Raw genomic sequence first — 283,482 nt, forward strand, 5'->3', positions numbered from 1 at the left:
CAGCCCTGGCCTCTCACCCCAGCACGGGCCTCTTACCTGGCCCTGACCTCTCACCCCAGCCCTGACCTCTCACCCCAGCCCTGGCCTCTCACCCTAGCCCTGGCCTCTCACCCCAGCCCTGGCCTCTCACCCTAGCCCTGGCCTCTCACCCCAGCATGGGCCTCTCACCCTAGCCCTGGCCTCTCACCCCAGCACGGGCCTCTCACCCCAGCCCTGGCCTCTCACCCCAGCACGGGCCTCTCACCCCAGCCCTGGCCTCTCACCCCAGCACGGGCCTCTTACCTGGCCCTGACCTCTCACCCCAGCCCTGACCTCTCACCCCAGCCCTGGCCTCTCACCCTAGCCCTGGCCTCTCACCCCAGCCCTGGCCTCTCACCCTAGCCCTGGCCTCTCACCCCAGCACGGGCCTCTCACCCCAGCCCTGGCCTCTCACCCCAGCCCTGGCCTCTCACCCCAGCCCTGGCCTCTCACCCCAGCACGGGCCTCTCACCCCAGCCCTGGCCTCTCACCCCAGCACGGGCCTCTCACCCCAGCACGGGCCTCTCACCCCAGCCCTGGCCTCTCACCCCAGCCCTCCTGTGTGCTCCACTCCCGAGCGCAGCCCCAGTGACGGAGGGTGCTAGAAGGTCTCTGAGTCTCCTGCCCTTCCCCCAATGCACCTGGAGAGGTGCCGTGCGGTGCGGAGGCCTCCAGGGGGGCCCCACAGAGCCCCGGGCCACGGACGTGGCCATGACGGGCTGGCCTGGCTTTCCGCCATTGCTCGTTTCTCAGCCACATGATTTCTGGACTTGCGTCCCTTGTGTTTAAACGAGAGGAGTGACGCAGCCTCTGGGGTGTCGGTGATGAGCGAGATGACACGAGGAGCAGGACTGGCCCGGCGCCGGCGCACAGTAGGTCCGCAGGACTGGAGTCCCCCAGGCTGCCGCACGCAGGGCTCAGAGCGGGACCCGGGGCGCTCGGCTGCGCTGTCCCCTGGCCCGCCTGTGACGGCGTCACCTGGGCACAGAGGCCCCGTTCCAGCTGCAGGTGCGTCTCCTTGGTCCCGGAGTTCACCCGTCCAGTCCCCGTGGGCGCAAGCTGGCGGACGCTGGAGCCTCGCCCCCCTCGAGGGATGCGCAAGGCGCGGTCCCCACAGGCCTCCGGTCACTGCTGCCATGCCCACATACGTGTGCGTGACCCTGTCTCACGTCACCGTGGTTCAGAGACACCGGATTCACTGTGTGTTGTTGGCTCCTCAACACTGAGCTCGCAGCCGGCAGCACGCCACCTGCACACACACACACGGGGCTTCTCCAGCCCGTGCGTCGTGTCCTCCACGAGACTCAGCCCGGCCTCCCGTGTGTAGGAACAGCAGGTGACACTTAAGTGCTAGGCCCGGGGGTCAGTGAAGCAGCAAAACCGCCAACAAAAGCACAAAATGGAAACCGTGCCGCACTGAGGGTGCTGCAGACCGGTCCCTTGTCGTAGCGGGACGAGAGCTGGGACGGGCGGGCAGAGGGGCATGGCTCGAGGAATGTTTGCGTCGCCGTTGCCCAGCTGTCCTGTCCACTCAGAGCGGCCTCTGCGGACGCTAAAGCCCCAACCGGCCATCCCGGGGAGGAGGGGCTCGCGAACTCTGTGCAGCTCGCAGGGGCCGGGTCCCCAGGACTGCGCCACCCTTCCCTGCGTGTCCGGGACCTCGCCCATCGCCGCTCGCCAAGGCTGGGTCCCCCAAGGACGGAGCTACCCCTTCCCAGCCTGTCCAGGACCTCGCCCATCACCGCGCCAGGGCTGGGTCCCCCAAGGACGGAGCCACCCCTTCCCCGCCTGTCCAGGACCTCGCCCACCGCCGCACGCCAGGGCTAGGTCCCCCAAGGACGGAGCCACCCTTCCCCGCCTGTCCGGGACCTCGCCCATCGCTGCACGCCGGGGCTGGGTCCCCCAAGGATGGAGCCACCCTTCCCCGCCTGTCCGGGACCTCGCCCATTGCCGCACGCCAGGGCTGGGTCCCCCAAGGACCGCGCCACCCCTTCCCCACCTGTCCGGGACCTCGCCCACCGCCGCACGCCAGGGCTAGGTCCCCCAAGGACGGAGCCACCCTTCCCCGCCTGTCCGGGACCTCGCCCATCGCTGCACGCCGGGGCTGGGTCCCCCAAGGATGGAGCCACCCTTCCCCGCCTGTCCGGGACCTCGCCCATTGCCGCACGCCGGGGCTGGGTCCCCCAAGGACGGAGCCACCCCTTCCCCGCCTGTCCGGGACCTCGCCCACCTCTGCACGCCGGGGCCGGGACCGCTCTCTGCTCCCGGAGGAAACGCCGCCCATACCTGTGTGGATGCTCCTCACAGATGAGGCTTCTGATGTCTGAAATGTTTTCATGTTATTTATCGCCGTTTCCAGGAAGAAAATCTGCATTTTGAGCCAAGGCATCAACATCATCTAGTATTTACAGCCCCGCACGCTAATATGAGATTCTGAAGTCACCGTCCCATTTATCCGGCCTGTTCTGCATGTCGGGGAGCGCGGCCGGGTTTCGAGTCTCAGCTTCCCTGTGGCATCGGCCACGGCACGGACACCCACCCCGAGGCCCACACGAGGGCTGCCGGAGAGAAGCGCTCCCTGGACCGGCAGTGGGGCCGCGGGGCTGGGGGGCGGCGTGCTTGGTGCGAGGGCGAAGGGGCTTCCCCTCGCAGGGTGGTGGCCCCGGGCTCTTCTTTGCCGGGCGGCCCGAGGAGAAGAGCGGTCCACGACTCCCTGACCCGGGGGCCTTAGAGGAGGGGTGCGTCTGTCTGGAGCAGGGGAGGCACCTGTGGTCACAGAGCCCAGCCACCAGCCACCAGCCACCGTGCTCCGAGCCTTGGGGGCCCCTCCCACCTGGCCAAGGCCCCGTTAGTGACTGGCGTCGGACCAACGGCTGAAGGTGCATTTCCTGAACCCTCGGGCTCCCCCGAGTGTGGGCTGTGCTGTGCCCTGCCCCGTCCTGGGTGCAGAGGTCGGCGTCAGCCTGGGAGTCCCGTGGGAGGGGGCGGCGTCACTCTGCAGGTGGGCGAGCCCCACTGCGCCACGGCCCCACTCGGCTAGGGGTGCCACCCACCGGGTGTCAGCCCCAGCTGTGACCCCTGACTTAGCCGTGACCCCTGACCCATCAGCTCCTCCCACCCCTGCAGACTGGATTCTTCTCACACCTTCCAGGGAGGGATTTTGGGGTGAAGGGCGGGCACGACGGCCCCTGCCCGAGCGTGCCCCAGGGCCGAGCGGCTGCAGGAGCAAACAGAAACTGCTCAGGCCAGTCACGAGCTCCGAGTCACCGCGTCCGGCCCCGGAGGGTCTGAAATGGGAAGTCTCCCGGCTCCTGGCGTGGCCGTGGACGTGGCCGTGTGACGCCCGAGAGCCGGGCCCCAAACGGTCAAAGCAGGAGGCGTGTTCGGTCTTACACGAGCGCTTTTCCATGCTCGGACTCTTGAAGGTTGTCCTCTGGCAGTTCCCGCCAGATCCCAGGCCCGGGCTCCTTTCCCCTGCGGCCCGGACGCCGCAGCCCTTCCCACCTAAACTCCGAAGACCTCTGGAGGTCGACGTGCTGTGGACGCTCGATTAAGTGACTTCAAAGTCTCGGATGGGAGATGGCATGCAGGGCGCAGGGGCGTCTGCTTTGATTGGAAGACGTGGGAGACTCTCTGGAGGTGAGGTCACTGTCACCGGGCAGCACGGCCCCCACGGCGAGGCCGCAGAGCAGGGGGCGTCAGCCTGACTCGGGGTCTTCTGAGAGTCATCTTGGGCGGGAGAAGAGCGTGGTTCCAAACGCCGGGGACTTGGCTGCACGCGCCCCGTCCCCACGCATCCCTCTCATCCCGCGTGTCCCCCGGGGGGAGCAGACCGTGTTTGTGAGCTGCGTGGGGGTGGGGGCGTCACTGTGCTGCAGGAGGGGGCAGGGTCTGTCCTCGCCACTGCGGTCCCTGCTGCGGCAAACCCCACACCTGCGTCCCGGAGAAGGGCTGAGCCTCGCTGGCAGGGCCTTCGGCTCTCGCGTCCTGCCAGGACCCTGGGCTGGCACCACCCGGGGGAGCCGTGTGGGCCCCACTCGGGCGCTGCCGGGTGCTCCAGGCCTCGGGGCACTGGCCTGGCGTGGTGTCCTCGGTGTCCAGATTGGGGCATCTCTCTCCTGGTGTTGTGGTGCAGCGTTTTCACAGCGTGGAGCGATGGCAACACCACTGTGCAGGGATAGAGTCCCGCAACTCACCTTCTGGTCACCTGTGGCTCCCTCCACAGCCGTGAGCCACCTCTGGCAGCCACGGGAGAACGGGTGCTCAGCAGCCGCAGCCTCGCCTCCGGGCAAAGCCACCAAGACCCACTGTCTAAGGTAACTGAACGTCGTTCCATCACAAAACAACCCTCAACTTTAAGGCAGTGAATGCCGAACTTAAGGGGTTAGGGTTAGGGTTTAGTGGTTAGGGTGAAGGGTTACGGTGAGGGGTTAGGGTGAGGGGTTAGGGTGAGGGGTTAGGGGTTAGTGGTTAGGGTGAAGGGTTAGGGTGAGGGGTTAGGGGTGAGGGGTTAGGGTGAAGGGTTAGGAGTTAGGGTTAGGGGTTAGGGGTTAGGGTAAGGGTTAGGGGTTAGAGTGAGGGGTTAGGGGTTAGGGTTTAGGGTGATGGTTAGAGGTTAGGGTTAGGGGTTAGGGTGAGGGTTAGGGGTTAGAGTGAGGGGTTAGGGTTTAGGGTGATGGTTAGAGGTTAGGGTTAGGGGTTAGTGGTTACGGTGAAGGTTAGTGTTAGGGGGTAGGATTAATGGTTAGGGTTTAGGGTTAGAACTTAAGGTTAGTGGTTATGGGTTAAGGTTAGGGTTATGGGTTAAAGTGAGGTTTATTGGTTAAGCTTTTGGGTTATGGGTTAGGATGAGGGTATGGTGGCTGGGTTAAGGTTAGGTATTAAGGTTAAGGGTTAGTGTTTAGGGTTTGGGGTTAAGGTTATTTTTTATAGCCTAGGGTTATGTTTTGGGGTTTGATGAGGGTTGGGGTTAGGGTTAGTGGTTTGTTGATGGTTAGGATTAGGTGTGACAGCAACTCCTTTCACATCTCTCTCATTTCAGATCAAAACGATCCTCTTGACGCTTTCAGTGTTCAGACATAGGGGACAGCCCTTCCCTTCCCAGGTCTGCCCACCTCGTAGCAGAAGTGTTTGATGTGGATTTGGAGAGTCATTAACAGGCTGGGATCAATATTGAGAGTGACTCAACAGACAGGAATTATCTGTGCTGAGCCGTCCCCATCTGTAAGTGATGGGCAAACACCTGGCGCAGTCGGGAGCTTCGAGGAGTTTACACAGAGAGACAGGGGAGGGGAAGCGTCCGTGGGAATCGGTGCCCGAGTCACAGCACTTTAGGAGGGAATAAACGAATGCACCCACGGCAGGACACGCGGGAAATGACACAGTCCGACAGAACGCGGAGCAGGGCAGGGGGCAGTGGGGCTCGGGCATGGATACCCAGCTGTGTGGGCCTGAGGGGCACACTTCCGCCGTGCCAGGAGGTCACAGCTCACGGGTCCCCACGGACCATCCCCTCCTGCCATTCACGACCCCCAACCCACTGTCCTCCACCGTCCCGGCCCTGTCCAAGGGCCCGGGGCCCGTGGGTGCCTTTCCCTGCCTGTCCCGCTTCCAGACTTACCTGACATCGGGGAGACAGGGCCAGTTTTGCTGTAAGAATCGGCTTCTTTAGTTTTCTGAGTCATATCTGTAGATAAAATCTAACATTATGATCGATTCTAATCATACAAGTAAAGCATTTGGGTCACCCCAGGGCCGGCTTTCAGGTCAGGGCCATGTGAACGTGTCATCCACGAGGACAGGGAGATGTCCTTGAGGGGGTGGCCAGCGTGCTGGGTTCTCCAGATATACACGCATGCGTGTGTGTGTGTTTGTGTGTGTGTGTGTGTACACACTTGGCCCTCTGTACCCTCGAGTTCCCTATCCACGAATTCAACCAACCTCAAAGCAAAATTATTCTAACAAATTGTGTCTGCAGTGAACATGCACAGACTTTTCCTTGTTACTCCCCAACCAGCACAGTGTGACAGCTGATCACACGGCCTCTTCCTCGCATTAGGCACCTCGCAAATCCGGAGATGATTTGGGGTGGACGGGAGGGCGTGTGCAGGTTACCTGCAAATACTGCAGCCTTTCGTGTCAGGGACTTAGCCTAGCCTGTGGCTTTTGTTGCCTGCAGGAGGTCCTGGAACTGTCCCCAGGGACGCTGGGGGACGACGGTGTGTGTGTGTACATATGCGCACACATGTGTAGGATGCACGTTTACACACAGAGAGAGATCTATCACACGGAACCGCTGACAACACCGTGGAGGCTGTCGAGTCGAGACACCGGGCTGAGCCGGCGTGCTGGGGACCGGAGGGCGACGGGGTGAGTTCTGGTCCCCAGAGTGAGGAGGAGCTGGCGTGTGCGTCCGAGGGCAGGGAGGCGGCCGTGTCTCAGCTCCGAGTTGGGGTTCTCCGCTCTGGGCGTCCAGCCTCCTTGCTGGCCCCGGGCCTTCAGGCGAGCCATGCGGCCACCCACGCTGGGGGCCCCGGTCCATCCAGTCTATCAGCCCAAGAGTCCATCGCACCCGCTCCTCACAGAACTGGAGTGACGCTTGACCGGCGTCCCGGAATGCGCAGCCTTGCTGGGCTGACCCTGACCATGCCTCCAGGGCCCACGGAGTCTGCGCGTGGTCATGCGGCGTGGGGCTCCTCCCCCACGTGGCCTGACCCCGCCCCTTACCCAGCGGCCTGGCCTTCTTGACCTTTGCTCGACGGCGACTGGCTCCCTGCCCAGCCCTCCCGCACGGCACAGGTGGGCTCACCGTGGGCCTGGGTACCAGCTGCTTGCACACACCTAGGTCTTGTTCTCAGCTGGGTGCGGAAGTTCCAAGGGCAGAGGTCACGTCTTCTTCATCTTGGTACTCAGGACTGGAGAGAAACCCAGCCAATAACCCTGGGCCCAGCCAGTGTCCCTCCATCCAGTAATGACCCTGGGTCTAGCTAGTGTCCCTCCATCCAGCCAATGACCCTGGGCCCAGCCAGTGTCCCTCCATCCAGTAATGACCCTGGGTCTAGCTAGTGTCCCTCCATCCAGCCAATGACCCTGGGTCCAGCCAGTGTCCCTCCATCCAGTAATGACCCTGGGTCTAGCTAGTGTCCCTCCATCCAGCCAATGACCCTGGGTCCAGCCAGTGTCCCTCCATCCAGCTAATGACCCTCCATCCAGCTAGTGCCCCTCCATCCAGCCAGTGCCCCTCCATCCAGCCAGTGTCCTTCCATCCAGCCAGTGTTCCTCTATCCAGCCAGTGTCCCTCCATCCAGCCAGTGCCCCTCCATCCAGCCAGTGTCCCTCCATCCAGCCAGTGTCCCTCCATCCAGCCAGTGTCCTTCCATCCAGCCAGTGTCCCTCCATCCAGCCAATAACCCTCCATCCAGCCAGTGTCCCTCCATCCAGCCAGTGTCCTTCCATCCAGCCAATAACCCTCCATCCAGCCAGTGTCCCTCCATCCAGCCAGTGCCCCTCCATCCAGCCAGTGTTCCTCCATCCACCCAGTGTCCTTCCATCCAGCCAGTGTCCTTCCATCCAGCCAGTGTCCCTCCATCCAGCCAATAACCCTCCATCCAGCCAGTGTCCCTCCATCCAGCCAGTGTCCTTCCATCCAGCCAATAACCCTCCATCCAGCCAGTGTCCCTCCATCCAGCCAGTGCCCCTCCATCCAGCCAGTGTTCCACCATCCAGCCAGTGTCCCTCCATCCAGCCAGTGTCCCTCCATCCAGCCAATAACCCTCCATCCAGCCAGTGTCCCTCCATCCAGCCAATAACCCTCCATCCAGCCAGTGTCCCTCCATCCAGCCAATGCCCCTCCATCCAGCCAGTGTTCCTCCATCCAGCCAGTGTCCCTCCATCCAGCCAGTGTCCCTCCATCCAGCCAATAACCTTCCATCTAGCCAGTGCACCTCCATCTAGCCAGTGTCCTTCCATCCAGCCAATAACCCTCCATGCAGCCAGTGCCCCTCCATCCAGCCAGTGTCCCTCCATCCAGCCAGTGTCCTTCCATCCAGCCAATAACCCTCCATCCAGCCAGTGCCGCTCCATCCAGCCAGTGTCCCTCCAGCCAGCCAGTGCCCCTCCATCCAGCCAGTGTCCCTCCATCCAGCCAGTGACCTTCCATCCAGCCAATAACCCTCCATCCAGCCAGTGCCCCTCCATCCAGCCAGTGTCCCTCCATCCAGCCAGTGTCCTTCCATCCAGCCAATAACCCTCCATCCAGCCAGTGCCGCTCCATCCAGCCAGTGTCCCTCCATCCAGCCAGTGTCCCTCCATTCAGCCAGTGTCCCTCCATCCAGCCAGTGCCCCTCCATCCAGCCAGTGTTCCTCCATCCAGCCAGTGTCCCTCCATCCAGCCAGTGCCCCTCCATCCAGCCAATAACCCTCCATCCAGCCAGTGTCCCTCCATCCAGCCAGTGCCCCTCTATCCAGCCAGTGTTCCTCCATCCAGCCAGTGCCGCTCCATCCAGCCAGTGTCCCTCCATCCAGCCAGTGCCCCTCCATCCAGCCAGTGTCCCTCCATCCAGCCAGTGCCCCTCCATCCAGCCAGTGTCCCTCCATCCAGCCAGTGTCCCTCCATCCAGCCAGTGCCCCTCCATCCAGCCAGTGTCCCTCCATCCAGCCAGTGTCCCTCCATCCAGCCAGTGTCCCTCCATCCAGCCAGTGTCCTTCCATCCAGCCAATAACCCTCCATCCAGCCAGTGTCCCTCCATCCAGCCAGTGCCCCTCTATCCAGCCAGTGTTCCTCCATCCAGCCAGTGCCGCTCCATCTAGCCAGTGTCCCTCCATCCAGCCAGTGCCCCTCCATCCAGCCAGTGTCCCTCCATCCAGCCAGTGCCCCTCCATCCAGCCAGTGTCCCTCCATCCAGCCAGTGTCCCTCCATCCAGCCAGTGCCCCTCCATTCAGCCAGTGCCCCTCCATCCAGCCAGTGTTCCTCCATCCAGCCAGTGTCCCTCCATCCAGCCAGTGTCCCTCCATCCAGCCAATAACCCTCCATCCAGCCAATAACCCTCCATTCAGCCAGTGTCCCTCCATCCACCCAATGTCCCTCCATTCAGCCAGTGCCCCTCCATCCAGCCAGTGTTCCTCCATCCAGCCAGTGTCCCTCCATCCAGCCAGTGTCCCTCCATCCAGCCAATAACCCTCCATCCAGCCAATAACCCTCCATTCAGCCAGTGTCCCTCCATCCAGCCAGTGTTCCTCCATCCAGCCGGTGCCCCTCCAGCCAGCCAGTGTCCCTCCAGCCAGCCAGTGTCCTTCCATCCAGCCAGTGTCCTTCCATCCAGCCAGTGTCCCTCCATCCAGCCAATAACCCTCCATCCAGCCAGTGTCCCTCCATCCAGCCAGTGACCTTCCATCCAGCCAATAACCCTCCATCCAGCCAGTGTCCCTCCATACAGCCAGTGTCCCTCCATCCACCCAATGTCCCTCCATTCAGCCAGTGCCCCTCCATCCAGCCAGTGTTCCTCCATCCAGCCAGTGTCCCTCCATCCAGCCAGTGTCCTTCCATCCAGCCAATAACCCTCCATCCAGCCAGTGTCCCTCCATCCAGCCAGTGCCCCTCCATCCAGCCAGTGTCCCTCCATCCAGCCAGTGTCTTTCCATCCAGCCAATAACCCTCCATCCAGCCAGTGTCCCTCCATCCAGCCAGTGTCCCTCCATCCAGCCAGTGCCCCTCCATCCAGCCACTGTCCCTCCATCCAGCCACTGTCCCTCCATCCAGCCAATGTCCCTCCATCCAGCCAATAACCCTCCATTCAGCCAGTGTCCCTCCATCCAGCCAGTGTTCCTCCATCCAGCCGGTGCCCCTCCATCTAGCCAGTGTCCCTCCAGCCAGCCAGTGTCCCTCCATCCAGCCAGTGTCCCTCCATCCAGCCAATAACCCTCCATCCACCCAATGTCCTTCCATCCAGCCAATAACCCTCCATCCAGCCAGTGACCCTCCATCCAGCCAATGTCCCTCCATCCAGCCAATGTCCCTCCATCCAGCCAGTGCCCCTCCATCCAGCCAGTGCCCCTCCATCCAGCCAATGTCCCTCCATCCACCCAATGTCCCTCCATCCAGCCAGCGCCCCTCCATCCAGCCAGTGTCCCTCTATCTAGCCAAGAACCATCCATCCCACTCCCACGGGAACTCCCCCCACCTTCTGCACCAAACAGCTAATTGCTGAGGATTTCTCTCTGTTTCCAGGGGACAGAGTGTCCTCAGCTCTGGAACACCCGCCAGTGCCAGAGGAGCCCACGTACCAGAACTGGGGCTGGACCCGGGTGTGTGAGGGGTGTGCTGCTTCCGAGTGACATCCTGTTCCCCTCCCCGCCGGCTGTGCTCACGGCTGCTGCATCTCACCAGCTTTCAGGATCCCGGGTGCAGCCGGGTTGGCAAACTGCCCCACACCTCCCCCGGCAGACGGTCCCCTCCCAGGCGGCACCTGCGCTCGGGATCCCGGCTGCTCTTGTGGACTCTCTGCTCATAAAACCTGGTCTGCTAGAGAGAGTGTCCAGGTCGTGGTTTGCTCGGGACGGATTCTCAGCCCTTAGGCAGCACAGCCTTTCAGGAGAGGGTCTTTCCGTACGCCGTGAGAAAGGCTAGCAAACTGCGCTCTGCGCGAGTGCTGAAGTTCGCATTTGGAGGCCAGAGTTTGCATTTTCTTCCAGCTGGACGGATCAGTGTGCTCTCAGGTTACGGTGGGAGTTCTGGGGGAGTAGGGTTTGGGCTGGGCTGGCTCTGCACAGGGCGTGCTGCAGGAATATCAGTGCTGGCTTTGCGCTCTGCTTCTTGCACCTGTAGCCGCATTTCACCTGCATTGCCTGCTGTACTGCAATATTAATAATTAAGCAACTATTCTCTGCGTTCCCATTATCTCAAGCCGCTCAGCTCCTTGCAGCAGCCCAGGGAACCAGTGCCCGGAGACAGGCTGGGAGACCGTCACACGGGCAGTGACGGGCACCCAGGTTACTTCGGGACTCCAGGAGCGATTCTTCCAGGGGCGATTCTTCCCTGGGCTGGGGCCAGGGAGACGCTCAGCAGGAAGCAACAGTGAAGGTGAGATTTTGAAGATGGGGGTGGGGTGGGGTGGTGAGAGCAGAGGCCGCAGGACTGGGAGGTGGGATCAGGCACAGTCTGTCCGTCCCACAGAAGAAGGAGCCTCGGGAGGGTGGGGCCGTGGGGGAGGAGGGCCAGGCCCGAGGCTGCAGGGGTGGGTGGCAGGAACAGGCCATGCAGGGCCTGGGAGTTACTCAAGAGCTGTTTGTATTTCACAAAAGGATCACTGCGGCTTCAGAAACCCGGAGAATTGGATTAGGAAGGCCCCGAGGACCTGCATGGACAGGGAGAGGAGCTGCCACGCCACGGACACTCCACGTTCCTCGGTCGTCTGTAGCAGGAGGAAGACAGTGGCGGGGACCGTCTGAGGGTCTAGCGGGTTGTCACCCAGGAAAGCCACCTTCTGCCTGCAACGCTGTTATTCATTCTCAGTTTCGAAGCAGCGAATGGCTGTCCCCACGTTTCCATGCACCCAACCCCCGTTTTGGAAAGCTGCAGTGCAAAGTGGGGGCTTTCAGTTAAATGCACCGAGGCACCCCGCGTGGGGGCCACGTCGCCAGCCCGGAAACGGGTTCCGAGAGCAGCGGATTCTGTCGGTGAGGAAGAGAGAGCGAGAAGCTCACAGTCGGGACTCAGCGGTGGGCCCGTGAGGGCCGAGTCACCGGCGTGTTGTGATAGGAAGACCAGAAGAGCGTCTCCTCCCCGGCGTTGCTCTTGGAGGCGACAGAGCAGCTAAGACCCGATGCACAGGAAGACAGCGAGAAGGAGCTGCTGCTGGGGCTGGAGACCCGCGGCCACCGCACCGCCGGCTTCTTGCAGGGCTTTCACGCCGTCGCGACAGTGTCAGACGCAGACCTTGGTTTTACTTACTCTAGAGTGAAACAGGCCGACTAACGGGGGCTTGGCAGCCCGGGTGCAAGTGGCAGAGCAGAGCGGCGGGAATGTGCCCGGAGGTGCATAAGAAGACCCACCCAACACCTAATTCAGAACGTGGAAATGCAGGCGGCCACCTGACAGCCCGGCTCCTCGCACTGCGTTGACGCGTGCATGAGCTCGTGCTGCACTGGCCCCAATGCAGGTGGAACAGAGACACGTTCTGGTGCTGGGTTTGCTGGCGCACAGACCGCACTTCCAGGCACCTGGCCCCGGGCAGGCCTTCCTGGCAGGCGAGCCCTGCTCCCTCCCGGGCCACACGGGGCTCTGGGTGCCGCTGCCCGGAGCCCCTCCCACTGCAGAGCACTGCTGGGCTCAGCAAGCCCTCCCACGCACGGTGGCTGAGTTAGCAATTAGCACCGACTGCTTCTGCACTCTTCATTTTTTATCACTCAATGTGCTTATGAATAACACTGATGCGATCAGACTCACTGTCTATATGGTTTGCGGGAGTACTGCTTCACTGCAGGGAGGAATCCCACCGGGGCTCGGACGTCGGGTCCCTCCAGATCAACTCTGAGGAGGGACAGGCCATTTGCAGCGAGGGCTGGTATTGGTGAGGCTGCAACGCTCACCTGACGGTGAGTGGCCTGAGGGTTAAAGCGTCTTACAGATCCTCGGGTTGTCTCAAAGCGTGTGTGTGCGCCTACAAACGCCATCGTCTCTGGTCTCTGGATGGCCATACTTGTGGTGCTGCTCCCTGTGGCAAGTGATCTGTAAGGTCCGAGTCCCTGTTGTGGCCACAGGGGGGTTAGTGGTCTCGCTCCACCCCACGAAAGCAGCCCACGAGTGACAGAGACCGGCCGTGGACGCCGGGGTAGACCTGGGAGGCCGGGGCAGAGCTGACAGGGGTCCGATAGCATAAATATACATCTTGACATGCAAGTCAATGGATCCCGTCCTCCGCTTCCTGGGATTTATTGCGATGCAAGAAGACCAACAAAGCTGGTGGTTATTATTTACGAAGATCCTTCCCACATACAGCCAAGTCAGCAAACCAAAGGGGTCACAGTCCTGGAGCTCCTGTGCACAGCAAAACGTCCTGCTCCAGGGAACGAAGCCCGAATGCAAAGCGCTGCTTTGACAGAGCTGTCGAGCTCGGGGGGGGGGGTTTCTTTGCCTAGGAAGGCTCCCCTTAATATCAAAAATTTGGAAATTTGGCTTGGAAGGTGGCCTCCCAGTTCCTCTAGCTGGCACACCTCGCCAAGGCCTGAGCTTGCTGATCGCTGTCTTTTTGTGGCCGTACGAGGAAGTGAGTGCCCGGGTCCCCGAGTGAGGGGCCGCAGGCACCAGAGGAGGCTTGCAGCTCTACAACTGGGCGCTCTGTTATTGTGACGGTGGGAACGATTCCTTTTGTGGTCTACTGGTGCAACCGCCCTGAGGGTGCTTGCGGTGTTGGGCATTTAACGTAGAATGCAAAGTGCTGGTGCCCAGTCTGCTCAGAATCCTAGAGTCACGGTGGTTCCACCTGCTCCACCGGACTGGATTCTCACACCACGGACGCCAGCCACGGAGTCCCCAGGACACGGAGACTGGGGCGCTTACGGCAAGGCCAGGGAGCTCTCCACGCTGGGGCCGAGGTGGGAGCCCCCCCAGGAGAACGCAACGACACTGCCCAGACGGCCGGCACGGGGCACGAGTCCGGGGGCAGGGCCAGAGGAGCCCGGTGGGGAGGACGGGGTGAGAGCAGCCAGCGATGATGGTGCTGCGTCCCCAGGAGGACCCCACAAGGCTGGGCGGCAGGAGACGGGCAGGGCGTGAGTGCCCGGCTGGGGGGTGGGGTGATGGCCAAGTGCGCCATTCTGTGCATTTGAGCGGGTGCACGTACTGCTGGGCGGGGCTCTTCCCTGGACCAGGTGCAGCCCCGGGCCGGGCACCTGGACCCACGTCAACAGGCGTTTCCTGAGCACCCACAGTGCCAGTGTCTGTGCCAGGCACAGGGCCCCTCTGTCCTTCCCCCTGCTGATGCCGAGGCAGCCACCGCGGGGAACGCAGCCCAGAAGGGCGGGGGCTGGGGTGGAGACCACGGTAGTGGACAGGGGGCCAGAAGTGCTGATCTGGGGGGTGGTGGTGCTGCAGGGCTCCTCCTATATCCATTACATACACTGGGGGACCCGCCACGGAGACCCCCAGAGAGCACACGGGGTGCTCACTCCCAGGCATACTTGCTCTTCAGCGACAAGGGAGAAAGTCCGGGCTGAGCAATGATCAAAGCATGGGAACGTGTTGGAGGACACGCTAAGGAATAAGAAGCCACTGCCAGAATAAATGTCCTACTTTCCAGAGAGTTCCAAGAGTGTGCGAGAAATTAATCACGGGGGCGTTACCATCATCCCTCCCCACGACTGCTCCTCGAGCAGCCTGTAGTTCACGCGCACCACGCGGGCGCGGGCACCGGCGTGGCCGCTCGGGGTCTGGAGTACGCTTCCTCTCCATGCACATGCAACGGCGCGGCACCCTCCAGCAGCACAAACTCGGACCCAGATGGGAGGGAAAGCCCCGTTTCTACTGGCAACGCCAAGGACAGTGTGATCACGCTGACCGAGCCCCAACAGGCCCCCTGATTGGTCATCCCCTGGCTGCGGGACCAAGCCCCTCCCCAGCAGTGGTGGGCGGGACCTTCGTGCACACAGGTTGAGTGGGCACCGTGGGGGCTGGGGGCCACGCCGAGCAAGGGGCGTGACCCAGTCGAGAATCGGGCGCTGGCAGGGGCTACTTTCCTACCCGGTGCCTTTCGTTGAGGATCCTTCCAAATGCCCGGGTTTGTGGTGCAATTTTACTGTAATGAAAACCTGAATCACTCAAATTATGTAATTAATCACATTCAGCGTCAATCACAGCTCCTAATTGATCCCAGGCCGCCGGCTCTGCACCTGGGGGCCTGGGGGACACCAGGAGCGGGGAGCAGGTGGCTCTGCCCGCCGCCTGCTTGCCCCCGCGCGGCCGCCAGTTCTGGGCATGTTGCTTTGCGGCTGGACCCAGAGGCGGCAGGGCCCGGCGAGGGCACACGCACACGCACCTCTGCCCGCGACATGCAGCAGGGATGGCCATGCGGAGGGCTGGTGCGTGGGAGACGCAGCGTGGGGGGCAGGCGGGCAGACCGGGACGGCCCAGAGGCCCGGAGTCTGATGGGGCGTTGCGGTGTCAAGTGAGCCAAGGGACCCGCTGTCCCGGAGACCTGGTCACACTTAGTCCCGCAAGGTCTGGACGTCTACACCTGCTGGATCCACCTTCTCCTGAATGAGCCCTGCCTCTCATGAGAGAACCCGGTACGATGAGAGGATGGAAAGAGTGCCAGAGAAGGTAGTCGTGTATGTGTGCGGATTAGTGTGTGTTCATACGTATGTGTGTGTGTATCTGTGTGTGCATGTGTGTATGTGTATGTGTGTATGAGTGTGTATCTGTGTGTACATGTGTGTGTATGAGTATGTATCTGTGTGTGCATGTGTGTATGTGTGTGTGTGTCTGTGTGTGCATGTGTGTATGTGTATGTGTGTATGAGTGTGTATCTGTGTGTGCATGTGTGTGTATGTGTGTATGAGTGTGTATCTGTGTGTGCATGTGTGTATGTGTATGTGTGTATGAGTGTGTATCTGTGTGTGCATGTGTGTGTATGTGTGTATGAGTGTGTATCTGTGTGTGCATGTGTGTATGTGTATGTGTGTATGAGTGTGTATCTGTGTGTGCATGTGTGTGTATGTGTGTATGAGTGTATATCTGTGTGTGCATGTGTGTATGTGTATGTGTGTATGAGTGTGTATCTGTGTGTGCATGTGTGTGTATATGTGTATGAGTGTGTATCTGTGTGTGCATGTGTGTATGTGTATGTGTGTATGAGTGTGTATATCTGGGTGCATGTGTGTATATGTATATGTGCGTATATGAGTGTGTATATGTGGGTGCATGTGTGTATATGTATATGTGTGTATGAGTATGTATTTGTGGGTGCATGTGTGTATATGTATGTGTGTGTATGAGTATTTGTGGGTGTATGTGTGTATGAGTGTGCATATGTGTGTGCATTTGTGTACATGTATATGTGCAGATGAATGTGCATGTATATGTATGTATGTTTGTGTGTGGATGAGTGTGTTTATATGTATATATATGCATGTGTGTACATATGTATATGTGTATTTATGTATATGTGTATATGTATGTATATGTGTGCATATGTATATGTGTGTGGATGAGTGTGTACACGTGTGTATATATGTGTATGTATATGCATATATGTGTTCACGTGTGTATATGTATGTACATTTAAGTGTGTGTGTATGTGTGGGTGAGTGTGTGCATATGTATATGTGTGTGGATGTGTATATGTGTGCATGTTGTGCATATGTGCCTCGGCATGCATGTGTGTGTACATGTGTGCATGTGTCTGCGCCTGTGTTTACACACCTGGGCTTTTCAAACTGTCAGTGAAATGAAAGGGAAGCGGCCCTGGGCCCTGGGGCGGGCGGCTAGTGCCTCGGGTGCTGGCGTGGGGGCCGGGGAGAAGGTGGGGGTTTGGCCTGGCCCCCGGGGCAGTGGCCCCCGGTGGGGTGGCACAGTCCCCCGAGGAACACCTGGCCCAGAGGCGAGCGCTGAAGCCCAGTCGCTGCGCGGGCTCCTCGCTCCCACACACCCCCCACTTGCCTCCTCCAGCGAGAGTTTCAGCCCTTCGGGACAGCCCCGCAGCAGGGGCGGGAGATAGAGACCTCAGCGAAGTCCCTGCTGAAGGCACGTGGGTTGGAAGCCCTGCTCGCTCTCCGTGTGGCCTGTGAGGTGGTGCAGGAACCCTCCTTCTTCACACGCTTGCAGGGAAGAAGAGTTTACCAGAAAATAAAAATATGCGGCTGGACGGGAGCTGATAAGGGCTGGCTATGAATAACATTAGCCGGTAATTCGGGTGGAGGCCGCTGCCTTCTGCTCTCACCTCCGAGATTATTAAATAGATACAACGAATTTTCCAGAATCTTCTAATAGTCGTACATTATTCTAAGCTTTCAATTTAGGTGCCTTTCCCCCCTCTCTGTTTATGTATCTCTATTTCCCTCAAACCCAATACACATTCCGCCCGGATTGCTTATTTTCCAGCAGGACGCTGTTGGAGCCTCAGACAGCAGTGCTGGTAGCAAAGGCCTCGGACACTCCAGGGAGACCCAGATAAACGTGCACAAGTGCCGGCGGCTCAATGCCAAGTCTGCAGAGCTGTGTAAACGCAGCCTCCAGCTCCACGCCCGGAAATAAAAAATATGAGATGCAAACGATTTCGGGAAGGAAGCAGGGTGCACTTGTTTATGGTGGCAAAAGCTTCAGGCCAGAGAGCATTCATCATATAAAGACTTACATAAAATATCTGAATAAAGGAGAGTTGAAAAATTCCTGTGCAGTTATATACCTCCCCCAGTCCTCACACACACACACGCATGTGCACACATGTGCAGACACACACACATGCTGTGCTGAGTGGTTTCCTTCCGTGGCTGCCGCGGTGGAGGTCGGTGGGTGGAGAGAGGGGGTCGGTTTCGTTGCTGACGACTTTGGAAAAGAGCCTCTGAGTGTGTGTGTGTGTGTGTGTGTGTGTGTGTGTGTGTGTGTGTATGTGGTGTGTGTGGCTCTGGGGTCAGACAGGCCTGTGCTGAGCCCTCCGCCTCACCCTGCACCAGACGTGTGGCCCTGAGCCTCAGTTTCCCCGCTCATGAAGTGAGACGTGACGACCTCAGGGGTTGGTGCTAGGCTCCCAGGAGCTGGGACAGTGTGTGCAATGAGCCTTTGGTAAACGCACTCACATTTTGCAGGACAATCAAAGAATCCTCCTCGACTTCCTGTGTCCTCGTTTCTACCTCGGGTAGGGACTCTCTGCACTGGAGGGCGTGTCCCACTGTGCCTGGGACTCCCTGGTTTTAAAGCCGACAGTCTGGAGTCCCGGGAAGCCCAGTCCCAGGTAAACCTGGAGGTTGGTCATCCTGCCCCCCCCCCCGTACCCCCCACCACACACAGTTCCCTCGCTCCTGGAGTTTTGGGGCCGGCGTTCCGTTCCGTCGCAACAAAGCTGAGAAAACTATCGGGAATAAGGGCTTTGGAGGCACAGTCTCATCTAGTTTATAGATTGGCTCATGGTCAGGAATTACAACGGGTCATTCCTTGTTAAATGTTTGTGATTGTGTTTACAATTAAAGTTCTTTAGAATCTGTACAAAGAATTGATTTATTGACGCCCAAAGCCCTAGACAGATGACTTTACTTTGTTTTAGATGGAGGTTCTTTTTTGCTCAAAACTTTTGCACAGAAAACATTGAGCGTTCTCCCATTCCCATCAGGTGTGTGCTCTTCTGTTGCTGGTCTGTTTTGTTTTGTTTTGTTTTTTGTTTTTGAGACAGAGTCTTGCTCTGTCACCTGGGCTAGAGTGCCGTGGCATCAGCCTAGCTCACAGCAACCTCAAACTCCTGGGCTCCAGCGATCCTCCTGCCTCAGTCTCCCGAGTAGCTGGAACTGCAGGCATGCGCCACCACGCCGGCTAAGTGTTGCTGGTCTTTAATGGTCCACAGCTGGGGGGGGGGCAGGACCTGCCCACCCAGAGCCGCCCAGGGCTGAGTTCCCAGAGCCTGGGAGTGAGTGACAAGGAGCAGTCCAGGTAGCAGGTGGAATTAAGATTCTTAATTAGCCGACCTTAAAGCAGGGACATGACCCCAGACCATTCAGGGGGACCCAGGTAATCACAAGAGGAAGGAGGAGGCAGAAAAAGACAGAGAGTGAGCTGTGACACCCCGCAGGGTAGCAGCGAGGCCAGGAGTCCCACAATTCCAGCAGCCCGGAGAGGAAGGAAAAGGTGGGGAACAGCGTCTCCCCAGAGCCCGGGCTCTGCGCGGGGAGAGCCGTGCTGGCCTCTGACCCATGAAACCCTAAGGGAGTAACTCATGTTGCTGCAGCCACCAAGTCTGTTTCGGCCATGACGGGAAGCTGACGCCATGGCACCGGGGTTTCAGTTGGATGTTTTCACCGATGGGTCGCAGCATAGGAAAGAGCAAGGCAGAGCTTGCATCCGTGTTAGTATTTCTGCTTCCAGAAAGTCCACGAGCGACCAGACAGCTGTCCCTGGGGCTGTGGAGGGACATCCGCGGAGGGGACACCTTCTCAGAGCTCTCTGCAACGTGGTGGCCCCGCTGTGCAGAACCAGGGCAGACCGGGGGCCACTGGAGCCAGCTGCCCCTGTGGGTCGCTGGTGGCACTGACCTTCCCCGGGACCAGGCAGCAGAAAGTCCTCCGGGCTGGTTTCCGTCCCAGGGAGGGGGACGCACGGGTGAGGGGCCGGCCTGGAAGGGCCTGGAGGTGCAGGCCGGGCTCAGTGTGCAGACGGTCAGAGGTCAAGGCCACGGGCGGGCACTGCGGCCTCACGGTGGTGGAGGGGGGCAGGCTCAGGCAGCCGGAGGGGAGGCAGGCAGGAGACAGGGCTGTGAGGACAGGTGGGGAGCTAGAGACCCGGGCAGGGATGAGGGTGGGCCCCGCTGACCCATCCCCGGCCAGACACCCCATCGAGACGGCTGTGGCCCCAGAGCAGTGCCCAGGCATGTCGGGGATGGGAGCCGGGGGTGCTGGGTTGAGTCGGGGTCCTACGTGTCTCATTTGTGAGCCGTGTAACCTTCTGCAGGAAGGTTTTATGGCGTCCCCCATGCAGCGGGGACACAGGCGCGGGAGGCCACCTGGCCAGGCAGAGGCGGGGCCCAGGTTCCAGTCCACGTCCCTGGATCCCAGACCCCTGGCCCCCACCGCCCTGACAGGCACCCAGCTGGCCTGGCCTGAACAGGCATGGTCCTCTCAGGAGGTGGGCTCCCCCGCCTGACTTCCAAGTGCACCCCTCCCCCCATATGTCCCTGCAGCAGCCACGGGTAGCTGCCCGTCCTGCGACCCCCGTCCTCTCTGTGGCCTCCACTCCCACTGCCCTCAGGGTTCCCCCTGCCTGCTGGGCTCTGTCTGTGGACCCTGTGGGCGGAGTGTTCCTGTCCGCCCAGGGAACACCTGCTCAGGAGTCCACCTGTCCCCAAACAGCATGTGATGCTGCAGGTGCCTTCCCGCTGCCCGGAGCAGCTGCTGTCCCGGCCGGCTCCCCGCAGCTGTGCCGTGAAGCATAGGAGGCGCCTTTGCCTGCCGGGCTGCCGGGAGAGAGGGCAGGACCGGGGAGATTTCCTCCACGAAACCCCCCGCAGGTGCACCTGAGCATCTTCGGCGGGCGGGCGCTTCCTCTGAGCCCACGCCTTGGGACTCCAACCCACAGCGCTCTTTGAAATAACCCCGCAGAGCAGATTCAGGACTGCGTAGCTGGAGAAGCTGCCCACACGAATGTTCTCATGAGCCATGAGAAACATGGCAGCTCCCGGCCCCGGGGGGCAGCGGGGCTCTTGCCCACACCCACGAGTCTTTCCGGTGGGTGAAAGCAGGAAAAGTCCTTTCGCAGGAAAATTCTTCTCAAATTGAAATATCACAAAACTGTTTTCAGAGCCCGACCGACAAAGCTCCCCTCGATGCGGGTTGCTGCAGGGGAGCATCGGACGCTGCGGTTTAGATCTTCAAGGTCCCAAGGGCGCCTGCAGATAGGATGTCACCGTCCCAGAAGCGAGTTCGTGACAACAAACTCCCACTCGGCCTTTCTGAGTGGAATCGTGACGCAGGCGGGTGGCCGGCCGGCCACGCACGGCTCCTCCCACAGCCCGCCGCCTGGCTCCCGGGTCAGGAGCTCCCGCGGTGGCCGCCCACCCGTGTGTCCACGCTGACAGCCCGCTGGGCCAGGCGTCCCGGGGGGCCACATGGTGGCGATGGGGCCTCAGGGGTCACGGTCCGGTGGCAGAGGCAGACGCCACTGTAATGACTGCACACTCATGTAAGGCCCAGTGTTCCGAATGCCAGGAAGGGGCCACAGAGATGCCTCCAGAAAAGCATGTGCAAAGGGCCTGTGGTTGGCGGGCACAGGGTCTGGGGGAGGCAGGCAGGTGTGACATGCTGCAGGGGAGGGTCGGCCCAGACAGCTGTTGAAACGTGGCATTCGCGCTCCACTCCAGTTGTTAAGTAAATAAACTGTTTTTAAAGTCAGACCATTGATGGAAATTCTGAAGTCAACTATGGTTTTAAAAGTAATTTCATTTTATCCTTCAGACACAGCGATCTTGGTTAAGGATTTAATCACACCGAAGAGGAATTCAATTATTATTTTTTTAAAAAAAATTGCTCAAGGGGATAGAAAAACTCATTTAAACATCCAACTTTAATAATATAAAATAAGAATACTCCAGCAATTACAAAAATCATATTTAGCAACTGGCTTGGTATATTTTTAAATTTTATTGTGACGAAATATATTTTCTCCGTTTATCATGCTTTGGGAAGGTGCTCGTTGGAGCATGTGAAGAAGACATTTCTTTTCTCAGAGCTGCCCTGATTTTGCAGACCGAGGCCAACAATGCAAGGACAGTCTGCTAATCACAAGGTGCCTTTTTGGGCTCCGCGGGCTGTCGGCGACCCGGGGGAAGGGGGAGACAGGGAATTCCGAGACAGGGAATGAGCAGCGTGTGCCGTGCGGAGCATTCCGCACAGAGAAGAAAACATCTCAGAGTCCTTTGCAATGTGCAGCTGAGCATTGAAAAAGGCAGAGAAGAATAAAACTGCAAATTAACATTTCTTTCAACTTAAAAGGTTGAAGAGGCACAGGCTCCGAACGCAGCCCGCGGCCCAGACGGAGCCTCCCCGCCCAGCCGTCTGCCCGCACCCCGGCTAGATAGAGCCTGGCGCGGAGCTGAGTGGGGCAGGCGGGGGCTGGGCACAGACGGTAGGGTCCCCACCCCCTGGGGACAGAGACCGAGGGAAGGAAGATTTCCATGGACCGAGGTCCCCAACCCTGGCCACATCCTAGAGCCATCTGGAAAGCTCTGGAAACCAAAGCCGGGTCACACCGGGAACAATTCAGACGGCTTCTTGGGGAGGAGCCCCAGGCACCTGCATGCTCAGGGCGATTCCAGTGAGCCCAGGACCGGAAACCCGGCCGGGGAGGCGGCAGTGGGACCGAGCCCGGAAGGAAGGGGCTGCGGACGCGGAGAGTGTCCCGGGCAGAGGGCGTTCGGAACTCGGCTCTCCCGAGGCTCCTGCGTGCGGCAGGCGTCTCTGCCTCTCTCCGGGTGTGCGTCTTGAAGCAGGTCTGCGCCCACCTGGGCAGGAGGGATTGCGGGCTGCAGAAGGTCTGAGGGGACTGGGGCCTTCCTGAGCCCCTCCATCGTGGCTTTGAGCAGCGACCCCCGCCCTAGGGACAGCCCTGTCTCTCCCCGTGAGACCCTGCGTGTGTTCCATGTGAGCTGTGCCGCCCCAATCTCCAGGGTCCCGGGGCCCCTCGCTGGGCGCAGCGGCAGCTCCCTGGAGCCCTCCCCAGGCGTGGAGAAGCCCTCGCCCTCGGCAGCCCTGGGGCGCCCCACTGCAAATGGACTCGCGTGGCTCTGAGGTTCATGTGGCTCTGAGGGTGCGTTCATTGAAAAGAAAATGGGAATTTGAAATGGGGGTCCAGGGAGCCGGGTGAGGATGCAGGTCGTTGCCCGGTGATGCAGATGCAGATGGACTCCAGGAAGCTCCTGGCTCTTCCGCTGGCCCTGCCAGGCCAGAGTCGGCGTTGCAGGAAAGCGAGTCAGGGATCCAGGGGGCAAGGCCACGCAAGAGAGAGCAGGTCAGCCTGAGGACACGGGAGATGCCACCCCGTCCACTGGACCATCCATTTCTTGCAGGGAGCGTGGATGGACACAAGACACCCTGAAACTTCCCCTATGAGAGGAGAGGGAGGACCTGCTTGGTCACCTGCCGTCAATCGGAGGTGCAGGGGCGGAAAGAACGACTGAGCAGGTGCAGAGGAGCCTGGCTGGCCCGCTCCCCGCAGGGACTCGCACCCGCCACCCCCCGCTCTGCTCCCCCACCACTGCATTGTGGCTTCTCTGAAAGGTGCCCACCGATCACCGAGGAACGTTGCTTAACTACAGCTTGGAAACACTGGGTCACAATAAATAGCTTTCCTCGTGGCAAAAACTCTTCCAAACCTCCAGCAGCCAATGTGCGTTTCGAATTCCCAAGGAGCAGATCCTGCAAAACGCTCGCCACATCTGGGTGACCACAGAACATTCTTTTTTTCTTCAATGCATCTCTTGGGACTATTGTTGCAGAAAATAAGCTTTGGAAAATACGATTTCATGCTAATTTTAGCTGCAGTGCAAAAAAATAAACATAAAATAAGAGTTTGTATTATACACAAACAACAGCCAGGCGGCGGCTAAGTGTCTGTTTAGTGTGGGCTCCTGGGGAAGCCGGCTCGCCCGGGCTTGTGTGGAGGAGGGCACCGAAGCCTGGTCGTGTCATGGAGGGGCCTGGGGCTGGGACCCCCGAGCTGAGCCGCCTTTCACAGGCCAACATCCCACCCCTTCTGCAGCCTCCCCTTCCTTCTGCCAGTTCTGCGCCAGCTCTGCACCAGCAGCAGCATCCAGCCACACGCCGGGCTAGCAGGGGTGCTCGCCACCACCAGCGGTGAAGTCCTCGGCTGCCACCCGGCCATCCCGCCCCAAATCCCGCTCCAGAGGCAGCCTCCGCCCTGGGTAGGGTCCCCTGGGAAACACAGAGCAGGAGATGCTCTCGGGAGGTTACCGGGGCTCTCTGGGGAGCACCCCTGGGAACAGCGGCCGGCAGAGGGGAGGGCTGCGTGCGCCGGGGCCCTCAGGGCTGCCCCAGCCGTGGCCGGTGGCCGACCCTCTGCCCCCACACGTGGACCAGGGAGAGAGCCTGTCCTGGGTAGGGAAGCTCCCTTTGGCGAGGGTATTAATAATTCCTGGGAGGATGAGGCTGTGAGCCCGACCACACTCCTGGAGGTGAGAAGGAGCATTTTTGCTCTAACATGAGAGGATCTGGGTGCATCCCGGCACCTGCCGCCAGCCCAGTGAAACACCGGCGTGGTCCCAACAGTGAGAGTCAGACTACGAAAACATTAGGTGGTATGTGTGCGTATAAAAATGTTAAGTGCTTTATTTCTCCTAAACATCAGAGTTATTAAAAGGTTAAATTTCAATAATTATACTTAAAAATTTATGATATAGTCTCAGTTTATTACTCGGCAACTTGAAATACAGATTTTTATTCTTAACAAAGACTATTTAAAATTTAATATTGTAAAACAATCTTATTCCCCCAATAATTATCCTACAATGTAAGGCACTTTCTATGAAATGGTAGCAGTGCTTTTTGGGAAGCACACTGACAGATGCTGAGACTTGTCTGGAAAGAGGAGGGAGAGAACTCACTCTTGGAAACGTCAGAAAGCATCACAGCTACGGCAGTTTTAAAAGCATGTAACTAGGGCAGGATAAACAAGGCAATAAAACCATGCAACAGAACAGAGAGAAGGGAGACGCATGTGTGTTTCAGACTGCCGTAGTCTGTTTCGTGCTGCTAAAGCGGAATACTCAGGACTGGGTGATGTATAAGGAGCAGGGGTCTGTGTCTGACAGTTCTGGAGCTGGAAGCGCAAGGTCGAGGGTCGCATCTGGCCAGGGCACCGCGCACATCCCTGCCCTGCGTGCTGCGCTGGAGGGTAAGTTCCAGACACGGCGCAGGTGAGGGCAGGTTGCAAATCACAGAAGGAAGGACAGGCCATGGGGCACCCGGTCCTGCAGCACCTGCCTTTGCTGGGGAGGGAATGCTGTTCAAACTCCATGTCCTTTTATATTCAAACGCTTAGAGGAAAACAAGAAATAGTACCAGAAGATATAAGATATAGAACGTGTCTTTTTTTTTTTTTTTCTTCTAAGAGACAGGATCTTGCTCTATTGCCCTGGCTGGAGTGCCGTGGTGTCATCACAGCTCACAGCAACCTCAGACTCCTGGGCTCAAGCGATCCTCCCGCCTCAGCCTCCCGAGTAGCTGGGTAGCTGGGACTATAGGCACACGCCACTATGCCCGGCTAATTTTTAAAGTTTTTATGAACATATGGTCTTACTATGGTGCCCAGGCTGGTCTCAAACTCTCATAAAGATGAATCAAATAGAAATTCTCGAACTGAAAAAATAATAATTCAAATTAAGAATCATTATAACGGCAGATTTTAAACAGAAGAAGAAAGTATTGTTCCGTGAAGGGAATAGAGGTGGATCATGCACTTCCCTTTTCTCCTCCATAAGCACACCGCTTACTCAGGATTAGTGACGCTGAACACGTTTAGCAGAAGGAAACAAACCTGTGTCCACCCACGTGTGAGACAGTGATGAGTCCCCAAGCCTCAGGGTTGTGGTGAGCTTGTGCCTCCCGAGCCATTCCGCAAAGACGGGGCCGGGAAGGGAAGGGCCGTGTGCACGTTCGTCGTTTGGCTAGTTTAAACCGCAAGGCGCCGCAGAGAGGGGGAGCCAGGCAGGTGCGTCTAGCCGGTACCCGTCCGCCTCGCGCTTGCCATTTCTCGTCACGGAGACTAAACGCCCAAGGAGAAAAGGTAAGAGGACAACCTGCCCCAACGCGTTCCGGGTATTTCCCACCAGCACTCCAACCCAGGTAAAAACCCTATGGCGATTTTATGAGTGAAGAAACTGGGGCTCAGAGAGGGGAAGTCCCTTAATTCAGCTGAGCACCTGATTGGGACGCCACTGCGTCCTACTCCAAACTTCCAAACTCCTGCTCTGTTTCATGCTGTGTTTTAAAAGGTGTTTGGCTTTTGTTACCTGGCAAGACAGAAAAGCTGGCTCGTCCCGAGTCACTGGATGTTTTGCTTTCCTGGCGGTTGCTGCCTCTGCACGGCCGCCTGACCGCCCCGGGGCCCGCCCTTCCCGCTGGAGGAAGGGCCCGGAACACCCTCGTCCTGGGGCAAGTGGCGGCTGCTTCTCCCACTCAGCGTGTCCCCCACGCACCCGCCGCAGCGCAGGAGCACGCGGCCCTCGATGCCCCGTGGCGTGACAGCCGCCACGCTCCAGGAACTGCCGAGCCGGGAGAGGTGGCTGGTGAGCGAGGCTCACTCTGGAAACCGCACCCTTCCAATAGCCCCGGGGCACGACGTGGACGGTGCTTTGATGCTCGTGCAGAACCGAGTTTCCCGCAGCGCCCGCTTGTAGAGCCTCAAGGACAAACAGCTGCGGCGGCAGCGAGAGTTCCACGCACACGTCAGAGAAGCAGCCCGGGAACCGCCGGGCAGCTTGAGGGTGGGGCGCAGCCACGCAGCAGCCCGATCCGGAAATTCGGTTCGACGTTGCGAGGAAAATATTTCTCTTCCCTCGTTTTTCGGGGTGCCGACGGAAAAAGCCCCGGGAAGCTGGGTGGCACTGGTGGCAGCCACGGCCTGACGCCGGCTGTCGCCTGGGAAGGTGCAGGACAGGCTGGGGGCCGACTGGGGAGCACCAGGCCCACTGTCCGCAGAGGGAGGGCAGCCGGGACGTGTTAGAACCTTGTTCTGTGGCTGCGTGCTGTTCCCCGTCTTTAGCCTTGAAACCGCAGGAGGAAGACTTGGCGCCATCAGCCACCAGCGTGAAGGGGGACCAGGCCAGGGAGTGAACAAAACAGCCCTGATCACAGGCCCAGGGCCAGGGAGAAGTGAGACTTGGCCTCACGGTGGGAGCGTGTTCCCGAGGGGAGTTCTCAAGGGAGGGGTCACGCCTGACGCATTTCCATGGGTCCAAATGAGCCATGGCCCCTGGCACCTAACAGCGCTCAGTTAAGTGACTAAATGACTAAATGACCCTGCACACCATGCTGATAACAGCGAAACCAAAGGAATCTTCGACATTCACGGGTGCCCTTCTGATAATCCCGTGTCCTGGGCGGGCACTAGGGCGGGACACCAGGTCCTCAGGGCAGAGGGGAGTCTGGGCCCCTGAGGGGTTGAGATACCTGGCTCAGGTCACACTTCCAGCTGGAGGCAGGGCCACAGCGTGTAGAGTCTGGGCGGCCCTGGGCACGCTGGGCTGCAGGTGGCGGCTGTGCAGCTGGAGCCGGCGGAGGTAGAGCTGGGGCTGGGCAGGTCTGGGCGGCGCCGTTTGGGGGTGACACCGATTCAGGGGAGGCTGCTCAGGGAATATGACCGGGGGAGAGAGACGGCAGAGAGTGGATGAGTCTGAGAAACATCGAAGAGCAGCTCAGCTGGGGAGGCCACAGGTCATCACCAGGAGTGCCTCAAGGTCAGCTGGAAAAGAGAAGAATGCTTAAAAATCACAGGGGCGCCCGATAGGAGGGGAGGGGAGGGAGGCAGGGGCTGAGCCGGCTGGGAAACGGCTGTCACCTGGGTCCAGGTAGGCCCACCAGGCGAGGCTGAGGTGAGCGGTCCCAGTGCAGAATGATCTGCCGTGCCTTCCTCCCTGGAACTGGAGTTCCTGGTGCTCAGACAGTGTTTTGAGTCAGTGAACACACAAGTGAGCCTGCCTTCCCCGAAAGACCGAGGCGTGAGCCACAGATTCCGTCCAAGTGCTTGACATGGTGCCCAGGACAGATTTGCATCAATTAAGCCCTCAGTTCTAATGAGACTCGGTTCATTCGGGGAAAAATTAATTGAGAGCAAACGTGGCCGTGAACATTCTCCGTCCTGCTGCTCCGGGGCCGATCTGTCAGTTGTTCTCCGGTCCCCGCCCCCAGGGCCGCTGCCACCTTCCCCAGCGGGCTCCCCAGGGCTGGCTGGGGCCTTCGGGGCAGGACGGCCCCTCCCTGGGAGGTGGGGACGAGAGAACTAACAGCATCTGGCCTTGGCCCGAGTCCCGGCCCCCCAGGGACCCCCTGGCTGCAGGTGTCTGGGTTCAGAGCCAGGCGGGGCTCACAGCCAACGCACAGAGGTGTGATTGTGGGAAACCAGTGGCCTCCGAAATCTCTTCTCTTAATGCGCAGTTGCCACTTGGGATCGGCCTTTCTCTAAACGTTCCCTTTCTCAGCTACAGGGACTTTTGTGAAGTTGAACCAGGACTCCATTGGAACCCCTTCTTGTCCAAATAGTATTATGGAACAGGTAAAATCACATGCTGACGGTAGAAGCAAGAACATTTTCTGTATAGAATTAGCGTGCTTCCCCCTCAACTGCAGGTTGCTCACCTTAATTTTCGCAAGGTTCCTCCGGTCACCAGAGGCTGAGCACTGGCTGTGTCTCGCCAGGCACGGCGGGGTGTCCCGGTCATTCTGCGCCGACTCTGGGGAAGGCGGTCTTTGGCGTGGCAGGTGGGAGCCCCTGGAAAATTCTGGGTCCCCTTCAGCCTCATAGATACCCCTGTCCCCACCCCAGCCTCCCTGGGCAGCCTGCCCCGCCGGCACTCCCAGGGCTGTCCTGGGGGTCTGCACCTTGCGCCCTGGTGGCAGTGCCACCCCGCTGCGGCCAGCGTGCCTGCTGCTCGCCACACGCGGGCCTGCCTCCTCCCCGTGCAGGAGGGTCCCTCTGCCTCAAACGCCCGCAGTCAGGTGGAGCCACACGGCTCGTTAAGTCCAGCCGGCTGAGGGCAAAATTGAAATGTGTCCCCACCAGGCCATGCGTCTACCCCTCCAGCGGACTGAAGGGGCTGCCTGTCCTGCGCAGATTCCAACAGCCAGGCCTCTGTCCCTGGCTCCCGGCTCACCGCATGCCGCCAGAGAGCTCCCAGCCCAGGGCACATTTGTGGGAGTGGGAACTTGAGCTTTGTGTTTCCAAGCGCTGAGCTTTGGGGGATTTTTGTTACTGCAGCGTGACTGCACGGTGCTGACAGCCACGCCCGCTGTGCACACTATAGATCTGCCTCTTCCGAGTCAGAGCTTAGGCACCTGCCCAGCCACGCGGCGCTCTGCTCTCTCCGACCCGCCAGGCTGTGCTCCCACCCGTGTCCTCGGGCTCCCGCGGCTACATGGGCACAGCCTAGTCTCGGGCCATTACGACCCCTTGTCTGCGTGTCCCCTCCCCCCCAGCCCGGGCTCCGTACGGGCCGACACCCGGTCAGTCCTGACTGTAGTTAGAGCCTCAGCAAGAGCCCTGAAATGTCTGTGGAGCAAATGGAAGAATGACGGCTTTACAAAGACAAGAGAAATTGGGTAACGCACGTGGCCACTCACTCACGTGTCGTTTTGTGAATTGGAGTATTTCATTAGTAAGTCGGGTTTGTTTTTAAACGGGACACAGGTCATGTTGCTGATTCTGTTTTAATCTTTCAGCGTCTCTTACTGTGCACGGACAGTTCTGCGTGGTGCGTTCTCTCCAGCAGCCCGAGACACGGGCCGGAAGCGGGAATTTCACAGGCGAGTCATCGCAGACATGATGGACACTGACGTGGGCTCCTGAGGGTGACGTGAGCGGCCGTCCTCATCCCAGGTGCCGGGTTGCGGGGGCAGGAGGTGTGGGGGGCTCTCCCCTGCCTGCCGAGCTGACGTGAGGGGTCGGTCATTTGGTCTTCAGCGAGCGGAGACCTCGCTCTGGGTCTACCAGCCGCTCCCCCACCCGCGTGTCCACTCTCATGTTCCCCTGCAGCCGTTCACTGGGCGTCGCTCTGCGCCGGCACGCAAAACCACCTGGCAACAACCTAGCCCTTGTCATCGGGGGCGTGGGCTTCTCGCTCTGGACGGTAGAGTACCTGGGCTGTCTTCCCACACCCTTTCCCTTTGGAACATGTGGACACACACGTGCACACAGACGTGCACGCATGCACAGACACACACACACAGACACACATGCATGAATGCACACACGCCTTCAGACTCGGAGCTCGGTGGAGGGAGCCGCCGACACCCAGGGGCTGCGGCAGCGGAAGTGCCGCGAAGACCCTCGCGGTGGCTGAGCCAGAAATCGCTTCCACGGTAACCTGCAGAGGCGCCGGGCACAGCCGTGGACTGTAGCCACGCAGATGCCGCCGCGCTGCTCCTGCCGCGGAGCTGTGCCGCCGAGTCTCTGGGCGCTGACGCTGCAACCGCTACTCAGGGGAAGGGACACTAGCTGCTCTGGGCCATTCCGCCAAGTGCGCTTCCTTCTCAACTTCAAAGGAAAACCGAGCCGGCGTGCAGACCGTGTGACGAGATAATCAACTGCCTTCAAGAAGCGGAACCGCGGGCACGCGACAAACCGCCGGGAGAGCCGCAAGCCTCGCCGCTCCGGCTGGGAAGCCACGGCCTCCCGCCTGCCGCGGCCGGGCCACGCTCCCTGAGTCCGTTCAGCGAGGAGGTGGCCAACCCCCAGCAGGTGCCCGGGCTCGTGCTCCAGGGCAGCTGTCGTCTCGTTCTAGTCCTTTGACATTTTCTAACGGAAACCGAGGTGAACAGCCCTATCAGGTGGCACCAGGTGGTGCCTTCTGCGGGAGAGAACACAGGCAGGTGGAGGGATCCCCGCGTGGCCCCCGGAGATGCCTGCCACTCGCTCGCCGCCCTCACCGTGGGGGAGACGTGGACCTTTCACGTGGACAGGGCGCAGGGCGCAGGATGACAGGCCGCGCTGCCGGCAGTCTCTGTTCCGCAGGTAGCGTTCCTTGTTCTTCTCTTGCAGTCACAAATTGCTGATGACGAGGAGAGGAAGGAGCCCCGACGAGGGCATCGCGCCAGCGGATCGCATTCTCCAGGGCTCCTGCCCTGTCTTCTCCCTCTCGGTTGCGTCCTGAGCAGTTGGACGTCTTATGCTGTTGAAACAAAGTGATACACAGAGTTAGGAAGGCTGTGACTGCAATGTCAGCCTCCAGGTACAAGAGGGAGGAGACAGCCCACCTCGCCATCCCTTTCTGGGGACAAATGAGCTGTCTGCCCCTCCGAGCTGGGGGGCACGTGCAGCTGTGAGGTGCAGGGTCAGAGAATCGGCAGAATATTCCTTGCTCATGTGGGAAGAAAGCAGTTATGCTGAGTAGACGCATTTCCCCACTGCGAACCTGCAGTAATTGATTTGTAAGGCCACTGTAGGAAATGCCATCTTTCCTGTTCGTCTTCCTGTTGCTAAAATACAGTATCGTGTGAGCACATTTCTGCACCTGTCCCCTCCTATCTCTGCGCAGTAACTAACGGTTTTGTCAGGTCCTCTTGCCGGGATATGCCCTCGTATTTCTCCAGCGAACGTGGCACCTGCCAGCAGCCGGGGCTTACCTGAGCGAGCAGGGAGGGAGGCATCAGAGACTATCTGTGCAGACGACAGAGGAACGATGAGAGTGGTGACTGATTTTCAAATGACTGACGCATAGTTAATAAAGGGAATAGCTTCTGTTGACTCAAGAGCACTTTACAGAATGAAAGATATTGCGTGTCCTGAGCCCAAGATAGTTGTGTGGGGACCAGGACCTGGGACGATCCAGTTGGTCTCAGGAGGCGCCAGGATTCCACGGGGAACCTGGATCACGAGACGCTGTGTGTGTGATTTGGGGTAACTCCAGCATGGCCCCTGGTGGAGGCGTGAGCAGCTGTGGTCTCTCTGAGGCACGTGAGTGACGGCAGCATCCTCTGCCACCAGCGTGTGCTCTGGACCCGGCATGGGGCGGACGGCAAGGGCCGTGCTGGGAGAGCCGAGGCCCATGTGCGGGACTTGGTGACGGTGCCGCAGTCCTTGCGGGCAGCACCAGGAGGGTGTGTGCGGGACCAAGTCAGGCAGTGGAGACAGCTGCCTTCCGTGAGTGCGGAAATGAAAACCCAGAGGGGAGCATTTTTGCTGATGCGTTTCAGCTGAACGTGCATGTTTTTAGAACCCATCCCTACAGAAGAAACGTGAACCCCGTGTGGTGGTTTAACCCACTCTTGGTTTGAATTTGCAACAGTGCCGGCAGTTTTAGCACCGGCCAGTTGCGGGGTCATTCTGCAGTTTTGGGGATTTGGTTGACACGTCTTCCTGGGACCCGTTGTGCTCTGTCTCCCCTCCCTCGGCCGTTAGCAGGTCCCTGCTCACCAGAACCTTGGTGTTAGCAGGAGGCAGAGAGAGCAGCTCAGAGAGGACAGGGATTTCCAAACACTGAGGCCAAAGGGCATGGCACATTTTGAGATAATCGCTGGGCAAGGGGATAACACTGACACCTACAGAGAAGAAGGGGTGACTTGCCCACGGTCCCAGGGCTCACTTACTTGAGAGAGGGGGAAGGGAGCTCTAGCAATGTGCCTCCTGTGGCAGCCCGAGCCCAGGGTGGGCACGAAGCTTTTGAACCGCAGATGGAGCCCACCTCCCTGCCGCCATGTCCCCTCCTTGTTGCAGCAGAGGGGAACTGGAGGGGAAGGACGCGTGTTAGGTCAGTTGGTGTGCGTTGGTGACCATTTCTCCGCGGGCTGTCATTGTCAATTCTGTGCTGAAACACATCCAAGTGAAGGGTTTCTTTGCCTGACACTGAGCTATAAACTCCTGCGGACTGAGATAAACCAATTTGGAAGGAGGACTATTATCCTACTAGCCAGCAAAGGAGAGAAAAGTTGTTATTGGCTCACGCTAGGAGAAAAAGCTGCAATAAATGTGAAATTCACTGCGTTTGGCATTGCTTCAAAGCATTTTCAGCTTCTATTTTAATAAGGTGACATTGAAAGTAACCCCAAATTTCTTTTTAAACTCAGAAAATGAGAATTCTCTTCAGATATTCCCTGCCATAAAAATAAGTCCAAATGTTAGGTGAAAGGATTCTAAATTATAAACTAGGTGCTCCGTGGGTTGCCCTGTGATTTGAAGCCCCAAATTGATGTGGTGAACACGATCATTACCTTCTGCCAAGCACCGGAGAGGAAGAGCAGAGAATGATCTCCAGCGCTACGGATTCCTTTGATTTTCGTGTCATTAAATGGTAAAAAGGCAAACGGGGGATACTGCCCAGGATTTAAGGATGACACAAAACTGGGTTACCATGAAAGGAAACTTCATCCTGCAGTGAAGGGTCTGAATCTAGATTCCTTCACGAACCAGAATTCATCGCACACCTGGGACGCGCTGGGTGCTGTCCAAGGTGCTGAAGACGCACCAGGGCGGGAGAGACATGGATGGTCCTGCTGCCTTCCGAGGGATGGTGGATCCACCCAAAAACAGCCGAGCCTGGCCCAGTTGCAGAAACCAAACACTTGCTAGCTGTCAGCCTTGTTTCTGACCTCAAACACCAAACCAAAATAACAACATCATCTGCCGGAGGAGGCTCCGTCATTTGTTTTCCTTTATCTTCAGTAGTAGATAAATGCCGATGATGTCAATGGTGTGTTCAGACTCACAGTGATCAGACATAAAGATGAGCTGAGCTGCCTCCTCTGTTACTCCAGATAAGCAGAGATTGCTCAGGGGCTTGTTTGAGGCCCCGGCAGGCGAGGACAGGGCTGGCCGCGGGGAAGAGGCGGGGACTGGGGACTTGGGTGACCAGGCTCATTCCGGAGAGGAGGTGTGCAACCCACCCCAGCCCCACCCAGCCCTGCCCGTGCTCCTGGGTGTCCCTGGCTCTGGCCCCAGCAGGCGGCCCAAGGGGAACACTATGTGCAGGGCTTTGCCAGGACCCCAGCATTCCAGGACCCCAGCACTCCCCCAGAGCGGGGGTTCCTCTGCCCCAGGTCCCACCCAGGGCACCCTCTGACCCTCGTCCAGGTGTGTCCTGGCCCTGCACCGGCCTCCACACTGTCCCCAGCTCCTGATGGTGAGTGTCCCAGGTGGCAACTTCATCCCCAGGAGAGGCTCCACGGATGCGATGGGAAGTGGCTTGGGGTGACCATCCTTGTCTGACAGCGGACTCCCCCTCTCTTACGCAAGGTTTCCATTTACTGAGAAAGCCGGTCTCCACCGAAGCTGTACTGCACCTGCCTCCGTGTGCAAAGCCATGTGCAGGAGCGATTTCTGACGTGCTCGAGCGGCAGCTCCCAGAGCGCCGCGTGCGTTTGCAGCCCCGTCCGCTGCGCTGTCCCAAGATGCTCAGCGTTTGCTTCTCGCGCTTTGCACGGGGCGTTTGGGGCCATAGGGTGCAGGGTGAACAGACCCCAAGCCAGGCTTTAAACCCCACTCTCCCCCGACACGCTGCGTGCCTCTCTGCAAAGTACTCAACACCTCTGTGGCTCGGCTATAAAGTGGGGACCCCTGCCTCATGGTTCTGCCGCGACAGCGAGGAAGCTAAGCCGTCACGCCTTGCGAAACGGCGGGGTGCATTCCGAGAAATGCGTCCTCGGGAGATCCCGTCACTGTGCGAACGTCGCAGACTGTTCCTACGTAGACCCAGAGGGCACCGCTGCATGCCCAGGCCGTGTGGCCCAGCCTCTCACTGGCACAACAACAACAGGGTGCTGAGACCCCTGGGACGGCCATCGCACATGCAGCCTGTCGCTGACGGGGACACTGTCACGTGGCAGTGGCCGCACCTGTGAAGGTCTACACTGCGCTGGCACCACCGACACCCAGACTCCGCTGCCACTGTTTGGAGGCCGTCACAGCTCAGGTTCTCATCAGCCTTGTCCTTCACGGCACTTTTCCACGTCTGAAAATGAGGTGAGAACGTTCCTACACCCTCGGCTCAGGTCCCCGGAAAGGGTTGTAATTCCTGGTGGGACAGGGGCCACGCCTCTGGTCCTGACGCGGGTATCGAACCCCCATGGCCCCAAGTAACCTGAAAAAGCCACAGCGCCCCGTGGCCCACTTTCCACACTATGTCTCTGTCACAGAAGTTGGTCCCCGGTCGGTCAAAACAGAGACAGAAAGGAATTCCGACGTCTCAGAAGCCTTCCCGCGTAGAAGATGGGGCAGGATGGGGGACGGGACAGAGGAGGGCATTGAGACTGGGCGCGTGTTATTAATAACTGCGTCCTGGGCGATAGGGTGCTTGCAATGCACAGCGTCTGCCCTGGGCAGCTCAGTTTCCAGCTTCTCTGTTGCCAGGTTCTGGGAGGGGAAGCAGAGTCTGGACGGAAAGGGCTGGGAAGGCCAGCCCAGTCGGGATCAGCACAGGACCCCGGGATTCTGGGCTCCAGCGTGGGGAGAGCTGTGCATGTCGCAGGTCAGTGACTCCAGTCTGGAGCTACCACGGGGACTCACCGGAGGGCCCTGCCCGGCTGGAAACGCAGCTCTCCCTGGCAGGGCCCCAGCCGCTCCCCTGCCCGGAGGCTCTGCCCTCCCCGCCCTGCGAGCACCCCAGGGGGAGGGCCTCTCGCCGTCCCCTCGTCTGGTGTGTGCCTCCCCCCAGGCTCCCCTGACAACCGGGGCCTCTCCGTGACACCCTCGAGCTCAGGAGCATCCACCCCAAAGGCAGCCTTCCCCAGCCCCACGCCCCGCCCCGCCGCACCCCAGCAAGGCTCGATCCCCCCTTGGGGACAGGCAACGCTAGAGAGAGAAAGCGGTGCATTTGAACAGCGCTGAGTCTGACAACAGGATTGGCGGAATTAAATTTAATAAAAATCTGAAACGGAAGCGGGCACCGACTTCCCATTACTGAGTGACAGGAAAGTTCACTTCTGTGCCCGTTTTTCAAAGATAGTCCATCTCATCATTTCAGGATCTTGATTACTTTTGAAAATAAGACAACCTGGCAGTTTAAAGCAGGTTTCTTTTAACCGTTCTGTGCCGAAGGAAAACGCGGAAATGACTCCGTCTTAACGAGCAGACCTCGCGTCCGCTGCGGACCTCGCGTGGACCTCGCACCCCGTCACGTCCTCTCACGAGCCTCTTCTCGCACAGCCGACATTTAAGAATACTTGTCGGAATCAAGAAAAATGCCACATTCATCTTGCTTTTCCATCATCTAGAGAAAGGAGGGAAAAGAAAGAGCAAATGTGCGTTTCCCATTGAAAAATGGCATAAAGTCAGGACACCTCCGAGCCGAGATCATGGGTCGTGGGGGCTACTCCAGGATGCCCTCGGGGAGGGGAGAGAAGCCCCCCTGGACCTACCTAAGCTGGAGCTTTGGGGGCTCGGAGCCCCATGGAGGGCACGCACCCCTTCTTTTCAATGGCACGCTCAGCCCAGGGCTGCACCATCTTCCTCGAAGCCCCAGCGTGAGGCACCCTGGGGAGACACGGTTTGGGGGCACAAGGGAAGTCGCACCTGCGTGTCCGAGTCCCTCTTCTGACCGAGCCCACCTGCGGCCACCTGTGAGTGCTGATGGCACCCAACGCCCACGATGCCCGCTCTGTGAACTTGACCGGCGGCCAGCATCAGCTTTCTGCCCGAGCACTGCTCTCAGAGACGCTGTTTTTTCCCCCAGATTTCTGCCCCAGTCCTTGCCAAAGGCTCCAGTTTCCTTCACATTTGCTGCTAAAGAGCACTGGCGGCTCCCCCAGCTCCTCCTTGGGTGAAGAACCGAGTGTCCCCCCCTCCCCCGTGGGGCCCCTGAGGCAGGCCCAGGAGGAAGGAGGTGGGAGCCTCAGAGTCGTCCAAGCAGCACCATTCATTCCTTCACTCCTTCATTCATTCCTTCACCCAGGAAGCTCTCACAGAGGGCCTGAGATGCACAAACAGATAAGATTAGATTTCTTGCCCTCAACAAAGTCACATAAAATAACCGGCAGTGGCATAATAGAGACACAGCGGGCTGCGGGAGCGAGCGCGGAAAGGCGTGGGACTAGGAATGTCACAGAGGTAATAACAAGCTGTTCGCAGGGACCATATTTGAATGAGGCCTCAAAGGGCAGGGACGAGAAGAGAAGGGGTGCGGTGACCTTCTCTGCAGGGGTCGCAGGGGGAAGAGCGAGCAGGGGCGTCGCCCAACGATTCACCGGAGAAGCCACGCGCGTGGACGTCCAGCTAACAGACGTCTTTCAGAAAAATGATTCAACCCCAATGAGAATCCAGCACATGCACATTGGAATGATAAAAAGGCACTGCTGCTTGCCAAGCAGGGTGGAAGGGCTTCTAGGATGACGGCGCTCCGTGAGGTAAACTGAGTGCACTCAGACACTGCAGACTTCGCCACTTGGACCAGGGTGGCAGAGGTTTCTCCGCTTGGCCTCCGGCAACCTGCGGTGGAGACAAGGGCTCCCACGCGGAGGTCGCCGCCTGGTACCTGCACATCAGCCGCGTCGAGAAGCCCCAGAGAGTCGACGCTAGAATAGGAAGACTCGTACTCGGATCTCGTGTGGACGTGAAAAATCATGTTGATAAAAGATGCTCAATGGCATGGAAAAACCATGCTGATACACATAAATTTTGCACTACCTAAGTGCACAACGAACGCTGTCTTGGCCATGTCAAATTTGCATATTCGGTTGCATGCTTCAGATGCAAGTACCGGAATGTGGCTCACATAGCACACCCCTCTTGCACCGCAGGGGTTTATTGTCACCCAGAGCAAGACTTTTGGACGTAGGGGGCCTTGGCATACACACGTGGCACTTTTGAGGGCTCAAGCTGCCACGTGACCTCTCTGCCACTCTTACAGCCCAGCGCCACCCTCGGGTCTGGTTTCTCTTGCTCACAAAATGACGTCAGTGTCGTGGGCTCACTCAGCTACTCCGCGACGCTGCCCGGAACATGGCCATTCTCTTTTCTTCGTGTCTACACTTGCAGGGAAGCCCCTCTGCCCTACCCCCGGCAGACTGTCCCCACACCTCGCATCTCATCGGCCACCGTGCACCTGTCCCCACCAAGGCTAATCTCTGGCAGTGGGGACAGATGAGATAAGGCAACGCTCACTTTCTGGGGGTGAGGAGGAGCCCGTGTTCTCCGAACGCTTAGTCACCTAACACCGGACACGTTGCGTTTCCCTGCTGCTGTAATAAAAAGCCACAGGCCGGGCGCGGTGAGCAGCAGAGGCTGGACGTCCAGCCCAGACATGCCGGCAGGGTGCTTTCCCCTGAGTCCTCTCTCACACGACCTTCCCTCTGCGTCCCGATCTCCTTCCTTTAATGAGTACATGAGTCAGAAGGATTCGTGCCACACGCTTGTGGCCTCTTGCAGCCTTCATTACCTCTTTAAAAGTCAACCCATAATTATCCGAGTTACTGTTGAGTTTCACCTGCTTCTTGATTCGGTTGGAATTTGCAGTGTGGCGAGGAGGAAGCTTTGCAGAGAAAGATCTCCAGAGATTTTCACAGGACACCCCCTGGTAGATTTGCCTGGATAGGAAGCTGCATGCGTGTAACGCGGGACTCTGTAAAATCGGCGAAAGGATGACTGCTGTGTGGCTGTAAAATCAACAATTCCCAGAGCTCAAACGGGGCTGGAAGGCGTTTGGGTTCTGACCAGCCAAACAAAGGACAGTGGCCTCATTCAACACCAGGGCATTCACCAAAGACCTAAGGAAATGAAATCTGTAAGAAACATCCTGTGAAGTTTATAACATTTCTGGGAGTAAAATGGGTGCCAATAACATGAAGAGTGGAAAATGAAAATTGTGGTTTACAGTTACAAGTTTCTTATACTAAATATGAAGTTGTGTATTAGTTGAATGAGTTGTAATATTTTAAATATGCATGTTTCCCATAAAAGTATAATATTTTATTATCAAGTGATGATTATTTCCAGAATGTAAGAGTAGTTTACATGAAAAACCAACCAATTTAATTCACCATGTTAAAACAGTAAGAATAAAAAGTGACCTTGGCGCATGTGGAAAACAATTAGACAGAAACCTATATCCACCCCGATGGGAGCGACCAGCAAACCTGGAACAGAAGGGCTCCTCCCTCCTCCCCCCGCTGAAGAGAGTGATTGACCTTGGATCTTCGACCTTACAAAATTCGCTTGTAAATTCTCCAATGTTCTTCTTTATTTTTGAAACTGTTTTGGCTCTTCTAGGTGTTTTTAATTTCATATGATCAGACTATCTGATTTCGGGACTTAGGACAAAGCCGCCTTAATCAAGAAAATGTGTCATTTGCATATGGGTAGACAGGTAGCTCAGACGAGCAGAATGTAACGTCAAGGTGATTCACGGAGAATGAATAGCCTTCCGGAAGCCTCCATCCCAAATGGCTGGGGCCTCTGGAAATTCACTACTCCATAAAAGCAGCGAGAGAACGCTGTAGAGTTGCCAAAATCAATTTCTTCAGGACTCTGCAAATTAGCCGTAAGCTTGCAACAATCGTAGGAGCATTTATTCAAGAAAAATGGCTGAGTCTTGGAAGTGTATCCAAGACATATAAATAACTCACACAACTCGACAGGAAGATAAGCAGTTGCTCAGAAAGGGGCTGAACCAGGATTCTCGCCCCGGCAGCCAGACTCCCGAGCCCGTGTTGTCCGGGGAGCCTGCCGCCTCCTGAGCTCACCGGCTTGCAGAGGAAGGGGAGGGCGGGACGAGGAGCGCACGGGAGGGCGCGGGAGTGAACAGGGACAGCGACAGAAGAAACAATAGATCAACTGGACCAGATCAAAATTTAAAACTTCTGTGCACCAAACAAAGGGCACACTCAACAGAGGGAGGAGGTAACCCAGGGCACGGGAGAACGTATTTGCAAATCCTGTTTGTGATAAGAGGTTATCCCCCAGAATATATAAAGGACGCCTACAACTCAATGATGAAACAAATAAGCCTGTTAAAAAATGGGCAAAGGAAAGGACTTGGGTAGGCTTTTCTCCAAAGAAGACACGCAAACAGCTAATAAGCACATGAAAAGGTGCTCAGCATCACCATTCATTAGGTAAACGCAAATCAAAGCCATAAGGAGATTATCACCTCACACCCATTAGGATGGCTATTATATACATATAAAAAAAGCCAGAAAATAATAAGAGTTGGTGAGGATGTGTGAAAACTGGAATTCTTGCACACGGTTGGTGGAAATGTAAAATGGTACACGTGTAAATGGAAAAGAGCATGGAAGACTCTCAAAAAATTGAAACTAGAATTGCCATAAGATCCAGCAATTCCACTTCTGGGTCTCTATACCCCGAAGAATTGAGAGCAGGGGCTCAAGTATATTTGCACACCCAGGATCACAGCAGCACCATGCACAATAGCCAGCAGGTGGGAACACCCCCGGTGTCCGCTGAGGAACGAATGGCCAACAGAATGTGCCGCGTCAGGACAACGAAATATGACTCAGCCTTACAAGGAAGGAAATTCTGTCACATGCTGTAACATAGACGAACCTTGGGAACATTTGCATGCTAAGTGCAACAAGCCAGTCCCAAAAGGACAAATGCCGTATGATTTCGCTTACGTGACGTCCCAGAGGAGTCGAATTCACGGACACAGGCAGTAGAATGGTGTGGCCGGGAGCAGGAGGAGAGTTAAGTGTTCAGTGGGGACAGAGTTTGTCTTGCAAGAGGACAAGAGTTCTGCAGACCGGTGGTGATGGTTGCAAAACAATGTGCATGTGCTTACTGCCACTGAACCACACACTTAAACATATTAAGAGGGTACATCTTATGTTTTGTGTATTTTACCACAATTTTAGACACCTTTTAAAAGCTCCAAAAAAAAAAAAAGAATGGAGATAAAGGGAGGCATCAGACCTGGCATTTTCCCCGTGGAAAGTTGCAGAGAGACGAGAGACCAGAAGCAAAGATTCGCAGATTGGAGAAAAATGAGGGGGTGCAGCTTTGGAGGAGCTCGGATGCACAAGCATTTTGCAGAGGTGGACGCGGTCAGCGAGCGGACAGCAGTAGCTATGCAAACGAGATGGAAAACAGGTACACACAATTTTTTTTAAGCCTTTCGCATCCCACCACCCACCCCCGTGAAATATTCTAAATAACTCCCCGAGTTCCGACTGTCCTCGCAGTTGGAGGCTGTGCAGGCCACCCCTCGCAGAGACTGGCGAGCGGCGATGAATAGCGTGTGGGCTGATGGTAATTAATGCCTCCGGAGAAGTCTGTCCTTGGCAGGGAACAGGCTCCCTCCTCATCGGCGGGGGGAGTGTCGGTTTGTTCAGGGCTGGTGGGGCAGCTGGCTGGGTGGGCTTCGGGGGCTTGGCACCTGCCCACCTGACACCCGGAGCAGCCCGGGGAGGGGGGCAGTTTCGGTTGTGAAGTTGCCTCCGCCTGAGTATTCTGCATTCTGGGTGCAATGCTGGAAAGGACCTTGCGTGTAGACTGGGGGTTCAAAGAGGAGCAAGTGCCGTTTTACACTCTGTTTGCTGAAGGTGTTATTTTTAGGCATTTCGAACTTTCTTGTTTGCTTCATTATATATTAACATACCAACATAGTATATCTGAGCACTTGATACATAATAATGTATGACATGTGCAGATGAGCGCTTGTTTAACAAGCTAATGGCATCGCCAGCCGTGCATGACATGTGTTGCGTTGGCAGCACGGAAGTGTTTCATTCATTCATTCATTCATTCACACATGCATTTGTTCATCCATTCGCTCATTCACCGTCCACGCGTCTATCCCGAGTCGACAAAATGCCTGCTATGTTCGGGCCCCGAGCCGGGTCCCGGGGAGACTGAGCTCTCCCCGTCTGGGGGGGGAGCGGCCAGCACTGTGCTGTGTCACCATCATCTGCCAACGTCGTGGGGACACCAGGAAGACGGTGAGACCGGCCCCGCCTGGAGACCCCGGCCACGGAGAGTGACTTTCGAGGGCCTTGGAGGAAGAAGAGGGATCGGGTGCACAGGGACGACATGTGGGGTGAGCGGCACACTTCGGGGGAGAGGACAGCAAAGGCCAAAGCAAGCCCAGCAGTCTGCGTGTCTGGCCTGGTCGAGGAATCGCCCCCTGGGATGTCCCTGTGACCCCGCATCTCAGGCTCCGCCCCCTCCCCCACGGGACGCCCCCAGCCCTCGCGAGGTCTCAGCCGACGCGGCGGGGCCGCCCGCCCCCCTTGCAGATGCTTGTCGGTGACGGGAGCTCCGTTCTCCGCTCAGACGCCAGCGTTTGCTGGCAGGGGGTGGCGCTTGTCTCTTGGAAGAAGCCCCCACGCGGCACCGTGGGCTGCCACGCGAGCACCACGGGCCGTGCGGCGTGGACAGCTCTGGAGGCCGGATGCCCGGGCCGGAGGGGCCGGCAGGTGGGGCCTGGCCGGGGACCTCCTTGGACGGCAGGCAGCTGCCCTCTCCCTGTGTCCCCACCTGGGGCAGAGAAGGGCGCTCTGGTCTCTCCTCCTCGTCCGCTTGTGAGAGGACATTGACCCTACCATCCCGGGGTCCCCACCCTCGGGACACCGTCGAACCTCCCTCACCTCCCGGAGGCCCCGTCTCCACATACCTTCCCCTCGAGGGCTGGGGCTTCAACACGTGGATTTGGGGGAGACCGACAGTCAGTCCCTCACGAAGCCTTTGTCAGAGGCAAAGAGGAGGAGACTCCGGCTCTGGAAACTACGCACGGCGCGAGTGTCAGACCCGCCCTGCTTCTCGGGGACGTCCCAGGCAGGTGCGTGCACCTGCGGCGACCACACAGTGCTTGTGCACCAACCTCCTGCTGAGAACTGCATGACCACCGAGTGTGTCCCAGCGTCCTTCTGACCTGCCGCTCTCCGGAGCGGGGCTGGGTCTGCTGGGAGGCGTCTGGGATGTGGCACTGTCCACATCAGGTGACCGGGTCTCACGGAAGCCTTTCTTCTGCGCGAGGCTGCCCTGGCTGTCTCTGCAGCAGCGGGCAACCTGCGGGCTGGGTGGGGTCGCTGCTGGTGGGGTGAGGGGCTCAGGCGTCCCAGGGAGGCTGGTCCTCACCCCTCACTGGCCTCCGCAGAGCCTGGGGAGATGAGGTCGCCTTTGCCTCTTTCACTTGTGGGCTCGTCGTGAGCCGGGCTCCCGGGGGCCGAGGGACGCTGTTCGAAAGCATCTCGCCACGAGATAGAGCACAGGTGGACTTACTCTGTAGCGGGACTCCCCAGTCCCTGACCGCGGCTTTGCATGCTCTTTCCCCATGGCAGTGGGGGCTGCGGGAATGCCGAGTCCAGCCGCGTCACGTTGCCCGAGCGCACCTCCGCTCTCATTTCTAGAATACAGACTTGGGCTGGCTTCCGCCACTCAACATGCTTTTCATGTTAATGTGTTTATTTGCACCACTGGAGTAGTGTCCATTGTTTCGAACATGGGATTGTTTTTCCATTTTCCTGCTGATGGATATGTGGGGTGTGTCACGGGCTGAATTGTGTCTCCCCGAAAATGTGCTTGTTGAAGCTCCAACCCCCCAGTGCCTCAGAATGCAACCTCCATTGCAGATAAGTCCCTATGCAGGTGGCTTAGTTGAAGCGAGGTCGTTAAGGTGGGCTCTGATCCAGGACCACTGGCGTCCTCAGAAGGAGAAGAGGTCGGGGCACAGACGAGCACGAGCGGTGACCATGTGGGGGCACATGGGGAAGGGCCCCCGTGAAAGCCCTGGAGAGAGGACCCAGGGGGAACCATGCCTGCAGGCACCTTGATCTTAAACCTCTCTCCTCAGAAATCGGAAAGTAAATTTCTACTGTTTAAGCCACCCGGTCTGTGGTGCTCTGTCGCACGGCAGCCCTAGCAGACTAATGCAAGGTGCTGCCAGTTTGGGGCTCTATGATGACGAAATCTGCTGAGATACTTTGTACAAGGCTTGTTGCCGACGTACGCTTTCATGTGCATCAGCTAAGCACCTCGGAACTGGCATGGAAATCGCTGACCACATGCTAGGTGTAAGTTTAACATTAGAAGAGCCTGCCAAGCAGACTTCCACGATAGCTGGATGATGTAACCGTCTCTCCTGCAAGGTGCAACAGGCCTGGCAGCTCCACGGCCCCACCGGCGTTTGGTATTGTCAGTTCTCTGTTTTGTTTTCTAAATTTTGGCCATTCGGGTAGGTGTGAGATGGCATTTCAGGGTTTTTTTTTTTTTTTTTTTTGAGACAGAGTCTCGCTTTGTTGCCCAGGCTAGAGTGAGTGTTGTGGCGGCAGCCTCACTCACAGCAACCTCAAACTCCTGGGCTCAAGCCATCCTCCTGCCTCAGCCTCCCGAGTAGCTGGGACTACAGGCATGCGCCACCATGCCCGGCTAATTTTATGTATATATATTTTTAGTTGGTCAATTAATTTCTTTCTATTTTTAGTAGAGACAGGGTCTCACTCACACTGGTTTTGAACTCCTGACCTCGAGCAATCCTCCCGCCTCGGCCTCCCAGAGTGCTCGGATTACAGGCGTGAGCCACCGCGCCCGGCCATTCAGGATGTTTTAATTTGCAGTTTTCCTAATGACTTGTAACGTTTAGCACCTTTTCCTGTATTTATTTATTATTGATTTGTAGGAGTTCTTTATATATGTTGGTTCCTTTGTCAGATGTATATATTATGATATTTTTCCCTTGGAGTTTGTATTTGCTTTTTCATTTTCATAGTGGTGTTTTTTGAGGAGCAAAAGTTTACATTTTGATGAAAACCAATTTATCCATTGTTCTTTTTATATTTCATGCTTTTTGTGTCCTGTGAAATTTTTATCTACCCCAAAGTTGGGAGGATTTTCAAACATGCTTTCTTTTAGAGCTTTAATAGTTTTTAGTTTTACTTTTAGTTGTTAAGATATATCTTACATTACATTTGTGTGTGGTATAAGACACAAGTTCAGGCTTTGTTTGTTTTGTCGTTTTTCATTTTCATTCTTTTATTCGATAGTTCTAGTACCACTAGTTGAAGATGCTTCTCTTTCCCTCTTGAACCGATTGTGATGTCTTGGCTGTTTTTGTCCTCTGCACTTGCATATAATGTATTTTAGAATCAGTTTATCAAGTTCAAAAAAACCCTTTTTAATTATTTTGATTGCATTAAAATTATAAATTTGGGAAGAATTAGCAGCTTCAAATTATTGAGTTTTCCTATGCATAAATACAGTCTAGCTCTACACTTTTTAAAAAGATGTCTCAACAAAGTACAATTTTATCTTAAAAGAAATTATAAACTTTTTGTTAGATTACTCTTAGGAACTTTATCTTTTTTGTCATCATTGTAAATATTATGTATTTTTAAAATATATACTCCATTTATTGCATGTATTATGAGAAATGCAAATAGCTTTTACATATTGATTTTTTTAAAACTTGCCAAACTCTATTTTCATCCACTTAGTATTTACTCTAGAAACTCTAACATGCATATTTAGTTTGACAAAGTTAAAATTTAATAAGACTCTTTACCTCTTTCCAAATTTGCATGCCGTTTCTGTGCAGCACGTTAGTCCTAACTGAATTCTGAACCCCATGGAGCGTCCTTGGTGATGGTTCCATGGCAGATCAAGGCAGGAAGGGTCCTGCCCAGGTGTTCCGGTGTTCTACTCCCCCTGGGCTGATTTTCCTCCTTCCTCTAGAGCTTCACTGTGGTTTCCTTTAGTGAGAGTCTGTCGGGGTAGATGCTCTCAGTTTTCATTATTTTTCGCATCTTTATTTTGTCCTTATCTTCGTATTCCACAGATGCTGGGTACTGGTTTCATATTTATTACAAAAGATGAAACCCGTTATCAACTTGTTGATTTCTCCCATGTACTTGCTGATTTGTTAGTTAATCTGGCTATCGTGTCAAGAGAGACGGGTTAAAATCTCCCATTGTGATTATTAGCCTACTTTAAAAAAATTCTGCTAATATTGATGTAATATATCGGAAGGCCACGTTATCAGGTACATACACAATCAGAACTGTTATATCTTCTCATTACATCATCCTGCAACGCCGCGCTTTAATCTCTGATCTCGTTTCCTGCCTTCAAGCCCAGCTGGTCGGATGTCAGGGTCCAGAAACCAGCTTTCTTCCGGCGGGTGGTGTGTGCAGGGCTTACCCGGCGCGAGGGGCGTCCTGGGCACATCTTTTCTGTGGGGCCCAGTAACCAAGCAATAACTTGATTTAAAACTGTATTAGCTAATCCACGCATCCACTTGAGGCGTAGGAATTTACCCGTGAAGATCTGTAATGGAACAGCCCAGAGAGAAGAGGGACTCAGGTGCCGGGCGATTGTCCAAGCAGCGCCCATGAAGATTCTCTGTAGCTTCCGGACACTATTTCCTCCTGCCCGGCTCCAGAATCTTCTGTTCCTGTTCTTTATCACCAAATGCACCAATTCCGTATCTCCTAATGTGCAAAAAAGGCGGCAACCCTGTCGTGGCTCACGGTGGCAGGGCGCCGTGGAACCTGTTTGCACGAGAGCAGGTGGGCTCCGGGGCTCTGCAGTTTCGACGCCGTGCGTGCCGCTGGCTACACCCTGGTGCTGGAAGCTCGTCCCTGTTCTGGCCACCACGGACACCTGCTTCCGGCACCTGCCTCTCAAGGTGGTTTCCCTGCTTCCTTGCTGAGAACGGCACGTGGCGTCTCCTGCAGAGAGCGCAGGACCGGCTGGGGCTGTGCGGTTTGCCTCCGTTCTGGGAAATGCTTGGCCGTGATCTCGCTGCCTGGTGCGCCTCTCTTGTGTCTCTCTCCCGTCTCTTCTGGACTCCCACTGACCTTGGCCGGCCCTTTTTACTTCATCATGCACACTTCTCATCCTCCCCCCAGTCACAGCCTCCGAAAGCTTTACCTCCGCGTGGTGTTTTGGGGCAATTCCTTCATCTCCGTCGTCTAGCCCGTTTATTTTGTCATGCACACATCGCAGTTTAAACCTCCAACACTGGGCTCCTCGTTTCTAAACGGTTTACTAAGCTGATTTACAAATCCACCTTGTTATTTTTTAAACTCTCTCACTCTTCAACCGAGACTTCAGTGTGCCATTTTAACCCAAATGTTTGTACCTCCATAATATCCCGAAATAAATGAAAAGAATTATTTTTAGAATATTTAAAATATTTCAAAACATTTCGAAGAGAGAGAACTACAATTCTAAGATTTTATTTAAACACATCAAGCCCGCATGTGGATATTCCGCGTCCTGTAATTCCAACGCCGTTGCTCTATTGGGGTCTGAGCCTCCGGTTTTAACTTTTTTCCGGCAAAGCTCAGTCACGAGGCCTCTTCCCTCCGGCGCCTCTGCTTTGAGCAGAGCTCTGTCCCTTTGATCTCTTCCTGTGGTGTCTCTCCGGGGACTAGATCTCACCTGCGTCATCACAGAGGTTTTATCTGCCCTCCTGCCAAACGCCCGGGGCCACTTCCGTCAGGAGCCACTTTGAGCTGGTTTCTGTTCTGTCTTTTTTTCTGTCTTCACACAGGTGGCGTGATGCCAACCCCAGCCCGTGTGGGAGGGGGGGCTGCCGTTCTGCGTGTGTCCAGGTGACATCCTCCTGCCTCTGCCCAGACCCAGGTGCAGACCGGGTTTCCTGACCGCCCTCTTGCGCAAAACAGCGCCCCCCCCTCCAGCCCCCCCCCTCCGTCCACCCTGAGGATGTCGCCTTCCTGGACCTAGATCAAGGTGGGGTCTCTCAGGCAACCTCTGACCCTTGACCCCTGGTCCCTGGGGATAAGCACTTGGTTGCCAAGAGCAAGTATTGTCACCAGTCTGATGACGGCTTTGGCTTAATCATGTCTGCATTGGGAGTTTTCTTGTCATTTTTGGCCTTTCAGTGTTCCCCCTCCCTTTTGGCCAATCCAGACTTGTATGTTTTAAAATTTGTAACCACATCATTTTGTAAAGAAAAATGTGTTCCTGCTAGGAAGGTTTTCCAGCATGTATATTTGATGAGATCCTGCTGCAACACGCACATACCGTGTTTCCCCGAAAATAAGACGTACCCATAAAATAAGCCCTAGCAGGGTTTCTAAGCATTTGCACAATAGAAGCCCTCCCTCGAAAATCAGCCCTAGTGACGGGCGTGGCTGCGCAGCGCGTCTGCACAACCCGTGCGTGTCGTCACAGAGTGGTAAAGAAGACGAGCAGCCCTTCTTATCCGCCCTGTGAGAGCTCTATTGCTTGACAGGAGAGATCGGGGCCAATGGTTCTAAAGGAAATAGAGTCGCAAGAAATCCAGGATGGAATTTGGGGTTTGGAGAGTTAAGATGATTTTCCAGAAGAAGACAACTTCACTATATTTGAATAAATGTAGATTATTGTGCCGTACTTAAAAAAAATAACACCTTCCCTGAAAATAAGCCCTAGGGTGTCTTCTTGAGGAAAAATAAATATAAGACCCTGTCTTATTTTCGGGGAAACATGGTATATGAACGCTGAGTCTACCGTGTTCTGGGCCCTGAGCACAGGGCCCAGTCCTGCCGTGTGCTGTGTACGGCCCCGGGTTCTCAGTGCAGGGGAGGAAGGGGGTTTCCAGATGAGTCGGGCTCTGGCCTCGGACCTGAGGTCTCCCTTCCCCCGGCCTCGGACCTGTGGCCTCCCTTCTCCCTACTCCACCCACAGCAGGAGGAAGGACCTGGGTGACTGCCATGCAGAGCAGAGCTGGGGGCCGGGACTGGGACGTATCTTCGGAGTTGTGTGAGTGGCTGGAAACCCCCTCTCCTTGTTCTGAGAAAGTCAGGGCAGCGGTAGGCGCTTGGCCAGGTAGGGGAGAGGCGCGGGGCTGGGAGAAGGTGGACGCCCTTGAGTTCAGACCTGCTGATAAGGTCCAGGCCTTGGTCAACTGACTGGACCCGCCACACCCACCCTCATCACCTGTCGTGTGGGCAGTGAGGGCCAGAGGTGAACCGAGTGACACTCTGTGTTTGGTGGCCGGCCCCTCGGCGGGGCACAGTCGTAGCATTAGAAACCAGAAAGATGCTCTGTGCCGCTCTGCTGCCTCTGGGCCCCCGGGGGCTCTCAGGAGAGGCAGGTCCTTGGGGGCCTGGGGCGTGGGGCACCTGCCCTGGCAACCTGAGGCTGTTGCAGGTGCTTCCCTGCAGGCACGAGCCCACCCAGCTCGAGTCGTCCCCACCCTGCCTGGCACCACGGCAGCCCCAGAAGCCCAGGCAGGCTCCTCACAGCGAGCGGCCCCGCCGTCCCTCCCAGGGCCCCCGATGCACCCCACTCTCTCTCGGGCCCCACGGTCCCACGTCTGCATCTCTGTTTCACCACTGACTTCTCAGACGACCCAAACTCTCTCCCTGCCTGACTCTGAACATGGAAAAGGTCAGAAGTCAGATGCCCGGGGGTCGGCCCCAAGGCAAGCATGTTTCAGTATGTGTAGAAGAGCCACAGAAAACATTAAGCAACATCATTTGGTGAATACAGAGAATTTTTGAAGTTAATTGTCCAGGGAAGAAAAAACAGAACATCTTCTATGAAATTCTTCTTATTTTTTTTTTTTTTCCTTAACCTAAAACTACTTTATCAAGGTGAAAAATATCCAGGCACTCGGCGGCGCAGCGACCTCACTTACTCTCCCCGGGTCTTCCTGTTGCAATACAGTTTGCCATCCAGAGCAGGGAACTTGGATTTAAAAGCTGTCCCCTCTCAGGAGCGCATGCAGCTTCCAGATCAGAGATTGGCCGGGAACAGCTGTCCGGCCCCGGACTCTGCCAAAGAGGAAGGAGGAGTGTGAGCTCGCGGAGGACAAGACCACGTGTCTGATGGTCACCTGATGTCCCCCCCCCACCTGGGCAACATCCCGGACACTCTGGCCTCTCCCCTGGGAGGCCCCGGCTCTGGACTCGGGCCGCCCGGGTCTGAATTCCAGTCCTACCGACGAAATCGCCGAATCTCTCTTTGCCTCCGTTTCTCTGCTTTAAACAGCCACAGAGAGATGCCCTCTTCCCGGCACTTTGGGAACTTTAGCGGGCTGCTGCGTGTGTGTGACAGCTTAGGACCACGTGTGGGGCCGTGCATGCCTGGCCACCGTGAGCCGCGTTGGTGTCCCGCTGCATGGCCCACGAGCGAACTGTAAGCCAGGCTCTCGGAGACTCCCGCACAAGCATCGCCTGGCCTGGCGATGCCCCCGGTGGCTGGGTCTGCCGAAGGAGCGCCTCCTCCACCTGCCTCTGCCACCGCGGGGAGACCTGCACAACGCTCACGTCCCGCCTCGACCTGGGCACCGGTGACCCTGCCGCGCGCCAGCCGGCGTCCGTCCTTGCTCGCTCGGACGCTGCTGTGGGATGGGCATGTGCCACGTAGCTTCAGAATTCGGATCCGCTCAGGCACGTGCCGGCAGGTGCCGAGCCACCAGGAACGGCCCGGAACATTCTCTCCTCCGGAGCCTGTCCTTGGGGTCTCTAAAGAAACGTGCTCGGGGCTGAGGCATGGATTCAGACCCCGTGCTTGGAGCTGTGCCCATCTGAACTCTGCTGGAATCTGCCGCTTCGCTGCAGGGGAGGTGCAGGGTGGGAGGAGTGTACGGAGTGCCATGTGCTCCGTGCTCGCAGGAGGCCGACTGGCCCCGAGGAGGAGGAGCAGACGCTTTTCAGCGTGTCACTGCTCAAGGTTCTCACCTGCTGGGGGCAGGCGCAGCGGGACTGCTCCCTGGTCGCTGGTTGCCTTGTGCTGCTAGCTACGCCCCGAACAGGACAACTCTGTTAAAAACACGCCTGACAATCCATGTCTCCCCCCAATTCAGAGCCAGCCCCGTCTGCTCTGGAATCATTTCCTGCAGCCGGATTGCTGTAGCATTTCGGGTGGGGCCGTCTTGCTCTCCGAGTGCCCCGTGCGCCCCTCCCGCGGGTGCGACAAGCTGCGCCACAGCCCAGCGTGCGCCCCACGGGGACCCGGACGTGGGAGTCCTCGCCCCCCTTCCCAGCTCCGGGTAAGACGTCGGGGAACAGAACACCTTCATGTCGGGAGAGCTCAGAGCGGGGCTAGCACGGTCGCTTCATCTGGGGGAGAGCAACACGCTCCCTCCCTCCCTCCTGTGTAACAAAGCACAGCCTCACGGAAGTGCACACGTCTGCGTCAAGGGGGAACATCTGTGTTCTCTGACCGGCAAAAGGCCTCCTCGGCGGGACCGTTACGGCGTTCTCCTCGTTTGCCGGGGCTTTGTAGAGAAAATGCAAACCATTTCACGTCACCCGAACCCACAAATCACGCCGCCATATGTGCGCTCCGAACATCAGGCGCAGAAACCGCGCGGCGGCGTGTGAGGACGCACGCGGCCGCCCTGCTCTCCCTTCCTGCCGCCCCGCAAATCACCCTCCCGAAAGATTAAAGGCCCCGTCCCTGCCTGCAGCAGCTGGTGCTGCCAGACTGTCTCGGGACAGCAAAGGGCACAGGGCGCAGCCGCGGGCGGGCGTGGGCTGTCGGGGGCCCGGCGGTGCGCGAGCCTGTCCTGGGGGTGCAGCTGCCCGTCAGCTCCCTGTGAGCCCCGCCCCAGCTCGCCTTTGCTCTGTGCCCAGGTCTGTTCTCGTGTTCCCGCCCTCCCTGGCACCCCTGGGTGCAAAGAGCAGAATGGGCAGAGCTGGCTGGGCTGCGGGATCCCGGCACCATTCCCAGGAAGGTGCCCTCGGAGTGGACATGTGGCCTGGCAGAGGGCCGGCTGGACCCCTCTCCTCTCCCGGGCTGGGCACCTGCGTGGGTGCAGCACGCACCTGCGGGAGCCCTCGCTGGAAGCTTCCGTCAGGGGAGCGTCTGGGATGGAGCCACAGAGCTGGGGTTAACACAAAATCAGTGGCAGCTGTCCCTGGAGGTTGAGATCAAAGACGTGGCTGGGATCACCAATGCCAGCACTGCGGCGAGGCCTTGTGTCCCAGGGCCGTCTGTCGGGTGGACGTGGCCATGAGGCCGGAGCCTTCGTGTCACCCCTGGGCTCGGGCCTGGGTCTCCCGCGCAGCTCGGGGCTCTCCTGTCTCGCTCCGCCAGCATCCGCCGCTTTCTCCCCACCTGCGGGAGGAGCACGTGACAGCCAGGGCTCTCAACCCCGCCAGACAACAGGGTCACTGTGCGCAGGGTCCTGGCACAGCGGGGGCCTGGAGAAGCGGGGTACGAGTGGGGGGAGGGCGCTGCATGTGCGGAGGGGGGGGCCCTTCCTTCCTGCCGTGGCCTCAGTCGTGACCTGAGCGTCCCCGGAGCCCAGCCCCACGCAACTGCCCGCGGGGCCGGCCCCTCGTCACTCGCGTGTTATTTGTATGTTGTTTATGTATGTCCCCCAGGTGATGGACAGCAGGTAGATTTCTTTTACTTAAATATATAATACGTAGATATTTTCAGTTAATATTCTTCTGTAACACCCTTTTAATGGCAGAATAGTATTCCATCATATGAATATTTTATCATTTACACCACCAGGTTTTGATTGTGAACAGCTAAATTTGTACACAATAAAATATTCTAATACATTTCAAAATAAAGTCTTAACCTTGAGCTTATCCCTGGCTATGCTGGTGTCTGGGACGCTCTCAGTTCACTATCCCTGCCTTAGCTCTGTCCTTGAGGACCGGTTTTCCAAACAAGGTCACCTGCAGAGGTTCTGGGGGGACATATATTTTGTAGGGGGTGTGCATCCTTTGACCCACCCCAGTGAGTCTGTGGCCTCCTGTCTGTACCAAACGAGTCAGTGGGGAGTCCCGAAGGGGCCGGGGTCTCAGGAGGACCTTGATGGTGAGGCCCGGGGGCGGGGGTGGGAGACACTGGGGACTGGGGGACGGTGGCTGCGGGAGCCCGAGTGCCCTGCTGGGGGAGCGGCGGTGTGTTGAGAGCATCGAGTGGGATTGTTCCGTGACTGCATTTCTGAGCGCACAGGAGGGGAGGGAGGTTGAGGTGGCCCTTTCAGAAGAGGTGGAAGGAATGTGTCCCCGGACTTGGGACGTGGGCAGCAGGATGGGGGAGCGGGCAGGGACTCGGGGCCCCGGCCAAGGCGGGGTGTGTCTGGCAGCAGCCCTGTCCAGAGCTGGAGTGGTCAGACGGGCAGGCTCAGGCCAGCATCTGGGGTGGGGAGGCCACAGGCAAGCAGAGGGACGGGGACAAGGTCCCAGGTTCCAGGCAGGAGGCTGAAGGGCAGGCCCTGGGGGGCTTCGCTGCCCTTCATCCAGCACTCGGGAGCTGTCGCCATGTGGACTGATGGCTGGCGCCCTGGGCTGGGGAAGGCCAGAGAGCTGCTTCAGGGGGCAGTGTCTGGAGGGGAGGGAACTTGCACTTCTACACACGAAGGCCCCAGTGCAGACACGCAGCCGAAGTGCCCTGCATGCCGCGTGCAAGGCCCGGGGCCTCCGGGCTCCGGCCAGCAGCTGCCCAGGGCAGTGCGGGAGTGCCTGGCCGCTGGCAGGGACAGGTCGGGGCATGGTGGGCGAGGGAGGCGGAGGAGAGAGGGGCCAGGCTGGGGTCTCCTGCAGCTGCCATTTCCCTGCCTGACCCTGTGCGGGCGTTTGTGCCCCAATTCTGGATACAGGTGCACAGGGTCTAACCGAACGCCCAGCTGCCCACGTGAGCTAGTGTGTGCGTCCCTCCGAGCAGGCCCCGGGTGGGAAGCCGCGCCTGTTACACGTCTGCTCTGTGCCAGCGATCAGGGTGCTATCTGCATACCCGTGACCCCATTAAGTCCCAAAGGTGGCACGGTGGGTGTGCATTCACAGTCTCCTGTCAGACGCAGGGCGCACTCACCTAAGCTTCCTCCTGTGCTCTCCGAGGTACCTGCTCTGCCACTGATACGCGGTTTCTTCTAAGACTTTCAAATAACGTGGGAAAATGCTCATGCTGTGATATCGTGTGAGAATTAAGATTTAAAGTTATATATAGTACGAGCTAAATTGAAACTACTTACACTAAGATACGGCTTAGTATAAAACGCAGCACTGTCTTACAGGATGCGCTATCACGTGTGTACACTCTCCACGCATGGCACGAACACGCAGAGAGGTGGATGGAGAAATACCGCGGAGGTTAGGCCGCCTGCAGGTTAGCTCGGGGCGCTTGGCTTGCTGTGCTCACCTGCATTTCGTAGCGATGCTGTGGTGGCCGTTTACGACAGTGACAACTATATACGCTCCACAAAACAAGCACACTCCCGCCTGCCCAGGTGGCCTGTGGGCCCTGTGTGCCTCGGTTTCCCTCCCTGTTCCGTAGGGAGCCTCTTTTCCCATCACTTGACCCCTGGGATGGCCTCCCCGCCTCCCCCTGTGCTGGCCTTGGTGATCCCATCCACGTCTTTGATCTCGACCTCCAGGGACAGCTGCCACTCTGTTTTTGTGTCGACTCCAGCTCTCTGGCCCCACCCACGACCCTCTCCTGACCGAAGCTTCCAGCCGTGACCAAGACAGGCCTTCCCCGTGAGCCCGGGCGCTCAAGCCAGTGCGTCTTTGCAGCCCCTCTGCCCACTGGTCATCCCAGAAAGCCCCTCGTCTCTGGGGTTGGGGGGGGACGGTGCTCAGCCCCCCAGCCTGGCAGAGCCGTGGGCTGGGCACCCTCCTCCTCCTCACCCACGCTGAGTCAGGTGTCAGGCGCCCGCTCCCCTCCCGGATGCGCCGGGCTCCCGCGGTGGCGGCTGGCTTCTGTGGCTTCCGTGGCTTCCATCCAGGGCTCAGCGTCTCCAGGTTGGCAAGTTTTCAGCGGGGAAGGACCTGTCTGAGCGGAGTTTGTTTTGGGAAGATGTTCCGGCAGCGTGGGTGGGTGGGCGGACAGGGCAATGAGCTGGGGAGGTGACATCTGGGTCCTCGACCTCCCTCCCTTTCCCGGTGTTTATTTTTAAACCCCACAGGCCTGGAAGGAAGCGTTTGCATCCTTCCCCCAACGTTTTTTTGGTTTTTTAAAAATTCTATTCTATTTTACTTAGGAAAACAAAATAAAATAAATTTTAAAAAGCAAAAAAAAAAAAAAAAAAAGAAAGAAAAAACTGCCCTTGTACAGGCTGCAAAATCTTATTCCACTGCTCGTTCCCTATTGTTTCTTCTAGAAAGGTGATAAACAGCTCAGAGCTCATTAGCATATGCAGATAATTCACGTTTTCTCCTGCTGAGGCTCTTCTCTAGCTTAGGTGATAGTCTGTCTCACCTTGGCAGGATACTTCTGCTGGTTTTGCCTGAATACCTCGGACGGACTTAAGGTTGTTATCAGTCAGAAGAGCTGGAGACTAGAATGCATATAAAACCCTTTATGAAGTGAATTTCTCACTGGTTTTCGCAGGGAGAGTTCCCGGGTGCAGCCGCCTGCCCTGCCCTGGCTGACCTCTGGGGGCGCTGCCGGGCAGGCGGATGAGCCACCAGCAGCACCCGTCTCTCTCCCTGCTGAGGCTCAAAGATGGGCACCTGCCCCGTTTCTGATCCCCAGGGAGAAGGTGGCGTCCTGCTTCTCTGAGTTACAGCTGGCACCCTCCCCTGTCTTCTTCTCGCCCCCTCTACCTTTGCTTTTCAGCCCTTAACGTGACGTTCTATGACCTTCCGGGCACTGGCTGAGGGCATCCTCTCAAATGGCCCCTGGCAGAGGGTATGTCCCTGAGGGCTTCTCCCCTCCGTGGGGTGCAGGGCGGCTCCTGGCTGGGTGGGGGGAGGTGAGGGGCAAAGCTGAGAATCCCCGAAACAAGAGCCAGAAGTGTGTGTGTGTGGGGTAAGCCCGTCTCCTGGGTCCCGGTCATGGCCACGAATTAGTGGGGCTTGCTGACGGCCACTGAGTCACCCATGGCTGGCTGTGTCCCCAGACTCGAGCACACAGCACGGTGTGCACAGAAGGGGTCCAAAGCACTGCGATACGCAGACACAGTGGTGACGCTTGTTGCAGGACACGGCAGAGGAGTTTGGGCTACTTAGAGGCTCTCTGCGTAGAGCCACTTGTGCTTTTCTGGCCTTGGCTCAGAACGATGTAGTCACCGAAGGCCTCGTGAGCGTGGGACACCAGGAAGCCAGGGCGGGACGTTACTGGTTGGCAAAAGCTGGCTTTGGCAGAGCCGCTCCAGGGACGATGCTGTATGGGAAGGGGGTGGGACGCCCCCAAAGGAAACGTGAAGCACCCACAGAGCGTGGCTGGCTCCACCCTTCCCGGGGTACGGGGCCCGCATGGGGGAAGCTTTGCTCCGTGGAGGAGAGCAGCCTGCAAGCTGGGTGCCACCTCTAGTGACCTCTGCCCTCCCTCCAAACAACAACGAAGAAATGACAAATAAAACCCCAAAATGGGACCAGGAACTGGGCCCACGCTCACCTGCCTAGAGACGCCTGCCCGGGCATCTCAGTCCAGCTGTGACCACCAACATCAACACATACACAACACGTGTGCACATACACAACACATGTACACATACACAACACGTGTGCACGTACAACTACATGCACATGGATTAAGGGCTGAAGCGAATAGTAACAGCCTTCGGATCTGCAGAGCTTTCTGATTTTAGGTGAGAAAAAAAAATGTTGTCAGTACGTTTGCATCAAAGAGAGAGAGAAACTTGCTAATTGAAAAATGGTTTGCACAGAAGAAAATATGGAGATGCCAGCTATGTAAATTAGCATATGCCCGGATCTGAAAGAAATCATGCCAGGCCAGGAGGAAATTAAGCAAATCAGGAGAGTGAGGGACCAGCCCTAGAAGCAAATTGGAAGCACCCGGGGGCTTCGGTCCATCTCAGGAGGGGGGCGGGCAGTGAGTTGAGAGGCGAGGAGAGTCCCGGCTGCGCGCAGGTGGGTGGGGCGTGCCCTCCCACCCGGGCGGGGTGCGGGGGCGCTTTTCGTGCAAGCTCTTACACTGGGGGTCAGAACACTGCCCTCTGCTTCGGGCGGTCAGGAAGCCCCCCCAAACGCCCCCAAGCAGCACTGGGCTGGCGATGGCATGAGTCGTGCCTGGGTTTCTCGGTTTAGCGCCCTAAGGATTTAGCAGCTCGTGGAAGTCTCTGCCCCGCGCTGGGCCCGGTCTCAGGTGTTGCTGCAGCCGCGGTCGGGACAGCGCCGCGTCCTGGTGGCCAGGGACCGGGACCGCGCCGCGTGCAGGGGGCCGGTGATTGCGGGACAGCACCTGCGCCCAGGGGAGCCGAGACTACAGGACAGCGCCCGCGTCCAGGGCCCGGGACTGCGGCAGGGGGACCGGTGCCGCCTGGCGGCGACTGCGCGGCCTGCGCCGAGCCGGCTGGGTTATTTGGCGCTGGCTGCAGGAACTTGGGCTGGGAATCAAGGATCTGCCCGGCAGGCAGCTGGCGGGGGTGGGGGTGGGGTGGGGGTGGGGGGGCAGCGGCGGCGGCCTCAGGTCAGGGGGGGGGGACTGAGAAGCACGGGGCCCTGCTGGGGGATACAGGACGAGTTCACAGAGGGCAACCTGGCCTGGCAAAGGGGCATCTTGTGCAAAGGCCCTGAGGCCACCTGCCTGGTGCCTCGCACTGGAGCGCGGTGGGAGCCGGGGGGTGGGGGTGGGGTGGGGAGGCACCAGGCAAAGGCGGACGAAGAGGCCAGCAGGCCAGCAGGCATGGGGGTGCGGAACTTTAGACCAGGCCCCCACGGCTCAAGTTCCTGGCCCCGGGCCTGCTGCAGCCTCAGGAAAGTGGCAGATTTATTTGACAGCGTCAGATGCCACCTGGCTCGGGACCTGCCATCCAGTACCCCGTAGGGGCCGGTCTGGACCCAACTACACCCGGCAGAGCGCTGCCCGCGCGGCCCTTATCAGCGCCCTCAGTCCCCGTCGGGCAGCGGGCCGGGCCGGCTCGGGATTCTGCTCGCCTTCCAGTGCGGAGTCCGGAGCCCCGTCCCGGCCACCCCCGCCTCCCTGGTGGCCGCACCGTCCGCAAGGGCCAGAGGCTACCTGAGCCGGGGCAGGCAGATAGGCTGAATCTCTGGCCCAGCGCGTCCTAGCCGGTCCCCGCCCCCAGGTCCAGGACTCAGGCGAGAGAGGGGCGGGGCCGGGGCCCGGGACCGCAGGAGGGAGGGAGGGGTGGAGGACCCGCAGCGGGGTGGGGTGGGGGCCGGGGTTGGGGACCCGCCAGGGGAGGCAGGGGCGGGGGCCAAAGCTGGGGACCCGCTGTGGGAGAGGTGGGGAGGCCGGTGGCTGGGGCGGAATGGGGGAGAGGAGGGCCGGGGTTGGGGATGAGCCTCGGGGAGGGAGGGGGGGCTGGTGGCGGGGGTTGGAGGGAGAGGAGGGCGGGGTACGGGTTTGGGGACCCGCCAGGAGAGGGGGCGGGGGCTGGCGCTGGGGACCGGCTAGGGAGGCGGAGGCCAGTGGCCTGGGGCGGGGAGAGGGGGAAGGGTCCGGGTTTGGGGACCCGCCGGTGGAGGCAGGGGCGGGCGCCGGCGCTGGGGACCAGCCAGGGGTGGCGAGGCGGGGGCAGGTGCCGAGGGGTGCCGGCGCTGGCGGGCGGGTGGGGACTGGGCCGGGCCGGGCCGGGGGCGGCGGCGCGGGCGGCCGCGCGGAGGGGAGGGCGCGGGCGGGAGGAGGGGCTCCCCGCGCGGGGCAGGGGCGGAGCGAGCGGCCGCGCGGCAGAGCCCAGCGAGTTCGCTCCGGAGCCCGCGCCGCCGCCGGCCCGCACTCGGGCGCCCGCCGCCCGCGCCCGCGCGGGATGTAGGATGCCGGCGGGCGCCAGGTTCCAGCGGCGGCGGCGGCAGCTGCAGCCCCGGCCGCGGCAGCCTCTCCTCTGGCCGATGAACGCGGACCCGCCGCCGCCGCCCTGGCTGTGGCTGGTCCCGGGCTCGGCCGGGCTGCTGCGGCTCGGCGCGGGGGTCGCGCCCCCGCCGGTGCTGCTCGCCGCGGCCCAGCCCCCCGCCGCGCCGCTGGTCCCCGCGCTGCCCGCGCTGCCCGGCTGGCCGGCCCCGGGCGAGCCGCTGCTGCCGCTGCTGCCGCCGCCCTCCGCGCCGGACCACGCCGCCGCGCACCGCCTGCTGCACGGGCAGGTAACGAACGAGTCCCCGTCCCCAGCCCGGCCTGGCGTGGCCGCTGCCCCCGTCCAGGCGCGGCCCTCCCCGGCTGGTCCCTGCCCTGCGGCGCGCTCCCGCCCGTGCGCCCCCGCCGCCCCGGCCCTCCGGCCCTCCGGTGCAGCCCGCAGCCCGGCACCTGCGGGAAAGTTCGCGCCTCCGCGTCCGGCTCTGCCTCCCGCAGGCTTTGCGGTGTCCCCGTGCCCCGCGCGGCGGCTTGGGGACGCGGCCGCAGCCGGGACTGCCTGGCCGCAACTTTGGCCCCGCGCGGGTCGCTGTCCGGGGCGCGGTGCTGAAGCAGCTCCGGCGAGCGCGGCCGGGCTGTGCCGAACCGCAGGGAGTTGGGACTCCCAGCCCCTGCCTTGCAGGGAGCGCAGGCCGGGATCAATAGCTATTTCTGATTCTGATCTGGTTCGGGTTGGTCCCCCTCGCCTTTGAAATAGACTCAGGGCGATGTTCAGGGAATTCAAGCCAATGGCAGCCGCGGGAAGCCTGCCTCAGCACCGGGGAAGGCTGCGGGCGGCTTCCTCCCCCCAGGCCTGCCCGAGCCCACCGGGTTTGCTGATGCCATCCTGCACTTTCAGGAGTTTGGCGTTTGGAACCTGGAATTAAAAAGGAAAAGTGACGGTACCTTTGATGGATGGTGCAGCAGAGCGAGGCAGGCTGATGTGGGCCAGATCCCTTGTCTGCTGTCTCGCTGAGCAGACGCCTTTAGAGCGGGGAGAACATGCCTTGTGTTCGGGGACTGACCTCACTGGCATATTCAAATGAGCGTTGTGTTAAGAATACACCATTTAATTAATTTAATTCCCAGCATCATCGCATGAGCTTTTCTGTAAGGTGTTGCTAAACACCTCCAGAATTGGTCTTTAGACTGAATGGCACATCATCTATGTGGCGCTGGGTATTGTGTTTTGATGTGCGATGCAGTTCATATCGGGTTTTATTGAATAAAAGTTGGTAGTTTTTGCCATATTCTGGAAGGGTTGTCATATCACAGTGCTACCACTAGAGGTATATAATGTCAAGGAACTACATTTCCTTTTTCCGTTTAGAAGACTGCATTTTTTTTCCCCTCTCTTGGATACATTTAAAAAGAAAAATCCAAAACACTTAGTATTAATTTTTTTAAATAGTTCATGCTACCTACTTTCTATTAAGTAGCAATATTTAGGACCAGAGGATTATTTTCATGTGCTAGGAAAATTTGAAAAAAAAAATGCTTTTATGCTTTTAAAACAATAGATGCCGAAGTGTTTGCTGTCATTAAGCAAGGCATTTTACTGGCTGTCCCCATGAGGGTTCAGCTGTTTTAATCCGGGAGACGGCGTCCTGAATTGCCTGCCGCTTTCCCACCTTCCCTGTTTTATTCTGTGCGCTGGGCCCCTCCCCATTATGTGATACTTGGATTTTCTTTGCTGTGGAACCTATTTGTATTGGTGAGCCTTGGGAAACTTTGACTCTTAGCTCCTTAGGTATTTCCGTTTTGAAAATACTAGTTAAGTGTTTTTAAAATGACAGATGTAATTAATACAAAGTGTTACATTGAAAGGAATTTTATGAAGTATCGCTCTATGGTTGCTTTTCTAAACCATTCAGGAACTGTAGACGGAGTGCCCGGCATTTCCCCTTTCCATGGTGGTTTCTCATTATCTACGGGCAGAAACTCATGTCTTACCATGTCCTCCTCGTGGTTTTGTGCTCGGAAGCTCTTTTTCCAATATTGAAGCATGCAGCGTTGATAAAGCTCTGTGATGATTCAGCTGTTGAAAAAACTTTTATATAAATATTTCTTAGATTTGTATATATTTATGGTCTTTCTCAACTGGGGAAAGAGGATATTTTTCTCATAATCAAATGCACACATTTTGCAATTCCCTTTTCAAAGCAGCAATCTCATCGTCTGCGGGTGCAGAGCAGAGTGGATGAGCAAGGCTAACGAGCACTGCCTTCTCTCTCTTGGGTTGCAGTGGCTGCTGGGGGGCCCTTCCATGTCCCTGGGTCTGCCCCCCGCTTCTGCTGTGGAACTGGTGCCTCTTTTCCCACATGTCGGCCCTTCTGCTCTTCCACCTCCTGTTGGGAAAAGTTGGATAGACAAAAGGATACCTAATTGTAAGGTATGTGAGCAATTTAATTGGATAAGTGGGCTTTTAATTATTAAGCTGTTGGATATTGCTGTGACAACAAAAATACCATCTAATTGCTAATTGCAATAAATTATAGACAGATCATTTTGGAATTAGACTGGTCTGTTCAAAAACATCAGCCAATTGGGAGGGCTATTTTGTTTTAGCTTAAAATGCTTGGATTCCATAGAACAATGCACAATTTCCAATTTCAGAATCAGAATTTTTTTTTTGTTGTTAATTTTTGATTGTGTAAGTCTGTGACCATGTTTAAAATCTAGCCTTGAACATTATATAACATAAGTTAAAATTCTGAAACTAAGTTTTTCTTGCTGTTCATTGCTTTGCATTTCCATCTTTCTGGTGTTTTTGAATTCAAATTTGCTGGCTACATTTCGCTTTCATGAACACCGGAGAAAAAGTAAAACCTTGACTTACCGTCCAATGTACTAATGACCCCACGGCGGTTCCTTAATCTGTAAACTGATCGCTGGCCTAAAGTGACCAGGTCCCTAGACGAAGAAGACTGCAGGGGACTTTACCTAGGAGATGATCCCTACCTGAGCCCTGTAGATCTGTCTCTAAGTTTAGAATGGTGCTTTGATAGAGTCCTCGTTCATAGATTGTCCGGTGTTTGATCAATGCAAGACAACGTAAATGTTTACACAGTACTGTTTAGCTTTGTCACGTGCCTGACCTTACATGTTGTACTTGCATTGTGTTTGGACAGATCTTCCTCAATAACTCCTTTGCTCTGGACTCAACGTGGGTGCACCCAGAGGACTCAAGGTTGTTCCATGGGCACGAGAAGCCTCACCTGCTGGCCAATCAGGTGGCGGTGTCCCTGTCCAGGTCAGCTGCTGTCTCCAGGCCGCTCCCCATGGTGGTGTTAGCATCTCAGCCTATTCCAGGTTGGTGCCAAAATAATATGGATGGCATACAGTTTTTTTTTTTTTTTTTTGCTTTGGTCATACGTGGATTTTAGGTATGAAAGCCACATTTGTCATTTTAATGAACTGATTCTCATGGTAAAATAGAATTTATTTTCATGACCATGAATCCTTTTTTAATAAAAATGGAGTCCTGGGTAGCTTATTTACTATTTTTTTTTTTTAAATATAGGATCTATTTTTAAGCTGAACATATGGATGAGTCCAAAATTGTACTCGCGTGTCTACTTTTAGGATTGGAACGTGATTTCTACTGATAGCTCTTAATAGGCACTAATTGATCAGTCAGCTCATTAAAAAAATGTTACTCGTCTGGCTTGAGGTGCGTGCCACGAGGTTCACTGGTCTATAGGACACAGCTCCATGAGCGATTTCGGTGAATTTTGCCTTCACGTTGGGGGTGATGCCGGAGATGGGCTAGGAAGTGCCCTGTTTGGAAGATGGATTTTGTTCTATCTTTGGAGTCCAGTGACCTGAAAGAACATTTGTCCTGGAACAGACTCCCATGAAATAATGCCTGGATGAAAGATTGTGTAATAAACCTATACAGTAACGGGAGAATAAAACCATCTTGTGAATTTTTAAATTGATTTTTTTTTAAATCACCTTAACATACGATCATTTTATAAAAGCAAATGCTGCCCGTGCCAAACTCATCTTGCAACACCTTCCATTATGGAATATTTTATGACTTTAGAATCACATTATCTGCTTGTAATTTCCTACCTACCAAGCTTGTCTCAATATGGGTCTCTGAAATTCAGTCATAAGGAGATGTTCCTGTGGATACTGCAGTGCTGGTTTAGGAGATGTATTTATTTTCTTCCCTGTTTGCCTGCATGTTTGTTCCACTTTGCTGTGGATCCTGCTTCTTGATGGGTCAGGGAGGACAACTGGACTCTCCATGTTTCTCTCGGGCCTTAAGGTTCTGGAGTGAAACCTGCTGCCTTGCCTTGTGATGATTTGGTGACTTAGTGGTTGGCTGACATCTGAATGGGCAGGGTGCACGCATATCTCCATCAACATCGTGCATTAAGACGACGCTCCTGTTCCTATCTAATTTAATGCTGATGAAGATGACTAGATGGCTTGTAGTCTGTGGGGATGGCATGGCTCTTTTGATATAGGAAAAAATAATATTCTAATCTCCCAATGCATTGGCAACAACTACCACGAAAATAATCAGCAAATTTAGTTTTAAAACAGTAAAATCAGTTCGCTTGCCCCAACTTAATCTTGGAGTGAATGTTCCTTTTCTCAGCTTATCCCTGAATATCATATGGATGTTTTGCAGCATTGACTTAATTTTCTTCTTAGGGAACTTATGCTGTAAACATGCTAAATGCCTGTCTAGTTGGAGAAGCTTACGGCAGCCTCTCATAGATTTTCTATATTACAGACGTTGTTTAGTTACTATTTTGTGGTAGATATTTAATACATTTAATAATTAATATGTATAATACATGGTACATATTTAATATGTTTTTATTTAAAAATATTAAGGGGGTGAAAATGTTTTAGGTTACATGGATCACTTTTGTAATGCTTGAGTCCTGGCCATAGGTGTGCCCATCACCCAAATAGTGTCCATAGTACCCGCTAGGTAGGTTTTTGCCCCTCCCTTTCTACCCCCATACCCCTGGTTGGTTTCTGCTGAGTTTTACTTCCTTCCGTGCACAGGTGTGCTCATTGGTTAGTTCCAATTTAATAGTGAGTACTTGTGGTGTTTGTTTTTTCATTCTTGAGACACTTCACTTAGAAGGATGGTCTCTAGTTCCATCCAGGTTGTTGCAAAAGGTATTAATTAATCACTTTTTATGGCTGAGTAGTACTCTATGGTATACATATACCACATTTTATTGATCTGCTCATGAATCAATGGGCATGTGGGTTGATTCCACATCTTTGCAATTGTGAATTGTGCTGCTATAAATATTCGGGCTCAGGTGTCTTTTGGATGAAAAGTCTTCGTTTCCTTTGGGTAAATACCTAACAGTGGGATTGCTGGATCGAACGGTAGGTCTACTTTTAGTTCTGTAAAGAATCTCCGTAAGATTTTCCATAGAGATCATGCTAAATCGCAGTCCCTCCAACAGTATACAAGTGCTCCTTTCTCTCTGTACCCACGCCAGCCTCTATTGTTTTTGGACTCTTTGATGAATGCCATTCTAACTGGGGTAAGGTGACACCTCATTGTGGCTTTCATTTGCATTTCTCACTTTATTACAATCAAATTCATATTAATTTTTACCTTTTGACTTTTTGACTAACGTAATACATATTAGAATAACCTTTCATTCTAACCTGGCCCACTATTTGTCAAATCTTTGCTTTTTCTCTTCCCTGTTTTTTCCTTGACTTAGGATCATAACTGAATATAACATTAGAATTTTATTTATCTTCTGGGGGAGAAACGTCTCGATGCCAAAGGTAATTTACTAATAATCAAATGCATTTGTTCTGAGAAAGGAGTTTCTGAATTCCTTCATGAAAAATTTGATTTTTGGATATCTTTTAGAATTATGAGAAATTGCCCAGCTTTGGAAAGCACATGTTGAATGTCCTTGAGTTCAAAGAAACACATTGGAGAGGTGGTTTATGTGTTACTAACTGCTTAACAGCGGACGTCTGTGGGCGACCAGTGAAAATGGGAGGGAAGGCGAACTCCCAGCCAGCTAAAAGCTAGGAGACACGCTTTCCATTCTACTGCAGTCAACGAGAAAACACAGCTCTATTATAAAGATATTTAAGTGTAAATTCTCAGATATGTTGTTGTTGTTAAAAATTGCTATTAAATTTTTACATCCTACTATAAACTAATAAATGTGTATGTTATACTTAGTTTATATTATGAATACATTATAAAATTTATAAATATACGAATGTAGGTAAACGTGTAGTATGTGTAATACGTAATGCATAACTATATAACCTTTACATTATGTTGATCGATATTGTCATAAGTTCATGTATTCAGAAATAAGTGGCCTCAGGATCAGAAATATTTTTGCTGATCTCCTTTAAGTTAATCAAAGAAACAGAATTAGAACTCCCAGAGCGCTGGAAGAGTGAGTCAAACCTCTTCGTTTCAAGCAGGCTTCGTGAGCTAAGCTCATTTTCCTTGGATAGACAGTGATCTTTAAGCACTAATCATTCTTTAAGCGCCTTTTTATTTGCATTGCTGTTTCAGGAATAATAGCTATTTGCACCATGAACTCAGGTGATGTGGCACCAGCCAGCAGCTTTGCTCGAGTAGCCTGCTTTCTGTCGGGCTGAGTTGGGTCACTGTGGGTGGAGATTAGGTGGGCGACTTGTGAGAATAACATTGCCCACCTCTCACTTACCGCTGGTTAAGAATTAAGTGCATGGCACAGGTCTCCGATAATATGAGTGCAATTGGAGTGAAGTTGGGTAACCCATCTAAACTTTAATAAATATGATAAAGACCTTTAGTTTTTAAATATACTGGACTCATCTGTGATGAGAATAATGATAACCATCTGCTGTCATACTTAGATTCCCCCCCCAAAAAAGCTTGTTGGACATTTCTAAGTGTAGAAACTAATGCTTAATGTTCATATTCTTCTCTTCACCCATCAGGCAGACCAGCTTTATACCCTTTCTCTGCAGGCACCAGGAGCTGGGGCTGTACTTGGCTCTTGCCGTTGTCAGCTCAGGCTGCCATGATAGAAACAAATGCAGACTATGGGGCTTAAACAGCAAGCATTTCCTTCTCAGGGTTCTGGAAGTCAGAGATCAGGGTTCCAGCGTGGTTGGGGAGTGACGAGGGCTCTCTTCCTGGCTTGCAGATGACGCCTTCTTGCTGTGTCCTCATTTGGGGAGGAGGTCAAGGCAGCTCTGGGGGCCTCTTTGATAAAGACACAAGTACTGAGTATAAAGTACCTGCTTGCTACTCCCAGTGGGAGGAGAGGAGCATGAATCCTTTTTTGTGGTGCAGGGATGTAGGGATGGCTGGAAACTGGGGTGTGTGCATAAATATGAGACAGATGTTTGTATACCCCCAAACTTCTCCTAAGCAAAAGGCATTGTTAAAGGATTTGGAAGGTGTGGGGTCTTGAAGTCAACCATGGCAACAAAACCCAAATCCAGTTCAACTCCTGAATATGATGATGCAATCTGATTCGCTGACAACTTGCCACAAGAAAGGGTGTGTCTGTTCCCAGGAGTAAACCCTATTTATCTTATTCTTTATTGTTCTACTCATGATGACTAGCATTTGATTTTAAAAAGTTACAAGACTCACAAACCAAGCAAGAAATTATAAGCCATTGTCAAGATACAAAACAGTTAATAGACCCAGACCCTAATATGACACAGATGTTAGGATTATTAGTTCTATGATTAACTGTGATTAATATGTCTAATGATAGAATGGAAAGGAGGGCTACATGAATGAACAGATAGAGAATTTCATGAGAGATATGAAAAATATAAGAAAGTCAAATTGAAATATTAGAAAAAACCAAAACATGGTATCAGAAATGAAAAATTACTGTGATGGACTCATGAGTAGATGCGATACAGCCAAGGAAAGAATCAGTGAAGTTAAAGATAGAGCAATAGAACTTACTAAGACTGTAACACAAAGACAAAAACAAGTGAAGACATGGAACGTACTTTCCCAGAGCTGTGAGATAATTTCAAATAGTTTAACTTATATATAATCAAAGTCCCAGAGGACAAGGAGTGAATATGGCAGAAAGACTATTTGAAGAGATAATGATCAAAAGTGATAAAAAAATGAATGTCATCAAACCACAGATCCAAAAAGCTCGGCAAACCCCAATGCTAAAAAGCAGCAAAAACAAAAAATACTCTGAAACTGAAAACTAGAGAAATCGTAATCAAACTTCTGACTCAAGGATTAAAAGCAAATATTGAAGACAGAGAAAAAGACACATTACACAAATATGAACAAAGATAAAAATTTCAGGAGCTTTATTGTCAAAACCTATACAAGCCAGAAGAAAATGAAGTGACACGTATAAAAGACTGAAATAAAAATCTGTCAATTCAGAATGTATACCAAGCAAAAACAATTATTAAAAAGCAAGGTGAAATAATTTTTTTTTCAAACAAACTAAAGCTGAAAGGAATTCATTGCCTGTAGACCTGCAGTTCAAGAAGTTATAAAGAAGCTTATCAGGCAGAAATAATGTAATATCAGAGAGAAAGTCTCTTCTAAACAAAAAATAGAGTGCTAGAGATGGGATACATTAAGATAAAATATATACTTTTTCCTTATTTTTAATTACTCAAAAGGTAACTGACAGGATGAAGAACAAAGAATAAAATGGTACATTATATAACCTGTAAAATAAAATGTTACACAACATAACATGTGAAAATAAAAATGTGTGTAAACAATTTCACAAATGTCTGGAGGGCGGAATTAGAAGTATAGAATTGTCAGGCTATTGCGCCATGCATTATGTGGTGTGGTATTATTTGAAGGTGACAAAGATATGCTTTATGTCTGATTTTAGATATATATGAAGATATGCCATATATATGTAATGAATATTAGTAAAGCATAGAGCAGACACTTAAAATTGTCAAAAGAGTTACAACTAATAAAACAATTGTGGAGATAAAAAGGAAAGCATAAGTAATCCTCAACCTAATAGGCAGAAAAACACAGCAAGGGATCAACATGTAGTCGGAACAAGTATAAAACCAAACCTGTAAAATGGTAGATTAAATATAAATGTCTAAACTCCCTAATTAATAGGCAGAAGTTTTCAGATTTTCAGCCCTGAATATATGAGGATTTACAAGAAACTCACTTTTAAAAGGAAGACACAGAAAGAATAAAACTAAAAGCCTGGAAAAGAGACACCATGAAAATACAGATCAAAAGAAAGGTGGAATGGCCGCATTAATATCAGGTAAATTAGGGCCGGGTGTGGTGGCTCACGCCTGTAATCCTAGCACTCTGGGAGGCTGAGGCGGGTGGATTGCTCAAGGTCAGGAGTTCAAAACCAGCCTGAGCAAGAGCAAGACCCCGTCTCCACTAAAAATAGAAAGAAATTGGCCAACTAAAAATATATAGAAAAAATTAGCCAGGCATGGTGGCACATGCCTGTAGTCCCAGCTATTCGGGAGGCTGAGGCAGGAGGATCACCTGAGCCCAGGAGTCTGAGGTTGCCGTGAGCCAGGCTGACGCCACTGCACTCTAGCCGGGGCAACAGAGTGAGACTCTGTCTCAAAAAAATATATATATATATCAGGTAACTTAGAATCAAGAACAAAGTGTATTTCCAGGGATGAAAAGGGACATGACATAACTAAAAATACATAAGTAAAAACTTACAAAGAAGGTACAACAATTCTAATAAAAGAAGTTAAAAATACATGGAGAAAAACCTGATAGACAAAGACATAGTCATGCCTACAGTCGGAGTCTTCCCCCCATCTCAGCGACTGACGGGGAAAGAAGGCTCACTGGTGAGCGGCAGTGAGCACTTAGGGAACGCGCACAGCACCACCGTCCACTGGCGTGACCAGACGGCACTCACAGCCCGCTCTACCTACAGCAACAGAATATAGGTTTTATCTGCACATGGAGCATCCGTCAGCACCACCTTCTAGGATATATAAAACAAGCCACAATTTAAAATAATTAAAAATACGCATGACTTATTTTCTGACCACGATAGAGTTAAACTAGAAATCAGTAACAGAAAAATCTCTGAGAATATCTCCAAATATCTGAAAATGGAACTGTCAATTAGTACATGGGTCAGAGAACAAGTGACAGAGAAAATTGGAAAACATTTTGAATTCAATGAGGATGAAAATCAAAATATAAAAAAATCTGTGGGCCATCCAAGCAGTGCTTAGGACATAGGTAAATGGAACACAGTTGTGTACCATGCAGAAGTGGACAGACACACATGGCCAATTGATTTTTGACAAAGGTGCAAAGAATATTTAACAGGGAAAGACTTTTTTTCAACAAACGGTTTAGGAACAACTGAACACTTAAAAACATTAAATTCGTAGTTTACGTCTTCCAACAAGGAAAACTCAGGCCCAGACAGCCTCCCTGGTGAGTTCTGCCAAATAGTTAAAGAAAAAATAATAAACAAATTTAAATAAACTTGTTCAGAATATAAAAGAGGGAATGATAATGCCCAAATCATTTGTTTGAGGTCAGCATTACTCTGTTGCAAAAACCAAATAGATATTATAGGGAAGTAACAGACCAATGTACTTCTTGAACATAGACACAAAAATGCTCAAGATAACATTAACAAATCAAATCCAGCAACATATAAAATTGATAATATATCATGACCAATGGGGATTTTTTGAATCAATCATTAGGAAAGTAATCGATGCTATTTACTTTATCCAAAGAGCACAAAAAAAGCAATACAATCATTTCAGTAGATTCAGAAAATGCATTTGTCAAACTCAATGTCCATTCAGACTTAAAAAGCAAATAGAAAAATACCTGTAAGTCGACTAGGAATTAAAGGGGACTTCCTCAAAATGTTACAGGACATCCATGGAAGGGCTCCAGGTGACATTGTATTTGGCAGTGACAGGCTACTGCTTTCTCTCTAAGATGAATAACGAGGCAGGAATTTGTGCTGGCCAGCCCTAGCTAGTGCAACAAGGAGAAAAGGAAAAAAAAAAATTAAAAAAGAAAGAAAGAAAGAAAAATAAATAAACAAATTAGGAAGAAAGAAACAGAATTGTCTCTATATGCAAACAAGTGCCCGTATAGACCATGTCAAAGAGTCTACCAAAAGGTACTAATACTAAAAAGCGAATTTAGCAAGGCTGCAGGACGCAAGGCCAATGAACAAAATTCAGTTGCACGCATGTTATTACTGGTGATGAGCAAGCGGAAATTAAAATACCAGTATCATTAAAATAGCACCCAAACCACGCAATATTTCGGGATTAACCTAACAAAATGTGTGTATCCTGAAAACTACCAAACGTTGATGAAAGAAATCAAAGAAGACATTAATAAATGGAGGGATATTTTGTATTCGTGGACCGGAAAGAAGGCTCTAGAAGGTTATGACGTCAGTTCTCTCCAACTTGATCTATGTTAGGGGTCCTCAAACTTTTTAAACAGGGGGCCGGTTCATTGTCCCTCAGACCGTTGGAGGGCCGGACTACAGTTTAGAAAAAAACTGAACAAATTCCTATGCACACTGCACATATCTTATTTTGAAGTAAAAAAACAAACGGGCGAAAACACCCGCATGTGGCCCTCGGGCTGTAGTTTGAGGACGCCTGCTCTATGTGTTCCCTGCAACCTTAAACAAAATCCCAGTTTCACAGACGCTGACAAACCTATTCGGCAATCGACATGGAAAGGCAGAGGAAGAATAGCCCGACAGTTCTGAAGAGGAAACGACACGTGGGGAACGCACACAGGGCTGGTCTGAATGGTTAAGGTCAAGCAACTGTAATGGAGCCTTTAGGAACTGGCAAAAGTGTGGAGACAGGTAAATGGAACACAATAGTGTACCATCCAGAAGTACACAGACACATATGGCCAGCTGATTTTTGATAAAGGTTTAAAATTTAACAGAGACTTGTTTTCAACAAATGGTTTTGGAACAATTGAACATCCATCTTTAAACAAACACACCTTGACCAACACCTTGTTTCATATATAAAAATTAACTCAAAATAAACTATAGACCTAGTTATAAAATCAAAAGCGCTACAATTTCTGAAAGAATTCATTGAAGAAATATTTTGCGACCTTGGTTTGGGCAAGGATGTCTTATATATGACACCAAAAGCGTGAACTGTAAAAGAAAATGCATTGATAAATTGGACTCCATCAAAATTAAGAACTGTTGCTCTTTGAAAGCTCTTTTTTTTTAATAAAATAAAATAAGATAAAAATGTCACACACTGGGAGAAATATTTGCAAAACATGTATCTGTTGAAGAACTGATATCCAGAATATGCAAAAGACCCTCACAACTCAATAATAAGAAAACAAAACAATCCAACGAAAATAGACAAAATACGTGACAAGACACATCATCAGCAAAGAAATATGGACTGCAATAACCACATGAAATAGGGAGAGATTTCTTAAAGGAAACAAAGTTGCAGTGAGAAAGGAGGAATAAGTTCTAGTGTTCTAAACCCCGTAGGATGACTGTAGTTAACAATAATATATGCTGTCATTTCAAATACCTGGAAGGAGAGTATTGAATGTTCCCAGTACAAAGAAATGATAAACGTCTGAGATAACTGATATGCTAATTACACTGACATGATCACTATACATCATATGTATCTAAACATCACAATATATCCCATGAATATGTACAGTTATTTTATGTTGATTAACAAATTTAAAAATAGTAGACATCACATGCCATCAGGGAAATGGAAATTAAGTCCATTATGAGAGTCCCTGTGTACCTACTGGAACCTCTGTGATTAACACAACAGAAAGCCCCGACAGTGCCAAGTGGCGGTAAAAGTATGGAGCCACCAACATTTCCATGACGTGCTGCTGAGTGTGCAACACATCACGGTCACCGTGAAAATCGGGGGACAGTTTGTTACAAAGATGCCCTTGTCATACAACCTAGTAATCTCACTCTATGTGCCTGACGGAGAAAAAAAAAAAAAAAAGAGAGACATACCCACGAAAGCCCGTGCACAGATGTCTATAGTGGCCTCACTATCAGCAATGTCCGCTGGTGAGTGGCCAGATGTGGGTAGATCTAAGCGATTGGCCCCACACACAGAAGTGGCAAAGAATGAACTTCCCATGTGGGCAAGAGCACAACGGCTGGGTCTCGGAAGCGTTCTGCCGCGTGAGAGAGTCCAGAATCAAACATTCACATCCTGTGTTATTCTACTTTTGCGAAATTCTAGGAGGAGCAAAATTGTAAGAACAGAAAACACCTCAGTGGTTTCCAGGGTTGGGGGTGAAAGAGGATTTTGACGGGAGGAGGACAGAGGGAGGTTCGGGGTGGTGGCGTTTATCTGCCTCTGGTGGCGGTTACAGGGCCATCCTGCACATCTGTTAAAATTCAGAGGACCGTGCACATCAAAAGAGTGATTTCCACTGTATTTAAATAGTGCCTGAGCGTGTCCGGCATACACAAGAGAGAGACCAAAATGGGAGGATTTTGTTTGATCCTGGTTTGAACAAACCCAACAGCAAAAAAGTTGAGACGATTGGAGAAATCCAAACACCGACTATGCATTTAATCATTTTAAGGAATTATTATTAATTTGTAGAAGTTATAAGAGTTCTATGCTTATGTTTTTTTAAAAAGAACTCATATTTGTTGCACACCTTCCTGAAACACACAGGATGAGCTCAAATGCTGCCTGGGTTGACGTCAGAGCAGGTGTGGCTGCCCGCCTGGGTGGGCTGTCCCTGTGTGTCCGCCTGGGTGGGCTGTCCCTGTGTGTCCTCCTGGGTGTGGCTGTCCCTGTGTGTCCTCCTGGGTGGGCTGTCCCTGTGTGTCCTCCTGGGTGGGCTGTCCCTGTGTGTCCTCCTGGGTGGGCCTGTCCCTGTGTGCAGCCTGGGTGTGGCTGTCCCTGTGTGTCCTCCTGGGTGGGCTGTCCCTGTGTGCAGCCCGGGTGTGGCTGTCCCTGTGTGTCTTCCTGGGCGTGGCTGCCCTGCAGGGAAAGCTGTGGCAACAGGAACGAGAGGGGAAATGCTCTGGACACACCTCAGGTTGCCGTGGGGAACAAAGGAGAGGCTCAGGGTTTTAAAGAAAAAAAAAAGGAGTCAGGAGAGGGGGTGGATTACAGAAGTTGTTCATCAGGATTCTCACCGGTTTACAGAAATAATGCTGTGGGTGACCGGAGCACGTTGTAGAGCCACAGGTGTGCGGCATCCCCTGGCTACCTGGCCTCAGTCACATAGCAAGTGGCTTCAAGAGGGGATTACGGGCCCAGGGGGCCCAGGGGGCTCAGGCGTGGCTCCTGCGGTTCGCTGCAGCGCCCTCTGAGCCCCACAACACACAGGGCTCACAGTCCTCAGATGGCAAGTTTCTTCTTTCCTTTCTTTTATGCAAGTGTAGAGTTGGGGATACAGGCTAATTATACTGTTCTTGATTACATTACTGTCGAAAGGCGTCATGATAACAGTTACGAGCAAAGAATGCAACCCTCCACGATGCCATGAAGCAGACTTCAGGAAATCACAAAGAGCAATGGCATAAATCCTACCTACAGACCACAACGCAGCTAAACTGACAATCAGTGATGGACTATAAAGAATCGTCCATCCACCCTGAAGTTACATGGCTACAAAAAAGTAAACGAATTAGAAATGAGAATTACCAATATAAACCTTTTATAAATAACCAAACATGAAGTGCATATATTAGAATTAAGAAGTTGCAGTTAAATAGCATGAAACAAGTCCAAAGCCTGAGATGTAGTGCTGATAATTAAACATGAAAGCATCAACACCACATAAATTAGCTTTCAAATCAAGGCATTTGAAAATTAGAGGAGAAAAAGGAAACTATGAGGAGGTAAATGATAAAAATAAAGGCAGGCATTCATAGTTTTAAAACAGAAATAAATTGAAATGATTAAAAATGCTTCTCCCCATGGGCACAAAAAGCAAATTATATGGAAAAAAAGAAACACTAAGTGGAGTTACCGCTGCTCAGTATTTGTCATATTTTAGTAATTTCATTTCTGGGATGTGGTGAGTTATTCAGCTTGACCTAGACGGGGCAGCTGCATTGGTCCCCGCAGTTCTGTGGTCCTTGTCTGACAGGACACGTGCCCGTCCTCCCCCTGGTCCACGGCCCATGTGTGGCACAGGTTTCCCCAGTGGAACCTCCCCAGCCGCGAGCAGAACCGTCTCAAGACACAGAGTTTGTTTCAGAACACACAAAACGGCGACGCTCTAAGTGTAGTATGGAGTTGGCTACCGATGTTTTCTTAAAAATACAAAAAAGTAGAAACAGATAAATTAAATAGATAAATCTCGGTTGTAAAGATAACGGTAAGAATCCTAAACGTATCGTTGAAAATTTAGCAGTATAGTAACGGTAACATCTACCAGGTAACATCGAGTCGGGTGCGTCTCACGATTGGGGAAACCGTGACAATGAGAACGGCATTGGCAGCGATGTCACACTGTGTGTTTAATAAGAGAAACTGGATCCCCGGATGGCCGGTGTGAGGTGTTGTTTGGTTAAATGCAAATGCACCTGCCACGGAAAGACTCAGGACACCAAAGAGGAAGTAGAACCCGGTACAGAACAGTTACCTAGAAACCAAACGCTGTCAGTGTTCCTGGAGGTCGCCGTCCGTCATTTTACTGTTTAAGTATTTTCTGGAAGTTCAGGCCGACGCAATAAGAAATGAAACAGAAATATGGAATTCTCCTTGAGGGATATACACTTTTATATTTCGAGAACTCACAGCAGTCAGCTTAAAGACTCCCAGAATTAAAAAGACTTCGGCAAAATGGATGGACAACATAGAAACGTACAAAAGGGGATGTATTTCCTGCATTTTAATAGTTACTTGGATGTCGTAATTGGAGAAAGCGCTCTGTTCCCATGGCATAGAAAAGTGCACAAAATAGGTGGGGACAACTGTCCGTACAGGTGGACCATACCCGTCGCTTACGTCTGGAATCTAGACTAAGACAACTGTAGGAATTTGCTGAGGAACGAATGGTGTTTTGACATGGGTGGTCTTGGAAAGGAACGTGACGTACTGAGAAGGGCTGCTGATGGAACACACGGGAGATTAAACAGGAGATTAACAGAGATAAATCTTTGTGTGATATCCTATGTGTGCATGCAGGGGGTGTTATTAAACTTATTCCAAAGTTATACCAGTTTTTTAAAAATGTGATGCTGATATAGTAGACTATACATAGGTCAGTGTAATAAGTTTTGAAACAATTGTTATATATGACAGTTTATTCTAATATAATAATGACGAAAAATAAACAGATGACTCAGAATAATTGTAAATGATCATTACGAAACAAATATTAATATATGGCTTAGTCACAAGTAATTCAAGGAATGCAAATTTAAACCACCAAATATACTGTTCTTCCATTAAATTGGCACAGATTTTTTTAAAAATTTGGCTCTAATCAGTATTTGCAATATTGCAATAGGTCATGGATTCATTCTTATGCACTATCAGAAGTGCTTACATATGGAATAGGTTATACAACTTGATTTTTAGATTTTTTTAAAGAAGTTAGTATAATTTCATTTAATGATGCTAGTTCTATGGCAAGTTAAAGAAATAACAAATATGTATGAACAATGATACAGCACGTTGTTATTTACAATACCAGAAGGAAAATGAAATCGCAAGTGTCCATGACAAGATAATTGTTTAAGTGAATTATGACACGTCATAATACTAAAAAATGAATCCTTTCAACCACTACTAAAATCACATGTGGAAGATTATTTAACGACAAAGCAAAATGCTTTCGTTTTGTTTTAGGGTTAAGTTTCTAAATGTAGATTTTAAACTGAAATGGCAGGAGCCACATTTTGAGAGCGCTATACACACGTGCACACATGTGCACACACGCAAACACACAAATACTGACACACATGCAGATTGAACACATGGAAAGCCACGTACTAAAATGTTGGAAGTGGTTATGTCTGCATGCTGGGATGGGTGGGTGGGCACTTTCATTTCCAACTGTATAATATCTTTTCTTTTCCGTATTTAATGAGCACATATTACTTTTATAACCAGAAAGATGCGACACACACGTGAAAATGCTTCCTTTTCCTTTATGCTGTTGGAATTGAGACTGTCACCTGCTGCCAGACTCTTATCAGCCACGTCGCAGTCGCAAAGTGGAGATAACGAGTCTCGCCCATCTGTTCCACAACCACGCGGCCCTGCGAAGGCAGTGCTCGACTTAAAAAAAAAAAATCAAATATTTTACTATATCAAAGCATTCTGGCTTTAAATTTGGTCTATTCTTATCATGTTATTCCAGGAAGTAGGAAGAGATTTTTAAAAATTCTGTAACCCTGACGTCTGCAATTTCGTGACACTTTTGAGGACACGTTCTGCGTCGGTGTCCCAGGCTGCGGTGACACCACACCCCACCCCGCGTGGCCTAGTCCACAGGAATGTGGCTCCTCGCATCTCAGGGGGCCGGACGTTTTGACCTCGGGGGGATCTGGCAAGGCTGGCTCCTTCTGCAGGCGTGGTGAGAGAGCCCGTGGTTCTCCTGGTGGCCGCAGCCACCCTCGTTGCTCCCGTCTCTGTCTCTGTGGTCACCTGGCCACCTTCTCTGTGTGTGTGTCTCTGTGTGCTCTTTGGGTTTAGGGCCACCCTAATCCAGTGTGACATCATCTTAGCTAATTACATCCGCAAACAATCTGATCCCAAAGAAGGTCCCGTTCCGAGGCGAATTTCGTAGTTGCAGCGTTTGACATCTGGAAGACGTTGGGAAGTAGACTTTAGTGTCCTCTTTGGAAACATGCCCCTGGTGGTCCCTGGGCAGAGGGCTCGTCCGTGTGGTCCAGCCCAGGTGGCAGCACCCGCCTCCCCTTGCAGGGAGCGTCCCGCAGAGCACCTGTCCCGGGGGGGCTCGGTCTGGGCCACACCTGCCGTCCTGCTTTTCCACACGGCTCTGGGCTGGTGTGGGAGGTCAGATGTCAGAACTGATAACCCCACTCTCCAGTCCACGCGCACAGGCTAGGGAGCAAAGCCGCGACCGCACAGCTGCTCTGTACCCTAGGCTCTCCAACGGAGCTGGGCGCCGGGCTGAGCAGGTCCTGAAGTCGGAGGATAAACAGACGATCTGGGGACAGCTACCCCTTGGATGACTTCATTTCTGTGTTTTCTCCGCGTCTAGACTGAACTTCAAGGCATCACTTATATGAAAATTGGCTGTGCCCCAGACCCACTGGTAAATTATTTAGAGATCAACCGAAATTGAAGGATAGGCCAGATAATGAAAACTCAATGAGATTTGTATTTACCAACATAATTCGTATCATTTTGAAGAACTAGGAATCTGTATCCCTGTGATCATTATTTTCCTTGAATTTGTGGGTGACAACACACAAAATAATGAATCAGTTTGCCAAAAGATGAGAGTTCTAACTTACGGATATGATCCTGAATCATTATATTAGTGCTGAGACACCATTAAGAAAATAGCTGAGGAGAGGTCAGGATTCCATGATAACTGTGGACTTTGACGTCTAAATTAGAGATGATTATTGCCTCACTTTCTTCTTGCTGGAAGTTTCCAGAATCCAGTGCTTATTCTAAGGCAGTATCTCCCTTCTCCAGCAGAAATTGAATGTGAACCATGTATAGGATTTAAATTTTTCTGGCACTCATATCTGTACAACTATAACAAAACAGGTGAAATTCAATAATTTGTTTTATGTAGCTATGAATATCCAGAACATTATCGTCTCAACATGTAATCAATATAAATTTAATAATGAGATTTTTATCTTTTTTTTTTTTTTTGTATTGCCTTTGGAATCTAGTGTGTGTTTTACATTCACAACACAAGTCAGTTCAGAGAAGAAACACGTCAAGTGCTTGGCGGTCACATGTAGCTAAAGTCTCCCGTTATGGGACAAGGTGGAACTGCAAGATAATGAGCATGTGTATTTGTGAAGATCTGAAAGATCTATCTGTATATTTAGTATCTATTTATATTTCTATATATTTAGTATCTATATATATCGAGTATCTAAAATATATAGTATATTTTATTTAAAATTTTAAATAAAATATACTATATATTTTAGATAGTATATATACTATATATTTTAATATATAGTACATTTAAAATATAGTATATATATTTTAGATACTATTCAGTAAGGTTGGATAAATGAAATTCATTATTAAATTCACTTAATGCCAACCTTGTGAGCAAATTGAGCCCAATGGGGCCTCTCTGTGCTTTATGATCTTATAAGAATAGAGTATCCGTTTTCATCCACGTATATGGTATTTAATGGTATACACTTGTGTAGTGTTTATATGCACAAACGGTTTCCCTCTCATTTTGCCATATTTTACTTTTCCCAATATAAGAGTAATTCATGTTTGCTAGATACAAAGAAACCTGAAAGTCACTCAGATGTGGAAGGAAGGAGAAAGCATTGCCCACAGCTCCAGTAAGCATTTATGAATGATGCTGGCATACCGGTGCGTTACCGTACGCGAGGCAGTGCCGCAACCACAGACCTGTCTTCTACTCCGGTTTGATATTGTACTGTACGTCTCTCCGTGATATTATAAATTAGTATGTGTTATCTTTAATAAACCTTAAAAATCCAGCTGATGAACCAGAGTTTACTGGACACCAGTGCCCCGGGGAGGCAATTTCCAAGTGCTCACGGCACACACGCACTCTGCATGCGTTCAGCACCGCATGGCTCTGGCGACTTCCCAGACTTCTGAAAGGCCCCTGAACTCAACGTTGTCCAATTACTTCGGCCGTTTTCAGGGACGCAAGGTGACCGCTGTGCAGGTGCCGGGGAAGTGCCGATGTCCAGGGAGAAGCCTTCTTCCTTCCTTTCCATTCTTGTGCTTTTCTCATTTAAATTTTAGAAGTTGTATTTTGATCCTTACTGCCCGTGACGTTCGGCGGGAAGCCCCGTGTGGCAGTGGCAGCGGGCGCCTGTGCTGCCCCCTTTTCCCAAGGGGGTGCTGATGCTCTCCGTTCTCCATGTGCCCTAGTTGTTGGCCGCCCTCCGTCCAGGTTAGGGACGTTCCTTCCGTCCTCGCTTGCTGGTGGTCATTACTTACTGTCGCAATTTAATGTTGAATTTTTTTTCTATGTTTTTTTCTTTTTCTGTTATGATAATCGCATTTTGTTCTTTTCATCTGTTACTGTGGCGTGTCATGTTTAAAAAGGTTACAATGTTAAATCGCTTGCGTTCCTTGTTCTTCGTAAGGAATTGCCTTTTTCTTTTTCTTTTGATTTTTCTTTTTTTTTATTTCGGCATATTATGGGAGTACAGATTTTAAGGTTTCAATAAATGCCCTTTCCCCTCCTCCCCCCACAAGTCTGAGTCTCCAGCATGACCATCCCCCAGATGGTGCACATCTCACTCATTATGTATGTATATACCCGCCCCCCTCCCCCCTCCCCCCCGCCCAATCCCCTATTACTGTAGTACCTATGTGTCCACTTAGGTGCTGCTCAGTTAATACCAGTTTGCTGGAGAATATATCTGGTGCTTGTTTTTCCATTCTTGGGATACTTCACTTAGGAGTATGGGTTCCAGCTCTAACCAGGATAATATAGGATGTGCTATATCACCGTTGTTTCTTAGAGCTGAATAGTACTCCATGGTATACATATACCACATTTTATTAATCCATTCTTGGATTGATGGGCACTTGGGCTGTTTCCATAGCCTGCAATTATGAATTGTGCTGCTATAAACATTCGAGTGCAGGTGTCTTTTTTGTACAGTGTCACTGGATCTTTTGGGTAGATGCCCAGCAATGGGATTGCTGGATCAAATGGTAGATTCACTTGTATCGCTTTAAGGTATCTCCATATTGCTTTCCACAGAGGTTGAACTAGTTTGCAGTCCCACCAGCAGTGTAGGAGTGTTCCCCTCTCTCCACATCCACGCCAGCATTTGTTGTTTGGAGACTTTTTGATAAAGGCCATTCTCACTGGAGTTAAGTGAATGCGCAGTGCAGGTTCTGCTATGGCTGTGTTTGGGGTTTAACCTATGTGTGAATCTTCCCTGCCCTCTCATTTCCTTCTACTCCACCCGCCTGGTTTTAGTGTGAAAGGGTCACTAGATTTGTAGACTTCCATTGGGAAGTGGTCCCTCTCTTTTAATTCTTTGGAAGAATTTCACAATATTAAAATGGACTATTCCTTAACATATAATTTGTGGGTCTTTCCTGTTAAAACATGAGGACCTAGTCTTCTCTTTGTGGAAAGATTCTTGACTGCTAATTTAATGGGTTCAGTTGTTCTATGACTGTGTGGTTTTTATTTTTTTATGCTGGTGGAGTTCACAAGTCATATAACTTTTATCTAGAATTCATACTTGCATCTAGGCTTGCAAATTATCTTTGGTATAAGATTGTTCGGTATTTACTTATTTTTTTTTACTTATTTTTTTTTTTAAAATCATGTGTTCAACTACACTACAGGTTTGTTCATTTTATTAGTTCTTCAAATAAACAACTTTTAGTGTTTAAAAATTTTTTCTGTACATTTTTCAACCCTATTGAATGCTGCCCTGATTTCTATTTTCTTCCATTTTCTTATCTTTTTTGATGTTAATTTAAGTTTCTGCTCATTTTTAAATTTTATTTTTCTTTGTTGTTTGTAATTTATACCCTCTATTTTTATTACTTAAATACTGCCAAGTTTATACCATATGTATGTAACTTAAAAAGTATAAATTAAGTATTATCTTGCGGTAACCATACCCCACTAACAATACAGGGACATGACAATTCGATGCTGACTGTACCTGTTCCCCACGCCTCCCAAGGTAGGAGGTGTGTACTGTTCATTACTTAATTTTAAAAAATCATTATTATTTTTATTTTATACTGGGTACATATTATATTTTCTCAGATAACCCTTCCAAGATAATTTCCTTCTTTTTTTTTTTTTTAAGACAGTCTCACTCTGTTGCCCAGGCTAGAGTGCTGTGGCATCAGCCTGGCTCACAGCAACCTCAAACTCCTGGGCTCAAGCGATCCTCCTGCCTCAGCCTCTCGAGTAGCTGGGACTACAGGCATGCACCACCATGCCCGGCTAATTTTTCTATATATGTTTTTAGTTGGCCAATTAATTTCTTTCTATTTTTAGTAGAGATGGGGAGTCTCGCTCTTGCCCAGACTGTTTTCGAAATCCTGACCTTGAGCGATCCTCCTGCCCCGGCCTCCCAGAGTGCTAGGATTACAGGCGTGAGATACCACGCCTGGCCAATTTCCTTCTTTTTTATTAGAGCCTTTAAAATTTACTTTAATGAAGGTTAGCTAGTAGTAAAATCTCTCAGTTTTTGCTCATCTGAAAATACATTTTTATTTTTCCTCATTTTTAAGGAATAGTTTTACAGGTTGACAGTTATTTTTTTTCTCAACTCTTTGAGGATTTTTTCTTAATGTCTTATGACATCTGTTAATTTCTGTTGAGGTTTTCCATCAGTCTAAATGATATTCCTACGTAGGTCATATGTCTTTTCTCTCTCTCTGAATGTTTTAAAGATTTTTGTCTTTGACTTTAGGATTTACAGTTTCATCACTGGTTTTTAGATGTGTTTCTTTTAAAAATTCATGCACCTTGTCACGTGTTATGCTTTTGTGGATGTACATCTTTCATCGTTTCGGGACATCCTTCAGATGATGTTATTTCTCCACTGATCAATTTCTCCTTCTGAAATGTTGATATGAAATGTGTTGAACTTTATTGTTGTAACTTCCATCTCTCTTAGTTTTTCTTTCGTATTGTTTATCTCTTTGTTTTCTTTGCTTATTCTGGGTAATTTCCTTAGTTATATTTTCCAGTTGCTAAGTCCCTCCTCATCTGTGTTTAATGAGCTGTTTCAACTCTATGAATTTTTTTATTTCAACAATTATTATTTTAATCTCTAGAAATTTCATCTCCCCCCCCCCCCAATTCTACTTCTTTTCTTATAGTGTCTCTATCCTTTCTCCTCTTAAAAATGCTTCACACAGAAATTTCATATTGTGTACATGAGAAGCATCACATCTCTGGTCTTTGCGAGTCCAGATTTTGTGTCTGTTATCTTGATAACTCTCGATCGTGGTGGCTGTATTCTTCTCTTATCTCCTGTTCTCTAATTACGAGCTTATCATTTTCTTTTAATCTGTGGAACTTCAGCAGGCCCAGTTGGTTATGGTTTTCTCTAAAGAGGTTTTACATCTGCATCTGCAGAACTGAAGGACACCACCAACCGGACCAGACCCGTGACCCCTGAAGACACAGGTTCTTCTCAGTTCTAAAACCTCCCATAGCTCCCCCATCCTGCTGGCCTCAACGCCTGCTCTCCGGGCAACCTGCCCCTCCCGCCGGCCACCTGTTATCCCTAAGACAAGTCTTCCTGGGACATGGAAAGAAGCAGGGTGCTTGGAGACCGGCTTTACTCTTGGCATTTTGCACCATCTGTCCACGGTTGTTCTTTCTGAAGTTGGAGAACCCACCAGAGAGCCTTGCTCACAGCTCTGCTGGAAACACACCTGAGCTCAGCTGTTTTACCTGAAGAGACGGGTCAGCTCTGTGGCTTACCTATACTTATCACTGGAATCGTGTAATAGGACATAGTCTTCCAATGCAAAGTACATTTCTGTCTCAAAGTATGTACCGTCCAATTGCACACTCCGATGGCCAGGCAAAGGGGTAGATGGGCAGGTTCATAGATTCCTCTGGAATTACAGATTCCACCGGAACGTTAATTTGGTCGGAAAGTTAGGGCCAAGACCTGTAATAAATGAACTTATGAGCGGTGATACTACGATAAAGAGACTAAATATTCAGCTAGCTTTACCATTCTTTCCTCCTGTCATGGTTTGGTATCACGGTCGGGCAGGTGAGCGTGTACCATAAGTTCCTGGGGGCAGAAGCCAGGTCTGTCCTGTTTACCTCGGGACCTCCACGGCCTGGTGAAGTGTCAGGCATACCTTTTTATACCACATTGCCACGGATACTCTGCGAGGCGCATTTCAGCAGTGGCTGCATGTGACGAGTTTTTCTGAAGCTCCCTGTGGTAGCTTTCACTCCCAAATGCGGTGCGTTCCTTGGGGGTAGGGGTGGGGTTGCAGGGAACCCAGGCCCAGGGCGCGTTTCCTGCGAGGGGCTTGGGTTTTAAGGAGTAGAGTCGTCAGCGTGGACTCGCTTACCTGCGATCCATGAGACACCTGTCCACTGTCCTGAACAGCCATGAAGGTTGAAGATAACAGCCGCGCGTGCGTTTACCTGGGGACATTTGGGAGGGGCCGCCCTGGCTGGTGGTGGAGAGAGAAGCAGGGCCGGCGTCTCGGCGACGAGACATTCGATCCCATAGGGAAGATGGGTGCGGCAAGGCAGGAAAATGCCCCCCAAATCGTGAGCTGGTTGATGGCGTCGCTGTCTAAGTGCGTCTCCAAAGAGAGACCCGGGCTGGGCACCATCTCCCGATCTCCCCTGCTTCGTTCCCGCCATGGCACGGTGCGAGGCAGGTGAGAGGTGAGCGTTCGCCATGTGTGTGTTGAACACGGCGAAGCGGCTTGAAAACAGCTTCCCGCTGCTGACGGGCGAGTTCTGCTCAGTGCGTTCGGGAGCCTTGCTGCAGACGTGTGTCCTTGCGCAAACAAGCAGGACTCTGCCGGCCCGAAAGGCCTGCAAAACCCGGGCCGCCTGCGGGGGAGAGTCTGCCCCCCGCAGCTCTGATGGGGTGAACCCGTTTACTTTAGGGCAGGCGACCTCAAACTACAGCCCGCGGGCCACATGCGGGTGTTTCTGCCCGTTTGTTTTTTTTTACTTCAAAATAAGACATGTGCAGTGTGCATAGGAATTTGTTCATGGTTGTTTTTTTAAACTATAGTCCGGCCCTCCGACGGTCTGAGGGACAGTGAACTGGCCCCCTGTTTAAAAAGTTTGAGGACCCCTGCTTTAGGGCAAAGGGACAAGCTTTTGTCAACGCTGCTGCAGTCCGTGGAAGACACGACGCTCTCTCAGTGACAGCCTTTTGCACTCCTGGGACGCCCCACTGATGGTCAGTGCTGGACGCCCCCCGGGGCAGCTCTTGCCAGGAATGAACTTAGAAGCAGAGGGAGCCGAGTGCGCCTTTCTGACTCTCTGAAGCTGCACGTGGAATGGACCTTTGGGAGGCAGGTGTGGTCTGGCAGCCACCCAGTTAGCGTGTACTTGTCACACGTGCTGCGTGCACGGTACTTAGACACGGCCTGGGAGCGCAGCCCTGCCTGGGGGGTTGTGACCGTGTGTGGGGGTGGGTGCCTCTTGGGTTCTGGTGGAGATGGGTCTGGGAGGTGGGGGATCTTCCAGGCCAGCCTCGAGTCCGGTTTTGCCAGGACTCGGGCACACGGTCGTGACCCACTTCCCCGCCAGGCGCCCGCAGGCAGGCCGGGCCGCAGAGCGCGGTGGGACGTGCTGGGAAGCCACCCCTGCTCCTTCGTGGAGAACCGCGCCGCCCGCCCGTTCTGCCTCTTCCTTCTCCGGCCGGGTTCATCGTGGCAATCAGGGCATCAGATTGCCCGGTATCAGCAGCAATCTGTCCTTGCGGGCAGCGTGATTAATCTCTAATTTTAACGAGATGAATATTCAAATCATTGTACACCGGGTTACACGGAATCATAAAAATAGCAGCGCGTTAATATTCCCAAGCTGACGTGCAAGGCCAGGCGAATGCTCCCCCGGCCGAGCAGTCAGAGATTTCCACATTCGCCACGGCTGGAGGTGGGGCCGCCGGGGAGGGCTGCTGGGGAGGGACGCCACCGGCTCTGGCCGAGCCCCGCCGGAAAGCAGGAGGGGACAGGACAGGGACCGTCCCGGAAGACCTCAGTCACCGTGCGGGCTGTCGAGGCACAAGAGCGCGGTGATGTCAGAGGACGGGGGAGGGAGCAAGGCCCCCTGTGTGTGTATATGTGAGAGCTGCTGAGCAGAGTATCTGGGCAGACAGGACTACGACTGTCACGCTTTTGTGACAGTGTTGTGGTTGCTGGAATAAATGCCATTAAACATGAAAAAACAATGTGCCTGGCTCAGCCCCCACCCGCCGCCCGCCGAGGGTCAGAGCCACACGCCCGCCCGAGGAGACCCACAGCCCCCGTCCCATGACCCGAAGTCCCTGCCCTGATCAAACAGTCATTGTTGCAGAAATAATTGCCGGCTGGGAGACAGTTGCCTGGAGGGCTTCCACCAGAGCCGGAGTCGTTTGTAAACAGATGGGATAAACTAATGGCTGTTTAGTATCGAGCGTGCTGCTCAGCGTGGCGCTCGTCACACGCGGCTCCCCGTCGGCACAGGGCCCTCGGCAGCCCTGCTGCCCACCCCGCCCCCTCCGCCGCCCTGCCGGGTCCGCGGGGTCCCCCACGGGGCTCTCTGCTGGGTCCTGCTGAGGCCCGTTCCCTCCCTCGTGAAGACGCAGGAGGCTCCTATTTCCCATTTTGTCTGCCCTGCACCCCGCGGCGGTCACGGTTACCAGCATGGCTTCTGAGACTCCACCAGGCCTTGGGAGCACTCCTGGGGCAGAGAGGCTGAGGCTGAGGCCAGTCTAGCAGAGGTCCTCCCCTCCATCCTCCCCTCCATCCTCCCTACCGTCCTCCCTACCATTCTCCCCTCCATCCTCCCTACCATCCTCCCCTCCATCATCCTCTCCATCCTCCCTACCGTCCTCCCTACCATCCTCCCTACCATCTTCCCTACCATCCTCCCCTCCATCCTCCCCTCCATCCTCCCTACCATCCTCCCTACCATTCTTCCCTCCATCCTCCCTACCATCCTCCCTCCATCCTCCCTCCATCCTCCCTACCATCCTCCCTCCATCCTCCCTACCATTCTTCCCTCCATCCTCCCTACCATCCTCCCTCCATCCTCCCTACCATTCTTCCCTCCATCCTCCCTACCATCCTCCCTCCATCCTCCCTACCATTCTTCCCTCCATCCTCCCTACCATCCTCCCTACCATTCTTCCCTCCATCCTCCCTACCATCCTCCCTACCATCCTCCCTACCATCCTCCCTCCATCCTCCCTACCATCCTCCCTACCATCCTCCCTACCATCCTCCCTCCATCCTCCCTACCATCCTCCCTACCATCCTCCCTACCATTCTTCCCTCCATCCTCCCTACCATCCTCCCTCCATCCTCCCTACCATCCTCCCTCCATCCTCCCTACCATCCTCCCTCCATCCTCCCTACCATTCTTCCCTCCATCCTCCCTACCATCCTCCCTCCATCCTCCCTACCATTCTTCCCTCCATCCTCCCTACCATCCTCCCTACCATCCTCCCTCCATCTTCCCTACCATTCTCCCTACCATCCTCCCTCCATCCTCCCTACCATCCTCCCTCCATCCTCCCTACCATCCTCCCTACCATCCTCCCTCCATCCTCCCTACCATTCTTCCCTCCATCCTCCCTACCATCCTCCCTACCATCCTCCCTCCATCCTCCCTACCATCCTCCCTCCATCCTCCCTACCATCTTCCCTACCATTCTTCCCTACCATTCTTCCCTCCATCCTCCCTACCATCCTCCCTACCATCCTCCCTCCATCCTCCCTACCATCTTCCCTACCATCCTCCCTCCATCCTCCCTACCATCTTCCCTACCATTCTTCCCTCCATCCTCCCTACCATCCTCCCTACCATCCTCCCTCCATCCTCCCTACCATCCTCCCTCCATCCTCCCTACCATTCTCCCTACCATCCTCCCTCCATCCTCCCTACCATCCTCCCTCCATCCTCCCTACCATCCTCCCTACCATCCTCCCTCCATCCTCCCTACCATTCTTCCCTCCATCCTCCCTCCATCTTCCCTACCATTCTCCCTACCATTCTCCCTACCATCCTCCCTACCATCCTCCCTACCATCTTCCCTACCATTCTTCCCTCCATCCTCCCTACCATCCTCCCTACCATCCTCCCTCCATCCTCCCTACCATCCTCCCTCCATCCTCCCTACCATCCTCCCTACCATCCTCCCTACCATCCTCCCTACCATCCTCCCTCCATCCTCCCTACCATCTTCCCTACCATCCTCCCTACCATCCTCCCTACCATCCTCCCTACCATCCTCCCTCCATCCTCCCTACCATCCTCCCTCCATCCTCCCTACCATCTTCCCTACCATCCTCCCTACCATCCTCCCTACCATCCTCCCTCCATCTTCCCTACCATCCTCCCTACCATCCTCCCTACCATCCTCCCTCCATCCTCCCTACCATTCTCCCTACCATCCTCCCTACCATCCTCCCTACCATCTTCCCTACCATTCTTCCCTCCATCCTCCCTACCATCCTCCCTACCATCCTCCCTCCATCCTCCCTACCATCCTCCCTCCATCCTCCCTACCATCCTCCCTCCATCCTCCCTACCATCTTCCCTACCATCCTCCCTACCATCCTCCCCTCCATCCTCCCTACCATTCTTCCCTACCATTCTCCCCGCCAGTCCTCCCCTCTAGTCCTCCCCTCCATCCTCCCTACCATCGTCACCTCCATCCTCTCTACCATCCTCCCCTCCATCTTCCCCTCCATCTTCCCTACCATCCTCCGTCCATCCTCCCTACCATCTTTCCTACCATTCTTCCCTACCATCCTCCCCTCCATCCTCCCCTCCATCCTCCCCACCCTCCTCCCCATCAGTCCTCCCCTCCATCCTCCCCACTTTCCTCCCCATTAGTCCTCCCCTCCATCCTCCCCACTTTCCTCCCCATCAGTCCTCCCCTCCATCCTCCCCACTTTCCTCCCCATCAGTCCTCCCCTCCATCCTCCCCACCTTCCTCCCCATCAGTCCTCCCCTCCATCCTCCCCAGTGTCCTCCCCACTGTCCTCCCTACCATTCTCCCCATCAGTCTTCCCTGTAGTCCTCCTCTCCATCCTCTCCATCATCCTCCCCACCAGTCCTATCCATCATTCTCCCCACCCTCCTCCCCACCGTCCTCCCCACCCCTTGCCTGTGCCGGCCCCTGCTCCGGAGAGGAAGAGGAGCGAGCCCGCAGAGCCGGCCTCCCAGCGCTGCTGGGGCTGGCCTGCACAACGCCGGGCATGGCCCGCCCGACCTTCCGGTTCCCTCCCACCCCCTTCCTCCTCCTTCCTCTCTGCCAGGCTCTGGGAAAAGCAGAGTCCAGCTTCTGGGCGCCCCCCCCCCCCCGGGTTCCAGAGGCAGGAGCTGCGGGGAGCGCAGGTGCCGAGGCCCACGGGGTCTGCAGGACGTCCGGCGTCAGTCGTGGCTGCGCACGCGGCCCAGGCGGGCTCCGGGCCTGCGAGGAGGAGAGTCTCTGGACGCTCTGGTCCGCTCAGAGGCACCGGAGGGAAGGCGGCTGCAGCCTGCGGGGTGGCGCTGGGCCGGACACACCGACCCGGCAACGTTGGCGCCGCCACTCACCACGGGCCTTGGCGCGGGTCCTGCAGCCCTCGCTGAGCCGACTTCCTGAGTCCACGCACGGGGCGGCGGAAGTCCGCTTCTCGCGGCTATCAGAATAAAACGTGCAAACAAAGCTCTTTTGCAAGCGTGGGCGCCAAGAAGAAGAAGGGCCAGTGGTACCGGCACAGACGCCAGCAGGGACCAGCTCGGCGGAGGGCGGGGCTGCGTGCACGGGGCTCCCTGCGCTGTTGCTGTCACCCTCCCCCTGCCCCCCGGGATGTCTGCAAGGGAAGCCCACGATGAATCACCGTTTTGCTTAAAATATTGATTTTTCTAAGTCACCTTTACGGGCTCGCGTTTCTGGCCTGTCTCTGAGCCGGCTTAGCAGGGCTTTTCGGCTGGACCTGTCTCATCTCACCATTATTTACTCAGCTAAGGGATTCTCTGCTGTCCCCGGGGGAGCAAGTCGTAATTATTTATCAGTCGACACGGTTGGGGGTGCTCATCTTCCAGCCCTGCTGGGAGGCATCTCCCGGGCGGCAGCTGGCGTCCCAGGGCTCCTGTGGGTTCCTGTCCTTCACGGCTGGTGTCCCTGGGCACTGCGTCCCCCGACGGTGTTTGTCTCTTTGCATCAGTGCCAGGGGTGGTGTCGTCTTTCTGGCCTGGAGCCGTGTGCCTGCGCTCAGTTCCCCAGACGTCCGGCCTCGGGTGCCGGGAAAGAGACGGAGGAAAACACAGCGACCCACAGCTTTCCTGCCTGCACCGGGCTCATGGCGCTCGCTGTCGCGGACGCCTCCGTGACCGTGTTTGAGCGCCCCCCACCCGCCCACTTGTGTTTAGGACGTGTGCACAGTGTTTGGGAAGGACGCAGCTAATGAACGCACAGTGTGTCGACGGGTTGAGAAGTTCCGTTCTGGTGGTTTGAATCTTGAAAGTGAGCCACGTGGGCGACCCGAGACCAAGGTGGATCATGATGAGCTGAAAGCTGTAGTGGGAGCGAACCCATCTATCTCCACCCACGCGTGAATGGGCAGCAAGGCTTGGCGTTACTATCCCAGCAACGTTGGACCGTTTGAAACAAACGGGCAAGGTAAGGAAGGTGGATAGATGGGTTCCGCGTGAATTAGGTGAGCATCAGAAGAGAAACCGTCTCGAAGCTTGCCTGTCTTTGTTGTCACGACACAAAGGTGAACCGTTTCTACAATGCATTGTTAGGTGTGATGAGAAATGGATTCTCTCTGACAATCGCAAGCATTTGGCACAATGGTTGGACAAAGAGGAAGAGCCGAAACCCCGTCCAAAACCAGATATTCATCCAAAAAAGCTACTGGTGTTTGTCTGGTGGCCCAGCGCTGGTGTTATCCACTACAGCCTCATGAAACCTGGTCTGTCTGTTAGAGTGCACGTCTACTGCAACCAGGTGGACGAAACGATGAGGATGCTTACGATTAAGCAGCTGAGATTGGACAACAGAGACAGGCCAGTCCTTTTTCAAGACAGCGCTCGACCACATGTGGCACAAACAACACTGCTCAAACTACGGAGGCTGGACTTGGAAACTCTCTGTCACCCACTGTATTCGCCAGGCCTTGCACCAACTGACCAACACTTCCTCCAGGCTTTGGACCACTTCTTGCAAGAAAAAATATTCCATTCTCCACAAGCTCTGGAAAACGCCTTTCGCGATTTCATTGCCACTCGGTCTCCAGGCTTCTTCGCTGCTGGCGTAAACGAGCTACCGTCATAAGCAAGCTACGGCATTGCGTGCTCTCTCTCGGTGTGACTGCACTGTTGACGGCCCGCTGTGTGGACACACCGTTGTTGACGCGACCACTAGCCTTCCGCTGTTTCCAGGGCCTCAATACCGCCCTCTGTCTTCAGGCGCTAGGAGAGTGGAAGGACCACGGGAGAGGAGAGGCCAGATCGAGAGTTGTGAATTACGTTAAGATTTTTGGAACATATTTCCAAAATTCTGTCCAGGACTGGTCAAGCATCCATAAAAATGGTGCCTACAAAATACTTCTTAGAAACCACATTTCTTTGAGGAGCTGAGGATTCTATTAAAAGAAAGAAAAAAATAAAAACAGGCTTTACTGGAAAGGCTCGGAAACTTTCAGATGTTTCCTTCTAGTGCCTGAAAGGACAAGCTGGATTCTAAGGGGGACCCGGGGGAGGGCGTGGGAACCCATGCGGAGCCGCGTGGACGAGCTCGGCCCTGTGTGCTCTGGAAACCCCTCCCCCTCGAGGCCCCCTACAAACCCACCCACGTCTGCGTGTGCTGCCCGGGGGCCGGTCGGCCGCTGCTCTGTGTGAGGGTGCGTGCCCCACGACCGTTCTGGTTGCACACTCGAGGCCTGTGCACCACGGCACAGCCGCTTCTCTGTACGGCGCACGGGGCCGGCTGGGCCTGGTGCCCGTGAGCCCCGTGGCTCACCGTGAGCGCCAGGTGCATGTCAGCGCTGTGACAGGTCGAGAACGCGTCCCAGACATTTCCTCTGGGGTTGGTGGCCACAGCAGGGCTTCCATGAAAGGGGGGCTCGTGTGTTGACACTGTGGGAGGGGCGTCTGTCACCTGCAGACCCTGGCATGTGTCCCCACACTGACCCTCTGCGTCCCTCTCTTGCAGGTGGCTGCCACAACAGCCTTAAGCCGCTCAGCAATGGGCCCACAATCGCCATCGCTGCCGCCGCTGCCGCCGCCGCCGCTGCCATGGTCTCTGTGGACCCCGAGGGCCTCCGGGCCCCGTCACCCTCCAGCGTCATGCAGCCGTGCCACTTCCTGACCTTGGCACCCATCAGAATACCCCTGCGGACGGCCCCCTTCGCAGGTAGGCACAGAGCGGGCCCCCTTCCTGCCTCCTGCTGCTCACAGCGCCGCGCCGTGCCCGGGGGGCCGGTAGTCCCAGGGTCAGCTCCCCGCAGCGGCCACTGGCCCCGGGTTCGCGGGACATGGAAGCCCAGCTCCGGGGAGGGACAGTAGATTGGGGCCAGATGCGTCATTCTGCCATGAAGCCAAGTCTGAAGTCGCTGTTGCAGGAAAGGAGACTTAAAGGAGACTTGCATTTACTGATTCCATGGGGGGGCGTCAGGCACCCAGAGCATCCTGGCAGTGTGGGGACCGGGCAGGCGGGATTTCTCCTGTGGGGCGTGGAAGACAGGAGGGGAGCGTGTGGCGAGAGGAGCCCAGCGTCTGTGCGTGGTGCCAGCCCCGCGCTGGACACGTGGGCTGGGGGCCCGCCCAGCGCGGCAGGAGCCAGTCCCACAGTTGTGGGTGGCACAGAGACATCGGGGCTGGTAAAAGCAGCCGGCCCGCTTGCTTTCCAGAAACCCCTCGGGGCAGGGCTGGGCCGGGCCGCGCTGGCCGTCCAGCTGGTGTTCTGGGAGGTGCCGGTGGGCCTTGGAGAAGGCTCGGGGGGAGGACTGCAGGCCCGGGCTCCTGGCCGGCTGCAGCTCTGTTGTCCGCCTGTGTTCATGGCCACACCTGCCTGTCCGTCGGCTGTGACCAGCATGCCGTGGCCCAGCCACCTGGTGAGGTGTTTCGCTTATCCAAACAGCAATAGCAACGTTGATTTGGAATGGCTCAGAGTGAATCCTCAATTCTTGTGAGATGGCACCATCGTTTTAATTGTTCACGTGATACGGAGAAGTTAGGTAGAAATTCTGCAAAAGACGGTGTCATTAATTGCTATATTATCAGTAACAGAAAACACACCACTAGATTGTCATGTGCACACATGTATAAATATATAGGTACTCGCTCATGGTAAAGAGACAATAACCTAGTCTCACTACTTTCCCATTTCTGGGAGCGTTTTTGGTTTGTTGACTTTGTATCTGGTAAATCTAACGAGGTCTTTGCCGGCACCGGGCCTCGGGCACTGGCTGTTTCTAGACTGGTTGATGCATTAGTTGGTAAATAGGCTGTTGTATTCTCGTGAGCAAAATCTCACTTCTATCTCTCATGCCAGCATGCGTGCATTGGGGTGTAGGGAGAAAGTAAAACACACTGATGATCTCTACGTGGAACATAAATTAGAACTGCGCCGAGAATTTGGTTAGAATCCATCATCCCATTGACATTTATTGAGGGTGACTTACTATTTTCCAGAAAATTAATCTGAGAACCAAAAAAACTGTGTCCCCCAGGGTGGCTTCCCTTTCCACATCTCTTACATGATTTATAAAGTGACACGATAATTAGGCATCTTCTCATGTTTGCATTTGATAAAGCTCCGTAATCAAATTTGCCGTAGTGTGCACCAGGCTAGAAAAAGACAGGCGTCAACATTATCAATCTTGTAGATTTCTTGAGAATCGGGCTGTCAGCAGGATGAAAGGGACCTCACTCCAAAGGTACCGTGTTTCCCCGAAAATAAGACAGGGTCTTATATTTATGTTTCCCTAGGGCTTATTCTCAGGGGAACGTGTTATTTTCCCCTCAAAGCCTCAGCTTGCAGCACGCACAGGATGGCTGGGACCTCTGACAGGGGGAGCCGACCTTGTTGGTGGGGCTGCCCACACTTTTCCGGTCACCTCTGGGACAGTAGCTGTCATGACGGGGCAGACGAGAAGGGCTGCTCGTCTTCTTTGCCGCTCCGCGACAATATGCGTGGGTTGTGCAGATGCGCTGCGTAGCCACGCCCGTCACTAGGGCTTATTTTATGGGTAAGTCTTGGTTTTGGGGAAACACGGTAGCTGCTGACATCGCCCGCACAGAAGTGGCACTGACCATTGGACCCGGAAGCCTGCTCTGCAGGAGAGGGTCGGGTCAGGGCTGACGCACAGTCAGGGGCCGGGTCGGACCAGTGACCAGTCGGCGCTGTGAGCAGCTGGGCCAGTCCCGGGCCCTACCCGGGGGCGCCCGGTGAGGGGCTGATGTGCAGTGGGACCTGGTAGTGTGGTCCTGGCCGTCTCCTCGAGGCCTTTGCAGAGGGCAGTGAGGCAGGCCAGGCCCGCAGGAAACCTCTACAAACCCCCGGCACTCTCTGGAAAGCGGGGCTTGTGGGGCAGGGAGGGGTAGAGCCCGTGCCTGGGGCCGTTCCAGGCTGTCTTCTCAGCCGCTGCCCCGCGGGACGCCTGGGACCGCGGCGTCACCTGTTCTGTGAGCAGTCCCAGTGGCGCCCGGGCACCCCGACAGGACGTTCCTGACACCCCTCAAACAGGTGCGCCGGGCAGGGCAGAAGGACGCCGTGTGGGCGGGAGGCTGGGCGGGCAGAGAGGACCGGGCAGTGGCGGCAGCACCCGGGCTCGGGCACACGCAGGAGAATGCAGCTCACACTCATGGTGATCTTATGAGAGCGTGTGTGACCTTTAGTTTATCTATGGATGAATGATTCTGGTTTTATTCATAAAATAATTCCCATTTTATGTAGATGAGCTTGACTATTACCCCCTCAGCGTGGCAATGCAAGTCAGCGGCCGCACGTGGTTGGGTTGGTGCTCCCAGCTGGGGGTGCGTTTGCTGTGGGGGGGCAGCATTGGGCAATGTCTGGAGACGGCGTTTGGTGCCATGGACCGGGGGCTGCTGCTGGGACCCGGTGGGTGGAAGCCGGGGAGGGTCCCCCAATCCTGGAGCCCCCAGGACCACCCCACGGTGAAGACTTATCTGGCCCAGAACGTTGCGGAGCCTTCCTCACGAAACCGTGGTTTCCGTCACTGAAACTCCACCTAGCGCCCCGCGCAGACCTGCTTGGAGTGGAGTGAGCCCGCCTGGGAGTTAATATTCCATTAGCTCAAGGGCCCGAGGGAAACGGCTCCGCGCTGGAACGAAGACAGAGCCGTAAGGATGAGCTTAATTACCTGCCTGCCAGGAGATCGAGCGTCTCCGGTAAGACGCCGTGTGATAGTTACAGACCCCCACGGCCAGGTCCAGGTGCAGTCGAACGGAGGGCTCCCTTTCAGGGTGTCGTGGGCAGGTGCACAGGTGGCCGCTACTGCCGCCAGACCACACGCGGAGGGGCCCCCCTGGGCCCTGCTATCCCGGGTCTGTGCACAAGCCTGGCCCCTTTCCGGGCTGCAAGTCACCCGCGGTGTCTGTGTGTATGTGGGGTGTCCGTGACTATCTGTCCCCACCCGCCCGCAGTAGGTGCCCATTCTCTGAGCCTTGACCCCGTGCAGCAACCCGGCAAGTCCCCGAGGCCAGGGCCCCTCCCCAGGCTGCACGCCCACCTGCCGATCACCTGCGTGCTCCGACACGGAGGGTGCGGTGGGGAAGGTGCAGGTGCAGGACTGGGTTACCTGGAGATGCTGTTGCCCGGCAAGGTGGCGCCTGCCCGCCCCTCCCCCCCACCCCACGTGGATTCCGCAGGGCAGAGATGTCTTCCCTGTTTGCTGTCTTCAAGTGGTTTCGACTCACGTCCAGCTTTTCCTTCAAGCTTCAGCCGGGTGTGGCGTCACGCACCTGGAGTCCCAGCTACTCGGGAGGCCGAGGCGGGAGGATCGCTTGAGGCCAGGAGTTCAAGGCCAGCCTGGGCAACATGGCTAGTACCACCACCACACCGCCCCCACCTGCAATCTCAGTTAGAATAATTTTAAAAGAGACGTTAACTCTTAGAGCTTCAGGTTAGAGAGGGAACACGTTTAGGGGAGGGGAGGTGTCTTGTATCCTGTTTGTTGCTTAGTGTGTGGGACGAACGTGCCACCCACTCCTCGAGGGAAGAATGAAGGAAACGTGGGAGGATTTGCCGACAGGCACGGGGGTCTCCGGGGCTGCGTGGCCCCGGCCCAGCCTTCGTGCCGGGAGGGGGGCCGGGGTCCGAGGCCGCGTTCCTGGGGCCAGCGTTGGGTGGCCGGAGCCCCGGAACCCGCCCCCGTGGGATGGAACGCGTGCTGTGGCTCTTCTCTTAAGAATGATGATATTTATTTTTAAAACCTGGCTCTCTGTTTCTTCAGCACGCAAGTGAGAAAGGTAAAATGTGAGCGAGTCGTTCTGGTCTCTACGCTAGAGCAAATTATAATACTATCAAATACAAATATTAAAAACTACCATCTGCCTCGGAAGCCGTCTGCCACCTGTTCTTTTGCTTCCAGAACTATTTAATGGTTCGCATTTAACATTGTGTCCTGCCACAGAACAGCTGGGGAGTGACGATTCTTTCTGTTCTCTCGGTAACTCGCCAGCCGAGCTCCGCTGCAGCAAGTGGGGCCGGTCTCCGCGCCGGGGCCGCGCGGACTTTCATGGGGCCGCGGCGTCCTCATTAGCGGGCCCCGCAGATGCCAGGGCAGGTTCCCTGACAACCACCCCCAGCCTTTCGCGGATAAAGTCTTGTCTTTTTTTTTTTATTTTTAATCATCCAGGAATTGTTTCCTCCTCCACGATAAAAAAAAAAAGAAAAAATGTCATAATACGTATTAACATTTTGAAGATTTTCAGAGACAGAAAATACCGTAACGACATAATTACTTACACGGCAGAATGCCTGAACCGCGGCCGGCTGCTGGGAGGAAGACACGCGTGTTTCTGAAGGAGGGATTGAGCTGCCTTTAGCAGAAAAAAAATAATTGGATTTAAGCAAACGAAAAACCTTCGCATAGATAACTGTCCACGGCAAGCAAATTTATATTAAGAGTGCTGACGAAAAGCCCTGCCTTAAGCCTTATACGAGGTATCTGCGTAACAAAGACATTTGTAGCCTGTTAATATTTTGAAACAAACAAACAAAAAAAAGAATGGGACTAGGGACGCCCACGCTGGCACTATTGCATGCAGTGAGTGTGCAAGGCGCAGAATTGTCCGGATGGACACCCGCTGTTGCTGTTGGGGTCAGAGGTGAGACTTGCGTTCACACTGGCCCCTCCTCTCTGCGAGGGCTGCACCCCGGTCCAGAGGAGGGTGCCCCGCCCCTGTCTCCACTGCCGCCCTCCCTTCCTGCCGCCTTCCCGGAGAAACGCCGGGCGGTTGACCCCCATCAGCTGTTTCTACGGTCAGTGCCGAGTCGCTCGCTCTTTGCAAGGAGAATCTGGGGGCCTCGTGCACACAGAAGCACGCGCCGGCTTAGGTCAAGAGTAGAGGACGCTAATGCCGTGCGAGCAAGGTGCGCCCTCCCCCTGCCCCCGAGCCTGAGACGGGAGACCCCCCCCAGCACCCCAGCCTTCCCAGGGGGGGGCGGGGAGGGGTCACCGCTCTCCCGAATGTGCCTGTCGTTCCTTCGCTGTGCTGTAGAGATGTGCCTCCTGCCCGCGTGTGCGGCGCCTGCAGGCAGCACGAGGCATCATTTACGCGCTTTTGCGTCTTGCGTGAGCGTACTTTGCGCATTCTCCAGCCGTCACCTGTTTGCTCAAATAGCGTCTTTTCCTAAGAGCCATCCCCGCTGACGTCTGTGGGGGAGGCGCAGCTGCGTTCCCGTTTGTGTCTCGGCCCCTCTTTGGGCCCCTCTTCCCGGGGGAGGTTGGGCAGCTTCCTCAAAGGCCAGGCGCAGTTGTCTCCTCCTCCCTTCCGGCACTTTCCTCTCCTGGAAGAATCCCCGCGGGGGTCTCTGCAGCCCGGCGCCCTCCCTCCGCAGGGCCTCAGGTGTCCTCATCCCGGGTAATAACTCGCGCCGGCTCCATCTACCGCCTCCGCTCCCCCGCGCCCTGGCGGATAGACCCAGTCTCTCCCCGGCGCCCCCGCCTTCTAATGGACATCTCGAGCCTCACTTTCCTCTGTCGGGAGTATTGATTTTCCAGCACATGAGTGTATTCATTAAAGACAGACAAAAAGTCTTTCCTCCTGTCTGTGTTGTTCCAGGAAAAGCTGCTCCCTGTCCCCAGTTCATGCCACGCTGCCCCCTGGCTGGAGCCTGACGCCGGAGGTCGTCTTGGACCTTTCCTTTGGCCTGGTAGCCCCGCCTGGTCCCTCCGCACGGGCACCCTCCTTCCCGCCAGCACCGAGTCCGCAGGGCCTCCGCCTGCGCCCTGCCACACTGCCACGTCCATCCACGCCCGAGGCCCCACACCTGCTCTCTCTGCCCCTCTCCCCGGCCCTGTGCGCCGTTTCCCACCGAGCAGCCGGCCCAGGCCCTCCCCTGCTTAAACCCCATCCCCAACGGTTGCCTCCCACGCAGCTTAGAGCAAGCCCCGGACTTCCCCCGAGCCTCCGGACGCTGTCTGCGTGGCCCCGCCTGCCCTCCCACTTCTCCCGCTGCTCTGCAGGTGCCCGCCCTGAAGGCTCCGGGTCGGGGTTCTCACCAGAGACTTCGGTCCCAGCTCTCCGGCAGCCCCCTGTGCTGCACAGAGAAGGCTGCGCGTGGCCTGTGCGTGGCCTGTGCGTGGCCGGGAGCGAAGCCTTGCGTGTGCCCGGTGGCCGGGGTGGAGGGAGCTGACGTCCCCCCTCAGTGTTTGGCATTCTAGAGATCGTGTGGGGGCCACTTTGAGTGGCCAGATCCCAAAGGCCACATCGGTGCTTCAATAACCCTACGTGTGGAAAGCTCCGTGGTGGGCAGCTCTGTGGTGGGCCCTCAGGGAGGCACAGGTGGAATCTCCACGTGGTCCCGTGATTGAAAGCGGGGTCTGGGCCAGACCCCTGCACACCCCATTCACGGCAGCGTCACCACCACAGCCAGTGGGTGGACGTGGTCCGAGCGTCGCTGTGGTGGGTGGGTGAACAAAACGAGGAAACTCCGGCACACGCTACGACATGGGCGAAACCCCAGGACACGAGGCCAGGTGGAATGAGCCATCACAAAGCGACGGGTCGGCGTGAGTCCACTTACGCGGGTCCCGGGAGCGTCGAATACACAGGATGGAAGGCGGACAGCGGTGCTGGGGCTGGGCAGGGGGAGTGGGCATACGTGTTCGATGGTGCTCTGCGCGCTGGTCCCGCCTGCAGCCAGCCTGAGGGGGGCGCCCATCATGTCCGGGCCCCAGCGGGTCCTCACGTGTGAGGAGGGAGGCTTGTTCTCACATGAACATGGGGGAGGAAATCCATTCTAGGGCATTTGGAAAGTGCCAGAAGCACAGGGTTAAGTAAGAGGCAGCAACATGTCGCACTGTCTCGCCCTTTGTTGGGAGTTACCGTGTTTCCCTGAAAATCAGACCTCCCCATAAAGTAAGCCCTAGCAGGATTTCTAAGCATTTGCGCAATAGAAGCCCTACCCCGAAAATGAGACCTAGTGATGGGCGTGGCTACGCAGCGCATCTGCACAACCCGGGCATGTCGTCACAGAGCAGTAAAGAAGACGAGCAGCCCTTCTCATCTGCCCCGTGAGAGCTCTGTTGTTCGACATGAGAGATTAGGGCCGATGGTTCTAAAGGAAATAGAGTTGCAAGAAATCCAGGATGGAATTCATGTTTGGAGAGTGATGATGATGTTCCAGAAGAAGACGACTTCACTCTATTTGAATAAATGTAGATTGATGTATCGTACTTAAAAAAAATAACACATCCTCTGAAAATAAGCCCTAGGGTGTCTTCTTGAGGAAAAATAAATATAAGACCCTGCCTTATTTTCAGGGAAACATGGTAGTTTCCTGAGTCTCCTCCAACTCGGCTCCACAATGCCTTCCAGCGCCAGATTCCTGTGCCGTCAGCCGTCTGTCGGGAGCACGGCAGAGACCGGGCCGTGTGCAGAGAGGGTGCCTGTGAGCGGGGGAACAGCTGGCAGGGCGCAGGTGCCGTCCTGGAGCCAGCTGGGTGATGGGGGCCAGGGGTGCAGAGCGCAGGGCCGGCTGCTCCAGGAGGGCCTGTGCAGTGTGCTGGCGTTCCCTGGGCTAACTCTAGAAGGATCTGCAGGGGAGCAGGGTGGGCTCAGGACACGCCTGTTTGATCCGGGGTCTCCTGCCCTGGCCGACTGCTCCCTCCCGGTAACCACACGCACACAGCTGTGTTGTTGTTGCCCCCGGCGCCCGGCCTGTGTGGACAGTGTTTGCTCAGGTGTTCCATCCGGTCCCTGGCAGGTGTGCGCTGTGTTCTCTGAGCGGCGTATTGTTTGCTGGGAGGAGACTGACGTGAGCTGTTCTTTGCGAGCTCAGGTGTCCTGTCCTGTCCCGTCCCCTCCCCTCCCCTCCCCTCCCCTCCCCTCCCCTCCCCTTATCACCACAATGGCAATGTCCTCCCGTGGCCAGGGCCACGCCCTGGGCATCTCCAGGGGTGCGTTGCCATGGTTGAAACACTCATACGTTGTTTCCTCAAAACCAAATAAGAGACGTTTTTCTCAAAGTCAGAGCTCTCCAGGGCTCAGAGCCAGAGCTCACTCGGCCCAACGCCCCTGCCACGCGGCGCCAGGCTCCGCTCTCTGTGCCCCAGCGGGCAGCGTGATCCCATGGAGTACGGTCCCTCCCGGACACAGAGGGAGGACCCGGCCCACGGGCTCCATGTCACTGTGTCCGCCGGACCCTCTCACTGCCTGAGGCCGTGCTCGGAGCGTGTGCTCGGAGCGTGTGCTCGGAGTGTGTGCTCGGAGTGTGTGCTCGGAGTGTGTGCTCGGAGCGTGTGCGCCGCCGTTGCCCGGCAAGGTGTGGAGGAAGCAGGTTCCCGCGGCTCCAGGAGGCGTTTCCGAGTGGTCAGACTCCACGCACTCACGGCTGGCGCTCTCCCAGCATGTGCCACGTGAGCACCCGGCCACGGAACCGGCGTCCGTTAGCCTTCCCGCTGGAGAAGCTTCACGCCCATTACATGCGTTTCCTCGAGTGTGAGCCAGAATGCAGACCTCTCTTAGTCTTTTTGGCTCCTTTCAGAGATTATAGTGATCCAGGGACACGTTTCCAGCCCGAATTAAGGACGTGTTTTCCAGCGTGCTTAGGGACCTGCACATGTGTGTGCATGTGTGTGCACGTGTGTTCAGGGATGTGTGTGCGAGGCTGCGAGCATGTGTGTCTGAGCGTCATGCGTGTGTGAGTGCGGCTTGCACAGGTGCAGAGTCGTGGCAGGGGGCCGGGTGGGGAGTGACCCGAGGGGTGGGGGAGGCTCCTTTGAGAGCCGGATCTGGGAACCGTCCGGACAGCAGCGAGGGGACCAGACTTGTGGACTTTCCCGGGATGGACAAAGTCGGGGAGAGAAGCCGACGCTAACCTGCTCCAGGTCCTGTCTGACGTGCTCCGCCCCTGAGGGCTGCTGTTCATCCACGGTTCCTCTCCTCACCGCGGTCACGTCCGGTTGTCCTGCCGAGTGTAAGCTCCTCTGCCACGGAAACCTGGTCTCGCTTCTGTGTTCCCCGGGCACTCGGCCGGGGCGGGTCCTGCGGGAGTGTGAGTGTCGTCTGGTATCGACCGAGGACACAGGAGGGAGCCGCTCCTGGGGAGAGAGTAGGAGACTGCCCCCACCCGGCAGAGGACGCTGATCCACACGCCCCCCGGAATGTGCCCTGGGAAGGAGCGTGCAGATGGCAGCGGCTGTGGCTCACATGTGGCGTGATGCTCGCATGCGGTGCTCAATGCAACAGTGACTCACGGGAGCGAACTTACTCATTTGAGCCCCTCACGCCTGGCCGACACTAGGTGCGTGTGAGTAAGCCTGGCGCGAGTCACCGCTCCAGTGGGGACGTGCCGTCGCCACCTGTGATGTGGGTGCGTGTGCGTGTGCGTGCACACACGGATGCATAGTTCACATCACTCCTGCATCCTGGGGTAGTGCTGCTGCACCGTGCTCGGTGGCTGCTGAAGGAACTCACACACCCCACGCCCGAGCTTGGGAACCCCTGCGCAGGGCTCAGGGGCCTTGGGCGGGGTTGGCATCTAGAAAGGGCATCTGCTGGTCGTGTCTGAACCCCGAGTCCCGGGCTCTGTCCCCCGAGTTCGTAGCTCCTCCTCCCTGCTCAGGGCAGGACCGTGCTTCTGGGCTCGTGTTGCTGGGCGGTCGCTCAGCCTGGGATGCCGGCCTGAAGCTGGAAGGTGTCCGGCGTTCCCCTGGCCTCTGCCACTTCCCGGCCCTGCGTTCTGGCCTGGGTGGCTCCCACGGGAGGAGGAGCCCCCAGACCCCCTCGCTTCCCTGCTCGCTGCCGTCCTCCTCTCACGGGGAGACGCCTGCAGGTTCTCCCTGCCCCACCCCCCCCCCGGCTCACCTGTCCTTCCCACAGCCTCACGTAGACTGTAGAGTGCCGCCCCATTCCCTGGACCCGGCCCGCTGGCCTCCCAGCCTCCACGAGTGGGTCTCAGCCCAGCCAGGGCGGCCTCTCCCTGCACCCACCACGCCTGGCGCTTCCCGAGTGTCTCCAGGCCAAGCCTTCCTCCCCGGCGCTCCCGGCCAGCCAGCGCATCCTCTGAGTGTTAACTCAGTTGTTCCTGCCTGCCTTCCCCCCCATCAGTGTCGGTGCACCCCAGGCTGAGAGCCACGTGGTGTAACCCTGGCCAACCCAGCACAGCCTGGCACCCAGGAGGCGCCAGCTCTCCCCAGCGCAGTTCCTCCCGAGTTCCCGGCACTGCGGGGGCTGCTCGACCCGTTTACTGAAAACCTGCTCCGTCCACTCCCCGGGGCCCGGCCTGGGCCTCGCTCTGGCGCTGCCGCCTCCCGGGAGCTCTTCCCTCTTGTGGTCCAGCCCTGTGCTCCTGCCTGGTGCATGTGGGCAGCTCGAGGATGGCTCCGTCCCGAGCAAAGGTGACAGCACGGTCCCCAGCCCTCAGTGGCAGGCTCCCCGAGGCCTGTGCCCCTTTGGGACCCCGGCCAGCCTCCCCGTGGCCTCGGCCAAGCCCTGGGGCTCCCGGCTCCCTCAGGGTGGCCCTGGAGCACTTCCAGCTCGGTGGCCTCCTGCCAGCTCGGGCCGGACCCCAACCCCTCTCTCAGGACCAAATATTTGACGCTTCCCGAGGCCCTGCCGCTGTCTGGGCTGTCGCCACTGAAGTGGCTGAAGGACCCTGTGTCCTGCGCTGCGTGGCTTCCCGGGGAGGGAGGTGAGCCGGTGACGTGGGCTTCCCGGGGAGGGAGGTGAGCCGGTGTCGTGGGCTTCCCGGGGAGGGAGGTGAGCCGGTGACGTGGGCTTCCCGGGGAGGGAGGTGAGCCGGTGACGTGGGCTTCCCGGGGAGGGAGGTGAGCCAGTGTCGTGGGCTTCCCGGGGAGGGAGGTGAGCCGGTGTCGTGGGCTTCCCGGGGAGGGAGGTGAGCCGGTGACGTGGGCTTCCCGGGGAGGGAGGTGAGCCGGTGACGTGGGCTTCCCGGGGAGGGAGGTGAGCTGGTGACGTGGGCTTCCCGGGGAGGGAGGTGAGCTGGTGACATGGCCGCGTACATGTTCCTGCTCCCGCCCTGGAGAGCCGCCCTGGCTCTGGTGAGAGCACAGCGGATGGGAGGGGAGGCCCGAGCTGGGACGGGGGTTGGGGGGAAACTGATGCACCTTCCAGGGGACGAGGCTGTGGCACTTAGGAAGCTTGTGACCCTGAACCTCTTCCAGTTATTTTTAAAAAATTATTATTTTAAACCTATCAACAAGCTCCGATGTCGGCCGCCCTTCCCGGCGATAATTAATCACACAAACCCAAACGGTGCGGGAGAGGCCTGGCCTGGCGCCGCCGCCCCAGAGACTGAGTGCCGAAATCAGTGTCAGTCCCGCAGACGCCTTGCGTTTGACTCCTTAACTGATTGCGTCCTGCCAACACTTTGCGCAGCGCGTGGCTGGTCCCGGCTCCCTGCTCTGCACGCTGGTGGCAGCCATGCCCACAGGACCCCGCCAGGCGCCAGAGAGCCCCCAGGCCTCCGTCAGCAGGGCCGTGCCCAGCACGCCGCGTCCCCGTCTTGGTGGGAGCCACGGCAGAGGCGACCTCTCGTCACGGATCCTGTGTCTCTTGCAGAGGGTGCCCGGCTGCGGAGCGGCAGGGGCGGGACCGGCGTGCAGTTTCTAGCCTCTGCCCGAGGGACGCTTGCTGCCCTCCCACTGGCCAGCGAAGGTCCAGCGGCCAAACCCGGGGCCGGCACGGGGGACGTCCAAAGGGCGCGAGCAGAGGCGGCGTGAGCGGGTGGAGGCCGTCAGCGCGGCGCCCGCCTCGGCTGTCTGGCACGCGCGGGTACAGCCCGCTCAGGGAGGCGCCCTCAGACAGTTAAAGCTGAGCAGTCTTAATTAAATGAATCAGAATGCAAGCAAAGCGCTTAAATCTCACGCTCCTCCTCCGCCATGGCGCGTTCCTTTCGCGGAGCCGTCCCTGGTTCCCCTCACGTCGCACGTGGCGCCCTGTGTCCTCCTCACTGCGCGAGTGCCCGCCCCGATCCGCGGCCGGTTTTGCCTTCCCACGGTCAAGGGCGTCGGCGATCTCGTTCTGTCCCGCAGGCACCGGCGAACGGCTTCTGGTCTTGCCCATAGACTGGTTCCAAAAGTTAATAAATACGAGTAAGTTAAACAAGCAAATAAAGAAATACAGGCTGAGATTCCCGATCCCCAAATCCAAAATCCGAAATACTCCAGTGGGCCACTTCCTTTGCGTGTCGTGTCGTGCTGCTCTCAGGAAAGTTTCAGATCCTGGAGCGCTTCCTGTTTCCGAGTTTCCCGTTAGGGGTGCCCGGCCGCTGTGCATTTTCTGCAGGTATCTGGGAAGCTGGGAAAGATCAGAAACTGGAAACACCTGTGGCCCCGAGACTTTTATGTAAGAGACACTCAGCCCGCTCGTGTTCGATGCTTGCTGGGATCACGAGGATGTTATAGAGGTGACAGCCTCCACCCTGGCACCAATGTTTGAACATCAGGGTCCAACAAATCACTTCGCTCATCTCTAAATTGCTTAAACCATCCTCTCTCCATCTCGTGACTTTCTTACGGATTCTGCTTGCCCGTCCTGCCGTTCCTCGTTCTCTTCCTCTCACGGGTCTCCAGGAAGCTGTTTCCAAATTCTTCACTGCGCTTTTCTGTTCTGCTTCTCCCTTTTTTCCCCAGAGGCCCCGCCCTGCTCGAAGCATCTGGCGCCTTCTCCCCGGGGCTGGGACGCTGGGGCTCCCAGCCCCTCACCCCCAAATCCATCGTCTCCCCCCCAGTTCACAGCCGCACTTGCGGAGCACGCTCTGGAAACAGCGTCCCAGGAGAGGGTACTTCCGATTCCTCTGCTGTTGAGATTTCTGATCTTCCCTTCAGACTTGATGGATAAGATTGTCAAGCTGCACAACGTTAGCTGGCATTGTTCACCCTCGGAGTTTTAAAGAGAACGCTCTGCTGTCTTATAAAATCTGAACCCGCAGAGAGAAAGACTCACTGGAGTTTGTGTGATTTTGCAGGCAACGACTTGTGTTTTTTTTTTTTTTTTTTTACAAAAATACTGTGGTAATGGCGCTCCTATGATCTTTAGTGTTCAGTGGTTTTCTAAGGATTTCTAGACTTTTTTTTTTTTTTTTTGAGACAAAGTCTCACTCTGTTGCCCCAGGCTCGAGTGCCGTGGCGTCAGCCTAGCTCACAGCAACCTCACACTCCTGGGCTCAAGCGATCCTCCTGCCTCAGCCTCCTGAGTAGCTGGGACTACAGGCACGCGCCACCATGCCCGGCTAATTTCTTTCTCTATATATTTTTAGTTGGCCAATTAATTTCTTTCTATTGTTAGTAGAGATGGGGTCTGGCTCTTGCTCAGGCTGGTCTTGAACTCCTGACCTTGAGCGATTCTCCCACTTCGGCCTCCCCGAGTGCTGGGATGACAGGCGTGAGCCACCGCGCCCGGCTAGACATTTTTAATTATGAGTTCTGTGTACAACTTGGGGGAAATTTTCAACCCCTAGAGTTTTACGCACAGAGACAAGGAGACGTGTGCTGTTAATAGACACCGTGTTATGTCTCACGCGGCACCACCCTCACCCTGCGTAGCGCACAGATACCGCCTAGCGCCATATGACGCACACCTGCCGCTACCTCTGGTCTGGCCACCAGTGGCGAGGTCCCGGTCACATGATCATCTCTCCTCGTGTCCTCTTCTTCTCTCTTGTGCTTTTTCACCTCTTTGACCCCTTCCCACATTCTGGCAGGCTTCCTTAAACTTTGTTTCTACATCTATTGCATTTTTTTTTTAAATCTACTTCCGCCTCTCATTTCTCTCGTGTCCTCTGAGCACGGCCTTCGTGACCCCCTGTTCTCCACAGCCTGTGCCCACTCCATGGTACACGTGACACCTGCCGGCTCTGCGGACGCGTCCACGGCGCCTTGTTTCTTTTCACGGCTGTTCGGCTCTCTGCACCCTCGGGGCCCCCCTGCGGGGCAGCCTTCCTCTTTGCTCTCCATGGCTTCCTTCTCTGTGGCCTCGTAGACCTTGGCTGTTCTTTCCTTGTTGAGAAAAAGACCTGGGACGGGTTTGGGGTCGGGCTCTCCTCGGCTCTGGAGTGGACACGGCTGCAGCCTCTCGGGTTTCGGCCAAAGGCCCCGGCACCGCTGCGCTCCCGGGGCCGGGCGTGGGGGGAACTGGGTGGTGTCGGGTCACAGGGACCAGCGCAGCCGTGGGGTCCGCAGGGAGGGCTTCTCCCCGAGCCCGGGGGTCTCACCTCCTGGCCACCAGACAGACAGACAGCATCCCGCCAGACGGGAGGCCACCCCAGGGAGGGGCACTCCCTACATTCTGGGATGCTGCAGGATGAGGGATGCCCCACCCCATCCCACGGGAGGGTCTTGGCTCTGACCGGAAGCTGCCGCCGCTGCCGGCCCTGCACGCCGGGAAGAAGACACAGCCCTCCCCACGCAGGAGCCGGGCGGGATGTGCACAGCACCGGGAGCAAACTCTCCAGGGACGCTGGGTGTCTCAGGCCCTCGGGGTCAACCCCATGGAAACCTCTCTGCTGCCTGGGCCGCTCTGCTGGTGACCTCCTGTGGCCTCTGCCCTGGCCTGCTGCGCTCTGAGTGACAGGCCCTGCAGACCTGAGCCTGGAGCACCCAGTGTGGTGTCCCGGAGGATGTGGGATTATTTCCAAACCCGTTTTCATTATTTGACCACTTGTCAAAGTCTGCAGAAAGCTTTCTTGGAGGTGATAAATAAATAAGCAGACAACGAGGCAACACATTCTTCTTCTGACGTGCCTTTATTTTGGGGAGATAAGACGCGTGCTGGCATTTCCTTCTCATTTTTATTCTGGGCCTTGCTGCCAGTGTCTTCTGTGGCAGCCTCTCTCCCGTCTGTTTATCGCTGGTCCCCGCATCGGCAAACACTTTACGGGCTATTGTTTATTATTTTCTAAGTATCCTCTAAAGTCTGCATTGGAGGGAAGGTGTGAGATGACATTTCAAAAAGGCCCCGCGCATCCTCCGTCTGCCTCTGGGTGCAAGCGCGAGGCCAGGCCCCGGCTCGGCTCTGCTTCCTTCCATCCCAGCTCCCTGGACGTCGGCCGCCCCTGCCGGGCTGTCCTTCGGGAATGCGCCCTCCTGGGCTTGCAGAAGGAGAGAATGCACGCGTGTGACTGGGGCTGTGGCTTCTGTGTTCTCAGGTTTCAGCGTGTGGCAGGCGGGGTGGGGGGTGGGAGCAGAGCAGCAGGCGCACCTGCCCGGGTCCCGGAAACACCCAGGACCAGAAGGACAGGTGCCATGCTGCCCGCACGCTCCCTCCCGGGGCTGCCAGACCGAGCGTGGCTCCAGCCAGTGCAGTGCTGCCCCCCCCCCCCCGACCCCTTCAGTCCACCTGCACGGCGGACACCAGGTGTGGACCGGCCGGGGGCAGATACGAGGGCCCATTTCCAGCACTCGGGTGAACACCAGAGACCATGAACATGGGGAAAAGCTCCTATTAGGAATGCAAGTAACTTCCGGAAGCTTCTCCCTTGGGTGAGGCTTGTTCCCTTGTGGCCACATGAGAAATAAGCCTCTCCCTGCTCGCTGGCCTGTATGGGGACCGCCCTGTGCTGGCTCCTGGGTGGGCTTTGAGTGACGCCGGGGAGGACCCCGGCCCCAGGCTGCAGCCCCTCAGAGGGCTGGCCTTCCCCTCAGTGCTTATTCTTGGTGAAAGCTTTGCAGACTGACTCCGGACATGGAACCTGGGGAACAATGACATTGCCTGTTCTCTGCTGCGGGCTCTTTAACGGGGCAGCCCTGGGCAGAGCCGGGCTGGGGGAGGACTGCTGGCTGGACCCGAGGGTGTGGTGGGCGTTGGGGCCAGACCTGGGATCCCGGAGCAAGTCAGGCAGGCCCTGAAGCCTCTAGTGGCTCCTCGAGTTCTCAAAAAACCGAAAAAGTGTTTTGATGAAAACGTTGCACCGTTTGCACCATGCTTCAGTGACCAACGCTCTGAGTTAGGACTTTGGGGCTCTGGGCTGGACAGAACACTCCTGCTCAGCATCAGAGAGAACCGCAGCAAGGGGCGCAGGACGATGAGCAAACGCACCACCCTCGCCACGTGGCCAAAGAATATTCAGACTTGAGAACAGCTCAGTGTCCCGGGGTCCGGGCCTTTTCCTCCTGCAGGGGACACGGGGGGAGAAGCGGCCCACCTGCCGAACTGTGGAACTGACATTTCCCGCCAGCCGACCCCCGACTGGCTACTCCAGCAGAGAGGCGCGACGGCTTCAGCGAGGAGGTCAGAGCGGAGGTGGGAGCTCGGCTTCCGTGGGATCTGCAGGCCTGTCCCGCCCTCTGTGGCTTGCAGCGAAGTGAAACACGGAAAGGTGTGTGGCTTTGAAAGCTCTTCTCCGGTGACCACGCATGACACCACTGGGGCAGACGACGGAGCAAACTGCGAAAGTGATGAAATGTGCGAGGACCACGGGTCGTCACCCCACGGGAAGCAAACAGGTCACGTGAACGCTCCATGTGCCCAGCCTCTACGCACACGTATGTGCATGTTCTTGCTCGTCTGCCTGATGCTCTCCTTCTGAGAGTGAAGGCCCCCCGTGGAGTCTCATCCTAGACGCAACCACCTCTCCACAGCCTTCGCCCTGGAGACTGAGCGGCCGGCCGGGCAGGGGAGTGGCTGGCGTAGAGACTCGGAGCTCCTCGCCCGGGTGGGGGCCACCGTTGAAGTCATTTTAAACTACAAACGGGCTAAACAGCAGGGTTACCTGCAGGATACACGGCAGGTGAATGTGGACCCTCGCCTTCAAAGGCAGTTGGAAGCAGCAGCCACCGCCGGAAGCAGCAGTCACCGCCGGAAGCAGCAGTCACCGTGGAGCACCGTGTCCTGCAGCAGTCACCACGGAGCACCGTGTCCTGCAGCAGTCACCACGGAGCACCGTGGTCCTGCAGCGTCCACACGGCCATAGCGCGTGGTCCGTCACCCTCCCGAGGCTGATTTCCATGGCTGATGAACAAATGGCTGTTTTTATTAAACTGTTTAAAACAACAGCGGTGACGGCTCATTTACTGAGAACGGTGGGATGACTTTTACGGTTGAGCGTATTAGATAACAGATCACAGATGGAGGCCTGGCATCCCCACGCTCTCGGGCTGGGACCATCAGTTTCCCCCACACGGACAGCAAGACCCAGGGGCTAAGGGGCTGCGTGTAAGCGAGATGCACGGGGTCTTGGGAGGCGGCAGGGCAAGAGTCGCCCTGACATTTGCAGTTCGGATTAGGGACGTGGGGTGACTCCCTGCCTGGCGAGGACATTTGGTTGAGCCTGCCTGCACTGGGATGTCTCTGGCTTGCTCACACTGAGGGGCACAGTTTGCATTGCAATATTATAGTCAATGCACATTTCTTTAATTAGAGACATTCCGTAGGTATTTACTATTGTTTCTAAGGGACTAGATGGGTGCATCTTCATATTATACCATTCGTGAGCAGCAGAAGTGGAGCGTGACGCACGCACTTGGCCACCACGGGCTCCCACAGCGCTGGCTGCACCGTCCGACCTCGGGGGCCCTTCCGGGATCTCTGCGTGCTGCAGACACGCACAGGTCTGGCCTGCACGGATTCCTGTTACCAATGTTGTTCTACGTGTTGAACTTTTAAGCTGTTTCGATTGGAACGTTTTCCATGTCAGTAGATAAAAATTGCCTTCATTCTGCAAAGTGCAGCAGAATGTTCCATGATTTTGAAGTGTCATCATTTATTACATTACTTGCCTTTCGGTATTTTATAGCTATATATATACTATATATATACTATATATATATATAGTATATTTTATATACTATAAACACACCTTTGTTCTTATTTGCAATATTCTTAGGACTGACTCCTAGAAATTGAATTGCTGGGCCAAAAGTTAAGCCCCCTTTTTTCAAAGAGATTCTGCATGTGTCTTTCTCTCTCACCCAAGGGAAGAAAAGCGATTTCCCTGCACGTTTGTGTTTCCAGAGAATTCTGCTTCCGCCCTCCTCCCAGGCAGAATACCCATCTTTTATTCATGTTGCATCATTGAAATTCTCTTAGAAAACTACTTGGTTGGCACACTTTAAAAGTAATCTGCTCTGGGCATGGGGTTTTTATGGGTGCTGCTGCTTTTGGGGTTTTAATCAATCCTGGGCACCTGCTGAGCGGCCCCACTGCAGAGGCAGGACCTGTCTGTAGCATCCTGGGTCTGCTGCTGCCTGGACCCCCACTGTTGGGCCACCTGGCGTGGCAGCCGGCCCTCTGCCTGGCAGAACTGTCTTCCGTTGAGAGAACCCGTGGAGCTTCTCAGTGACCCCCTGCAAGGTGGTGGCTGTTTCTGCCCTTGGACCCAGAGAGAGTGACTGTGCTCCTTCTGGCACTCAGGCCGGGGCTAATCTGGAGTCAGCTCCCTTGAGCCCTCGAGCCCTCCTGCCTCCAACCTCTGGCTTTCTCAGAAGTTTTCCAAGAAAGGTTTTAATCATTTTACTCCATAGGTTTCATATTTCATTGCGTCATGTTGAGAATTTGGTGTGCCTAACAGCTAGTGATAAATTGCAAACATATTATTTATACTGGCAACGATTCGTGAAACTACATTAGTAAAATTAGCCTGTCTTGCCATGGAGTGTCCCAGCTTGCGTAAACGGCGGTGAGGCCTGCGTCAGGCACATGCATGGGGTAGATCTCGGCAGAAAATAACACAGGAACAAAAATGCCTGGTGATCTGCTGCCAGGAATTTTTGAGGAACTGTCTTATTTCGTTTTGCGTTGCTGCAACAGAATACCTGGGAGGGGGTCATTCGTGGAGGAGAGAGGTTTACCTAGATCACAGCTCCGCAGGTGGGAAGGTGAAGCCTGGCGTCCCGCGTGCTGGACTTCTGGTGAGGGATTCGCAGGGTGGCAGAAGGTCACCTGGGAAGCAGACACGCGTGGATAGGAGACCCGAGGGTTGTCCTGGCTTTATGACAGCCCAGCCCCTCAGGAATGAATCCATTTCCTCGAGAACTAACCTAGTCTCTCAAGATCCAGAACCCACTCACCGTCCTGAGAAGGCACCTGCCACCATGAGGGACCCAAATGGCCCCGCCAGGCCCCCTTCCCCCACGGCCGCGGGCCACCCTGGGGACCCGATTTCACCTGCAGGTGGGCTGGGGACATACCATATCCAGACACAGTAGGAGTTAAAAAATTCTCTAAAAGTTTAATAGAGATTAAAACGACAGATTCTCTTTTCACTGCAATATATTTTTGATAGTTTCAAAATTTATGTTTTAATGTAGCATTAAAAATGGATTATAAAGTTATATATAAAAATCAGTGCTAACCAGGGAAAACATCCAGAGGGAAAAGGACTAGTAAATGGTGGAAATGGAAGAAAAAAAGCCACAAAAGACAAGACTGGGAAATTTGGATGCATAATCAGATTGCATGTGCATGTGCATATGTGTGTGTGTGAGTCATGTATGTATGGGAACACAATCTCTCATTTATAAAAATATAATGGTTTTGAATAAAAGGGTCAAGAAAGGGAAATACATAAGTTACTAAAACACAGAGTAAGTGTAACTTTATTAATAATCAAAGCATGCAGATTGCAGCAATGAGACCTCAGTGATTTACTACATAGTTTCATGTCTCCCTCCCTCTCTCCCTTTCTCTCTCTCTCCCTCCCTTTCGCATTATACAGCCTGAGCTGGAACAGTTAACAGGGCCGCAGACAAGCCAATAGCAGAATGAACTCTCTTTTTGAAACACTTTGGGAGTTTCTATCCCTAGCTGTGTACACGTGGATATCCTCTGATCAATAATTCTCCTTAGCAGAATTTAGCTTTGGGACACAGGAAATTTACCCTGGGCAGAGTTCTTTGTGCTATGTGACGTTGACAGCGACTTACTAACACATCTCCAATGGTAGTGGTAGAGGCTGGAGGTTGGTGGGGGGAGCCCCTGCTCCGGCCTGTCTTTCTGGTGAAGGGGGGTACGCGTGTGACAGAACCAGCGTGTGGGGTTTGGGGGCCCCCACTGTAGCAGCTTCGGGCAAAGAGTCTCAATCCCAGAGACTCCTTGAGTTCCCTGCACTCTTGCAGCAAAACAGCTTCACTTTGAGCAATTTTGCTACACACTGCAATTTTAAAGAGAAGGAACTGAGCCTATTTGAAACTTTTCTCAGGATTCATCAACTTCTCTCACTCATGTTTTGGTGAATACAGAGCAGAGCCTGTGAGAGCAGCTCAGGTGCACAGGTGTTTTCAAAGCCCTTTCTGGGAGGCGCACACGCGCCCGTGCTGATCTCTGACACACGTGGCCGCACGTCAGTTCTCCATTCTCCCACCCCTGCCACGCGACAGGCTGCTCCATCTCGGCGGCAGCTGGCACACGTCTGGGCTGGGAAGCGGCTCGTCCTGGCCGGGCTCCTCCTGGGTTGGGAGCTGGCGGCCGTCCTCAGACCAGGCCCGCCTCGTGGTGGAGTGATGGGGGCCGCGCACCTGTGAGCCACGCGTCCTTCATCCTCGGGCAGGCCCCTGGGCCACCGAGCCACGCCTCCGCGGGTGGCTGCGTGTGAGCGGGAGCAAGACTAGTGGAGCAGCAGGTGCTTCGAATCATGCTGCATCATGTCAGCCACACGCCGTGGTGCGTAAGCCCGGCGTCAGGAGGGGCCGCGCAGCCCCTGCCAGGGTGGTGCCAGGGTGGGCGGGCACCGCGCCGGGAGAGAGGAAGCCGGGCTGGGAAACGGGAAGCGCTGGGGTTGTTTCCGCCAGGCACGGAAGCACTTCCTGTTTCCACGCTCTCTTATCGGCATCGGCCTCCGGCTCAGCCTCCCCCACGGCTGCAGCTGCCACCTGTGCCCGGGCCTCCCGTGGAAGGGGAGAGTCCCCACCCTGGTCCCCGGCAGCCCCGCGCTCTGACACTCAGCAGGCCTGAGCGCGTCCGTGCGCGGTGGAGGTCAAGTCTGACCCTACTAGACACGCCGGCTCCTCCCTACTCTCCCGCGGTGTTGGCTCCGTCTCCCGGGGCACTGGGCCGCCCAGCCAGGAGGGTCAGGAGCAGGGACGGAGGCCGCGGCTGGGTCAGGTGCCCCCTCCCGCCCCACGTCCCCGCTGTGAGCGGCTCCGGCCTGCGGACTCGGGGACGGCTGTGCCAACAGAGGCCGCAGAGCTGCCGCGGTTGGGGTGCGAGCTCTGCGGTCAGGTCCCAGCCTCCCAAGTGCGGCTCTCGGGGGCCCAGGTCCTCTGAGCATCAGAGCTGCTCCGAGGCCTCCCCTGCAGGGCAGGAAAGTCATGGAAGGTTTAGGAAAGGGGACGCTCAGAGAGAGGTTAGGACGAGGCACTTTCGAGAACAGGAGGGTGAGCCGGCTCGGCTCGTTTAGGAACTCCGCTCAGCTCAGACCCTGACAGCTGCAGGCAGATGAGCGGCAGGAGGGGACGTGGAGGGAGGGAGCCCACCCCCGCGAGCCTCGGCGGGACCCGCAGGCCAGGCCCTGGGCACAGTCCTCTCCGCGTCCGTTCAAGCCCCCTGCCTGCTGCAGTGTGTCCTGCGCCCACAGAGTGGGCACGTGAGTCGCTCGGGGAACTTGCTAGAATGCAGAGCATGATCCGCAGGTGTCAGTGGGTGGGGCCGAGAGTCCGCGTTCCCGACGGTCTCAGGGGCGGCCTCGCTGCTGGGCTGCCACCGGGCTGGAGTTGCGTCCGTGTCAGTGTGGCCGACATGAAGGATGGTCAGCTAAAAGCCTCATGACAGGTAAGCGAGGTTTCCCTCCAGCATGCGTTTCCACGTTAGCGATTAGAATTCCAAAACTGTCCTTGAAAGGGAGGCCCGTGTTAAGGCATACATATGTATCATGCAGGTTCATGCATGTGTAAAAGGAACACATATGTATCATGCAGGTTCATGCATGTGTAAAAGGAACACATATGTATCATGCAGGTTCATGCATGTGTACATATATAAACCGTATATCCCCGTACAGGTGCATGTGTTCCCATAGAGACACAAAACTGGTAAACCACAGAGGGGTCTCTGAGTGTGTGCCGTGCTCTCGGGGGCCCTAGAAGGCAGGGCGGGGGCAGGGAGGCCAGGCGAGCCCCTGGCAGAGCGTCACCCCCCTGTCCAGGGTCCTGCGGCAGCGGGAGCAGACACACGCCTGCAGGTGTGGGGACACCCTTGTTCTGCCTTCCGTGTGCGTCCGTGTGTGTGTGTGGAGGCCAGACACCCCGTCTCCTCCGAGCTTAACACAGAGGTGAAAACACAGCACTTTACCTGTCCATCCGTCCCCGGGCGAGAGCAGGGCTTCTTTTTGTTCAGAACGAACCTAGTTTTTGTTTCCTGGGCATTCACGCTCCTAAACTATAATTATTTTTGATTGCATGTATTTGCCGTGTGGCCAATTTACCTTGAATGCCTTGCAATTGGATTTGGGGCGCGTTTACCTCCGAGGCTGCACCGGTGGTCTCCCGCCCCCGTCCCCTGCTGGTGTGGTCCACGCCTCGGTGCCTCGGTGGGACCAGAGGGCCTGCGTCTGCGCACACGGCTTTCTGTAGCTGCAATCCTAGCGTGTGTGGTTCTGAAGGAAACTGGAAGCCTAATCCTGTTTCGGGTCCTCCGCCATTCTGGGAAGGGGTCCCTGGTCTCTGGGACAGACTGGGACAGATTCTGCCGAGCGAAGACAATCGCTGGGCACGTCCAGAGTGAAAAGGGAACTGGCGTCCGGAGTCCGGGGTGTCCGACTCTGAGACGAGTGTTCTGCAAGTCCTTTCGCCTCGTTAAGATGCCCTAAAACGGCGTTGCCGACGCCGGAGCCGCATTCACGAGGCCCTTGGGTTCAGCCTGAGCCGAGCCGGGCGCTGTCACTCGTGTGAGTCACCGCAGAGCGGGGCTCGGCCGGGCACTCGAGGTCCTGCTCTGGGACTTCCCGGGGCACAGGCTGTGACAGTCCTGGGTTCGGGGTCTCCCTTCGGGTGTGTGGCTTTGTCTATCAGCGTCACGGTACCTACCAGCGAGTGGCCGCGGGGCCTGGAAACCCATGAAAGTGCTTCTTTGGTCTGAAATAAAAACGCAATCGTGGGTGCCGGGAAGGCCGTGGGGGCCCAGGCGCAGCGGTGCTCTGGGCTGGGTGCCCTGACGTGGTTCGTTTTTAGCGGCGAGGCACGCCTGTCACCCCGCTCCATGCGTGTGGGGGACCACGGCCCACGACCCGGGTGCGAGGACGTCCGTCCGCTGAGCCGTCCCTCTGGGGTCCCTGTTCCTCACTGTGGCTGTGGGGCAGCCTCTGCAGTGAGAATGGCGGCAAGCGGCTCTGTCTGTTTGTTCTGCGTCTCCTCGCAGAATGGTCATCAAAGTGCGTCACACTGCGGCCGTGTCTGAACTCACACGAGGGGTTTTCGTGTGCAGGCCGTGCCTGGACCGCGATGGAGTGGCACCACCCCGCCCCCCACCCAAGCTGGGAAGGGCACTGGGTCACGCTGGGGACCTCGACTGGGCTCCTTCACCCCCCACGGTGAGCGGGGACATGGACAGGTGTTTCCACCGGGTTGCGTGACGTCTCTGTGTTTCCAAAAGTAGCGTTTCCAGGGATCCCGTCTCTCCCTTAGAGGCACCGGAGCTGCTGGCACAGCACCTGCGGGGCTGTAGGCAGACACAGGAACAAAAGCGGTGCGCACACCTGGGCGTGAGTGAGGGAGGGGCGGGGAGGGGAGGGGCGTCTGCAGGGAGGGACGGCACGTGGGAGGAGCCAGCCACCTTCCTCCTGGCCACCTTGCCCAGCAGGTCTGGCTGCGGCTCCTGGGCCTGGGGTCAGGCCCCGTCTCATCCTTGAGTGAGGAGTCCAGCTACTGGGGAGGGTCAGACCAGAGCAAGACTCAGCCTGGCGGGGAGGGGGAGTTTGCACGTTCCCCCCAGCTCCACCAGCCGCCGCCCTGGCTCCTGGGCACACGGGTGTCAGGGCTGTGCGGGCAGGTAGCTGGATGTGAGGACTCTCCTTGGGGTACCTGGGCTTGGCCTGGGGCTGGGTGGGGACGTGACTTGGGAACTGCCCCTCCGCCCCCGAGCAAAGCATCTTCCCCTCTCAGCTGCGGCAGAGGCGTGTCCCTTCTAGGACCGTCTGGGGGGCTCCGATGCCCGTGGTGCACCCCCCACGCCTGGCCTGCGGCCGGCACAGAATGCGTCTTTGTGTAAATGTCACCAAGTCATTTCCCGCCGTGGTCGGTGGGGGTGAAACGTCGCTGCCGGGGACCTTTTCTGAGACTGTCCTCCGTTCCTCTCCGGCCGGGTCCACCCTGGGCAGGGCCCCAATAAAGAGGAAAGATATAATAAAATGTGGTATATGTATACCATGGAGTACTATTCAGCTCTAAGAAACAATGGTGATATAGCATATCTTATATTTTCCTGGTTAGAGCTGGAACCCATAGTACTAAGTGAAGTATCCCAAGAATGGAGAAACAAGCACCACATGTACTCACCAGCAAACTGGTACTAACTGAGCAGCACCTAAGTGGACACATAGGAGCTACAGTAATAGGATATTGGGCAGGTGGGGGGGTGGGTATATACACACATAATGAGTGAGACGTGCACCATCTGGGGGATGGTCATGCTGGAGACTCAGACTTGTGGGGGGGGAGGGGGGGAAGGGCATTTTTTGAAACCTTAAAATTTATACCCCCATAATATGCCAAAATAAAAAAAACAAAAACAAAAAAAAACAAGAGGAAGGACAGTTAGAAGCGGCAGCTCTCGTCCTGCCTCCGGCTCTGGGGAGACTCGGTTTCCCCCATGCTATACCCGTGCCGGCATAATACGTGCGCTCTGGAGTCTCCACCGCTGCTCTGCTCGCTTCCTCCCCGTCCTCAGAGCAGCCCTGGGGACGCAAAGCGCCGTCCAAACCGGAGGCCTCGCTGTGGCAGAGGGAGAGGGTGGTGTCGGCGCGGGGGCCGAGGGTGGATGGTGCGGGTCTGCCGGCTTCCTGCCTCCCAGGCGGCGCCTGCCGGCTCTCCAGCTCCGTGTGGCCCGTCTCTGCCTTGCCAGTCCTGCCACGTGACCCACCTCCGTGGCCGAGCCCCTCCTGGCCCGTTTGTGCCGGGCGGCTGTGTTTCCCTTTCTCTCCATCTCAAACCAGGCTGGTGACCGGCTGGTGACACCTGGCTGCATCTTGTTCACGTGAAACTGATTTTTACGTAGCACAAATGGGTTCCCCTCCCGTCTGCGTGCAAAAAGCAGGCTGACGCCGGTCCCCGCACAGCCCGGCCCGTGGCTGCTCTGACTCCACATCAAGCGTGACTCGGGCTCCGCTGAGCCCACACCCGGCTCAGACCTGAGTTTCCACACGCACGGCAGATGGGGTCGCTCCGTGCTGTCCGGTTTGGTCACCGCTTTTCTTGGTCACGTGCTCCTCCCAAGGACAAAACTTCTATGTTTCCCGGCAGCCCAAGCAGGTGGCCCCTTCTCTGCACGCGTTCTAGGTGCTGCTGGTGCCTCGGGGGTCCGAGTGGCCCTTGGCCCGTGACAGCCTCCCTCCCATGTCTGCCAGGCCCCTGTGCAGCCCCAGTGGGGGGCTGGGCCCTCATCCCCGTGCCTGGCCACGGCGGCCCCTCCTCTGGCACAGCGGGACGTCCCTGGCTGCACTAGGAGCCCCAGAGCCCGAATCCAACCCGTCCCACGCACCGCAGGCGTCTGCCCCGGGGCGGGCTTGCTCCTCCCTCGGTGCACGGGCTCCCGCCGCGCAGGTACCTGCATCTCACCAGCGAACGCGTCGCCGCCACGGAGACTCGGGCTCTCGCCGATTACGTTTATTCAATTTTAATCAAACTGGATTGCATTGGAAATTTCCATTTATATTTAAATATACGTTTTAAGGTAATTTTCCCTCGGCAGTTGATGTGTTTATCCAGTGGCGAGTTCCCGATTTAAAAATAACTTAAAAACAGACTTATCTGATTAGCTGTTGGCTCCTGGCCCCGTGGGGCATGCGGGTTCGGTGCGGGAACCATGGGGTGCAGTGGGGCTGGGAGGAGCCCTGGAGAACTTGCAGTTGGAGGTTTGCAAGTGAGGAGAGACCTGGGCGGGTCTGGGCCGGCCTTGCTTTACATAAAGTGGCGTCCGGCAGGAGCAGGGCGGCGCGGGGGTTGCACTGAGGGAAGGTGAGTGAGGGTCTGGCCGGGCAGCTCCACTTACGCTCGGCGATCCTGGGCAAGCTGCTCCCCGGACTCTGAGAGTCGGCTTGTCCACGTGTAAGTGGGAACGGTGCCGTGGCCCATAGACAGGGATGTGATGACCATTCCACGAGACCACCTTCATGAAGGCCTTATGGGGTCTGTGGCACAGAGTAGGGGGCAGATGCACTTGTTAAATAACAGAAATAGACTTAATTGAACAGCGGTGCTGTTCGCTGGCTCTTGCTGTCAAACATCCGTCTCACTGGACTCACGGGCAGTGGGCTCGAGTCCCGCTGCAACTGGCCCCGCTGGGCACCTGTGTAGTCGGCCTTCTCCGGGGCCTGATCCCGCTACGGGGACTGAGCTGCTGTGCCCCGGGCACCCGCTCCACCTGCAGAGAGCTGGAGGTGCTGGAAATCCCGCACGCCGACCAGAGCCTGCCCTGGCGTGAGCGTGCTGAGCGCCAAGCTCCGTGGGGGACGCCTACGTGAACGGCGATGCCTCCTCCCCCCAACCCTCAGTGAGCACGGCAGGGTTACGTGACGAGGATGAGCCGCTGGTACCCAGCACACAGAAGTAAAGGCTCGAGTTTCCTATTAATAGAAAGAGAGGCCCTGGCTCCGGGAGGGGGGAGCCTTGCAAACCAAGAGGTGAAGCCGGGAGAGCTGCCGTGATGTCACCAGCTCCAGCAGGTCCCTGGGAGGACAGGTGAGCAGGGACAGCAGGTGTGGCACAGCCAGGCCCCCGGTTGGTCCGTCTGGCCTGTGCCCTGTGCTTGGGGGGCTGTCGGTGGGGGGAGGGTGTACAGCAGAGATGCCAGGGACCGCTGGACCAGGCTAGGACAGGCTTTACCTGTGAACCCTGCCCCCACCCCACCCTCTGCAGGCTCCTCAGGCCCCCGCAGAGGAGATAAGGAAGCCTGTGCATCCCCCAAGGAGCTGAGAGTTCACAAATGTGCCCCAGCTCTGCAGTCAGTGGGACCAGTGTGTGTGTGTGTGTGCATGTGTGTGTGCGTGCGTGTGTGTGTGAGTGTGTGAACACTCAAAGCATGTTCTCATCCTCAGATAAGTCAAGGTCCTCTGCTAGGTCAAATCCATGTCCACAGCTGTCGGAGCTGTCCCCACTGTGGGACAGGTGGCATTTGTGAGTTCTTTCTCGGGACCCAGGGGACTGTGTGTGCCCTGCAAGCCATGACCCCTGCTCTTGGTGGGGCCGTGTGTCCCCCTGTTTCTCCCTGGGTTCCAGGGCCCAGAGCATAGCTCACGGCCTGAGCTTCTGCTGACCTGAACCCTCACGTGTGTGTGTTGTCTGAGGAGCTCTGCAAACATGCTAGACAGAGAGACGTGGGGACTCCCGGTCGCAATGCTTGGGGCCTACCTGGAGCTGGGCGCTGATGCAAGTGCTATGTGTAAATTCACTCACAGGTGGGGATACCGAGGCACGGCCAGGCCAGACAGACAGGGGCCCCGCTGAGCCGGAATCCACACTGAGGCTGGGGGGCTCTCCTGCCCGAGGGCTTGGCTGCTCACTGATAATTCTCTAAGAATTGGAAGAACAGAATCAGGTTTAAATGCCTTGTGGGGTTTTACAAATATCGGGTCCCAATAAAGAATAATTTTATTATATGAATTATTGCTCCTATTATATCCGTTTTCATGTTGGAATTTCTGCAGACATTTCCAGGAAGGGAGCCCCTGGGTTTCCTGCCCTCCCCAGTTCACGGGCCGCTGGCGTGGCCTGGGCGTTCCTTCTTCCCTCCTGACCTGTGCCGTCTGCAGGAGGCCACAGAGCGAGCGCTGGGAGCCAGCTCTCCCCTGGTCGCCAGGCCTGGCCCCGTGGGACCGGCACACGCCACTCACGGCTGCTGCAGCCTCTGGTCCAGGTGGGTTAGCGAGGGGTTCTCTTGGCCGCCCGCCCCAAAGGGGAAAAGGGGACATTTTCGGGCTGATGAGTGATTAAAAGCTTCAGCTCCAATCTGCATCTGAAGGTCGAACACTGGGCTGTTCAAGGAGCACTTGTCCAGAGCCTTTCTGTAAGAAGTGCTCCGGCACCAGCCCACGCGGTGTCTCTGCCACACTTACGATCACGTGTCACGCGAGGTCTGCTCCAACGGGCCTTTAAAACCGTCCTGACTGCTCGTGTCTTGCTTGCGTCTGTCTCTTGCTGTGCTGTGTGCTTTCACTTGCATCTGCGGTTGCCCACAAGCATCCCCAAGTTAATTAGTTGCTTTATTAGACTCTCCGAAACAGAACTAACGGGTAGTCTCAGGAGCAAAGTCTCGGAGCTGCAGACTGGAGGGTGGGCAAACTGGAGATGGCTGAGTTAGTTGCCTACGTGTGTCTGTGAGTCGGCCTGGAACCTTCCCTCTTTCACTTACGGCTGCACTTTGGAGGCTCCGTTTCATTACAGACACCCTAGTTAAGGGCTACTCGTGTTGATCCTACACCAAGTCTAGAGGAAGGGAGTTTCCCATCATGCACTGGCGACACCCTTCACTGCAGCCGCGCAGGTGGGCCCTGGAGAGGATGCTGCCTTCACGACCTCCACCTCACAGCCTTGCAGGGCCAGCGTGCGTGGGCCGGGGGGCAGCACGTGGGCCGGGGGCAGCGGGGAGCTGCTGTCTCGCCCACGTCTGAGCCGAGCCGAGAGGGACAGTGGGCGGAGACAGAGCACCAGGAGGCGGACATAAGCAGGGCAGCAGCCACCCTCTGGCATAGCAGGGACGGTTCCAGGGCCGGCCCCGGGGATCAGACGGTCTCTCATCCACGGGGACTGGGGCGCTGTGGTCACACTGCACCCAGGAGTCACAGATCTTGCTGCTTCGTGGCTTCGAGCCTTGCTAGACCGAGGATGAATGCAAGGATTAAGCTCAGCGGGGAGATTTTGGCAGCGGTGCTACCGTAAGCTTTATCTAGAAACAGAATTCTCCTCCCTAAACCGGCTCGTGATTCAGAATTGCTCCCTCAAAAAAAAATCTACGTTTCCCGTGTGAAATTTTTCAACAATCCCGTTTGAGAATCATCCTAGTAGTAGCCACAGTCACCACGTCCCGCCTTGGGTTGGGCAGGTTCCAGATACCCGTCTTGGTCTCTTTGCAGCCCCACAGGGAGGGTCTGTGAGCTGCTGCTGTGACCGCTCTCCAGGTGGGGAAGTTGAGGCAGAGAGGGTGTGCCTCTCTCCTGAAGCCACACAGCGGCAGGGGGCAGAGAAGCGTCTCTCTGTGGAGTGCTCTCCCCGTGCTGCCCAAGACGCAGCCCCACGGAGAGAACACCCGTGCACACACATGTTTGTGTACCTATCTGCATACAGCCTTAGAGTGGCTACGTTATATCGTGTTGTTGCTTCAAAATCTGGAAATGATGCAAGAAGTATCCCTATGGATAGCCCCGTGTTTCTCCCCAGCAGCGGCAGAAAGATGCTCGTGCAGAGGAACGGGTGCTGCGGACATTCCTGTTTATCTGATCACCTGCGCACGTTGCAGTCCTCGCAGAGTCCTTCTCGGTCAGAGACGCGGCTGTGGATGGCCGCTGTGCTCGCAAGAGGCCACGTGGCCACGGGCCCTGGACGCCTGCTCTCCGGTGCCGCTGGGGGCGGGGCCCGTTCTTAGGCCCAAGGCACCTGTCCTCCGTGTGCAGTTTCCGTGTTGCCACCATGTAGTATGAAACTCCGAGTATTAATGCTGTGACCTGCATGCAGGGAAGAAGCCACCTTGTAATCTACCTGGCAAAGTTCCTCTTTGGCTGGAGCCTCAGGTGTCCTGGCTGGGCAGCGTGTGCACCTGTGCCGGGTGTGAATGGGGACAGTGCTGCGCTGGGATACTACAGGTCACGGTGACTCGCAGAGTAGAAGAGGCCCCAGCACATCCAGTTCCTGCCACAGTGTGGGCGTGACGGTGGGAAGGGGCCGTGGCAGGATGCTCCGTGCCACACTTGGGGCAGTCCGGCAGGGGACGCAGAGCTAGGCCGGCCACGTGCCCCGGTGCCTCACCTCACCCAGGGCCCAAGGCATGCCGTCCTGATTGGAGGCAGCGAATCCGCCTTGTGCTCCGTGACATTCACTGGCCGTGGACTCCTGGCCATTCCCACATCTCCCTGCGACGGGGCTTTGGGGCAAGGACTGCAGAGCCTGCTCTGTCCCCGGCAGGGACCGGAGTGCGTGGGGGGCCGTGAGCGCTCAGGGGAAGTCAGAGGCCTCTGCGCATCAGCCTCTGCATCCTGCAGGTGACTCCGCCCTTGCTGGGCTGTCCCCTCGGGCCTCAGCGCGCTCCTGGGCTGCTGGCCGCCAGCAGGACCGTCCCTCCTGGTGACCCGTAGGGGCTTCCGTGAGGATTCGCCTCTGCTGACCTCGGCCTGCTCCGGGTGGACGGCTCGGCTGCTGCCCGAGGGGTCCTTGAATCCCGGCTGGACCTTGTATTCCAGCACACAGAGCTTCTGGCACGTTCTCCAGCCTGGGGACCCTGAGACCTGCATGTCTGTGGCATCCTCTGCCGCCCCTTCGAGGACTCCCTGAACCGTACACAGGCCCCAGGGATGTGTGGCCACACCTCGGCCCTCAGTCGCCAGCCGTGTTCTGGACTCTGTGCCTGTCTGGGCATCCCAGGGCTCTGGTCACTTGCTGGGCCCCTTGGGAGGGACGAGCCCTGGGCGAGCCGAGCCTGCAAGACCAGGCGTCCTTGGCGAGCCAGCCGGGGACAAGCTGCTCTTCGGCGGTGGCCCTCGGAGGGGTCAGAATTGCCCAACGCCCAGGCCAGGAAGAACGTGCACAGGGAAGGCTCTAGAAGGTAGCTCCACCTCAGCGTCCCAAGGCTCCATCAGGGCTGCTTAGGAGGCTTTTTTTCTCTCTCTTTCTTTTTTTAAATAAAAGTTCAGCCTGTTGAAAAGTTCCCTAGCATGAGACAGAAGCTGGAACGAGGCAATTCCGTAGAGAAATCACTGTGGGAATAATTCACGTCTAATTCGGTTTCATGGAGGTTGCTATTTCCAGAGTCTAACTTTTTCTCTCACTTTTTGATTTTATTGCTATTTTTTTTTTACATTGGGAGAAATTGAAAACCTATTTAGATTTCATAGCTTCACATTTCAGAGGCAAGTGACACAGCCGATGGTCTGGAGGCCCCTAATTTGTGCCTCACAGTGAGACTGTGGCTTCGTTGTTAATTATGCGGCATTGCGAGATGGGGAGAGGCCGGGGTAAGAGAATAAATTGCTAGGATTAACATTTTCTTTCCCTTTCTAAGGGAACCGCTTATCAGTCACCAACAGCGATAAAACCAAGTGTGATGAGATTGGATTGCAAGAGAGGATTCCGTCTGAATTCAGGCAAAGGGCTGCTTGGTTGGGCTCCGTGGGGCTCTCAGCCCATGTTGGGCGTGGGGTCATAGGTCAGTTCAGAGGCCTCGAGCCAGACCCACCTGCAGACGGGGCCTGGGCTGCAGGTGGGACAGCCACGGGGACTTTGGTGCAGCCGGGGTTGGGCCTCTCTTCCACAGCTGCCCTTCTCTGCCAGGGGCTGGGCTGGCTGCGAAGGGGCTGAGGGGGAATGTCCCCAACCTGGGGGCCTGTCCCCAACCCAGGGGGCCTGTCCCCAACCCAGGGGCCTGTCCCCGAAGGTAATCTTCTGCCCTAGAGAAGCGTCCCCTGCCCATGCCTCCTAGTTTTATTTTAGCCCCTAGGGGAGCTCACCAGACAGATGTTCTCTGATGGCAGCTGAGCTGGCGCCCTGCCTGCCCCGGGGCCCGTGGAGCAGGTGCCGGGCGGTTCTTCTGGAAGGCAAGGACCACCCTCCCAATGGAGTTCCCCCCTCCCTGGGGAAAGGCCTCAGCAGGTGCTTTCTGGCATTTGTGGGGCGTGGAGTCTTCGCCAACCCTCACTTTTCAGCAGTGCTGGTGGAGCATGAGTGACAGGTGGCTTGCCGGAGTCTTCCGAGCCTGCTCCTGGGTGTGAGTGTCAAGACCTGCGTCTTTCCTGGGACCCCCGGGGCCCTTCAGTCCCCCGCCCCCGTCCGGAATCCTCCAAGTCTGCACAGTCAGGAACGAGAGAGCCTGTCAGCGCCTTGGAGAGAGCTGCCGCTCCCCGGCCACGCTGACGTCCCGGCCAGGCCTCCGTGGCCCTCCCACGGCCAGCAGGGCCGGTGCACCCCGCAGCCCAGACGTCCATCCCGTCGCAGGCCTGGCGCCGACGTCAACGGCAGCCGACTGACGGGGAAATGTTACTCCAAACGGATCACACTTGGTGGAGAGACGCAGCCGGGCAGCACAGCCCTCGCAGTGCAGCGAGAGCAGACGTCCTGGGCGCACCCCACTCGTCTCCGTGAGCTCCCGAGACCCACTCTGGGTGGGCACAGCCAGGGGCCACGTGACCCAATGGGAACGGCTGTAACTAAGAGCAGGAATCGCAGTCAACTGTCTCCCACAAAAATACCGACTTTGTCTTTGGGGGATCCAGTGTCTGCAGTAGAAACCCGTCCCCCTCGGGGCGATGACATGAGCAGGGAAGACGCAGTGTGGCCCCCGCCCAGGACCAGCTTCCTGGGTGTCCACGGGGCCCATGTGCGGCTCTGACGGGGAACCCCCAAAGGGCCACGGGAGGCCTGTTGGGCCATGGCCGTCTGGTGCAGAGCCTGCCACGCCAGCCCACGCCTTGGTTTGTGACCCATCTTGGTCTGTTCTTGCTGCTCCGAGCCCCTGACAGGCAATTTTATAAGAACAGTCTTAATCTCTCAGTCTGCAGAATGGGTCCAGCATCCAGGAACCTGTGGGCTCAGCATCTGCCATCCTTCATCTCAACGAACGTGCTGGTCTGAGCGGGGAGCCCGTGAGTGTCGCCGTGGTGACATGTCAAAGTCGTGACGGGGGCCGTCCCCCACACAGCTGTGCTCAGCTGTCCCTGGCGTTCAAGCATCCTTCGTAGATGTAGCTACCGCGGCTCGAGGACGTCACCCATGGTGTTGGGAACTCTTCAAGGGCTGTCGTTCGCAGTTCTTGAATCCGGACGTGGAATTCCTAGCAGTCCTGTGATAAGTCAAGCATGCCGGTGTCGGCGTGGCCTTTGACCTCTTTCCCCAGTGACTACAGGGCGAAGGACTAGAATCTTTATTTTTATTTTCTAATTAAAATTTAGAACATGAACATAGTCCATTTTACAAATGGGAACAGTTTGGAAGCATCTAGAACCAACCTCCACCCAAACCCTTTTCTTCTCACCTAGGAAACTTCCTTTGCAAGGTTGGTGTGACGATCAGAACATCCCCCGAGTGTCTGTGCACACTGCACAGCTCACGTACGTCTGCTCGGTGGCATTTTTAACTTAGCAGGACACCTCGAAGACCAAAATGTGGTGACCTGGAAAGAGCGTCCATCGTAAGTGGCTGCCGTGGCACCCTGGCGTGGCCCTCACGTTTTATTTGTGTCGGGACGTCAGGCAGTTGCTAAGGTGGGTCGTTAGAAGCAGTTAATAGTGGATATTTTTCTACCTGCGAAGAAGCTACCACAGGTGGTAGCGTCACACGCAGCCGGGAACAATGTAATCGGGCCCAGTGTTTCTGGACAGAATAGGCTCATGTGAGTAGAGACTCAGTTTTCCTGCAGATTCACCCCGCAGCGCCAATCACGGGCTCTTCCGTTAAGAAACACCCGTCAGAACCCGCGTGTGCCCTGCCGTGAACACCGGGAAAGCCTGTCCCGCCGCGAAGGGAGGGTTGCTGGTGACCCTGCTGAGGGCTCAGAGAGGAGCCGTAGGGAAAGTCTCCTCCTTCCGAGAGGTGGCTACCTGGCCGTGGCCAGAACACTGGCAGAGAGTGGACAGTGAAGGCCATTCGGACGAGGTCTCGGGTGCAGGTGAGGGATGTGCTCACCTGGCGAAGCCGCCTGCTGTGTGGGCTGTGGACTCACAGTGGCCACGTTGCCGTGATGTCAACACAACCACGGTGTGCGCTGGACGCCAAAGCTCATGCCCGTGGCTCGGTGACACTGGCCAGTCCCTGGCCTTTCTGCCTCTGTGAACCGTGGCAGCTCCTTTTGCCCTGTGTCGGCCACTCCCGTCCCCACTCGTAACAGAGGCCCTCAGAGCCCTCTCCGAGACAGCCTGGAGGTGTGTCCCGGGCAGCTGACCTCACCGTGGCTCCAGCAAGCTCTTTAAAACGACATCTTGTGCCACAGCGAGAGCTGCAGCAGTTTGGCTTCCTCTGCCTACCTGGGCGTCAGAGGTTGCCTCGGAGAGCTCGGGGCCTGGACAGAGACGCGCTGGTGGGGGGTGGGCAGGGCCTTTGTGCACAGCCCCCCGCCAGGGCAGTGACGGGTGACCCACGGCAGCAGGGCGTCCCCAGAGTGCCCAGACCTGCATAGTCAGCCTGGGGGAGCGGCCCTGCACGGCTGTTGGGGTTGGGGGGCAGCCAGTCCTCATCTGACAGTGGAACCGGGGAGCCCTGTGTGGGGCTGCCCGGCCCCCAGAGCTGTGAGAACACAAACTCTGGTCTTTATGTGCTAGGCTGCGGCATTTCGTTACAGCAGCAACAACAAATGGGTGAAGACACCTCTTGGCATAAGGCGCAGGTGTGGGCCAGCGGCTCTGGCTGGATGGGCCCAGCAGGCCGGGCACTGCAGGAGCCGGGGGGTCACTCGGACGTTCTCCATCACTGGGGGTGTGGAACCGGGAGAGGAAGACTCCTGTCTCTGCAGCAGCGGGTCACACTGCAGTTCTCAAATAATGCAGTGTCCTCGATACCCGGGCAATTCTGGTGGCACACACGACACACGTGGCTGTGCCTTCCCGTGGGAAGGCCACGGAACAGAATTTACCGGAATTCCTGTGCTGTCGTTGGGCAGAGGTCCGTAGCAAGCCCGTACCCATGAGCACGTCTGCACGGGCAAAAACACCTTCAGGCGTAGCCACTGTTAAGAATAAAAGGGAAACGATTTTGGTGGAGGATATTGCAGGAAAATTTGAGTTAAATGTCTATGCTATAGAAAATGAGGTTACAATTTTTTTTTAATGAAAAGGTGTTTGACAAGGACGCAGCCCGAGAACGTTGGAGCATAAAGTAATTTAGAAATATGACAGGCAGTTGGCCTAGATATTACGCTACCTTTCTGGATTTTGTCATGTTTGCAGTATTTTAAATTGTGTGTGTGTGTAATGCACTGTGATTTCTCATGCTAGGTAAAGGTGCACATATGCATCTGATTTGTTTTTGTAGCGCTGCACCCCTCACCTGTGTTGGCCCTGGCCAGACACCTGGCCACCTGCACGCGTGTTTCATGTTCTGCACACATTCACCAGGGAAGAGACACTCGGTGGTCGAGACTGTAATGAAAAATTCCCCGGCGTGTACGGCAGCTGCCTCCTGGTTCTGGGTCGTAGCTACTTTCCTTCATTTTGCATTTTATTTCTTTAGAAACTTTCTGCAGTTTGTGTCAGAAAAATGCAGGGGAGAAGGGAAATCTTTGACCTTATTTAGGGAGTGTGCTCTGAGCCAGGTCCCTGGTGAAAGCTGCATAGCTGAGGCTCCAGTCCCTGGTGCTGGGACCACACAGAAAGCACCTGGCACAGGAGGGGCAGGTGTGGGGGAGGGGGCTGGGCTGTCCCTCCCGGCCTTTCTGCTTCCCTGGAGCTCCTCCCCTCTGCTGCCCGCATCCCCGGCTCCCTCACCCTGCCTCTCATTTTAGGGGTGGGCTGGGGTCCTCCCTAAACACCCCGTTCTCTAGAAGGTTCTTCCTCTTCTCTTAGTAGAGCTGGGACCAACAACACAAATGCAATACCAACTTATACTAAGGGGTGAATGTCTTCTAGTCTGTGATAAGAGCAGAGGCCATTGCTTTTTTCATTCGTATGATGTTTATGGATTCTAACAAGTTGCTTGGTGGCAGCATCCCAGTGAGTCAAGCAAAGTAACAGGAGTCCGTTTGGGCAGTGGAAAGGCCGAGACTCTGGGCGATGCCCCAGGGGTATCAAGGTGGTCTCTGTCCCCAGGTCTCCCCTTGCCCTGTCCTCTGAGCCTGCACCAGCGAATGCTCGGGCTCCGATCGGAGCAGTTTGCAGAACAGGGGAGACGGCACATCTGGGGACCACAGACTAGAAGTGTGGAGGAGATGCCTGCATGTGGAGGCTGTCCTCAGGGAACACTCTGGCCTTGGGCGTGGCGTGGCATGGAGTGAGATAGAGTGAGGTGGCATAGAGTGGAGTGGCATGGCATAGAGTGGGGTGGCATAAAGTGGAGTGGCGTGGCATAGAGTGGCATGGCGTGGCATAGAGTGGGGTGGCATAGAGTGGCATGGCGTGGCATAGAGTGGGGTGGCATAGAGTGGCATGGCGTGGCATAGAGTGGGGTGGCATAGAGTGGAGTGGCGTGGCATAGAGTGGCATGGCGTGGCATAGAGTGGGGTGGCATAGAGTGGAGTGGCGTGGCATAGAGTGGCATGGCGTGGCATAGAGTGGGGTGGCATAGAGTGGAGTAGCGTGGCATAGAGTGGCGTGGCATAGAGTGGAGTAGCGTGGCATAGAGTGGCGTGGCATAGAGTGGCATGGTGTGGCATAGAGTGGGGTGGCATAGAGTGGAGTAGCGTGGCATAGAGTGGCGTGGCATAGAGTGGAGTAGCGTGGCATAGAGTGGCGTGGGATAGAGTGGCATGGTGTGGCATAGAGTGGCGTGGCATAGAGTGGAGTAGCGTGGCATAGAGTGGCGTGGCATAGAGTGGCATGGCGTGGCATAGAGTGGGGTGGCATAGAGTGGCATGGCGTGGCATAGAGTGGGGTGGCATAGAGTGGAGTGGTGTAGCATAGAGTGGCGAGGTGTGGCATAGAGTGGGGTGGCGTGGCGTGGCATAGAGTGGCGGCCCGAGCCTGCATCCTCTGACGAGGCTGTGCTCCTCCTGCTCCGGGGAGGAGCCGGCATGTCTGCCTTCTCTGCAAACCTGCAGGGACCTTGTGCAAAGGCAGGTGCCTGTGTGCCTGGTTCAAGGAGGGACAGTGTTCACGACACCCTGTGAGAGGCGGTGGCTAGGGGGGGTGTTCCGAGGCCCCCGAGCCTGTGGAGATGTCCCCTCTCATGGCAGAGGTCAGATCTCCATCTGCGTGTGACACGCGTCTGAACATTCTAGCTACACATTTTGTCAAAGCAAAGATCCGCTAATTTTTCTTTTATCCTACTGCCCCCCTGCGATGGCAGTGCCATGGATGTCGGATGCTCGTGGCGTCCCGGGCGGCTGGTGAAAACGGGGCATCGGCTGGTGGTCAGAGTTGCAGACGGGCCAGTCTCTGCGCTTGCCTGATTTAGCCTGCATCCAGAGTGCCAGCCCCGCTGCCAGGCCCTGGGGACGAGCTTCCGGTGTCCGCGTCCCCGGTGATGTGGCTCCCCAAGGAGGCCGGCTGTGGCCCTGGGCACGGTGTCTGTGCCCACCCTCCTCTCACTCGCAGAGGCAGGGGACCAGCCCTGCAGGCAGAGCACAGACGCTGCCCCCAGTGCTGGGGAGGCTTTGAGAGGACCGATGCGTGAGCTCGGCAGGCCACGGAAGGGGGTTCCCTAGAAGATAAAGGGGTACTGGTATAAGGGCGGTGGAACATCCCAGGCAGAGGGGAGACCCCTGCCAAGCAAGGAGGCTCAGTGTGTGCCGGGACCCCAGCCCCCAGCCTGCAGGAAGCACACGGCACCTGGGGCCGGCCAGGAGCCCCCCCCCCATTCTGCCTGGTCCCTGGGCCCCTCCCACGGGAAGCTCTTGTCCACACAGTCAAGGGGAGCCTCTCTAAGAGTAAGCCGTCCTCCCGGCGGACACTAACCACCCCGAGAAGCAGGGATTTCCTCTCCTCAGTTTCAGTTTGGTGTCTCAGCCGTGTCCTGCTTCTATGCGCAGTGCCCAGAGCCTCTCAGACAGGGGGATTGAAGATCGGGCCGTCGCGTCCCTGTGTCTGTAGGGTCCAGGGCTGAGACGTGCACAGGTGCATGTGGAGGGCAGCCGCTCCACCTGCCAGGTGGGGCCGGGCGAAGGCTGTGCTCTGGGCTTCCTGGGAGTGTTTGCTCGTACGTTCTCACCGTTTGTCATCAAAACACGAGAAATAAAGATACGGACCTGCTCCCCATTTCTCTTCCGTTCTCAAGCCTGTAAGAACAAGTTCTGAGAACCCTGGCACCTGACACGCAGCCCGGGCCACGGGCACCAACGGGTCTGGCCATGCCAGATGCCTCGGCGACGACAGCAGGGGACACCCTGGTGGGCGGGGTTTAGAGACACAAGCACTTCAGCCGCCACATTGCTCCTCCAGCCTCCGTTGCTCTTAGATCTCACAACAGCACGCGTGTGCACACGCCTGCAACATAGGTGCTCAGTGTGCAAGTCGCGAATGTGTGTCCAGGCACAGGCACTGAATCTGTGATGGCGAAGGCATGTATGTCTTGTTCAGGTGGACTATTCAGGCGATGCTGTTGAACAAACAGGGCAGCTGAAACGTAAAGGTGCGTCCGCCCCACAGCCTTCACCCAGGTACTGCCGCTCGGCAGCCGAGAACGGCCTGCAAACATGAAACCACGAGGCCCTGGGAGGAATCCCCAAGAGAATTCTTACGTAGTTTCGGAGTGAAGAAGGCTTTCTGAATACGGCACAAAACCACAAAACCCAGAGACTCTAAAAGGAAAGAATGGAAAATGTGACTGCCTCAAATGAAAATTCGGGCTTGGCAACCGAGATCACGGGTCGCAGCACGGGCGGAAGGGAGCAGCCGGTCACGATTCTCCCCTGAGACCCACGGCCTGCAAATCCGAAACCCTGAGACCCATGGCCTGCAAATCCGAAACCCAGGTATGAGCCTGGGGCGCAGGATGCGGTTCCCAACAGAGGACGTGGGAGAGCCTGTCCTAACCCATGGAAACCTGCCCGAGGGCAGGGATGGCGCCGCTGCCTGTCTCCCTGCAGCACCACGTAAGCTCCGGGGTGGAGAATTGCACCCGCTGTTCTCACCCCTCCTGCACTCTCCAGGCCAAGAGCGATTCCCGGCACACAGTAGGTCCGCAGTAACCATTTGCTGAGTGGACAGACCGTCAGCAAAGTGAATCTCTGTCAAGATAAGCATTGCCACCTCTCGGACTGGCGTGGTGGGTCGGCTCCGTGCCATGGTGTGGCCAGGCACTGCCCCTGGGCTGGAGGTGTGGTCACTGATCAGCACAGGTGTGAATTGGCCAATCTGGCAACATTATCAAGGTCGCAAAGATGTGTGGTCAGGGGGAGCCAGCGTCTCCCGTCTGGCGATTCCCCTCCATGTAAACTTCCTGGGGCGCCAGGCGGGTGTTTGCAGGGCTGCCCTGGCAACCAGCTCTGCAAGTGCCCGAGAAACCTACGTGTCCGTTCACACGGAGTGCGGCGAACACGCAGGTGCTGCCTCGAGGTGGTTACTGCAAGCACACAAGGAGGTGCCACATCATCCACCTGCGTCTCAAAGATAGTGGATGTCTTAAAGGGGCAAAGCAAGTGTGCATTATGGTGCATTTGTGTGCAGAGTGAAAGGACAGAAAGGTACGTGCTCACCTGTGCCTGTGATGCATAAAGTACCTAAGGAAACTGGCAGAGCGGTGGCACCTGTCACAGAGTGAGGGCAGTGTGGCTGGACCCGGGAGCGGAGGGAGACGTTGCATCTTATGCTAGTTTGTGCCTTTTGAAGTTTGAATTGTGTGACTGTATCAGCTAACAAAATTTAAGTTGATTTTAGGAGAAACGTACAGAGTCGAGTCCCACATACAGATATGGTTTACACGTTGCAGAAAACTATCCAAAGTCAACGCCATTGAAGACTGTGTGTGAAACGTCTTTTGAATTTTCAGTAACGCTTGCTGTGCCAATTAGACATCGGGGGCTGCCGAAACCTGACATTGTTTTTGTAAACATTTCCCTTTTAGTTCAGAAATTCATTTCTCTCGGACTGCGGTCTGCGTATTTCCAACGTGGATGAAGTAATTGCGTGGACAAGAGGGATTTTTTTATGTCCCTGTAAAAACTTCGAGGCCACCTTCTAGGTGCTCTGCATGACAATGAGTGGGACACACTCGTTTTCGCCACGTTCTGTTTGTTGTGTGGGCGGCACTTGGGTACCCACTGTTGCAGCTCATAACCTTGCCATCGACGAAACTAATTGCGCCAGAAACAGCCAGGGAACTTCACACGCATTCAAAACACATAAATAACACGACCAATTAGCCGCCGCGGCGACAGCCGGGCCCTCCATCTTCTTGTCAAAAGCCCTGTGCTCTTGGCGCTAATTGCACCCGAGGCGGGGGTGGACTGTCCCTGCCCGGCCCTCACTTGGGAAGTGCAGGGACACTGGGCAGGCTTTGGGGCGTGCCTTCAGCTCGTTCCGAAGTGACCCCTCTAGGGTGGGTGACAGGCTCAGGGAGCAAAAGAATGGCCGCTGGGCAGAGCGTGTGAGTGCCGGAATACTCACCTCCCAGGGGGTGGCCTTGTCACCTTTCAGGGAGTGGCCTTGTCGCCTCCCAGAGGGTGGCCTTGTCTTCCCTCTTTCACCTGTTAACACGAAGCCCTCCTGAAGTAGTGCACGCGAGTGCTTGGCGGGTGATGGCTGTGTCAGCCTGGCTCGAGAGCTCTCCCGGAGGACAAGGTGACCCAGTGTCCTCATCACGGGCAGTTTGTAGTTGCAGGGCAGTGAAGGGGGCGGGCAGGGATTTGGAAGACTCGAGACCTGAGGGAGAACCAAGGAGGCGCCGTCCCCCGGAAGGGGCAGGCTGTCCCAGCTTCCAGTTCCCCACATGGAGTAACTGCCGATGACATGCGAGAGACGGCGTCCCCCTCCTCTCCGATCCGCCCCCTTTAGAGCACAGGCTGGAGCAGCGAGGGGACAGAGGTCAGTCCCGAGCGGCCAGCTAGAATGCTCCCTGTTGGGCCACCTGGACACTCGCCCTCCTGTCCCCGACACAGGCCAACTCCGCGGCCACCAGCAGGGGCCGGGCTGCAGCTTGGTTTGCACTCTGGCTCTGAGCGCGCACAGCCTTAGGAAACGCCCACCTCCTCATGTATGTGGTTCCTGCTTTGTTCAACTCCACCGCGCCGGGAATGGGCTGGCTGGGCTAGTGGTGTTTCGACAGATGTGCCGTCACTAGGCTGCTGCCCCCTGCCCAGCTCCTGGCCTGTGCCCCTCTCTTCCTCGACACCACAGCACAATCAGCTCTAGGCGGGTGCTTGGTCGTGGAGGGCCAGAGCGTGGAGGAGGGCCGGAGCCTGCGGCGTGCAGGGAACTAGCCCGTGACTCACCGTGAGGGTCGGGGTCAGGGGCAGCTCCCATTGCCTGACGTGTCAAAGCTCTTCCACAAACAGCACCTTGCATCCCCTGACAATGGTTCTCCGGGCTAGATGGGGCATCGTCTTCATACGTACCTGTGAGACTGATGGAAAAAGGCAAAAACCAACCACTGAGCAAAGTAGACATCAGGGCAACTCCCTGGTGTGCGATGCCCAGTGCAGAGCAGCACACCTGGATCTAGAACCTTCCGTGCTGTAGCCCTCTGCCCCTCACCCCAGGTGGACAATGACCAGTGTCATCTTAGGGACCACATTTGTGCTCCACCACCTCCAGCTCTGCCCGTCCTTTGTAGGAGAATCAATTTTATTTTTCTTTGTAACTTTTAGATGGACGAGCCTGAGTGTCCGGAGCTTCCGGAACATCCTTTCTTTCACTCTCTGTTGTGTTTCTGGACCTGCCGTTAGTCGGGTGGTCAGCTTCCTGGATTGAATTTTTTTTTTTAATGTCTCCATGTTTCGTGCCTTTTTTCTTTTTTGAATCGAGGTGAAATTCACATAGCACACAATGAACCATTTTAAAGCGAACGATTCCGTGGCATTTAGCACATTCACGATGCTACGTGGCCGTCCCCTCCGCCTTGTCTCCAAGGATTCTCACCTTCCGGGGGAAACCCCTTCCTGCGAGCCAGCTGCCCCCGCCGCCCCGGCAACTGCCGACCTGTGTTCTCTCTGGGGCTTTCCCGCTGTGGACATCCCATAATGCAGTCATACACGTGTCTGGCTTCACCCACTTACGATAACGCCTGTGGGTTCACTTACGTGGCGCCGTGTGTTAGCGCTGCGTTCATTCTCACGGCGGGTTGACGGTCCGTCTTGTGGACGTGCTACATACGCTGCGTGTGCGTCTCCCACGGATGGCGTTTGTGTTGTTGCCACGTGTGGGTTGCCGTGGACAGGCTGCTGCGAACAGTGTTTGTTTAAGCACCTGTGTTCAGTTATTTCAGGTGTACGGATAGGAGTGGAGCCACTGAGTCTCATACTGATTCTTTGTTTAGCTTTCTAAGGAACTGCTAACCTGTTTTCTAGAGCGCTGGAACCGTTTATATTCCCTCATGTGTAAAGGTTCTAGTTTCACCAAATTCTTGAAAGCACATATTTTCCTTTTTTTTTAAAAAAAAAAATGGTTGTCTTCTAATGGGCGTACAGTACTCTCTCCCTGTGGCTTGGCTTGCATTTCCCCAGCCACTGCAGCACTGAGCGTCGAGTGCTTGTTGGCCGTTTGTACGTCGTCTTTGGAGAAACGAGAACTCGGGTCCTTCACTCAGGTCAAGTTGGGCTGTTCGCCTTGTTGGGTTGTAAGAGATCTTGTCAGATATAAGATTCCCGTTCTGAAATCTGTCTTTTCACGTTCTTCATAGGGTCCTTTGATGCACAAATGTTTTTTTTTTTTTTTTTTTTTTTTTGAGACAGAGTCTCACTTTGTTGCCTAGGCTAGAGTGAGTGCCATGGCGTCAGCCTAGCTCACAGCAACCTCAAACTCCTGGGCTCAAGCGATCCTTCTTTCTCAGCCTCCCAAGTAGCTGGGACTACAGGCATGAGCCACCATGCCCGGCTAATTTTTTCTATATATATTAGTTGGCCAATTAGTTTCTTTCTATTTATAGTAGAGACGGGGTCTCACTCTTGCTCAGGCTGGTTTTGAACTCCCGACCTCGAGCAATCCACCCGCCTCGGCCTCCCAGAGAGCTAGGATTATAGGCGTGAGCCACCGTGCCCGGCCCACAAATGTTTTTAATTTGGATGAAATGCAGTTTATTTTTCCCTTTGTTGATGGTGCTTTTGGTGTTACACCTAAGAATCCATCACCAAATCCAAGGACTTTCTCTTGAAAGTGTTCATCACACTCTTCTCTTTTTGGGGTATTTACTAGATACTATCTTTTAATCCTCTGTTCATTTTTTTTTCTATTTGACATACATCTATTTATCTTGATTCATCTTGTTCTCTATACTTTGTCTACACATATGTCTATATATTAATATATGTGTCTCCATCTATAACCTATATCTGTATGCCTATATATCCCTTTCTATGTAAAACAATTAGAGAATAAGAAAGAGCTTTGGGAAATGTAACTATAATAGGATACGATAGGTGAAATATATGTATACACTGTATACAAAAATATGTATGCATATATATCCTAGAGAGTTTAAGTTTTCTAATAGTTATTTTTTATAGCATTTGTTCTTGCCTCGTGGCTAGAATCCCTTTTCAAGGGATTCCCACGGCTGCCCGGCTGCCCGAGTTTCCCGCTGACGCTCGCTTGGGGTCTGGCCGTCCTGGGCTGCCCACTCACCTTGGGAGCAGCGAGGAGGACTCGAGCTCTGGTGGGGACCTCCGTGCACACGTGCAGAGCTGCCGGGGACTCGGCTTTTGCTTGCAGTCGAGTGCACCAGGGCGAGCCAACTCGGTAGTGGGATCTCTAAATGACAGGGTGCGGAGCTTTGTTCTGGAACAGCAAACCTTCGTGCCGGCTGCCTCGGCCCGGGCCGAGCCCTGCAGCCCATTTCCCGTTTACTTGCTGACCTGGTTCTCTTCTGCCTGGCGGTGCTGCCTGCAGGAAGGGCAGATTGACAAGCCCATCTGCGTCTTCCAGGGGATGGCGGTTCGCTCGTTACGTATATACATTTAGCCAGCCGGCCGGCGCGCTTTAAACGTCTGTTTCGTGTCCATCACACAGTTGATTTGAAGTAGATTTAAACATTAAAAGACGTGACTTCTGTTTGCAGACAGCTCACAGATATGAAACGGGTCACTTGAATGTGATACGGCTAGAACGGAAATAGGTATAACATTTTTTTAAAAACCACAGAAGGACAATGAAGTCGTTACTGGAGGCAGCAATCTAAGCTCGGGCTTTCAGGGCGGGGGGGCACTTGGAGCTCTCCGTTAAGAAGAGGAGAAGGGATTTCTCAGGCAGAGAGGGAAGCGATTGCCAAGAAACAGAGCTTCCAGTCCAGAGGCATGGGGTGGGGGGCGGGGGGCAGGGAGTGGCGGGTTCTAGGGGCACACCCCACCTGGCCCCACCAGGTGCAGCCAGGAGGACGGGCCACTGAGCCGGGGAGTGACCACCAAGGGAGGGGGTGGGAACCCGCGGCCGCAGTGCCCGTGTGAGCACAGGGCGGACGCAGTACCGGGACACGGTCCTCCAGGAAAGGGGCAGACTCTTGGGCCAGCGATTTCAGGGTTATCTGCAAAGAGATAAGAAACGCAGAGCGAAGACAGCGCCGGATGCTCCCCTCCGCCTGGGTGTCACTCCCTGGATAGTATCCCGGAGTGGGTGGCCCTGGGCTCCGTTTGAGGGAGGGCTGGAGTCAGGCAGTAAAAAGGCTGGGGTGGGGGAGGGGCTGGCATTCCAGAGATAGCAGGTGCGTTGAATTGTCCCTGTGCTGTTCTGGGGAGGACGTTCATGCCGAGGAGAATCTCCCAGAGAGAAGCCACCAGTGGGGAGGGTTGCGATGAGATTCTACGCCGCAGAGGGTGGTCCAAGGCCAGACCTACAGGTAGAAGAGCTGGGGGAGGGGCGGGGAGGGATGGTCCAGAGATTCTAGTTCCAGCTGACAAAGAGCCAGCCCACCAGGTGAGCGGCCAGTAGAACCGGGACAAGGGAGATCCCAGGTAACAGCCCTCGACTGAGTATTTCGCCGACAAAGTGTCCCCTTCCATCAGACGTTGCCTAATACGTCTAGGACTGATTGCTTTACAGTTTTAAATACCTTTAAAAGAAATAGTCATTAAAAATGCAAGTTCCTTGGAAAGTGCCTACTGTGCTCCCAGCCAGAGGAAGCCCTGTCACGGGTACCGTGTTTCCTCGAAAACATGACAGGGTCTCATATTTATTTTTCCTCAGGAAGACACCCTAGGGCTTATTTTCAGGGGACGTGTTATTTTCCCCGCAAAGCCTCAGCTTGCAGCACGCACAGGACGGCCGGGACCCGGCAGGGGGAGCCGACCTTGTTGGGGGGGCTGCCCTCACCTTTCCAGTCACCTCTGGGATAGTCGCTGTCACGATGGGACAGACGAGAAGGTCTGCTCATCGTCTTTCCTGCTCCATGTCGAAATGCACGGGTTGTGCAGACGCGCTGCGTAGCCACGCCCGTCACTAGGGCTTATTTTCGGGGTGGGGCTTCTACTGCGCACATTCTTAGAAATCCTGCTAGGGCTTTTTTTATGGGTAGGGCTTATTTTGGGGGAAGCACCTTAGCACCAAACAGAGCACAGTCACGTTAGGTGTCCTCCTCCCACCGTTTGAGAAACACGCCGCTCTCGTCGTGACGACGCAGTCTGTGTGTGTTGGGGTGGGCTGCCCTCCCGACGGCTCGGCAGAGGGACGCGGCTCTCGAGTGATGCGTGGTTCGCTCTGCCGCCGGCCCCAGCTGCATCGCGCCGCGTGACATCACACATCAACGCGCCGAGCGCGGCGCCGTGTCACCCGCCGGCACGCCCGGCAAGCCGGAGCCCGTGTTCGTTAAAGGTTATGTTTGCCTTGAACTAATTAAAGCCATTTGTATCAAATGACTGGGATAACTTCCCTTTGGAAAATAAAAGAAAAAATAACTGAGAGAAGTTGGTTAGGAAAAAAAAAAGTCTGAGTTAATTTTATCAACTGAGATGAGAACGGCGCTATTAATTTTATTGCTTCTAAATGTGAAAATAAATCAGTTAGGTGAGGACTACGTTTCCACACAAATGAGCCTGCAGAAAGCCAGAGCCGACTCAATATCTGCTCTTTGGAAACCAGCAGGCCCACAAATGCCAGGGCAGCCTGCGTATAAATCAGAGGCTGCAGCCAGATGTGCAGGGGGGGTCTACGCGGTGCTCGCAAAACCGGCTTCTGTTTTCAGTCACGTGGATGTTCTAGAAGCCTAAGTACACGTTTGTGCACGGTGCGGACAGCCTTGCAAGTTTCTCTTCATTTAAAATCATGCCAGTGGGTTAGACGAGGCTGAGTTTATCACAAATCAACGATTTATATCTAAGAGAATGTTTTCAATTCACATTTATTCTTTTAAATTATACGCTCGCTGAAACCCTTCTGGTGTTAGGGTCCCCCCTGGGAGCAGGGGACCCAAGGACCCTGAGGTTTCCCCCAGTGACCTGGCAGTCTTTAATTTGATGTGACTCTGGCGTGGTTTTCCTCTCTTTCTCTCCCTGGCAACGCAGGTGCATTTTTAAGAGAGGCAAGAGGAGGCTCTTCAGGCCTTTTGCCCACGCCCCCTCGCACGGAGACTCGAGGCTGTGAAGGGGGCTCGAGCACTCGGTGTGAGAAAACAGACGCGCGCCGTGGGCACGCACAGCTACGCTGCTGTTCAGAAGGGTTTTCATTTCCACGTCTGGATCTGCAGCGAAATCTCCGCGTGGGCAGGGCTGCTCTGGGAGGAGCGAGTGGTTTTTTTCCCAGTGTGTTTGCAAAGAACATTTGTCAAATGTTTCCCTTAATACGTTCATGATAGAATAACCGCTACCAACGTTTTTCAAAGGGCCTGGCTGGAGGAGCCAGCTGCAGTGTGCACGGGAGGTACTCGGACCCAGAGGGCTCCATTTGCACAGGAGGCCGGCAGGGACACAGAAGAGCCCTCTCTGCCCCTGGCCCACGGGCCTGACCCTCTCTGCTTCCCGGCCACAGGCAGCCCCTGGCCCTGGGCAGGGCTGGCTCAGGTGGGGCCCACTGCAAGATCCCTGGAGTCCCGTTCCGTGAGCACCCGCCAGGGACAGCCACTGTGTGGGGTGCTGGGCACTTCGAGCTCTATCCACAGCCAGAATCCCCCGGGACATTGTTCTTCCTCTTCTCTCAGCAGGGAAACTGAAGCTCCGAGAGGTGAAGTGACTGTCCCCACAGCTAGCCAGCAGCCGAGCTGGGGGTGATTCCCAGGCCTGCCGGAGGGCAAACCTCGGCCTCGATGCTGAGCGCAGACACCTGTCTCTGGGTCCCCGGGGTTGGCAGTGGTGCTGTGTCACCTCACCTGGCTCTGAGCCCCAGAAAGGTGAAGGGGGAGAGGTGGTCCTAGGCTGAACCTGTGGGGGGTCCTGGCCCTGGCTATGGTCATCCCCACCGTGTGGCCCAGAGAGCAGCAGAGACCCCCAGACTCTGGGGGAGTGGGCTCAGGTGCATGGAAGCAGTGGCGGGGACTGTGACCTTCCGCCTGGCCCTGAAGATCCCAGCTGTGACAGTGGAGCCGGCAGGAGCTGCGAAGAGCAAGCCCACAGCCCCGGGACAGGATTCCCTGCAAGTGACAGACATCACTAATAACAGGGCTCACTCACGGAGTGCAATTCCTGTGCTAGAAACAGGGGTTCACAGAGCTCCCTTTTATATTGCAGTTGGCCTAATAGTGAATCCTTTTATTTAACAAAAATGTTCCTATTTGATGAAATTTAATGAAGTAATTTAGAATGTGAATACATTTAATCATGTGTTTCTCTTCCACATGTAACTGAAGGTTAAAGGAAAAGGTATTTTGAGGAAGTTTTAAAATCTGAAGTCATGAATGCTAACTTTATGGCCGTGGTACTTAATTTTAACATTGCCAAAGTGCACCTCAGAATAGAACAGGCCCCCTCTTGAAATTGTCTTTCTTCTGTGAAGTAGCAGTAGCAGTAATAACAGTAGCGTAGTAAATAGAAACAACAATTCAATATATTCACATTCTAAATTACATCATCCCATTTTATCAAACAGGAACACTTTTGTTGAAAATGGGGTAGCCTTAAAAAATTTTCAAAGTGAAAATACAACTCAGTCATTTCTGTTTTATCATATTTATAAATGCTATATAACATACTGTATGTACTGTATTATATATGACATTAACATCACATTAGGAATTTAATGTCACCGACGTCATATTTTTTTAGCTTTCAGAGCCCCCTGCTGTGCCCAGAGTCCGCTGCCCGTGGGCTGGGCCTGATCTGGCTGCCTCTTCTCTCTGGACCTGTCTTCTGTCACCTGCCCTGTGTCTGTCACAGCTGCCTCCACTCTGGGACATGTATGCGCCGTCCCTCCTCTCTGTGTGGCAGTGCCGTACATCCTGCCCTGCCCCTCCCTTCCCGTGCTTGGGTCCCAGTTCCATGTTACCGTGCCTGAGCCTGGCTCTGCACGGGTGTGTGCGTGAGCCACCTTGGAGTTGGGGGCCAGGACCTGCCCACCAGGCCAGGAAGACCGTGCCTTTCTTTCCCCCGGGCCTCCCTTGGGCTCTGTGCCCTGCCTAGAGCAGGGTGAAGCTCGGCACCTACTTTTACCCAAAACGTGAAGAAACCATCCCAAGGCAAACTATTGCCACCAGGAGCAGATTCGGGAATTCCAGGACTTCGGACCTGCTGGTGGTCACTTCTCTGTGGGTCAGACTGTGGCTGGGTAGTCCAGGGTGCCTGGGCCATGACCCCCTGGCTCCTGCAGTCAGCCGTGTGACAGAACTGTCCACACGCGTGTCACTGTCCCTGTCCTGGTGAAGCACAGCTCAAGGCCCTGTCCCTCTGCCATGGAATAGCAGCATTCTCGTTGCCCTCAAAACCAAAGTCACAGGGACTAGAAGAAATTGCCGGAAGCCCTCACCCTCCAGCCCCCCTGTGGTGGTCACATTAGCAGGAAGGGCTCTGTCTGACCTTTCCGGGGTCCCAGGCTGGGCTGGCTCCGTCACCTGCCTGCTGTCCAGTTGGAAAAGGGGCCCTGGGGTGTCTCTGAGGGAGGGCAGGGCTATGTTCTCAGACCACCCTGCAGTGGCACATGGCTGGCTTCACGCCTCTGCTCAGGGTGTTCTCAGATTGAAAACACGAGTTTAACAACCAGCTGACATCTCATTGTGGTTTTGATTTGCATTTCCCTGATGATTAGCAATGTTGAACATTTTTTCATATGTTTGTTGGCCATTTGTCTGTCTTCTTTTGAAAAGTTTGTGTTCGTGACTTTTGCCCACTTTTTCATGGATTTGTTTGATTTTTTTCTTGCTGATTTGCTTGAGTTCTATACAGATTCCAGTTATCAGCCCTGTACTGGATGTTCAGCATGCAAATATTTTCTCCCATTCTGTAGGTTGTCTATTCACTTTAATGATTATTTCCTTGGCTGTGCAGAAGCTTTTTAATTTAATCAGGTCCTATTTATTTTTGTTGTTGCTGAGATTCCCTTTGAGGTATTCTTCATAAATTCTTTGCCTAGGCCAATGCCTGTAAGAGTTTTCCCAACATTTTCTTCTGGAATTATTATGGTTTTAGGCCTTAGGTTTAAGTCTGTTATCCACTGTGAGTGTGAGTCAATTTTTGTGAGGGGGAAAAGGTGCGGATTCTGTTTACATCTTCTACATGTGGCTATCCAGTTTCCCCAGCACCATTTATTGAATAAGGATTCTTTCCCCAGTGTATGTTTTTGTCTGCTTTGTCAAAGATTAGATGGCTATATGAGGATGGTTTTATATCTGGGTTCTTAGTTCTGTTCCATTGGTCTACGTCTCTGTTCTTGTGCCAGTACGATGCAGTTTTGGTTACTATGGTCTTCTAGTATAGCTTGAAGTCTGGTAGATTGATGCCTCCAAATTTGTTCTTTTTGCTTAAGGTTGCTTTAGCTATATGAGGTCTTCTCTATTTCCATACAAAACATAGAATTATTTTGTCTAGATCTGTGAAAAATGATGTTGATATTTTAATATAGATTGCTTTGAATCTATAGATCACTTTGGGTAGTATAGACATTTTAACAATGTTCATTCTGCCAATTCATGGGCATGATGTGTTTTTTCATCTGTTTAGCTGGTGTAGATGTGGAGAGATAAGAGCATTCTTACACTACTGGTGGGACTGCAAACTAGTACAACCTTTGTGGAAAGTAATATGGAGATACCTCAAAGAGATACAAGTAGAACTACCATTTGATCCAGGAATCTAACTACTGGGCATCTATCCAAAGGAACAAAAGACATTCTATAAAAAGGGCATCTGCACTAGAATGTTTACAGCAGCACAATTCACAGTTGCAAAGATGTGGAAACAATCCAAGTGCCCATCAATCCATGAGTGGATTAATAAAATGTGGTAGATGCATACCATGAAGTTCCACTCAGCCACAAAAACCAGTGGTGATCTAGCACCTCTTGTATTATCCTGGATAGATTTAGAGCCCATTCTACTAAGTGAAGTATCACAGGAATGGAAAAACAAGCACCACATGTACTCACCACCAAATTGGTATTAACTGATCAACACTTAAGTGCACATGTGCAAATAACACTCATCGGATGAAGCAGGTGGCGGGGGGTGGGGGGGCGGGGGGTGGAGTGGGGGATGGGTAAATTCACACCCAACTGGTACAGTGCACACGATCTAGGGGATGGGCACACTTATAACTTTGGACTCAAATGGTACAAAAGCAATTTATGCAGCCAAAACATTTGAGCTCCCTAACATTCTGAAATTTAAAAAATAATAATAAAAAAATAAAATGAGTTCTCCTCCCCCTTACACACAAAAAAACTGAAATGGTGCAGATTTGAGTGTGTCTATATTTATAACTCAGACCGAGAATCCCGATGCTTCTGCCTTTCTGTGTGGCCTTGCCTGTCACGGTGACCGGGAGTGGAGCAGCCAGCTCACAGGTGTGGCCGTGCCCAGGTGGCCTCGTGGGGACACCAGCCAGCCTTCTCTGCCTTTGGTGGCCGTGGGCACAGGCCCCGTGGTGTGCGGACGGGGCGGGTGTGTCCACAGTGACCTGGCGCCAGAGTCCCCCTTGCTGTCGGTAGGGAGGAGCGGCCAGGCGGGGCCGATGCCGCCAGGAGGTGGCACCGGGTGACAGCAGTGCAGAGCGTGTCCCCGAGGGAGGCAAACAGCACTAATGAGCACGTCTGAGTTATTAGACTCGAGTCCGATGACGTGGTGAGCGCGGCTCCGTCAGAATGGCTTTGTTTTCTCGTTAAACAATTAATTTGTGGCTCTTTGGAGTGTACAGTGGAGTCCCATCTGTTGATTCTGTTATTAATATTTAACTGGGCCGTCAAGCGTGGGGAACACACATCCAGCCCAGAGCAGTTCCAATGGAGCAGGTGCCTCAGGAGCGGGCTCCGGGGGGTCCAGGAGCCCCTGTCGGGGTGCGGTGGCTGTGACACTGTAACGAGTGCTGTCCAGGGCCCCAAGGTGTGACCAGGTGCGTCACAGGTGTGGGGTGAAGTCTCCACACCTGGTTTCCAAATTAAGGCCTGTGCTTCTGCCCAGGCTCTGTGGACAGACGGACACATGCCTGGGAGCCAGGCCCTGTCCCGCGTGGTCGGGGTCTCACCTTTGGGGGCAGGCCTGGGAGCACAGCCTCCCTCTGCTGGGTGTTCCCGTTGTCAGGAGGCCACTCGGGGCCGTGAGACGCTCACTGTCCTGTGTCACAGCTCAGCTAGAGGACAAGGGCGTTCAGACGGCAGCCTGTGTCGTCCTTCTCCAAAGCCACTTCAAGGGCCTCCCGTTAGCTGCTCTGTTTCCTCTATTAGCCCAGGAAATCCCCTCGAATCCCCCAGGATGTCATTTGTGCCACTCTCTTGTTCACACGCAATTCTGTTCAAAGCAAAACGGCAACTTCACCGCACCAAGGCTCCAGGTCAGTGTGGTCCCTGGAGGGAGCTCGGTGGCTGGGACCGTGGACAGGGCATGTGGACAGGGCCCGTGGACAGTGCCCGTGGACAGGGCATGTGGACAGGGCATGTGGACATTGCCCGTGGACATTGCCTGTGGACAGAGCCCGTGAACAGGGCATGTGGACATTGCCCGTGGACAGGGCCTGTGGACAGGGCCCGTGGACAGGGCATGTGGACAGGGCATGTGGACAGGGCCTGTGGACAGGGCCCATGGACAGTGCCCGTGGACAGGGCCCATGGACAGGGCATGTGGACAGGGCCCATGGACAGGGCATGTGGACAGGGCCCATGGACAAGGCATGTGGACAGGGCCCGTGGACAGGGCATGTAGACAGGGCATGTGGACAGGGCCTGAGAACAGGGCATGTGGACATTGCCCGTGGACATGGCCCATGGACAGGGCATGTGGACAGGACATGTGGACAGGGCCTGTGGACAGGGCACGTGGACAGGGCACGTGGACGGGGCCACGCCTAGGTGGCTGAGGGCTGCATGGCTCAGTGCCGCCACCAGGCTGCAGCCTGAAGCCCCTCTCCGTGGCCCTGAGAGCCGCCGCTGGTCAAAGCTCTGGGGAGCACAGGCAGACGCCTGGGAAAGCCCAGGACGGAAGGGAGGGAGAGAGAATTCGAGGCTGTCTGGGAATGCAGAGGCTGCCGAGATAACACGGCACCTTCCAGGGTCTGTTCCTGGGGTGGGGGATCCTGAAAGGCGGGCATTGCTCATGTAACTCAGCCTGGTGCTGTGGATTTAGGGTTTTTGGAAAAAGTTGGAGGGAAACATTTAAACGATGGTTACACGTTCACTCAGATGTCTCCCGCCTCCACCTCCTGTTTCCCACCAAACCTCCATCCCAATCCGTCTACGTTTCTGTCCCCTCCCCAGCCCCACCCCTCCCCCATCTCCCATCTCCTCTGTTCCTGGTCCAAGTTCGGGGCAAGGTCCTACTTGGTCCACCATCTCTCCGCACCACAGTGCTCAGATTTTTAATTTGCTTTCTTACAGAAATTGTCTGGCTGCATGTGTCTCTTTTACCTCGAACATCCCTGCTTTTGGATAAAGACGAGAACTTCGCACATCGTTTCTGGAATCCCGTGGGGCTCCCGGGCAGCTCGTTCCCTTGTTCCTTGAACATATGTTCATGGAGGTCAGAGAGGTGGACCCCGGAGCCGGCTCCGTGTCCTGTTCCTGGACACGCCCCGTGCATGGGAGCCACTTCCCCTGGACGCAGCAGGGTGCAGCCTGCTCCTGGGCGGGCCACGGCGCCCTGCCACATAGGAGCTGCTTCCTGGGAGGGACTCTAGCCAGAGTGACAGAGCGAGGCTCTGTCTAATAAAAAAAAGCAACTCATGCCTTGAGCCTTTTCCAATTCTGGGACTCTAAAAGTCAACAAGACCTTTGGAACTATTTGGAGTAAATCTCAAAGAAACACAAAATGCAATCCCAGCTGCGCAGGTCTCTCCGAGGATTCTACCCCTGGCTCCCCGCCAGGGAGGGGCTCCCTCAGGGAAATGAACGAGCCTCGAGGATCAGGGAAGAGGAGAGAACGCATTTTTCTATCCGGAAAGCCAACAGTGACCACTGACGCACGTCCGTTGGAACCAGCCTCTTCTGATTCTGGATCGAGGCAGGGACCCTTCTCCTAGACAGGGGACCCTGACCCACAGACGACCCTGGCAGTGGCTCTCCCGGGTGCCCGTGAGGTCGGAGGGAACGGCGGGATGGCTCGGGTCCCCCAGTTGCTGTGGGCCCCTGGCCGTTACGGGAAGGCTCACGGGGAGAATCCACACCACCAGCGGCTCCCGTCGCTGGCCTGGCAGTGCAGCGCGGCCACGCCGGGGAGGCAGCTTCCTGCCGGGAGGGGCAGCCCTGCTGTGGTGGCCACTCCCGTCCCCTCAGCCGTGGGACGCTCACTGTGCGGCTGCAGCGGTGCCGGAATCTCCATCCTGACGTCCCTGCCTTCCCTGGAGAAGCAGCGCGCCCTGGGTTCTGGAACATTCTGCTGGAAATGGTCCATCATGTCTGTGGGACGTTGCATCCTCCCTAAATCAAACCTACGGCGAGGGGTCCAGAAACCGTGGCTGGGGGTCGAGGGGGGGCAGCGTTGCAGGCCGTGTCCCTGCCACAGGGCGGGGTCGCTCGAGGGGGGCGGGGTCGCTCGAGGGGGGCGGGGTCACCATCCAGCCCGGGGTCGCTGTCCAGGGTGGGGTCGCTGTCCAGCTCGGGGTGGCTGTCCAGGGTGGGGTCACTGTCCAGCCTAGGGTCGTTGTCCAGTGTAGGGTCACTGTCCAGCTCGGGGTCCCTGTCCAGGGTGGGGTCATTGTCCAGCCTAGGGTCATTGTCCAGGGTGGGGTCACCGTCCAGCGCGGGGTCGCTGTCCAGGGTGGGGTCACCGTCCAGCCCAGGGTCGTTGTCCAAGGTGGGGTCACCGTCCAGCACAGGGTCGCTGTCCAGGGTGGGGTCACCATCCAGCGCGGGGTTGCCTCGCCGCGCCACGAGCCCTTCTTACGTGAGAAGCCAAGCTCTCGTCCTCTCCTCTGAGTGTGTTACAGCCCTTTGTTCCTGCAGAAAGAACTCCGGGATGTTGAAAACGGGTAGAAAATTAATTCTCTCTGCAGCTTGTCAACTCTGAAATCACTGCCTATGAAAAATTTAGGAGGACTCAGAAATGATTTGCTGTTTATAGGAAAATCATCTTCATTTGTAGTGGAGTTCAAGGAGGTGCTCTGGGATCCCGCTGCTGGGGGAGGGTGGCCGGGAGCCGCGGGAGCCTGCGGAGGGGGCGTCCCCCACGGGGACAGCGGGCCGCATCTGCGTCCACCGGCCGCCCGGGCAGGGAGGGGACCGTCTGCATGGAGACCTCGCCTGAGGCCTTGTCCTTCTCCTTGAGAGCCCTCCGCAGTGGGCTGCTGTTCGTGCTGGGCCATGCATCTCCATGGGACCCAGCAACGGTGCATCAGATGCCACTGTCCCCAGTGCTGTGTTCAGGCCGGGGCAGCTGTGCCTCAGGTCTGGGTACTTGACCTGGGGCCTCACGTTCCCAGTTTTGTCAGCAGCTCTGTTGGTAACAGGCGTTGAGAAGAGCTGAGAATGCATCTTCGTGTCCCCCGGGGAGAGGAGGAGGTGGGGAGAACTCTGGCTGCACAGGGCCACTGTGACCACTGGCTCTTCCTGTAGCCGGGTTGCGGGGTGCAGCCCAGCCTGGGGGAGGCCCCCCCGGAACGTGTCCCTCCACCTCCTTCCTCCCAACCTGCTGTTGGCAGAACTGGGGGCAGCTGTTCAGTCCCCCCTTCTACAAACTCCGCCCCGGCAGGGTTTTGTGTTCATGAGGACGCCACCCGAGGACGAGGTGGGGAGTCCTCGCTGTGCCCAGGGTGTCTCTGGGGGCACCGTGCAGAGAAAGGGGTTGAGGGCTTCTCCAGCCTGTCGCTCCCTGCCCGGCCCCTTCTCCCAGCTGCTGTGACTCACAGCTCAGCACCCTCCCAATCCAGCGCCCCTCGGGCCCAGGGGTGCTCTCGGTTTTGCTTGTTTTTAATCCCTGAACTCTGCGTCTCTCCTGCCTGCATCCTGCTCCAGGGCCAGCGCCCGGGCAGCGTAGGGACTGGACTGGCACACTCGCCCACGGACAGACAGAGGTTTCCTGTGATGTTCCAGCTCTCACTGGGGCGGCGGACTCTGAGAATCAGCGCACCCGCCAAGCCTCATTAGAACCACACACAGCAGGCCCTGAGTGTGCCGTTTTTATTATCTTAAGCATAAATTGCATTTCCCGCTTACTTTATTATCAGATGTTCAAAGGAGCTTGGTGCTGCTTGAATTGACAAATAATTTCAGCCCTCCCTCCTGGTGAACTTTGCAACCTGGAAAACGACTCACCTTTTCTGCTTTTGTCGGGTGTAAAATGAGGTCGTTGTGGCAGCTTTGTCTGGGTGCTTGGAAATTGTCTCAGAGGGTGATTACGGGGCGACAGTGTGCAGACTAAAGTATCGTACGTTCTGCTCCCGGGGACAATTCTGCAAGTGGGTGAGACGTTAGCAGGTCTTGGAGGTAGAAAGGTCCGTGCATGGAAACGGGGGGCACTAGATTGTGGCAAACACAGAAATTGGGGCCAGGGACTCAGGGATTATCCCTCACTGCTGATACATCTGTCCTGGGCCCGGCGTTCTCCCCGGGATGGAGGCCACTGGGCAGACGGGCATTTCCAAGCAATTTTCCTTGCGCTTGTCTTCACAACTCCCAGGTCGTTGCATGCGTGCTGAGGTGGGTGGAGGGTCTGGTGGTGTGGATTCTCCTTGTGAGCCTTCCCGTAACGGCCAGGGGCCCACAGCAACTGGGGGACCCGAGCCATCCCGCCGTTCCCTCCGACCTCACGGGCACCCGGGAGAGCCACTGCCAGGGTCGTCTGTGAGTCAGGGTCCCCTGTCTAGGAGAAGGGTCCCTGCCTCGTTCCAGAATCAGAAGAGGCCGGTTCTAACGGACGTGCATCAGTGGTCACTATTGGCTTTCCGGAGAGAAAAATGCGTTCTCTCTTCTATTCTGTTCCTTGAGGCTCGTTCATTTCCCCGAGTGAGAGGGGAGCCACAGGTAGAATGCTCGGAGAGCCCTGTGCAGCTGGGATTATGTCTTCTGTTTCTTTGAGACTTACTCCAAGTAGTTCCAGAGGTCTTGTTGACTTTTAGAAATTGGAAAAGGCTCAAGGCACTAGTTGCTGCTGCTGTTCTTTTTTTTTGATAGAGTCTCGCTCTGCCACTCTGGCTAGAGCACTGTGGTGTCATCACAGCTCACTGCAACCTCACGCTCCTGGGCTCAAGTGATCCTCCTGCCTCCCGAGTAGCTGCAGTTCCTTTTGTGGATGAGGAGGCTGAGGTCACAGGAAGTCAGTGGTTTTTGAATTAAAATTAGCCTGAGTTTCAGAATCACCCTCCGAGTTAGGAGAGGCTGATATATTTTCTGATAGCCTTTTGAGAAGTTAGACGATTTCGACTTGTCTGCAGTCGTTCTTTATTTTGGTACTTCTTAAGAAGCATATTTTTGAATGCTAATTAAAAAAATCCCCTAGTGCTTTATTCCACGTAAGCAGCATTTGCTGACCTTGGGGTGCAAGTGAGACCTATGAGGCCGCCCGTCCGACTGGCCTTGCGCACGTACACGCTGCGTTTGATCTGTGACCTGACGCCAGGTGACACCAGGTGATGCCAGGTGACACCAGGTACCTCTGAGTTTTCCCAGCTGGGGGATTCTAAGAGAACAGGTGGCTCCGATCTGGACTAATGACCAGGAAGGAAAAATGCTAGAACGCTGTTGCAGACACCCACCTCCCATTAGGACACAGGCAAAGCCACCCCACGCTTTCTTTTAGGGAGACAAGGTGGTAGGTTTGCTGAGCGCCAAGAGTCTCTGAAGCCTGGCCATGCCCAAGAACGGACGGAGCCTGGCTTGGGAGGCCACACGGTTTTTGAGGACATGAGTTACCGCCACTGCTCTCCAAGGGGCTCTGCCGTGGCTTCCTCTCGAGACACCCTCGCCAATTCCGACAGCAGCTGGAGGAACGAGCTATCTACTTGCCCACACCCCTTTCTCCCAGCCGCCCCTGCAGACATCAGGGGTTGCCATGGATTCCCTATGGGCAGCAAATAAACACTTGCCGGTTGACCGACATGGGCATTTTTCCTCCTTCCAGACTTCCCTGCGACCGTCCCAGTTCTCTTTGTCTCTCAGCGCTGCCTGGAGGAAAACACACCCCGGCCGCTGGGGACCTCTTCCCATCACGGGCCGGGCTCGATCGGTAGATGGACGGCCCGGGAGGAAATTACCGGCATGCCTCTCGCGGAGGGCGGACATACATCCTGCGCTCCCCAAAGTGCCCGAGCGCCCATAGCCGCACGACTTGTTGATTTTCCTCCATCAGCCAGTTCTCTCTGCCCCTCCAGGGGGTGTTCCCGGCAGCATCATCAGCGTCTGCGGAGAGGCCCAAGGCGAAGATCACTTACGCATGTCAGAGTGGACCCAGAAGTGGCCCTGGGGGAGCCGTACAGCGAGGGTTTCCACGGCGCAGCGGCCGCCGGGCCCCAGCCCTAATTACGCCCCAGGCGTCGGCTCTCCCACCTCCAAGGCAGCTACACAATCGATGGCTGTTACAAAGTGCCCGTTATTCAGAAAACCGTCCGGGGCAGGGCACGCACATCCATCACCGGCACTGCGGGACGAGTGCGTGTGATGAGGGCTTTGAAATGATCGTCGGGAAAATCTTCTCTGAGAAGCACCCGGGAGGGACAACGGATAAATCCGTTTATCTCAAAAGCCAGATTTTAAGATCTGATTTTTACAAAGATCCACTGTGTTCAGTGCAGGAGGCGTCTGAATATGTCTTCTCAAAGTCTCGGGGACGCGGTGCCACCCGGCTACTCTCGTTCGAGAAGGGCAGTAAAGGCTCACGGCTGCCGGTTTTCCCAGCATGTCGCTTTACGGGGCTTGTTTCTCTCCAAGCTCTTAGGAGTCGCTGTCACGAGTCTCTGCTAACGGGGTTGCCGTGTGTCTCGTGGGCGCAGACTTGGGGTGCGTGGGGCGGAGCCAGAGCACACCCCGTCCCCTGGCACAGCCCGTTGGACGTGCTCTGAGTCACTCGCTGTCTGGTGCACTTTGGATGAAATTTAAACCAACCAACTTCTGGCTCATTCTTAGGACGTAAAAAGCCTCCCATTCGTATCCGGTCACAAAACAGGTGTGAGTTCACTGATGAAATACCCAACTTCATTTGACGTTTAACTTTGCTCCCCCTTTAGCTGGGGCCTGCTTTGGGCTGGGTCTCTCTGGGGGGCTGAGGGCAGGGAGGGCCGGCTTGCCTGTCCTCCCCTTCCCACCTCCCCTGGTACCTGTGGGATTGCAGGACGGAGCAGAGGGACGGGCCCAGGCCCTGCCCGGCCGGGTCCCGTGGTCAGACAGGGTCTCCTCCTCAGGCTTGGCAGCTGCCCACCTGCCAGCCCTGCTCTGGACAAGATGCAGCGATCTAAGCCCAGCTGGGTGGAGGAGGGAGCAGAAGCGGCTGGGCACGGGAGAGCCCAGCACACCTGACCGGAACGGGCTTTGGGAGGGATTCCTGCAGAGCTGTGAGCTCTGGGTACCACCTTGAGCGACGGGAAAATATTTCCTCTGGCCTCGAATTTATTTCTTGATTATCCAGTTCAGTGAGAGTGGAACGGCTCCTTCCCTGGGGTGGATCTGGAAATGGGCCTGCGTGTGGCCCTGCCGGGCTGAGGTGTCTCTTGGTGGTGGCCGTGGCTGCCCGGGGCCCTGTGGTCAGTGCGTGAAGGCCAAGCGCCCGGCGGAGGCTCCACCCAACACACGCAGAGATGGCGCCGGCACTCGGGGCCGGGCGGGGTCAGCGGTTCGCACGTATCTTGTTCGCCAGCAGCCTGAGCTCAGGACCGGCCATCTGGTCCCTGGGAGAGCCGAAGGCGGCCAGGACACTCTTCAGAGTGACAGCAGTGGACAAGCGCCTTGATGTGGGGGCATCACCCGCTGGCCTTTTGGCCATCCGCTCGCCAGATGAAGGGGGAGCCCGGACAGGACCTGGGCTCCTCTGTGTCCTCCAGACACTGCACCTCTGGGGACAGGGTCATGGGGTCGATGCTCCGAGTCTGAAGCACGGCTGTGTGTCCAGCATGGCCTGAGTGCGGCGCCTCCTGCCCGGGACTCTGGAGACGGGCAGCACAGACTGCCTGGCTCCGCAGCCACAGCCAGGAAGGTGGTGGCCGGGGCCCACTCGGAGGCCGAGCCCACGCGCCTCTCCCACAAGCCTCTTTCCCAGGACGGGTCCCAGGGGAGCCCGAGTCTGCAGTGGGGTGAGGGAGGCTGCAGGAGGGTGGTGTGCTGGGGCTCCCAGCCTTGTTGCGCCCTGCCCTGCCCCCAAGCACAGCTGCAGCCACGTGGAGGGGGCCACGGAACACCCTCCCCGTGTGTGCGTGGTGTGGGTGGCATGCACACACATGTGCAGTGACTCTCAGCGGCTCCTCTTCCTCCCTCCTGCCGGGAGGGAGCACACCCAAGACCTTTCCCACTGCTGGGCGGTCAGAGGCTCCAGCCCCGGCAATTTCCGTCTCCCAAAGGCTCCTGCTCTACAAGCCCACCAGTCTCTGCAGGGCTTTCCTCTCCGAACTTACCTATGTTTAGGTTCCTGCATGGTTAGATGGTTCAGGTTTTTCTTTTCATTCTTAGTGTTAAACAGTGGTCAATCTCTGTTATCTTTCACTAAAATTATTTGCAAAACTTAAAAGGTTATTTAGACGTTTGGGGAAAAGATGAAAACTTAACCTTTGTTCCAATTTTCAGAATCCCACATTTTTCCCCTTTTCTGCCCTCCCTGCCCCCAAAAACTACCTGTCAAAGTGCTGATCAGTTTGGCCTCTGGACGGAAGCCCGTGCCGTCTTTGGTGGCCAGCAAGCAGTGGTACCCTGAGGCCTGGCCAGCCTGGAGCCCCTCCCGACCCTGGCAGGGCCGGGCCAAGGCGGCCCCTCGTGCCACCGGCTGTCAAAGCCTCAGCAAGGCTGGTTTTGCTGTCCCACGTCAGCCCCTTGTCATTGTTGGAGAGTCTATCCACGCATGACCCACGTGGCCTGGTCCACACAGCGTGGGCGGCGACATTTTAGACAGTGCCCGCATGACATAGATGGAGTCTAGGGAGCAGTTTGAGATCACTGGAGGGAGGTCCCATCTGCCCGGAGCCCTGGGTGGGCCCCCAGGAATGTGGGAGCAGCCCTGGGAGCCCACGCAACATGGCACAGCACCCCACCGTGAGCCCACCGGGGCTGTGAGCCGTGGGCAGTGTCCCTCCCATTTGCTGAGAGAGGTCACCTGGCCCTGAGGGTGTCACAGGTGGACAGCAACCATGCTGGGGGCCTCTGCTCTGGGCACCATCCTCAGCGTCTTTCCCCAAGAGGCTGTGTGAGTCCGGGGGACGCCAGTGAGCACCTTTGCACGCAGGCCTGGAGGGCACGGCTGGAGGGTCGGCCTGGATGTCCCAGGTCAGGCAGGGGCTGTGTCAGGGAGGGGCCCAGGCCTCTGATTCCCGGCACACCCACCCGGCTGCTTCCCTCCCTCGGGCTGGGAGCTTTGTCACCAGACCTCCATGCAGAGGATGAGACACTGCCACCCTCCTGCAGAATGCGCGGTGTTCGCCAACCAATCTGCACGTTCAAGGCCGCTTTTTGTCTTTGATTGCTGAGCTCTCCAAACTGCCGAGGCAATGGAATGCTAATGGCGACTGCTTTGGTCCAACAGATACAAGTAAGGAGCTGTGCCGCCGCGCGCCCCGCCCCCCCGCCCTGGTGCTGCACGCGGAGAGGAAGAGCCGGGCCGGAGACAAGGAGGACAAGGTCAGTCTCCGGACCGTGTGTGTCTTGAAGAAGCAAAACCCCAGGTTTGGAGGGTCGGGCCGGGACTCCTGTGTGCGCCACTGGTGCTGGGGAAGCCCTGGGGGGGCGGGGAGGCCTCGCAGAGCACTGAGCAGCCCGGCCCAGAGCATCCAGCATCCCCGCCCAGAGCACCCGGCATCCCCGCCCAGAGCACCCGGCATCCCCTCCCAGAGCACCCAGCATCCCCGCCCAGAGCACCCAGCATCCCCTCCCAGAGCACCCAGCATCCCCGCCCAGAGCACCCGGCATCCCCGCCCAGAGCACCCGGCATCCCCTCCCAGAGCACCCAGCATCCCCGCCCAGAGCACCCGGCATCCCCGCCCAGAGCACCCAGCATCCCCGCCCAGAGCACCTAGCATCCCCGCCCAGAGCACCCAGCATCCCCGCCCAGAGCACCCGGCATCCCCGCCCAGAGCACCCGGCAGCCCCGCCCAGAGCACCCGGCATCCCCTCCCAGAGCACCCGGCAGCCCCGCCCAGAGCACCCGGCATCCCCTCCCAGAGCACCTGGCATCCCCGCCCAGAGCACCCGGCATCCCTGCCCAGAACACCCAGCAGCCTGGCCCAGGTCTGCCGGATCTGAGGCCGGAGCCCCGGGGGCCACTCCGGCTCCTCACGTGGCTTGTTCGTTCTCAGAGGGGAGAGAGGACACACAGCCGGCCGGGCTGTAGGCAGACAGGTGCCGCTCAGGCTGGGGTAAAGAGAACCCAACGCACGCTTGTTTTTTTCCCCAAAACCTTCTGAATTTAGGCCTTTCCCTTTGCCTGTTAGCCAAATGGCAACTTAAAGACGGATCAGGATGTTGCATTTGATGCATTTCATGTTTTCATCAGCACCGTCCTTCCTCCGAGTAACCCAAGGGCTTTCCTTTTACTGCTACACCTGAAAACCTCAGATCCCACGGAATCTGCTCCCGGCCGTCACATGCTGGCAGAGGCTCTGGTCAGACACGCTCGTCCTCACTCTCCCTGAACAGGTGTCTCTCGGGCTCAGGGCCCCTGTGGGTCCCCCCCCCCCCCGCCCCCTGCTTTCTGCGCTGGCCCCTCCAGAGCATTTGCAGGACACAGTCGCCACGTGGCCACCTTCTCCCACCCCACCCCAGTGCCCGCCACAAACCGTGGACACCGATCCCAAATGTTAGCGCAAAGTAAACTTCTGCCGCCTGGCGTGGGATTTTCCCTTGGGAGGTGAGCATCCCAGCCGGAATCACACGTTAATTACACAGACAGCCTTTCTAGTGCCTTAAATAAATACTTTCTTTATCACTGGGCCCTGCGCGCCTAATTCACTTTTACTGCTTTAGTGTGGAACAGGAGTTTTATGCCACGATTAGCCATTTTTATCGCCAACCGGAAATCATAACCTGCGTGCCCCTCACGGAGGCGCCCTTGGTAATTGGCGGGAGAGGATCCCGGCACTGCAGGATTTAGGCGTTGTTCCCCCCTGCAAGTCACACCTACTGTATTTGCTGGAATAATTAGCCGGGGTAATCTACTACCCAGGGACTTCTTGTCGAGTTTCTGTTGTTCAATTAACTTCATAATGGAAACCCCTCTAATTTCTCTAATAGGCCAGGTGATACAAACTCTGGTCTTAATACATATATTTTCTAAGGCAAGTGTTCCTAGTACTTGCCTGGTATGCTAATTATTTATCCAGACTTTATTTTCTCCCGGGAAACAAAGACATTTCCTACTACCAGAAAACCTGAACCACTTTTTCCCTTAGACTTACCAACTTAAGGACAACAACATAAGTTACAGATCGTTTATTGGATGGAATTCTCTGTCCAGACGAATGGGGTTTCGGGGGAAGGATGGCAGGCATGAAGGAGACAGCCTGTCTTCTGGTGGTCGCTGTGTGTGTTTAAAGAAAGTCCCTCCCCAGACCCACCCACACGCCAAGGCCCAGCAGGGACTTTTCTGGCTGAGTGTTTTCTCTCGGGACCTCCCGTGCTTCCTGCCGGGCCGGGGCTCCGGGTTTGGCCACGTGCTCTGGATAGCACAGTCGGCAAGAGGCAGCGTCACTCTTACCGTTGCTTTGCCACGGGGCCGGGATGGGCACACTTACTTCTTTGGGACTTATTTCACCTTGGCTTGTGTAGATACTTGAGGTTCTTTTCACTTCTTTTTGTTTGAATTTTATGCTGCTACGCTTCCAAAACTTAGCGCTTTCCTTACTACAGTGTTCGGAAGGTGCTGAGACAGCGAAAATGAGCCCTGGTCCCAGCGGAGCCCTCGGGGCCTTGGGACAGGTGTGGGGGGCTGTGGCATAGTCTCCCCCCACCTCGTGTGTGGGTAAGTGCTCCGGGGTGCACCCAGTATGGCTTTGGAACATCAACTTCCTTTAGTTTTGGTCGATCAGATGATTAACCATCTTTTCACCTACACCATTCCATAAAGTGCTGGCATTCACGATAGTAAAAGCAGAGATTCCAAAATTCTAGGATGACAGTCAATTTTTTTTTTTTATTGAATCTAGAGTTTTAATTGCACCTGACATTCTCAGCTCAGGAACAGGTTTTTTGCTTCGAATAATGCACTGTGCTGTCTTTTCATCTCACCTGATTTTCCGAGACGAGAGAATATAATCTTTATTGTAGCATTTTAAGTTTGAGATTAAAACCATGGAACCAGCTGGGAGAAGAAAAAAGAAAGACGTTTCTGACTACTAGCATTTACCATACTTGCTGGGAGTTCATTTCTTTCTTACAGTTCTCCAGAATTTTGATGATACTTTTGTATTTCTTCTAAAATTCCTCACTGTGGTTTTGCAGTTCCACTGGCAGAAACGTGGGCACGTCTGCCCACTACAGAACACAGATCCAAGGTCGGCCACGCATCGGCAAAGCTCACCTGGGTCTCGGGTCTCTGGTCCTGTCGGAGTTGTGATTGGCCGTACTTTCTACCCTCAAACTGCTTTTACTTCTCCCCAAATTCCACTCTACAGTGAGCACTGATCAAGTGCCTCAACCACAGATTTTTTTTTCTTTTTAATTTTAGGTAATAAATCTTGATTTTATTCTAGGCAACATCACGTCCAAACATTCTTTGTTTTCTGAGATGGAGGCAGAGTGATGCTCTTCACACCTGAGGGAGCATCACGGTCACCTGACAAAGCAAAACCGCCCTTGCAGCCCCTGCCCCCAGCTGGCCACTCCAGAAAGGTGGCAACCAACCGCTGGGAGCACCCAGACACTGTGGGGCAGGGTCCTTATTTAAGAATCTGGACTTGTCCCTTCCTCCTGCCCTGGCAGGCCCAGGTGTGCCAGCCCCGCTTCCAGGCTCCCTGGCACTAATCGTGGTTTTCTCGTGGCGCAGTAACTGCTGCTGCTGCGTGGCTGCCGGCTCACTTCCTGAGACAGATCCAGCGGGATTTTCTGCCCCCGAAACTTCCGGCCTCAGATGCCCCCTCCGGGCTGCCTCTGTCTCTGTCCCCGGAAAAGCAGGTGGTGCAGACAGCTTAGGACAACGAGGGGTGCCTTTGTCCAAGTTACTGGACAGCCTGTTGTGCCCTGATTCTGTGTGCCCAGCGTAACCGCCCAGCCCGACGGCTCTGCTGCACCGAGAAGAGAAGGTGGTTATCCGGGGGCCGCGGTGGGCAGGTCTGTCTGCAGGAGGCTTCTGTTACCCTCACTTGGTCGCCTGTGATTGACGAGGAGTGTTTAAAATTAAGGACGCTCTCTCCTTCTCTTGCTGCTGGCAGGAGCCCCCGCCGATGCTCGGGAGAGGAGAAGACAGCGCGGCCAGAGGCAGCCGGCCCGTGGCCTCCACCCCCGTGCCCGGATCCCCCTGGTAAGACGCGGCGAAGCCCGAGGGCCGGGAGGAGTGGCAGTGTCTTGTCCCGGCCCTCGCCAGAAGCCACCAAAGAGGACATGCACCCTCCTTAGGTCTGTTGCGCTTTAGAAAACGGCTTTGCAACTCGTGGCAGGTATAATTCTACGCTGTTGTCACACGCTGCAGGGAAAAAGATAGCATGCCAGGGATAAGTTACCAGCCCCGGTGCATTCGTGGGGACGGTGCCGCGTGTGCAGCCTGGTGGGAGGCAGCGCCTGAGAAAGCGTTTCCCCTCCAGCCTAAGAGGCGTCGTAACGGAATGTTAATTAAAGACGCGCCCGGCCCCGCCGTCCTGGGGGGCCCCGCTGGGGGTGCGCCGCGCTCCACACGCCCTCCACGAGGGAGCCACAGTCTCTGGTTTTTAAAAATGCCCTTTTATAATGGAGTCATTTGGAAGCAGAATAGAAAGGTTATTACAGTAAAAATTAGTTTTAAAACCTGAAGATTAGAGTGCAGCGTACAACTGGGAGGAACAGCTCATTTAAAGAATGGAAATAGCAGCCGCTTGCGTCACTTTAATGTGCCTGACATTAAATAAAGGTGGGGGGAGCTGTCCGCTGACGACCCCGGGGGCCGTGCACCTGTGTGGGAAGTGACGGCCTCGCTGGGCTGGGCTGGGCGGTTGTGCCCTGAGCTGCGACCTGGTGACCTGGCCCCCTGCCCATATGGAGAACTCTGCCCTGACCTGCAGGAGGGGTGGCCGTGCAGGGGTGGCCTCCAGCCTAACCTACCGCCTTCGGTGGGGCGCCTCTGCACCCCGGGGGTCCTCGGGGGTGAGGCCTCCCATGACGGGGATTTGTGCTGTTTGCAACATCCTGTTCTCCCGTTCCCGGGGGGCGTCCTGCAAGTCAGTCCAGTCCTGCCTTGCAGGACAGACAGACAGGTCAGACCCCAGTTAGGTCAGACCGACCCAGTTAGGTCAGACCCCTCGGGCTGAGGGCTCAGGGCCACCAGGCTGCCCCCACTGTAGACACCAGCTTCGGGCGGGGGGCCCCGGGCCGCCTATACGTTCCGGTCCCCGTGACCCCCCCACGCCACGATCGTTTGCTAGAAGAGCTCACAGAGCTCAGGAGAGCACCTTACCTGTCTGCAGGTTTATTAAGGAGACTGCAAGTCAGGAATAGGCAGGCGGGAGATGGACTGGGCAAGGCACGGGTGGGGGGTGGGCACCTCGGGCTGTTGCTCCTGGGCCGCACACCTGCGTGGCGCCTGGCTGTGCTGGCTGCGGCTGGCGTGTGCTACGGCGGCGAGCACGTGTGTATCTAGACATGGCAAAGGTGCACACAAACACGGCGTTACGGTCTTACGGGACCCCTGTCTTGTACGCGGTCCACGGTTGACCAAAAGGAAACGTGCGGCATGTGACCGAACGTGTGTTTCATTGTAGCTCAGACCCTGTTGGAGAGCTCCTGTCACCAGCCGCTCGGGTGTGTTCCCAAGGCAGGCACACGCACAGATGACATCTGGGGGGGGGGGCGTAAATCCAGAAGACTGTGTGCACCTGCCACTCTGCTCCCAGGACGCCGTCTGTGGGGGACTGTGAGCATGTGGAAGACCTGACTTTGGACACAGAACCTCTCCTGCAGTGAACGCCGCAGCTGTTCTTCTTTCGTGATGCTGAGTCACAGCGCAAAATGCCGAGTGGCACCTGGCTGTCGCTCTGCCGGCCCGCTCCGTGGGCCGTTTGCCTGTAAACCGCAAAGCAGCGCAGGCCTGGCCCTGCTAAGCTGCCCTGTTGGTTACGTGTTTGTGACGTGAGACACGCCGTCCCTGCGCAGCGCGTGCTGGGCGAGGGAGGAGAGTGGGGCGCTTGGCCACACGGGCGGGAGGACCCTGACCCAGGGACGAGGACCGTGAGCAGGTCCTGATGGGTTTCTGAGGTTGAACTGCCGATGACAGAGCGAATCAGGGTGCGGGCTGGGCGTCGGGGAGGATGGCTGGGAGCAGGGCCGGGGGATGGAGGAGGGGATGGTGAGGGCTTGGGCCTGGGAGCACGGAGGAGGAGCAGCCGAGGCCCCCTGGACCCTGCAGACCTCTGGGTCTTGGCGCCGAGTGATGCCAGTAGTGGTGTGCCGGCTCCTGACCGTGTTATCTCCAGCTGGAAAATCCCTTGCAGAGTGGTTAGCTTGCAGAAATTGGCTTAAAAACGATGGGCGCAGAGGGTGGGTGGTGTTTCTCCTGCTCCCTGCTGCAGAGCTCAGTGCAGGAACGCCGGGGCCAACAGCGGCGTCTGTAGTCACTCCTAACTGTGTATAGTCCCCTCTGCCACTGCCATTACCGAGAGATGGCCCGGCGTGCGGCCCCCTGAAAGTGTCCACCTGACGCTGAGCACTTGGGAGACTCGGAATCGATGCCCAACAGTGAACGAAAATGAAGAGAGCCGTCCTCGCACCCTTGTCCGACTGTCTGTGCTGGGGCAGCCGTCGGAAGTGGTCTCAGAGTCTGGGATAACTTCCGAGGCCAGCTCTGCCACTCAGAAGCCCATCCGGTGGTTCCAAGGACACTGTAGTCTGAGGCCCAGCATTTTAAGAAGACAAAAGGCAACGGAGGCGGCGTGTCCACTGTCCTGCGAGTGACGTCCCTCCCCAAACAGGAGGAGACTCGGCTCCTGCAGTAACATTACAATTAACTTTTTCAAATCCGCTCCTGTTTTCAGGCGTGATAACGCTGGACTAGCATCGTTCTCATCTCTTTAGGAATGTCTCTTTCTCCTTTTTGTTCTTCTTGTAATTTGGCTGCTGACCCCAACGGTAGTTTTGAGAGAGTTGAGCCTCCGTCTTGCTGGGAGGTAATTCAGATGTTTTCCTTGGAGTGTTTATGTCGTTGGGGAGATTTCAAAGGTGATCGCTCCTCACAGTGTCCAATCCGTGAGCTCCTGGCTCAAACGACAATACGTATCAAGGCCGATGCCTAGTTAGCATCTTAAAATTAATTAAATGACTATGGATTTACCAATAATTAGCTATTTTTATGAAATAAAAGTACATTGGACATTGGCTTTAGCGTCATATCGTTTTCCAAAAGTTCTGGATTGTGGTAGTGCAATTGTAGTCAGTGTTCTATCGCTGTCACAGCATGGCCCCAAGTTCTTTGTCAGGTGACTTGGGAAGGGACGGAGGTGTCTCAAGACAGGGAAGGACACGCAGCGTCCGTCAGAGCGCCGACACAGTCAGAAGGTGCCGCTTCCTGGCACGGCTGACTCAGGTTTTTATCTTAAGAAGCAGAAGTCATTACAGTGCAAGGGGCACACGGTGACTACCGAGATGAACAGGCGCATTCCCGTGACACCGGTGACTACCGAGATGAACAGGCGCATTCCCGTGACACCGGTGACTACCGAGATGAACAGGCCCATTCCCGTGACACCGGTGACTACCGAGATGAACAGGCGCATTCCCGTGACATTGGTGACTACCGAGATGAACAGGCACTCTCCCACCATGACGCCGGTGACTGTGAGTGGTGAGAAGCCGATGGCTGGTTCTGCATCTCTGCCTGGGGGAAGGAGGTGCCGTGGTCAGACGCCGGCACTGCCAGGCTGTGCGTTCATGGCGCCATTGTGGATTTTAGCGTCCTGGGAATGCCCATCAGCGTCTCCGGGCCCCAGGGACGCTCCTGGGTGCTCCCGATGGTATGCTAGCAACTTGCCTTTACTTCTCACCTTGATATCTTAGTACCTGTGGGTGACGTCTTTTTATTCATTCATAACTATTTATGGGGCCTAACATTTGAAAACGCATCCTCTGGATTTTCTGCATGCTGATATTAAATGTGTTTGACCTTAAAAGAATCAATATTACAACCATGTTCTGGGATGAAGCTGGCAGGACTTTTCTGGAACGAAAGGAGCGTTTGTGCAGGCATAACACACGCGGATGGTGCTTGGCAAGAACGGCAGCTAGAAATTACGGCTATTAGGAGAGACGCCGGCCCGGTCACACCGGCAGACGCCAGCTGCCTGGCCTTGGAGACGGCACATCACTCTTCCTCGAATACATAGCGCTGACGAGAAGCCAAATGTCACTCTGTCCCCTTTGCATAATCAAGTCTTTTATTATGTCAGAGAAGGGACGGGGGAGGAGTTCCTTGCGGGGGCGGGGACGCTGATGATGGTGCCTTAAATGTCAGAGCGGCTTAGCTGGCGGGTGCGGGGGAGGCGTCCGGAAGCCGCCTTTGGGATCCCCAGGACGAGGCCGCAGGTGAGCTCCCGGGAGCCTCTCGGTCCTGGGTGGCAGGTGGGTGATGCTCCGACAGCCTCCTGGCCTCCGGAAGGTGTCGCGTCCGCTGTCTGCGGGGCGGGACGACGGTCGTCCGGAGCTCCGGGCCGGCCCCTCCGTGGCTGCTGACCGCCAGCCAGTGTTTTGATGCTGCTCATTGTTTAGCAACGAGACGATACGTTTGTGTAAGATAGTTAAAGATTGACGGATAAAGTCTTTCAAGAGTTATGCAAAGACGTGAGAAGTGAGGACGTTAGGAGCACAGACAGGTGAGCCCAGGCTTGGCTGGGCCCTTGTTGGCAGCCAGGAGGGGGCTCTCCCGGCCCAACCGGCCACCGCCTCGCTGGCGATCTCTCCCCGGACCTTCCGTGCATCTCTCGCCCCAGAGGAAGAGGCGGGAGTGGCTCTCCTCCTTTGGCAACATGAAATAGAAGTTGCTGAGCGGTTGGTTTCAGGAGGCCGAGGCCAGGTGCCCTCAGGCCCCGGATGCCAGCTGTGTGGCGTCCGCCCTGGCTCTGCCAGGACCTTCCGTCCAGCAGGTCACGTTGTTGTCATGTCCCTAGCATGACCGACTTCTGCAGAAACGATGGCACCACCCACGTCCTGAAGCTGCGAGATGTTAAGTAGTCGCACACAGGCCCCAGGCCCGGCGTGGGCCTCGAAGCCGAGTGGCAGCACGTGTCTGTGCGTGTGTTTCCCGTGTCTGTCTAGAGCATGGACAGATGCCTGCGGAGCCGTGTGCTCTCCGCGGTGATCCCTGGCAGTGCAGCCACTGTGGCAGAGACGTTGGACCAGAGAACATGCTTAGGAGGAAGGGGGAGGGAGCATCCTACTGTCCCTACTTGAGTCTCTGTGTCACCAAGCTCACAGTCCTTCACCTGACAGCCACACGGATGCACCTGGGCCACTCGGTCCTGCTCAGGCCAGCCCCTGCCTCCTGGGAGACGAAGCCCCAGAGAAAGGAGGGAGGGAGACCAAGGGCAGGGTGAGGACATGGCAGAGATCGGGGGCACTGCAGTCCATTCTGGGAGCTCTCGGCTCTGGCGGGCAGGACAGGCACACAGAACACTCCTTGGACAGGGCCTGGGCCGCAGGGCACCTTGCGTGTCCAGGGGTGGGTGGGGCTCAGGTTCCCTCTCCCAGTGAGCCAAGAGGGAGCAGGAATGTCGCCCATACCTCGGAGCTCATACTGCAAGGTTTGCCGTCCAAAGGGCAATTGGATCACGAGGCTCCTTTTGCACAAGGAAGCGACACCCCCAGTTTTCACTGGATCAAATCCGGGTCTCCATGTCCCACGGCTGCTGAGTGTGGACCTGCTGCACCAGCCCTAGCTAGCTCGGGTGCTGCAGTGGAGTCCTCCAGGACCTGGGACAGTCGCAGGGAAGAGGGCGTGTGGACCTGTCCAGAAACTACGACACGGAGTGATTGAAGAAGGGGAGCACATATACACGGTACCTAGGACGGGCATAAGAGGCACGTGAAATTAACTCTGCGTGTTGCAGCCGGCTCCACGCAGTTGGACCAGCCATCGTGAGCGGCCGGGCAGGTTTCTCCTGGGAGCCACATTTGTTTACCCGCCACCGGCTCTCGGTCCAGCCGCGCTGGCCTCCCCAGGGAGTGGGGACGGGGCTCTTTGTGGCTGGATATCACCATGTAGCGAGGAGATTGCACCGAAATGCCCCCTCCTGGGTAATGATCCCCTGCTAAGTCCTAATTAGCTCCACTCCCCCTGGCTTCAGGAGTTCGCTGGTGGCAACTTGAGGGGTTGGCAGCTGTTTCCTGCACGTCGGGGTGTGCAGGAAACAGGTGGGGCGCCACCTCTCCCTGCACTGGGAGGTGCTGGGGCGACGCTGAGCCACAGCACCGGGGAGTTGGAGAGTGAGCGTGCCTCCCGCAGCACTCTGTTTGCAGCAAAGACTGATGGATCCAGGGAGAATTTGTCCAAATAAATATCGAGTCCCCAGATGTGAAGCCTCTTTCTGAGGTTAATAGCAGAGCCTGGAGGCCGGCGGGGAAAATAGCTCTGAACTCACAGAGGAAATGAACTGGATTCACCGGGTGAAGAACCAGCTGGACCTTCCACCAGCAGGAGGACTTGGCACATGTTTTCCAGTGTCACAGCACGTCCCAGTCCCCAGGGAGCGGTGCCCATGGTGGGGACAGGTGCCCCCGACAGAGAGACGCAGAGCCAGGGCCCCTCGAGTTGCTGTGGTCTGTGGGGAGCCTGGGGTGTCCTGCAGAAACCAGGACACCTGGAGGAGTTCAGGTGGGTCTGACAGCTGCTGTCAGAGGTCAGCCTGGCCCGGGCAGCCCTGCCCTTCCCTCCCGCCACGAGAGGCTGTCACCGTCCCAGCTCCTGGGCCCCCTGTCTGCTGGCCGTGGATGAATTGCACCTGCTGGTGCTGTTTCAGACCAGCAGGGCTTGAGCTGCGTGCTTGGCAGTGAGCGCCGGGCATCACCCCATCCATGGTGGGGCCGCCGCACCGTGGGCCGGTCTTGTTTAGAAAAACCCAGAGTGCAGGTGTTTTCAGATGAGGGGGTTTGGGGGCGGCGTTTCTCCTGATATCAACACCACAGGCCGCCTAGTCTGTTGGGAAGCGTCTTGGCGACATTGGGTCCTTCCTGCACGTGGCATCTGTCTTGAGTGGGGCTCCCAGGAGCAGGGCCTGCTGCTGTGCTGGCTGAACCCGGCTGTCAGAGCAGGTGCAGCCCCGAGCCCGGGCAGCCAGAGCTCGTGGCGGGGGTGGGCACCTGGCCTGGTGCAGCCAGTCTGCGGGAGAGGGGGGCACCAACAGTGGCCAAGACTTGGGGTCCTGGCTCCAGATCAGAAGATAAAGGGGAAAGAAGAACAGGAGCTAGAACTGGGGTGGGAGGGACCCATCTCCCAGCCCCCACCACTGAGGACGCTGAGGCGGCCGGAGGTGAATCCCTTCCCCGAGCCGGGGCAGAGGCGGCAGCGAAGCGCACCCTGGCAGGCAGCCCCAGCTCAGTGACCCTCCCTGCAGGGACTCCTGGGGAGGGCACAGGTCCCTCAGCTCTGGGGGAGGCCGTGTGAGGTGTGGGGACCTCCCACCGGTTCTACCTGCCCTTCCTGGGCCGAAGTGAGTTCCTTGTTCTCCGTGAGATCAGGGCTCCCGGGAAGACCTGGTGGGTCCACACGACAGCTTTTAAATCTCGAGTGAACGGGAGGGACGCAGAGAGCCAGGGATGCTCCCGGAATCTAGGGGTGCGAGTGGGCTGTGGGGACCCAGGCGGTGCGTGGGTGGCCCCCAAGTGGCCCCTGTGGCTGGGGGCCACCTGGTAGGGAAGCAGAGGTACACGTGACCACACACGTGGGTTGCTCCTGCGTGTTCCGTGGGCATCAGAGAAGTCCCAGGACAGTGACGGAGCTGGCAGGGCCCGCAGATGTCACGGGGGGAAGTGGAGGCTGAGAGAGGGGAGGGGTCCTGCCCGGGGGAACCTTCTGGAAGGTCTAGACCAGAAATGGGGGCCGGTGCCATCTGGGGCTGGTCATCGCAGCATCCTGAGACCAGTTTGGGCCGAAAGCCCAGATCTGAGACCAGCCTGGCCACGTTCCTGGGACACGCTGGGGCCGGAGCCCGAGTTCTTAGGCGTCCCTTGTGGCTGCGGACTCAGGGTACACGCCCCCAGGAAGGGGATTCCCGTCTCTCTCTCTCTTTCTTTTTTTCCTGTGCCTCATATTTTTCTTTTTACTCTTTTCTGATAACCTTCCACAGATAAAGGGTTTCAAAATTGCAAATTATTCCTTTCAGGAATTGAACATTTCCATCTATGAAAGCACAAAACTTAATTCTTTGCTCTCCTAGAAGTGAACAGCCCCCCGCCAGGGCCTCACTTGGGGATGGCAGCAGGCGGTTTAACCCTTCTGCTGCTGGAGGGCAGTGAGCCGGGGCCTGGGCTGGGGGCTCCAGCAGGGGCCTGGGGGACCCCTCTCCACATTGCTCTGCCCATTGCAATTCCCAGCGGTGGGAATTTCTTTGAAGCAGAGACAGCTCCAGTGCTGGGAAGGGCTCTGACCTTGCGTGACCTTGTTAAGTGAGAACGTTGGTGTCCTTAATGGCTGAAAGGCAGTCACAAGGGTGTCAGTGGGCCTCTCCCCCCTAATCGCTAATCAGATGAGTCAAAAAGTGAGAAAGATCTGCACAGCAGGCTTCCTTTTCATTATTAGTACCCCGCATACCGAAGCTTTGTGAGCATGTGGATGTCAGTCCGGGAGGGCTTTAGCTTCAGGGCGAAATGTCTCTGCGAGCCACTGAGACCCAGTTTTCCAACGCTAACAGGTGCGTGGTCTGGACGGGAGACGACCGGGTTTTCTTCTTCAACCCGACCATGCAGCTGTCCGTCTGGGAGAAGCCCACGGACCTGAGGAACCGCGGGGACCTCAACAGGATCATCGAAGACCCGCCCCACAAGCGCAAGCTGGAGGCCGCAGCAGGTAACTGGGAACTGGGCTGCTCGCACCCACCTTGCAGAGTCTGAGCTGCGTGTTCCCGGCGAACGTGAAACGAACGCGTGTTTCTCTTGGTTATGCTGAAAATTGATCCTTAAGGAATCACATGCACGACTGCAGGATGTAGTAAGTTTCTTTTTTTTTCTTTTCTTTTGAGACAGAGTTTGCTTTGTTGTCCAGGCTAGAGTGAGTGTCGTGGCGTCAGCCTGGCTCACAGCAACCTCAAACTCCTGGGTTCAAGCGATCCTCCTACCTCAGCCTCCCGAGTTGCTGGGACTACAGGCATGCGCCACCATGCCCGGCTAATTTTTTCTCTATATATTAGTTGGCCAATTAATTTCTTTCTATTTATAGTAGAGACGGGGTCTCGCTCTTGCTCAGGCTGGTTTTGAACTCCTGACCTTGAGCAATCCGCCCGCCTTGGCCTCCCAGAGTGCTAGGATTACAGGCGTGAGCCACCACGCCCGGCCAGTGAGTAAATTTTGAAGGCACTTTCTGCAGAAGCCTTGATTCCCCACCCCCCCGCCCCAGCGGTGGGGCCTGTCTGTCCCTCTGCCCCCTGTCAGGTGATTGATGCAGAGGGGGCCATTCACTGCACCACCCCCTGTTAGGTCCTGTCCAACATCACCGTTATCCAGCTTCTTACTCCTGCTCCAAACGTCTTACCCGGCTCCGCTCGGGAGACTGGCGGTGCACGGTGGGAGTGTATTTCCTTCTGCCTTGCACCCTCACTTCAGACCTTCAGGCTGAATCGATGCGTCGTTGTGTTTGGATGGATGCCTCGATTCAATAAAACCCTGTGCTCGGGGAGAGGAAAGGAGCCTTCTCGGCGGCAGAGGAATGGGGCTCTTGGCAGAGGCAGTTGTTTCTGATGACGCTCTCGTAAATCTCGCTTCACCAGGAGCCAAAGAAGAACTTTTAGCGTTTTAAGAGTGGATCCTTTCCGATTAGATCTGATGCATCTTTTTACTAGCTGCCGAGCTGGGGAAGCCCCAGTCCCCGAGTGCGGGGGGTTCAGATAGCACGGGCTCCACTGGGGGTGTCCGGGAGCGGGAGCCCCCACTCACCTGGGATGCAGGACGCACTTCTGCGGGGCCGGGCAGGTGGACGCAGGATCTCGAGTCCTTGGAAAAGGTCTTTGTTTCATTTTTGTGGGGTGTTTCATTGGGTCTGCAATGATATTTTCGATTCCACATCATGTAGGGCTAATGCTAGATCATACCGGCCTACACTTCTTGTCAAATCCAGAGTCATTTGGCTGGAACGTTAGAAGGCAGCATTATAAAAGTTCTCTTAACGTCCTTGACAGCACTGGGAGACGTGGACATGGCTGCGCTTGCAAAGCCGGCACGAGCCCTTTAAGATCGAGACAAGCTCAGCACGTTTATTTCCCTTAAGATAATGACGGCATTCTCCAGAGAGCTTGAGTCAGCTGAGGTTGGGGACAGAAAGAAATGTCCTAGGTGCACGTTTAAGGGACTCTGTGGAAACGTTGCTGTGCTCGGGGACAGTAAGGGTTGGATCTGGTGACTTTGTTTCCCCCTTTGAGCAAGCGGCATTCGTTATTGAAAGGGATGTTTTGCATTCCGAAAGGACGCTAAGGAAATCATTGTGGAAAACAGCCTCCCGAGGCTCTTACTCATGGACAAGAGCATCCTGCACCATCTAGGAAAGTCGTGGATCTCCCAGGAGGAGCGTTAAGGCACAGTCCGCCCTGACGAAGGTTTATCTGCCTGGTGGAAGGCGAGCAGTGCAGGCGGACTCCTTGCCACCCTCCTTCGCTCCTGTTCTCGCAGATAATTGGGTGCGGTTTCATTCCCCCCCCCCAAAAAAAAGTGGTAGGTGTGAGAAACAAATGAACTTATTAAAAGTCAGTGCCTAGTTGCTCTCGCCTTTTTGTTGTTTAGGCCAAATCGGGCCAGGTCTGGAGAGACAGGGGGCTGGGGGGTGTACGCAGAGCACCCCACTGGGCGCCCGGCTGTCCCCAGGCTGGTGAGGACAGTGGGTGGGGGGCGGGGACCCTAATTACCTGGGGCAGGGATGATGCTCGTGTCACTCTACTGACAGGAGTCTCAGCTCACAGCTAAAAAGCTAAAGAGTTGGGTCCTCCCTCCCACAAACAGAGCCAGAAATGTCTGATCCGCTCAGGGCTTCCACGCCCTGGCCTTTTCTCTCACGTCACTTTAGTACTGTGGCTTGAGCCACCCAGGTAGACTGTGATTGCAAAATTACATGCAGTTACAAAACGGCCTTTACTGGCACCTCCCGCCTCTTATAAAGAGAGGAAGAGATTGTCTTAAACCAGCTTTTTTTTAAGCTTAAGAGTCTGCAGAAGACCTCAGTTCTCAGCTTCGAGTCGCTGGGGTAGAGTGGACTTTGAAGAACATAACTTCTCCTTTCCTGAGATCCACCCGAGAGCTTTGCAGCAAAACATCAGGACTGGAGGAGATTCTGGGGGATGAACTAATGACAAGGGGCGGGCTTGGTGCCCTCCGGCCATCGCTGGCAAAATGGCACCTTCCCTGGCTGCCCCTCACGGCCACTCGCCCAGCGGTTTAACCCTAACAAGTCCGACAAGCTCTAGGGGAGGCTGCTCTGGGAGGAGAACTTGGGTTTTTCACATTTTGTTCCAGCGACAGTTGTCACTGTCCATCTGAATACACTGATACCAACTTCCAGTCCGAAATGGAGCGACTGAGCACTTTCGTTGACACCCGTTATGTTTCAAGGGGCAAGTGAAATAGAAGCCTTTAGTGACACGGCTGCCACACGCAACGGCTGTTAGGTCACGCGTGTGCGTGGGAGTCGTGAGGGCTGCAGGCGTGGAGAGGGCACTGACTTCCTCGCTCAGGCTCCCTCCTCCGTCCTCACACCCGCCCGGCTCTGGCCTCTGCCTCCCTCTGCCACGGTCTGTGGTTCCGTGGGTGACACGGGACCGTCTCCCTCCCCAAGGGGAGTGAGTGGCAGACTGAGCGCCCAGAGCGTGTGGCTGATGGATTCTCGGGTGGAGTCAGGACGTGGACACCACGGGGGGGGGGGGGGGGGGCGCTGTTCTGTGCCCCAGGCCCGCTTTACGGAAGAGAGAACTAACAAAAGGGATTTAATCACACACCTGTATCCAGTGGGGGCTGGGATTTGCACCCCAGGGTCTGGCTCCCGCCGAGGGGGGCAGGCTGGCACACGCGGGAGACTGCGGACCAGGCAGCTCTGTGCGCGACGCTCACTGGCCCCCAGCCCGCGGTGGGGTGGCGTGGGCTTCGCTGGCTTCAGTGCCTCTGAAAACTTTAGCCATTTATAGTCAAGGCAAATGTAAATGGATAACAACGTGCATTTTACCAAGTAGGGTAAAAATCATCCTCCTGCGCTGACACAGCTGTGAGCAGTGAACGGGTCGCTTTCCTAAGTGAGAACGCCGAGACAGTAAACACGGGGAGCCCAGGTCTCAGAGGGGCCAGGTGGCCAGGGGCACCCAGCAAGCCTGGGACCACTCAGTGCAAATGCTGGACCTCCCCAGAGAGGGGGGCTCTCCAGGGTGGGGGAGGGCTGTCCAGAGTGGGGAGGGTCTCTAGGGTGGGGGAGGGCTCTCCAGAGTGGGGAGGGTCTCTAGGGTGGGGGAGGGCTGTCCAGGGTGGGGAGGGTCTCTAGGGTGGGGGAGGGCTGTCCAGGGTAGGGGAGGGTCTCTAGGGTGGGGGAGGGCTGTCCAGAGTGGGGAGGGTCTCTAGGGTGGGGGAGGGCTGTCCAGGGTGGGGAGGGTCTCTAGGGTGGGGGAGGGCTCTCCAGAGTGGGGAGGGTCTCTAGGGTAGAGGAGGGCTGTCCAGAGTGGGGAGGGTCTCTAGAGTGGGGGAGGGCTCTCCAGAGTGGGGAGGGTCTCTAGAGTGGGGGAGGGCTCTCCAGAGTGGGGAGGGTCTCTAGGGTGGGGGAGGGCTCTCCAGAGTGGGGAGGGTCTCTAGAGTGGGGGAGGGCTCTCCAGAGTGGGGAGGGTCTCTAGAGTGGGGGAGGGCTCTCCAGGGTGGGGAGGGTCTCTAGGGTGGGGGAGGGCTGTCCAGGGTGGGGAGGGTCTCTAGAGTGGAGGAGGGCTGTCCAGGGTGGGGAGGGTCTCTAGGGTGGGGGAGGGCTGTCCAGAGTGGGGAGGGTCTCTAGAGTGGGGGAGGGCTGTCCAGGGTGGGGAGGGTCTCTAGGGTGGGGGAGGGCTGTCCAGGGTAGGGAGGGTCTCTAGAGTGGAGGAGGGCTGTCCAGGGTGGGGAGGGTCTCTAGGGTGGGGGAGGGCTGTCCAGAGTGGGGAGTGTCTCTAGGGTAGGGGAGGGCTGTCCAGAGTGGGGAGGGTCTCTAGAGTGGGGGAGGTCTGTCCAGGGTGGGGAGTGTCTCTAGGGTGGGGGAGGGCTGTCCAGAGTGGGGAGGGTCTCTAGGGTGGGGGAGGGCTGTCCAGAGTGGGGAGTGTCTCTAGGGTAGGGGAGGGCTCTCCAGAGTGGGGAGGGTCTCTAGAGTGGGGGAGGGCTGTCCAGGGTGGGGAGGGTCTCTAGGGTAGGGGAGGGCTCTCCAGAGTGGGGAGGGTCTCTAGAGTGGGGGAGGGCTCTCCAGAGTGGGGAGGGTCTCTAGAGTGGGGGAGGGCTGTCCAGGGTGGGGAGGGTCTCTAGGGTGGGGGAGGGCTGTCCAGGGTGGGGAGGGTCTCTAGAGTGGGGGAGGTCTGTCCAGGGTGGGGAGGGTCTCTAGGGTGGGGGAGGGCTGTCCAGAGTGGGGAGGGTCTCTAGGGTGGGGGAGGGCTGTCCAGGGTGGGGAGGGTCTCTAGGGTGGGGGAGGGCTGTCCAGGGTGGGGAGGGTCTCTAGAGTGGGGGAGGGCTGTCCAGGGTGGGGAGGGTCTCTAGGGTGGGGGAGGGCTGTCCAGAGTGGGGAGGGTCTCTAGGGTGGGGGAAGGCTCTCCAGGGTAGGCGAGGGCTGTCCAGAGTGGGGAGGGTCTCTAGGGTAGGGGAGGGCTCTCCAGGGTAGGCGAGGGCTGTCCAGAGTGGGGAGGGTCTCTAGGGTGGGGGAGGGCTGTCCAGAGTGGGGAGGGTCTCTAGGGTGGGGGAGGGCTGTCCAGAGTGGGGAGGGTCTCTAGGGTGGGGGAGGGCTGTCCAGAGTGGGGAGGGTCTCTAGGGTGGGGGAAGGCTCTCCAGGGTAGGCGAGGGCTGTCCAGAGTGGGGAGGGTCTCTAGGGTAGGGGAGGGCTCTCCAGGGTAGGCGAGGGCTGTCCAGAGTGGGGAGGGTCTCTAGGGTGGGGGAGGGCTGTCCAGGGTGGGGAGGGTCTCTAGGGTGGGGGAGGGCTGTCCAGGGTGGGGAGGGTCTCTAGGGTGGGGGAGGGCTGTCCAGGGTGGGGAGGGTCTCTAGGGTGGAGGAGGGCTCTCCAGGGTGGGGAGGGTCTCTAGGGTAGAGGAGGGCTGTCCAGAGTGGGGAGGGTCTCTAGGGTGGGGGAAGGCTCTCCATGGTGGGGGGGCTCCCAGTCAGGCCATCCTCCCCCTACACCTGCATCACCTGAGCTGGGGCCCTGCCTGCTCTGAAGACTCCTGCCCTGCACCTGGTGCAGATGTGCACCTCTGTCTGCCTACAGGGCCCCACCCCACCACCACCCCAGCCCCTCACCATGGAAGAGCCTGACCCAGCCCTTTCCAGACGCTGCTGGGCCCTTGCCCGTGCGGAGGCCCCAGCCGGGCGCCCGTCGTGCCCAGGAAACTCGCTGTCTCGAGAGCACGTGTGTGCTCTGCTGCCTGGGAGCCGGGCGTGAGAGGAGAGCTGCCCGGGCGGGTCACCTGCTGCTGGAGCAGGGCTGGGGTCCCACTGACTCACAGGTGCGAGCACTGTCGTCGGGTGTGGGGGAGGCCGGCGTCTGCCTCACCAGCCCCGGCCCCTAAGCTGAGGTGCGCGCTGCACCCCACGGGCTCACCGCGTGCAAATGCGCCTCGCTCACCGAGACTCAGCCCCTGGGTCCTTCCGCACGCCTCAGCCCGGGACGCGCCTGCCCTTTCTAGATGGCCGGCATAACTAGGTGTGATCCCTTCCACCCACAGAAAGGAAGGCATGTGGCTCACAGAGACTAGGGGCCTTCACCAGCTATCCAGCCTCACGCCCAGGCTCACTCGGTGGCTTTATATATGTATATGTATACATACACATATGTGTGTGTGTATGTATGTATGTGTGTATGTGTGTGTATGTGTGTGTGTGTATGTGCATGTGTGTGTGTATGTGTGTAAATATCTAAGAAACCGCAGTGCTGCTGCACCTTCTGTTCTGCGTGTTCCTTGTGATGCATCCCGGCTGTGTTTCCATCTTTGCATGTTCAGAGTCTCCCTGTCTCCCCACCGCCACTCTTCTTCCTCCCCCACCCCACCCCTGCTCTCTCCTCTGTCCTCCTCCAGTCTGGGGACACAGTGGCTCATCAGCCCCTGCCCTTGGGCGGACTCGTGGGTCCTGTGCCTGTTTGCCCTGACGCACACAGTGCTGGTCAGAACATCTTGCACAGACGCATACATCCATCTGAGAGGTGCGTTTGCAAGTCCGTCTGTTGTGTGATTTCATATTACTGGAATTGCCAGGTCGAAAGGTGCATGCCTTTTAACCACTCCGGTACGAGCGCGGACTGCAGTGGATAGCCACAGATGAACGCGCACAGCCCAGCGTTGACTGTGAGTGCCGGCTGTGGGCAAGGTTTCCAGGCTGGTGAGCGCCGGGCCGAAGTGGTTAAATTTGTGACGAATATTTCTAAATTGTCCCCCAAAGAATCTCTGTGGAGACCCACAGTCAGGCTGGCAGACCCCACCCCCATACACACCTGCCGCTCGTCGGAAGTTAACTTATAACGCCACTCCTTGTTTAAGTTGGCATTTCTTTAATTTTAAATGGAAGTGAACATCTTTCCACAGGTTCGTTGGCGTTTGTTTTGTTTCGTGTCCTTGTCTTTCTCACCGGGCTGTGTGGACGGACTCTTGCCAATCAGGGGTACCAGTGCTTGGCGGTGACATCATTCCAGGATTTTTCTTTGCTTTTTAAAAATTTCTCTTTGCCATCACACAAGTTGTGCTTGTTTTTTATTTTTCTAATTGTGGTAGAATGTACACAGCATGAAGTTTAGCGTTGTTTTCCATTTGTAAGTGTACGATTCGGCGGCAGTAAGTATACTCACCACGTCGCGTGACTGTCACCACTCTCTATTCACAACACTTCCCATCGCCCCGAGCAGAAACAACCGAGCAATAACTTCCTGTCCCCTCCCCTCAGGCCAGCCGCCTCTCAGCCGCTTCCCAGACTTTTCTGCTCCCTGCAAGTCGTGTAAGTGGGATCAAAGCTGCGCCTGTCCTTCTGCGTCTGGCCCGTGCCACGTGACATAACGGACGCCTTCAGGGCCAATCCGAGTTGTCCATGGTGCCGGGACTTCCTTCCTCTCCGTGGCCGTGGCCGGATGATGCTCCATTGCGTGGTGGCCGCGTGTCCTTTGCCCGTCCCTGTGGTGACAGACCCTTGAGTTGCTGTCACTCTCGTCTACTGTGAATAACGTGCTATGTGAGGTGGGCACGTGAAGGTCTGAGTGAGGCCCTGTTCTCAGTTCCTTCTGTACCCGGTAGTGGAATTGCTGGCTCCTGGGGGGGGGTCTCACCTTGGGAGGACCAGCCACACCTGTCCGGTGGTGTCCACACCAGCGGGCTCAGGCTCACAGTCCTCACGCCTGGCGGACGCTTGTGTGCTGCTTCTGCCCGTTGCCGTTTGCGCAGTCGTAACCATGGGTGTGAAGCTGCACTGAGGGCTCATTTGCACCCTGACGCCTAGTGGCGTTGGGGACCCTCCCAGGCGCCTCTTGGGAGACACGTCTGTTCACGTCCTCTCCCATTTGTTAATGGGGTCGTGCGTTTCATGTTGTTGTTGAGCTGTAGGGGTTTCGTATGCAGTCTGGGTAGTAAATCCCTTATCCGACGTGTGATTTGCAAATATTTCCTCCCACTGTGCGGGCAGCACTTTTGCTCTGTTGGCAGAGAGACCTTTGATGTGCAGAAGTTTTTCGTTTTGATTAAGTCCAATTTAGCGTTTTTTCTTTTATTGACTTTTTTTTTTTTTTTTGGTGTCAAACTTAAGAAATCATTGCAAAATCCAGCGTCATGCAGATTTCTCCTTATGTTTTCTTCAAAGAGTTTTATAATTTTAGCTTGTAAGTTTAGCTATTTTATGCATTTTGAGTTAATTTTTGTATACTAGCATTCTCAGGGGTGATTTTTGTCACTGGTAAAAAAAAAAAACATCAGGTGAGTGAGCCGTACTTCCCCGTTTCCGTGTGCGTTTTGGAAGTGTTTGCTGAGAACCAGACGCTGTGAGTATCGTGGTGACAACGTGGCAGCTCTGGAAACCAGGGTCCCTGCACCACAGGGACTGAGGCTGACTAGGGCGTGTCCAGGGCTGGAGCCATCCGTTTGCGACCCTCCCAGGTCACTTCCGTGCAGCGCGCATTCCTTATCGTGTGTGGTCCCTGCAGTTTCTGCTCCGCCGTCCACAGCCAGGGAGGGACGGCAGCGTCCCCCCAGCCCAGCACCGTCCAAGCAGGACTCGGGGTCCGGACACGGTTGGCTCCAGTCCCCTCCCAGCCCAGCGGCAGTGCTGGTGGGGAAACCGATCCCGAGAGATCCCTTCTCCTCCAACCCCTCTGCTCTACTTTGAAAGTCAGTTGAATTTATATATTTTTTCTTTTATGGCTTTTGGATTTTTTGTATCTCAATTAGGAAGGATTTTTCTATGTTGAAATTATTCAGAGAAAATAAACAAAAACACTCTAAAAATAAACAATATTATGCACAGTCATTTTCAATGATATCTTTGTAACTGTATGATCTCATTATTTTTTGATTTAAAGAAATGTCGATGTTCCCCCTGGGGCCTCCCTGGAGTGTCCTGTGACGGCGCGGGGAGGAATCTCCCTCTTCCACGCCCGTGTCACCTCCCGCTTCATCTGCCTGCGAGACAAGTGGGTGACCAAAAACTACATCCCGGTCACTCTTCTTAGAGACTGAGCCGGAATGTCACCTGCTCTGGACACACCAGGCAGGAGGTGCAGACTTCAGCCGACACACAGTGCAGACAGGCAGCCGGGCACTCGGTCTGGAGGAGGCTAGGAGCCCCTGGAGACTGCAGGGCCCCGGGGAGAGGGGCCGGCGCAGTGGCAGCCTGAGTGTCACGCGGAGGCAGAGGTGGGGGCAGTGCGACAGGCTGAGCTCTTGCCCATGGGACGGGCGGGAAACACCAGGAGGTGGGGGGCAGGCAGGAGTGAAGCTTGGTGGGGCCAGAGAACACAACGTGTGTCTTTCGGGGACCTGCACAGTGGGGTCTGTTGGGGCTGGGGCACAGCTGCCGCTGAGCAGCCCACAGCGTTCAGGACAGCCCAGGGCAGCCAGGAGCGACCCACCCCCATGTTGGTGGAGCTGAGACCAAGAACCCCAGGGGAGGATCTGGGGATCTGGTCACTCTGGGCTGAGACCTGCCCGCCACTCCCCACCCCTGCACCGCCCAGCGGGAAACCCTGCCACCTGCCCAGTGTCATTTTGGAAGGAGGGGGCTGCCCGTGATGTCTTCTTGCTGGGGGAGGGGAGGGGGGCTGCTGGACCCAGAGGAGGCAGGCCGCGTGCCCACAGCAGGGCCCTGCATAGGCGGCCTGGGGGACGGGGGTCAGCTGTGCAGGGCGTGGCCGGGCGGCCCTGGTGGAGCTTCGGTGTGGCTGGGCCCAGCGGGCTCTGAGAACCCGAGCCCCGTCTTTCCGGGCCCACGCCACACTCCGAAGGCAAACCTGTGCGTAGGTTGGAGCCGAGAGCCGGCGCAGAGGCCTTGCTGGGGTTCCAGACCCCATGCGCAGGTGGGTGGCCAGGTTTCCTAAGATGAGGAGGCCTGGGGGGCGCAGTGCTGCTGGAGTTGCCGTCTGTTCCCAGAAACCGTGCATATGTGCGTTAGGGGCTGCGCGTTGCTTCCCTGGCAGAGCCCCCGGCGGGGGCGGGGGTGGTGAGCTGCCTTGGGGACGGCAGGGCCGGGACGTGGAGACCCCCTGAGAGAAGCCCCAGGAGCACGCGGTTCTGAGGAGCAGCCGGGCGGGAGGCCGAGTGGTGTGCAGGGCATTTGGGAGTTACCGCCTGTCAGGACAGGAATGACAAAGCGTGAGAGCCACCCACGAGCTCACTGTCCTCTTCTCTCCCAGAGACCGACACCAAAGCACCTTCTTGCCTGTTGGTTCCGAGGGCTCATCAAAAGCTCACAGCACCGACCTCTTCAGGGTGGAGCAGGGCCGTGCGGTCAGACCCACCCTGCGTTAGGGGCAGCCGCTGGGCGTGGGCAGCGGCTGCACCGGGCTCGAGGTTCCAAGCCAGGACGTGACAGAGCCATGCAATTCCCAGGCCCTCATCCCAAACAGACAAGGAGTTTGTAAGCAGGTGCCCACCTTAAATTCCCCAGCCCCAGCCCCTCTGCAAGGCCAGCCACCTCCAAATAGACAGTGGCTCTAGGTGACTTCTCTGCAGAGCGGCAACATCAGATTTATTTTCTGCCGAAATGTGAAACTAGTTATAGGATTTCATACCGACCTTTAGGAGAAGTCTGTTTTCTATATTTCCGGTTGAGTCCTCTTCCCGGTGAGCGCTGCCCGGTGGTTCTGCCCAGGCTCTGACACCAGCCCTGTCCCCTTGATTTTCTTTCAGCCCACGACAGCGATGGATCTGGTTCAGAAGACGGCAGGGACGACCAGGACGTGAAAACCAAGCGGAACCGGTAGGTGCCACCGTGCTTCCTCAGCGGGTCTTTCCGTAGTGGGCACTCAGGTGGCGAGGGAAGAAAAGCCATCGATCGTTCCGACCATATTGACTCGGAGCAGAGGACGGACTCACCTGCTAAACAGGCGGCCGGGGGTCTCCGTTCTGCCTTAGCAGCAGCCCGGGGAACCTGCCGGAGCAGGTGTCTCGGGGGTCCAGGGGAGCTCAGACGCCGTACAGAGAGCGTGCCCCAGCAACCCCAGCCCACCCAGGCGCCCTCGAGCTCGGCCCTGACGGCGTCTCCTGAGCCGCGTTGTAGCAGCCGGGCGGCCGGGGCGCAGGTGGTGCCGTGTGCCGGGTGAGAGGGTGGGTGTCTGGCTCGGGGCTCCAGCCCTGAATCTCGCTTGGGTAGTGGCTTTGTGCAAAGTGATCCGACCCTGAGGTCAGATTTCTCAAGTGTAAGATGAGAGGTTGTGGAAGCCCTGATGGCTCCTGGTTGTGACAACGCCTGTGTTGGTGCCTTGGGGACTGGCCGTCCAGGCCGGCTTGTCCGTGGCTGCGTGCGTGAGGAGGGTGGAGGGAGGGGATCCATCTTTCCCTTCAAGCCAGAGGTGGCTCCACCCCTCTGCCACTCCGAGAGGCTGTTGCTCTGCCCTTCCTTACGTACTGAGTTTCACATAAAAAGACATGATTGAGGGAGTAAGAATAGGGAAGCAGAAGGAGGGACAGGTGTGCTGCACCCACCTGTGCAGAGAAACGGGGTGAGTGTGAAGGCAGCCAGGCCAGCGAGGGGTGGCACAGGTTCCTGGGCTGGGTCGTTACCGGCCAGGTGCTGCCTGGGTGGACGTGCTGTCCCGACAGAACCTGGCTGGCGTGGCCCAGCAGGTGCACTCGTTCCTGCACCAGGTAAGTCCCTCCGTGGGACACGCTGAGCCCACAGCAGGAACCAGAGGGAGTGGTGAGAGTGTTAGCATCGCTTGTATTTCCCCTTTACAAAGTACGACTTTGGAGAAGTGATACTTTTGCCATAACAGACCTTTGCCACAATGAAGGAAAAATGGAATCTGGACTCAGAATCTGTGCCCGTTGTCACCTGTCAGTCTGTCACCTTGTGACTTTTCAGCAAAGGAGGAGGAGGGGGCGGTGGGGGCTGGGGGGCGCAGGTGCCAGGCTGGTGGGCGCCCGACCGCCAAGGCCCGGGCAGGCTCTGCGCGCCAGCAGGCGAACACGCAGCATCAGACCTGAGTAGGTTCCGTCACAAGCAGACGCCACGGAACCTTCCGGAACAACACAAGGAAGGGAAACACTGTCCTCCCTAATCAGGGAGCAGGTCCGGCGGGAGGCAGGGCTCTCCTCCGCCCGGACCCTGCGCCCCGCCCCACGCACTTGGGGGCCGAGTGCAGCCGGGGGGGAGACGGGGGCCCGGTGGCTCGGGGTGAGGACACCCCCCCACCCAACCTCCTTTTTGGACAGTCGCTTTTGGGGCTCAGAGGACACTGAGGGCCGCAGGGGGTGGATGGCACGTGCCATGGGTGGGGGCCGAGGGCGGGAGGCAGTGAGCGCGGGCCCGGTCCCACCCTGGCGGGGGGACGGCGGCGGAGCCGGGCTGTGCTGGTGTTCTGACTGCTCTTTGATGTGTGCGCTCCTTTGATTTGCCTTGGACATATGTGCTTAATCTGAGAAACAGGATGAGCTTCCCGAGGCAAGAGGGAGATGGAAATGTAGCCGTCATTTGATGAATTTGGAACTCGTGTCGGAGGAAGAGCTCGGGGCGCCCGGCACAGCCTACATCACCCAGCCGGGTCCTCACGCCCGGGCCTGCCTCCGGGCCCGAGCAGTTGGCGTTTAAACAGCGTCGGAACATTAATTTTGGTTTTAATCATCCGGGTGACTCCCGCAATCGGAAGCCGACTTGGAAGCACACACGGGCGTCTGCACGGAGCGTCCCGGTTTTGGCATGGGCGTGTCCCCTTCTGTTCCTGCCTCACAGGCGCCCCGTGGGGGAGGGGCCCCGGCGCCGGTGCGATTACCAGACACCCCCATGTCGGCGCCGGTGGTGGCCCTGCCCCCGGGTGAGGCCCTAGAGAAAAGGGCTTGGGAGGTCTCAGTCGTTACGCAGCCAGACGGCAGACCCCGTGTCCGCCAGGCCCCGCCTGCCCGCTTAGGAGCCTGTTTACACCAGCTGTGAGCCACTCGCCTGCCAGGGACCCCTCACCCGGCGCGGCTGCCCTGCCCAGCACGCGTCTGCACGGCCCCGGCTTGGAGCTGGTGGCCCTGGGTTGGGCGAACCACTGGCATCTTCTTGGCGTGTCCGCCCCTCTTTGCGAAGGTCGTTGTCAACAAGTCCAACTGCTCTTCGAGCTCGGGAACGCTTCTGTGTGTGTTTACCTGGCGGAGTCTGACATGCACGGTAAGAGAACACGCCTCCGGAAAGCCTCCTGAAACCAGGGCACTTGGACCTGCCCTTTCTTTGCATACATAGTGTAAGTTTTGCTTATCAAAAGGCACTTAAAATCCTCCTGCCACGTGTGACTAGGCGGCACCGGTCATGAAGTTTTAGCAACACGGGAACAGGCTGGGATGCGGATTGCTCCGGGCGCTGGGCTCTGTCCCGACCTTCCTTACGAGCCTCGGCTGGACGGACGGACGGACGGACACTCCGGGCATTCGTGCACAGACGGAATTAAATCTACGGCACAAATAGTTCAGGCCCACGTGAAACTTTCCCTGGAATTCTTTAGGAGGAGAAATATGTCACAATGGCAGGCTTTAAAATTACCGAAATATTTCACACTGCCTGGGCGAGCGTCGTTCCAAATAGCCTGTTATTTACGGTTTAACGGAGCGCGCTCCTGACGCGGGTCGTGCGTCTTCCCCGGGACCAGAGCCTGGCGGTCCCTGCCCCCGGCTTTGCGGTGTCTGGCGTGCAGGTCCCTTTATAGGCCAGACCCGCTTTTCGATTGTTCCAATTTAAGGAGTTGGGATTTATTGTAAATGATTGCATTGAATTATTTCAGGGATTCGGCACCATTGTGTCATTTGGTCTAGAAAATCAGAGTGAAATTATCCACAAGACACGTCAGAGAAGCAGTTGAAGCACTAGATTGAAGTACTAGAAGTTGCTAGTACTGGATGAACAAGCGGCTTCTGGCCCAGGTTCTGCCACTGTGGGCCCGGGCATGCGTGCTAATTAACAGCTCCGCACGGCGTCAAACTGTGACATCCTCCCCTTTGTTCGCAAGTGTCGCTGGCCCAACGGCCTTGTGAGCATATTTAGGTTTCTGTGACATTTGGTGTAGATTTCTTGTACTAAGGGGAGACCAAAATAAATCTGGTGGCTTGGAGTTGTGTTTATTTCGCTAGTTTGTACACGTAGGGAATGCCAGGTGACGGCTCTGGGTGTGTGTGATGAAGCTGACCTTCTACCTAGAACTGGTTCTGGGGCCCTTGGCCTCGGGGGTCTGTGTCCCCAGCTCTCGCTGAGACCCTCCGGCCTCTGGCTGCGTCCCCACCCCGCCGAGAGCAAAGCAGGGCTGGCTCCTCCTCGCTGGCAGAGACTCGAGAACTCCGAGACGGAACCGTGATGCTCAGGTTCCGGGTAGCCCTGCCGGGCCAGAGGGGCCTCTGCGGGATCTCCTTCCTCGAGGGGCCCATCCGTGCAGCCGGGAGCCCCCGGATGCCCAGTGTGCTGGGGAGTCATCCAAGTCCAGCGCAGCCCCACCCCACCCCCCGTGGGCAGGGCCTCCGTGGCAGGGAAAGACAGGAAGGGGTGATCACAGACCCCGTGTCCTCCCCAGCCCTGAGGTTTGGTCCTCCAGCATGGCCAGTGCTAAGCACCTGCTGTGTGCAGTGTCCCGTGCACAGGGACCAGGGTGACCCAGGACTGGGAGATTCCCCTTCCCCGTCTTGCTGGTGGGGTGGCAATTTCTGGGACAGTGTGGGGCCCACGTGGATGACCAATGAACAGCCACATTCCCAGATCGTGCACGTTCCCGCTCTCCCCAGCCCCGGGTTTCTGTCATGCACTGAACAGACCTCTGTCACCCCTGATGTGTGCAGGCCCTGGGGACTCCCAGAAAATCCGATGTCCTTCTGTGTCTGGGAGCTGTTGCCCTGGCGACAGGGAGAGCTAGTGCCATGTGCTCCTGGTCCGGGCCCAGCTGGCCCCCTGCATCTCAGACAGGCGGGGCGCCGTGCCGCAGTGCAGGTCCCCGCGGCGAGTGCTGTTCTCTCCTCTGTTCAGCTCTCCTTGGTGCCAGCTTGTGACGGCTCAAACGTCTGCATCTCCCGCGTGGTTCCCACGGCCACACTGTCCCCATCCCGCCCGGATGATGCTGATGTGTTAGCGGTCTGGCATCACGCTCTGCTCTGGCTCCCGCACCTGTGACAAACCACGACGCAGCGCCTCTCTTGGCACAGGGCCCCGCCGCCCCGCCTGGGCTGCGCACGCCGGCCCCTGCCGCACCCTCCTTAGGGTCTCCACTGACAGAGCAGCTGCTGTCCTGTTTCAGGTCCCGGCCCTGGATGGGGAGGGCCCGGGGTCGGGTCTGAGCGTCCTGCAGAGCTGTCCTGCGCCGTCCACGTGCGGGGGGGGAAGCTATCCCTCCCAGGTGTCTTTGGAGGCCGTGGTCATCGGGCCATCAGGGGAGCGGAGTCTCAGCCAAGTCATACATGACAAGTGGGATTTGGGCTTCTCAAGGCAGTGGGGCGTTTTCTAGATGGGGGACGAGGAGACGTGCTGGGCTTCGGCCTCTCGCTGTCCTCTGCCCGCCACCCGGACAAGCACCCAGGGACCGAGCTTCGGGAAATCAACCTTCCCTGAGAACCGACTTGAGTCCTACCAGGCCGGGTACGGTGGCTCACGCCTGTAACCCTAGCACTCTGGGAGGCCGAGGTGGGAGGCTCTCTGGAGGTCAGGAGTACAAGACCAGCCTGAGCAAGAGCAAGACCCAGTCTCTACTAAAAATAGAAAGAAATTAATTGGACAACTAAAAATATATAGAAAAAATTAGCCGGGCATGGTGGTGCATGCCTGTAGCCCCAGCTACTCGGGAGGCTGAGGCAGGAGGATCGCTTGAGCCCAGGAGTCTGAGGTTGCTGTGAGCGAGGCTGACGCCACGGCACTCTAGCCCAAGAAACAGAGTGAGACTCTGTCTCAAAAAAAAAAAAAAAAGAACAAAAAATAAAAGGACTTGAGTCATACGAGACAGTCTGAATCTTGAACTCCACGCTGATCTTCTGACTCTAGAACTCTCCCTCTTCAGTGGGATCTGGGGACTCTCCGGCACCCAGAGCTCCTGTCCCGTGGCCGCCGTGTGCCGGGTGGCACGTCCACACTGAGTGTGCCACTGCGGTTGTTCCTTCCCCCAAGAACAAGCGACCATGCATCAGAAACCTGGACACGGTGGCTGGGATCACACTGAGGATGTCTGAACTTGCTGCAGCTTTTTGAAGTTGAAACATATTTTCTGAAGTCACCAGCTGTGCCCGAGGGCGTGTGAAATGAGCAAGGTGTCGCTGCATGGTGGGTACCACTGGCCTGCCCTGCCCACGTGTCTCCTGCCCAGAGGGGGGTCTGTCCTCAGCAACCTTTTCCCATAATTAGGTGACCCGTGTTCATGCACGATTAGGGTTAGCCGGGGTGCTATGCATGCACCACAGGGATACTGACGCAACTGCACACAGGGGGGGTCGGTTTCCCCAAACCTCACCCCATCCTTCCCCATGCGGGATGTCAGGGATGAGGGCTCCTTCTCTAGCCCCTTGGAATATAAATGTATGACAGTCTGAAACAGCGTCCTCCTGTCTCCCCTGAAAGAGAATGTCTGTGTCCTGTATTTAGGAGAAATGATAGCTTAGCTCTGCTCAGCCTGATTGTCACCCTGGAGCAAGAAATGCCCACCTTGGTGCGGCAGGAAGGGACAGAGCAGAGCAGAGCACCGCGGAAGGAGGGACACAGGGGTCTTTGGTCCTGCAGGGGCGGGCCAGGGTCAGAGGTTTGTTTTGAGGGGAGGGGGAAGCTAAAGAGAAAATGATCGTGGGAGGGGAAAACAGGTTAGGCAAATTGGAGAGATCCAGTTGAGATGGAGTGATTCCCCTCAGAGCAGAGGAGCTCCGATGATAGAAGAGACAGACGGCTTCGTTCATCGAACACTCAGTTGAAAAGGGTCCAACACAATGAAAAAGTACATATATACACATATACCTAGTTAAGGAGTAATAGTCATTTCACCCACTTCTGCCTTTTTATTGTAGCAAAGCTAAACATAACAAACGGAGCAGGGCGCTGAGCCCCACGACCCGGCGTCAATACTGTCTCCTTGCCGACGTGGTTCGTCCCTGGCCCTCTGCAGCTCGGGGCTGGCAGCAGAGCCCCTCCCCCCACCCCACCGCCCTGCAGCCCTGCAGACGGGCCGGAGGCTGGGTGCGCACACGGGCGGCCAAACGCTGACCGAGGGCAGCAGCCTGCGGTGACCTGCGGTGCAGGCGGGTCAGGGAGGGAGGTGGTGATGCTGGGATGGGAAAGCGCCTCACTCATGCTCCCAGGAGCCCCGCGGGTGCCGGGTCCTGTTGAATGCTTGGCACCCTCAGCCGGCGTCCACCCGCAGGTGCCCCACGTGGAGGGAGTAGCCGGTGATTTTTAAAAATGCATCAAGGAGACAGTCACTTAGCAGTTGTTTCCTGTGCAGGAAGGCGTCTGTGAAACATGGGAGTGGACGCGGCCCCTGGCAGGGAGCCCGCACCCACCCAGGCCCCGGGTCCCGCCCACGCCTGTCTCAGGGAGCAGCATGATGGGGGGTTGGGACCCAGGGCCGTCGTCCCGGCTGGGACGTGGCGCTCTGCTCAGAGCCGCCAGGGTCCTCACACCACTGGGAGTCAAAGGTCGCATCCCTCCTGTGGCCAAAGAGACAGCGGGACCCGGCCCCTCGCTGACCTCTGGACACTCTCCTCCTCCCCTGGCCCTCGCTGTCCTCCGTGGCTGTCTCTGGAACATTCCTCCATGCTCCCACTGAGGGCCTGGGCGTTCCTCTCCCGGACGCACACGGGCTCCTTCCCGCTCTCCAGCACCTGCTCACGGTGTCCCGCCTGCCGAGGCCGGCCCTCCCCTCTCCTGATGGGGTGGGGTTGCTGGTTGGTTTAAAATTCCTGAGCAGGTGGCATGTTTGTTTTTGTTGTTTGTTTGTATTGAGAAAAAGTCTCACTTCGTTTTCCGGGCTAGAGTGCCGTGGCGTCAGCCTCGCTCACAGCAACCTCACACTCCTGGGCTCAAGCGATCCTCCTGCCTCAGCCTCCCGAGTAGCTGGGACTACAGGCATGCGCCACCATGCCCGGCTAATGTTTTCTATATATTTTTAGTTGTCCAATTAATTTATTTCTATTTTTAGTAGAGATGGGGTCTCGCTCTTGCTCAGGCTGGTCTCAAACTCCTGAGCTCAAACCATCCTCCCGCCTCGGCCTCCCAGAGTGCTGCGATTACAGGCGCGAGCCACCGCACCCGGCCATAGGTGAATGCCCATCCGTTCCACTCACTCACTAGAGCCCATTACTGCCGAGTCTCTGTCCCACCCTCTAGAACAGGCACCTCCAGGGCAGAGAGCAGGGACCGTGGGCCCAGGTCCGGAGCGGTGCCCACTGCACACACAGCGGACAGGGAAGGGGCCGTGCCCACACTTCCCAGGCCTTATTGCCAACGGCGGTGCCGGGTCTCAGGACCGCTGTGTGGTGTTGGCAGGGTCTGGGATGCATGAACGGGCCGAGAGACAGAGACACCATGCCCGGGCCCGGGATAGGGCGGACCATGCTGTCGGCTCTGGAAACACCTGCCGGAAGGAATTGAAACAGAGTATCAGGTCATTAAATATGAAGTGTCCGATTTTGAATCAAAGGTGTAGTTTATTACATCTCAAACAAGAAGCAATACGGTCGATCAAAGTGTGCACCTACACTATGACACAGGTGTGCCATCCTAACGGTAGCTGGTTTATGGCAGCAGCAAACAAGCCTGGACAGCAAGTGGCGGTGAAGTCACGAAAGGCGTTTTTCATAGTTTGTGGAGAACTGAACATTTTTTCATGCAAGAAGTGGTCCAAAGCCTGGAGGAAGTGTTTGGCAGTTGGTACAAGGTCTGGTGAATACGGTGGATGACAGGATGACAGAGAGTTTCCAAGTCCAGCCTCTGCAGTTTGAGCAGCGTTGTTTGTGCGACATGTGGTTGAGCGTTGTCTTGCAAGAGGGCTGGCCTGTCTCTGTTGTCCAATCTCAGCTGCTTAACCGCACGCATCCTCATCATTTCATCCAACTGGTTGCAGTAGACGTTCGCCGTAACAGACGGACCAGGTTTCATGAAGCTTTAGTGGGTAATATCAGCGTTGGACCACCAGACAAACACCAGTAGCTTTTTGTGATGAATATTTGGTTTTGGACTGTGTTTTGGCACTTCATCTTTGTCCAACTATTGTGGCAAATGCTTGCAATGGTCAAAAAGGATCCATTTTTCATCACACATAACAATACGGTATAGAAATGGTTCACCTTTATGTCATGACAGCAGGCTTTTGAGACAATTTCTCTTCTGACACTCGTATAATTCATGCAGAACCCATCTATCCAGCTTCTTTACCTTGCTGGTTTGTTTCAAATGGTCCAATATTATTGGAACAGTAACATCCAACCTTGCTGCTAATTCATGCGTAGGTTCAGATGGATTAGCTTCCACCATAGCTTTCAGCTCATCATGATCCACCTTGGTCTCAGGTCGCCCACGTGGCTCATTTTCAAGATTAAAATCACCAGAACGGAACTTCTCAAACCATCCACGTACTGTGTGTTCATTAGCCGCGTCCTTCCCAAACCTTTTGATGCCATTTCGACCTGTCTGCACTGCACTGGTTCCACAAGCGGACTCCTATTTGAGAATAACATGCATTTTTGACTTATCCATGGTTTTGCAAACTTGCTCTAAGAAAAAATTCAAAAGATGATCACAAGCCAAAGTATGCATTTGAAAGACTGAGGATGCACCTTCGCGATAAAAATAAGAGAAGTGTCATGGTGAAATGCCAGAGATATCAACTGTCAAACTTAGTACTTAAGGAAATGATTGGACATTTCATGCTTAATCATCTGAATCATTTGCCCTCGGTTCTGACAGCAGTTCTCTGACACCGTCTGGGTGTCCAGCAGTCCAATCCAGTTCTGACACGAAGGACCCCAAGGTAGCTCCAACCCCATGGGCGAAGGCTCAGCCCCAGCGAGGCTGCCCCCACCCCAGACACCAGCCGCAAGGGGGTCACTGAGCTGCCCTTAAATCCATCCTACTTGGCTACCAATCCAGGGTCTCCCACAACCCTCCTTCTGGTCTGATAATTTGCTAGAATGACTCACGGAACTCACCGGAAGTGATGCTTACGACTGCAGTTGTGTTATGGAGGTGGCGACTCAGGAGCAGCTACACGGAGGGACTTGTGGGGCACGATCGGGAACAGGCCCAGGGCAGGGGCCTCTGTCCTCCGGGGATGCCGCGTGCCCGACCCTCCCAGCATGGTGACCTGTGACACCTGCACCCACCAGGAAGCTCCTGGACCTCACTGTTCAAGGGCTTTGTGGGGGTTCATCCCAGAGGTGTGATTGATTGATTAATTGATCATTGGTGGAAAGACTGAATTCAGTGTCCAGCCCCTCCCCCACCCTAGATGCAGGAGGCAGGTGGAGCTGAAAAAAGTTCCGTGCAGTCACAGGCTGGCTTTGCTGGCAGGACTCGACGTGGTCTAAGGTGTGCCTTAGCATGACTCAGGTGTGCTGCGGTCCAAAGGGTGTCCTCATGAGTCACAAAAGACACCCCCGTCACTTAGGGCGGGCATTCTGAGAGTTGGGGAGCTCTCTGCCAGGAACTGGGGGCTCAGGCAGAATGCATTCTTCATTGCACCATGGGTCTCACTCCCTGGCCCCCCAGCACGCTGGCCCCAGCCCCACCCCCGTCCTGCCCTCGGCCCTGGGGGGTTGGCAGTGGGCGGGGCTTTGCCGTGGGTAGCTGCCAGCACAGCTGGGGAGACACGGATCTGCCATAGCAAAACCGAAGCCACCATGGACTGGCCATTAGCAGGGACCCCGGAGGTGACGGTGTGGCACCTACAACCCAGATGGGCCGCACAGGGGGTGGGCCAGGGTCCCGGGCGGCTCTGCCACCGTGACCGCTCCCGGCCCGGCCGCCCCTCACCAGCCCGTGGGGCCGCGCTGGCCAGACCTGCGGGAGGCGTCAGTCTTGGCATTTCCTGCTGAACATTTTACGAACACATTGCATGAAGACGCGGGAGGCCTGTTTGTCAAATTTATGGGACTGCAAAATTGGGAGGCAGAGCTAATACGTTGATGGCAGAGTCAAGACGTTTAAATATTTCAAGAGGATGAGATTAACTGATCGCATTCGCAGCATACAATTGTAGGTCACATTCACAGCACAGAATTGCAGGGCTGTGAGGCTGTTTAAGACCTTTTTGTCCAAAATGTGCATTTTAACCCAAGTAAGGTCCGGAGAGCTTCCATACTTCAGCCAAGGTTGTACCGTAAGTCACGCTCACGTGGAAGGCTCAGAAACACCTTAAACCCAAGTTCCCTGCAGGTGGAGTTCTCCAGAACTCGGCCCCACTCAGATGCCACCTTCTCTCTACATGAGATGGTGACAGCACGGTGGCAGCAACCCCTCTGGGCCTGAGTCCCTGCTCGTGTATGTCCCCCTCTCACGCTCCCCTTGGGGCCTCGGTCAGCGCAAACGTCTTCTGTTCCCACGCGGTCTCTCCAGTGATGGCGTTAGTGGGAACGTCCCCCCAAAGGCCCTGCAAGGAGCCCTGCGGCACCAAAGGCCCCTGCCCTGCAGACACCAGCTCAGCTCGCCCGCTGCAGCTCTGCGTGTGCCCGGCTGCGTGAGTCACGCCCCGTGGACGGTGCTGTCCCCAGGCGGGGTGCGGGCTGGGCTTGTTTTGGGGTACAACCTCCCCTGTGCCTAGTATGGGGTGGGACACATTCTGCACATGGGAGAAGCAGGGAAGGAGGGAAGGAGTAAGGGAGGGAAGGAGAGGGAAGGAGAGAGGGAAGGAAGGAGGGAAGGAGAGAGGGAGGGAAGGAGGGAAGGAGAGGGAGGGAAGGAGGGAAGGAGAGAGGGAGGGAAGGAGGGAAGGAGAGAGGGAGGGAAGGAACTGCTGCTCTGGGGGATTAATCAGGATTATCTTAAATCCTCCTCACATGCAGACACTGCGACTAAAGACCTGCATGTGTCTCACCAAAGAGAGCTTGGGACCTTGGTCTGTCCAGCACGGTCTGGGCCTGCACCCGTCTGGTGACGCCATCAAGACACGCATGGGTGTCCGTGTGGCTGTAAGTGGTGGTGGGTGCCTCAGACGGGCTGGGGAGACGGGGTAGTGCAGGCTGGCTGCTCTCGCCCGGAGCTGGCAGCTGTTTGGAGTTGGTGGTTTCCTGCCAGGGCAGCCGTCCCGCCCTCAGGATGGCCCACAGATGCCACCCGGGCAGAGAGAGTCCTGTCTGAGGGCTTGGGGTGACCGCCGGGCTCACAGCCGACGGGCACAGCCCAGTGGCCGAGCTCCCCCGCCCTCAGGTAGATAACTAAAGCTTGTTGCTCACAAAGGGAAAATAGCTGCTGCAGTTTCAGTGTCTGGAATCTGGCTCCTCTGGGGTCAAGTCTGATGTATTTTACGGAATAACTCGCTGCTCTTTGCACGTGTGCAGAATGAGAGGCCCTCAGCGTTTCAGACCTTCCAGCAGGACGCCACACGTGTGCACATGCTAAGGCACGTGCACCATTAATGGCTGGGCCGATGGCTGGGGGGGGGGGAGGGCGGGACCCGGACGGGAGAGCTCAGGGTGGTGATAGCCACGCTGTCTCGGTGGGCAGAGGCAAGGCGGGCGGGGTGTTCCGTCCCGGGAGAGGGGAGACTCCAGGGCTATGGTGCTCAGGTGTGGGCCACACCTGCCCCGGGAGGGAGGCTGGCCAAACTGAGCCCCCTTTGAGCCATATGTTGGACCTGAAAAATTTCCCAAAGCGTCAAGTTCCCCAGGCTCTGAGCTGCAGTGAAACTGCCCTGCTCCCCGCGGCCAGCTATGCTCGTGGGAGACAGTCGGAGTATCACAGGGACGCTGCCCCCCCCAGCAAACCGGGGCTTCGGCTGTCTCTATTAAACCTATCAGAACCGGCTTTTTGTTAAAAGTACAAAAATCGCTCAGCCACGAGAATATTAAAAATATATTTAGCTAGTTTGCATTTGCTTTTGACCGGTTCTAATTGAACTGATAGCTGAGCTATCTGGAAGGCATTCAGCGGTTCCGAACAAAATATTTTGTTGAATAAGCTGTAATGCGCCATCATCGGTGAGCTCAGAAGGCTCCTATTAATCTCATTTCAAGTTGCAACAATGCAAGCCTTGTTTCACACTTCTATTTTTAACTAATGAAAATTTATTACAGAGAAATCCTAATTATACCCTTTGGAATATGATACAATTGCAAATCCACTAGTAATTTTCTTTTCTTTTTTTTTTTTTTTCAAAATTCCACATAATCGCCTAAGAAGCAAAGAATGTAGGTTCCCCTGAAATAGTTGGTCTATAAATAAGGTTCCCCGATGGGCCGAGCAATCTTTCCTTTGCACATCGTGTACTAGTGTGGATTAATCCGTGTTGCAGCCCCTGTGAATGAAAGCCCCTACACAGACACAGAACGCCGTATATTCTCAGCACTTCCTAAAGGTGGTAACACGCACGTCTCACATTTCCCTGGACAGACATGACGGGAACGCTGTTCCCTCGGCAGGTGTCAGGAGCCCTGGCCTGGCCCCTAAATGACCATATGTCCCTTCTCCTCTCCGTCCCCCTCTTCCCCAATCCAGGAAGCAATGCAGGATTCCCTTGGCGCCCACACCTCCGGGAGGCGGCCGTTGGTTGCGACGGTGCTGGGCGTGGGCTGCCCCGTGGGTCGTGGGGCTTTCAGGGGCTCCCCGGTCTCTCCTCCCAGTGGCCAGCAGCACCCCAAGTTGTGACAGCCACGCACACCCCCTGACATTGCCAAGTGTCCCTCCCGGGGAACAGTCACCCTCAGCTGAGAACTCTGTGCACGTGTCGGAGACAGTCGGAGCTGGGCGGTGGGTGACGCGGTAGAGACAGATCTCACTCGGGACGATCGCAAAGGGGGAAAGTGACCTCAGCACAGAGCCGGCCTCAAGTCCAGACGCCGCGTGTGTGCCCGCGGGACTCGCAGCCGGGAGTAGGCAGGGCGGGGGCAGCAACTGGAAATTTATGAGAGCGAATGCCAGGGGGAGGGATTGGGGCTCCCCAGTCTCAGGGCTCTTGGGGAGACAGACCTGGAGGGGGTGTCAGGGGAGGGGGCTGATACGGTGTCCAGGGTGGGGGCTGCTGGCTCACTTGACCTGGACCGATTCCTGCTCAAACTGCACAACTCGGGTGATCGGGGAAGTCCAAGGTTCTAGGCCCACTGAGAAGTTCCGGGCCCAGCAGAGTTGGCTCCAGGAGGGAACCTGCCCCAGGGAAATGTCGGCGAGCCCCGATTTACGTGGTGCGAGGGACTCCACCCGTCCCACTGCGAGGTGAGGCTGGAGGGCTGTGCGTCCCTGTGTGTGTGTCTCCTGCCGCTTCTGCCCACGGAGCCCTGCGGTCTTCCTGAGTGCAGGGCACTAAGCCGCCCGCCTGTGAGTGTACCCAGTGCACTTCCCGATCACGCGGCCGAGCTCAGCCCAGGTACAGCAGAAAGTGAGGACTCCGCAGCATGCGGGGACTGAGGCTGGGATTGCCACAGACCCCGATGCACCTGTCACCGTGAACGGCCACCGCCCCGGGCCTGGCGAGGGTGGGAGTGGGGCAGGGCCAGGCGGGAGCAGCCTGCAGGGGGGTCAGTGTGCTCAGGGCGAGGTTGCTCTCCAGCCAGCCTGCGCCCATCTGTGCGTCCTGTTGGGACCCCTGCATCCCCGAGGACGGCTGCAGCTGGTCCGAGCTGCCCCAGGCCAGAGCATCAGTGTCTGCATTTGGCCAAACCCTCTCTCCCAGCAGCAAGCATTTAGTTGCTTAAAGGAGGTTTGCAGATGCTTCTAGAATAAGGTGGAGAACCATGAAGCGATCTACCAAATGGCCAGTTAAAACAGGGCCAGGCACAGCGTTGGTGCTTGATAACTGGGGGGCCTCTCCCTTTCTTCCAGAAGAGGGGGGCTCCCCTCCCTCCCCCAAGGAAGGAGGGAGCGGAGGTCGGTGGTTCAGCCTGGCGCGGTCACTGATGGACCCCCCAGGCCCCCAGTGCCCACTCAGGGCCCCACCTCGGCCACTGAGCCCCTCAGCATCCCTTGGCCAACCGTCTGCAGGGGACCCCACTGTCCACCATCCTCTGTGCCCGGGGTGGGGTCCCTGCCCCCCACCCTTGCCACTGACATCTCCCTTGGGCTAGACCTTAGGACGGCACACTGCACCCTGGGCGTCCACAGGTGGTTCCGCACACGACTGTCTCCCACGCACGGGTCCCAAACGAGGGGCCGTGAGCGGGTGAAGGGCCTGTCCGGTGGTGGGTCCGCTCCTCCCCCGCCCAGCGACGGCACCTCTGCGGGGGAGGGGAGTCTGGCCTCCGTGCCGTGGGCCGCGACAGCACGGGGCCGGGAAGCGGGGGTCCCGCCATGGTTGGCGGCGGGGCAGCTGGTGCCCAGAGGCTGGGGGGGCCCAGCCCCAGAAATGTCGCTGCTGAGTGGCCGGGCCGTGCTTTAAACAGGCTTCCCAAGGCTCTTTGTCCTTCGAGAGCTCCCCGAGGGAGGGTTTTCCGAGGTTGCCGAGAAAACCGGCCGCAGCCGCGAGGTCACGTTGAACCCCCTGCGTCTTGTGCCCGTGCAGGACCGAAGGCCGAGAGAGCCCAGAGCCGGCGGAGGCCGGGAAGGAGGACGGAGGCGCGAGGACGCCGCCGCCCCAGGTCCTGCTGCCCCTGGAGGAGCGCGCCGCCCACTTCCGAGACATGCTGCTGGAGCGCGGGGTGAGCCCGGCCGGGGTGGGGGAGGGTGTGCGGGCGAAGGGGGGGTCCTCAGATGGCGGCTGGGGGTCTCCCCTCGAGCCTGGGGGACGTTCTCGTTCTCACTGAGCTGGTGACTGGGCTGGTGACATCCGGGTGCTCAAGGATCTGAGGCCCAAGGGGGCAAGACTGGGTGGGAAGAAGCAGGGAGGGTCTGACAGGTGCGAGGGGTCAGGTGGCCCCTGCACCTGTGCGTGGAGGTTCCCGAGACACAGGTGCCAGGGCTCCTGATAGCCCAGGTACCCCGGCTGCACCCGGGACGCACCTGCCCCTGTGCGGGAGACCCCGTGGACCACACAGGTGACCTCCCCATCCCTGACTCCCCAGCCCCTCAGGGAGAAATTTAGAAGAAAGAACCGGCAGCTTTTGGAGTTCAGTCCTCACTTCCCCAGGCGCAGTTTCCTTCCCGTGGGGGTGTCTGAAAAGCAAGGCAAGGGCAGGTGCTGGGGGCCGTGTTCAGTCCGCAGGGACCGCCACGCTCTGCCTACCGGGGGACGTTGCCGTGACTCTCGGCCCGCTCTGCACGCAGGGCACCGAGAACCTACCTGGAAGGGACTCAGATTTGTCCTTCATCTCCACGCTGGGGGTCCGGGCAGGCCCTGGGGGGGGCCCAGACACTGACCGTTGGGGCTTTGGGGAGACACCCACAGCTCGGTGTGGACTCACGGCCTATGTCGTAAAGCAGTGCCACCAGTTTATGACTCTCTGGCCCCATAAAATACGCCCGCAGGTGTGCTCACGCTCGTGAGAGTTTGATGGCGGGACTGGTAGGATTTCTAGCCGCTTAAAAAATGAGGGAGAGAAAGGTCACCTTTTCATGGACTGAGTGACTAATCGGGTTTTTTATTGCATTTGCTCCATGCTTCAGTTCGGAAATTCATGTACTTGCGGGACGGCGGAGTGGTCCCGGGCTCTGAGTCGAGTAAGAATAGCAGGGTCTGGGCCTTTCCAGGGCATCCTGCCTCCAGGGAGGGAGGATGCTTTTGTGGCTTTATGGTGACTAAGTGCCAGCGCAGTGGGAGATTAGCGTCCGTGTTTGGTTTTGTTTCTTACTAGTGCAAACTACCACGGTGCTTTCTTTTAAAACTTCAGTCCATAAAGGGACGAGTTCAGTTGAACAGCAGGCTATTAATTTGCCCCACCTACCTGGACTAACACGCCGGAGACACCCTGTCGAGAAGGTTTCCTTCCGCAGCGCATCCTGGGAGCCAGGCGGTGCTAATCCCGCAGGAGAGCAGAGGCCCCATCAGGAACGGGCTCTTGGTTTAGGCTCCCGGTCTGCACCTGGGTCATCTCTCTGCGGTGTTCCTCGGCCAGCTCCCCGCAGGGGTGGGACCCGGGGACGCTGGCTGACACGGGCAAGCCACACAGTAGATGCCCTGGGGTAGGGACCCGCATCTGTGTCAGAGCCAGGACTGCCCTGACCGGGGCTTGGCAGCCGGGTCACCGTGGCGTCTCCCTGCACTACGGTGGGGGCCAGCCGGGAGGTGTTGAGCCTGTCCAGGCCGGAGCGTGGAGCCCCGTGCAGGACGCGGCAGGAAGATCCTTCTGTGGCTGCTTCTGCTCCTCCGGCCGGCGGCATCCCCGGCCTTTTCTGTGATCCAGGAAGATTACTGGAGAAGATGTTTATGGTTTTAAAGACGAAAGTCTAGCGCTGCCCCTGCTGAGGCCGGCTGAGGACGGAGCCCCAGGGCCCTGCCTGTCCGGATCTGTCTGGTCGGTAACGACCTCCGAGAGGCCGCTGCGGCTCTGGGCGCTGACAGGACCTGCGTCATCCCGCGTGCTAGCTGTCCCCGGGCTCGCTCCCGCCACTTTGCGCAAACCGAGCCCGTTTTTCTCAGAGCCGAATCACCCCCAGGAGCAATGCAGAGGCCTCGTTTCCATTTCTGGAGAGGTCAGAGGTTGGAACCAGCTTTATCTGGTCGTGTTTTGCCCGTGCTCAGCACCCCGAGGGACGTCCCCTCCTCTGCCCACAATACCCGGTCCCTCTGGCAGGCCGGGCGTGATGCTTCTACGGAGGCTCCCCGTCTGCCCGTGGCGGCGTCTAGGGGCTCCCCGCTGCCGGTCTGCTCAGCCTGGGGTGGATCTCAGGGGAGCGAGGCCTCGGTGGCCGGGAGGGGTCTCGCCTGCGTGGGCCCCACCTGCACCGCAGCTGAGGGACCCCAGAAAGCAGCCCGCCGGGTCTTACGCCCTCGGGCTCCGTGTGCGCCGGGCGAAGGTTCCCGGGACAGGGCGGCCACGCAGAGCCTGCTGTCCTCAGGACTTGCACTCCCAGCTCGCCCCGCCGCCATCCCTGAGAGGGACAAGCCAGGATGGTGACCTGGCACTGCCCAGAGACCAGGCCTGAGACCTGCCACCTCCTCATGGCTAAAGACAGGTGTCACCCACTGGAGTGACCAGCACTCTTCCCCTGGTCACCCTGCAAAGCTGTCCTTGGTGCAGTGCTGGGTATGTGTGTGTATGGGGGCACACACGTGCATACTTGTGTGTGAGCTTGGATGCAAGTGTGTTTATGTACGTGTGAGTATGAGTTTGTGTGTGTGCCTGTGTGTACCTATGTGTGCACATACCTCTATGCATATTTGTGTGTATACATGCACATCTATGAGTGCATATGTGTGGTGTGCATGGTTTGTGTGTATGTGGTGTGCATGTGTGTGTTGGTGCATATGTGTGCTCTGCATGGTTTGTATGTATGTGGTGTGCATGTGTGTGCATGTATATGTGAGTGCATATGAGTAGCATGCATGGCTTATATGTATGTGGTGTGCATGTGTAGGCATGCATGTGTGAGTGCATATGTGTGCTCTGCATGGTTTGTATGTATGTGGCATGCATGTGTATGTATGTGTGTGAGTGCATATATGTGCTCTGCATGGTTTGTATGTGTGTGGTGTCCATGTGTGTGCATATATGTGTGAGAATGCATATGTGTGCTGTACATGGTTTGTATGTAGTGTGCATGTATGTGTACTCATGTGTGTGCACACGGCACAGTCCGTGCCCCATAGAATGAGCACCCTGGGCAACACGACTGTGGCACACAGGCCCAGGGAGGTCAGGCCCGTCTCAGGAGCGATTAGACTGACGAATTCACTGTCACTGCAGCTGTTGGGACTCCTTGACAGGAAGTCTGACTCACAGGGAAGCCGGTGCCCATCCGGAGGCCATGAAGGACCCTGCTCTGCACAGCCGTGTCCAGGCAGCTCTGACCTCCATCCCAAGTCCCACCCCAGCCCCCCAGCCACCGTGCTCTCTCCCATCTGTGGACTCTGCAGGTGTCCCTTAGCCAGCTGTTGGTGACAGCACGTGTTCGGCTGTGTCACTGTAAACTGGCGTCAATGTGGAGACGGCTTATCCCACCATCTATATAGACAATAAATTCCTTTGGGGGCAAGGACTATGCATTATTTATTTTTAAAAAATTTATTTTATTATACCTCTGTAACTCTAAAAGTTTTTAGCAAACCAGTGGGGTCAGCTTTGCAACACCATTTTCTACAGCACTGGGACCTTCTGGGGTGTCTGCTGGTCCCTAGGAGCTGGGCGTGCACCCCTGCGATTGAGTTAAGAGGGGTGGGCCACACCACCATCCTGACAGCCGCTCACACCTGTGGCCAGGTGTGCGTGGTCCAGGAAACAGAGTCGCTGTGCCTGGATGCGCTCCCTGAGTCCTCGCCCCGAGCCCGTGTTCCAGCGCCATTTTACTGTGTTCTCAGTCAATGAGGACAGTCCCTGGGTCGAACTTGAGTCATCCCCCCTCCAACAAAAGGGCTGCTGGATATTACAGAAAGGGCTTTCATTTTGATGACTGAAGGCAGAAATTGTCAATTAAGAAAATCCATGTGTTATAAGGTACAAGTAAAGCCCATGTTTATTGAAATAGTTCCTCTGCCAGGAAGAGATGATAAGAATGTGAGTGGGATTTTGTTGTTGCAAACTCTCGATTACGTTCCCTCCCCACCCTGCCCAGGATTCACTCCTGCCGAGACCCCGGGGAGGCCTTCCTGAAACTCGTGCCACGTGTGCCCCCTCCCCCGTCCCTCTCCGGGCAGTGCCAGGCCCCTGCCGAGCCGTGGGCAGCCCTGTGGCCCTGCCTCGGTCTCTCCCGCCTCCTCCGGCCCCTTCACACCAACCCTTGCGGTTCCTGCCTTCCCCGTGGTCCCTGAATCTCAGCCTTTGCACCACGGACAGCCAGTCCTGGAACTAACTTCCCCCAGGCCTCCTGAGAGCACAAGGAGTGTCCATGCTCCTCCACAGCCGTGCTCTAGAAGCTTCTGCCGTGGCTCACCCTGCAGGGCGGGGCCTGTCTCTGGTCTCCTCACCTGCCTTACCCTGCACTGTGGCCTTCCTGATGTCAGGGGCTCTGGTTTATTTTCTCTGAACCCTCAGTCCCCAGCACAGGGCCTGGGGCATAATAAATATATAGTCAACGTGTTTAAATGTATTCGTTCATCTTTTAAATGACTTAGATGTTCTCCTGCTCTGTCCGCTGAGAGTCTAGAAGCAGCAACATCCCAGTAGCAGCGGACACACCTGTGCCCAGATGCTGGTTTCTGACATCCTTCCCAGCCCCGGGGACCAGGGCTCCCTGGAGAGCTGGCTGGTTCCAGGGCAGAGGCAGGAAACATACAAGGTGAGCCCCGAGCATCTTGTAGTGGCAGGAGATGAAGAAGTCCCCAAAGGTGAGGTGACGAGCACATGTTGAAGGCATACAGGGGCCGACAGCAAGAGCTCAGAGGCCACACCGGGAGCAAGGCGAGCAGGGAAATGGGTGAAGCAGTGGGTTCTAACCCAGAGCATGAACCGAGCATCCCTGGGTCCATGTCGACATGGGTAAACGACTGCGTGAACAAGTAACCATGGGAGGATGGACTCGCAGCCCACCGGAAGGATTCCAAGTTGTTCACATAGCCACTCCCCCAGACGTGGGGAGTAACCCCCCAGTGTGGCTGCATTTGGTGGTGTTAGGGACAAACCTTCCACAGCCCCACCGGACAGAAAAGCAGAGACATCGAGGATGCAATCACACAAGAGGAGGTTTATTTTCTGGCTAGCCAGGGTCCAAGCCCCAGAGCACCAACGCAGTGGCCACTCTCGCAGGCAAGGACCCCGACCGGAACAACGGCATGCCTTTTATCCCCATGGTGCACAAGCTGCGCATAAGCTGACTACGCATGGATCATGCGTTGACCTTTAAAATGATTGGTTGCCCACTATTGCCTTTTGAAATAATTGGCGGGTTGGTTGCCCTCTATTGCCTGATGGGCCAGTCGCCCGTGCTTTAATGACCTCATCCCATAATTCCCCTTACAGCGGTGTAGCAAGCAAGCAATGACCAGAAGCAAAGGTTTGAGGTTAGCTCATTGCCCCACCCAAGTAAATTTCCGACAATTGGAAGAATTCCTCTGCCCTTCCTCTGTCCTACAAATTCCTCTGCCCTACATTGGCTCCTGCCAGAGAGGACCGTGCAGAAGGGGCAGAGCCACTCAGTAGTGGAGACACCACGGGACACACCCCAGCCTGGGACCAAGCCAGCCCGGGCAGGGAGGGTCACCTGGGCGGCGTGCGGTCTTGATGTGGGGTGATGAAATTGCGCGTGGCCTCTGCTTTCTGCCCCCCAAACCCAGCAGCCCGGTTTAGCCCTGAGAACAACCTCAGGCAGGTCCCAATAGCCCGACCAGCACCCCCAAAATGGCAGGGTCTTCAAGACCAGGGACGTCTGAGGAGCTGTCACGGGACAGGACAACCGAATGGGACCTGGGATTCTGGGACAAAAACAGCAAGTTAGGTAAAAGCTAAGGAAGTTTGAACAGAGTGGCGACTTCTGTTGATGGTAATATATCAATATTGGTGGTTGCAAATCTAGCATACTGTTGAAAGATGTTACCAATATGGGAAACTGGGTTTGGGGTATGTGGTAACTTTCCGTAATAGTCTTGCGATTTTTTTTTTTATAAGTCAAAAACTGTTGCAACACAAAATAGCTTCTTTGAAAAGAGGATCCACCCCAAAAGGTCAAGTGTTGAATACAAATCAGCTAACAGCATGCTAAAGACAGCTTGCTCGGGAGACTCTGCCCTTTGGCTACCGCCTGTGGGGTTCTGAACGTGTGCAAAAGCGTCCCCTCCCCTTTCGAGCCGTGCTTGTGCAGCACGCCACGGCGCGCAGGCGTGGCGGGGTGTCGGGACAAGGGCGCCGCCCGGCAAGACACCCAGGGGGGAGAACGGTCCTGGGCTGCGGGTCTGGAGGTTGAATCAATTTCCTCAGAGGGGCTGGCACGCCCGCCCTCCCACAGCTCCGCACCGTGGAGCGGTCGGTGGCTCCTTCCTGCCGCTCTTCCGCCGCCGACCATCCCGCTGGAAGCCGGCTCGGCGGCGGTCGTTAACAGCGACTCTGTTCCATGTCTTCCTTCAGGTGTCCGCGTTTTCCACCTGGGAGAAAGAGCTGCACAAAATCGTGTTTGACCCCCGCTACCTGCTGCTGAACTCCGAGGAGCGGAAACAGGTAAGGCGGGGGAGGAGAGGTGACAACTGCGGGGGCGGGGGGTGGCCTGAAACAACGGCTGCTCGGGGTCCTGGGAGCCTCTTCCTGCTGGAGAACGGAGAACGGATGCGCTTTCACTTTGTCAGTGGGGGGGCAGGGGGGTCGCAGGTCGAGGCTCCAGCTCCTGAGCTTGGGGAGGGTGGGGTTCGTCCTGGCAATCGATCATTCTTATCTGACCGTTTGGTCCTGACCCGCGCGAAACAAATACTCCTATTTCAAGATGAAAAGGCAAATTTTGGGAACATTAACCACCTTGCAAATCACTAATGCGTTAAAAATACTAAATACTTACAGCCTCATATAAAAACAATGAAGTGGGAGGGCTACATAAGACTTTAAGGCTCTATATACATAACGTCTTGCACGGTGTGAGAGTCCTGACAGTCCACGGGAAGCCACTCCTGCCGGGACAGTGCCACAGTCCCCGCGCCTCGGGGGGCCCTGGTGGAGGGTCCCTGAGGCCGGGACTGCGAGGTGGAGGGAGCTGTGGTCCTGCCACTGCGCTCCAGCCCGGGAGACACAGAGCCAGGCTCAAAACCAAACAGACAGGCCGGGCGCGGTGGCTCACGCCTGTAATCCTAGCACTTTGGGAGGCCGAGGCGGGCAGATTGCTCGAGGTCAGGAGTTCGAAACCAGCCTGAGCGAGACCCCGTCTCTACCAAAAAATAGAAATAAATTAATTGACCAACTAAAAATATATATACAAAAAATTAGCCGGGCATGGTGGCGCATGCCTGTAGTCCCAGCTACTCGGGAGGCTGAGGCAGGAGGATCGCTGAGCCCCGGAGATTGAGGTTGCTGTGAGCCAGGCTGACGCCACGGCACTCACTCTAGCCCGGGCAACAAAGTGAGACTCTGTCTCAAAAAAAAAAAAAAAAAAAAAAAAAAACAAACAGACAGACAAAAATAAAAAGGAAAACCGCGGCAGACAGAGCATGAGGAAGCCACAACCTCGCACAAAACCTCTCCAGAGAGGACGTCAGCCCTGCAGCTGCCTGTCCACTTCACCTCGGCTGCTGCCACTGTGTTGTTGAACTTCCTGGCTCAGGACATTTATGGCAAAACAATAGCGTAATCCTCCTCCTCCTCCTCCTCGTTTCCTTTAGAAACCTGTCTCCCCTGCCCCCCCACCCCCAGCAATGGCGCAGTTCGCTGTGACGTGCGCGTCCCCTCCCGAGTAGGGGCCGTGCTCTCTGCTCGTTGTTCAGGGGACAGTGGCAGTGACACAGGCCAGGGGCCCACAGAACAGCAGCGTGGTGGCACAAGTGAAGGAAGGGTGTTCCGGAAACCAAGTCTGGGGAGATGGGGGAGCGGATTAGAGGGGTGCCTGGGGCCGTGTGAGAGAAGGGGACACGTGGCGGGAGGGGGGGTACGCCCTGGTCCTGTACACACTGGGGCCCGAGCCGACACTGTCCTCCGGATCCAGAGCCAGGACAGGCTGTCTGTCCCCTGGCTGTCGGCAGGGGCCGGCGTGGCTGGGGACCGGTGGCAGGTGGCATTTGCTGACACAGCCTGAGTCTCTGGGGCAGGTGTGACAAGGGCCAGGTTCAACCCATGGGACGGTCTAGATCTCCCTGCCACTGGGTCACGTCCCCGTCGCCTCCCTGTGTGAGGCCGTGTCCTTTCCGCCCTCTGAGTTCAGGTGTGACACACATGGGAAGTGGGACCGAGAAGGACCACTGGGGACGGAAGAGCCATGGGAGCTGCTTCAGAGAGGAAGGTTCTGTCTCCACGGCGTGGCTCGCGTGGTCCCCATGAGCCCTCAGACGGCAGAGCCCGGTCAAGCCTCGGGCCAGGCGCTCGGAGATTCCGATCTCGGTTTCTATTCTGTCCTCGGTCATCGGGTTCCCTTAAGTAAACACCTGCAATTGAGGAAGTGCCCAGCAAGCTTCACGAGGACCCTTGGGGCAGCCACGCCTGCGCCCGCCACCCCAGCGGCCCTGGGAGCTGTCCCCGGGCGGGGTCCCTCGGGGGCTGGGAGCCCGGCAGCTTCCTGGGATCGACCACATCCCAGCACAGAACCTGGAAAGAACTCGGAATCAATTATCTTTTGTTGTCTTTGAGCTGAGCTTCATTTTCCAGGAAGAAACTGTTTAAAACATGTGAAACACGGTGTCGGTGGCTCAAAATAACGCTACGGTGGAGTGAGCTGCGTTTGAGCGTTGCTAAGGAAAGGGATAAGGAAAACCGCAGACTTTGATAGTTGCTCATATTTCACCATTTGGTTGCAATGCTAAAAATCTAACATTCAACTATGAAAACGCCGAGTGAGAAGCCTGTTTGTTTATGTGCAGGGCCGCCTAAGGCCATGGGTCACAGCCGCCGCCTGGCTGACGTCTGAATGGCATCGGCAGTTCTGTAGATGGTGCTTTTATTGACTTGTTTGTCACCATCTGCTCTTTTCTCTCAATGTCATAGACATTACCAAAAGTGTCTATGACAAAACTGTCTATGTCCATTCGTCCCTTGAAAGGAAGCTGGATAAGTAAGGCCATCCCTAGCCCCGAAAGAAAAGCCCAACTCTGCTGGGGTCCTCTCCAACTCTTGCAGTTCAACGCTTCAGCCATGTCTCTTAGAGCAGCGTGGAGCACAGGGGCACCGCCTGCCTGCTGGATTGAACTGGTTCAGGGCACCGGGCTCTGCCCTTCTGAGGTCTGGGGGACACGGCATCCTGCATGGGACACACCCAGGGGACGTCCGCAGGCCCCGGTTCAGAGAGGCCGACACCAGTGCTGTGGGGCTGGGCTGTCCTGCCCTGGTCTGGCGTAGCCTCTGCCAATACCGTGTTTCCCCGAAAACAAGACCTCCCCATAAAATAAGCCCTAGCAGGATTTCTAAGCATTTGCGCTATATAAGCCCCACCCCAAAAATAAGCCCTAGTGACAGGCGTGGCTACGCAGCGCTTCTGCACAACCCACGCGTTTGTTGCGGGGCGGAAAAGAAGGCGAGCAGCCCTTCTCACCTGCCCCGTCGTGACAGCTGCTGTCCCAGAAGTGACCGGAAAGGTGCTGGCAGCCCCACCAACAAGGCCGGCACCCCTGTCGGGTCCCGGCCATCCTGTGAGTGCTGCAAGCTGAGGCTTTGAGGGGAAAATAGCACATCCCCTGAAAATAAGCCCTAGGGTGTCTTGTTGAGGAAAAATAAATGTAGACCCTGGCTTGTTTTCGGGGAAACACGGCAGATGGGACGGGAACGTCGGCTCACAGCAGGGACCCGCTATTTGGGGAAAGCCTGAAACATCCCCGGGAAGTCACCCTGAGGACACCCGGCCTGTCCCTGCGCACCCCAGCACGGCTCGGAGGCCCGTGGGGACAGGAGGAGGCCGGGGAGCCGGTGCCGCACGGCACGGGGCGCACTCGGAGGAAACGCCCACCGCCTGGTCAGGGCGAGATGCTGCGGCCTGCGTGAGGAGGGCACTGGCGCTGAGCCGAGGAAAGGAATCGGTCCGGGCCCCATGCTCACAGCAGAGTCCCAATTAGGGAGAGATTGGGCTGGAAGCAAAGGGAATCTGCGGGACCCACCGTCACACAGAGTCCCGGGGAGCGCTGGGGCCCGTGGTGTGACAATCACAGCCGCCCGGGGCTGCGAAGGAGAAGGGAGGGACCCTAAACAGAGAACCGGGGTCCAGGAGCGCAGAGCACACCTGTTTCCATGGCAACAAATAGCGTTTTGTTTTATTACACAAGAGCCACAGCAAGATGACGGCTGATGGCATCGCTCTTACAAAGTCATGCCCCACTTTGGGCGAGTCTGGTATAATATGTTAAGGAGGAAAGAAAATCCCTGCTACGCTAAATTATAGTGGCATGAAGTAAAGTAGCAGAGCCGGGGGAGAGGGCGGAGAGAGACATTGACGAGATGGAGCAACCCTTCTAGGCAGGGAAGCAGATATCTCCTTGGAGCCCCGACTTCACCGCCAGCCACGCTTTCTTTCTGTCCGGATTTAAAGCCAGCCGAGCAAAGCCCTGGCTAATGATGGAGCAACGTGCTTCTATTTGGACGCTCACCCTGCAGTCACCTGTTACATGAGTTTAAATGGTGACACAAGTGGGGACTTGCGTTCCTCTGTGCCTTGAAGGTAAAACAAGCCAATCGTATTTGTTCTGAAATGTACACGCACGTGTTCTAAATTTAAGTCATATTCGTGAATATTTCACGGTGCCGCTGTCTTCAGGAGCTGAGTCGCGTCTTGCATGTGTGGTGCTGCGGAGGTTGGCCCTCCAGAGAGGGATCTGAGACGATACGCCCAGGTTGGGGAGCCCCTCTCGAGGCGGTGAGGGACGGAGGCTGCACCCCGCCAGCCGTGACTGTCCCTGCTCCTGCATCCGGCAGGCGCACTTGAGACGCTCGTTCTGACCCAGCACCCGGGCCAGGTGCTGAGATCCGCAGGGCCGTCACTTGGATGGGTGCAGAGTTGCTACTTATTGGCCTTATAGGGTCGTACATGGGTTTCTTATTGACATTTTCATTTATGTTTGCATAAACATTTAAATCATCTCCAGTTTGCTCTCTGTGAGGTTCTTGACTTTTGGGTAGCCTTAGGAACACAGCAGCTTGGCCCCTGTTGCCTTGATGGTCTCTAAGGAACTTTCTGTCCCCATGTTGGGACAGCGCGTGCTCCTGCTCTGATGGGGTGAGTCTCAGCTGGGCCAGGGCGATCTCGCCTGGCTGTGTCGGCCGCCAGCGTCTGAGATTAAACGCCCTGGAGTCTCTCACGGGGATGCCTGCCAGACGGCACCCTGTCCCTTACGCTGAGGAACGGGGTTTCCTATTCGGGTCAGCATTAGAAACACGCTTCCGGTCGCCGCCAGCTGCCCGAGGCCCAGGTCCACACCCAGGATCCCTGCGGCCAGGAAGCCGGTGACGTGCTTAGAGGAGGCCGCCTGGTCCCAGCTCCCGTGCCGGATCCCGCACTCGGAAGTGGGTCTTCTTGGAAACCAGGGCGTGCAGAATCAGAGATGCCGAATTTACTGTCTTTTCACAAATTGAAGCTGCTTTTAGAGACTCGAATGCCACTGACGTCGCCATAGGAAGTGACCAGGACGGACTAAGGGCGCCGATGTGCTGCTGGTGCTGCCGGCAGTGCCGGGGTGCTGCCGAGATACGCGTTGTTGAGCACTGCTCAGGACGCCTCAATCGGGACGCGTGTGGCGTGGGGGCTGCGTTCCGAGCTGCCGGTGGCTTCCACGCACCCTTGGAGATGGCTGCGAGTCCTTCCGGGGAGTTCTCAGGCGGGCCGGTCTGAGGTTCGGCCCAGAAATGGTGCCGTGTGTGTAGAGACGCCGGGGCTCGTGGGAATCTGGGTTTCATTATGTCTACGGCCTGTTTTCGGCAAGAGCTGCGGGGTAAGGGCTGTTGCCTGCGGCTCCAGCAACTAGGAAAACGGATGACAGGTTTCTGGGCTGTGCATGCAATGCAGGGCTTAATTTCTGATATGCAACTTATTAATACTTTCCTTTTTTGTGTGTGTGTGTGTTTTAAGATATTTGAACAGTTTGTCAAGACAAGAATAAAAGAAGAATACAAGGAAAAGAAAAGTAAATTGCTGCTAGCCAAAGAAGAATTCAAAAAGCTTCTAGAGGAATCTAAAGTGTCACCCAGGTATGGAGAGAGAGACCCGTCGTCAGGTGATTTCTGGGGCTGGAAGCGTACCCCCGGCGACGGGCCGTGTTGGCGTGCGTGAGTGTGGACCACACAGGCCCGCCCGGGAGCACAGCTGGGAGCCCCTGGGCTCCCCTCATCCCCGGCCGAGTGTGAGATGTCTGTGCGTCAAATGCCCCGAAGCTGTTTCGTTCCCACATTTCCCGGTCAGAGTGCAGACTCCATGGCCCAGATGACCGGTCCATGGTCTGATTTCTGATCTAGCGACCAGGGAGTGAATGTGCAAAGCAAAGGGCAGCAGCAGCATAAGCCCCACCAGCTCCCCTGCCTGCTGCGGGTCTCGCATCTGGCCCGAGAGTGACGTGCAGGGTTGACAACCTGGGGCCCAGGGACTGCGGTGACTCAGTTAATGAAACTTACCTAAGATAATAAATAAGGCAGCATTTCCATTAAATAAAAACACATAAGCTTAACACTTCTTTCAAATTAGCTTTAATTGAATAATTTTTGTTTTGTTTTGTTTTGTTTTGAGACAGAGTCTCACTCTATTGCCCAAGCTGGAGTGCGGTGGTGTCATCATAGCTCATAGCAACCTCAAACTCCTGGGCTCAAGCGATCCTCCTGCCTCAGCCTCCTGAGTAGCTGGGACTACAGGCATGCGCCACCATGCCCGGATAATTTTTTCTGTATATATTACTTGGCCAATTAATTTCTTTCTATTTATAGTAGAGACGGGGTCTCGTTCTTGCTCAGGCTGGTTTCAAACTCGTGACCTCGAGTGATCCTCCCGCTTCAGCCTCCCAGAGTGCCGGGATTACAGGTGTGAGCCACCGCGCCTGGCCTAATTAAATAATTTTTAAAAAAGAATGAACTACTTTTAGAACTATAAAACAATAGCTTTTATAAACATAAAAGTAGTTGAGTTTACTGTGTTTTTATTTTATATTGGAGCGTGCAGCTTTATTTTTTAAATGGGATTAGTGGATGCTTTCTGTGAAGACGTGGCCTCCATAGTATGATCCGTGATCCGCTTGGTCAGCAGTTGGGTGATGTGAGTTAGTGTCGGGTACACAGTTCTCATAAAAATTCCCCGGCTAGCCAAAGGACAGATACTGAATGAGAAAAAAAAAAAATTGCATGAACTATCGCCATCACACAATGCCAATCTCGACAGGCAGATGCGTGTCTGGCCCGTGCAGGTACACTGTGATTTTCTGTGGTTCAAGCGGCCACGTGGCCACGGGGTTCCAGCCGTGGCTTAGCCGTGCCTGCCCACGAGGCGGCCACGGAGAGAGGCAGAGACGTGGGGCGTTCAGGAAACTGGAGCCTCCGACCCGTCCTAGTTGACAGCTGGCCCTCCTTAGCCTGGTCGTCGGGGAGGGACTGGCCCTCCGAGTGAGTCTGTCTCCTCAACTGGAAGGGGAGGTGACCGCACAGACCCCAGGAGGGACCCGCCGTGCCCAGCAGGCAGGGCCTGCTCAGCACCGAGAACCGAGTTGTGGTTAAGGACATTTAGCCGACGTCCCGTCTCTCCCCCGGTGCAGTGTCAGCCAGGAGCTCACCTGTCCCCTCCCATGAACTGTTACGAAGACCAAGGGGGAAACAGTCAAGAGTTTATTGAGCAATTGGAAAAAGATTTCACACATGCACACAGAAAAGGAGTTAGACTTACTGTTAAAATTAGGTTTAACTGGCTGCTATTTTTAAAATAAATGTTACTGTGTCTATTGAGGCATATAACATGGTGTTACAGGACACCTATAGATAGTAAAACGGTAACTGTAGTGTAGCAAATTAGCATTTTTTAAAAAAAATTTACACTCAGCATAGATTACTTTTATAATTACAAAACTATTTTTTATTCTCAAAGTAGCTAAGTCTGCAACAATTTCAAGAGCTTTTTTCAGATCTTTCTGCCGTTTCATAGGCACCCGAGTAACATGTGTGTGGCTCAAGTCCCTGCACAGCCCGGTGCATTCACATGCAGGGCACCTGAGCCCCCTGGAGACGGCCCCGGGGGTCTGCAGAGACTCCTGCAGCCGTCCCGGTTATCTTAGCCTCCTGACAAGGGTCCTGGGGCAGTGGTGGCAGCGGCAGTCTAGAGCTGGACAGCGCCAGCCCCTCTGGACTTGGCTATGGGGGAGGGGCCGCCTGGCTGCAGGAGCCAGCGGTGGGAGTGACACTCGGGCTCCTTCATGGAGGCCACGGCAGCTGCCTCCATCAGTGGCAGGCTGGCCCATGTCCCTGTTTTCCAGATGTACCAGTGACTCAGACGACTTCCCGCCAGGGCCAGCGGACAGGACAGCTGCCCCTTGGCATGGCGAAGGGGCCACAGAGGGTTAATTCTCCCTTTCTTTCCGGGGACGCTTCTTTTCAGAGACGCCCGGGATAGGGCCTGTCTAGGCGCTGCCCCTGCCCAGCCCCTGACAGGGCTCAGCTCCTAACTAGCCAGGGGGCGGGAGGAGCGAGCCGCGGGCGTCCCACAAGTTTACTTCCACACCACGGGGAGGTCAGTCTTGGACACACCAGCCTCGCCCAGCACAACTGTCCAGTCGGTAAAGGAGGAAGGAGAAAAGGAAGGAAGGAGGGAGGGAGGGGAGAGACAGGAAGGAAGCGAGGAAGAGGAAAACCAGGAAGAAGCGCTTTCCTTTCGGAGAGTAAACAAGTGCCCCAGAGGCTGTGACCAGGAAAATAGCAGCTGGAGGAGGAAGGCAGGAGACTAATTGTTTGGTGACAGCAGTGAGGAGAGTCTGCTAATTATTTGTCTTGTCTTCTAACAGCCCTGTCAGTATAATCTTGTTGTTCAGGTATTTAAAAAGCTATTACGTTATAATGCAATAATTAAGTGCCTGCAAGGAAATACACAATTCTCGGTAAAGAGAAATGGGGGATAGAAAAACCCGCTGGACAAAGAACGGAGGCGTTTTCCAGGCACCTGGGGGGACACCCCTCTAGGCGAGTCCCTGCTTCCTGGTGAGGACCCCAGGCTGGGAGGCAGGAGGAGACTAGTCTGTCCCTGCACGGGTAGGTGTGTCCACATGGGCCAGCTCCTTCCGGCCTCGCCGCACTGCACCTGTCACTATTCCTGCCTTCAAGTTCAAGTGCGGCCAGTAGGAAGCTGTGGGCTCCAGCACTCGAAAAGCTCCCTGGGTCGCTGCAAAAGTGTGTCCACTGCCTTGGCTGCAAAAGTGTGTCCACTGCCTTGGCTATTCGAGCCTCCCCAGCCCTCAGGGGTGGCCTTGCTGGTCCGGCTGGCTCCCTTGGGTTTTCCTGCAGGCCCTCCTGCGGCCTGGAAATTAGAGATTGCCCCATTCGTAGTTGGTGCTCACTGCACGCTGGGCGCTGGGCTGGACCCGCAGGATGTTCATGGAGACCGGGGCACATGGCGGTGCCCGCACTGGAGTGAGGGGGTGTCCAGAGGGCTCAGTCAGGGTTTGGCAAGATCACGGCTGTGATGGGGCCGTGAGGCAGCCAGTCGGCACCGTGAGCCTGTGCAGGGGCGTGCTTCCCAAAGTAGGTGCCCTGGCGGGTGGTGGCCCCTCGAGGGTGGGCGCCCACTGGGTGAGCAGTAGGGAGGTGTGCCAGGCGGAGGGTGTGGCCCAGGCACAGAGGCATGGTCGGCGGAAGCACGGTGGGGGTGAGGGGTGGAACTCCTAACTCAGTCCCTGGATCTGGTCTTGCTTTCTGTGTAGCAGCAATAGGGTTTTCATCATCACCGCAGTGACAGCCATGAACTCCCCACGTGTGGCCCCCCCATCTCCTGCAGGCTGCTGGGATGGGGGTTCCTTCCTCCACGAGGGTGTCCAGGCCTGGGAGCAGTAGCCGCATGGGCCCCTGACAGGTCCTACTTACTAAAGAACTATTTTGTAAAAAATCACTGGTGTGCTGGGCGCCCCAGGGGCTGGGGCAGCCTCATGGGATGGGGCGGGGGAGGCCAGAAAGTGCAGCCCTGTGGGGGCCCCATAGGGGCTGAGACCCCAGAGGGGAGCAGGTGCCCTGGCCACAGCCCCCCAGGGCAGAAGGGACTCTCTGCCATCTTGGCCACCCTGGAACTTGCCGGGAAACCACAGTTGCTCTCTGCGAAGCTGTCTTAGGCAGCTCTTTCTTTTTCAGGACCACGTTTAAGGAGTTCGCCGAGAAACACGGCCGCGACCAGAGGTTTCGGCTTGTCCAGAAAAGGAAGGACCAGGAGCATTTTTTCAACCAATTCATACTTATTCTTAAGAAACGGGACAAGGAAAACAGACTGAGGCTGCGGAAAATGAGATGAATCTGTGAAAATGCAATAAGACCCCGGGGGTGGGCACGGGGGTGTGTGCCGGGACGAGGGGTCACACACGGCTCGGGCAGAGGCGGGCAGCGCAGGGCGGGCGCGGGGCGGGCAGGCGGGCTCTGCACTGGCCGGAGGGCCGGGGCCGCCGCGGGTTTCGACTCTCAGAGGATTATTGTTTCATATTGAAGCTCTTTTTTGTACAACGTCCGGAGTTTGATGCATTTCTAATTGCTATGATACGTCGATCCCTTAATTGTTTTAATTATGCAAATTACTTGTAATATACACAAACGGTAAATCCACTGCAGGTTAGTGACTAAGCAGAAACAGGAACCATCTAGAACAATCTCAAGGCGTTTCATCACGTAAGACGATCACCTAAAACCTTTCTTCTGAAAACCTTTGTGAATTACTTCACTCCTCCAGGAACTCCTAACCCAGTCCCTTAAGGTCTGGTCTCGTTTTCTGCGTAGTAGCAATAGGGTTTTCATCATCACCATAGTGACAGCCGTGAGCATCCCACGCGTGGCCCCCCCATCTCCTGCAGGTTGCTGGGGTGGTTCCTTCCTCCACGAGGGCGTCCAGGCCTGGGGAGCAGGAGCCGCACGGGCCCCCGACAGGTCCTACTTACAGAAGAATTATTTTGTACAAAAATCATCATATTAATATTTGAGTTATTTTTATTGTATGCCCAGAGTTTGCATGAGATTTTTCTCATCATCTTTGTATAAAAAAATTTTAAATTTTTTTTAATCAATAAATATTTTAAACCAGTGTGTTTGTGTGCCTAAGACGTTCATCACAATCGTAAGCAGCGAAATTGCGTTTCATCGAAAGACACCCAGCTTTGAAAGATTTAGGGGAGAAAAAATCTGATTGCAGGTGAGGGCTGTGTAACTACCACTCAAACCGAGCCTGGCTTTTCAACAGGCTCACTAGTACCGGGTAGAACAACTCTTGGTAAAACCTTAGCTGATTGTGTTCCTTCATTTGTCGGGTATCCATTTATTTATCTCAGATTTACGGAGTCTGTTAGGGTGCGATGCCTTTGTCCTTGGTAAACCGTGATGCAGCCTCCTCACCCACCTTCTGCTTGTTTGTTCTTATTTATTTACTTATTTTGAGACAAAGTCTCGCTCTGTGGCCCTGGGTAGTGTCAGCCTACCTCGCCGCAACCTCACAGCCCCCGGGCTCCAGCGATCCTCCTGCCTCAGCCTCCCGCGTAGCTGGTAATGAAGGTGAGCTCCACCACGCCCAGCTAACTTTCCTATTTTTAGCAGGGACGGGGTCTCGCTCTTGCTCAGCCTGGTCTCGAACTCCTGGCCTCAAGCCATCCTCCCACGTTGCCTCGGCCTCCCAGAGTGCTGGGGTTACAGGCGTGAGCCACCGCGCCCGGCCCATAGTTGACGTTTTCATCCCCTTTAGATATGATCTCGTCCAGGCGGAGCGCCCGGCCCTGCCTCCGGGAGTCACGTGGGCACACACAGAGCAGCCGAGGCGCCACGCAGACCCACCACGAGTGGCTCCCACGACCCCTTCCGTGGACGTAGGCAACGTCTCTAAGTGACTCATCCATTCGTGTATGGGACAGATTGTGCCGAGTTCCCGAGATGTGCCGGGCACAGGCGCCCACGCGGTGGGGCAGGGAAGGGGGACGGAAGCACGTGGGCACGCGCTGGAGTGGTCCCCTAGGCTGCTGTGACCGCTTTCCCTGGTGGGGGCCCCTATTCTCACAGTCCCGGGGGCCGGAAGTCTCTGATCCAGGGGCTGGCAGAGCTGGTGTCTGGCCGGGTCCCCTTCCTCGCAGACTCTGCCCCATGAGGCAGAGAAGGGCGAGCAGCCCTCGGGGGGTCTGTGTGGGGGCACCCATCCCATTCATGGGGGCTCCACACCCGTGACTCGTCCCTCCCACACGCCCCACCTGCCGACGCCCTTGCTCCGGGGTGGCGTGTGCCGGGGAGGGAGCAGAGGCTGGACCCGGGTCAGGGATCGGGGATGGGGCTGGTCACAGGGAGCCGGCGTCAGAGGTGAGACCGAGGCAGGTGTGGCACCAGCTGGGCACTGCACAGCCCAACTCCACCCCGACCCCACAACCCCGCGTGGACGGGCGGGAGGCGGCGGGCCCGGGAGTGAGCGCCGTCTGCCCGGTCAGCTCCCGGTTGGGGCCGGGCTTGTGCGACCCCGCAGCGCGGCCCAGGCCATCCCGAGATGACAAACTGCGTCCGGCCCTCGCCTCGCCCAGATGCTGCGCCTGTCTCGACCTCGGCTCGCAGACCGCAGATGGGAACGGCTGTCCCCCCGCCCGGTCGGCCCCTCGCCTCTGCCCGCACACGGACGTTTGTCATCGGCTGACTCTGCCAACTCATTCCCTTCACGGCCCAGCGTGGGCGCTTTGCCCTGGGCGCTGCCAGGGTAACTCGTAAAACAGATTTGCGGGACGGCGCTGTCCCCGTCGCCAGCGAGTCAGCGAGTGGCTGAGTGGCAGTTCCATCTCTGTCTGCCCAGACGGCGGGCAGCCTGCCTGGGCCGGGCCGTGTGCGGTGCCTGCAGCTCCCTGGCCGTGAACTCTCCCAGCAGCTGCTCCCAGAAACCGGAGCGGACACTTGGGGACAGGGACGGCTGGAACCATCGTGAGTTCTCCAGGCTCCAGAACTAGGGGGCGGCGGGCAGCAGGGTAGTGTCGGGGGTCAGGCAGGTGTCCCCACAGTGGCAGGTGGGGCCCAATCCAGGTTGCTTTTCCTCTTTGCCGTTGTCCTCCTGATCCTGGATTTACCCCGGGCAGGAATGATCTGGGAGACCCCGGCTGCCCCGAGCATGGCCAGGGGGGCTTCATCTGCAGAGATCACCTGACTCCAGGTGCGGCTCTCTCCCTGCCGCCCCCACCAGCCTCAGGAGCCCCACCGCATTCCACTCATGGAGAACCCTTGTGGATGCCACCAGATCTCATTCCTGACACCCAGTGCTGCCCCCATGGTGGCCTCCAGGGAGTGCTGCCCGGCAGATGAAGCTTCAGGTGCAGCCTCCTGCCAGGTGAGTGCTGCCTCCCGCTCTGGCCAGCCCTGCCCCCTGCCCCGCCTGAGCCCACACCCGGCAGACTGCAGAGGACTCTGCCTTGGAGACACGGTCAATGCTCCTGCAGTAGGCAGACTCCAGCTGTGGAGGCTCCTTCCCCCTGGTGGGTGGTCCCGCCTGCAGGCTCCAGCAGGCCACACGGGCAGGAACTGGCCCATCTGAGGACAGGTGGCTGGGATGCTCTTACCCACTGAACTTGGCCATTTGCAGTTTTTAGATTTTTGACAGGGCTAGGGTAGGGAGGAAAGGAAATGAAAAGTAGGCTCCAGCCCAGTTCCTCATTTCCAGCAATGTCACTGAGCTCATCAGAAAAGCCCAGGTGACCCTCCAGCTCCAGGGTGGCCAGCATCATGCTAGCTTGCCCACTCTGTCTGCTCTCACGGGGCCCAGAGACTCAGGTCTGGCGTCCCAGACTCCCGGCCCTGCCTGCACAGCTGTTCCGACCCTGCCTCCTCCCTTGGCAGGGCCACCCAGGCAGGTGGCTTGGGGTGGAGCCCACCTGGGGACACTGACCCTGGATTGTCCCACGGGCTCACCAGGCCTCAAGCCACCTGCCCTGCTGATGGCTGCAGGTCCAGACGGGCATTATGACCGGCCTCCCCCTGCTCCCTTAACCCCCCAATCCCAAAACTCTTCCCGCCTGCTTCGGAGCTGGCCGGGCTCTGTGTGCTGGGAGAAGACGCCCTTGCGCCCAGCTCGCTCCTGGGCACAGCATCTTCCACATCTACTCCTGAGCGTGCAACCGCTGCAGCTCCCGACGCGGGGTCCACAGCCGGACTCGCACCCCAGCCCGCAGCCGCTACCCACGCACCGGGCAGGCGGTGTCCTGCTTGCCTGGAGGGGACTCCTGCTCTGTGGCTTGTTGTTCTCTGCCTGTTATGATCCGTGGCGCTTCCTCTGAGGCGTCGTCTGTAGGAAGGAAGCCCAGCGGGCACAGGCCTGGGGCCAGCGTGGGTGCTCTGGCCGCTGCTCCGCGTCCACCGGCCTCTCTGCCCGCCCCACGGCCCCGGGTGCCGAGGGAGCAGGTGGAGCGGGGGCCAGGTGGCCGGTTGGAGTGAGAAAACCATCTAAGCAGAACTTTTTATCTCAAGAAGGTTTTGATTTTTGTTGGATTATGAACAGAAACGTCCCCTTGGTATTGTGCACGCTTGAGGGCCGGGGCTGGGCTCGGCTCCTGGGTGGACATGGCGGAGCTCCCAGCTCGGAGCTGTGTCGCGCAGACCAGCGCTGGGCCGGCAGGGCCGAGCTGCTGACTCGACACTGGTGTGTGCTCGACCCCGTGTGTGCGTGTAAGTGCACGTGCATGTGTGTGTGTGTTCGTGTGCTTGTGCACGTATGTGCACCCTGTGTATGGTATGTGTATGTGTGTTAAATGCACATGTGTGCATGTTTGTGTGTGCACTATGTGTGGTGCGTGTGTTGGTCTTTTGAAAACCCCATGGCTCCAAAATGCTCTCCCTCTATCCACTCAGCCCCGACCATCCCCCCCCCGGGTGGGCGCTGCTCCGGGAGGCCGTTGTAGGGCGTGCACCGCTGCCGAGTGCCTGACAGCACCCGCATGCCCGAATCCCCGTGTGCCCCGACCTGGACGTGTCAATTCTGCAAACTCTCATCGTCAGGGAAAGCCAGGGAAACGAAAACAACCGGGAGATTGCTCCCGAGAGGGGACGGGTCATTCCGGCACAATTGCAGAAACAGCGCGGCGCTGGCCTCATCCCACACCCGTCCGAGATGATCTCTCCATCTTAGTCCCTAACTCTGCCCGCGAAGCCCAGAAGTGTGGGCGTCCGTATGCTTTTCACAGTAAATCACCTTCCGGCAAAGTGTGCTGAGAATGAATCATGTTTACTGCCATTCCGACTTCCTTCCACTTCTCCAAAACTCACATTTAATAACAAAGTCAGAGAGCTGCTGCACCCTCGTTTTTTGTGGCTCCGGCTAACAGACTTGAAATGCCCTCTTGATTCAAATGTATTTGCAAGTGTGCCGCCTCTGCCTGCTTTACCTCCACGCAGTGCCGCCCCGGGAGATGTGAGAGGGGTCCTGGTCTAATCGTGGCTCTGAGTGCAGACGTCTGCACGTCACGTTACGTGGCCGTGGGGAGCTGCTCTCCCCTCCCGTCGGACTGTCCCCGTGCGGGAAGGCCACCCCCCGGGACGGGGCGGCAGGACCTGCCCGCACAGCTGCCCCTGACGGCCCTGCTCAGGGCTGGAGAGCGCCGCGCTGTAGCTCATGTTCACCGCCACTAAATTTTGGCTAAATCACAGGACCAGGACCATAATGGGAACACATAAAAGAGGCCCACAAAACACTCACAGTTTTTAGGTTTTATTTAGGGTATAAAAGAAATATTTATTACAGTCCTACACACAATAAATATTTCTTTCCATTTGCATCATCACTTTGCAGCTCACACCATATTTTAGAAATGGAAACGGCCCATAAAGGCCCTGGCAATTCCGCTGCGAATGCGCCCGCATAGCTCAGCGCCTTGGAAGCAGGACGAGGTCTGCGCCGCCCTTGCCTGGCAGCCGGGGCGCCTGCGGGCCTGGCGGTAAATCGCCCCTGGCGCGGGCTCCTTCCCTCCTCTCCATCGCTGCCAGCCCGAAAAAAATGTGGCCGCAAAAAGTCAGGGCAGCAAGTCCCCAGGGGCCAGCAGGTTCTCCTGTCCAGGCGGGACCCTTGGTGGCCTGTGCTCCCCGCCCTGCCTCCCTCCAGTTCTGGAAGCAGAAGCCGCTGCGTGGCCAGCACTGCAGATATGGAGGCCTGGGCAGCACCGGGGCCGGCTGTGCCGGGGGCAGGCGTGGGGCACGCACAGTTCCCACCCGGGAAGAGCTGGGGAGCCAGAGTGGAGGCGGGGGACGGCACAGCCCGGCTTAGTGCGCCAAGGCCTGTGTCGGGGCGACCACATCCACAGCCGCAACCCCGATGCCTGCAGGCAGTTCCCTGAGCGACGCAGGAGGCAACTCACGCCATCCTCACGTGCACCGGGGGCAGTCAGGATGGCTGCCCCCATTTTACATATGGGCAAACTGAGGCACGGAGAAGCAGTGAGCGCCTGGGCTGGGGCCATAAGGCAGGCAGGTGGCCCGGAGGACCCGAATGTCCGGCCACTGCTCCGCATGGCCCCACAGCAGGGGGATCGGAGGCGAAATCCCCGGAGAGACCTTTGGGGCCGTGTCCTTTCACCGCAGCAGCTGCCCCGGCACTCACAACACCCTCAGGGGGCAGCGAGGAGAAGCCGCGTGCCCAGGACCACCCGTCTAGCACCACTGGGCGCTGGTTCCCTCCGAGGTCCACGGATACAGAGGCGTCGGAGGTGTTTGAAAACGGAGGCTGTGGGCCAGAGAGCGCGGGCGGTCAGCGAGGGAGCCTGGTGAGCCTTTTGTGTCCTGGGATGCTCAGAGTCTGCTCCTGCCAAGTGGCAGTTCCCATGTCACAGGGTCTGCGGGTCGAGGGGCCACGCGTGTAAGTGGCTGGCACACTCGGGCTCCGGTCAGTGCTGCGCAAACTGGGAAGAGAGCTTGTTCCCCAAGGTGTCATTGTCACCTGGGTAGGAATCTCGGCTCTGGGCTGCCTCGGGTGGGCAAGGCCCTGGAGGGAGGCAGGTGCCGGGCGGAGGCGTCTGTGCAGCCAGTGCGGGCTGCGGCGAGCCCATCTCTGCACCGAGATTGCTGCGCCTAATCGCCCTGCAGAGGTATTATTATAATCCCATTTTCTGATTTTCCAGGCCGCGATAGGATAGAGAATATATAACCTGATTATGCACCATATAATGTATTAAGCCAGGAAGATCTTATAATTAAAACATTTAGAAAGAACTATCTAGGGAGGTAGTTAAAATCCATTTAAATCCTTATCAAATAATGAAAATAACTTCAGGAAAAAAAAACCAGCCTCTGAGCTATGTGTTCACCTCCACGATCATTCGTGGCTTCCGCAAGAGGCTCAGGCAAATTCCCTGGGGAACGCCGAGGGCTGAAGAGCCCGTTGGAGCACAGGCTGAGCCGCAGGCCGGGTGCCGTGTGGGCTTCTTCAAGGGTCTCCAACCACTCTGGTGGCCAATGGGCAAAGAGGGTGTCCTCAATGTTGGGGGTCTCGACTTCCTTGCCTGCCCCCTGCCCTGCCCCCACCCCACCGGCAGACCTCACCCACCATCCCCCTGCAGGGTGCCGTCCAGCAGGGGCAGCGCCAGCCGGTGTGGCCTGGGCTGACCCTGTCTCCACGTGGCTTCCGGCTCCTGTCTGCAGGTTGAGGGTTGGACTCCACCGCTTCTCAGCCCCTTCTCTGCAATCCAGGTGGACATGGTGGTGTGGGTGCTGTGCCCACAGCTAAGCTGCAGCTGCCTTGACCTCGGGTTTCCCGGGAGAAGGTGGTGTCGTCATGGGGCACCTGTCCAGGTGCACTGCGCCAAACAGATGAGGACCTCGGGGGCAAAGACAGAGAGGGAAGGGGTTGCCCTCCGACCGGGCACTGGCGATTCCCGGGAGCTGGGATTCGGAGACATTTGCGTCTCCAGCACGCTCTGGCCACCTCTAGGGTCCTTAACTCGGGAACTAATTGCTCTTCGGGAATTAATCAAGCTGTGATCTGTCAGGCGAGTAGTAAGTCACCCTGGCCAGTGAGCGGGAAGGGCAGTGCCCAGGGGACAGGTGCCTGCAGGCTGTGCTGGGCCCGAGCTCAGGGGACAGGAGGGCAAGATGTTGACACTCGGCCCCCAAGGTCAGTGCAGCGACCTTGACCCGCACAAGATGTGGACTGAAGAGTCGTTACCTACATTTTTAACCTGAGCTGTTCCCTGTGACTCTTCCACGACTCCCTGGGACATTGGCCTGGGAGGAACGAGGACCTTTGAAGGATTCTCATGACTTAATTCTTCAAACGTGGGGAAGTGGAGAGAGAAGGGCGTGACCCCCGGGCCTCAGGCATGAGCCCCAGACTCTGAGCCCTGTTGCTGCCCCTACCCTCGCCCAGTGCCCGTCTGCAGGCCCCGCCCGGCACCACCTGGCGCTCCAGGGCCCACGGGAGTCTCCCAGGAGAAGCCCCGACCCCGATTCCCGCAGTGGTGCTTCTGTGGGACGTGACGGGGACACGAGGGGCCGGTCACACCCCCACAGGCTGCGCCTGAGCTGGGGAGCTGCAGCCGATTCCCCCCTCCCCAGATAAGACCCGGGGTTAATTAGCTCTCTGGAAATCCGCGCCACGTGAGGAGTAGCCGCGCTGGCGTCCCATCAATTGCTAATCCTGCTGGAGGCCTCTGGGCCCTGGCAGTCCGCGGAGAGCGGGCACTCTGGCGGGCGGGCGCGTCCACGAGCCGCGAGTGTTCAGGTCACCATCGTGCTGGTTCCACCCAGGCCAACCCGGCCGTCACGGCGCACGCCTGGCACACGCTTGGGAAGACAAGACTCACCACGTGCAAAGCCTGCACGTCTGGGTCCTGGGTGGGCAAAGTCTCTCTCCCGCCTGCCGCCGGGCAAGGCCAGCCAACCTGCCCGTGCCTTCAGGACCCTATAACTAACAAAATGCTGAAAATATAAAGTGCAGTGAAGGTCCAATCACGCAAGTCCACACGGCTCCAGAAGTTCACAGATGCACAGCTTTGGAAGTTTGCTGACGGCCTCAGCAGAGCTGTTGCAGGAAGTGTTGGCTGGTTGAAAGTAAAGTTATTAAAGTTATTATTATTATTATTATTTTTCCGTTTTGCAAGAGAAACACGTTGAGAATGCTCCGGGTTAGACTGAGGCAGGACTGAAGAACGAGGACGCAGCCTGGAAACCGCAGGCCCCAGAGCTGCCGTCGACGGGAGTTTGCCTGCAGTGCTCTTGGGGTGCCGCCTTGAGGACGAAGCCCTGGGGTGGCCCACAGCCCTGGAACCTGCAGCCTGGGGACAGCGGGTGGGGCTGCAGGGGGAGGGGGAGAGCAGGGGACGGGTCCAGTCCGGCCTTACTGAGCCGGCGCAGCTGAGACAGAAGGACTCGCGCCCCTGCACGCCGGGTGTCCGGGCACAGCGGCTGCGGTGCTGAGGAAACGGAGTTGGGGTCCACGGAGGGTCACACACGTGAGCTGCACGTGCATGGCCCTGGCACTGCAGAGTGACCCCCACGTGAGCTCGAGACCCCCCACCACATCAGGGGAGTGCCGAGGGGCTCTGCCCTCTGCCCGGTGTGCCGGGCAGCGCTGGGCTCTCAGGCCTCAGGGGGCCACCGGGGCTCCTCTTGCTGTACAGGGACATGTTTGTGCCCCTCCCTGCCGACGGCATCGCTGGGGCCAGGACCACGGCCAGAGTGCCACTAAAGCAGGCGCTTCCCAGGAGTGTCACGGACGGCATTCTCCCGCAGGGTCAGGGCCACGTCTGTGCTGGGCGCCCGGCTGCCCCCAGGTCAAGGCTGTTCTTCCCGTGGGTCCCCAGCCCTCTGTCCTCCGCTTTCTGGACAGTGTGGCCAGCGTGGCCTGGGGATGGGACAGCACCAGAGGCTGCACCGAGCTGGGCGGGGGAGGGTTCAGGGAGGAGGCGGCCTGAGCTGGTCCCCAGACGCAGGCCCCAGACCTGGGGCAGCGCCCTGCGGTGAGCAGGGACCGGGGCAGGACGCTCTGAGGTTTCACCACCCGAGAGCACAGGTACTGGGGGGACCTGCAGTGCGGCTGAGCCCGTGGTTTACGCAGGCAACAGATGGGTGAGAAAGCCACGTAAGCAAGGACTCACCCTCGTGTGTATATGTGTGTGTGTGCCTATGCTATAGACATGCACACACGTGCACGTTTATGTGTGCATACATTTGTGTGCACGTGTATGTATAGGTACATGTGTGCATGCATATTGTATTGTGTATTTGTGTGTCAGAGCATGTGCCTATGCATGTATGTGTACATATGTGTGTGTGCATATGCTTGTGTGTATTTGCGTGAGAGTGTATGCATATATGTGTGTGTGTGTATGCCTGTATGTGTGCATTTGTGAGAGTGTGTGTGTGTGTGTGTGCGTGCTCTAGCCGGGGCGGAAGGGGAAGAGTCTATGAGGGGAACCATCTGTCGCAGTCAGATCCCGGGACTGGCTCACAGGCTGTGCGTGGCCTGGCAGGTCTGCAAGTGTCCGGACAAGGGGAAATAGACCTGGCGCCTGTGTTTGTTCAGCAAGAGATGGGCTGTTTCTGCCCACTCTGGGAAATGCAAGTGTTCAATAATTTGGGGCACAGAAATTATTAAATGCACAATCTCTTTTTGAAATATTAATTTTATTTAGCTATAAAAATGTTTAATGAGCACATAAACACAGGACATCACGTCACTGTTGTATAAATGGAATCATGAGCGTGTAGATAGCGTGAACAATATTACAGACATATTTTAGAGGAATATGGCTCAGGAGAGGGGGATGTTTTTGAAGAAGCCCTAATTGGGCCTTGAAGACGAGCCGCAGGTCGGAGGCAGGGAGGGCCGAGGCTGGGGTGTGGGCGGCTCTGCCCGCGGATGACACGGCGTCCTTGTGGGGGCCCGTGGACTCCTCTGTGTCCTCCCCCGAGAGCCAAGGGACACTTGGTCCAGGTCAGTCTCCGCCTCCCGCACCTGCTCTTCTGCAGTTTCCTTCTTTCCAAACCAAATTGTCTCGGACCAACCTTTCATATCAGTGATTTAAAATACACAGTTTTGCACCTGTAAGCGTTGTTCGTTGCCCGCCTTCTACTTTGAAAGTGTTTCAAACCTATGGAAACGTTGAGAAATAATAAAATGAACCCTCATACACCTTTCAAATTCATGAGTTTCCAGCATTTTGTTGCATATGTGCACTTTCCATATGTACGTGGTGACATCCGCCCTCCAGGCCGGGACTCCTGCGGGCCTCTTCCCCTAGCCTGGCCACGGTGAGGGCTGCCGGGCCCCGCGCTTAGGTTGACCCGAGAGGTGAGAAGCAACCTCGACGTGCGGTTTCAATGCATTATCCTGAGTAGAGTTGTAGATGTTTTCTCACCATTTGCCATTTATCCTTTGGATCTGCCATGCACATGATGGTTTTTGCATGGCAGCCACTCTGGGCATGTAATCCACCGAGTGTGTCATTGCACTTAACCCTCTTTTATTTCATGGCTTCTGAATGTTGAGTCTCGATTGGAAAAGCTTTTCCTCTCTCCAGGTTAAAAAGAAACCTACTATGTCCCATGCTTTCTGCTGATATCCGTGTGTATGTGTGTTCTACAGTGAGATCTCCGGCCCATGCTAAACGTGCTGCAACGAACCGTGTGCATCAGGGGCCCGCTGTTCCTAGTGGAAGTCGGGCTCTCCTAATGTCGCTTTGTTGTAAACCAGCGGATGAAGGGGACTCGGACACCAGAATCCAATCAGCCAAATCGGTTTATTGATACCTGTGCAGGGGCCGTCACCTCTCCATGCAAGGAGGGAGAAACAGCCCCGAACAAAGACTTTTGCTGTCCCTTTATACCTTATAATCTGGCAGCTGTGCAAGCAAGCATAAACTCAATCGCACCAGCAAGGCCAGGATGGCAGGTCAACTGGAACTCTCCCACCCTCCTAAGCAAGCAAGCAGTTGGTTACAGAGGCGGGACGTGGCAGTTAGCTGTTGTCTGAGCAAGCAACAAGGGACAAGTACACCAACAGCTTTCTGAGAACAGGCCCGAACAGACCCATTTCCCCCACTTGACTTCCTGCAGGGACTTTTCACTAGCAGTTGTTCTCAGAGCAAGACAGAAGCCATCTTAGGCCTATCTGCAGATTAGGCCTGTTTTAGTGAGCTGGCTATTGACTACTTCAGCTTTTAAAAAGCTTATACTTAGCCGGGCGCGGTGGCTCACGCCTGTAATCCTAGCTCTCTGGGAGGCCGAGGCGGGTGGATCGTTTGAGCTCAGGAGTTCGAGACCAGCCTGAGCAAGAGAGAGACCCCGTCTCTACTATAAATAGAAAGAAATTAATTGGCCAACTAAATATATACAAAAAAAATTACCCAGGCACGGTGGCGCATGCCTGTAGTCCCAGCTACTCGGGAGGCTGAGGCAGTAGGATCGCTGAGCCCAGGAGATTGAGGTTGCTGTGAGCCAGGCTGACGCCACGGCACTCACTCTAGCCTGGGCAACAAGCGAGACTCTGTCTCAAAAAAAAAAAAAAAAGAAAAAGAAAAGAAATAAAAGTGTATACTTTCCCTGGTATTCTAGAGGTGTCCTCTTCAATACATGCTCAATTTCCATATGTGTTGGGGCTTATTTATGGTTTTCTATTTTCTTCTGTTCTTCAGTTAATTCATGTCCCAATAACACACTGTTTTAATCACAGAGAAGTTATCTATTTTTGATATCCAGTAAGTCTCCGTTTTTTGCTCTTCTTTTAATTTTTTTAAAGATAGTTTGTATTCGTTTCAACACAAAATTAAAAATCTACCTTTTTTGCTTCAGGAAAGGAAACCTGCCAGCATTTTTTGTTTGTATCACGCAAGATAATATGTACTAACCTGAAAAGCTGTTATCTTTATACTTTTAAGCGGTCCCAAACAAGAATGGGAGCTACTTCTCAATTCAGGGAAATCTATATTTTTAAAGGAGTATTTAAAAGTTTTTGTCATGTAAGTTCACAGTTTTTAAAAATTTGTTTCTATGTATTTTTCTTTCTATTGATATTTAAATGGTGTTTCCTTACCTCCTGCGTCTTCTGTTTGGTCACCCTTCGTTTGCATGAAGGATATTGATTATTAGGTTCATTTTATGTCCTGATGCTCCCCTGAATGTTTGAGCCTGTTTTGGTTTCAGACGTTTAGGTTTCAGTTTCAGTTTAACAATCGGTTTCGTGCCCTGTTCCCTAGGGTTTTCCAGGGACAGGCCGACATCGCTGCAGACGGGGTTTCGCTTCTGTCCCTCCTTTACCTGCCCAGTCTGACGGTGGCGACTGAGCCTCACGCAGCGTCCCGCAGGCCGGACCGTGCTGGGTTCTCTCTTACGAGGGGGAGGGTTCCCTCCCAGGCCCCAGCTTGGCTGCGGGGCTGAGGAATGTTTCTTTATGCCAAGGACGTTACCATCAATTCCTTTTTTAACTGAGCGCTTTTGTTGTTGTTTTAATCAGGAAAGCGCATTGGGATTTGCAGAAGCCACCAATAAAGTGTTAATCTCCAGCCAGGGCTGCCCCAGGCCTGTCCAGAAACTGGCCACGGGGATGCCTCCGGCGGCCGTTTCCTTGGAGACCACGGGGGATGGACGTGGAAGCCGCGTCCCTCTGACCTGCTCTGAAACCCCTGGGGTGCCGGCTCAGGACCTGGGCACCGCTGTGGCTTCTCTGCCTGTGGCCCACACACTGTCCAGCCCCGCCCCAGGCAGCTGGACACGCTCCGGTGGGAGCAGACCAGTCCCTGTGCTCCAGGGAGGGCTTTTCACGCAAGGAAGACGCCGTATGGGTTGTGCCGCTGCACGGCGCCTGCCTGGAAGGCCAAGGAGACGGGCATTACATGAGCCTCGGTGGCACCCGGGGGGGCCGATCGCCCGCTGAGCTCACACAGGGGCAGGGCTGGGTCTTAAAAAATTACACTCTCATTGCTCGAGCTCAGGAGTTCGAGACCAGCCTGAGCAAGAGCGAGACCCTGTCTCTACTATAAATAGAAAGAAATTAGCCAGGCATGGTGGTGCATGCCTGTAGTCCCAGCTACTCGGGAGGCTGAGGCCGGAGGATTGCTTGAGCCCAGGCGTTTGAGGTTGCTGTGAGCTAGGCTGATGCCGAGGCACTCTAGCCTGGGCAACAGAGTGAGACTCGGTCTCAAAAAAAATACACCGTCAATTTCCGGACTGAGAGCTGCCTGCTGTCTTCCTATGACAAGCTCTGCTTGCATTTGGATCCCAGTGTTCTTAAAGTGGTGACTGGGGGCGAGACAGGTTTAGGAGGGGCCACAGATCGCTCAGCGCCCACACGCCAATCATCCTCTGCCTGCTGTTCTGTGAGCACCCGGAGGCTTTCGGGGAGCGCCCCCCGTGTCTGAGCGCGGACGCCACCCCCAGAGCTGGAGTGCAGGGCGTGCTCAGAGGCTGCGATGGGCTGTGCCAGCTTGTTCTCCAGCACGTTCCTCGGCTGCTGTGGGAAGGTGGGGACACTCTGTGCAGCCACTGCTCAGGGACTCGCCTTGCTGCAGCCCGAAGGTTGGGTCTGGGGCTTTGCGGAAGTTTAGGCTGAAACTGCAGGGACCAGAAACTGACTTATCTTCATGGACCCCACAAGCCAACCTGCCACCCAGACACTCAATTCCTGACTGTCGTCGGGGAGGGGAATAGACCTTTCTAAGGAAACGGATTCCCACTACCCAGGGTGGCTCTTCTCATGCCTGGGGAGGATGCCGGGAGCCACCTCTTCCCCGGAAGTGTCCTTGCTGGGTGTCGGGTCAGGGCAGAGCCCTCGGGGTGGGCTCGGGAGGCCTCTCGGGGTGCGTGTCCATCGGCGACCCCGTGGACCAGCGCACATGCCTCCCACCCACTGCTGGGGACTCGGGCAGGATCCCGGCACGAGCGGCATCGGTAAGCAAAAGGGCCTCTGCTTTCTCACACCTGCCCCGGGCATGTGTCGGGAACGCGTCACACTCCAGGGACTGGGGGTTCCAGGCTGATCGAGGGTCACAGCCCCCCCTCCCCCTCAGGAATTAAGGTCAATCCCTGTTTTGTTTTCGGTTGTTTGCACACAAACAAGGGCGGGGAATCGCTCTTGTTTCTGTGTTTCCCCGAAAACTATTTGCATTCAAAATCCTCAGCAAAAGGCTTCGTGTTGCATTATGACCGGTCAACCCTTTGGTGAACTGACAAGGGAGCTCACAGACTATAGCATCTCTCTGTTTGTTTTAATAAACAGCCTTTTCTTCTGTGTGTCCAAGTCATCGATTTTGCCATGTTCGTGTTGCTGCTAGAAGACAGCACGCAGATAAACAAACGGTGTGTTCGCTGTTGACTTCCACAAAGAGCGTCTCTTTCTTGATGAGAAACACCACCTGGCGGTGTCCTGGGGGCGATGGTCTCCCCGCCTGTGTCTGCTCCGGACACCTTTTGCTGTTAGAAACCACGGCCTCACAGTCTCACGCGCGCATCGCGGCTTCCGTGCGCTGTGGGGATCAAGGCAAGGAAGCTGGGATTCTGGTCCTCTCGGATGCACTGCCCCAGTGGTGCAAGGAGGAAAAGAATTTCCCTGCATGCACGGTGCTCGCGCCTGGATGGGCCCCCTCCTGTAAACTGCCATTTTCAAACGTGGGTCCAGAGAATCTGGGACATGTTGTCACAGAGGAGGTGTCCCCTCACTCCCTGTGACTCTGGGGGGGAGCGGCACACGTCTGGGTGGGGGTGGGGAGCTCCAGAGGAGCAGAGGAGACACGGGTCCCGTAAGAGCTGCTGCAGATGAGAGGAGGGGGGTTGCTCAGCCGCCCCCTGGGCAGTCGGCATCTGCTGCAGGCCCGGAGCCGGTGGTGCTCAAGAGGGGGCTGGGAGTCCCTTTAAAGTCTGCTCTGTCCCCAACCTCCCATTCCCAGGCGGCTGCAGGTTGATCGCAAGGAGGCAACTGCAGCGAAGAGGGAGTGATGTGCGTTGCCTTCGTGTGTAGCCGTCCACGCGACGGTGGCTTCGCTTGCATAGCTGGAGAATATGCATTTGATAATGAACCAGTCAGAACAGCCGAGAGCAGTTACGGGAAAAGCGTTAAGATGGTGTGACCCCACACGGCTGGAACCGCTAACGCCGCTGAGAGGGCATGAGGCTGGGTGGGGGCCGGAATGGGGAAGTCAGGACAGAGGCAAAGACGGCCGCAAAGCGGACTCGCTGCCCATGGGCGTGATGACCAACCAGCCAGCCACCCGTCGGTTAGGAGGGGGCGTTAGGCAGCGCCATCCGTCAAAACATTTTGTTATTTTGGCGGAATTTCATTGCCGTGGCCTGGGCTCCTCACAGCACGCTGCCATACGAAGCGAAGCCGCCCGGGGCTGAGCGCAGAAGCTCAGAGCAGGGAAGGAGCAACCGAAAAGGGGAGAAAACTGAGCGGGTTATTATTAACCCGACACACAGACGGTGAGAATGTTCCCTTTGATTTTCGTCTATTTCTTTGAAAATGTAAACGATAAAGCCAAATCACAGGAAGATTATTGTCTTCCGGACATAATTGAGTGGATTATTTAAAACGTTAATTCAGAAACATATTACATGATCTACAGCCCAGGGGCCAGGATTTATACGAAGGTGTCGAATAAAGGCATTAACTGGCACGAACAAACGCTAATCTGCAAAGTGACAAAAACTCAAGAGAAATCAATACATTTAAAGTATTTTTCCGTAATGGAGAAGTAGCTGAAGGAAATGAATGAATTATTTACAGGAAGATCATTGACAAACATAGAAATTATTCAGATTTTCTGGTAATCGGGAAGAGACAGTTTATCATAACAGTCGGATGCTTGTTACTTATTAAATAGGAAAAGCTTTAAGATAATGGTGATATGCCCAGTGCCCGTCGGGGAAAAGGGAAGAGAAGATGCTCGTGCTACCCACAGGCTGTTAATTGATCACTCACACGCTCTTGACTCGTGTGACTTGATTCAATGGCTCCCTTTTTGGAGTCTGCTCTAAGGACAGTCCTATCGACCACCAGAGACGTCCGGGTGAGGTGTCCCTCCCCCGCAGTGTCCCTTACGGTGAAAAACGTGAAATTCTACGCCCAACGCTAGGGGAATAATTAAATCGTGCTCTATCATACAATAGATAATTACACAGCCATTAAAACGCCTCTCTAAAATTGTCAGCGACTGGTAGAAAATTTTACAACACAGTATTAACTGGAAAAAGTCAGGCCATAAAAGCACACGTGCAGGATGATCTCAATTATGTGAATATATGTGCTCACGGCGGCCCGAGGGAGCGGCAGATGGATTCGCCGGTGCTTACCCCTGGGGTACCGCGTTACGGATCTTTAAGAAATGCTTCTTCTGTGTACTTTCACGTGAGTATGTGTCGCTTTCCAAAAATAACAGGGGTGACAAGAAAACCAGCAAGAGTCCTTTGGAATGAAGAAGCGAACCCACATGCTGAGAGCTAGCTGGGTCCGGGGGCTGCAGCGGCGGGACCCCAGGGCCGGAGCCTTGAACCGCCCCACCCAGATCAGGTATCTGCAGTCCGCCCGCTATTGATTAACGGAACATCTCGTTATACGTCATTACGCATTTATAGATCTTATTTTTCCGGCCTATTTTTTTTTCTTTCTTGGTTTATTGCTTACTCCGTTTATTTTATCTTAAGATGGAATTGTAATTTCTGTTTCTTTTATTTTTCTCCTTAGAAACTAAACGTGCCTCCCAGTGGGGCAGATGCAGCAGCTCCTGGAGTCCCTTGCTGGGGCAGTTTAGGAGGGAAAGAACGACTCCTGTCCCCACCAGGACTGCCACCCTGTCCCTCAGCCAGGTTTGGGCTGTGCTTTCCAAGAACCTGGGGAGCCCTGGGTGCCTTCGGAGGAGGGCCCGCTGGGTGCCTCCCTGAGCAGACCCATGGGGGCAGGGCAGGAGCAGGATGGGGGTGCCAGGAAGGCAGGCGGCCTGGATCTAGGGTTTGCAGGTGGTGGGGGGCAGCGGCCCAGAATCTCATTCTCTCTCTGTGCAGATGGGTAGAATTCCAACAAGATTAAGTCAGTAATAAATGGGAAAGGGTTTTGTAACCTCCCAAATGCTGCCGCTGGGATGACAGGGGGTGGCCTTGTCGTTCCTGCAAGAACAAAGTGCCCATGGAGTCCTGGGGCTCGCTCCTGCCCCACACGGGCGGCGATGGGTCTTTGGGTCTGGAGGCCTCTCCTGAAATGCAGAGAAGGGCCCTGGGCCAGCCCAGAAAGGGCCAGCCTTGGTCATTAGCCCCCGAGCCAGGCGAGAAGGCAGGCACGGCAGGAGCAGGGAGGACAGCGTGGCGGACGGCGGGAGTGGACCCGCCACCCCCTGCCCTGTTTCAGCAGGAAGGACGAGTGTGCCCGGCCGGCCGGGCAGAGTCAGACTCGCCATGGCTCTGGTTTGCACCACACGCCTGAGCTGCAGAAACCGTGGCCCTGTCTGGACCAGCGAGCAGCTCAGGAGGCCGTGCAGCCTTGACCACGGGATGCTGCCGCCCTGGACACCCAGCTGGCGGTCCCCACCCCAGTGGCACTCCCAGCTGGCCTGTCCCGCTGCGTCTGCGCCGGTGACCTGGCCTCCAGCCACACTCCCTTCCTCACTTCACTCGGAGAACACCCAGACCCTCCTGCCTGCCTGGGGCCAGACCCCAGCTGTTGCAGGCCCTCACCTGGAGACCTCACCTGGAAGTTCTCACCCAGAAGCCTCACCTGGAGGCCCTCCACCTAGAGGTTCTCACCTGGAGGCCTTCACCTTAAGACCCTCACCTGGAGGCCCTCACCTGGAGGCCCTCTGAACCCAGAGCCAGTCAGGTTTGCTCACAGGTATTTGCCTTCAAGGACGCTCTTCGTCGCAGCAGGGGTGTGAGCCAAATGCCCTGCAGGTGGCAGTCAGGGCACAGGTAGGCTCGGGGGAAACAGGGGGAAGCTTTTTAAGTGAGCTGATGTCTGATCTGGGCTTTGAGGCACACACAGGAGTTTTCCAGGTAGACGGAGAGTAGACCACGGAGGTGTGGGCAGGGGAGGCAGCGCAGGCAGGGACTGGGCCATGTCTGGATGTGCTGCGGGGGGGCACAGGGCTCGGGAGAGGCCACCTAGATAGAGGGGAGGACGTGCCACGTGCCCTGGGGTCCCCGTGGGGGTGAGGGAGGTGGAGGCGGTATGCCAGGCCCGGGCTGTTTCTCCTTCCATTAGGAAGCTCCTGTCAACACTTCCTGCTGCCTTTGTCCTTGGTCCTTGCCCTGAGAACCGCCCAGCGGCTCCGCAGAGCGGGGCTGGGATGGGGCTGGCCCGGGCCAGGTGCGGCGGCGTTGGAGAGGTGTGTGGACGGGCAGGGGAAGCGGGGTGTCTTGTGGGCTCAGCGTGGGGGCCCTTTGATGAGTAGTGGGAGTCCAATCCTTGTCCCCATGAGAACACGACCCCCGCCACTAGCTGGCAGGGTAGGTGGCCCTGCCGCCACACGACCACGGGGACATGGGGACTTCCATGTCTCTGTGCCCAGCCCACCCCCTCATGCCCTAAGGTCCAGACGCTCGGGGCAGGGTGCAGTTGTTTCCTAAAAACCAGCCCGAGGCCGCCAGGCGACACTCCCAGCTTCCACAGGCCGAGCTGCCCCATCGTGGTGAGAGAGGCGCCGGCCGGCAGCAGGCCCAGGGACAGGTGACTCGGGGGGAACATCAGGACGCGGAGACCTCGGCAATCCTTCCTCAGCCCTTCCGGTCGCAGCTGAGGAAACCGAGGCCCTCACCTCACGCTCTCGAGAGAGGGAAACTGTCACGGTGCAGGGTCAGAGCTCTCCATCTTCGGCGTGCCGTAGCTGGGCCGTTTCCAAGCAGAGACCGGCGTCAGTGTCTCGGGGACCCGAGCGTGCTCACCAGGGACGTGACGAGGATGCAGGGCGGCGCTGGGGGGGTGACACTTGGAACGCGGGACTCCCGGGCTTCTGGGCATGAATCTGCTCCAGTCCCAGAGTCTGTTTTTGTCAAGGAGTGGGAGTGCTCCCCGAGTGCAGTGCAGGTCAGATGGTTCCTTTTGTTCTCGCCCGGCGAAGCCACGACTGACTGACGTGCCCCCCCTCGGCGACAGCCTGCCAGGAGCAGCGGCTGAGAAACACCTGCGAGACTGAGTCACCTGGGCACAGGGACCATCGCAGGAGCTCTGCAGGGCTTCTAGGTGTCTGCGGATGCTTTTTTAAAGCATTTTGAGTCTTTGTTTTGCGATATAGTTGCAGATCACGTGCAGTTTCAGGGAGTCACGCAGAGAGAGGGGTCATGCCCGTCACCCTGTCTCTTCCAGGGGCAACATCCTGGGGAACTGTAACACAGTGTCACAACCAGGGCATGGATGTTGAGACACTCAAGAGACAGATGGGACATTCCAGCAGCACAGGTGGAGCTCGGGTCACCTGCTGCAGCCACGCCCGCACCCTTAACCCCTTCTAAGCCACTGGCAATCGCTGATCTACACTCCTGTCTTTGCAAGAGTGAGTGGAATCACCACTCGGGACCTCTCGGGACTGACGCCCCAGCCCCCAGCAGAATTATCTGCAGACATTTCATGGCGTCGTGTGTTTCAGTCGTTTCTCCCTTTACGTTACCGTGTAGTTTTAATGACATGGATGTGCCAGAGTTTGTTTAATCATCCACCCGCTGAAGGACATCGGGTGGTTTCTAGGTTTTAGCCGTTACGAACAAAGCTCCCCTGAGCATTCAGACACAGACTTTTATAGGAATATGCATTTTCGTTTCTCTGGCATAAAGGTCCGAGAGTGACATTCTGGATCACGTGGTAGCTACGGACATAGTTTTTGATTTGTTTTGTTTAAGAAGCTGCCAAACAGTCTATTATTGTATTTACCTGCATTCTTGCTCACCGAGTTCTGTCTCCTTCCCTGGTATCCCAAGGTTCCTGCTTTTGTGCTTATTTTCTGTCTAGAAACTTCCTTCCGCCACTCCTTTGAGGCAGCCTGCTGGCAGCGCAGTCTCTCGGTTGTCGGTGCCGTGAGTGCCGTCACTCGCACTGCACTGCTGACAGGTTTGCAGGATGCAGGATTCTCGGGCGACGGGTCTTTCCTTTCACCACTTGAAAGGCGTTGAACCGCTTCCGCATGATCCCTGTGGTTTCTGATGAAAAATCTGCTCTCAGTTGTTTCCCCTGCGGGGAAGGTGCCCATTTCCTCTGCTGCTTTTAATCGTTTTCTTTGTCTTTAGTTTTCATAAATTGAATGACGATGTGTGGCTTTCATATGTTTAACTATGATGGGTTTTAAGGTGGGTTTCTTTCCGTTTCTCCCAGTTGGGATTTGCTCAGCTTCTTGAGTCTATAGTTTTGTCTTTTACCAAATTTGGGGAGTTTTCAGACATTATTTCTTTGAGAACTTTCTCACCCCACCCTCTCCCTTCCTCCATCCCAGGGCTGTGGACACGGACCTTAGATCTCTTGTTGTTGTGCCACAGGTCCCTGAGGCTCTGCTCACTTTCTTTTTGGAAAATCTTGGCCTGCATTCCGTGTACTGTTCAGGTTGGAAAACTCCACTGTCCTGTGTCCCAGTGGCTGCACTTTCCCAGGTTCCAGGTAATCCAGTCATTGCCTCTGCCCCTCCCTTCTGCTGTTTAGGGTGCTGTTATTGCATTTTTTCAGTCCTAAAATTGCTTTTGTTTCTTCTATAAATATTCTGTTTCTTTGCTAAGATTTTCTGTGTTTTCATTTGCTTAAGTGTGTTCACAACCGCTCACTGAAGCATATTTGTGATGTCTGATTTCAAATCTTCGCCATCTGATTCTAACATGACTGTCATCTCGATCTCAGCGTCTAGTGATTTTGTGTTTTAATTCAGTTTGAATTTTTCCTTGGTTATTGGTATGAATGATTCTCTGTTGAAATCTGGCCATTTGGGGGGTACTATTGGGTTCCTGGTGTGATTTCAATCTTCTGTTTGGCTGGTCTGAGCTCATGTCACGGCAGCAGGAGGAGGAGGAGGCAACACTAGGGACTGCCAGGTGGGGTGGAGACCGTTTTCCACTTGAACTCTATTAATACACAGAGGGGGACCTCCCGTAGCTTGGGGGGCCGTGAGTATCCTGGTTCCCCACTGGGTTTCCATTGACACCCCCATGCCCGGGAGGGGTAGGTGTCCCTGTCTCTGCCCCGTGTGACCTCCAGTGACAATGCTGGGGATAGGGTGGCCTGGCTACCTCTGAGCAGTGGCGAAAGTCCAGACCGCCCTCGCAGCCTTCTCGGGGACCACGTGGTGGGGAGGGGCAGGCGTGGCACCGCCTCCCTGCTGGGTTGGGTGGCAGTCCAGCCACGGGCTCCACTGGCTGCTCTCCTGGGTAGGGGCAATATTTCCTACAGCCAGTGGAGACGGGAGTCCTGGCTCTCTACTGCACCTTCTCTGACAGCCCCCCAGGGAGGGGCTGGGCACCTCCCTGCAGCCAGGCGAGGGGCAGTGTAGACTCCTCACCCACCCCTGCCTGGTGGGATCCACCCATTTTCTGTGTCCGGCTTGGCTGCCTCCCTCCTGACCCTCAGCCAGAGAGAGAGGGCATCGGTTGCGGATTTATTTTCTGCTCCTGTTGGCATTTCTTGCTTGGAGGCAAAAACATGCAGACAATTCAGTTCGCCACCACGTCATCCTGTGAGTCCCACTCTTCCCCCAGTATCTCCTTCCTTGTCTTGGCTTGTCCGCCTGTACTGTGTGCAGTGTCCGGGTTTCTAGCTGTGCGTAGCGCCATGAACAAGGAAAGCACGTTTCATCCGTCTTCCTGGAAGTAGAAGCTTCAGATTCCTTTTTAGGGAGAAACGTGGAGAATTCCGCAGTGGACTTTCGCCTGCAGAAGTGCTTTAGAGGCAGCCCCGGACTTCCTGGGACAGGACAAACTCCGTGTTCCCAGCGTGGAGACGGCAGGGCACGTGGCCATGGCACTATCCTTGCTCAGATGTCAGTGACCCAGGCCAGGATTGCTTCTTTCCTGCCAAATCGTCACCCCGTGAGCTCTTCCTTTGTCCCCAGAGTGAAATTTACATGCCAAGTTCAAGAAAACAGTTAAGAACTTACTCTCCAAACAGCAGAAGAATCTCTGCAGAGGAAAATCTTACATCCTGCTTCCATTTCCTGACAAAAATCTTTTGAAAGCCTGCATTTCGAGACCGTCTCCCAGAAATCTGATAAGTTCCACAGCGGGAGGCGGGGCGTGTTCCCGGTTGCCGAGGACGGTCTCCGTGCACAGTCCCACAGCGGAAGCGGGCGGCGGGAGGGCGGAGCGCCCAGGCAGGAGAGCGGTGGCCGCCAGACGCGGAGCCGTTCCTTCCCTTTGTGTGCCGAGTACCGAGCCCGTGTCGTTGGCTTTTTAATAGTCACTGGGGCGCTTGGGAAAGAAAGTTTCCAGGATTTGAAAGATAGGTATGTGTTTCCTTTGAGGTTTAAAAGAGAAGGAAGAGAGAGGCACAAAGCGTGCGGACTCTGCGGGCGGAGGGCCGCAGGAAGAGATGCCGGGACACTCACCTGGCGGCAGGGCCGGCTCCGGACTGGACGCAAAACCTCAGCGGTTCTGGAAAGGGCTGCCTCATCCCACAGAGGGCTGTGACGGTTTCCAGCATTTGAGGCTTGAGAAGAGCAGCCCTGAAGGGGGTTTCCAGGAAAGAGTCATGCCTCAAGGCCAATCTGAGTTTTCTTTAAATGACAGTCTTTTCAAAAAGAGCAACACTCCTCCCACAGGATCCCTATTCTCTGGCGTTTCTATGCAGATGCACACAGGTAATCGTGACAAGTGCCGATCGTCAACAACCTCAACAGAAAGCACCGTGCCCTTTTGACTGCCTTCACACTCAAGGGGGGAGAGGTGAAACCAACAGCCACTGTCACTTGTGTTTTGCTGTCTTGGTTCATTCACTTCAATTATGTTACAGTACATGTCAAAGAAAAACGTCAATAATGGCAAAGCAGTTTTCTTTAATTCCTAGCCCCAGTCCTAATGACTGTACAGGCTGGGGCATGACAGTACTGGTTCTCATGTTACCCAGCCCTGCACAGTAGGGTCCCTTGCGTGGAGGTGACACCGTGTGTTAATGAGATTATGTGACATTGCAGTTTGGAAGACTTCCAAGCAAGGTGTCCGCACCCCAGGAGGCCTCAGGCAAAGAACTCCTATTTTCCTGTTTTGAATGATATTTATACACCAAGAAAAGCTTCCTTTAAGATGAAACTCAAGCAAACCGGAGCTTTGGGGAAGTGACTTACTTATCTTCTCTCAAAAGCGAACGTTTAAACGGAGAGAGGCTGTTATAGAATCTAGAAAACCCGGTGCTTTGTACTGGAGTTGGTCAGACTGCAGCCTTAGGACAAAAATATGGAGGTTGAAGAGGAGATTTGAAAGGCATCTCACGCGTTAATTATAATCCTCGAGGGCCATACAGTTTGGAACTTCCCGACTTGCCAGAAAGCCTCCGGGTTATAGAGTGATTTTGACTCAGCTTTCCTTTCTAACAGGAAAATAAGACTCTAAACTGCAATAATTCTGGGAGAGAAAACTCTGCTGATTTCTAACAAAATTGTTTCTTCCCTTGCGCCCCTCATAGTAATGCGGTCACCGCAAAATAAAGAAGTAACCGGGGCCCACTTGACGCATAACTTCACTCATTCATTTATGGAAATACAGTCTTACCTGTAATTACAAGGCTTACTCACTGGATGCTGATTTAGACAACAGGGGGGAAATGTTATCTTTAGGCACCAAAATGCATATATTATTAGGGTTTTCTATGCCAGATTGTTTTTCGTAGAGAACGAATGTGTGGATTCCAACGTTTGCTTATTCTTATCTGCATACAGGGGCTCGATACTCTCTCCCTCTCTTACTGTATAGGACCGTGTTCCCCCAGTGACTTTGGGAATATTGCTGTTGACAATAATAAAATGTGTGTAACTTTTATTTCATAACTCTAGAGAGAACTGAGAATTGTTGAAGTGCTAGAAACGACAGTGAACACGAACTCAATTCTCCGTGCGTTTTCAATAACTAGCCTTTGTGTAACAGACAGTGTGTCTGTCTTTGTCCCCAGTTCCTGGAGGGCTTCTAGGCCATTCTTGTTTCCCAACAGGAGTAGAGGCCTTCGTCATCATGGTGGCCCCTGGAGCCAGCTTTGAGGTCGTGCTGGCTTGGCGGCTCACGGAGAGCCCTGGGTCACCTCGAGGCAGTGTCTGCCATGCTGGGGAGACCAGCGTGTGCCTGCTAACTCATCACGCCTGATGACGCATCAATGACCCAACCCATCATGCTTGTGCGACAGAACCCAGCGCAAACCCTGACGTCCGGGCTCCGCAGAGGCCTCTGATAGTCCAAGTCCTCCCTGGGCTGGGCGGGTGACATATCTAGAAGCCACAACGAGAGGACACAGACGCTGCATGTTTGGGGGCTTCCCCAGACGTCACCCTGTGTGTCTTTTCATACTCCTTTATCATTGGTTTATTTCCCTTTATCGTTAAACTATGACCGAGAGCATAGCCCCAGCCGAGTCCCCGAGTCACTCTAGTGAACTATCGATCGCGCCTTCCAGCGCCGAGAACCCTCAAATCTGTGGCCAGTTGGTCAGAAGCGTGGGAGCCCCGGGACCCCAAGCCGACAGCCGGCACCTGAAGTGGGGGTGGCCTCGTTGAAGGCTGTGCCCCCAACCCGCAGGGGTCTGTGCTCACGCTGGGGTCCGGTGGGTGCCAGGGCTGCAGGGCAGAATTGCGCCGAGTTACCATTTCTGTCTCCACCAACAGCCGTGTGGAGTCCACGTGCGCACTGAGGGCTGGTGCCGGGGCCAGATGGTATCTCAGGAAGATCTTCCCTAAACAGTAAATATTTGTAAGCGCTGTCTTGCTGTGCCCGGCATATGCCACCCAATGACTCAGTGAATTAATGACATGGGGTCCTCTAGAGCCCTTGGAACACATGAAGGGTGTGGGTGCCGGTGTTTACAATACCCGGAGAATGGGGAAAAGACAATTAGCATAGGGCGACAGGATGCAGGAGGCACCATGGTTCAGGACTTTTTGGTAGGACATCTCAGCGTGTTCCTGCATGAGAAGAGAGTAAGAGAAATTGCGGGGGTTAGGCTTGGCGAGAGACGCTCGGGGGAAACGCAGTGGGGGCAGGCGTGAAGGTGACCACGTGGTGGACGGGGGTTGGGCAGATGGGAGGATGGTTGGTGCAGGGGAGGAGCATAGGGTCGTGATGGCAGTTCCCGGACAGGAGCTTTGGAGACGCCCAGGCCTGGAGCCCCTGGGGAGCTCCTGGGTGTGTCCACAAATGAGGGTGCAAGTAGGAGTGGCCTGACTGTCTGCCCAGGGAGCTCTGGGGGTGCTCCTCTGAACACCTGCCACGAGAGCCACGCACCGTGCCACGGCAGCTCCATGGAGGAGATCCTAGTGGTGCACCCCTTTAGTCAACGAGGGAGCCAAGGCTGCCATGTGGAGCAGCTCTCCGGAGGGCACCCACTGTGAGCAGGTGGGGCAGGGCTTGGTCCCCATGGTCCGACTGCACGACCCCCAGTCCTAGCCACCAAGGAGGCCTGAAGGGGTTATTGCAATTTCCCTAGCAGCGGGGGGTCCAGACCTGGGAGGCTACTGAGCCTTGAAATGGGGCAGGTCCAACTGCGAGGTGCTGTCTGCTTGAAAGGCACCCTGGAATTGCCAAAACTTAGTATGAAAAAATGATAAGCCATTTCATTACTAGTTTTTATATTGATTACATGTTCTAATGACAATATTTTGGGTGTACTGGATTAAACAAAATAGTATTGATAATATCACCTGCTGCTTTTTATTTTTTTACATGTGGTTGTTACAAATATTTTTTGAAAGTTATGTGCGTGGCTTGTCTTATCACATCTCGATAAAATTGTCTGATATCTCCATTGCCGAATTCCTATTGTCTGGAAAGCCCTGCTTTGAGGACCCAGATGGGGAGACGGTTTGGGAGAGAAGCCGGGGAGGCCTGGAGAGGAAGGCAGGTGCACAGGCAGCAGGAGGCAGCACCCACGGGGGCCTCTGAGACCCAGGCATCCCAGCACCAGGGGTTGGGGCTTCAATACCATTGCCATGGCCCCCAGCACTGCCTCCCCGACCCGCTGGCCCCTGCTCCTGCCTACTGACAGCCCTGCAGACCAACTCCGCCATGCAGCCTCGGAGGGGGCTCATTGCTGCCTCTGCCTCCCTAAGGGACTAGGGGTGACGGTGGCTGTGGGGCGGGGCGGGGGTGCAGCACCTCTCAGCAGTCCATGAGCACAGGGGCCTTTCCCACAGAGAGTGTGGAATTTACCCTTCACGTGACGGGCTCCTGCTTTTCTATAGGGGGAAGTGGGTCTTTGCAGGTGAGCAGGTGTCGGCAGGTGAGCAAGTGTCGGCAGGTGAGCAGATGTCGGCAGGGAGCCTGCAGCCTGCAGCCTGCATCGACTGGCCTTACAGCCACAGTCGCCACCAGTGCCCACAGCGCAACTGGGGACATTTGGATTTTGACTTTTGCTCAAGACCAGGATCAGTTCCAAAGTGCAGTCCCACGTAGGGGCTGCAAGTCCTCACAGACCGGGCTTCCGTGTGGGCAGCCTCACTCTTCCCCTGACCCGAGGGGCCTCCAGCAGCCGTGACTCCACTGCTAGAGACCAGGGCGTGCAGAGGCTCGAGGGTGGAGCCTGTGAGAGAGAGGGAGGTATTGTGTGTGCATGTGTGTCTCTGTGTGTGTGCATGTGTGCGTGTGTGTGCATGTGTGTCTCTGTGTGTGCATGTGTGTGTGTGTGCATGTGTGTCTCTGTGTGTGCATGTGTGTGTGCATGTGTGCGTGTGTGCATGTGTGTCTCTGTGTGTATGCATGTGTGCATGTGTGTGTGTCTCTGTGTGTGCATGTGTGCGTGTGTGAGTGTGTCTGTGTGTCTCTGTGTGTGCATGTGTGCGTGTGTGTGCATGTGTGTCTCTGTGTGTGCATGTGTGCATGTGTGTGCATGTGTGTGTGCATGTGTGTCTCTGTGTGTATGCATGTGTGCATGTGTGTGCGTGTGTCTCTGTGTGTGCATGTGTGTGTGTGTGCATGTGCGTGTGTGCACCTGTATGTCTGTGTCGTTGTCTGAATGGGGCCCTGGGGGAAGCTGCCTGTGTTGCTCAGGATTATGGGACATTGATGGAGAAGAGAATATGGGGACAATTTTGCTGTGTCTCACCCCATGTGATTTCTCTTCACAGGCCCCGAGGAAAGCTGTCTGCAAATATTTATGTTACACGGTAAGCCTTTTGGAGTCAAATTTATTTCTCTTGCACATGTAACCAGGCTGACATGGGCCTTAAAGCAAATAGGGGAAAATACAGATTTATTAGGGCTTCGTGGTGACTTGGGACTGATCTTGCTGTTTCACAGGTAAAATTGAATAAGCAAAGAAAGCCACAGAGAATCTATGCCCCTTTGCATAGTTTTATGAAGTCACTAATTATTTTAACGTACACTTGATGGCTAACGTTTGAACGCAGACAACACGGAGTTGGTGCAGGCCCCACTGAAGCGGGGTCGCCTGCGGTCCGTGTCCACATGGGGTCTGCACACGGGACAGAGCAGGCACGACGCGTGAGCATTTAAACAAGCAGGGAATGTGCTCTGTTTTCCTAGCCACATGTCCAGTTATGAATCCCCCTGTTCCCTTATTTATCAGTTGTTTCTGTGGAATTTTTCTGACAAAGAAAGTTCTCCTCTGTAAGCTGTACGTCCGCACACCAGTGTGAGGCGCTGACGGTGGGACTCCACACAAGGATCCCGCCCCTGCCACCCCTCTCTCTGTCCCGCCCTTTCTCTCTCTCTCTCTCTCTCTCTCTCTCTCTCCCCTCTTCTCTGCCTCCCGGGAGATGCAGGCGAGGTTGCCGTGGGCTAACAGCTCCGTCTGGGCTGGGAAACCCACCTGCCTTCTCCGAGCTGGCGCCCTGGCCTGCTCTGGCCCTGGGCAGGGACCGTGGGCACCGTGGGGCCCTCAGTCCCGGCAGGGGTGGGACCCATCCATCCCAGGACTTTTCTAGAAGCTGCTTACCTGGTGCAGATCCAAGGACACCAGAGTCACCAGCCCCCATGGTGGGCCTGGCTCCCAGGGCTCTGCCCAGGTGTTGGCTGTCCTCACCCCCGGTCCTGCGGCCCCTTCCCTCAGCTGCGGTCAGTGGTCAGAAGAGCCCAGATGCCACCCCCCACCCCCCCACCCCCCCACAGCCCCCCCTCACACACACTCTCCGCCAGGGTGAAGATGAAGGAAAACATCTGCTCTGGTTGCCATGGCGATAGAGAGAGAGAGAGAGACTCTTGTTGTGCCTATGGGTGCCCCACGGAAGCCAGGACGTGCCCGTGGCTTCCTGGGCACACCGGGGCCGGGGACAGGTGCAGGTCCACGCCCCCCTCACCCGTGCCGGCCCAACCCTGAGGTCCTGCCGGGTGGGCAGCGCAGGGGAGGCTGAGGCCCTGCCTGGCAGCCCCGGGGCCCCTTCCTTGCCCCTTGAGACGTCCTCCCCTGCAGGGACGTGAGCTCTGAGGGATCTGTCCCGGCGTGTGGCGCCCGGGGGCAGGGCAAGGGCTCAGCAGGTCCCTGCAAGTCTGCGGAAACCCCTTCGAAATGATGCTGCTTGAGGCGCCAGACCTGACCTGTGGCCTCAGTGGCAGGGACCAGCCCAGACAAGTGATGGCACCTGGGAGCCTCCGGTCCTAGGCCCCCCCAGCCTCGGGACAGCGCGTGGGCCCTGGGCAGGAGGGAGCCTGGCAGCCCCGGCTCCTGTGGAGCAGTGACACTGAGGGACAGTCCTTCCACACACCACGTCCCCTCCCGGGAAGGCAGAGCCGACACTGGGGAGACCCCCGCCAGGGCCGGCAGCTGAGTTCCCCCTCCCAGGAAGACCCCCAGGTGGGGGCGCGGCAGGGCACCACTGAGGCCCAGGCCACCACCTGTCCCAGCGGGAGGGACTGGCAAGCCTGTCCCCTCTGCACACAGCCGAGGAAGGAGGGCGAGTGGCATGGAGGACGGAGCTCAGTCAGCCTCCTCGCTCCCCGGAACCCTCGGCCCAGCCCTTCTGACGCTCGGCTGCCCTCGAGGGGACGGTGAGGTGTCTGCCGGCCGGTCACAGGCAAGCCCGGGGGACCGCAGCCTGCCCCTGCCACACGCCTCCGTCCTTCCCGTTGTAGCAGCACGTCCCAGTCCTGAACTCTGCACACCCCTGGCCACTGTCCCCCCTCACGGGCCACTGTCCCCTCTGGGCACTGTGCCCCCTCACCCGACCCCTCCAGCCTGGCTGGTCTCGCTGAGCGCCACTCAGACCTCGCCTCTCACCAAAGCTCTGGTAGCCTCGCCCCGGGGACTCGGCCAGGCATAGCACGTCCATGCCGGCCCTGCCCACTCTGCGTGGCCCGCCCTGAGTCAGGGAAGCCTCAGAGGCCACCTCGGGCTTGGTCGGGAAATGCGCTGCGGTCTGCACGTAAGGGACACTTTGTGGGGCCGAGAGCTGTGGGCACCGGGGGCCCGGGTCCCTCCCTGCCCCTGGGCCTGGCATTTGCGTGTCTCCGCCTTCTGGCCCTCAGCCCTCTGCTGCCCCATCTCGTCTGGACCGGCAGCGCTGCCACTGTGCCTGGGGCCCTGCTGTCCCCTCCTCCCTCCTCCTCCGCCTGCTCCGGCTCCGCACCTGCCCTGAGGGCGCCAGGCAGAGCTCTGTCTGGATGAAAGGAGGATGGACACTCCCTCCCATCTCTGTTCTGCCTTGGACGAGCTCCCCGCCCACTAATGGGGCCTCGGGGAGGGTCGGAGGGCTCCTCCCTCCCAGCCCTGCTCCTCCTCCCATTTAAACTAACAGCCTGTCGTACTTCACCGTCTTCCTCAGCTGTCCCTGCTTGACGCTCTGCCGCCTCTACTTGGCAGGAATCACCAGGATACAGGAGAGGGCGTTCCCGGCGCTGCAGGACTCCAGGGCTGTCTCCCATGGCAGGTGCAGCGGCCACAGCCAATGAGGACGTGGGAGCCCAGCCCCTCGGAGACGGGAGTCGGGGACCCCAACAATCAAGCCACCTGGGCCAGGAAGGGACCAGCCAAGGACGGGGGTCCCCGAACAGGTGGCAGACGAGGAGCCCACGGCCTGGGGTCAGCCCCCCCAGGGGGGTGTGGCGCAAGGACGCTGGGAAGCTGTGCCCAGGCGGGTCGGCTGATGTGCAGAGCACGTGGGTCCGAGCCTTGCAGGCTGCACTCAGGGACGCCCCGGCCGCTCGAGACGGGAACACACGTCCCCAGCCTCCCGGGACGGCCCACCATCCCACCTGCTGAGAGGTACATCAGCCAAGCACCCCAGTACATCAGCCAAGCACGAGCCCCATGTCCGGCGCTGCTTCTGGGGGACCCGGGCCAGGCCGGCAGCTGCGCGATTTTGCAAGCCCTGGGCTTTCAGGGGGTTGGTTCGCCAGCCCACGTCTTGAGCGTTTGATGTTCTCACATCCCGGCGCCCACGGAGCTCCCCCGCCCGTGCCAGAAAGGCGGACAGCTGAGCCGTTAGCCCCCGCCAGGACGACTGGCTCTGACCTCCCACCCGGCCTTCCGCACAGACACACCGCCGGGTCTCAGATTAGCAGCGTGGAGTCTGACGGTGCACCTTTGACACCATTAGCATCGATATTCACAACGTATTTCCTTCCAGTCTGCACTGCAACCCAGATCGCCCAGCGCAAAAGCAGGGCCTGCAGTCTCGGGACGCCGGCCACGCCGAGCTGCCGACCCCAGGGGCCGGTCCCGGGCAGCTTTGCTCTCTGCACAGACACTGGCGTGTGTCCACGCTTTCCCGTTAGCCGCCATGAGCCGCGCGGTGAGCTCAGATAGCGTGTCTGGAGCTGCAGCCTGATCGCAAAGAGCTCACGTCAGATCCTTCGACAGCCCGCCAGTATTCTAGTGGCAGGTGCAGTGGCTTCTTCCGGAAAGTCCACGTGCCTCACGGCGGGGCCATGTCTGACGGCTCTGCCGGTGCTAGTTCAGTGTGCCAGCCAGACCCAGTGCGCCCCGAACGTAAGCCAAGCGTGTGAGGTTCTCACACTTGTGCAAGACAGAGGTGGACCCTTGAATCTGGGGGTTTGGCCGGTGGTGGGAGCACTGTCAAGCTGTGGATGTCACCTCACTCCTCACAGCTGGGGCTGACCCCGTCAGCTGGGTTTGCTGGGAAATGTCCTCCTTTCCCTGCTGGGCTCGGAGTGTGGACTCTGGGACCGGAAGGCGATGAGTGAGTCGTGCACACCAAGACTGGTTGGCTGAGATGGGCACCTGTTCCCACACAGCAAACTGCGAGGAAGAGAAAACCCCGGCAAGGTCCTGAGGAGTAAGGACATTTATCATTTACTGGGCAATATGTCTGGGGGCATTAGGTCTCAAGCTTGGTCTGGTGACTCTTTTCTGTGACTCCATTATTCTCGTCACACTTTCATCTCATCCTGAAACATTTTACTTCGTGATCTCAAAATAGCTGCCACAGCTCCTGGCATCACGTCATCACGATGATGCCCAGAACTGACAGAGGAAGGGAGGTGGCATCGGGCCACCTGTAGCGGTTCTCTGTTACATCGGGAGGCAAGGCTTTCTGAGAAACATCCAGTGCTTCATGCCCTGTGCAACAGTGAGCTCGAAACGGGTCATGGATCTACAAGGCAAGTGTCAAACCATGACACTCTTAGAAGGAAACATAAGAGGAGGCCTTCTTGGCCTACTCTTAGGCGAACAGTTATTAGGCATGACACCGAGACACAATCCATGCAAGTGATACTGTTAAATCAGACCTTGTTAAAATTAAGCATATTTCCTCCGCAAAAGGTTCTATTAAGAGAAGGAAAACATAAGACACAGACCGAGGAAAATATTAGCAGATCTCACATCTGACAGGACTTGCATCTAACATCTATAAAACCTCTCTGAACACAACAATAAGAAATCAAACCGTCCAGTTAGAAAATTGGCAAAAGCCTTGACCAGACACCTCACCCCATATCCACTTGTCTCTTCCTTTAGAGAGCCGGAACCCAGAGCGGCACAGGGAGGCTGCTAAAGCCGCCAATGACCGGGAACACACACGTCGGGTCTGGGACGAGGTAATTCTACGTGCCCGTTAGGATGGTTAAAATAAAGAAAATTGACAATACCAAGTGCTAGCCGGACGTGGACCAAATGGAACTCTCACACCTTGCTGCTGGGATGCAAAACGGTGTAGCCCTTTCAAGATAACGGGTTGTCAGTTTCTTACAAAGTGACACACGTGTTTACTCTACGACACGGTAATCACACTGGGGTATTTGTCTTAGAGAACAAGAAAACTTATGTTCATTAAAAAAAAACTTGTATTCAAGTGTTCAGAGCAGCTGTATTTATAGCCGTCCCGAACCGTAAGCAAGCGCATGTTGTGAAAGGAGCACTGAGCAAACAGGTGGCTGCGTGTTGGCAGGGCGCCAGGAGGGGCCACCGGGCCGGCCCCCGAGTAGCAGGAAACTAGGTACCGTTTTTTTCCGAATCAAACAAGCGAAAAGCCAAGATTTCCATGGTATTTTGCTAGGCTTAGCAGTTATTTACTTAAGATAACACTTCTGAGAGTAAAAGGCTCAGGTAAAATCGATTTTCGGCTGGAGAAGTCACAGGTATCTCCCGCACCCACGCACGCACGCACGCACGCACGGACTTGCAGGGAGTCGGCGACCGAGGGGGTCACGTGGGCTGCAGGTGGGGACCCCCCCTGTGCTCATCACGGGGAGCACGAGGCGCAGGTGTGGGGCGGCTGAGGGCGGCCTGCGCGGTGCAGGCAGAGCCCGGGAGTGGCAGCAGGGGAAACACACGGCTGGACGCCAGGGCGCTGGCCTGGAAGATGCGGGTGCCAGGGCACATGCGTCCCGGAGGAGGCGTGGGTTCCAGAGGTCAGGGCTGCACACGGCTGGGTAGAACCGGCCCCATAAAATGACCAGCCTCGGGGAGCTTCAGGTGGGCAGGTTGACAGCTGGTGTTCCCGGGGCAGGTGTCGCCAGACCAGAGCCAGGCGCGGGAGGCCCGGCAGGTGTGCGGGCAGGGCAGACACCTCGCCCTCAGGCCGGGGTCCAGGGGGCGGCCTCGAGCACTGGTGGCAGGTGCAGACTGATGTTGGAGGTGCTTCCGCTCCGGGCCGGTTTGTCTGGGCAGAGACCCCAGCCTGGGAAACAAGCGAGGCCACGTCCCCATAATGAGAGCAGGGAATTTCCTGCACATTCCCAGCAGGAAATGTGCGCTGGGCTGGGGTCGAGACAGCAGCCTGCTCATCAGCTGCAAGGCGAGGTCCTCACTCTCCAAAGTGCCAGCATAAGCTGCTTCCACTGTTCTTGTCTCGGGCGGAGGGTGGGACAGGCTGGTGGCAGGCGGGCCACGTGCATGCCCCTTTCACTCCTTTTAGCAAAGGAGGAATGTCTGCCCTAGGGTCGTGGCGACCGCAGAGCACACGACCTCTGACCCAGGACCCGTGAGGTCGATGGGGGCTAATTAGTCAAACACATCCACGCCGGGGGGGGAGGACCCCACTGGCCCACCGGCCCCGTGGAGGACGCACGTGGAGCAGGGTGGCCTTGGGGGCCGTGGGAGGCAGGCTCTGTGGGAACGAGAGCGGGAGGTGGCCCTGGTTCCTGCAGGAGGGCGTGACTGGTTTGTCTGAGTGATTCCTGGGCTGCCGGGGACCCGAGACCCAGAGCCCAGGACTCGCAGGGGCTGCTCGTGGCCCGTGGAGTGTGGGGTGGGCTGGCGGGGAGGCCCTGCGTGCGGGGCGGACTCGGGAGGGAGCTCACCGTCGGGCCACCCGGGTCTGGGTGTCCGGGAAGCACGTAGTACGCAGCCTGAACTCCAGGTCCTGCCCCGCAGGGGTACGGAGTGGGGTCTCAGCCTCAGGGCTAGGCGGGAACCGAGGGCTCCAGGGCTCTGGCCAGGAAGATGCCGGTGCCCAGGGGACACCTGGAGGAGGTGCGGCTCACCAGCGGCAGCGTTGTCTGCACTCTGCAGCTCTGACCTCACCTTCCGTCTCGGTGCTCGGGCCCCGGTTATGGCCGAGCCCGCCTGGCACCGGGTTCCAGGCACTTTCCAGAGAAGAATTCTGCTCTGGGACCTCCCTCCTCATGAACGGGTTCCCCGGTTTCCTGGGTCCTCCCAAGCCCGTGCGGCACCCAGGGGTGTGGGCTCCACATTCCCGCTCGATTCCCAGAAGTCTGCAGAGGGACTACTTGGGCTCTCCGTGCCGTGCCGGAGGAACAACGCTTGACAAAGACCTGCGCCACGGCATGAGGTTGGTGGGGGAGCAGGGGACGGGGACAGGAGCCTGGAGGAAAAGGTGCAGGCTCCGAGGGACAGGACTGTGCTCTTCCTACCCGGCTCCAGCTCGGGCGGCCCCAGACTCTGGCCTGCGGCAGCAGCTCCAGGGCCGGGCCGGGCTCCCTGGCCTCGGGCTGGGCTCTGCGTGGGGCCCTGCAGATGTGGGAGTTGGGGACCTCGGTGCCCTTCTATGGTGTCTGTGGCCCCCTGCAGCTCACCCATCCCTGATGCGTCCCCTCCCAAGCCCACGGCTGGCTCGGCCCCTGGACACTGAGCACTCTCCACGCATAGGTCACGGTGAGGTCAGACCGTGCCCAGAACTCTTCTTCCCTTGCGAAGGGCTGGGGACAAGATCACAGATGAGATACAAACGCACACCCAGGTGTTCGCTGACCCCTATTTCTGACCCTCCAGTCGCAGAGGTGGGTGGCAGCAGCCTGAACTCTCCAGGAGTGTTCCTGCCCTGTCTGGTCTGGCCGCACTGCTGGGGAGCATCTGTCCTCTGCCCCCGTCCTCTGGCTGGGGGGCTGCAGGCCTGTGGCACCCCCAGACGTGGTCCTCTGTGCTGCCTCTCAGCTCTGCGGTGAGCCGCTCTCCCTGTTCTCCTGCGGCCCGGGGCCCTGGGAGCACTAGACCCCCACTGTCTCTGGTCCTGGCCACCCTCTGGACGCCCCTTGCTCCCCGGCTGTGCGGATCCGCCCCGACACTTCTCTTCTCGGGCTGCTCTGGTGGCAGCAGGTGCCGACAGTCACCTGCCACTTGTGAAGCGGCTCTCACCTCGCAGGGACGCCCGCAGTGCACAGAGAAAGGCAGGAGCTTTCTGGGCCCCTGATGCCTCGCGGCGGATTGTGCTCACGAGGCAAAGAACCCAGATACTTCTTCGTGGAACCAGATAAGGATTTGATGGCAGGAGGGATTAAAAACGAAGACTGAGTTGGCTCAAGGTTTGGATATTAAAAATGAGTAGATTTATACACATCACTAGATACTTATAATTAAAATGTGACCATCTTTTCCATTTACGTTAGCTAAGTCTCAATAACTGGTCTCTACGACATCACCAGTGCTACCCCGTTTTATGGAAAAGAATTCATCCTCAAATATATAAAATCCCTATAGGTAGGTAGAGTCTCAGTGGTCAGAGATGAAAACATCACTTCTGGCCGGAGGAAACATTTCCCAGAAATTCGCCCACGTTGGGTTTGAAATCTCGGTGCGGCTTCACCGACTCAAACACAGAAATCACTCCGTGCTCACCTAATTCCATTTCTCATTTCCCCAAGCCAGGACTCATTGAATTCTCCAGTTTCCGAATCACTTGCATTGACAGCTTGATGCATGAAGAAATAAATAATATTTCAAGGGAGAAAATTAATTCTGAAAATAATTAAAGATGATTAGCTCTTGGCTGAATACAAAAGAGGTCTAGTTTCTGCAGAACGCCGCCCCGAGGCTTCGGCGTTCCCCGTCCGGGTCCAGAAATGAGGAAGGCGAATTCTAATTTATGTGAATAAAGAGAAATTCTTTCCAGACTTGCTCTTGCTGGTGCGCGAGAGATTATTACGGTGTCAAATTTCCCTTCCTTTTTGTCACTGACGCCTCTAACAGAAGGAAGAAGAGGACGTCGGTCCCTGAAGTTTGCGGACACGGGAGACACAGAGTGCCGTCCCGTCTCTGAGACGCAGCCGCGGGGCTCAGGAGAGAAACAGGGCGGGCGGGTGGACGCAGCCTGCATCCCCGGGCGGGAGCAGAACTCCGGCTGTCGGGACGTCTCTGCCTGGCAGCTCGGGGACTTGCGTGCGTTGTGCTTCAGAGCAACTTGCAGCGATTACTGCTACGTCGGGAAAGAAAACCCGGCTACATTCCCAGGGTGAGGACAGCAACGCCGACACAGACGCTCGAAGCGTGTCCGGCTGGACGGTGCGTGCGTCCTGTGCTGGCAGCTTCCACACACACGGCTCGCGTCCCCTCCTGGGCACCCCCTGCAGGACCCTGGGCCTGTTCCTGCACCTTGCACGGGGTGGGGGGGGGGCTCAGTGCAGGCACCTCCCCCGCAGGGGCACCCTGGGGTCTCCCGCCACCCCCCCTTCCCAGGGGTCCTGTTTCCCACGACCTCACCAATATCCCTCTCCGTGGTTTTCGCCGTCACCCTGCAAATTTTAACTGACACACGGAGCAAAGACTGAGGTTAATCACGTCTTGTCTTCCGCCTGAACACGCAAAGTCCTTAAAACACATTAACTCAATCCCAGCTCCCAGCTCATGTCCCGCTGCCGGACACCGTCCTAGTTCTAAGGACTCACATTTTACCTCCAGAAGTCAAGCGTCTGTTATTCTGATACAGTTCATGTTTACCTAAGCTCAGGGCAGGGGACGGGGCTCCTGCCCTGAGTGTTAACACATCCCTCGGAATTCCCCGTATAGGGTCTGGGATGGGAGACTGGCCTGGTTTTATTCTTCTGAAAACATTTTTTTTTTAAATTTCAATGTGTTTTTTGGAAATACTGAGTTTGCTGGGTCTATCATACATCGGCAGTTATTTCTTTCCTAACACTTTCCGGAAGTTTCCCACCATCTTCCGGACCCAGTCCTGCTGCTGTGGGACCCGCGTCAGTCCCGCCTGCTTGTCTCTGTTCTGTCTCCGGCTGCTGCTGACAGTTCCTCGTGTCCCGACGTGCTGTGGTTTAGTTCGACTTAGCCGTGATTTGACGGAGTTTTGTTGTTGCTGTTGTCCTGCTTTGAAAACACTTGCTATTCCCATGATTTGTTAATGATTGGGGAAAAAAACTATTATCTCCACAAATGTTGCTTCTTCCTCATTCTTTTGATTCTTTCCCTCTGGCTCTCCGATTAGACACATGTCAGGACCTGTCACTCTACCCTCTATATTTTTACCATTTTTCATACTCTTTCTTTCTTTCTTTCTTTCTTTCTTTCTTTCTTTCTTTCTTTCTTTCTTTCTTTCTTTCTTTCTTTCTTTCTTTCCTTCCTTCCTTCCTTCCTTCCTTCCTTCCTTCCTTCCTTCCTTCCTTCCTTCTTTCCTTCTGTCTCTCTGTCTTTCTGTCTTTCTGTCTTTCTTGTCTTTTTCTTTCCTGTTTACATTCTGGGTAATTTCTTAGATTTATCTTCCAGGTCACTAAATTCTCTCTTCACTTATTTCCACTTTACTCTTTAATTCATTTAGTTGATACTTTTTTAACATTGAATCACTCAAAGTTCTATTTACTTTTCAAAATGTTCACACGACCGAAAGCAATCTGCAGATTGAATGCAATTCCCATCAAATTTCCAATGGCATGGAAATAGGAAAAAAAAAATTCTAGAATTCATCTGGAACCACAAAAGACCCCAAATAGCCAAGGCAATCTTGAGCATGAACAACACAGCTGGACACACTACATTCCCTGATTTAAAACCATATCACAAAGTTATAGTAATGAAAACAGCATGGTACTGGCATAAAACAGCACATAGACGAATGGAAAAGAATAGGTGCCCAGAATAAAGCCATGCGTATGTGGTCAACTCATTTTCAAAAAGGGTGCCCAGTAATCAAAATGGGAAAAGGATGATCCCTTTAATAAGAGATGCTGGGAAAACGGGATGTCCACATGCAAAAGAGTGGAATAGGATCTTCATCTTACAGCACACACAGCAATGAGCTCACACGGATTAAATACGTAATGTAAGACTTGAACCATAAGACTCCCAAAAGGAAACTCAGAGAAGACTTCTTGACCTTGGTGTGCATGATAAATTTTGGGATATGAGACCAACACAGCGGGAACAGACACAAAGTAAACAGGGGGGATTGCGTTGCACAAAAGGCTTCCACACAGTACAAGAGACAGTCTAACATGCAGCTACGGAAGGAAAAGGCAGCCTCTGGGATAGGAAATAATATTTTCCCAAAACACGTTTCTGGTACGAGGTTAGTGTTCAAAGTATTCGAGGAAGTCACACAAGAGAGTAGCAAAACAACAATAACAGCAACAGCTACCCAATCAATCAATGGCAAAGGACCTGAGTAGATACTTTTACAAAGGGGACCCACGGTGGCCAACAGGTGAGGGAAAAGTGCTCAGTGTCACGGACCCCCAGGGAGATGCAAATCCCAGCCACAGGGCGACATCACCTCCCATCCATCAGGACTATGACTAAAACAACAAAAGATAGCACGTGCGCCTCATCATTTTTAATTTTTAAAAATTTCTTACTCATATATTCAATACCTCCTTCTCTTGTTTACTACTCTGAACATATAAAAAGCTGGGTGTGGTGGTGGTGCCTGCAGCCCCAGCTACTGGGGAGGCTGAGGCGGGAGGATCGCTTGAGCCCAGGAGTTGAGGCTGCTGGGAGCTGCGGCAGCACCACTGCACTCCAGCCTCAGAAACAGAGCTGTTTCTGATAATAATAACCAGTAAGTAAATAAACATGAAACATGCTAAGTTTCATATTCTGTTTTTGATGACTCCAATAGGTGCAAGTTTTGCAAATTCCTTTCTTATGTCTTTTGTATTTGTTTGCTCTTATTGCCAGTGCCTTGTTCCCTTGTGCGGCTTACAGTTTCTATTTATTTAGCTTAAATTTTTAGCATAAGCTCCTGTCTGACGGAATCCTATCTGGGAGGTCCTCAGAGGCCTGGATTGAGAAGATGTTCTTCCAGACCATTGGTTTTTGCTCTCGACAGGCGCTCGGGGACACCATCAACCTGCGATGACTTTTCCATTCTTGACGTAGGATTTTGGTCCCTCCGAGTTGCATAAATTCAGGTCGGTAATTGTGTGCGGCTCACACCGTGGTCACCATTTTTCAGAGGAGGTTTCTCGCACCTCCCAGCCAGGGCAAGCTTCTCGGTGACCCTCCCTGGAAGGTGGTTTTCTTCTAGTTAATTCTTTTGCGGAGAGCGCAGGCCTCTCAGTCCTGGCTTCGTGGAGGAGGCTCCCACCCAGCCCTCCTCAGGGTGGGCTGGGTCCCGCCCGCTGTCCCGGATGCAGGTCCCCAGGGCTGGGGGGACGTTGGCCGAGCAGCTGCAGCTGCAGAGTTGGACCCTATAGCTTCCTGCTTTGCCTCGGCGTTTGCCTCTGAGGATTTTCCTTCCTGCCTGCCAGCTTGATGCTGCACACAGACGGATTTGTTTATATCGTGTCCAACATGCTCAGTCGTGTTGAAGTGGGAGGATACCCCCGTCCCGGGTCCCAGTGCTGCAGAAAGGAAGGGACATGCTGGTCTGTGGCTACCCCAGCCCCACCGGTGTTACGGGGCCTGAGTGTCACCTTGCACGGCCACACGTGAGCCTCCTGGCCGCCGTCCAGGGCACGGGGACTGTCCCTGCCGTCCCCTACCTGTGGCTCCAGAAGACATCCTAGACCTCAACTGGAAACTTCTTTATTCATTTCACGTTCACCCGCGTGCACACTGCCGTGCTCGTAAAATGGAGCCGCAGAGCCTCGTCTCCTGGGAGACAGACAAACTCGGCCGCCTTGGTGCGTTTTTGCGCATGCCAGAAAGGTACATATGGCAAGTTTTAAGAAATTAAAGCACAGAAACCAAACCAAACAACAAAACGACTCTGACCTTCAAAGCCCCTGTATCCTGTATCCTGTCTTCATGCCCAGGAACCAGGAAAGGGCCATCAGTCTCCCGCAGGAGGCCTGGCACCAAGCTGGCTCTGCTGTCAGCTGTCTCGAGAGGGACCCTCCACCTCCACCCACAGGCAGGACAGCATCGTGGTTAGGGCCAGCCTGCCTGGGTGCAATCCCAGCTCTGTCACCGAACAGTGTGTGACCCAAGCGGCCAATGCGCCTCCCAGTGCCTGCGTCGGACCCATGACGCGCCTCCCAGCTCTGAGCAGCCTCCTGTGTGGTTGGAGTCACCCAGAAGCTTGCCGTTCCCACCAGGGCCAGACCAGGGGACGTGCTATGCTGGGGAGGGGGCACCCTGGTGTCCCCAGCGTGTGCCCTGGAGGCTGTCACCAGCCTGTGGGGAACGTCTGCCCGGGGGGAAGTTGCGGAACAGGCAGAGGCGGCGGTGTGCTCCAGACAGCTGAGGCCAGCTTGGCGAGGACCCAGCCTGCGTTCGCTCTTCTCCTTTTCCTAACGCCCCTCCCACTGTACCCTCGCCGTCTTTAACGCTCACTGTCTTAGGCAGCTCGGGCTGCTGTGACTCAGCTCCACACGCCGGGCGGCTCAGAGAGCAGACAGCAGACATTGTCACAGTGCTGGGTGCTGCACCCTGCAGGCAGTGGTGAGGGCTCACCTCCTGGCTTGCGGACGGCCGCCTTCTCGACGTGAGCTCACACAGCCATTCCTCAGTGCATGCACACCCTCGGTGCACACATGTCCTCGGTGCACACACACCCTCTGTAGGTGCATGTCCTCGGTGCACACACACCCTTGGTGCACACACACCCACGGTGCACGCACACCCTCAGTGCACGCACACCCTCAGTGCACTCACACCCTCCGTGCACACACACCCTCGGTAGGTGCATGTCCTCGGTGCACCCACACCCTCGGTGCACGCACACCCTCGGTACATACACACCCTCCGTAGGTGCATGTCCTCGGTGCACCCACACCCTTGGTGCACGCACACCCTCCGTGCACACACACCCTCCGTGCACACACACCCTCGGTAGGTGCATGTCCTCAGTGCACACACACCCTCGGTGCACACATGTTCTCAGTGCACGCACGTCCTCAGTGCACACACACCCTCGGTGCACACGCACCCTCAGTGCATGCACGTCGAGAGACAGATCTTCCTCCTTCCTCTCTCACAAGGCCACCGGTCCTATCTGATCAGGATCCCACCTTGTGACTCCATTTGACCCCACTTACCTCCTAAAAGCCCTATCCCCAAATGCAGTCACACTGGGCGTTACCATCTCAACACACAAATTAGGGGAGGGACACGGTTCCACCTATTGCAGTGACGGATTCTACTAGACTATGCGGCCCTTTCTGTTAGCTATATGTTTGATTACTTTCATAATATCGTAACTATCTGTGAAGCCATCACTCAAAACAAAAATTAGGATCTTGACAAAAAGTATCTGCCTCTAAACAACAGGGGCCCCACCCACCCTCCTCTCCACCCAGAGCAAAGATAAGCCTCAATCCAAGTCCGTCGTTCTTTGGTTTTCCTGTTTACATATCGTGCATACTTTTCCTAAAATTATATGCTTTATTTTCCTTATTGTTCACTTTGCAGCAATGCCACGCTCCTGCATGTCAGCTGCGTGGGGTTTTAATCGTTCACTTAATATGCTGCTACTGCTGTTAAGCCACGTCGAGTGATCCGTGCATTTATTCATCGTGGTTGCTGAGAAACGCTCCACTCTGCGCCCACACGGAGGTTTATCCATCCGCTTTCTACTGATGGGCATTTGGCTGATTTCCGGGGTTTCGCACGGTGAACAGTGCTGCTGTAGGAACTAACGTCTTCTCTGCTGGTTCACATGCGAGAATTCCCTTTGGGCATTTATCTGGGAGTGGGATGTCCGCAGTAGAACACGTGCATATTTGACTTTAGGAGCAGACGTCAAGCTGTTTTCCAAAGAGATTGCACTAATTAAGGCCCCACCGGCAATGGGCAGGAATCCCGGGACACAGCTCCTCTCCGACACCTGCTGTTGAGCATCGAGTCGTGTGTTCATCAGCCAGGGGGCCTTTCCTTTCCTAGAAGGGGGCCCTACAGCGACAGCAGCCCCTCCCTCTCTCTGGAGGCCAGACAGCTGGGACAGCCACCAGGATGCTCTGAAGGACACAGCAGTCCGCACAGAAAGGGTTTTAACATGGTTCTCAGCTGTGCACAGAATGGATATTTGCTTGGGATGTTTGGAGCAAGCATTCGTTAGGGTCCAGCATTCACGAGTGGACAAAATAGCCCGCGTCCCTTGGGGAATCACAACATAGCTCAGATTCCCACCATGTGTGTAAGCACCAAAGTTGTTCACAGGACTTAGTAAAAATCCACCAGCATTCCCTATGTGTGACCTGCAGGAAGGCAGTGTAGACTCGGGCTCCAGTTCTACCACTCTGCGTCCTGAGCAGGGCTGTGGGCACTCCCAGCCTCAGTTTCCCCTCGTTACCAGGCAGTGTCTGCCTTCAATGCTGCTGGGAGAGGCAGGGCGGGCATGAGGGCCAGGTGCTTTGTGGACGGGCTCCGGCCCCAGGGGCTCCCTTGCTGTCCGCTGGGCCGAGACGGTCTGCAGGACACGGTGAATCAGGGCTCCCCCAGCACCACAGAAGCACACGGAACACACAGGGAGGCACGTGCACTGGCAAGTGTGCTGCTACCAGGCTCTGAAAACGCCCGCCCCCTCCTGCAGGTGCCCTGCACTCTGGCGGAGGACAGAGGCCCCCCCTCCAGAGCTCAGGCTCCCACGAAATGCCGTGTACCCCCCTGCACCTGCCCGATATCTGGGCGTGGAGAGAGCACCTCGTCTTCAAGGCCTCCACGGGCCCCCGGCTCTTTTTCTGTGGATCATACGTCTTACTTCTCTGCTCGTGGCTGGCAGCACAAAACAGACTCGTAATAGCCGTAAGTATGGAATTAGCTTTCATCCGTTCGTTCATCACAAAACTTTTGATTTAGATTTGTTGCTTTGCGAGTCTTTCTGTGTCTCATTTACAGCGTCACATAGACCACTCCATATCTTAGCACCTCAAGGTCAATGTACAGGTAATTTAACATCGTAACGAAATAACATATTGATTAATGCAAACAAAACAATCGTTCTGGGGACCAGTTCCTATTTCATCTTGTTCGGATGGCCGATAGGCACGGAATTACCTGTCAGGCGGGAAGCGAGGGGCGCTAGCGGGAAACACTGGGGGAGGGTATTAACAAACGGGTCTTTAATCACGGGTTTCCCAGCCATTAGGCCCCAAGAAAGCAAGCGTGGTGGACACACAAGATTTCTTTAGCCATCCTCGGCGGCACTCAAAGTGCGAGAACCTCAGCGCTCCGTCAGAACGTGGGTCTGTCGTCTTCATCCCTTCGTTCTCAGCACCAGGGCGAGGGGCTGTGATCACATGGACCAGTCCAACGACCAGGACGGCAGCCCCGAGAAAGCCCTCCCACGCCGCGTGTGGGGTGCCTGGAACCGAGAGCCACAGCCGTGTAGCTTCTGTGACCAGACAGAGCGGGCGGGACGAGGGCTCCGTGGCCGAGCCTCTGGAGCCGAGGTCCCTTCTCATCACCACCCTGCGTCTCTCTGAGTCCCCAACCGGTCCCCGAGGAGCAGCGCATGGGGCCGGGAGGAGCCCAGACGTTACGGGAGAAACAGCCCCAGCACCCGGCAGCAGCCGCCACGCACGGCTCTACCGAGTCAGGGCCGGGCAGGTGTCTGTCCTGGGACTGAGAACTCGCTGAGCGCCAGCGTGGACAGGTGCCCCCTCTTCCCCTCCCGTCTGCCAGGACTCGGCGTCCTCCCCACTCCTCGCCCTCCTCCCCTGGGTGCTGGCACGCACACACCCGGAGCGACGCGGAAGGGACTGGGTGAGGGGAAGCAAGACCCCAAAAGAGGGGTCCTTTGTCCTCATTGGCCCTGACCTCTGACCTCTGCCTTCTGGTCTGGGGCCGGGGGGCGGGGCAGGCCCTGCGCACGCTCAGGTGGGGAGGATGCGTCCCACCTTCCGGAAACAGGGCGGGCGGTGATATTTTTTTTAACTGATCAGAACTGATGGCCGTGCAACTTCAAAACCAGCTGGCGGCTTTGCCTTCCAAGTGAGTTTCCAATTAGCACGGCCCCTGTGGCTGCAACTCCCCATTTGTTGAGCGTCTGAGCCGGCCTGGGCATTTGGCAGGGCCTGGGTCGGGGGAGCAAGCAGGTGACTCGTGTCCTGGGAAATGACGCCCCCGTGCAGGCCGGCAGAGCCAGGGCCTCGCCACACGAAGGCCACGCGGGCCTGTGCTCTCCAGGAGAACCTTCACCCAACGGCGGGTGGCTTTTAACTTTTTAAAGGGGGGAGACAGAGTCGCTCCTCTCGGAGAGCCCCGCACGACTGTGCGTGTCCTCCCCACGGTTTCTGGGGCCGCCGCAGAGAGGGCCGTGACCAGGAGGGGTGGGGAAGCCGGGTCCTGACCCCGTTCGGCCGCCAGATCACTCAGGGACACTCGAGGTCCTGGCCGGGGCCTGTTTCCCCACCTCCAGGGCAGAACCACGGACAAGCCAGTCTCTAAGTTTTCAGAACTGGAGCGCCGGGCCTTGCCCTGTAGCCTGGCGAGGCCCTGCGGCCGTGCCTGCCGTCTGCATGGACCCGAGAACAGGACGGGCCCCTTGGTGGCCGTCGTCCAGGCCGCAAGGGGAGCGGGAAGTGTCACCTTCGCCTCCCCATAACCCACCGCCGAGAGACGCGTCAACCGCGGCGTTGCAGAGATGCAGGTGAAGCAGGCAACTGCTGCTCCGGGAACCGGTGACGACGGGGCTGAGCCCGCAGAGCTTTCTGGGCCGTCGCCTGCTGGCATCTCCACCCACCTCAGTCCTGGCAACTTCCTCCCCGTTGAGACAGAGAGACACGCGCCCCAAAGGCCCATCCTGCCATCCGAACGCAGAGCCCCCCCCTCTCGCCCCTCCCAGACCGCCCTGGTATTTGTCGGTGCCTTCTACTTCTTTGCCATCCAAACTCTCTTTTGACTTACTCCTCCTCGGCCCAGGGAGAAGTCCCTTTCCCACCTTTGCAAGAACAAACACAGAAAGCAAACAGACAAGCCACGGAAAGCGAATCCCTCACTCTCTGCTCCCAGCACGGCCCGCGTGGAGTTGCTCAGGCCGCCTCTGCAGTCAGCGTGGGCCGTGGGGTGCCGGGTGTCCCGCTGCAGAGAGCCACCCCCAGCACCCACGGTTTCCCCTCCTCTGTGCCTCAGGGGGTGCCAGGCGGTAGCCGGGACCCCAGGAGCCATCCGCCAGCTCATTAGGGGACATACATCAGAGTGCGAGCTCCGGAATAATTGATGGACTGCTCCCTGACCCACTTTGATTGAAACCCCCAGGGAGCCGTGCAAAAACCTTGCCAACAATTTTTTTGTGTGTGTGGATACGATAATTACACTCTGATTTCAGTACCTCATAATTTACTCGCAGAATATCTATTCTTAAGGTGACAAGTGGAAGTAAATGATTAAGGCTATTGTCACCATCATGTTGAGTTTCTAAGGTTTTGTAGACCTAAAATATGGCCTTTATTTGTTTTTGTTTTTTGAGACAGAGTCTCGCTTTGTTGCCCTGGCTAGAGTGAGTGCCGTGGAGTCAGCCTTGCTCACAGCAACCTCAAACTCCTGGGCTCAAGCAATCCTCCTGCCTCAGCCTCCCAAGTAGCTGGGACTACAGGCATGTGCCACCATGCCCGGCTAATTTTTTCTCTATATATTAGTTTGCCAATTAATTTCTTTCTATTTATAGTAGAGACAGGGTCTCACTATTGCTCAGGCTGGTTTCGAACTCCTGACCTCAAGCAATCCGCCCGCCTCAGCCTCCCAGAGTGCTAGGATTACAGACGTGAGCCGCCTCGCCTGGCCAAAATATGGCCTTTAAAACATTCTTTCTTCGGAATCCAGAATCGGGGTTATTTAACCAGATCTTTAGCAAAACTCTGTTAAAGGTTAATGACAGAGCAGCTTAGCCACAGTCACTCCTGCACAGATAACAACGACAAAATCTGGACTGAAAATGTACACTTAAAGAAAAAAAATCTCCGTGCAGGCCGTGGGGAAAGACCCCCAGCAAGGAGAACCGGGAGGGAATCCATGCCTGAAAACCGCACCGCAGTGCTCAAGGTGTTGGATGCTTGTGTTTTAACTGAGGACGCCGCACAGTTTGCACAGCTCAGGTGGCAAGACAGCGCTGAAGACAGATGTGGGCCTGCCTTCCACGTGCAGCCAGAAACAAATGGGGAAACCGAGGCAGGGAGGGAGCCACGGTGGGTGTGAGCCTCCCAACTGTGCGTGGGCTCCGGCAACCCCTGGCTGGCCACCACGCTGGCGTGCAGGGGCAGCGGGGACGGTGGGAAAACGGGCCTGGAAACCGAAATAGCGGAGTTGAGCTATTTCGCTGCCTCCCCCCACAGAGGAGACAGACCGTGGTTGATTCCAGGCAAGTTCGCTGTCTTTGCAAACACAAAATCGCCCCTCCAAGCCAAGGCCAGGAGCTCTACGGCACAGCCCTGGTACTGGCCAGTATCCAATCACAGTGATGTCTATAAAGAGGACAACGGGACCCAAATCCAGAAACGAAGGAAGAACAGTTGATAAAAAGTGGCTTTGAGATGACGCAGATGTTGTGGTTAGCAGACGATGACTTCAGGTAGCTATTGTAACATTTTCAAGGGCTTAAAGGAAAATATAGACACAATATATAAACAGAGGGGACTCTCAGCAGAGATATATACAATGAAAAAAAAAAAAAGAGAACCAAGTAGAGATTTGAGAGCTGGACAAGTATAAAAAATTAAGTAAAACGAGAACTGGGAGGGTTGACAGAAGATTAGAGGCAAAAGTGAAGGGAGTCCGCAGACTTGAACACGGAAAATAGAAATGATCCAATTTGAAGAATAAAAAAGAGAACAAAGATTAAAAAGATAAAACAGAGTCTTAAAGCAATGTATGGAAATATCAGAAAGTGCAACCGACGGGTCCATGTCTTGCACCTGCTAATGGGACCTTGTTTGAAATTGGGGTCAGACCTGCAGGTGCCATGAGGTGAAGGGCCCTGAGATGAGGTCATCCTGGACTTAGGGCCGACCCCAGGTCCTGACAGGAGAAGGGAGAGGGAGGCTGGGGACTCGGAGACATAGAGGAAGGACGGCCGTGTGAACACAGAGGCTGAGATTTCAGTGGTGTCTCCCCCCAGCCCAGCACGCCGGGGACGCCGGAACCACAGGGGCCGGGGGAGGACACGGCACAAGTTCTCCCTCAGCTCTCGGGAGGAGCCAAACCTGCCATCACCTTGACCGTGAACACCTGACTCCCAAAACTGGGGAAAAAAGAATCTCTGTTGTTTCGGTCAGGTGTGTAGCATGTTGTCATGGCAGCCGCAGGAGATGAATGCAGGTGCCACCGTATTCATTGGGTAGAGACTTCAGCCTGAGGGCTCCCTTCTGGGACAGCCCCTGCTGCGGTCCCCACCCCAGGGCAGCAGGGCTCTCGGCGCCTGGTCGCTCTCCACATCCCAAACACCGCCCACGCCTTCGTAAAGATGAGGACCAGCGCCACTGCCTCGGACAAACCGAAAACACAGGGACAGGCCGGCCACCGTGCCCCTGTGCCATGGCCCACAGTGCTGGTGACCCGTGCGGCCACCCAGAGGAGAAGATGCCGGTGGAGCAAACAGAGTTTGCAGAGATCACCATGGCAACTGCTGCATCCGGGGCCCGGGCATCCCGCCCTGGGGCTAGTCGGGGGGGCTCTGTGACGGGCTTATTGGGTCCTGTGGGTCCCCACTCTGAAGCCGCCCCCCAGCCCGGCCCAGGCAGCTCCTGCCGGAATAAGTGTTGCGGAAAGAGCTCCTGGAGAGGGAGGCCGGCCAGGAAGGGCTGACCAAGCACAGCTGTCTTCCCTGAGCTCCTCCCGGAGAGACGGGAGCCGCGAGCCGCTGGAGGCGGGAAGCTCGGTCTCGCGTTACCTGCAGGGTCAGGAGAATCAACCTGGGGCCACTATGGAGACACCAAGCCACGTGGACCTCGTCCCCAGCCCCGTGTTGATGGCTCGTTGTGAGTAAGGCCCAGGCTTGGCTCTCGAGTCTGAGACCAGAACAAGGTTTTTTTTGGAGAGGAGCTACTACTTGTTAAGTATGTGTGGGACGTGGTGTTCAACATTTCAAATGCATCCCCTATTGTAATCTTTGCAACTAGGTGAGAAATGCATTTTTAGGTCAATTTTATAAATTTTTATAAAATTTTATGAAACTTTTATAAATGAGGAGGCTGAGGTACAGAGGTTAGATAACTTACTAGCGGCCACATAGCTAGTAAGTGGAAGAGTTTGGCCCCAAATAGAACAAGTTTCAGGCGGGAGCCTTGAATCTTTGCACTTAGAAAGAGCGGAAGAGACGAGTCAGTGGGCACGGGAGCGGGAAGGGAGAAACACCTTGCAGAAGACGGGGAGCAGAGTCTACCCCTCGCGGGCATTTCGCAGATGTTTCTCGAGCGCTCTGGTTTAGCAGGAAGGGCGCCTGCCTGTTCAGGAGGAGGGCAGCAGCTGAGCTCTGGCGCCCACGGTTTGCAGGGTGGTTGGATTCAGGAATAGAATTGCCACGATCGAAAACCCGTTGGCTGGATCTCCCACTCCCCCACTTCCTGACCTTACGGTGACACTGTCCCCGAGCGGCACTGTCCCCGAGCGGCACTGTCCCCGAGCGGCACTGTCCCCGAGGGACACTGTCCCCGAGCGGCACTGTCCCCGAGCGGCACTGTCCCCGAGAGGCACTGTCCCCGAGCGGCACTGTCCCCAAGCGGCACTGTCCCCGAGCGGCACTGACCCCGAGCGGCACTGTCCCCGAGAGGCACTGTCCCCGAGTGGCACTGTCCCCGAGCGGCACTGTCCCCGAGTGGCACTGCCAGGGCAGGGGTGGGGGAGGCGGGGGAGACGTCTAACCTGCCTTTTCCTTTCTCTCGCCCAATCGAAGTACCGAATATAAATAAGACACGCGGGCGTATCGTTCAAGCACAAAATACCCCCCACAGCCACCCGTCCTCTTTGCCAAACGCCACCAATTTCACTAAAGTAAAAGAATTTAGGATGAGAAGAGGGTCCCACGCGGCGCCGTCACTCCGGCCCGGCATGTCTGCTGCCCGCCGCGGGAGCTAGCAGCCTGGCGATGGGCGGCCGGCGACCTGACCTCACGTCTCTCACCTGTCCGCGGGCTCACCTGGCACACTGCTCAGGTGGCTCCCCGAGCAAGGCTGGGGAGTGGGCCCAGGTGAGCTGAGGAACCCAGATCTGCAGTTGCTGCGGGGGCCACTTGGTTTGCAGGCAGGCAGAGGAATCGTGTGTGCACATCACACTTGTCATGCTGCTGTCCGTGTGCGGCCACATACACATGTGTACACACACACACACACACAGATATCACACAAGACTCCATCCAAATGCACAAGAAAGAGGTATCATCTCACTAAAATTTGGCTCGAGACGTTGGGGACCATTCTCCGTGGGGACGTCAAGCTCCAACTTGAACCCCTGCCGGGCCCCACGCGGGATCGGACCTTGCTGGGGTTGGTTCCTCCAGCTGAGAGCATGTCCTGCAACAGGTGCGGTGAGAAAGCGGGAGCGTTCAATGCGTCTTTAGTTCTGATCCTCAGGGCTGTGCTGAGGGCTGCCCGCTAAGTACGCGGCAGTCCCGGGGTTCAGAGCCCCGCCCCGTGTGCGCCCAGCAAGCCGTTGCCTTTCTCGGGCACGGATCTTTTCTGGCCGTGTCTGATGATCCGTCCTGGGTCACGCTGCTGCTCCGTGCTGGAATCTGTCCTTTGTCTTTCTGCGGCGTAATGGACTTCGCCGTAGCAGCTATTGATGTTCTGGGAATCCATCTGTATCCAGACGACAGAAATCTTTACCCTTCCGGGCAAGCATTGGAGAGACCGATCTGCTTCGTGAGACACCGGGAGCGAGCCCCCACTCATCACCTGCCGTTTCTGAAGGTGCCAACTTCAACGCCGCCGGCTTCTCCTGTAGATGACACGCGGCATACTGGGAATTTTTATTTTTTTTTTTTGCCCTCAAGGAGCTTTTGATTCTGATTTTTTTTCCCCAATTTCCTGCAGATTTCTCTCTGTTCCCCAGGAGGATGTGATTCTGGAAGTTTCTCCCTAATTGGCATAGCGCTTACTTCCGCGAGGTCCTGGTGAGCAGCTGTCTGAGGATCACGCCGATGACAGGGTGGCCGGGGAGGGGCCTTGTCCTCGAGGCCGGCTGTGCAGGGACGTGGGGACGCCTCGCCGGCCTGGCACACGCAGCAGTGGAATGGCGTGGAGCTGGCACCAGAAAACAGGTGGTTGGCTGGCGTTTGTGTTCCGAACGTGTCCAGCATGAATTGCTTTGTGTACGGTTGGCGGCTGGCGCCAAACCCTGCCTGCGTGCCGTGAGAGGAGCCTTGAAAAGCGACTCCCCGCTGCGCCCTGAATTCAGCAGGCAGATATTTGTGTATTCGACGGGTGATGCAGCTCATCATCTTCCATCAAACCGCGTAGCCCCAGTCCCATCTGGAAAGTTCAAAGGAAAACTGCTTCCCAATTACACGTTCTGCTGATTGCTCGCTGTTCTCATTGTTCCGTGGATGGGACTTCTGCGACAAGCGTCAGCTTGTTTACAAATGTTTTTAATTAAAGCTGGGAGAAGCTGGGAATCAGGTCTTTGGATAAACAGCTTGCCACTTAAAAGGCTATGCCTCAAACGTGCGACAGGACACGTCGTTTTGGTGAAAACCCTGCCCTGGCGGGAGTGGGGAGAGGCAGGGAGGAGGAGGAGGAGGAGACAGAGAGGGAGGAGGGAGGACAGCAGGGAGGCTCGGGGAAATGGGCAGAGGGGATCGGGTCTCCTGCGTATGGGGCCGGGGCTGCTCTGAGATGCCTGCCCCGCGTGTGACACGCATGCCCCCGCGATCACACACGTAGAGTCAGCACACGCTGGTGAGGCTGCGGCTTGTGTTTGCATCCAAATCCACAGCACGGAACAGTCGGCTCCGCAGCCACTCCGAGAGCCAGGGAGCCTGGCCGCCACCGGCGTCTCCGTCTGGTGAGCAGCCTGCTCCCGGCCGGCGGTCCAGACCCCGGCCTGCGAGGGCGGGAACTCTGGATGGGGACGCCGCAGGTGCAGCTGGTGGCACCGGGCCCCGCGCCCGTGGCTTTGATGGAGACGCTGAGCTGGCTCTTGGCCCGGCCGGCGCTGTGGGCAGGATGATCCCCAGGTCTGCCCTGGAATCCGCCGTCCTCCCCCCTCTGGGGCCTTGCCCAGTGGTCCCCTCCGTGTGCCAGGCTGTGACTCCCGCCCGCCCGCCGTGGGTTAGCTCTGCACTCCCGGCAGGAGAGCAGGGGCCAGCGGGTAATTTAATTATCACCCGGGGTTGGCCTCAGATGCAGCTGATGTCTGCACGGAAGTGTCTCCCAGGTAGACTGAGTCGAAGCGCGTGTCTGGCTCCACTCTCCGGCCTTGAGGAGAGAGAAGGACCAGAAGTATGCAGGTGGAGGGGGAAGCAGCAGGCTCCAGTGGAGAGGGAGGCCGAGGAGGGGCGGCGTGGGCAGGGCGGGCCTGAGCTGTCCTGAAGCGTCTTCGTCAGCGCGTGTCCTGCCCCTGCCTGGGACGGACGTGACACCCCCGGTCTCCTGCCGCTCTGCCCTTCCCTTGCTGGAGTGCGTCATCAGACACGACGCTGGGAAAGCGTCTGGGAATCTTGTTCTCGGAGGCTGCGGCTGGGGGGGGCTGAGCACAGACACTGCACGCCAACAGGCTTTCTCGTGGCCTGGCCCTGGCTGCGGATGGACACTGCACACGCTCGTGACCGTGGATGGGTGGAGCACGGGTGGGGGGGCGCGGGCGGGGGGGGCATGGGCAGGGGGGCATGGGCAGGGGGGCATGGGCAGGGGGAGCACGGGAAGGAGGAGCACGGGCAGGGGGAGCACGGGCAGGGCAGCACGGGCAGGGGGAGCATGGGTGGGCAGAGCACAGGCAGGAGGAGATGGGCAGGAGAAGCACAGGCAGATGGAGGACAGGCAGGAGGAGCACTGACAGGGGGAGCACGGGCAGGGGGAGCATTGACAGGGGGAGCACGTGCAGGGGGAGCATGGGCAGGGGGAGCACAGGCAGATGGAGGACAGGCAGGAGGAGCACTGACAAGGGGAGCACGGGCAGGGGGAGCACTGACAGGGGGAGCATGGGCAGGGGGAGCGTGAGCAGGGGGAGCACAGGAAGATGGAGGACAGGCAGGAGGAGCACTGACAGGGGGAGCACGGGCAGGGGGAGCATGGGCAGGTGGGGCACGGGCAGGAGGAGCACAGGCAGAGGGAGTACAGGCGGGGGAGCACGGGCAAGAGGAGCACTGGCAGGGGGAGCAAGGGCACAGGGAGCACGGGCAGGTGGGGCACGGGCAGGGGGAGCATGGGCAGGTGGGGCACGGGCAGGAGGAGCACAGGCAGAGGGAGTACAGGCGGGGGAGCACGGACAGGAGGAGCACTGGCAGGGGGAGCAAGGGCACAGGGAGCACGGGCAGGAGGAGCACGGGCAGGGGGAGCATGGGTAGGAGGAGCATGGGCAGAGGGAGCACAGGCAGGAGGAGCACGGGCACGGGGGCACGGGCAGGGGGACACGGGCGGGGGGACACAGGCAGGACGAGCATAGGCAGGTGGAGGACGGGCAGGAGTAGCACAGGCAGGAGAAGCACTGACAGGTGGAACATAGGCAGGGGGAGCACGGGCATGTGGGAGCATGGGCAGGAGGAGCACAGGCAGGAGGAGCACGGGCAGGAGGAGCATGGGCAGAAGGAGCACGGGCATGTGGGAGCATGGGCAGGAGGAGCACGGGCATGTGGGAGCATGGGCAGGAGGAGCATGGGCAGGAGGAGCACGGGCAGGAGGAGCACGGGCAGGAGGAGCACGGGCAGGAGGAGCACGGGCAGGTGGAGCACGGGCAGGAGGAGCATGGGCAGAAGGAGCACGGGCATGTGGGAGCATGGGCAGAAGGAGCACGGGCATGTGGGAGCATGGGCAGGAGGAGCACGGGCAGGAGGAGCACGGGCAGGAGGAGCACGGGCAGGAGGAGCACGGGCAGGAGGAGCACGGGCAGGAGGAGCATGGGCAGGAGGAGCACGGGCATGTGGGAGCACGGGCATGTGGGAGCACGGGCAGGAGGAGCATGGGCAGGAGGAGCACGGGCATGTGGGAGCATGGGCAGGAGGAGCACGGGCAGGAGGAGCACGGGCAGGAGGAGCATGGGCAGGAGGAGCACGGGCAGGAGGAGCACAGGCAGGAGGAGCATGGGCAGGAGGAGCACAGGCAGGAGGAGCATGGGCAGGAGGAGCACGGGCAGGAGGAGCACGGGCAGGAGGAGCACGGGCAGGAGGAGCACGGGCAGGTGGAGCACGGGCAGGAGGAGCATGGGCAGAAGGAGCACGGGCATGTGGGAGCATGGGCAGAAGGAGCACGGGCATGTGGGAGCATGGGCAGGAGGAGCACGGGCAGGAGGAGCACGGGCAGGAGGAGCACGGGCAGGAGGAGCACAGGCAGGAGGAGCACGGGCAGGAGGAGCATGGGCAGGAGGAGCACGGGCATGTGGGAGCACGGGCATGTGGGAGCACGGGCAGGAGGAGCATGGGCAGGAGGAGCACGGGCATGTGGGAGCATGGGCAGGAGGAGCACGGGCAGGAGGAGCACGGGCAGGAGGAGCATGGGCAGGAGGAGCACGGGCAGGAGGAGCACAGGCAGGAGGAGCATGGGCAGGAGGAGCACAGGCAGGAGGAGCATGGGCAGGAGGAGCACGGGCATGTGGGAGCACGGGCAGGAGGAGCACGGGCAGGAGGAGCATAGATAGGAGGAGCACGGGCATGTGGGAGCATGGGCAGGAGGAGCATGGGCAGGAGGAGCACGGGCAGGAGGAGCACGGGCAGGAGGAGCATGAGCAGGTGGAGCACGGGCAGAAGGAGCACGGGCAGGAGGAGCATGAGCAGGTGGAGCACGGGCAGAAGGAGCACAGGCATGTGGGAGCATGGGCAGGAGGAGCATGGGCAGGAGGAGCATGGGCAGGAGGAGCACGGGCAGGAGGAGCACGGGCAGGGGGAGCATAGGCAGGAGGAGCATGGGCAGGAGGAGCACGGGCAGGAGGAGCATGAGCAGGTGGAGCACGGGCAGAAGGAGCACAGGCATGTGGGAGCATGGGCAGGAGGAGCATGGGCAGGAGGAGCATGGGCAGGAGGAGCACGGGCAGGAGGAGCATGGGCAGGAGGAGCACGGGCAGGAGGAGCATGGGCAGGAGGAGCACTGGGCAGGAGGAGCATGGGCAGGAGGAGCACGGGCAGAAGGAGCACAGGCATGTGGGAGCATGGGCAGGAGGAGCATGGGCAGGAGGAGCATGGGCAGGAGGAGCATAGATAGGAGGAGCACGGGCATGTGGGAGCATGGGCAGGAGGAGCACGGGCAGGGGGAGTACAGGCAGGGGGAGCATGGGCAGGAGGAGCACAGATAGGAGGAGCATGGGCATGTGGGAGCATGGGCAGGAGGAGCACGGGCAGGGGGAGTACAGGCAGGGGGAGCATGGGCAGGAGGAGCACTGGCAGGGGGAGCATAGGCAGGTGGAGCACAGGCTCTCAGCAGCAGGGAGCACCTCCCACTCCACACTGCTTCACCAACTCATATCCTTTTGAGAGGTGGGGATATCAGATGCCTAATTTCCGATCTCGGGTACAATTTGCGCATGTTACTTAAACTTCGGGCATTAGAGAAATATGGGATGAAGACTACAGAGCATGGAAAATCCTCCCCCAAGCGTCCATGCTTTGGTGCATATTCTGCCCACTCCCCAACACACACACACACTTTTCTATTCTATATAGCGCTCTGCGGTTTGTTTTGTATTTAATCACAGAAGACTGCGTGTGATGGGCCCGCATCTTTCCGGTAAGAGTTTGCGAGTGTCTGCGCCGTGGGAGGCGTGGAGGCTGCTCCCCCGTGGGTGAGGCGGGCTGTGGGCTGTGCAGGGCAGAGCTGCTCTGAGAAGGCCACTCCTGCCTGGAGGTTGTCATTGTCCAAGGAAAGGAGCTTCCCTGGAATTGGGACAGAGGGAAGAGCAGCCCTCCAGGGGAAGAAGGGTGCTGCCGGAGCCTGGGAGGTGGCCAGTCCCCACTGGTGGCAGGGCCGGGGAGTCCAGGGCGGGGCACCCCCTCTGTGGCTGAGCAGGCGAGGAGCTCCTGAGGGTCTGACGCTACAGGCAGGGTCCCTGTGGGGTGGGCAGGGACAGCCCAGGCTTTGGGACCAGCAAGAAGCCGCCGAGGGCCTGGGACGTGGGAATGCTCAGCGGAGCTGCTGCGGGCGATGATCAGAGAAGTGTGTGGGTCTCTGCCCTCCAGGAGCATTTTGGAGACAAAATGCCAATTTGCCGCCTCCCTGGAGACGTAGCAAGTGTGTGCTGGGAAGTGCTGGCTCTGTGTCCCTTAGGGTCGTTGGGAATGAATCTGAACGTGTCACAGCCCGGGCGAGGGAGGCTGTTTTGCGGAGAAGGCTTTCCGGGGGCTCAGGACAGGGATTTGAGGGGCTCCTGCAGGCCCGGGGCCCCCCAGAGTGGACGGGGAAGACCAGAGGGGCGTCCCTGCAGGGCCGTGCCCACGGGGAGGTGAGGCTGACGGGCCGCCCGGGCCAGGCAGGGGGCGCGCGTGACCCCAGGTGAACCGGAGCAGCCACTGGGCCACGCCGGGCACGTGGACACCGAGAGGAGGAGAAACACGCGGACCCGGGGTGGGGACAGAAGCTCCTCTGCCGCCGCAGCACCGCGCTGCAGGCGGGTCTCGGCGTCCAAGCTCACGAAGGAGCCAGAGGGAAGCGCCGGGCCGTGTCTGGCCTGGCAGCGCAATGCCGGGGCGGAAGCTCCGTCCATGCGTGTTTCCCGCCACGCGTGCCCGGCCAGCCCTCCCGTCACTGGCGGAGATGGATCCCCTGTGGGTAACCTCGAGCCAGCCTGCAGGATCCCATCGTTTCCATGGCAACCAGAGCTCTTCCGTGTGGAAGGGAGGGAGGCTGGGGAGAGGAACTAAAGGCAGAACAGGGTGGCAGTGGCCGCCGCTGCGCCGTGGCCTGAATGCGCCCCAGAGCCCCACGGAAAGGCACCCTCGCCCCTCACAGCCTCCCCGGGCCTGGGAAGCGGCCCAGGGCCCAGGTGTGGAGCTCCGCACCCTGATCCGACGGCGGGACTGCCGCTGAAGACCCGGGTGTCTCACCCGTCACTGCTGGGCCGTCCACGTCATGTCTACGAAGGCCGTTACAGATGCTCCCACACTGGGGGGGGGCAAGGGGGAAGCAGGGCAGGAAATGGGGAGGCGGGAGGGGAGTTTGCAGGCAGGCACATTTCCACGTAGTATGGAGACCCAGGGAGGGGCAGGAATGGGGGGCCAGGCTCCAGGTGCCTCGGTCTTGGGCAGATCACACAAAAGATGCCCATCCTGGGTCCTTCTCTGGGTGTGCCCTGCAGGTGCTCCCAGGCCTGTTCCAGCCCCGCCCTCCTCCGCTGCTCTGGCCTTAGGGGCTCTAAGCCCTTGGGGGCAGGAAGGAGAAAGAGCTAAAAGGTCACAACTTGCTCTGTTATCTTCCGAAGTGCTCAAAGGAGACGCTCGAGATCTTATGCCAAAGACCTGGCTCCTGCAGGTGGAAGATGGGGTGTCTGTCATCATGAGAAGGCACTTTTTGTTTCAGAAAGAGGAGAAGCATTCCTAAAATTTGTCCTTGCTCTAAGGCGCGCTCTGTTGTCCTGCGTGGTGGGTGGCCTTGTCTTGGGTGCAGAGAGGCTGGCCTGTCCTATCCTTGGGTAGACGCGTTCTGCTGTGACAATGCTGGAAGGGACCCCGCTAGTGACAGGCGTCAACTGATCCCAGCGTGCTGGTGAGGCGGGGGCCGCGCGGGCTTCCTGTTCCGGGTCAGGCAGCCCCTGCAGGCTGACGACCTTGGCCCCAGTGGGGAAGTGTCTGATGGCCTGGTCCTCACAGCAGCACCGAGCCCGGCCGACCACGGTCCCCACACCTGAGCGTCCAGGTCAGACATCCCTGCTCCCCGAGAGTGCCAGCCAGGAAGGGCAGGACGTTTGCAGTAAACATGAGAACGTCCCAGTGTGTGCAGGAAATTAGACCTGTGATTTAAGGGTGTGCTGCCCAGGGGCTGAACAACCCTTCACTGGTGAGCTTCCTTCATGTAAACTTTCTTCTCTTGGCTTCTAGAACATTACACATACCCAATTTTCATTCTCACTTTCTTTTCCAATCAACCAGAGTGGAAACCCCGTAATTCATGGGCAGCAGGTGTGGTTCTCGGGAGGTCTGGCCTCGGCGGTGGGATGATAATCAGCCTTGGACTGAAGCATGCTCCAGCACCAGCTAAGAGCGCATGACAGCAAGACCTAGAGGAGAAAACTGTTTCTAGGTAACCTAACTGCGCCAGAACAAGACTTAAAACTATCAGCCTCTGCAATGTCTTACAGTGTCTAGCATCCAACCCAAACCTATGAGGAATGCAAAGAAACAGGAAAATAGGACCCATAGTAGAGAGTAAACTAATCAACCAAAACGATCCCACCACTGCTACAGAAGAGAGAATAGATAAAAACATTAAACTGAAGCTGGTTGAAGAAGAAATAGAAACTCTGAACAGACTAGAGCAAGTAAAGCAACTAAATTAGTAACTACAAATTTTCTACAAAGAAAAACCTGGGCAAAGAAAAACCTCACTAAATGAATGTTCTCAAACAGCGAAAGAATTATTATCAAGTCCTCACAAACTTGTCCAAAAAATAGAAAAGAAGGAACCGCTTCCGAAATCATTTTATAAGGCCATTTTTATCCTGATACCAAAGCCAGACAAACATTTGGCAAGAAATGAAAAATACTAGACACTATGTTTTATGGATAATGATGCAAAAATCATCAATAAAATTATATAAAACAGAATCCAAGGATTATGCACTATGACTAAGTGGGACTCACCCCTAGAATTCAAGGTTGGTTTAATATCTGATAATCGATCCCTATAATACCCCATATCAAAAGTATAAAGGACGAAGTCCACACTATCACTCAATATTGCACAATAAGCATTTGACAAAATGTAACGCCCATGCACAATAAAAACACCCAAGACAATAGGAATGGAAAGGAACTTCCTCAACATACTAAAAGCCATTTACAGACATCATAATTCCTGGCGAGAGACCGAAGGTCTTCCCCCTAAGGTCTGCAACTAGACAGGGAATCCTGGTCTTGCCACTTCTATTCCAGTCTCATGTACTGGAGTTTCTAGACTGGGCAATAGTGCAAGAAAATGAAACAAAATCCATCCATACTGAAAACGAAGCAATAAAACTAGCTCTATCCGCAGATAGGATAAAATATATTGAAAATTCCAAGGAACCCACAAATAAAACCTATTAGGACCAGCAGACAAGTTTGGCAGCATGGCAGAATGTGGGCTCAATATACAAAGCTCATTTGTATTTCTAGCCACTAGCAACAAGTAAGCAAAATTAAATTTAATAAAAACAATTCAATTTATGATAGAATAAAATGATAAAATACTTATGAGAATAAATTTAACAAAAAAGTACAATGCTGATGCTCTGAAAACTATAAAATATTGTTGAAATAAATTAAATATCTAAGTAAATGGGGAATATTTTGTTCATGGACAAAAAATTTAAAATTGTTGAAATGGCAATATTCTTTAAATTGATCAAAAATGCAACATAATCTCTATCAAAATATCAGCTTTTTTTTCCTGTTTTTTTTTGTGGCATCAGGAATTGAAAACCAGATTTCTATGGTACTTTCTATGGAAACGCAAGAGACCCAGAACAGTCTTCTTAATTATGCCAAAAAAGCATATGCAGCTAAAGAAAAACAGACAAATTGGAGTTTATCAAAATTAAAACTTCTGTACTGAAGTTTCTCAGTGAAAAATAACATAATTGAAAATGGACACATAATCAAGATGAACATCTTTCAAACGGGACCAGTGGTTGGGAAGCCACTCCAAGCTGAGCAACGATATTGACCATCAGGAAAGCGCAAGTCAAAACCGCAACAAGGCCCACTCCACACCGGCTAGGACGGCTGTGACCAAAATAGCAGGCAGCAACCCGTGCTGGTGAGGGCGTGGAGAAACTGGGACTCTCACCTATGGCTGGTGGGAACATAAAACGTTGTCACTGCTTTGGAAACCATCTCGGCATTTCCTCAACCTTTTCAGCATAGCTGCCATGTGACCTAGCCATCCTGCTGCGACAGAAATGAACACACATGTCCACAAGACGACTTGTGCACAGATGTTTACAGCAGCATTATTCACAGAAGCCAAAAGGTGGAAACAACCCAAATGTCCATGAACTGATAAATGGGTAAGCAAAAATGGTCTAGCCTCCAGTGGAGTATTAGACTGCAGTGAAAAGGAGTAAGCAAAGGAGACAGAAGTCGTGATCCAGGCCATCGTGCGAACCGATCTTGAAAAATGTGCCAAGCGAAGGAAGACAGTCACAAAAGGACACACGTTGTATGATGTCACTTACACATACACACACACACACATACATACATATTCAGGATTAAGACAAAAAGTAGATATCCAGGGCCAGCTAGGAGGGAAGCAATGGGGAGTGGTTGCCAATAAGCACCGGGTTTCTTGTTGGGGTGATGGAAAGGTAATATTGGACTGTGGCGATGGTTGCGCAATTCAGTGAACAGACTTGAAACCACCGAATTTTACACTTTAAGTCGGAGAACTGCACGGTATGTGAATTACACGTCAATAAAGCCTTTTAGAAAACACGGTGGTGACTGGGCAACCTGCGGGGCACCGCAGGTAGAGTTTCAAGTGCTCAACAAAATGCCGTGTCTATTGTGTGAGCTCCCCCGTCCACACTGGGAGTGTGAAGTCCTTTGTGGGAAGGAATCCAGGAGCTTTGGGTGGTGTCACCCTGAGGAGGCTGGCAATGGGACAGAGGATGGAGGTGGGGGACCAGCTCTGAATTTTCCTTCCTCAAACAGATCAAACCTCAGTGCTGTTGACCAGGGTGGTCGTTTCGAGTTTGTTTCCTCTCCTGTGTAGAGTCGAACCCCCTTTGCCGGGTTCCTGCTCGCCCCTATTGCTTTTCTCCCTGGCCCTCCTCCACATGTGCACGTGCTCATCGGACGGCCTCCTGTCCATCGCTGGAGGGCAGCGTCCCGGAGGACGGAGATTCCGACTCTCTGACAGATCCCGAGTGGCCCGGAGGACATCCTGGACGTGCGTGATTAGGCGCTCAATGAACATAGGGTGAAATGATAAATAACATTTGAAGGCATGAAACGCGCTGGATGATATTCTGTCGTATTCCCACCCTGGCTGCCGCTAACTCCCGGGACAACGTTGAGTAGAACGTTCTCGGGGTTTGAGCCAAAGTCCTTCTTTGCTCTCCAGCTCTTGGACCGCGTGAGGAATTGCTAAACGGCGTCTGAACAACAGAGGGTGAGACACGTGTTCTGTTCTGGATGGAAACTAATTATCCTCCTGGCTTCCTGTTCGGGGAAGCTTGGTGCGTCCTCCTCCTACAAATTCACTGCCCATGGCTATTTACTTCCCCAGTGAAAACTGCTACCACGTAGTGAAGACATCAAATTTGCTTGGTCGATTTTATTTTACCTAGAAGTAAATACGTGAATAGAACAGCGCCACTTTATATTTGGGCAAACATTTTCATCGGGATTCTGTTTGCACAGACCTCCAAGGCCCAGAGCGCTTACGACTGCGGGCAGGCGTGTGTGCCCGACTTCTGGGCGGCTGTCCACAGACAGCCCCGAGGAAGACCCCCGTCCCCGCGCTGGGCGTGAGCCCGACACGTTGCGCGCGGCGTAACGGCGCCCATCTGTTCCCGCATGTTCCGCACGTGCGGCTCATCTCGCCCCACGCAAGCCAGCGACCTGCTCGCGAGCCAGCTCAGAGAGAGATGACGGATGGGACTCCGGTCTCCAAAAACCAGTGCCCGGAGGCCAGGTGGCCGGAGAATGAATACTTTATCATAGACAGAAATAATTTTATGGGAAAACTGTGACTGTATTTCAGCAGGTTTGTGTCTAACAGAATTTGGGGAGAAAGTTGACGAATGGAGATCACGGCTTAATGTCTCTTTCTAGGCGACTGCGTACATATGGCTCCGTAAATTATTTTTATAGGCTGACTTTCCGTTCCACCCCTTTCTGCCGTTTGCACATGTCTCAGCTGCAGACGAGCGTCCATAAAACCCGCCCTCTGCTTCCCGCAGCCCTGCCGGGAACCGGGGCCGGACACACCTTCTCCGTGAAGGGCACTGTCAAGGCAGGATCTGAGGTTCCCCAGCAGCACCGATCTGAAAACACACCTGGGCAGGTAGGTGGGCAGGGCCTGGACACCTGGAGGTGGCTCCTGTCCTGGAGGCACAGCCTCACGCGGCAGCCTCACGCTGGCGCAGGGCTGGGCCTGGCTGTGCACCCCCTGGCAGGGCGGCCCGGGCCCCACCGGCGCCTGCTGCGGAGAGCTGCCGCACAAGCTTCCTCTGCCGGGCCTTGGGCAGGGGCCGGGGCCAGTCCCTGTGTTGTCAGCCAAGGCCACCTGAGCACAGCTTGGGAGGGCCAGGCTGTCATCGTAAGCTGGCCAAGCCGCCCAGAGTGCCCGTCTGGCAGATGTGCGGGGGCCCGGACCCCACCGTCCCTCAGAAAGATCCCAAGGAGGGGACCGTAGTGTGTCCTTCCAGCCGGCCCCTTTTGAGAGTGACACTGCACTGGGACAGAGGCGTGGACAGGGGCCACTTGGGGAACCCAAGCTGACACTCTTCCTGCACCCCCCAAGGTCAAGCTGTCACCCGAGCGAGCCCAGGACAGGCGGGGAGGGGAGCAGGGCGCCAGCTGCCCCGGCAGTGCACGGCCACGCCCAAACCCCGTCCAGGAGCCATGGCTGTGAGCACCAAGCGTTTTTGTTGGGGTTCACGACTTTCAAGCTCAGGGGTCCTGCAGGCTCAGCTTCTGGCCGGGCTTCCTGCGGCTGTGACATCATCCGAGTCCTCGGGGACACTGGCTCCTGGCGGGGCCATAGCAGGACGGCCACACACCCGCTCAGCCGGGCCGTGGCCCGAACGCCCGGAGCTCGGTGGTCTCGGGTGCAAGGACTCTCGTGGGCACCCAGGGACGGGACGCAGAAGCTCCCGGCCAGGAAACGGCGTCCCATCCTCCACACCCTCTCTGCCACCCACGAGGGCGCCTCTGGACCCCAGGGCAGTGGACAGCAGCCACCTGTATCCAAGAGGGCTTCTGGGGACATGCAGCCACCCCCACCCAAGACTGTGCCCGGGCGTCCCCTGCGTGCACCGTGGGGACCCTCCTTCCTGGGACCTCGGCCTCGGCTCCCGCCAGGGCTCATCCCACAGAGCGTGTCTTCTGGCGGCTCCTCCTGTGCGTGCGTTGCCGTGTCCCACGCATGTCCACGGCAGCTTCCATGTATGGAGGCGTCACTCTGCGGGGGACGCCGTCCGTGTCCTCCCGTGGCTCTGGCAGCACCTCGGGGCAGGGGGGCCCGTCAGCGCCTCCACTTCACAGGCGGGAAAACCGAGGCCCAAGCACGACAGAGAATGTCTGAAGGTCACAGGCGGACGATGGGGGCCGGTGCGCAAGCTGATGTGACCGCCAAGACCGCCCTCCCCTGGCCACGCGGGGCCCGTTGTCGTGAGCACCTCCGTGTCCGTCCCGTGGTGGGAGCAGCTCGCATATTCTATGTTTAAACCCAGGGCCGGTTACACGCAGTAAAACCCACCTGCGGAGGGAGGGCGGGCGGGTCCGTGAGTTTGGGCAAGTGCGCGCAGCCGTGTGGCCCCCGCAGGTCACTGTGGCACCGGTGGGGGGTCCTCAGCCCCACAGCACCCCCCACTTCGCCGTTCAGACCCTGCCTCTGCCCTGCCAGCCCCTCTGACCAACCGTCGTCCCCACGGTTGTCCGGAAGGTCTTTCCATCGGCTCCGCACGCTGCCACGCCAGCCTGCGTGTGAGATCTAATCACACGGCGTCACGCACGCCCAACTCTGTCTTTTACTGCAGGACGGTGTTCCGCCACGAGGCTCCGCTCCGCCATTTACCGCTGGTGGCGTTCAGCTGCCTCTGCGTTTTGGCTGCGGTCCTGGAGCTGCTCTAAGCGTTTGCAGAGGGGTCTTGTGTGCTTCTTTTCATTTCTTCGGGACAGAAATGCAGGAGTGAGGTGCACGCGCTGCACGGGACGTGCGTGTGTGACGGCCGCAGTGAGGTGCGGTCGGCTTGCAGCAGAGCCCACTCCTGCGTGAGCACGGTGCAGCCACGTTTTGTTCAGACTTCTAGAGCAGTGCACATCACCACGATGTGGATTGAGGGCATGTTCGCCCTAGTGAACGCCCTCACGCCAGCCTGCAGCTGAGCCTCTGCCCGGCCCCAGCCCCGGGGGAGCTCTGTCCGCGTCCAGCACCCACGTGTGCTTTCTCACTTACTTTGCTTTCTCACTTACATTTCTTGTAAGTGCAATCATGCAGTGGACGGTCTTCGCCCCCGGCTCCTTTCACTTAGCGTGTTGTGGAGGCTCACCCGAGCTGTGCTGGGCGTCAGTAGCTCCTTCCTGGTGCTGCTGAGTGGGGCTCCGGCGCTGAGTTTTGCAGCACGCAGGCAACGGGCATCCGAACTGCTGCTGGCTCCGGGCTCTCAGGGACGCTGCTGTCGTGATCACCGGAGCTCACGTCTTTACACGGGCGTGTGTTCTCATGTTGCTCGGGCAGATCCGGGAGCGGAGCGGCTGGGTTGGCTGGAAAGCTCATGTTTAACTCACGCAGCTTCTTTTACTTGAGAACCGTGTTAGGTGCGGCTGTAGTCTGCTGGGTTAGGTGGCGGAAGTGGGTGTCCTAAGTCACTCCTGTGTTCCTGGGAAAAAGAGCGCTGAGTGTCTCGGGGGGACAGTCCAGGCCCTGCCCGGGGAGACCGCAGTCCTCCCAGTTCTGCAGGGAGGAGGCCAGCCTCTTCCCCGGGGGCCGCCGAGAGCAGCTGAGCAGGAGCGGGACGTCTCTAAGGGACATCTGGGCGTTTCCAGGCGGGCCCTGGACAGACCGGCCCCCAGAACCAGCACCAGCCCTGGGTGTAAAGGCTGCTTCTGGACTGGGCAGGGAGCTCAGCTGAGACACCCCCCTCCCCCAGACCCTCTGCCTCGGTTTCCCTTTGCACGTCTGGATCCTGGGTCCACAGGACACAGAGAACCAAAGTGTGTGTGTGGGGGTGCTCATGTTCAAACACCCCCCACCCCATCCGCAAGGGTGAATTTCTGCAGACAAGCTCCGCTCGGAAAGGACAAGCGTCCACTGAAGTGCTTGGCTTTGCAGCGCGTGAGGGTCACTCCTGTAAACACCCCAGCTCTGACCCTTCGATGCGGGCTGAGTAGGCGGCCCTAAAGGGAGGGCTGGTGCGAGGGTCGGCCGTGGGGTCCCTGAAGATCCACGGGGGTGTCCGAGTCTGTACGGCTCAAAGACTCCGGACCAGGCTGCAGCAAGAATGTTTCCACGCCAGGGTCTGGAGGTCGTGTGTCGCTAGGATGTAACGCGCCCCCCCCCCCAACTGATACTTGGGCCCCTGACAATAGCACACGAGAAACTTACAATCAAGGTAACCGAGGAAGTGGATCGTCCTTTATGAGAAAATTGTTCTACTTTACTGAAAGACATTAGGGGAGACATGAGTAAGTGGGGAGGGTGCCAAGTTCATGGATAATAAAGCCAGATACTGGAAAACCTGAGGACTCTTCCTGCACTGGTCTAATTTTTCAATACGATTCTAATCAAAATCCCAGCAGGGTTTTCATGGAACTTGACAAACCAAATCTAAAATGTATACGTCGAAGCAAAGAGCCGGGAAGAGATAAGAGACTCTTTATCTAGACATGGTGCACAGAACAGCGTCCAGATGCAGAGTAGGAATTTCATATCGTGAAGTTACAGCGATCGACAAGGAGGAAACAGCCATGCAGGGCAGGCAGCGGGCTGCGGGCTGGGGGAGAGCGCCCAGGACCAGACCATGCATCCACGGAGACCTCGTTGGCACACAGGTGGCACACAGGTGGGACACAGGTGGGACACAGGTGGCACACAGGTGGCACACAGGTGGCATACAGGTGGCACACAGGTGGGACACAGGTGGCACACAGGTGGCACTCAGGTGGCACACAGGTGGGACACAGGTGGCACCCAGGTGGGACACAGGTGGCACACAGGTGGCACACAGGTGGCACACAGGTGGGACACAGGTAGGACACAGGTGGGACACAGGTAGGACACAGGTGGCACACAGGTGGCAGACAGGTGGCACACAGGTGGCACACAGGTGGGACACAGGTGGCACTCAGGTGGCATACAGGTGGGACACAGGTGGCACACAGGTGGGACACAGGTGGCATACAGGTGGCACACAGGTGGGACACAGGTGGCACACAGGTGGCACTCAGGTAACACGCAGGTGACACAGGTGACACACAGGCGGCTCTGCAGGGACCAGGGAAGCCGACTAACTTTTTTAGTTAGTCACTTTTTTAGTTAGTTAACACTCACAGATTTTGTGGCAACTGATCCCACATGATAGAAAAAAAAAAAAAACCTGAAATTGGCTCTTAGTCCTTTTAGAGAACTTACATATTCTGAGTCTAGTTATTTTTCTTACTCAATGTTATCATTTTAAATCATGAACTTATCAGTGCTTTTTATTTATGAAAACACGTACGGCAAAGCCACGGGCAGAAGGCCACACGCAGGGTCCCGGGGCAGGAGGGCGGGCGCAGTGAAGGCCCTCCCACATGCGGGTGCCACGCGACACCTGTGAATTTCTAGTCCAGGAGCAAAGTGGCGGGTGTGCTGTTGTCAGCTCTAGTGCTATTTGTGCCTTAGATACTTTACGTATATTGTCATGACTGTTTGCAATATCTCAAAACAGACATTCTAAACCCAACCCAGTGTTTTTCCTCTGGGGGCTGCGCTGGGGCCGCCGCTGGCTCCCGGCAGAGAAGAGGGGAGAGGACGGACGAGAAGCTTGGAGCAGGCGTGGCGGTTCCAGGGTTTCTGTGCCCTCCGATCCTTAGAGCCTTCTGTGCAAATGTTGCAGAACACACTATTTAGAATGATCATCTATATGCCCACAGTCTTCATTCTGAAATTAGCTAACTCAAAAATTATTTTTGAAAAAAATTTAAATGAAACCAAGCCAGGCTCCCGGCGTTAGCAAAGTGCCCTCAGCTCCGTGTCTCCGTAGTTGGGGCTTTTCCATCCGGACGATGCCCACCGGGGCGGGCACTGGGCTTGCGTTCCGCCGGCGGCTGGTGCCGCGGAGGAGGCTGCCGTGGCCACAGAGCTCCCGCGTGGCACCTCCAGGGCCTCGCCTGCCCTGTGACCGTCTCAGACGCCACGCAGGAAGTGGACTGATCTGGTGGCGTGGAAGGAGGTGTCCAGAGGGGGCACCGGGGGCAAGCCCCTCGCGGCTCAGCGGTGCCTTTGTGACAGACGCGAATGGGCTTTAGAACCTTTTGTGTCCAGAACAACAACAATGACCACCAAAATAATTGGGCCATCGGCAGATGGGAGGCAGGGTGCATTGACACAGATAATCTGAGTCACTTTTTCAGATGTCCGTCGGTTTCGGCCTCGGGGATGAGGACAGGCTATTAGCTGAGAGATGAAATACTATGAAGAAGATATTTCAATCCAATTAAAAACAGATGCCTCACGCACAGTTTGCAGGAGACTCAGGTAAACTCCACCGCTTGACTCCATCGGGACTCCAGGCACGGAGGTCAACACTCCCAAGTCACCTTCCCATGACCTCCCTGGGCCAGGACTGGACAAGGCGACTGGGCCTCTGGTGTCCTGGGTCAGTGTCCTCCTGCCGACGGCCCTGCTGTCTCCCACGAGGACGCTGGGAGCCCCTTTCCAAGGCGACACGTCTTTGTGTCTTTCTACTAAGACGTGAAAAGGAGGAATTAGACGGAGCAAACAGATTAGGGTGGGTGAAGGAAAGACCCAGGCCCAGGAGTCTGGCTTGCAGGCAGGGGACAGGGAGGCTGCCTGGGCTCTCGGAGCTGGGACAGCCACCTGGTGCGCCCGGGCGTTTAATGTGAGGAGCCCCCCAGCGTTGGTGAAGCTTCCAGAAACTGAGCTGCAGGGCCATTTGCCTAGGGCGTCTCTGGACCCAGGGATTGGGGATGGGGGGACGTGCCCCTGGGTGGAAGCCCCCCAGCACCGGGGCCGCCCCCCCATTTCTGTTCTTCCTTCTCCCCGAAGACCGGGAGACGCACCTGCTCCGCCGGCCGGGAAAGGAGGTGACGCGGTTTTCTCCCAGCTCCAACACGGCAACGCGGCGTGACACTGTAGAGAACACATAAGCTCCCGCTGATTTATTTCCGTCTCCTTCTGGGCCCGGCCGGCGTGCAGGAAGCAGAGAGGCACCTATTCAAGTGACAAACGTGTCACCAAGACGGGTAATGCGTTGGCACTTCCCGAGTCCCAGAGCATCAGGCCGAAATAAATCCTGCCCTGACATCGTGCTAACTCCTGGTATTTATGTAGCACTTCTGTCCCCAAGGTGTCTGTGAATATATCGCCTCCTTCCCTCCTCACAGGCTAATGCTTACGGACGTCCCCCAGAGCGTGGCACCGCCAGAGGGGGACAGCTGGGTGGTGGCCTCGCTGACATGTGGCTCTGCCCCTCCCCCCTGCTCCCACCCCCACACCCCAGCTCACCGGTCCTTCCTCCTGCCGTCCTCGGCCCCACCCCTCTCACTCCGAGGCCCCACTGCCTGGGGAGGCTGCGAGGACCAAGAGGGCACCCCCCCCGTCCAGGTGGCAAAGGTACCCCCACCTGGGGCCGCGCCACCCAGCCTCTCCCGGACCTCCTGGGTGTACTCAGTCCCTGGAGGGCCCCTCTCCCATCCCTCGTGGGTCACTCACCTGCATGTCCCCTCTGTGCCACCCAAAGCGTCACCTGCAGGCCCCCCCCATGGCCTTTTTGTAACCTGTATTTCTGGCTGACTGGGGACCATCTCTTCTAACCTCAGTCTGCGCAGAGAGCTCACCCTTCAGAGCCTCCTGGTTCAGCCCAACCGAGGCTGCCCCGTCTGCCCAGAGCCAGAGACGGGGACACGGATGTCCTGGCCGCACCTTCCCCACGCTGTGCAGACCCTGCTGGCGGGGCCGTTCGCAGCCTGCACCTGCCGCCTTCTCAGAGGATGCCCCGGGTGCTGGAGCCGCCTCGTGCAACGGTTCCTGGACTGTGGGACACCCCAGCCCCCTCGGGGTGGCCCAGAGCATCCAGGTGCATCCGATGCAGTGGCGCTCAGGAGTCCCCGCTGGCCAGGCTGAGGCTGCCCTTGGCCCGAAGCTGTGTCTTGTTCTGCCTCTCCCTTCTCCTGGCTGCTTCTCCCAAGACTCCGCCCGGACCACTTGCCCGGGAACCCTGGTGTCCGGTTCTGCTTCCAGGCAGCCCGATCTAGGACAGCTGCTCAGGTGAGGTCACTACGTGGACCACTGCTTTCGTGTGCGTGGCCTCACGTCCCCCCCTCCGCCCTCCTGCCCTGCTGCCCTGCAGTCCCGCTGTCCTCCCTCCTGCCCCTCCCGGCGAATCTCCCCCTCAGGCAGCAGCTCACCAGGTTTGCCAGCAGGAGGGCAGGCTTCAGCTCTGGTGACTGTGACGGTGTTAGTGCCTCAGAGGCATGCCCTGGGCGGATGCGGGTGACACACTCACCTGGCTGCTCCCCGGGTGGCTGGCGCGATGACACAGGCCTGGCAGCGAGTGCGAAAGCCAGACACTGGCCACTCGAGGGGCTCCGTGGCCTGGCGGTAGGTCCTCCCTCCCCGACCTGCAGTGGCGCCACGGGCAAGGCCAGCTCTGCTCCCCTGTCCCCAGCTCGGCCCCTGACGGCTCCGGGACAGGCCCAGGGCCCTCAGCGCAGGCACGCCCACGGCTGCTCGGTGTTCGCAGGCTCCGGCTGCAGCCCCGGGAACAGGAGGTGGCGCCTAGGGACAGGGAGGGCTCCGGTCTGGGAGGCCTGGGTGGAGCTGGGCCCCGGGAGGGCGAGGAGGGGACGGGACAGACGAGCCGTCCGCAGGGATGATGCTGTGTGTGACATGGAATCACAGGGAGCAGCCAGGGCCGTGCGGGAGCTGGCACCGCCGAGGAGGCGGCCGCAGGTGCAGAGCCGGGCAGAGCCGGAGGGAACGTCCACCCGGGGAGGGGACTCGGGAAGGAGGCCGGGGAAGCATCAGCTTTCTGCTCTGAATGAGAGCCTCCCCTCAGGGAAGGCGGTTTTGCCTCCACCAACTCATGCAAAAGACCCTGGACGCACGCGTCTGACGCCAGTGGGGGCCGCGCTCACGCTCCAGCTCTGCGCCCCGATAGCCCTGCGGGCAGGAGCCCCCACCCCAATATTCCCCCGGGTGTCGGCACCCACCAGCCTCTTCCTTTAGCAAACTCCAGTGGCGTTTACCTTCCACGCTGCACCCGGAGCTCGAGCCACTGTCCTGGGTCTACGGGGTGACACTATGCGCACCCTGGACTCTGCCCCTGCCTTGTCACTCCCCAGCATTCCTCCAGGTCATGCATGTGGCCGGTTTTCCCCGTCACACTGCTGGGCAGGGCGAGACTCTTCTGACTCTTCATCTGAAACAGGACATGTGGCTGCGGAGGGAATTAGTCTTACGGATGTTTTCCAAGATCCCTGGCTCTGTGTCACAGCAGTGAAACCTGAAGCCTGCGCCCCTGTCTCACCCGGGTGTCGATAAACGATCGCCACCTAGAAACGCGGCAAGCCAGGAAAACGGGCTGAGTGCCCCCCCGCCCCCCCCCGGGGCAGGGCAGGCCAGGTCTCTGCTCCTGCGTGTTCACACCGAGCCCAGTGGGTGAGGTTAGAAGCAGGGAGACAGTGGAGACGGGACCTGGCCGGGGTGCCCACTGCTAACCACCTCTATGAGGTAGAATGGGGGGCGGGGGGACCGAGATAGGCATCCTGAGTAAGTGGTGGTGGGGCTGGGGACTGAGGGTTAGTGCAAGTTCACTGAGCAAATGAAGGGCAAACGAGACCGAGACCAAGGCTGGAGAGACCAGACATGGGGCAGGGATGGGGGGAAGGAGGGGGCCAGGGAGGGGTGCAGGAGGGGAGAGCAGGTCCGGTGGGCTCAGACAGGGGAGCTGGCCTTGGCTTAGGTGACTTGGGTCCCTGGCGCCACTGACTCTCCCCAACCTGCAGACGTGGCGTGATTGGGCCCCGTCTCACCAGGGGGTGTGCAGATCGAACGAAATGATGCATCTCGTTATCCTCCATGCGGGGACACTGGGGGTCTCGCTCACACAGGGTCAGCTGCTGTGGTGACAGATGCCTGCAGCCACGTGAGGGGCTTGATCTTTCTTACGGCGCATCGAGAGAGCCCACTGGAGGGGCCGCGGGCCAGATCTACACCTTTGCACGTGGCGCTGGCTCCAGGGTGGAGAGCAGACTGAGGGAGCCCAGCAGAAAGGCCACCTGTGACCACAGGACAGGTCCCACCTGCATGGGATGAGGGGATGTCCCTGACTGAGCTGACGGACTCGGCAGCTGATTTAATTGGGGTAAGGAGGGAGGGGTGGAGCCCGGGGTCACGGCAAAGTTCCGTCTTGAGCAACCTCATGGCCGGGGTGAGCACTGGGTTAGGGACACGGGGAGGGGCTGCACCGGCGAGGGGGCAGCCGTGGGGTTGGGGGGAGGCCCGGGGGGGGGGCAGAGTGTCTCAGCATTGTTGGTCTCAGGTGTGTGCAGCTGCCGAAGAGCGTCACCTGCTCTACCTGGTGCGAGGTCTGACCTGGACACATTGTCATAGTGTCCCCAGAAGCAAATGTCCTGGGACTGACGCGGCATGTTGGGCACCCCGCCCACCTGTCGGCTCACAGTGGGGCTTCCCGCGGAGCCAGGTGCAGGAGAGCCTGCCCAGACGGGCTCCCCGGGCTGCACCCCTATACCCCCCGGAAGGAAGACGAACCGGGGCAAGCTGTGATCTGTCACCACGAGCCCGTTCTCCGGCGGCTGGTGAGCAGGCCTGCGGCTGCCGGGTGCAGACCCCTTGGTAAGGACCTAGTTAGCGGCTTAATGGAGAAACGGACGGCTCGGATTAGAAGGAGGAGTGCTTGCTGTTGTCTGTTCAGCTATTCACTGAATTTATGGGCCTGGAGTTGCTCGTCTTTGGTAAAATAGTTGTCGTTCTTATTATAGAAACAGTCTATTGTTAACAGCTGCAGAAGACGCCTCAGTACAAGCCAGCTTTTGCAATTCTGCTGGCTGATTTATGTATAAGGAGTTTTTTTTTTTTTTTTCCTTTGGATGTTTTTTGTGGAGCTGCAGAAATTCTAAAGAATGTCTGCGGATCGTCTGTCTGGCTCCACGAAACTGCCCGTCTAACTCCTGCAGAGCCTGAGTCTGTCTTTAGCACGGTGGCAAATCGCCACAGGGTGGTGTCTGGGGGGAGGAGCTCGCCCCGACAGCCACAGCAGGCACTGAGGTCTGCAGCCGCCCACGTGCCCGGGCAGGTGTCGCTAAGGCTGCTCCGGCCCCCGGTTGGTCTCTGGCTGTCCCCTCGTACAGCCCAGCGGGGGGTCTTCAAGCCACTTCCCATCATCTGCCTTTGCTCTCCGTATATTGTGACATCAGATCGGGCCCGACCCAGACTCCTGGGTCAGTGGCCCTCTAGGGTGCCTGGTCACGGGCTGGTGCCGTCAGCCACCGCCTGTTTGATTCATTCCACAAACGTGTGCATCCAGATCGCGGGTCCCGGGTGCCGTGTAAACACACGGGTCGCACAACTCCAAGTGCACAGTAAGGGATGAGAGTTGATTCATTCAAGACCAGTATGTTTGAGACCACAAAGGAAATCCAAACGTGGGGCTCTGAGGATGGGGGCAGAGATGGCCCCATGGCGCCGCCCACCTGAGCTGCACTGGTCAGGTGACGTGCCGGCCGCTCTATCTAGGATGACCAGGGTGGCGGGAGCCGGGCAGCCCATTCCAGGGCTGTGAGCCCTGCTGCCCCCTCGCAGGGCCTCGCCTGCTGGACTTGCACCTGCCCAGCAGGGCCCGCCTGGTTTCTAGACCTACGTGGCCTGTGCGAGCGGAACCTGCCCTGCCCCTGAGACCCGTGGCCTGCGGCTGGGACTGGGAGCGTCTCTTGACCCTCAGCGTGTCCCAGAGCGGGTGAAAAGGCACCATGGGGTGACGCATGTTCCATTCAGGTCCACAAACCTATCGGACGCTGCATTTTGGATAGATGTGGTGTGATGTCATTTCTATAACTTTCTTGAAATGCCGAGATTGTAGAATGGGAGAACAGATCAGGGGTTGCCAGTGGTCAAGCCGGGGTAGAGTAAGAGCGGCTGGGGGTGGCTATAACTGGCAACAGGAGGGGTCCTTACATTGACAAAATGCTCTCTCACTGGACTGCGCCAATGCCCACGCTCCAGCTGTGATGCTGGTCTGGAGTCTCGCAAGATGTTCCCACTGGGGGAAGCTGAGTAAGGGAGCACGGAAATATCCCTGAGCTATTTCTTATAACTGCATGCAAATCTGCAGTTATCAATTATCTCAAGATGAAAAGCTTGCTTAAACATATATGAATGTGCATAAATAAAAATATGTATAGCTAATGAATAGATACACATATACATGCATGAATGCACACATGTACACATGTGTGCACATTCACACACACATGCAATGCACATTCACACATTTGCATACACGAGCCCACGCCCACACATGCACATGCACACTTGCACACACATGCACACACGCTTGCACACACATGCACACTTGCACACACATGCACATGCATACTTGCACACACTTGAGCACACTTGCACACACATGCACACGCACTCTTGCACACACATGCACATGAGGCAGTGCAGCAAACCTTAACGCTCCACGGGACACTGTACTGGGGCGGCTCCGTAATTCTCCCTGCACTGTCCTCATCTCACTCCAACCACCCACTGCGTGAGCCACACCTGTGTCCTCTCCCCGATGCTCTCTGGACTCCCCTCCTGCCCAGGGCCTGCCCCCTCTCAGTCCCCTGGGGGCTCTTCCTCTTAGCCCACCCCGAGGCCAGCCTGCGCCGGCGCAGTCCTGGGGCCTCCGTCCCCCTGAGCTCCCTCCGGCCCATCTCTCAGAAGACATTCCCACCTGGGCACCCCGCTGACATCACGGCCCAACACCCGCAGACCAAGCCCCGCCTGCTCAGCGGCACCGGGCGGCCTTCCCAGCCCCTCCTCCATCACCCTACTGAAACCCAGATTCTCAAACCAGTCGCTCCCTCCCACACCCATGTCTGCTCCCTCAGCAAACCAGGCTGCGCTGGCGTCAGACAGAATGTGCCCAAACGCCCTCCTTTCTCACCACGGCCGCGGCTGCACCTTGCGCTGCCCTCCCCCTACAGCATACTCTGTGCTCAGGAGCCAGAGCAATCTTTCCCAAGTCAAATTATTGTACTTAAATGCTCGAGACACTGTGATAGCTCCTCAGTCCTCAAGGTGAAAGTCGAGGTCCCTGGCACCCGTGCAACCCCATGTGTCCGGCCACCTGCCATTCTCCGAGCTGCCTGCTCGGCCTCCCTCATTGCTCGGGCAGCCCAGGCCACACCGACCTGCTTCCTCGGACACCTGGGCGCATTCTGGCTCCGACCTGCGCTCTGCGCATGCACCTGCCCAGGACGATCCTCCTCTGCGGATTTGCTTGGGTGACTGCGTCCCCACACTCAAGTCTCTCCGTGAGGTCTGCCGGGACGCCCCTTAACCTCTCCCCTCTCTCCCCCCCCACCCTTTGCAGGATTTGCCACCTCCTAACGTCTTTATAGTCTGCACAGGGAACGCGAGTGTGGTTTGCCGTTTGTCCTCCCTGGTGGAGAGAAGTGTCCCGGGGTCTGGGTCTCCGCCTGCTCAGTGATGCTGCCCAGGGCACGGAGCTGCTTGGCACAAAGTAGATTCTCAATAAATGCTCATCGAATGAGTAACAGTCCACACTAGGTTCCAATCCTATTATAGCCTGGATAATCCCTTTATTTTTTAAGCTGTCTTTATCTCAGCGTTTTCACCTGGAAGTGGAGTCACACACTGTACAGGAATCACTGTGAGGATTAACCGAGGTCTCATTTGCAGAGTGTGGCCCTCCTGCCTGGCACCGGGTAAAAGCGGATGCAGCCGGCTCACCTGTCCTGTGTCCCTGCTTTGCTCTCCCAGCAAGCTGCGCTCTGGGCAGAAAAAGTGGCCATGGCAGCCCTCGCCTGTCCCGTGTCCCACTCGCCACGTTGGGAGGTGCAACCTGTCACCTGCCTCCCACAGCCAGGTGTGTGCCGAGCACCTTCCAGCGTGGACACGTTAACCTGACAACGGCACTGCCAGGCCAGGCGTGGTGAGGAAGCACAGAGCTGTGCCCGGCCCAGGTCCCCGACTACTTAGGCCCGTCGGCCTGCAGAGCCTTCACTGCCCACGGTTGTGTGTCCCTGTGACCAGCCTGTACGTCCACTGCTCCCCAAGGTGAAGGTCAAAGACGCCCTGCACCGAGCACACAGGTGCGTCTCTCCCCACACAGGTGTGTCTCTCCCCCACACAGGTGCATCTCTCCCCCACACAGGTGCATTTCTCCCACACACAGGTGCATCTCTCCCCCACACAGGTGCGTCTCTCCCCCACACAGGTGTGTTTCTCCCCCACACAGTTGCGTCTCTCCCCCACACAGGTGTGTTTCTCCCACATACAGGTGCGTCTCTCCCCCACACAGGTGTTTCTCCCCACACAGGTGTGTCTCTCCCCCACACAGGTGCGTCTCTCCCACATACAGGTGCGTCTCTCCCCCACACAGGTGTTTCTCCCCACACAGGTGCGTCTCTCCCACACACAGGTGTTTCTCCCCACACAGGTGTGTCTCTCCCCCACACAGGTGCGTCTCTCCCACATACAGGTGCGTCTCTCCCCCACACAGGTGCGTCTCTCCCCCACACAGGTGCGTCTCTCCCACACACAGGTGCATCTCTCCCCCACACAGGTGCGTCTCTCCCCCACACAGGTGTGTTTCTCCCCCACACAGTTGCGTCTCTCCCCCACACAGGTGTGTTTCTCCCACATACAGGTGCGTCTCTCCCCCACACAGGTGTTTCTCCCCACACAGGTGTGTCTCTCCCCCACACAGGTGCGTCTCTCCCACATACAGGTGCGTCTCTCCCCCACACAGGTGCGTCTCTCCCCCACACAGGTGCGTCTCTCACCCACACAGGTGCGTCTCTCCCCACACAGGTGCGTCTCTCCCCACACAGGTGCCTCTCTCCCACACACAGGTGCGTCTCTCCCCCACACAGGTGCGTCTCTCCCACACACAGGTGCATTTCTCCCCCACACAGGTGCGTCTCTCCCCCACACAGGTGGCGTCTCTCCCCCACACAGGTGTGTCTCTCCCCCACACAGGTGCGTCTCTCCCCCACACAGGTGCATTTCTCCCACATACAGGTGCGTCTCTCCCCCACACAGGTGTGTCTCTCCCCCACACAGGTGCGTCTCTCCCCCACACAGGTGCATCTCTCCCACATACAGGTGCGTCTCTCCCCCACACAGGTGTTTCTCCCCACACAGGTGTGTCTCTCCCCCACACAGGTGCGTCTCTCCAACATACAGGTGCGTCTCTCCCCCACACAGGTGCGTCTCTCCCCCACACAGGTGCGTCTCTCCCCACACAGGTGCGTCTCTTCCCACACAGGTGCGTCTCTCCCACACACAGGTGCGTCTCTCCCCCACACAGGTGCGTCTCTCCCACACACAGGTGCATTTCTCCCCCACACAGGTGCGTCTCTCCCCCACACAGGTGGCGTCTCTCCCCCACACAGGTGTGTCTCTCCCCCACACAGGTGCGTCTCCCCCCCACACAGGTGCATTTCTCCCACATACAGGTGCGTCTCTCCCCCACACAGGTGTGTCTCTCCCCCACACAGGTGCGTCTCTCCCCCACACAGGTGCAT

The 283,482-nt window shown here is 56.4% G+C and overlaps 1 protein-coding gene across 1 annotated transcript; it reads left to right on the forward strand.

The window, feature by feature from the left end:
• The first annotated feature begins 57,973 nt into the window (after positions 1-57,973).
• On the forward strand, positions 57,974-206,800 carry TCERG1L (transcription elongation regulator 1 like). The gene is made up of 12 exons (XM_012781426.3): positions 57,974-58,297; positions 60,289-60,435; positions 61,175-61,355; positions 90,083-90,283; positions 151,870-151,964; positions 155,708-155,796; positions 164,357-164,511; positions 175,217-175,286; positions 190,159-190,294; positions 196,748-196,837; positions 202,359-202,477; positions 206,591-206,800. The coding sequence occupies exons 1-12, from the start codon at positions 57,974-57,976 to the stop codon at positions 206,745-206,747; spliced, it is 1,764 nt and encodes a 587-aa protein (XP_012636880.3). The 3' UTR covers positions 206,748-206,800.
• Positions 206,801-283,482: the final 76,682 nt, after the last annotated feature.

This window comes from Microcebus murinus, chromosome 14 (assembly GCF_040939455.1).
Source record: "Microcebus murinus isolate Inina chromosome 14, M.murinus_Inina_mat1.0, whole genome shotgun sequence".
Taxonomy (NCBI): Eukaryota; Metazoa; Chordata; class Mammalia; order Primates; family Cheirogaleidae; genus Microcebus; species Microcebus murinus.

Excerpts from the sequence above, each read along its gene's own strand:
- TCERG1L (XM_012781426.3), top strand. The coding sequence starts at position 57,974 with ATGCCGGCGGGCGCCAGGTTCCAGCGGCGGCGGCGGCAGCTGCAGCCC. Across the intron at positions 151,965-155,707 it reads CCGGAGACAAGGAGGACAAG|GAGCCCCCGCCGATGCTCGG; the intron begins GTCAGTCTCCGG and ends TGCTGCTGGCAG. Across the intron at positions 190,295-196,747 it reads ACATGCTGCTGGAGCGCGGG|GTGTCCGCGTTTTCCACCTG; the intron begins GTGAGCCCGGCC and ends GTCTTCCTTCAG.